The 288,358-nt window shown below is 47.9% G+C and overlaps 1 protein-coding gene across 2 annotated transcripts; it reads left to right on the forward strand.

The window, feature by feature from the left end:
• The first annotated feature begins 4,282 nt into the window (after positions 1–4,282).
• ESRRB (estrogen related receptor beta) lies at positions 4,283–193,559 on the forward strand. 2 transcript variants are annotated; one of them, XM_010382693.2, is made up of 7 exons: positions 4,283–4,460; positions 133,743–134,152; positions 157,715–157,831; positions 176,379–176,489; positions 176,954–177,115; positions 185,931–186,200; positions 193,158–193,559. In XM_010382693.2, coding segments are annotated over exons 1-7 (1,317 nt in total). In that variant the 5' UTR covers positions 4,283–4,458; the 3' UTR covers positions 193,403–193,559. The 2 variants fall into 2 exon arrangements, with proteins under 2 accessions (XP_010380995.1, XP_030785586.1); XM_030929726.1 differs by lacking the exon at positions 4,283–4,460 and adding an exon at positions 83,825–83,886 and having other exon boundaries at positions 193,158–193,455.
• Positions 193,560–288,358: the final 94,799 nt, after the last annotated feature.

The following is a 288,358-nucleotide window of genomic DNA, read 5'->3' on the forward strand; positions in this document are numbered from 1 at the left end:
AAAGCAGATATGTGGTTGCTGGAAGCTAGGGTCCCCCAAAATGCATATGTTAAAGAGAAATAAATGCCTTTTGTTTAAGCCACCAAGTCTCAGGTCTTTTGCTATGGCAGCCCTAGCCGACTAATGGGGGAATGGAAGGTGCCTGCTTAATGTGTACGAGGATCTCTTTGGGAGTGATGAAATGTTCTGGAACTAAACAGTGGTGATAGTTTGCACAGTGTGCAGCATTGTGAGTGTGCTTAACGTCACTCAACTGCATACTTTAAAATGGTGAATTTGCTCATATGCAGAATCTGAAAAAGTTGACCTCTTAGAAGTAGAGAGTAAAATAGTGGTTACCAGAGGCTGGGGAAGGGAGTGAGAAGGGTGGATGGGGAGAGACTGGTTAGTGCTACAGTGTCTCAGTTAAATAAGAGAAATAAGTTCTGGTGTGCTATTGCACAGAAAGATGGTTAGAGCTAACAATATTGGATGGTATATTTCAAAAGAGCTAGAAGAAAGGATCTTGAATGTTCTCACCACAAAGAAACAATGAATGCTTGAGATGATAGAAATGCTTAATACTCTGATTTGATTATTACACGTTGTATGTATGTACAGTTATTATGTGTCAATTAATTTTTTTTCCAGTGGACTTTAGTATATTTACTATGTTACACAAGCATTCTGGCTATCTAATTCCATAACATTTCCAGAACAATTCAAAGTCTTTCTATCAGTGCAATAAAAAAATTAATGGTGAATTTTATGCCATATGAATTTACAGTATTAAGAAAAAGACAGCTGGCGTGGTGGCATGTGCCTGTAGTCCCAGCTATTTGGGAGGCTGAGGCAGGAAGATCGCTGGAGCCCAGGAGCTTGAGACTAGCCTGGGCAACATACTGAAATCCCATCTCTAAAAGAAAAAAAAGAAAAAGTATATATTGTACACTAAAAAAAAATTGAAAAGGAGGGATTAGGAGGGAAAACTCAAGAAATTCTAGAAGAGTTGGAATCACCTTTGAAGGAGGAGGCAGAGCTCATAATCTCATGGAATAATTGGGGTTGCTGGGATATTTGGATTTTTTTCAAAAATGTCATGTTCTGGTCAACTTCTGAGTGGTAGCCTCAAGGTGGAACATGTAACTGTTCTGGGACACCAGAATACTCCAGGGGGGCAGAGCATCTCTGGAATAATCGAGGTTGCAGTGATATTTGGATCATTTTTTAAAGTGCCATGTTCTGGCCAACCTGCTGCGTGGTGGCCTCAAGGTGGAGTACTCAACTGTGCCGGGACACCAGGGAATCTCTGGGGGAAAGGAATGGAGCAGTGTAGGGAGGAGTGAGTGTATTATGAACCTGGCTCTGTGTGATAGGTGCGGAAACCGGGACAGATTTGGAATCCTCCGGGTCTCCCTGTTCTTCTCTATACCTGCTTTTGGGTGTAAAACTCCAAAACACACTAAAACACACTCATAAAACACATTGAAACTCCAAAAGTCCCCACGCAGTCTTCTCTTCCTGACCTCTGACTTCTGGCCAGGCTCTGCAGCCAGAGCACGTCTTGCCATCAGGTACTTGCCCTGCCAGTGCCACTTGCCATTTTTAGGGAAGAACCAAAGCAAGATCGAGTGATATGGCTCAGGTGGGCAGGGGCCACCTCCAGAATGAGCATGGGACACATGTGGGGGCTGATATAACTGGAGCATATATAGAGGACACTGGATGGGCCAGGCATTGTTCTAAGCATCCTTTTGTGTTGAGTCATTTTGTCCTCATGACAATCCTAGGAGACAGACACTTAGAATTCTCACGTTGCAGATGAGGAAACCGAAGCACAAAAAAGCGAAGGGATTTTTCTAGAGTTTCCCAATAATAAGTGGAAGAGGCACGATTCCAACCCAGGGAGTTCCGGTCCAGAGTCTGTACTTAACAGCCCAGTCTCAGAGGTGTGTGTCGGGATGTGCATCTGCTCCCAGTAGACTAGGGGCCTGGCCCTTGAAGCTGGAGAGGTTTCATGATGAGAAAGTGAGGCCATGATGAACCTCCTGCATGCAAAAGCCTGGGATCTCCTAAGATGATGATGACCTGCCCTTCAAGAGAGCCTCTGTGAGCAGAGAGAAATGCCACTGGTTATCAGCTGGTCCCAGCAGACCCCTGCTGCCCCCAGGCCAGCTTCAAGGGGGCAGACACCAAGGCTCGGTTCAGTTGGCAGAGTTGAGAATCAGACTGTGAGATGATTCAGAGGTCGACCTAGAGATCAAAAGCCAAAACAAAGGTGCCACAGGGGCTTCCTAAGGAGAGGGGTGGCTGGGTTCAACCCAAACACAGCCCTTCCTACAGACAGGGTGCTGTGCTAGGGGGCTGTGGAAGCCCTAGGAGGGGCTGCAGGATGTCTGCCAGAGATCAGCAAGGGCTTGATGAGAGTTGGAGGAGAAAGCAAATCATGGAGGGAAGTCCTCAGTTTGCATCAGAAGAGAAAGTGTTTTCCCTGGGAAGGAACCTGGTGGTGAATGTGTGTCTAAGTGGCTATAGCCCCAGTCATCAGAATAGGAGCCTCTCTAGAGCCCTGTCTCTGCAGGGTTATCTGCTTTTCCAGCAACTAAACTTGCAGAGAACCCTGTGTGTGGCCAGGCCTGATTAGAGAGGAGTGCTTGGTGGCTGACCACTGGCATCACTGGCCTGGTACTCAGAAGGGCAGTGGTTCTCAGATAAAACTGCGAGTGAAAATACAGCAGTTTGACTATTTCTCCCTGAAGTCTCACTCCCAGTTCTGGGCCTTCCTAAGGACACTCTTATGATACAGACATTTCTAGACAGTATCTTATTTAGTCCCAAGGAGTGGCTCAAATGATAGTATCTTAAGTATCACTCATTCATTCAATTAGTCAGTCAATCAATCCATACTCAGTAGAGTCTTACTATGGATCAGGTATCATGGGGATGTGATGATGAATGAGACAAACACATAATCTTTACCTTCTTGGAGCTCATATTCCAGTGGCAGGCTACTGGGGGAAAGATTGGAGGCTCTACACATTAAATAGGTTTTTGACTTCAACAGCTTAGATACCACCCCATCCTCGTAGTTTCTGATAACCTGGAGAGTAAAGGATTAGATCTAACATGAAGAAGAGGTTCAACTTCATTTCTTTTAAAAATTGGGGATCAGGAAGTTTTAGGGATTATGAAGTACCTGTCCCTTATCCACACCAGCAAGGGGCTCGTCCTATGACCCCTCTTGAAGGGGAAACTCACCTGAAATTCTACCTCATTTAGCATGCACAAGAAATCCAGAAAATCAAGACAGATGACCCTGCGTAGTCAAAGCAAATGGGTCTCCAGTTGGCAGATGGGAAGCCCCCTGGGGTAATGCATGCTCACCTGGTTAATTGTTGAACAGCCCATACTTGTGCCATTTCACCAAGATTCTTCTGTCTTCCAGAAACAGCCTCTTGGCTCAGCTTTCAGAGCTGGACTGGCCTATCCCAGAGAGGCTGCCCCAACTTTGTAGAAACTGGGACAGGCAGTACTTCTTAGAGACCATCCAGTACCCCAAAGAGCGAGGCTTGTTCTCCAAAAAGGAAACCTTTTCAGACGACTTGATGTCCTAAGAAATCTTTCTGGAAAAAGCAGAGACACTAACACCCCCAAGGCCTTTCAACTTCAGGCCGTTCTTCTGTTGGAAACACCATCTCTTGGCCTCTTCAAAGACCTGGCCTCACCAGGCACCTGCACTTTCTCTCTCACCCTCCAGGAGCCTTCTGCATGGCCCCCAAGAAGCCTGCCTGGCCCCTGAGCTGGGAAAACTGAGTTCCCTCCCTGCCTCCTAATTTGGCAGGAGGAATGGAAACTTTCGTGGAAAGCACTTGAGCTGACGAATGCTCCCAAGTCAGGACTTTGACTCGGGCCCTGACAGGGCCACGGGCTCAGGATCCCGAGAGGGGGTGGCTCTCCTTCTCCAGGTCAGGACCTCCTGTCCTGGCTCCTCCCCTTGCTTTCTGCCGACCATCAGTCACCAGCTCTCCTGTGACCCCAAGTGACTGCCACACACCACTAGAGAAGTCATTGTCTTCCACATCCCCCCTTTTCCCTTGCCCTCCCCCAGTTCCTCCTCCCCTTCATAGTATATTTTTCTTCCACACTTTCCTGCATCCACCAGTGGCTGTGGAGTCTGCGTGGGGCTCGGTGGAGTTGAAAGTCTAAAGCCTTTTGCTGTTTTGTTTAAGACCTGGTTATGGTTGTGAGATTTTTTTTTTTTTTTTTTTTTTTTTTTTTTTGTCAGCTGCCTGTTATATCAATCACGGAGTCGGGATCTATTTATAGGTTGGGAGTACTGTGTCCTTAGTCACAAAGAGACACAGACAGGGGACTGTCAGCTGGTACCGGAGGAGCGGAGCAACGAGTTATCAGCAACCAAAAGCACCTGAGGGGGTCGCACATTCCACCCCAGCCCCGTCCTCCACGCCAGCCCCAAGCATGTGAGTAAGCCAACTTCTCCCTTTCTCCTCCCCAGACTCTGCGGGTCCTTTTCTGTCCCCTTTCTCTCTCTCTCTCTCTCTCTCTCTCTCTCTCTCTCTCTCTCTCTCTCACTGGATAAAAATATCTCCCCATGCCTGTTCTTTCATCCTGGTTTTCCGCACTCTAAAGCATCCCTGTGTGGCCGAGAGGAAAACGTTGCCTTTCTTAGACTGTCACGGGAAGGTCAGAGGGTCTCCGAATGGCTAGGTGGGACGGTGACACAAACTCATTTGGAAGCAGTGACTTCCCTTTGATTTTTGTTTGCTTTCACTGAGAAAAAAAAGTAAGTAAATCAGAAGGGCAAGGGAAGTTTACATGCGGCTCAGCAGGGTAGAGATGTCGCCCAGCGTGAAAACTTTTATTTGCTGGCAGCTCCGGTGTAGGGCAAGTTGGGGAAGGTTACCCAGGAAGACCCAGTGCCCACAGGACAGGTAATGATGGGGGCTCCTGGAAGATTTGGTTTCAATGTGGGAACTTGCAGGTTCGGGGAGAGCCCCCACAGTCCCAATGACCAGTTTTCTATAGGACCTTAAAGAAAATGACATTCGCCCTCCCCTCTGTGGAGCAAGTTTGCTTTGAGAAGTTAAGATGGGAGCTGAGGGTTTGTCCTGCCTTACCGGCTGTCATTGGCTCCCTCATTTGGTATATTTTCTTAATCTTGAAAGGGAACTTTGCTGGGGGCTGGGAGAAAGAGTCCCAGGCCAAAGCCAGGTGTGGAAGGAGGGCTGCTGACTGCTTTGCTCTGCATCCTTCGCAAAGGAAGAAACTTAATATCGCGAGGCTTGTCAAAGCTGTGCTTGTTTCAGACAATTCGAATAGTGTGCAGGCTCTGAGTGCACCTCGGGCGGCTCTAGATGGGGCCTCCCCAGCCATAGTCCGGTGTCCACAGGGTTTACCTGCCACGAGCTTCCCGTGCAATGTTTGGGACTTTAGTTTCTGAATATTGAATAGTATTCACCCGAAATCCTGTACTTGGGAAGATTTGCTTTATAGAATTTACAAAGGAAAAGTAGCCCTACATTTTGGAAAAACAAAAAAAGTAATGATGTCTAATGTATGCTTAAGTACAACTTTTTAAATGTACCTCTTTTTTTTACCATGCGTTTCTATTTATACGATGGATACCGTATGCTATATGGCTGAGGTCTCCTTGATTTCTTTGGGAGAACAATATCCGACAAAGAAACAATCTTTCCAACAATTTAAACGCATTAAACAAAGCAGATATGCCTGTATTGTTTTTGATTGATTACAAACAAAATAGTGTTACCAGCAAATCTAACTCGATGAAAGTTAAATAAATGTGGATGTACACACATATGTTTAGAGAAGCAATTTGATATCATTTTGATTGTGACTTTTCTGAAACCTTAACTTTCCTTTTTCTGGTTCCATGTTTTCAGCTGCATTTTGTTTAGGGTTATTAATATCTTTAATCCGTTCATCCATTATTTTGGATGGGAGAGTGGATCAGGAAGCAATGAGAAATTAGAAGGTAAACGTCCCATGTTCAGCCAGTAAGACCGCATTCAGTAGTGGAGAAAGTCAGAACAAGGAGTTTGGTGTACAAGGGGGTAAATGTCACTGTTTAAGACCTAGTATAGACGGTGAAGTCTAAGAACTCCAGAGGGTGACAAACACCAACTAGGTGTTAAAGTGTATTATACACATAGCATTATTATTCTTCCTGTTACAAGGGCCTCTATTTTGGTAAATATATCCTGCTAAGGTTTTTTCACCATAATGCTTAAGTGGGATTTGGTGGGTTATTGTTAATTAAAGCTCAAGTGAATGAAGTGATTGAGACATTGCATTCAGATCAGAGACGTTTGCTGTTGGCAAAGCCACACTTCTAGGACTTTCAGATCTCGATGGCTTTTGAGAGAAAGTGTGGCTTTTACAAAAGCCTTTTAGTACAAGAGCAAATTCTCCCTCCCCTCCCCAACCTGCACACTGGAGCCTGCCTGGCCCACTGTGCAGGCCCAGTGTGTCAGGATTAAATGCAGTGGGAGAGAGTCCCGCATTCCTGAACAAGTTCTGTGTTCTCAGAGCCTTAATGGTCAGAGAGAAGAATATTTTGTTGAGACATTTAGCTAAAAACTGCCTCTTTCCTGGCCTACATGTAGATCCTTTCAGGTGAGACAGGGGTTTGCCTGACAGTGTGATAGAGGGCCTGGCTTTCATCCTCAAGTCAGGATGTGATTTGGCCCATTGGGCTTAGTTACAGTGATGCGGTTCACGGAAACTTCAGTGTATTTGCATGAGACAGCTTCTGATTATTTAGTTTCTGCTTCAATAACGATTAATTGTATGTGGTTTGAGCTCCCATCAAACTCATTTTTTTTCAAACTGATTTCTTAAACGCAGTTGGTCAAGGAGCTGTCTGTGACTTCATGTCTGCAAAATCTAACCCATTCCATCCTTGTCATTGTTTATTTCTCTGAATGTAAACAAGCAGTTTCCTGTGTGCATGTACCATTGTTTTATGGGTCTCCCCCACCGCCCTTGAACACATAGGAATCCAGTCCTGACCTCCTCCCAAATTGGGGACAGTGGGGGCAATGAGCAGGTGCTTTGGAATGCAGCAGGCTCAGGTGCAGGAAGAGGGAATCGCGAATACCTGGAAAGTGCTCCCCTAATTCAAACGATTTTACATAGTTGAGGCCTCTCCAAATACCCCATCAATTAAAATGGCAGCTGGCAGGATTTTAAAACCAAAGACCTATCACTTCACTTCTACAGTATATCTGTCCATCTTTTTCTTATCTCTATTTTTACATTTCATTATCCTCCCGCTCTTTCTCTCCCTCCTGCTTTCCCTCCCCCTTTTCGCCTTTCTTGAAAACACATTTCTATCTGGCACAGAAAATAAACTCAGATTGTGGGTAGTTATGTTAATCTAATTCAATCCTCAGCGGGTTAAGAGTGAAATTCTAATAGTGGAGCTGTGGAGGGCTTTTTTGTTAATGGCTTGGGGATTACATTGAGTTAAAGGCTCATTTCCTAATCAAACAGAGAGGGAGAGAGTGACTCCGAATATTTATGAGTCTCCCAGTGAGGGTTTAAACATTCAACTCCAAAAGCAGGGTTTCTGCAGGAGGAAAGAGTTAAAACCCCTCAGGGCTGCTGGGAAAAAAAAAAAAAATTAAACCAGTTAAGCCATCAGCATTTTTAGGCTTCTGTACAACTTGTGTGCTTGCAAAGTGGAAGGCACTGTGGAGCTGGAGAGAGGGGAATCATTTCACAAAGCGAAAATGGCAACTGTGGTGCAAGCTCTGAAGCTGGAGTCAGCTGATGTGCTCAGAAAAGTGTCCCCTCCAAGCCCCTACAGCTGATGCGCCCCTCAGTTCACTAAGGGCCTGGAGGGGCTGTGTGCCTTCAACTCCCCAAATCACTTCTTCTGCTCCAGTTCGGAGGTGAGAACGTAGAGACAGGAGTATGGCTTAATTTGCCAGCAGCTAGAGAGTTCCTGTGCCGTCTGGTGGGGCCAGAGAAATGGATTCTCTCCCACTTTGGTCATGCCACTGGAGGGCTCAGTCTTCCCCTTTAGCCAGTCAATTAGCATCTCCACAGGACCCTTCTCCCACTTTGATCTGTTTTGGTCTGGATGCCTTGGTTCTCCTGCTGGCTTTCTTCAAGGAGGACCTCAAAGTCTGCCTGACTTACTGTTCCCAGGTAAAGGCAGGTGAAGAACTCTCTGGTCTCCAGCCAGAGAAGCAACTTGGCCAAGGTCGAGCAATGTCAAGGCCAAGCTGAGGTCGGAAGTCTAAGTTCAGGCAAACATTCTGGCCTCTCTCTCTCCTCCAAGGAAAGTCAGAGCCAGATGGCTGCTGAAACAGGCCCTGGCTCCCCTGGAGAGAGATTTCCTTCTTCAGCTTGGAAAGGGAGGGCAGGAATCCCTGATACAGGGGGATTGTGCATGCTCTGTGAACACGCATCCTTTTTTCTGCCACCAACCAAGTGAGCAGTTTCTATTTCTTTCACTTGGGCCTTTTTTCCCTGCTTCTTGAGGTCAGCAGAGGCACCAGGATGCCGACTTTCTTTCTATAGCATCCCTTGGCTTTTTATTTCACCTGTTCCTGGGCACTGTTCTTTCTTTAGTGCTTCAAGCTCGGTGCCCTGTGAGTCTTGCATTTCTCCTTTCAAGTCAAGGTGGCATCTATAACACGTCTACCTCGCCTCTTCTCGGACACCTTCTCCCTTTTCCTGGGGCTTTCAAGGTCCCCGCCTGGTCTCACTCCGTGACTGCATTCACCCACTGTGCTGTGGTTGCTAGTTTCTCTGTCTCCTTCATTAGGCCAGGAGCTCCACAGAGCAGAGTCTACGCTTCATTTCTCTTTGTTAGCCCACCTCATCGTTGATAATTCCTGCCCTCTTGCCCTAACCCCTGCTCTATGGACAGTAGAGAGCTGTAGTTAAGTGTGTGCCTTCCAAGCCAGACAGCCAGAGTTCAAATCCTGGCACTCCCCTTTCTCAGCTGTGAGACTTGAGCTACCAAACCCCGCAGAGTCTCACTTTTCCCATCTACAAAATGGGGATAACAATAGAACCAACCTCATAGGGTTGTTGGGAAGATGAAATGCACGTGAAGTGCTTAGCCCCGGGCCCAATAGGTGTTGACACTTTTATTTTTTCAGCACAGAGCACTCGCTTCTGCGCACGTTATGTCACACTATTAAAGACAGGCTCCCATGCCTTCCACTAAGGGGATATTTTTCTTGAATGTTGGCCATACAGAGCTCTGTGTCAGCAAGACATGCAGCTTCATCCTCCAATGGGCTCTTCCATAGGAAGCCCTCTAACCTGAGAAGAATCCAGGACCGTAAAGCACTGTTTAAACCACTACGGGACAGCAGAGGATGTGACCTGGGTTTGGGGCAGCACTCCTCAGTCAGAGGAAGCTATGACTCTTTTCCCTCTGTAGAAAGAGAATTTTCTCAAATTTCTTGGCCCTGGCTCACATTCCAGTGAGCACTTTTGTTCTCGGGTCTCTGAGTCACTCTTGCACCCCCTCCACCCCACATTCTCAGAGGGCAGTTTAGGCTCTGCCTACAGAGCAGGCCAGACCAGTCCTGGCAGTGAAGCCAACAGGGCTGCTTTTATAGGGCAGCTAGTGACTACTGTGGCCTCCTCCCTCTTGACACAACCACTTGACAAATGAATCCAAACTCCATCACTGGAGTTCCTGCAAGAGGTGTCCTCTCGTGGGATGTCCACAGTCCTGAGACCCTCAACACTCCTTGTCCCTATGCAGGGACTCACGACGCTGCCAGGCAATGCTCTCTCTTGCTTTTCTTTGCCCACTGTTAAGCCATTGTTTCCTGATTGAAGCAGGGGACTGGAATATGAATCCCAGCACCATCCAGACTTACAAAGTGTCCCATATCCTCACTCTCTCCTCTTTGCTCCCTCTCCTAGCAGTTGGTAGGAGTAGTAGTAGTACAATTAGTAGTAGTCACTATCTCCCTTTTTGCCTCCTTACTATTCACCTTTGAAATTCCCCAGTGCCTAGTGCAGTGCCTGGCACATAGTATGTGTTCAGTAAACACATGCAGAGTGAATTGCAGAAGCTCTTTCCTCATGGGGCCACTTCTAGTCCCTTCATCACAGGAGGAGTGATTTGATGCTATGAATGTCCACCTGCTTTCACTACTAGGTCAGCTCGTGACCCGTTGATCACGGTCCTTGCCCCTGTCTTTCTCTCCTCTCTGTCCTTCTCTCCTGCTTTCATGTTCCTCTGTCCAGGAAAAAAAAAAAAAAATGAGATGAGTCTTTTATTCATATGCGTACAAATCTTCCCAGGAATTTTATTCTGTTCAGTGAAGAAGCTTTGTCTAAGTCGATGTCAAATTTAATTGCTAAACTGGTGTCTCTCTTGTGAATATTTCCCTCATTTGTCATGCTCTCTCCTCTCCCCTTTCTGAACCATACCTACTTCCTCTGGCTGTTCAAACTCTGTAGGGCCGCCTGTGCTCCTCCTCTTGCTTTAACCACTCTGGTCCCGGGTGGTACACATGAGAGGAAGACCTTCCTTCTGAAGTTTTCCAAAGTGTCTGCTTCCATTAGCACAGACAAGGCTTTTGAAAGGTGTCAAGTTATGTACATCATTTTAGATACTGGATTCTTCCCAGAACAGTTTTTCTGCCCTCGTTTGGAAGACAGGGGATAAAAACTCAGGCTGCTGAGGGTTAAATGACAGCAATGAAAAGTCTAGGCATCTCTTGGGGACAAGTGGCTGGCTGAGACAATTGATTAACTTGGCTTAGTGATCTTTCTAGCAATATTCAGGAGTGAAATTTTGCTGATTAGGCTACATGTGTGTGTGTGTGTGTGTGTGTGTGTGTGTGGTGTGTGTTTTAGGGTTTATGGCAATCGGGGTAGGATAAGATATGGGAAAGAAATAGATGGTTTGCTCCTAAGTTGGTCTCAGGAAGGAACCTGTCATCACATGTGCACCTGGGATTATATTAAAATTGTGGACTTTGCATGCTCACAGGTCAGCTGGGGAAGGCACAATGAAGGGTGCCTAGGGCCTCCTCATAGATTTTCTTTGCCAATCCGTGTGAATCTGTAATTATTTTGAAACAAAAAGTTAAAAAATAAAGTCAACTGGAAAGAGGCCCAATGTGGGAGACTGCTTCCACCTGCAGGCTCTGGTGGTCGGAGGGATGGCCCGGTGTGCTGTGGAAGGAGGCGGGTACCAGGTGGTCCAGCCCAGTTCCAACCCCAGGATTGCTGATAATTCCGGCTTTCAGGACCACAGTTTCCTTGATTATAAAATGAGCCATTGGGAGAGATCTCTTAGGCTCTCCAGCTCTGAAAGTTTACGTTTTTAGATGATGAACCCAGGACATTGTTCTCCTAATATCAGCAATAAGATAGATTAGCCAGCCTGTGTTCCTCTCCTCCAAGGCCTTGGACTCAGATGTGGCTTTTCTTGTGCTTTGTGGCTTTATCATCATTTTCTTTGGTTTGTTTTCTGTCCTCACCTTCCCCTGTCTATAAGCACCTCTGGGGGTTAGTGGAAAACTGGTCAGGGTTCCTTGTTCAAAAACAAGTTTCCAAATTCTGCATTTTAAATTTTGACTTTAATTTGTAGAGACCCTAGTTTAGTATCTCTGTGGTCTTAATACTCCTCCTTCCCCAGTCCTCCACCCCAGCAGTCGCCCCTAGGCTTGTAAGTGTCTGGAGAGGCCCAGCACCTGGGCTACAGGTTTGCTGAAAGTCCTGTAGCAGAGTTGGAAGTGAGGAGCATGGCTGAGGTTTGGGAGGGGAGTTGCCAAACGAGGTGACCTCTGCAAGTTCTTAGTTTCACTGTAGCTTAATTTCTTCACCTGCCAAGTGGGGCTGACACCTCCTCTGAGTGTCTCCCAGCACTGGTGTGAAGCAAAATAAAAATCAGAAGATACACTTGCCTTTAAAACTGGAAATGCTTACCAGTTTTAGACTAAATTATTCCCCCTAATGGTGACCTCCATGAAACAGTTTTGGTGAAAAGCAGGCTTCAGCAGCCAAGCTACTGGGGCCTTATCCACATTGTAATAGCTGTGACCTTGGGCAACTGTCCCAGCCTCTCCACTTCACACTCAGTTTCCTCATCTGTAAAATATGGGTTGTAAGAACACTTCCTTCATCGAGTTGTTGTGAGAATTAAAGGAGGCTTGTGTAAGTCCCTTGAATAGTACCTGCTGGATAATAAACCCTCAAAGCCACTGCTGTGGGTGAGGATGATGACATTTTGTCTGTAATCATTATTTTGCAGGGCCTGGTGCCAGAAAGGCCAAGAAAGAGGAAACTTTCAAAGTTCCGACATTCCTCCCAAAGTCCCCCGGACAGCTTGCCAGTATAGCAGAAGGTGCTATATTGAGTCACGGATCACTGATCATAATTCCCCTAATGTACACATGTTTGCACAAACATCTACAGGTGTTTTAAAACACGCCCTCATCCTTTACAGTTCCCTGCTGAGGGGGCTCCACTCCCACATCCAATGACCAAGTGAGCATCCTCTCATGGCCTGTCTGGGGTTTGGGATGGCCTGGCCAAGCCTTTGTCCTCTCATGGAAATCTGCTCTCCATAGCCTAACACATTCATGGACTGCTGCAGTCCAGATGTGATGGTGGGATGCCATTTAACATGGCTTGTCTTGGGTGTCCTAAGCATTCAGAACCACTGGAGTGTTGTTTCTGCATAGGGCCAATTCCTCTTCCCTGTGTAGCATGGCTAAAGTGGGGTTGCTTGTTTGCCACATATTTGATGGTGCATCTTTGGGGAGTACTTTGCAAGGAAAGAAGAATAGGAATAAGCACGGGCAATTTCTCATGCCCCTAAGGGATGCCATTTGTATATTTCAAGGGACTTGGGGAACTAACATCACGTTCTTGGGGAAAATTCCAAATCCAGACTTGTGACTAGCCTGGGTGTTTGTGCACACGTGTGCACATTAGGAGTATTGTGGTCAGTCATCCATGACTCTTCTTTCTCCATCTCGGGCTGAGAGGAATCTTGAAGGAACATGTAATTACTATTTACTGTAGGGCACTCAATTGAGAACACCTTTATGTAATGAGTCTTGAATTAAATCTGCCTTTAGAATCCCATATGCTGTTGCTCCTTTGGAAACCAGTGGGGATCAAGCACCACTTTTAGCCCAGGGGAAAAGACCACAAGATGGATATGAGTCCCTGCAAGTTCAGGCTTTACTCTTGAGTAGTAGAAACATGGTTGTTGGTGGTGTCTTTCTTGGGCAGAATCTTCACTCAGATCTCTGCCCTTTATGATGGAAGCTTCAAAACAGAGCCAGTGTTAACCTAATGTATAGCCTTGGTGGACCAGGGCAGTCAGCAGCATGGCTAAAGGAAGGGAGTTAAGAAAATTCCTAGAGACAGGATGACACCATTTATATAAGATTTTTAAACATGCAAAATTATGCCATATATAGCCTAGGGGTCAGTCATAAGACATGCATGGGAATGAAACACCAACTTCAGGAGAAGAGGGATATATGCTCATTGGGGTGTTATCTGTACTCATCTGCCAAGCATGCTTTGGCTTCCTTGGTTTCCCCACTTATTTTTGGGATGATTTGCCTAATCATTTAAGATGGGTAATGAGGCCAGAGAGAGGGCAAGTGGATGCATTGTTATTAAACTTGTGGAATCTATTTGCTAAAATATCAGAAATATTACCTTGAAATATGACACTCGATGAATGCCGTGGGACACTGTCTCAGAGGCTACCAAACTGCTTACAGAAATAAAACTGATTTTGTAGTAGCATATTGAGCAAGCATTTATAATAGCTTCCATAAGCCACTGCCTGATGGCTTTCTAGGTGCCACTTCGTCTCTCTCTGCCTCTGTTTCTTCTTCTGTAAAAGAAGTGGGTGGACTAGATGATGTCCAAGGACTGTTCTGTTCAGTCTTGACCTTCTCCTGTGCCCCCCGCCCCCGCACCCCCAGCAGTGATCATGTTGTATGACAGCTGTTTGCCTGTCTGTTTCCCCTCCAGAATTAAGGACTCTGTAGGCAGGGCGTGGTGGGCCTGTCTCCCAGCACTGTGCCTGGACATGACAGGCACTTGACACGCTTTGGATGTACTAATGAGAGAAATGATACAAAAGTAGATGCCAACCCCCGCAGCCCAGTATCGACTTGGCTGTTTCCAGAAATGCCACAGGCCTGGCTGATTGTGCTTAGCAGCTTTGGTTTCCTCCCTTGAGGCTCTCCCTTATGGGTCAGGGATGGTGGTTGGTGCCTTCGTGGCAGTGAACTGAGAATATGTTAGTAATAATACGTAAACTGAGCTGTCCCAAACAAACCCCCTGAAAACACCTTGGAGGAATGACATTGTTTCCTGAATGCCATGCTTACTTCTCTCCACGCCCATTCTACTGCCTGTTTCTGGTTTTTTCCCCTCTCTCTATCATACTCTATTAATTTAAAAATATTACATTTGGAGACTTGCTAAATAAAGAGACCTCAGAGTACAAAATATCCCTTATTCATTTTCTGGGTCCCTATGTGCTTCCTTATAAAGATTTTTTCTTATTTTTTACTAAATGGCCTTGATTTTATCATTAATTGCTGTGCGACAATTCTTTTTACTGTGTCTAACTTATTTCTTAAATATTCTCCCATAAGTCCTTAACTCTATTGGTCTCTGTGCCCCTTTCCATTCCTGTCTTTGCCATTTTGTAAAATTTATGAAGCGATTCCTTTATATATTGAACCCTTGATCTCAGGCCTTCCCTATAGTCTTCCACCCAAATTTCCCAGAAGAATGGTTCTTACAATTGGACTTTCACAGTCCAGGTAATCTTGGGTCTTTGTCATTTCCATACTGAGCCTGGGGACATGCTTTGTTCTCTATCCCCTAAAATCTCGTATTTTCTTTAACCAGCAGTTTTCACATTGGGGTTGAACCATATTATGACTTTAAAGCTTCAAGAATTCTTCAGTATCTCTTTTTTGCTCTATATTGTAAAAGAGTCTATGTTTTCACCCAGACAATAATCTCTCCTCGTGTTAACTGTACCATTACCCAATACCTAGTCATGACATTTCCCTAAGACATTTCTCTATTGTTTCCTTACCTTGTTGTCTAGTGCTTGCCTGGTTTTTGACTTTTTCAAGCATGCCTCCTCTGTATTACTCTTCTGAGTGTGGGAGAAGGAAAGACGCATTTTTTGAGAGCCTGTTCTGTGCTGGGAACTTTCTGTAGTTTATCTCACTTATCCTTGGAATGACTGCAAGGTGGTGTTAGGATTCTTCCCATTATACAGAAGAGGAAACTGAGGCTCTGAGGTTAAGGATCTTGCTTAAGGCCACCCAGGTAGCACATAGTACCATCGAATGTCACCTTCCGCAACAGGCAACGGGGCTGAGTGCAAACAGGCAACCACGTGAATACCCTTTTCTATCATTTACATGTACATTGAACTCGGTTCAACATTTTCAAAGTTTTCGTCTTTTTACGTCTTTTCTTTAAAAAGGGTTGAGTGTCCCCCTTCACAGACCCATGTGAAAGAGAGGTCCTGATACTCTAGCTTTGATTCCCCAAGTCCCTGCGTCCTTGTAAAGATGACAACACAGACGCCTCTGCCAGGTCAGCCCTCTGTTAATCAGCCTTCGCTTTCCTTTGGAACTGCTAACAGCCTTGCTTTTCCATAAGTCAGTTTCTAAAAATCTCTGCTGAGGAGCCAGGAACCGTGTTGGAGAATGCAGACCTAATCTGCAGGTTTAGACTTTCAAAGTGCCTGTGTCGTCGGGAGCTCTTTCCGAAAGCACGTGCTCATTCTCCCTTAGCATGTCCACACCTTTCTGGCCCCATCTCCTGCCCTACTCCTGACCTTCTAGCCTCCCTTCACCATCCCATAGACAATGCTTTCATTCCATTGTGTTTCACATCTTGTGTTTTTCCCACCATACTCCTTCCACAGGTCATCTTTCTTGAGACCTGAAACTGGTAGTCCATCGCCTCTCCCACCACCAATAATATCATCTTAACCCCTTGGGGGACATGAACATGTTCATCCCTCCATGTGGGCTGTCCCAAGCTTACTCCACTGCCAGGCTTTCTCACTGAGGGAGTGAGGCATGGGCAGTGGGGTCTCCTGCCGATGCTGATGCCACTGCCTTGGGCAGCTGGCCTCCTCACCCACTCTCCTGTGACCTTTATCTCCGCGCGATCCACCCACCTTGGCTCTTGGGATGCTAATCACATTGCTGAGGAGAGTTATAACATCTCCCCACCTTGGATGGAGTCCAGCATGCGCTCACCGTTTGGGACAAAGTGTTTATCCTCTCTCTGCCCATGACCTTCCATGGACACAGGTTCATCAGGTTTCTGCCTTTCCACTGGCTTCACTTTCTCTCCAGGGGCTCCCACAGCCTGCAATCTTCCTCCTGAATGCAGTGGGTGGGGGGCGTCTGGGGGATGCTAGCGGATGTTTAAAAGTCCCTGATGTGATTTCCAATGTTCAACATTTCCTCCTTTTTGCTACGCCAGTGTCACATTGAAAACCTCAGATCACTGAAGTTAGATGATCCAACAAGGAGATTTTTCGTCTCTAGAGCATTCGCATTCCTTGGGGACATTTTTTTTTTTTTTTTTCCATCTTGTCTGGCATTCTTAGAGTCTCCAGTTTTTGGTCTCTCTCTCTTTCTCTCTCTCTTTTTTTTTTTTTTTTTTTTTGTTTCTTTTGAGAGAGGGTCTCACTGTGTTGCCCAGGCTGGAGTGGAGTGGTATGAACACAGCTCACTGCAGCATTGACCTCCTGGGCTAAGCAGTTCTCCTGCTTTGACCTCTTGAGTAGTGGGGACTACAGGCATATACCACTATGCCTGGCTAATTTTTTGAATTTTTGGGAGATAGATAGGTTATCACTTTGTTGCCAGGTTTGTCTTCAACTCCTGGGCTCAAGCAATTCTCCCACCTCAGCCTCCCAAAGTGTTCAGATTACAGGCATGAGCCACTGCATCCGATCTGGTCTCTCTTTTCATAAGGAGCCCACTCAAGTTCTCGTGTTGGGGAGTGGAGGTATGTTACATGTGACTGTAGTTGCTCCTGATAGAGGCTCCTCCTGGGTTCTCAGCTATAGGATGACAGCATATTAGGGTGAATTGCGTGGGATCTGTTGACTTCCCAAGTGGTGGCCTTGACCAAGGCTCTGGTTCTCCACATGGGAGTGACCCAGAGGAGGCCAATGCTGTTCTCTCTGGTTTCTGGGGCCATTGCACGTTCAGGGGCTGGAATTTCCCCCAGAGTGGGCGAGTCTGCTGCATAACTGGTGCTTCTTCATCTGAAGGAGGCATGTAAGTATCTGCCAGATGGCGTCTGGCCTTCCCTTGTTCTTGGGTTCCATTGTCACCCTGGCTGTTTGGAGAAAACTTCTGAGAGGTAGGGGAGGAGACTAACTTAGGTCAGAGTCTCCAGGGGCAGAGCCTGAAATGGACATTCTGGGCAAGAGCTGTGTTGAGGGAGTGCTGTCTGGGGAATCCTGTAAGGGACTGAAGAAGGAAAAATAGGGCGGCAGGAAGCTAAGCAAAGATGTGGACTCAGCCGAAATCTAGCCTCAGCCTATCCAGGAGCATAAATGATGCTGCAGAGTTGTCCAACCTTGAGGCACAGAGACTGGTCAGTTCTAACCCCAAGTCAATCAGTCATTGGCTGAGAGCTGCCCCGGCGGGTAGGGATTAGCCTCCTAGGCCCTTCTGGACCCCATGAGGGCTCCTGTGGGTCATGGGCAATTCGCAGACCCTTTGTTAGCAGCTGTTAGCAGCTGGGGATAGGAGCATCACTGGCCAGAGGGATCTGAGCAGAGCACCAACAGCATCTAGGACAGAGAGACGATGGGAACTGGTGCCCTAGCGTGGTCCTCATCCCCTCTCTCTCTGTGGGGGTCCCTCTAGAATGTGACCGTGAGCTTCCATCTCTTTCCAGGTTGAGCCCAGGGTAGAATCCATCAAAGAGAACCAGGACCCTGGGTGTCGAAGCTTCCAGGCTACAAAAAGAGGGATTCCGAAGACCATCAGTGTCTGGAGCTTGGGTTACATCTCTCTTTCTCTCTGCTAGTTTGGGCTCAGCAAAGGCAGAGGAAGGGGAATCACTCACTGCCACCTATGTGCTGTTGGTGGAGGGCTGGAAACAAAGTAAGAAATTGCGTCTTTCTCTTCTAAGGAGGACCACTTCCCTCCAGGTCCTTTTGATGGAATTAGGAGTTCCCTACAATGGCCTTCCTACAGGGAAGTCTTTTGACCTTTGATTTCCCTTCAGCAAAAGGCCAGGATAGGGAATGCTGGCGTCGCCTGTTACAAAGCGGCACTTTCTTTCTTTTCTTTTCTTTTTTTGTTTGAGAAGAGTCTTGTTCTGTCACCTAGCCTGGAGTGCAGTGGCTCAATCTCCGCCTCCCAAGTTCCAGGGATTCTCCTGCCTCAGCCTCCTGAGTAGCTGGGATTACAGGCGTGCGCCACCACACCCAGCTAATTTTTGTATTTTTAGTAGGAACGGGGTTTACCATGTTGGCCAGGCTGGTCTGGAACTCCTGACCTCAGGTGATCTGCCCACCTTGGCCTCCCAAAGTGCTGGGATTACAGGCCTAAGCCACTGCGCCCGGCCCCAAGCAACACTTTTTATAAATGTCCATGTGCCTGGCTCTGCATGGGAAAAATACAGGAAGATAAATTCTTATTCTTTTGGTGTTTGAAATATCAAATTAGTTAGGGCAGGAGTGGGGAGAGAAAGGGAGGGGTTGTCTGCTGGATTTAATTGGTTGTCGTCTGTCTGACTGCCTCAAGGGAAAGGAGACGGGGTGTGTAAGGAAGGCAAGCACATGGAGAAGGGAAACTTGTATTGCCAAAGGACCACGTTTAGAGTCCTGGGCCAAGTTCTTTTTGTATTAATGCATCTGATCTCCACGGCAAGCCTTTGAAGTAGGTGGTATCTCCAGTTCGTAGCTCAGGGAACAGAAGCTCCCAGCTCAGCCTACCTGAGGAGGCTGCAGATCTAGGCAATGGCAAAGACAAGTTTCAAACTCAAGCCTGGTTGCCTCTTATAGCTCATGTTATCTTGCCGCTAAACCAATAGGGCTTGGATATCTAATTCTGGGAGCACTGGGGTGTCTGAAGGGGGAGGTCAGGGCCATGAGGGTGTGGTGGCCCACAGTAACTCTGGACAGCCCAGCTTATCCCAGGCCCCAAGGGCTTGAGTGTCTCCCTGAGTGAACTCCTCTACTGCACTCAGGCTCCTCTTCTCATTACCCGCCTGTGGTACATACCCGCAGACTGGAGTCCCCCAGCCCAATGCCACGTCACATCTTCTCTATGTTTATTTTGAGACACCTCCTCCCTGAAGCCTCCCTAGTGATATAAAGGCCAAGAGTAAAGCACCCCATTCCACATGCCTGGCATCCACCACTGACTGCAATCACATCTGTGCTCAGGGACCCATGCGTTCACTCTGTGCCAGCCTGAGTGTCTGTGCCTGCCCAGTGGTTTCTTGTACACCCACTCAGAATGCCACGCCCAAGTGTGTTTTTAACACCTGCTCTGTGCTGGGCACTGCTGAAACTAAAAAAAAAGAAAAGAAAGAAACAAGATGCAATGATGTCACGGTGCTGAAGTGAAGGAACCTACACGTGGACAGCTAATGGCCCGAGGACAGCATAGGGGATGGTAAAAGTCCAAACTTTGGACTTGGGCAAATCTGGGTTCATATTCTGGCTCTGCTGTTTCTTAGCTTTGGGATCCCTGGTAAGTTAATCCACCTCTTTGCATTTCCGTTTTCTTGTCTGTGCAAAGGGAATAATAAAATCTAATCTCGTGGGGTTACTGTAAGGTCTAAAGGAGATGAGGCATGGGGAAGCACCAACTCCTCTTGTAGCTAAAGTTTACGGACAGTGAGTGTTCCCGAGCGTTTGTGGACACAAAAGCATTGAGTGAGAGGAGTGTTGCTGGTAACAAGGTCAGTCTAATCTAGAACTTTGCTGACTCAAGAGTTTGGCTGCAGAAGTGGGTAGAGGGTAGAAATGGGGTTTGCTTTGGAAGACATTTGGGCTGTGTGATTTCCTCCTCCTCTTCCAATTTTAGGACCCAATTCCACCTTTGAAGGCCCCTTGACTTTCTTCTCTGGCTGTGCCCTGCACAGAGCGGGGAAAAAAGCACCCTTCTTGCCAGCTGCTTTTTCCAGACTTGACATGTTTACGTCCCTGGGCATAGGGAGGGCTCCAGGGTGCACAGGCCACCATCTGCTAGAGCCGCCACGCATGGGCCCAGCACCAGCCCAGTCTTGGGACCCCATGCCCAGTTTTTGGCAGCTTCCTGGGCTGGGAGAACCCAGGCCTGAGCCGGGTGACCTCGCAGCTGTGCCTTCCACCCCTTAGGGGCTTGTGTTTGTGTCTCTTTTGGGGGCCTTCCTGGCTGCTGGGCAAATGGCCCACTGTCCTTCACTACCAGCAGCTCATATTGCCCAGCCTGTGCCAGTGGTTGGCAAGGGGTTCTCAACCAAGAGGCCTGGTGTCCTAGTGTCTCTTGCATGTGCAGTTGCCTGCGTGCCACCCAGGGCCGGGGACCCACGTGGGTGTGGGCTAAGCCACTGGTCTCCACCTCCTGGGACTTGGCCAGCTTCCCCATTTCTCTCTGACAGGTCTGGAAACTCCTTGAAAGGTATCGATGCTCATGTGAGTCCAAGGGGGAAACTGGACAAGTGTCTCAGAAAATAGAGATGCTTGTTAAATTCTACCGAAAGGATATTTGACATTATGGGAGGTGGCAGGTTTTCTAGCCTGACTTCCTGGAAAAGTACTCAGCTTGTGATGATGATGATGATGATGGTGATGATCATGATGAGCCAGGCACTGCGCTCTCTCCTGTCATCCTTTCTCAGGCTCAGCAACCCAAGGAAGTGCATACTGTAATCCCCCCCTAGGAGAAAAACAGGCCCTGGGGAGTTAAATGACTATCCTATGGCCTACGACTGTTGAATGGTGGCACTGGAAGTTGAACCAGATCTTACTCTAATGCCTGTACTTTTTTCTTTTTTTTCTTTTTTTTTTTTTTTGAGACAGAGTCTCACTCTGTAGCCCAGGCTGGAGTAGTGCAGTGGCACGATCTCAGCTCACTGCAACCTCCGTCTCCCAGGTTCAAGCAATTCTCCTGCCTCAGCCTCCTGAGTAGCTGGGATTATAGGCATGCACCACCACACCCGGCTAATTTTTGTAATTTTTTTTTTAAGTAGAAACGAGGTTTCACCATGTTGTACAGACTGGTCTCAAACTCCTGACCCCAGGTGATTCACCCACCTCGGCCTCCCTAAGTGCTAGGATTACAGTCATGAGCCACCGTGCCTGGCCATGCCTGTGCTTTTGACCTTATACCACACTTCAGCCCCACACAATGCTTTGTGGAACTCTGGGATCATTTATATCGGAGCTACAGAGGAGACCTCAAACAAGTAAGGAGTACTTCTCTATTTTATAGGATGAAAAACTGAGGCTGGTAGTCAGAGCACCCTCAGTGCAGTGCTCATGCCAATATAGGACCTCAGCAAGGGTCCTAACCTCCTGGGGTGAGCTGCAGAGTTGCTGAGACACTGTGTGCATTTTAGCAAAAGCTCTACTGTGTGTTTTAGAAACTTCAAATGTAGGAAGATACAGGAAAGAGAGGAATTAGCTCGAGTTGGTCTAGGAATGAGATGTACTGGCTGGGAGGCCCCTTAATCCCCCTCAGTCAGGGACCAGGACCATCATCTTCTGGGGGGACTCCTATCGATGCCCCCACTCCACACAAGTGCTGCAGGCAGCCTTTAAAAATGTACATGTGCGGCCGGGCGCGGTGGCTCAAGCCTGTAATCCCAGCACTTTGGGAGGCCGAGACGGGTGGATCACGAGGTCAGGAGATCGAGACCATCCTGGTCTACACGGTGAAACCCCGTCTCTACTAAAAAATACAAAAAACTAGCCGGGCGAGATGGCGGGCGCCTGTAGTCCCAGCTACTCGGGAGGCTGAGGCAGGAGAATGGCGTAAACCCGGGAGGCGGAGCTTGCAGTGAGGCGAGATCGCGCCACTGCACTCCAGCCTGGGCAACAGAGCGAGACTCCGTCTCAAAAAAAAAAAAAAAAATGTACATGTGCGCCCGCATATAGGTGCCACCGTTCGTTTAAGGCCAGGACCCTTCTTGCCCCACCACCCCCCACACACCTCCCAGGGCTCACACCCACCTCCACTGCCCTCTTGCCCTTCCATTGCACTTGAGTCCTATGCACCAGCTATGCAGCAACACCCTGTTTTCCTGAACAAGGGCCAGGCTGGGCTGCATCCCTGTGTCCTGGCTCACACAGACTCTTCATGACTCTGCTAGATTCTCCCCTTCTCAGAGAAGCCTCCTCATGCCTCCTCTTGCAGACATCATCTCCCCTGCTCTCGTCCACACATGGACTCTGTGCCCAGTCTGCAGCAGCCCCTGAGTCCCAGTTATGTGCCGCTGTGTCTGTCTTCCCTCCAGGACTGACTGAGATCTCTTGAGGCAGGAACTATGTTGCAAATATTCAAAAGAATGCCCCAAAGAGCTGTGTGTGTATGATCCCTGGTGCACAGAGTAGTTGCTCAATACATTTTTGTGGAGTCCAGTTCAAAAGGGAGCAGGGGCTGAAAAGTCAGGTTGTGAAGGGAGCTGAGTGTCAGCATGGTTATGGGGGTGGGAGAGTAAGAGGAGGGAAGGGGCTTGGCAGCCAGTATTTTATGGTATTTAGGAAAAAGCAATCAGGTACCTATTTGGCCACCACACCCCACTAACTCCAGTGTCAAATTGGATCACATTCTGGGAAAGGGGTCACTTGAGAACTTGTCTTCCCAGGGCCCAGGAGAGAACAAGGAGAAGTGGGAGGTTCCCAGCCCTAGAATAAATAATCGAGTCAATCTCAGGTTTAACTCCCTTTGACCTTATGTCCCTGACACTGCTACCAGGAGGTCCCGGGGCCAGCAGGTTCTCTCTGTGTGCCAGTTCCCCATCCCCATCCCTCTGCAGGGAGCTGGGAGGCTCCGTGCATCCCAATGCCGGCTGGCCCAGCTGGAAACAGCTGTGCACAGCACAAACATGCACAGCACACGCCAGGCACTGACCTATGCAAACACAAGTAGAATTATAGCCGCCCATAAACAAATTAGCATCCTTTAAAAGGTGAAAAGCTCCATAAAATGTCTGGGTTTTGTTTACGGCTCCAAGGTGGGGTGGCAGGGAGCTGGATTAAATCACCGAGGTGCCCGTGTAGCGCGGGCTCTCTTTTCTCCTCTCACCTCCCCCCACCACCCTTGTGGGCACACACAGACCCGGGCGCACACTCACATGCACACGCCTCCCTGCCTGCAATGGCCGCTCAGTCCGTCCTGCCGTTGTTCCTGCCAGCCCGGGTCCCAGCAGGTGTTCCCTAATTAGCAATCTCTTCATTTCCAATCAAAGCACAAAGCGGCCCCAAAAGCCCGTCTTTATGAGGGAGCTGAGCAGCGGCTAGGGATGTGCGGGGGGGATAATTGTCTTCGCCAGTGGCGGCAGTAAGCGGGCTGGCTAATTCATTATTGTAATAACTTTGCTTGTCCTTGGGGAGGTGTGGGTTGGGGAGGGAGGGAGGGGAAGGGGGAAGGGACTGAGTGTGGCTGAGGGTGGGGTGGGTGAGGGTCTGGGGCGAAGGGATGGGAGGCAGAAGAGGGAATGACGGACACACCTGTTCGCGGCCCTCCTTGCAGGGAGCCCTCCCTCTCATTGTGTACCCATTCCCCACAGCAGGCCAGGATGGGTCCTGGTTCTGAGGGAGGCTCTGGGATCTAGGAAGCAGGGCAGCGTTTACCCTCTGGGGCCCAAGGGGCTGGCACCCGAAGAAATCTTAGGGTCAGTGCTGTGGGGTGGGGTCCTGGGAGCCAGGCTGCTGTCTTCCCAGGACCAAATCCCACGAATTCCTGGCCCTATGTTTTCATCCTGCCTGACACAGTGGCAGAGGGGCTCCAGTTAGAGTGTCCAAGGAGCATCCCTACACTGTTGTTGGCAGAGCCATATAGGTGACAACTCAAAGACCCCCCAACCCAAAGCAGGAACTAACCACGAAGGTGCCTATGAGTACCCCTAAAAAGAGGCCATCATAGCCGCTGGCCCAGGTTGCCCCCACACTCTGTCCTGGTGTACTTGCCCTGACCATTTCCTGGAGTAAGAGGTGGGGGACTGCTCCCTGGCAGCTGGCGTGCAAGTAGACTAAGAATCGAGGAAGGGAGGATTGCGGTGGCTGGGTCGACGGGGGCTTTGGGAAGCTTTAGGACTCCAGCTGAGCCCCCATCAGAAACAAAACACAGGTATGGAGGAAGCAAGGACAGTGTCCCTGGTGGAGGAAACTGTGTGAGCAAAGGCTCAGGGTGAATCCTGAACCTGAGGGCAAAGGGAGGCAGGTGTGGGGGATGGAGGCAGGGGTATGCCGGGGAGTCCTGGGAGAATCTGGGAACACAGGGTGGGTGGGGCTGGCCACGGAAGAGCTGAGTGGCAGACTGGAGACTCGGTCGTCATCTCTTGTACCCCCAAATCAATAGCAGTAGCAGCCCCAGCTAGAGAGCCTGTGGATGGCCTTGCCCTGCCCTGGAGAGACGGGGTTAGTTAGGTAAGCCCTCAGTTTCTGGGGGCAGCCTGTCCTAGGTCACACTGGAACTTGGAGGAGATGGTCAAGATAGGAAACTACCAGATGGCTAAAGAGGAAGGGATCATCTCCCCATACTCCTCCCTCTCCCCTGAGGCTGCCATCCCAAATCCTGGCCATGTGACACTTGTTAAGGATGTTAGAAACGACTTCGGACCAGCCTTGGCGTGACTCCTGGCAGCTTTTCTCTGAGTTCTGGGCATTTCCCCAGCCTGAGTGCCTGGTGGTGATTGGCCAGTGGTAGTGGTTGTGGCTCCAGGATCAGAAGACCTAGAGTCAAATCCTGGCCCCATCTGTGAATGCACCTTTGTGTCTCAGTTTCCTCATCTGTAAAATGGGGATGATAAGAGTAGCTGCCTCACATGAACTAACACGGGTGACGTGCACAGCACAGCGCCGGCTCATGTAGTGAGGGTTCCTAATGTGTTCTCTGTTGCTCTTAAAAGATATGAGAAGGAGGAGGTGGGTGTGTGTGGGTGGGGAGGGGCTATCAGAGCTTCACTTCCTTCCTTTACCCATTTTTCCCCCACCTGGGAAGTGGAATGGAGAAGGCTGAATATGGATGCTCTAAGGTTCTCTGGTTGAAGGACAACAGAGAGCTGGGGATATGCAGCTGCCTGTCCTCTTGTCCAGGGGCTAGCTAATTTGGAGATCTCGACATCACCCTGGCAGCAGCAACCAGGAGGCCAAGGCCCAGCCCTGTTCTAGCTCAGCCCCTCCTCTTTCTGCTTGGTTTGGGCCAGGAGGCCCTGTGGCAGCATTCTGGTCCTTTCTCCTGCGCCAGGAGGGCAGCCACATCCCTGGCTTTGCTCACCAGGAGTCCCCCACCCCCAATCTTGGTCTGGCCCACAAAACTGAGTTTAGAAGTCCAGGTGCCCAGCGCCCAGTCATCTCAATGCTCATTTCCTGAGAACTTTGTGGCTTTGGTGTCTAGCTCTCATCCTAGCTTAAGAAAACCTAGGTGCCAGCTTTCTGTCCCCTCCCCAATCCCAATTTACAGATCATTTTACAATAGCCTTTCAACAATTATTTATGAAGCATCTATTATGTGCTTGGTGGGAGAATCTGATGCTACACCAATAAAGGAGAGGATGATTGGAGTAGCCTCTCTCTTGGGATGGAGAAGGCCTCTCTGCAGAGGTGACATGTAAGCCTCCATCCACCCAAGGAACCTGGAGGGAACCAAGTTAGAATCTGCGTGGGCCGGAGCAGTTCTGTCCAGTGGCAATGCAATGCAAGCCACATGTGTAATTTTAAATTTTCTAGTAGTCACACTTCTAAAATTTTTGAGACAGGGTCTCAAAAAGGCTGGAGTGCAGTGGCACAATCACAGCTCACTGCAGCCTCTATCTCCTGGGCTCAAAGCATCCCTCTGCCTCTGCCTCCTGAGTAGCTGGGCCTACAGGGTGCACCACTATATATATATATATATATATATATATATATATATATATATTTTTTTTTTTTTTTTTTTTTTTTTAGTGGAGACAAGGTTTTGGTGTGCTGCCCAGGCTGGTCTGAAACTCCTGAGTTCAAGCAATCCTCCTGCCTTTGCCTCCCAAAGTGTTGGGATTACAGTCATGAGCCACTGCACCAGGCTACATTTTTTTTTAAGTCAAAAGAAACAGTTGAAATCAGTTTTAATAATATATTTTATTTAACCCAATATATCAAAATATTATCATGTCAACATGTAGGTAATATTTAAAAAAATTATTACTGAGATATTTTACCTTCTTTTTCTTGTGCTAAGTGTTTGAAGTCTGGTATTTATCTTACACTTCCAGTACTTCCCAATTTAGACTGGCTGCATTTCACACGCTCAGTGTCTCACACGCTCAGTGTCACCTGTGGCTCTCGGCTACCACATTTGACTGGGCAAGTCTAGAGATTAGGAGCACAAACTCTGCAGCCACTTGCTAGCTGTGTGACCTTGGACAAGCTGCTGAACTGCTCTGTGCCTTAGTTTCTCTCTCTGTAAAATGGAGCAGGAATAGAAGCCCTACCTTGGAGTTGTTAGGAGAACTATAGAAGCTCCTAAACGTATAGGGCTGAAATAGTGCCTGGCAGGTAGAAAGTGCTAGCTAAATGTTAGCTATTAATAAGAATTAGTAAAATAAGAATAATAAATCTCTGAAGGACGAACAGTCCAGGCAGAAACCAGCAGAATGAAGAGCAGGAAGCCAAAGGGACCTGGGTGGGCGGCGAGAGGGACAGAGGAGGCCAGTGGGATACAAGATCATCGTGTCCAGCCTCCAAGGTCTCGGTTTCCTTTTCAGTTCCATGCACAGAGCTCAAGAACATACTGTGGAGAGAGAACTCTAAGGGCCAAGACTTTGATACCTGTTCCCAGGTGAAGGGATGGGGTGCAAGTCCTGGGTGGAGGGCCCGGTGTACCCCTCCGTCTTCCTCATCTTGCTCTGACTCCAAAACTGTTGCATGCCTCGCACTCACAGCCGCCTGGGAAACGCAGGGCATCAGCTGGAGGGGGAATATTAATGATTCAATTTTCAACTGGGTTCCACTCCAGGGCCTCGCCTGCGACATGCATTTTTAATCATAACAAAACAGAATGACAAAGGGAGTCATTTGCAGCAAGGCAGCACCTGCTGGCTGGCCCCCCTGAAGGGTCTGAGGTGGGGAGGGGTGGCTGGCCCTGAAGACATTAAAGATGTCTCCCCAACTTCAGAGAGTTTGTAGCTGCGGTCCAGCCTCTGGCCCTGCTGTGCTGTACAAGCCATTTTCTTTGGGCCGTCTCCTTTCCCAAAGTGGGGCTGCTGGGTTAGGGGAACCAGAAACACTTGGGTGCCATTAGCTAGGGCTGGTCGAAGCTGGGGGCAGCAGAGATTTGACCATCTCCTTAGGGTTTCAGCTGGTCTGTGGCAGGGATAGGGAGCCACGTGGTGATGGGGGCCCTGTGGGTATGGAGGTGACTCTGAGGCCCGAGGTGACTCTTCATTCTCTGAGACTCTGTGAGGCATGGGGGTGTATTCCTGAACCGGCCTTCTGGGCTGGCCTTGCCTTGGTAGTACCTGATGATTGGCGGCGCCCCGCTTCTTCGGTTCCCACCTCCTCCCCGTTCACCGCCGGTGGGGCTCCCCCCTCCGGGCTGGGACGGTGTCCGGGAAGCCTGGGTTGGGAACCCGAGGAGGCGGAGCGCGCCGAGCGGGGTCCGCGGCCCGCCGGCCCCAGTCCCAGGGGTGGCCGTGCGGGCCCGGGGGCGGCCACCCGCGTATCCGGCCCCCGCGCGCGAGGGGCACCGTAGTTCCCTATTGGTTCCCCTTAGTTCACCCACCACTGGGTCTTGGCCCATCCTGTTTGGCAACTCGCTTTGCACTGAGTCCATTTGGAATGCTCTTCTTCACTGATCTCCTTGAATCTCCATTAGCCAATCTCCCAGGCTCTTTTCTGCCAGCATTACTCACTGTCTGCACCACTGCCTTGACACCTCTGCTGCCCTCTGACCAACGCTCTGTTCATTCACCCAATCTCTGAGCCAGTATATACTCAGTATATACCAGGCACTGTGCCTGGCTGGCTCAGTCTGGTGGTGAAGGCAAACTGGAAGCTGCTGTATGGACAGTGGTGTAGCAGGGTCACAGAAGAAGCTGTAGGGACCAGTACAATTTAACGTACACATGTTATTTATTTAACCAAGATTTATAAAGGACCTACTATGTGCCAGGCACTGAATGCTGTGATTGCAGTGGCAGACAAGGCAGACATGGTCCCTACTTTCACAGAGTGTACAGTTAGGTGAAGAGGAAACAAACCAGCAGGTGTTCCATGCTTCTTTTTAGATCCTCCCTTGTGTCTTGTACCCAGTGGGTGCTCAATAAATGATTGCTGGTTGGTGGGTTCTAAGTTGGCAAATTCTCCAACTATGCCATTCGCTTCTCCCCACCAAGGCTTTGTGTTTTTGAAGTTGGTTCCTAAGTTGGACTTTTACCTTTTGGGCCTGTCCCCTGTCCTGATTCTGCAAGCTCTGGTTTCAGGTGTCATAAGTTAATCACACCAACCAGCATTCACTGAATGCTCATGATGCACCCGGTGCTTAGCACTTTGTGGGTATAGTTAATATCATCTTATGTAATTGTCAAAACAACCCCAGAATAGCTTCTACTATTCAACCTGTTTTACCAAAGGGGAATATGAGGCACAGAGATGTGAACTCACTTATTCAAGATTGCACAGCAATTAATGGGCAGAGCTGGGATATAAACCCAAGCACTCTGGCCCCAGAGTCTGTGCTGTAAACATGCCATGTCATCCTGCGGCTTCCTCTTACCAAGTGGAAAACAGGTCAGAAAGACCCCTTTTCACCCAATCTTCAGAATCTTGCTGCCTTTTAGTTGACGGAGAGCCATTATCAGGTAGGTCCAGGCTGTCCACATCTTTCAGGAATCATGGAATGTCAGTGCTGAGGGTCCTTAGAAGTCCTCTCCTGCACTCCTCTCATGTTTCAGCCAAAGGAACCAAGGCTCAGTGATGGAAAAAGACTGGCCCAAGGGCTCAAGACCAAGTCTTGGCTGAGAGGCCCCATGTGTCCACAGCCCCAGGATGACTTCCTGAGCATGGTTTTACATGGTTTACTAGAGAGCAGGCAGCAGATGGCTGGTCTTGGATGGAGAAGCAGAAAGGCCCACGACCTTGCCTCTGCACCTGCCCCTCTGCAGTCTTTGAAACTAACCAGACCCTGATTCCTGGGCTTTCAGGCCCCCTGGTCTCTGACACCCTCTTCATAGCTGGGACCTCCCGCTCCCTTCCTTCCATTGTCTTTCCTGCTGGGGTGACAGAAACCAGCAGCCTGCACTTCTCCCCAGGATCCCCAGGGCAAGAGCAGGAGTGAGAAGAAGCCACTGACAGCTCAACTGCAGGAGCTGCAGTTCCCTGGGGCATCTGCCTGGGGGCGCTACCCACTCTTCACTGACTCTCACTTACTCATGCATTCTAGCAAATGTGCTAGCGTGTGTTAGGTGTGGGATACAGTAGTGAACAAGACAGACGAAAGTCCCTGTTTCTGTGTATCTTACATTTATGGGAGTGGGGGATGGAGGAGACAGACAAAATAGCCAAGATGGCGAACACATTTAGTGTATTAAACAGGTAAGTGCCATAGAGAACCAGTAAAGGAAGGAAGCTAGGGCGACCCCCACTGCCCTTCCCTATCCCTGCGGGAGGTGAGGGAGAGAGCCCTGCACAATTCCAGAGAAGAGATTCAAGCAGAGGGTACATGTAGGAAGTGCAAAGGCCCTGAGGTAGGAATGGACCAGGGGTGTTCAAGGCACAGCCAGGCCATTCGCCAGCTTGGTGTGGACTAGGAGAAGCATAGAAGGAGATGCAGAGAGATTGAATCTAGGCATGGACACCTTGGGATGCCACTGACTAAAGGTGCCAGTGAGAGACAGAAGTCACTTGCAGTGGCCGAGACTCTGCTGGGGCTGAGGTATCCTGTCCCATGATGTGGGAGGGCAGATCTGGCATCTAACTTGGCAGAGGTAGAGGACTTTCCCCACGGAGCTGGCCTCCCTAGGCTGCCCTGGATGGCACAGGATGCGATGTGACAGAGGTGTTAGGTAGGAAGGTAGGAAGCGTTCGTGGTGGTAGGTGCTCCTGTTTGTTCAACTCCTGCCTCCAGATCAAGGGAGTTTCAGAAAAAGATGGGTCCACTCACACCTTGTGACTTCCTCTTACCTTGTATGATGCTGTAGGTGGAATCCATAGAACCTTCTAGAAAATGAGCAATGGGTCGGTGTGTGTGTGTGTGGGTGGGGAGTGGATGGGGAAGGGCGGGTGCTTGACTGTTCACCCGAAGCTTCGTTAGCAAGCTTTCACCTTGGAAGTAATCTTTCTCTTTGCTCCAGCAAAGGGCTTCTCAAAACTGTGGCTCCCACAGCTGTCCTAGGAAGGAGGCCTTGGTGGATCACCAACTTTTCTAGGAACTCTGAGATTCTGGTCCTTGTTCTGAGGGGGACTGTGCTGAGAGCACACCCTCCATGAACACTGCTTCCTTTGCCCAATCCTACTCCTACTGCCACAGCCTCGGGTAGGAGTCCCTGACGCAGTGTAGGGTTTTGTGTGGACACAAGCCCCGGGGCCTTGGCCATCTTGCCCGATGGGTCCTGAAGCTTCTGCTTTCCATGCGAGCTTACATCGCCTCCTCCTTCCTTCCTGCAGCCGCCTCTCTCTGATTTAAGGGCAGGTTTTATTCCCGAGCTGCCTCGGGGCCCCTCTTTCTGATTGCATTAAAGTCTCTGCAATTCTCCCCTCATTAATGATTGGCATATTTTTACCTCTCACTAAAGGAGCTTCAAGGCGACTCCCAGGGGGCCCTACTCTCCGAATGAAACAATTTCATCCTGCTCCAGAAACGCATTAAAAAGGGTTTGTCAGGATCTTATCACCAGTTAGAGAAAGCTAATCAAATTACTTCTATTTATTAGCTGGTACAGCAGTGTGTCATTCCATCAAGCCCTGGCCCTGGCTCCAGCCCGGGTGGGCATGGAGCAAGCACCCAGGCACCCTGGCTGCTGGAGGAGAGAGTGCCTGACAGGAGCCCGCTGCCCAGCCTCTCTGCCCCGGCTAGCACCTTTATGCCAGCCCTGCCAGCCAGGAGAGCCGGGTGAACTACTGGGGCACCAAAACCATGGACATCTGTTATTCATCAAAGATGGTTCCTCACGGCTGCCTGTGTCTTCTTCTTAGCCAGACGGCACATCTCAACTCCAGGCTGCCTGTCCTTGGCAAAGCTGGGTGTGAAATTGCAGCGTATTTATAGGACACATATTCTCCCCTCCTTTCGAAGAGAGGGGGTATAGCTTATTTTGTGTTCCTTTAGGAAATACGTTTTCTTTTTTTAAAGAATAGAAAACAGCAGGCCAGGTGTGGTGGCTCGTGCCTGTAATCCCAGCACTTTGGGAGGCCAAGCTGGGCGGATCACTTGAGGTCAGGAGTTTGAGAGCAGCCTGGCCAACATGGTGAAATGCCGTCTCTACTAAAAACACAAAAAATTAGCTGGGTGTGATGGCCTGTAATCCCAGTTACTCAGGAGATGAGGCAGGAGAATCTCCTGAACCGGGGAGGTGGAGGCTGCAGTGAGCCAAGATTGTGCCATTGCACTCTAGCCTGGGCAACAAAGGGAGATTCCTGTCCCACTAACCCCCCAAAAAAGAAAAATAGCATGCACCCCAAATGGACCATGGATCATGTTGTTACCAGTGTCTCATGTTTTGACAACAAAATGAACATTTGATTCTTTTGTGCTCCATCTTCCAGTTGCCTTATTTTTCCTCTTTCCCAGTGATGAGTATCATGAATTTATTATGTATCTTTCTAGGACCCTAAATAATGTGTATATCATATCCAAAAATGGCACATCCTAGTGGGTGCAGCTGCTCTGAGCCTCCACTGTGTGGCATCATGGAAATCAGCATGGACTCCACGCTTACGGTTCTGTGACCTAACCTCCCCATGCCTCAGTTTCTCCATCTCCACTACCATCACTTACTTTGTAGGACTTGTGGTGAGGATGAGATGAGATAATGAATGCACTTAATGAAGGACTGGGCACATGGTCAGTGCCCATGAACAGTAGCCATTGTCATTACTGTTGTCTCTACCCCTTCCACCTGCACCTCTTGGGGCCCCATGAGCTTCCGGGCTCCACCTCAGATGTGTGTATTCGTACCCACCCAGCTTTTGGCTGCTTATGGACATGTACTATACAGTGTCCAGACAGGCCCCTGTAGAGCTGTGTGGACATGTGTGTGCTCTGCAAGGAGCCCCAGAATCCCACAATTCACTGGACAGAGAAAGCAGGCTGGGTGAAAGAATCGGCCAGACTCTCGCCTTGGCCCAGCCTCCCGTAGCAGACCCAGGCTAGGGTAGAAGAGCAGCCCCCCACACCCACCAGCCGGGGGCAAGGGGCTCTCCCAGCTGCCTGGCTGCCTCTATGGCCCTAGGAATGGTTCAAAAGGCTATGCCGCATGCCCCGTCACATCGCACAAAAGGACATATTGATTGGTTTGTAGAAGCATTTCCTGGGGTGCTTTATATCTCCCTCCCTCGTCGCCCATAATGAAGGGGCTGAGTGCACAGAGGAGGGAGAGGCCGGGACACATCCATCCGGGTGGGATTTCTTCATCTTATCAATCAGGACTTTAATTAGACACGTCCGAGAGGGCAGTTCCATCTCGGGGCAGGCGGCAATCTTTATCAAGCATGCCACATCTCTAATTACTGTGTACTGACAGATAACAATTGGGGGGCAGGGTAGGGAGCCCAGGAGGCCAGGAAAGGACAGCAGGGCCCAGAGAGTGGCCATTCACCCAAGCAGAGTGTCCTTCCGAGACAACCTGGAGGGAATCGCTCTAACTCTATACCCAGGAACTGGGGATATGGCCTCAGATAACACCCCTCTGAGTGATGGCTGGGATGAGGCACAGAGAGTGGCCAGGTCAGGAGATAGACAGATGTGAGCACCCCTGTACCCCTGGCCCATGCTTCTGACATGCATTTCTTTCTTTTCTTCACATCTGAGTTTCCTTGTTGCTCAGTGTTTTTAATGGCATTGTTGAAGGAGCCAGGAAGACCTAGACTTGAATCCTATGGTTTGATCCCTTGGCTTCATGTCAGCCAGCTTATGTGACCTTAGACAAGTGACTTAACCTCTCTGGGCTCAGTTGACTTCACTGCCACATGGAGATGGTCCTACCTCCTGGTAGGATTGCTGTCGCCGGGAACTGAAATCAGCTATGTGCAGGAACCTGTGTTCTCTACCTTTCTCCCTTCCTTGTCCATCAGGTGAACGGCTTTCTTGAGGGAGTGAGGAGCAGTTCAGGTCATCAAAGGCTAAATACAAAGTCTGTTCCTTTCCAGAGTGAATTTCCTGTTTAGCTGCGTTGACAAACCATGAGGGAGGACAAATCTGGACTTTGTAGACAAGGCACCATGCAGCAGGTTGGCAAACTCTGTCATGGGTGAGGGCCCTGGCTGGGAGGTGATGGAAGAGGAATACGCTTCTGCAGTGGAGCTGAACTGCAAGTCTGCTCTCTCCGTTATGAACTGAGGGAGCTCAATCACTGATTCTCCCTGAGCCTCAGTTTCCTCATGAGCAGAAGAGATGAATCATCCCTCCTCCCAGGGTTGGAGAAGGGGCATGTGAAGTACTGAGACCCAGACCACCCCTGCACCCAAGTAGCTGCCCAGAAGGTGGGTCAAGACAGGGTTGCTCTAAGCCCCCTCTATTCTGCGCTGCTCCAGCCTCCTGCAAATGGGGTTTTCTCTTGCTCCTTCCTCTCTTCAGGGACTGAGTCTCCTACCTCTGGGCTCCCTTCTCCCCTCTCCTGGGTCCTGGTGTTCCTCAGAAGAGAAGCCTGCACAGTCTTTGCTGAGTGCCCACCACGTTATCTAGACAGCTCCCAGCTCTCCCTCAGCTGGTTCTCAGCCTGGGGGCCTTGTGTCCTGCTGTCTTCATCCCCTCTCCAGCCACCACATTGTACTACTTTCAGAGATACCTTAACATTCACATCTCATTGGTGGAGGCTTCAGCAAACAGTTCCTGTGCTCCACTCCCTGTGGCCTCCTGGAAGCCTGCAGGTTTCACCCAGACCTCCTGCCTCCCTCAGAGCTCTTGTCTCCAGTCTTTGCAGGCTGACATTTTTCTTGAGACTTGGCCTGAAAGCCTTTAATGCTCCTGGCCTCCAGGGTCTCAGGTTAAGTTCCCCAGGGAAGATGGGCCATGAGGTCCCCAGGGAATAGAGGGAGGAAACAAACCACATGCTGGTTCTTTATGATCATTGAATTGATCAAGGCAGTCTTGCTAGTTGGATAGCTCAATCCCTGCTCAGAGAGGTTAGTAAATTAATAAACCCTCCCACTGTCTCTGGTGTCCAGTTGGTATTGTTTACCCAAAGGAAGTGAGTAAGACTGGGCACTACAGGTATGGGAATACCTGAGGATGTCTCTGGATAAGAATTCTCACATAAAGCTTTGGCAAACTCATACTTGTCCTTCTCCAGGCTGGCAGCATAAAACCTGTTGGAGAATGGTGAGGAGTTGGAGGTGGTACTCTTGCAAGAGTCCGAGTGTCCCCGAGATTGCCCAATGAGGCCGTGGCCTGGACGTGGGCTGATGGGGACCCAGGGAGGAATTTCAGAATGCTAGGTGGGTTGGGACATGGGAGGGCAGGTGGTGGTGGCGGTGATGTGGGTATACAGAGAAGGATAAGGAGAAGCCTCACCTTAAAGACATCAGAGTGTATTTGGGACAATGTGGCTAACACACAGGCCCCTTTAGAGAATAACAAAGGGCCCTGCTGGGTGGCGTCAGGAGAGTTCCCAGGAAGGAGTCAGCACGATGGGCCTGAGTGGCAAGAGGCCTTCCCAGGGGTGAACAGCCTTCTCCCTCCAGCTCTCGAAATCAGACACACCTTTCAGAAGAGGTGGCATTCCAGCAGGGGAGAAGGAACAGAATGGGCAAAAGTGAGGCGCAACAGGGAACTTGGTGACAGCCCTAAGCAAGCCTGTAGGAAAAGCCCACTGAGCCCCCAGGCCACTCCAAGACCAGGGAAATACTGCTGATTACAGTAAGGGCATTCTCTCACCTGACACCTGTCATGATGCTGATGCTCCCACTTACAGGTGCCATGGTCACCTCCATTCATCCAGGTGAGGAGCCTGAAGCTCAGACAGGCGAAGAGAGCAGCAGGCGTGGCTGTCTGCTTAAGGTTATAGGCTATGGAGCCAAAGACCTCTGGTTTGAATTTCGTCCACATGAGCTTTGATTTCCCCATCTGTAAAGTGGGAATAGTAAGGTCCATGCCACAGTGTTGTTGGAGGTCATGTCAACCACTTAGCATATCTCCTGGCCTGATTCCTAACAGGAACTTGACAAATAATAACTGTCTTTTTTGTTTCTTTAGAAAATTCTTGTTGAGCATCTACTCCATGCCAGGCATTGTGATAGGCTCTGGGATCACAGCAGTGAACATGACAGTCACATTCCTGCTTTCAAGGCCTTTATGTTCCAGTAGAAAGATAGACAGGGATCAAGTAAGCAAAGAATGAGATCATTACAAATTAGACTAAACTGCATTGAAGGAAATGAACAAGGTGATGGAGTGGATAGGAGAGATGAAGGGATCCAGAAGATCCCCTAGACAGGGCATTCAGGGAAGGCCTCTCAGAAAGGACTGAGGAGCGAGGAAGATTCAGCCATGCCAAGAGCAGCCCAGGCAGAAGGAACAGTGAATACGAAACTCTGGGTCTTCAAAATGTTAGAGGAACAGAGATGAGTTGAGCCAAGTGAGAGGGAGGGTGGTCCAAGAAGATGTTGGAGAGACAGATTAAGCAGAGCCTTGTACATCCTGGCAAGGAGTTTGTAGTTTATTCTAGGTATGGCAGAAAGTCATGGGATCGTTTTAAGTAGGGGAGTGATGGCATGATGCCATCAGTGATTGAGAATATGGACTCTGAAGTCAGACTGTTTGGATTCGAATACAACAAGTGTAACCAACTCCCTTAAACTTAGTGTCTTAAAATAACAACAATCCTTGCTTTTGCTAACAAATCTGAAACATGGGCAGGGCTTGGGGAGAGTGACTTGTCACCACACCTTGCAGTATGAAGCTGGGGTGGCTCAGCTGGAGCTGGAGGTGATGCCCACTTACATGTGTAGCAGGTGGTGCTGGCTGTTGACTGGGAACTCAGTCGAGGGGACTGTCAGCCAGTGGCCTCTGTTCCTCTCCACATGGGCCCCTCCACGGGGCTGCTTGGGCTTCCTCATAGCATGGTGATTAGGTTCCAAGAGCAAATGTTCCAAGCTGCATGGCTTCTTCTGACCTAGCCTTAGAAATCATGCATCATCATTTCCACTTCATTCTGTTGATTAAGCTAGTCACTAGGGCCAGCCCAAATTCAAGGGGACAGAAATAAAATCATTAATTTGTAGGAGGAGTAGTAAAGAATTTTCAGCCATGAACTACAGAAATTTGGAGAGGTAGATTAGATCAGAGACAGATCAGGCAAACCTTTAGGTAATGGTAAGACATTTTAATTTAAGTGTAATGTGAAGTCACTGGATGATTTTAGGGAGGGAGTGATGTCAAATGAAGTGGGAGATAGACTGAATTTGAGGATTAGACTGCCAGGGTTTGAATGGTGCCTGCAGCAATAATTATTAGCTTCAGAAAAGTTTCATTACTTCTCTGGGCTCAGTTTTCTCATCTGTAAAATGAGATCAGTAACAGTACTAACCTCAGAGGGTGCTTGTGAGGATGAAATAAATTTAATTCTTGTAAAAGACTTAGAATAATGCCTGGCACGTGTTATGTGCTCAAAATATTCACTATTGTTATTAGCTTTGTGCTTTTATTTATTTATTTTTAAATATTTTTTCCATAAGTTATTGGGGTACAGGTGGTATTTGGTTATATGAGTAAAATCTTTAGTGGTGATTTGTGAGATCCTGTTGCACCCATCACCCGAGCAGTATACACTGCACCATATTTGTTGTCTTTTGCCCCTTGTCCCCTCCCACTCTTCCCCACAAGTCCCCAAAGTCCATTGTATCATTCTTATGCCTTTGAATCCTTATAGCTTAGATCCCACATATCAGTGAGAACATATGATGTTTGATTTTCCATTCCTGAGTTACTTCACTTAGAATAATAGCCTCCAGGCTGGGCATGGTGGTTCATGTCTGTAATCCCAGCACTCTGGGAGGCTGAGACGGGTGGATCACCTGAGGTCAGGAGTTCAAGACTAGCATGGCCAACATGGCAAAACCCCATCTCTACTAAAAATACAAAAAATTAACCAGACATAGTGGCAGGCACCTGTAGTCCCAGCTACTGGATCACCTCAGGTGATCCACCCGTCTCAGCCTTCCAGAATGCTGGGATTACAGGCATGAGCCACCATGCCCAGCCTGGAGACTATTATTCTAAGTAAAGTAACTCAGCTACTTGGGAGGCTGAGGCAGGAGAATGGTGTGAATCCAGGAGGCGGAAGTTGCAGTGAGCCAAGATGGCACCACTGCACTCCAGCCTGGGCAACAGAGCGAGACTCCATCTCAAAAAAAAAGAAAAAAAAAAAGAATAATAGTGTCCAATCTCATCCAGGTCATTGCAAATGCTGTTAATTCATTCTTTTTTATGGCTGAGTAGTATTCCATCATATATATATACCACAGTTTCTTTATCTACTCGTTAATTGATGGGCATTTGGGTTGGTTCCACAATTTTGCTATTGTGCTGCTATAAACATGTGCAAGTATCTTTTTCAAATAATGACTTCTAAGACTTGAAACTATAGAAATTCTAGAAGATAACATTGGAAAAACCCTTCTAGACATTGGTTTAGGCAAGGATTTCATGACCAAAACCCCAAAAGCAAATGCAATAGAAACAAAGATAAATAGCTGGGACCTAACTAACTAAACTAAAGAGCTTTTTTCACAGCAAAGGAACAGTCAGCAGAGTAAACAGACAACCCACAGAGTGGGAGAAAATCTTCCCAATCTATTCATCTGACAAAAGACTAATATCCAGAATCTACAATGAACTCAAACAAATCAGTAAGAAAAAAACCAAACAATCCCATCAAAAAGTGGGCTAAGGACATGAATAGACAATTCTCAAAAGAAGATACACAAATGGCCAAGAAACATGAAAACATGCTCAACAGCACTAAAGATAAAGGAAATGCAAATCAAAACCACAATGCGATACCACCTACTCCTGCAAGAATGGCCATGATCAAAAAATCAAAAAACAGTAGATGCTGGCGTGGATGCTGTGATCAGGGAACACGTTTACACTGCTGGTGGGAATGTAAACTAGTACAGCCACTATGGAAAACAGTGTGGAGGTTCCTGAAAGAGCTAAAAGTAGAACTACCACTTGATCCAGCAGTCCCACTACTGGGTATCTACCCAGAGGAAAAGTGTTGTCCTTTTAAACACTTGCTCTGGCTGCTCTGTAGAGGAGGAATTGCAAAGTAGCTTGAATAAGATCAGAGAGACCCAATTAATAAAGCCAAGACTTGAATTCAGACCTTCCAGGCGCTCTGCTCACATTTGTTTTTTAGGTAGGTACTGTGTGCCAGGCTGTGTGTCTTGCTTTCCCAGGGCTGCTGTCCTAAATTACCACACACCAGGTAGCTTCAAACAACAGAAATGGATTCTCTCGTAGTTCTGGAGGCCAAAAGTCCAAAAGCAAGGTGCTGGCAGGGCCATTTAAGGAAGGATCTGTCTATGCCTCTCTCCTGGTATCTGGTGGTTGCCGGAAATGCTTGGTGTTTCTTGGCCTGCAGACACATCATTAGGGCCCACTTAAATCTCGCATGATCTCATCTTGATTACATAGGCAAAGATCCTATTTCTAAATAAGCCTGCATTCACAGGGTGGATATGGATTTTGAGGATATACTATTCAACCCAGTATATGGTCAGGGCTAAAAAGATGGAATCCATGTAGATCCTGCCCTTAAGGTGAAGGAAAGCTGCTCCTCCAACTTCTGTAATACTTGGTGGGGAACCGCTGTGTGTCCTAAGTGGGAATGTTAACCCCTCTGATCAGCCAAGATGCCTAGAACCCAGCCTTCTCTAAATCCCCAAATGCCAGACCCTGAAATGACTTCCACCCGGGGTGCCCATCCTTGGCTCACCCAGGGCAACACCCTTAGTGTCCTGCGTTTGAAAGCAGGAGGCAGAGAGAGTGGGGGTCTGCAGGTTGCTTTTGTTTGCTGGAGGGACTCCCCTGGGGCTAGGCCTCAAGTTGCCATGGGGGCTTGGTGCTGGGTGAACTGACCTGAGCCTGGATTTCTGGCTGGGAGTGCCAGCCTCCATGCCCCTCCTTCCCATCTCCCAGGCAGCCCATCTCTGCCCAGGCACCTCAACTGGGAGCTGCTTCTGGGGGCTGTTCCCCACATGCCCAGACCATGGGAGCATCTGCCCCAGCTGCTCCAGACAGGCTACTCCCAGCCAAGTCAAGCTAGAGCCCTGCAAGGTCTGAGAGGTGTGCCCAGGATCCACCAGGATTCCGTAATTGGACTGTTGTTCTTTCATTTTGCCACGCTGTAGCGTGTGGATTATAGACACCACATGCTATAGATTTCCTGTCAGAGCTCATGAATCAAGCCCCACTGTCTTATTTACTGTCGGCCAGCGGCTGTGAATAACATTGCCCCCAACACACATGCTCACAGGCACGTGCTTGTGCAAACACTGCCCACAGAGCCAGGCTGAGGCTGGGTCCCAGACGCCACTTTGGGGGCTGTAGCCGGAAGTGAGGCTTCTCCGACACCTTTGTCCCCTACCCTGGCCTCTTGGAAACAAGCAGTCTCCCTACCTCACCCTGTAGGAAGACTGATGCCTTCAGATGTCATCTTTCCTCATCCAACTTAGGGTTGCTCTCTGTGGGCAGAAGGAGGAGTCCAGACCCTAGACTAGGCTGTGAGCTATCAGCCTATGCCTATGCATGTGGGTAGTGGGAAAAGATTACTATTGTGCATGGGCTCTGGAGGCAGAGAGATGTGGTTCAAATCCCAGCCAGGCCTCTTAGTACCTATGCAATCCTGGGCTGGTTACATGTTCCCTGAGTCTTGGTTTCTGCACCAATAAAATGGGGACAGTATTTACTCATGAAGTGTGTGTGTGTATCACACACAGACAGAAAAAGAAAATTAAATGAGAATTAAATGGGTAACACAGAGAGAGAAAATTAAATGAGAATTAAGTGGGTAACACTGAGCACAGAATGGGGGCCCTGATAGTCTAAGCTACTATTATGGACGCTGAAGCCAGTGCCTGCAGCAGTGCACGTGATAGACACTGAAATAGCTCCCTTAATCTGCCCTACAACTCTTCCAGGTAGGCATCACTTCATTTTGCATATAAAGAGCCCAAAGCTCAGAGGGGTTAAGTAATTTGTCCAAAGTTGTACAGCTAGTAAGTGATGGAGCCTGGACTCCAATCCGGTTCTGTCTGACCCCAAGGTCCGGAGCATCTCTGTTACACTCACCTTGAGGTCAAGGACTCTGAGCAAACAGTTCAGAAGGAGACTCCTCACCCCACTGAGCCACCAACCAGTCAGATCACCAGTGGGCAGCAGCCACTTCCTTCCTCCCACCTGAGAGCGCAGATTATGTGTGTCTAAGTGGCTGTTCTTTCTATATGTGACAAATGGTCAGGAAGTATTTGGATGTATAGGTAGATGCTGGATGGATGGCTGTGCCCCTACAGCTGTTATAAGAATGACATCTGAGTATGTTTTAAACTAAATACCTACCACACTTCCCAATGAATTTCTTTTGTTCGGTATCCTTCATTAAGTTGGTGCAAAAGTAGTTGTGGGTTTTGCCATTACTGTCAATGACAAAAACTGCAATAACTTTTGCACCAACCTAATAATTATTAGCCACTTCAAGGTGGCACAAACCTGGTAAAATCATCATGAAAATGCAAATTCCTTCACTTCAATTTAAAGAGAGATGTTAGATGTCCACAAAGGAAACACTGATAACCTTTCCCCAGGCTCAGCGCCAGCCCCAGCCCCATGGTGGGTGTCTGGGACTTGAGACAGTTAGTTTCCATAGACTCGCAAGAGGCTGTACTTAGAGGACAACAGGAGGTTTTCCAACATGAATATTGTTCCCGTCATACCCACACAGGCGGGTTTCTTACTTTTCTTTCCTTGTGTCTTTAAAATGTAAGTCAGCAAAGAGGACCAGACTTCAATTTTTCTGGACTGTCCTCCTCCTCACCTGTACAAGACCTCAGAATCATCCTTAACCAACTGAATTCTTAAAGTCAGTGCGGTTCCTGAGAAAGCAGGTCACTCAGTCTTCCCAAGCCTCAATTTCCTAGTCCGTAAAATGGGACTGAGAATACCTGTCTCACAGGGATGCTATAGAGCTTAGAGCCTTCGATTCTTCTCAAATCTAGGCTGAGGGATCATATTTTATTGATTTCCTTTGTGCCTTGACAAGTGCATAGACTGTGTTAAATAAATATGGGTGATTGCGGGGTTTTGGGGTGCCACCCGGGTCTCTGGGGACACTGCGCATAGTTACTGATATACCCCGTATTGATGCATGTGTTAAGTCCCCTTTTGCCTAAGAAGGTGGATGCATTTTCTTTCTCCCCCCAAGAACAGAAACTTCCACAGAGTAATAAGGCCTGTAGGGCATATAGCATTTGAATGAGACGCACCTGCCCTGTGGGATGCCACTAACCTCAAGGCCTGCTCGTGAGTCATCTCCAAGCAGGCCCCCCTTCCCACTCCCCCAGAAAAGCTTTCACTAGCTTGTTCTGTGCCCAGAGGAAATGCTTCATCCTCAAATGTAATTGTGTCTGAGGAGGTGTCCTCTGTGACCAGGCGGGTCACAGAGCCAATGAGTGAGTCAGCGCATCCGGGCAGAGTTAATTAAAGCAGTGAGGGCTGGCGGGGCAGCTGGAGTCCGGGGTGGCTGAGTTGCTATGGCGGGAGACAACTCCCATCAGAAATGGGGCCCAGTGCATGCTAGGGCTCCCTCTGTGGTCTCCTGGGCTCCAAAGGGTGCAAAATGGGGGTCACGAAAGGAGGCGACAAAGGGAAAAGGCAAGATCTCAGTGGCTCACGCCTAACTCAATCTGCATTCTGTACACAATATCTACAAATAATCAAGAGTTTCCTGTGACATCTCTGTGTCCAGAGGGATGGACTGGTCTGGGAAGGGAGGGGCAATTCTTTTAGATTGTCCTTAACCCAAGAAGGTGTGGCCTCCTGAGAGATGCTCAAGATCTCCAGAGTCTAGAATGGTGCCTGGCACATCCTAGGCACTTAATGGACAGCTCTAGAATGAATGAATGAGATTTGGACTCTCCAGTCGGGGTTTATCTGAACTACCAATAGCCTAGTGGGTGGTAAGCGAAGGATGATAAAAAGGAAAGCAGAGAGCACCCTTGTCCACTAGAATGTAAATTCCGTAGAGGCAGGTCATTTTGTCTGTTTTTTTCCCTGCTGGGTCCCCAGCACCTGGAACAATGTCTGGCTCTGAGTACATGCTCATCAAAGATTTGTTTAGTGATGAATGAACAGAGAAGGGAAAAAGGGAAGGAAAGACTCAGGAAAAGGAAAGAGCCTTTGCAGTTAGGAAAATACTGCTGCACTACTGGGGAAGTAGGGTCCATGTGCCTGGGGTGGATCTAATGAAAACCAGGCTTACATTCAGTTAGCATCATCAGGCTTACTATTCTCTCTGCCACCTCGCACTCCTTTTCTTGGGTACCTGTTCCTGTGGGAGACAAGTATTCTCTTAGTGAGTGATACTGGAGCATTCTTTTCTTCCTCTACTCTCTTGCTGCCACCCACCAACCTGCCCCAACTTCTGAAATTCCCATCCCAGGGGAAGTTTCCATGAAGAGCTCCTCTACACCTACATGGAGCATCTGCCCTGAATTTCTGCTCCTCTCCCTCCCACGTAAGCTGGGCTGGACACTCCAGAAGGAACCTCTACTTCTCCCTAAAGCATGTCCTCCCTCAAGCTAGTCGGGGATGTGGGTAGGGCTGATCACGTGCCCAGCTTCCTTTGATCGTAGAAGACACTGTGCTGGACACAGAGCAATTCAAAACAGCCCTTGCCCTCGCGAAGTTTGCTGCCTTCCTAGAGAGACGAGACATATACCTGCGAATGTCTGTACATCCAGAAAAATGTCAATAAGCTAAAGGGGTTTGAGAAACACTTGCATGGCTGCCCAGGAGACTCAAAGTGACTGTTGCCAGGGCCCCAGCCTACCAGGATGGCAGAAGTCACTAGTGTCTGCAACTTCACAATGAGGGGCTGAGTCACTCCCCAGTTTTCAGATTTGGCACTTTGTATATTTTCAAACCAGAATATCCTAAGCCAAGCAAATCAATATTCTGTCTCCCAGAGCCTGAAGCCCTACAATGAACCAGGTACGATGACAGCTGTATCGAGGCACTTGAGGGGGTGATTGTTGAGGGAGAGAGACCGGGTCAGGCACGACTCCCCACAAGGCTAATGGCCTCTGCCTGCTGCCGCCATGGACCACCTGGACACAGCTTGATGGACTAGCAGGACGCAGCTTCTCCCTCTGTCCTGTCCCTTGGCAGGAATCAACAGGCAGTACATCAGTGACATGAGGCTTTGGCAGCCCTGAGTGAGGCTGGCAGGTGAGGTGCGGGGGCCCTGGGTACACCTGCCTGCTGTCTGCCTTGCCTCTGCCAGCTGAATATACCTTTGTCATCTTGACTGGTAACCATGGGTCTGTTCAGTCAGGTAGAGGACGGTGATGCTGAGACCACAGGTTGGGGGTAGATGTCATTGCGGCCGGTGAGCTTTGCACCTGTGCATGACCTCAGTATTCCCCCAACCCTGGCCACTGTGGGGCTGGAGTGAGAAAGAACCCTGGATGAAGGAGCACATCATCCCCATGAATGGAAAAGAATTAAAGTTAATATCATTAGAGTGGTTTCCTAGGGCAGCTATACCAAAGTACCACTCACTGAGTGGCTTAAAAATAAACAAATGTATTGTCTCACTGTTCTGAAGGTTAGAAGTCCCAGATCAAGGTATGGGCAGGGCCATGCCCCCTATAAAACCCTGGGGAGGATTCTTCCTCCTTCTTCCTCACTTCTGGGGGTTGTTGGCAGTCACTGGTGTTGCTGGCTTGGAGCTGCAGCACTTTAGTCTCCTCCGTTGTAACATGTCTGTGTCATCCCTGTGTCTCCTCCTCTTCTGATAGGGCCACTGGTTGTATTGGGTTAGGGCTTGCCCTGCTCCAGTGTGGCCTCATCTTAACTTGATGACATCTGCAATGACCCTATTTCTAAATAAGGTCGCATTCTCAAGGTCCTGGGGGTGAGGACTTCAGCATATCTTTTTGAGGGACACAATTCAACCCACAGCAGCCATCAGTATCCCACCTTCTGGGTGAAGGTCAGGAATATTATCTCATGTATGCACCATATGCAAAATGCTTGTTTTCCTTTCTGTTCACAGCATACGACCTCTTCGCACCTCTTCTCATAAACCAACAAGAAACAAGGACTGGGTGAATGCCAGTGGGGGGCTCTCTATAGCTGATGAAGAGTATAAACTTCACTGGGTGCAGTGGTTCACGCCTGTAGTCACAGCTACTTGGGTGGCTGAGGCTGGAGAATCACTGGAGCCCAGGACTTCAAGGCTGCAGGGAACTATGATGGCAGTACTGCACTCCAGCCTGGGGGACAGAGCGAGACCCCATCTCTTTAAAAAAAAAAAAAAAAAAAAAAGCGGCCGGGCGCGGTGGCTCAAGCCTGTAATCCCAGCACTTTGGGAGGCCGAGACGGGCGGATCACGAGGTCCGGAGATCGAGACCATCCTGGCTAATACGGTGAAACCCCGTCTCTACTAAAAAATACAAAAAACTAGCCGGGCGAGGTGGCGGGCGCCTGTAGTCCCAGCTACTTGGGAGGCTGAGGCAGGAGAATGGCGTAAACCCGGGGGGCGGAGCTTGCAGTGAGCTGAGATCCGGCCACTGCACTCCAGCCTGGGCGACACAGCCAGACTCCGTCTCAAAAAAAAAAAAAAAAAAAAAAAAAAAAGCAAACTCCGAGAAAGCAAGTGAACAGGTTTTTAAGTGTCTTGTTCACTGTTGAGTCAGTGCCTGGCACAGAGTAGATTTGTTGAACGAATGGATAAGTGAATACGATGTTTGGAGCTCCACAGTCTGGAATGAGCTGTGTGACTCAGGAAAACCACTTACCCTCCTGACTTTTTTTCCCTGGTGTGTAAAATGAGAATCAGAACAAGTACACGTAATTTACACATCATTGGGAGTATTGCATATGAACCTATGTAAATGCCTTAACTCAGTTCCCGGCATGCAGGCAGTGTTCAGTATATGTTAATTAAATCACAACCTGTTGGCGGCCACTGAGCAATCTTTGAGGCTTGGGGCAGCTGCAGTAGTGATGCCAGTCCTAGCTAGTGGGAGCGTAACTACTCGACTTTTCTGCAGGGAGGGGTTGAGCTGCCTTAACCAGAGAGCTGCTAGTGAGAAAGTGATCAAGCCTCAAGTGGACCTGGGAGAATAGATTACTAGAGGGGTATTATTACAGGGCACCAGTTGAGGGCACAAGCCCTGGAATCAGACCCGGGGCCTTCAAATCCCAGGTTTGGCCCCAGCCAGATGTGGGACCTCTGGGGCAGGCAAGCTCAAATTTCTCCGACTATAAAGTGGAGACAATAATAATATCTGGCTTTCTGGTGGTAGTGAGGATTGGATAACAGTGCCTGGCACATGGTGAGTATTGTGTAAGTTTGGTATTACTGGTGTCACTTTTCTATGTCCTCGGCCCCGATTGCTCGGCGCTAGCTGATTGGAAACCCTCGAACTCCTGGTTTTCTGGGAACGGGGGCTCTCGCCCCTCTTTCCCTTCGCCTCCGCGCACACAGGCAAGCACTGGTCGCCCTCCCTAGTGCCCACCGCGCGCCCCTCGCGGAGCGCTCTGCACACTCTGAGATCCAGCGCGCCCTCTGGTGGCGCACGGCCCCGAATCGCTGCGCTCCTGCGGGTCGCGCTCAGGATCGCCCGGTAGGCACAGGCACATCCCGTGGCCCCGGACCATCGCGCTCCGAGGCACCCTAGACCTTGGCTTTCTCTCTCTCCCTTGCTCCTGTGAGAAAAGCTGCCTCGCTCTGCGGCCTCTCTCACGAGCGTGCCATTGTCCCGGAGAGCCCGGGAGTTGAACCGGGCCCTGGACAGAGCTGGGGAGAGGGCAGCACCCCCTTATCTTGGTGAGGTTTCAGGGCTTGCCCTCCTGGTTCTAGCATCAAAGGAGGGAGTTTAACTAGGGGACAGCTCTTTTTACAGTCCCCAGCCCCACCACTTTTTTTCCCTGATGTGAAGTTGAAACCGATGGGCAGCTGAAAGGCCCTCATCTCTGCAAATGCGCCTGACTTAAGGTTCACCTTGTATGTCTTGGGTTCACCAGTCCCTAAGACTCGGGGATTACAGTTCCTGCCTTGCCTGCCTCTGTGTGGGTTTATTTAGGCCTTCCAGCCCCGTCACTTCATCGTCATCACCTCTAACATTTACCAACCGCTAAGCATGTGCCAGGCACTGTTCTAAGCACTTCGTGCATATAACTCATTTTATCTGGACAAGAGAAGAACCTGTACGTACAGTAGAGCCTATGAGGAAACTGAGGCACAGAGCGATTAGTGACTTGTCCAAGATCACAGATTGTAAGGGCTGGGTGTGGTGGCTCATGCCTGTAATCCCAGCACTTTGGGAGGCCAAGGCAGGAGGATTGCTTGAGCCCAGGGGTTTGAGACCAGCCTGGGCAACATAGTGAGACACTGTATCTCACTATGTTAGTTACAAAAAATGAAAAATTGGCCAGATGTGGTGGTGTGTTCCTGTGGTCCAGCTACTCAGGAGGCTGAACCCAGAGGATCACTTGAGCCCAGGAGGTTGAGGCTGCAGTCAGCTATGGTAGAGCCACGGAACTCCAGCCTGGGCAACAGAGCGAGACCCTGTCTCAAAATAAAAATAAATAAAGGAAAAGAAAACTAAATGGTCACACATTGCAGGGGTTTGAACCCTAGCAGCCTGGCTCCAAGCCGATGTCAGCCCTGCTGGGTCCTGCTGCCTCCCTGCTGAACTTGATGTGGCTGGTCCTGCTCCCTTGCTTTGCATCCACATACCCTGACCTCTCCATCTGGAATGCCCTTCCTCACCCCTGGGACATCTGCTTGGCCAACTCCTCTGTGAGCTCTTCCTTGGCCCCCAGGGTCCTCTACCCATGCCCGCCCCCCCCCCCCCACCCCGCCACTTCCACCCTCACCTCTCCATGTGCCTGTCATCACTGTTACTTGTTTGCACCTACCACTAGGCTGTGGGGCTGCTGGCAGCAGAGGCTGTTTTCTGTTCGTATTTGCTCTCTCCACTGCCTAGTAGGATGCCAGGCACATGGCAAGTGCTCATGCGATGAAACCAGGCTCACATAGCAGCAGCCTTTTTCCAGGGACATATCTTACTATTGCACTCCGAAGGGGGAGGACAAGTGCATTAGTCCCATTTTACAGATGTAAAGACTGAGGTCCCAGGGGTGAGGGATTCATCCAACATTTTGACCCAAATGGGGGACATTCTTACCACAGTCCCTTGTTCTGTGCTCAGTGTCTTAGGCCAAAGGCTTCTGAGGGACCAGGATAAGGTGAGGGGCTAACCCACAAGAACCCATGGGGTCTCCGGGGTGGAAGAGTATGCCTCATTTGTGTAGGTAGGTCCTGGGCTTTTGTTTGCTTGTTTTTGAGATGAGTTTTGCTCTTGTTGCCCAGGCTGGAGTGCAATGGCGCGATCTCAGCTCACTGCAACCTCTGCCACCTGGGTTCAAGAGATTCTCCTGCCTCAGCCTCCTGAGTAGCTGGAATTACAGGCATCCACCCTCACGCCCGGCTAATTTTTTGTATTTTTAGTAGAGATGAACTTTCACTATGTTGGCCAGGCTAGTCTGGAACTCCTGACCTCAGGTGATCCACCCACCTCAGACTCTCAGATTGCTGGGATTACAGGCGTAAGCCACCATGCCCGGCCGGTCCTGGGCTTTATCTGCTTGGGCCAAGGAGGAGAGAATTTAAAATCCATGTTTGTTTTATTCTCTAGGGTCTCCCCTGGAAAGATCTCACCCTTTGGGTACACCTTCCTCCTTGGAGGGGTCTTTTCCAGGCAGCCTTCTTTGCAGTCTGAAGCCGGGGCCAGGTGGTCAGAGGTGGTAGAGACCCAAGTAGGGCTCAGAGAAGTTAAGGGCAAAGATAGGGACAGCTACCAGGGCTGGGGATGCTGCTCTATAGGGCAGCTGGGGACCTGAAATACGGAGTTTGCTTGTGTTAAGGACCCTGGCGAACTTTTACCACGCCCTTCTCCCTTTCACCACTCGTGTTTCCTCACTCCCCACTGCCCATCCACGTGGTTCCCAACTTTCAAGACTCAGCCCAAGCCTCACCACTCCCTCTTGGGCCCAAGTCACTTGTTTCCTCTGCCACGTCCCCACAGTACTCCATCCAAGCCACGTCACTGAGCACTCTAGCTGTATCAATGTGGATCATTTGCAAGACTTTACCAGGCCAGTCATTTCTCCTGCTCTAATGGACACCACTTAAAAAGAAAAATCAGGTATTCTGTCCTGTCTGTGTCCTCCTCAGTGGCCAGTACAATGTTGGGCAGTAATAAATGCCCAAGGGTGGGCAAGTTGCCTAACTTCTCTGAGCCTCAGTTTTCTTCTCTGTAAAGTGGGGATAATATATCTATATGTGAGACTGTATACATCAGAGCACCCAGCACAGGGCCCAACGCATAGGAGGGAATTGTTTGATGTTAGTTCCCTGTCTTCCCCATCAACACTTTCCTGCTGTGCCCCCAGCTTCCTGCTCCAATCAGAAAATGACGCATGGTGAATAGTATTCTCTCTCACCCCACCCTGGGCCCAGGTGTCTGGTGTGCAGAGATTCTGATGACCCTCTTCTGCAGTCTCTGCCCCCAATCTTGAGGGGCTGCGGGGGACTCTCTGGGCTCCAGCCAAGTGGAAGTTGGGTCTTGCTTGTTCTCCCTGCAATGCCCAGAGGGAGCCGTGGGGAGCTTGAGGTAGAAGTTGAAGGAGTGGCTGTCATTGACATGACCTGCTCCACAGCCCTTTCCCACCCTCACCACAAATGGATCGGTGAATGAATGGGTGGAAGAGTCAGAGAAGGGGCTAGGGCTTCTCCCTGGGCATTTTCTGGGTTCATGAGTGATGGTGCAGAGGGCACAGGCTGACCCTTCTTACCCTTTCTCTGCCTGGCTGTGTCTAAAGCAAAGCATTGACTCCTACATTGTGGTGCAGGGAAGAGCAGGTTCATGGGATGTGCTTGTCTAATGTTTTCTCCTATGAAGCCATTTAATCTCACAATGACTCTAGGAGGCTGGTACTATCTCTTTCCCATTTTACACACAAGGAGACTGCGACAGAGACTTGCTCAGATTATACGACCACCCCAGAGACTCTAGCCCTAAAGCCTGTGCTCTATGTTATACTGACTCTAGGAAGACAGAACGAACATTGTCACTGAAACCCACAGCCTGATTTCTTCTAGCCCCAGCCTGCCCTTCTGGTTCATGGCCATGTGGTCCCACTGGCCTCATGTGACCCCACTGACCTCATGTGGCCCCATGTGAGCGCCCTCTTTTTAGACCTCCCGCTCTGTGCTCACTCCAGACTCATCCTATCCTCTTGGTGCTGCCTGCCTTTCAAGGGGAGGGGGCACGTCCCCTAGGAAATGGAGAACAAGCAGTGCATGAATAAATAATCACTCCTGTCCAGCCCCATCAGCGCATGGTCCTGCAATTGCTCTGGGAGGCTAGATTCTCCTGTAGGTTTTAACTCACTCTTATTCTCTTGTCCAACTTTATGCTCCCTCACTGCCTGTCCCCCATGATTTCCATCTCTCCTTAGGAGGGAAAGGGCCTTGTTGGGCCTTTGATGGCCACTAGGAGCTCCTCTGAGGATCCTCAGGAAAGGTTGACTCTCTCCACGAACCTCCTCTCCTCCACATGCACCCCCTGGGGGAGGGTGTGGGCTCTTGCCGGTGCCCCTGCCAAGCTACAGCCCAGCTAATGGAGGATAATCTACTAGTACCCTGCCACTCGTACCCAATGGGGGATAATCCACTAGCATCCACCACTCCTGCCCAGTGCTGCCAGAAGTATTTTTCTGGGTTCACAGGGGCATGAGAGAGAAGAATCTATATTCAGAAATTTTAAGATGCAGGGAGGAGCTCAGAAATGCACAGAAGTATTACCCAAGATGGGATTCACATTTTTTACAAACAGTGCAAATAATAAATAGCCCTAATGAAACGTTCAGAGCCTTTCACTTAGTCATTTCTCCTCTGACAGCTGATTCTAAGGAAATAACTCCAGAGAAGAAAAAGGATGCATGAGACATGAGGAGGTTCATTGCAGAATAGAAACAGCCTACAAAAGGGGGAATGATGGTTAATTGACACTTTCATATGATGGTACAATGTAGAGTCATTTGCTTTCTTTTATGTATGTATATAAGTGTTTATTTATTTATAGAGATGGGGGTCTCACTCCCTGCCTAGGCTGGAGAGCAGAGGCATGATGATACCTCACTGTAGCCTTGATCTCCTGGACTCAAATGATTCTTCTGCCTCGGTCTTCCAAGTAGCTAGTACTACGGCATGCACCACCATGCTTGGCTAAATTTTGCAAACATTTTTTAGAGCTGGGGATCTTGCTACATTGCCTACGTTGGTCTCAAATGCCTGGTCTCAGGTGATCCTCTCGCCTTGGCCTCCTGAGTAGCTGGGATTACAGGTATGAGCCACATATTAAACTGGGATTGTTTTAAATAGTGTTTATGAAAACTATGTAACAACATGGAACAGGGACATTATAACAGGATAAAATACAAAACTATGTAAAATGTGCAGAAGGGAATGAGCAACACTGAAATAATTTTGGTGTAAGTGAGGTGACTAGGATAGTAACTTTATTTAAAATAAATTGCTTGTTTGAAATATTCCTGCAATTAAAAAGAATTGCAGGCTGGGCACAGTGGTTCATGCCTGTAATCCCAGCACTTTGGGAGGCTTAGGTGGGCAGATCACATGAGGTCAGGAGTTTCAGACTAGCCTAGCCAACATGGCGAAACCCCGTCTCTACTAAAAATGCAAAAATTAGCTGGGCATGGTGGCAGGCTGAGGCAGGAGAATCGCTTGAACCTGGGAGGTGGAGGTTGCAGTGAGCCAGGATTGCACCACTGTACTCCAGCCTGGGATGCAGAGCAAGACTCTGTCTCAAAAAACAAACAAACAAACAAACAAAAACAAGAAAGAAAGAAAGAAAGAAAGAAAGAAAGAAAGAAAGAAAGAAAGAAAGAAAGAAAGAAAGAAAGAAAGAAAGAAAGAAAGAGAAAAAAGAAAAAGAAAACATTGCAATGGATGGGGCAGGGGTGGGATTAGAGGGAAGCATGAGCTGGGGTGCTGCAGGGTTTGATTTTCTCATCTGCGTGCTGGGTACATAGATGCGTTCATTTAATGAAAATTCGGTTAACTGTACACTTAGGATATGCGAACACTTCTGTATGTATATTGTACTTCAATAAAAAGTTGACAAATAAAAGAAAAAATAAGAAAAAAGTAAGACATGGTGACCACCTTGTGTTCACTAAGACACGCTGTGAACTGCAGTCTGCACCATCTATGGCTTTTCCCTTCTAAAAAGGTTTGTTATTAAAAATTAGTAATGACTATTTTTGAAAGCCCTGTTTTCTGAGATTGTTTGAAGCTGAAGACGTGGATAGTAAGAAGACAGACTTAAGAGCTTAAAATATGTAGAATTTGCAAAACTTCTAAATTAATGGCTCCCATGCTTGAGAATCTTCTGGATGACTTGAGTGCTTGTGAACACATAGATTGCTGGTCCCCACCCAGCAAGTCTGTGGTGGGACCCGAGAATATGCATTTTTAATGCGTTCCCAGGTGATACTGGCACTGCTGGCTTTGTGGAACCCACATTGAGAACCATTGCCCTGAAATAACCCTCTAGGATACCAAGTATAGTGGTAGGGGAAGACCATTGCTGAGAAACATCGCTGCATGTTCTTCCTTCTGCAAAACCGAAGCTGGTGTTAAGTTTTGATAATAATAATTCCATCATCCAGAGGATGTCGGTTCCCATGATCATCTGGCACTATGATCTGTGCAGAATGAATTGATTTTAACTGACCCTAGTGATGCCTTCCAAAAACTCTAGCTGAAGCTGGTATTGCCGTTGTCAGGTATGAAAGGAACATAGAGGGAAACCCATTCAAGGGTGAGGAAATGCACAAATTAGAACTATTGGCATTATATCTTTAAACACAAGTGAGTGCCTTTTATAAGGGTGAAAAAACAATAAATAACATTTATTGAGCAATTACTCTATGCCAGGCACTATGCTGAGAGCTTTTATCTGCCTTGTCTCATTTTATTCTCAGAAGTACCCTATGAGGTCAGTCCTATCAGTATCCCCATTGCCCAGAGAGTTGAGTAGAGTAGCTCCCCGAGAAGCCCACAGCCTATACATGCGGGAGTCAGGGTTGAAGCCCAGGTCCAGAGCCAGTGCTTTTGCCCAGACAAACCCCGATGGGTTCACAGTAACCTCCTCTTGGAACGACCTGAGGAAGTGGCCCGCAGGGAGGAGGCAGAATCCCAGGGCTGTTGGAATGGGCAGGCCAGGGAAAGCACAGGGCTTGTGGGAAGGGTTGGTGCAGCAGGCAGGCTTCCGAGAAGGTAGGCACGAAAAGGGAGGAAGAGGAAACCAAGTGAAGGAAAACACCCAGGAGGCAAGGCGATGTGACTCGTATTTGCTGGGACTCTTGGGAGTGAAAGAAAAGCAACTCACACAGCAGAAGCCCCGAAGGCTCACATATCTGTTATGTCTGGGCAGATCCTGTCTTCAGGTATGGCTGGATCCAGAACCATCAGGACTCCACTTCTCCTTATTTTCTGACTTCTCTAAAGGGGCATAATAGGAAAAAGAAAAGAAATCAGGCTAATGTCAGGTTGCCAGGGTCTAGTTTTCAATAGTCCAAGTGCTCTGATGCCTCTCAATGGGATGCCTGTGCCAGGGACTTCTCTTCCTCCCTCTCTGAGTGAGCATGGCAGGTGGAGAGTGCCCTGCTGGCTGCCTGTGTCCCTAGTGCACTGTCACGTTGCTCTGCTCTGAGTCCAGCCTGGTGTATGGAGGCTGACAATCCCATCCTGTGCAGGCACATCCTGGTACAGCACCTTTCTAGGGTTCCTAGTGGCACCACTGGATTTCCTCCCTCTCCATGAACTCCAAGATGCTTGGGTCTCCCAGAGCAGACCAGAGATCTGGTTAGTTGTAGACAGGTGAACTGGGAGGAGAGGGAGAGAGAGAGAGAGAGAGCATATGAAGAGGCCAACTTAGCTGTAGCAGGCTAGAAGCCGTGAAATCAAGTGGGCAAGAGAGAGCACTGGGCAAGTATGCAAACCTTTAACACCTAGTGGCCCTACTGCCAGTAGAACATAACCCTGAGAATACCCTGGACACTGACCAATCAGACTCCTCCTTCCTTTCCCCTGAGCAGAGATGGCAATGTAGGAGAGAGGCTCCTTCTCTCTTTAAGCATGTGTTGTTATATTTGTTGGGACAGATATAACCCCAAGTCCATTGCCTTGCAGACTGCTTTATCACAGGGCTCCCTCCATTAGCTAGCATTGAATGTAACAAGACTTAACAGATGATAGAAAAAGAGGCCTGTTGCTCTGCCCTACTGCTCCAAGTCTGCACACACCTGTCTACCTTTCTGGGTTGTTCTATCCTTAGCTTCAATGACATAGATTGACCTTATTCATTTCCCCCCTCACCAGATAGAGAGGAGGGATTATTCTGCCCCTGACTGTGAGCTAACAAGATCCATGAGACAATATTCAGGCAAGGCTTTGAAATGGCAAGACATGTGATACACATGCACCTTACACATGGCTTCCACCCTGGTTGGAGGTACTTCTACCTGGTGCCTCCTGCAGGTGTTGGGCAGGGAGCTTTCTCACGTTACTGGTGGTAGAATCATGAAAGAATACATTTGAGAAGCTGCCCCTGTGTTCATTATATTGAGACCATTCTACATTGGAGATGATCGCAGTACATCCAGATGACTTGGCTGCCCAGTGGCCTAGCAGATGGGGTCTATGACTCATGTGCTTATCCACCTGGATTGTTGATGCCATTCAAGGTGGCTGCCTTGAGACGCCCCTTGCGATGGGAGGCTGGGGTGTGAGGGAGACCCCAAGGTAGTCAGCTCCCCTTCTGCCACAGCAGTGAGGTGAAGTGAGCTCAGTTATGAGAGATTAAATAGCCATTGTCTCTCAATTACCTCCAAAGTTTCCTTTGGAGCAGAAAAAGCTAGTGTTTGGATTGTTACATATTGATGACTCTTCCTCCAAGATTAAGAAATTGAAGTAGTATACATACTTCTGAGAGTTATCTGGGCAACACCTGGTGTTACTGAAAAATGTGTAGGAGAAGGGAAAATTTCCAAGGTTGGAGTAAGTCTCAGAGGCTGGAGGAATGGCTTGATCTTTTTACACCTGTTGAAGGACTCAAGTAACAGCGGGGTGTTCTTTTGGACTGTGAAACTCCATGTCTGCATCACAGTGAAGACTCACAACCGACCCACAGGCATCCCTCCTGGATGGTCCTAACGATGTGGCCTTAGCGCTGACGTTGTCGGGGACGCTATGGCCCGCCACGATGGACCAGGCATTGGGTTGTGTGGTTGGGGAACAAGGGAAGGTGGGCAGAGCGTGACTGGGCTCTCAGGTGCCGTGACGCAGTCACATCTGGGAAGATACGTTTGGTCCTCCAGGCTCTGGAGATGAAATGGGGCAGAGAGGGCAGCTTGGGAATAGGAGCTGTATGAACTGTCACAGTTACAAGGTCAGTCACAGGTTAATGCCTCCATTGTGTTCTGCCCTGAGGGGCTGAGCCTTACCAAATCTGAGCACAGTGTGGGTGCTGGACATGTTACAGGGAAGAAGACGACTGTGAGAGACAGGCTCCCCTTCTCCAGAGTTAAGGTCAGGACTTCCACTTGGGAAAGGGTGGGCGTAACCAGTGTCTGTGGAATGTCTGCTATGTGCTAGGCACTGTGTAAAGTGCTTTCTTTACACACACTACCCTGCGGCAAGCCATTTTAGAGACTGTGGAAACATGGACAGCGAGGTCACAAATTGTCCCAGGGTCATATTGCTAATGAAGGGCACAGCAAGGAGTCGAGCTTGGGTCTGCCATGCTCCAAAGCCAGAGATCTTCTTTACCAACATCAACATCCCTAGCAACATCCCTAGCAACCGGCTTCATACCTGATTTGAAATCCACCAGTGTATCATGATGCTGTTTGAGTTCCACTAAGCCACCCTATTCATGAGGATGAGTTTGGTCCTGGCTTGCAAAGTTGGTGCAAGACCCACCAGCCTCATCCTGGTAGCAAAGGACACTGAACAGGAAGCAAGAGTGTTTGGGCAGTTGCTAACTATTAACTATGGCCTCCTTTGACACAGCACTGGAACCTCCAGAGGGGATGTTATTCTAGGCATGGGTCTAATTTGTGGTCATGACACTTCTTTATTTATTTGATTCCTTTAGAGAACAACTGATTTTAGAGATACTGTTTTGATTTCCAACACATGCTCCAGGGAGACCTGGGGTGCCATAAAGATGTTTCCTGGGCTTCCTGGGGGGTGAGGGTGAAGGACTGAGTGGGAATGGGGTGATCCCTTCTTCCTGCTTGCCTACCCTAGAGCAGCTTAGCTTTTTGCTGCTTTCTATAGCAGGTTTCCATGTACAGTTTCAACTGAAGAATGACTACTCGGGGCTCTTTTTTTAACGTTTGAAAGCTCTTTTTTTAATGTTTAAGATGATGCTTTTGAGACCCGTTAGGCAAGAACATTTCTGTTTGTGGGTGAGTCACTCTCCCACGGCAGCCAAGTGGCTGGTCATTTGCGGAGTTGTTGAGGAACTAAGTCTGCATAAAGACCCATCCTCTACCCTATCCTTTGATGGTGGGAGCAAGAAGTGTATCTCCTTGGTTGAATGGCTGGGTTAAGAATCCAAGGAATGAGAGGAAATGTGCATTGGTTGATGTTGGAAGAAACAGGAAAATAAAACCACCTATTTGGTCTCATTATGGCCTTTCAAACTGGAAGGGGAAGGAATATGTTGTAACAAGCCCTCTTTATTTTACTAAGGAATTTATTTTACCTCCAAAGGGGACCTCCTAATTTCTTGGGTGTGTTTGCAGAAATCCTTCAAGTGCACCTAGCCAGCTTCAGAACTGCTGCCCATTTGGACTTGCTCCAACCAAGCAAATTGGCCCTCGTGGGGAAATTTTGCTTGGCAGCGGACAGTCTTCCTTTTCGTCACCTCTTCCTTCTTCTTCCGGCTGCCCTTCACTTTCTCCAAGTCATAGAAAGTTAAAATGGACCCTTTGGCATCATTCCATAAAATCATTTGGTTTCTGCCCCAATGTTATATTCCTTTTCTCATTTTCTCCATCCAGCGCTGAGAGCACACCTCATTCCAATTGGAAAGAACTTTTCTATTAGGAATAGACACGTCTTGCTAAATACATGGACAGTGGGGAGAGGGCTGGCCCACACTGGCCTCCCAAAAGGCACTGTTCCTAAAGTCCATCAGTTGGTTGGACCTATGCACATATTTCTCCAGTTATCTACTGTGCTTAGGTTTCCAGGCCTGCTCACAAATGCCCTTTCCTTAGTGACAGCATGCTGCACTGGGATGGACTCTGTTGAAGTGACGTAGTAGAACGGACAGAGAGTACAGGTTTGGGGTGAGCTAGACTTGGGTTCTAATCCCAGACCATTTTCTGGCCTTGAGCATCTTACCTCCAGAGCTTCAGTTTTCTCCTCAGTAAACAAAAGGAGAGTGATGACGCCCAGCTCAGGTGAGAGGTGCGCTTGACTTCCCTGCAATGAAACCAAGTGGCAGAACACAGCCAGGTGCCCAGCACAGAGTAGGTGTGCAGCAACTGCCAGCTTCCTCTCTGCTTTCTGCTGCCCCTGGTCATTGAGTCTGAGATTGATGCTCTAGTTGGCTTACTCCACAGGTACAGTGAAGAAGGGGCCGAAAGTGAAAATGCTATGGTTTTTACAGTGATTGGCTAAAAGAGAGGAAACAACCACATGATTGAATAAGAAATATAGTTTCTGTCTTTATTGCTGGTATTTGATAAAAGGCAAAATGATTCGATTAGAGAAAGGTAGAGTAGACGGGCAAACGATGAGGATGCTGAGGGGTTTCTGGACCCTTTCAGGGGTTTGGTGATGGTTATTACTGATCTGTTTGGGGATGTATTCTCTTAAAAATGTCTTAAGGGGCCAGGCGCGGTGGCTCACGCCTGTAATCCCAGCACTTTGGGAGGCCGAGACGGGTGGATCACCTGAAATCAGGAGTTCAAGACCAGCCTGGCCAACATGGTGAAACTCCATCTCTACTAAAAAAAAAATGCAAAACTTAGGGAGGTGTGGTGGTGTATGCCTGTAATCCCAGCTACTTGGGAGGCTGAGGTGGGAAAATTGCTTGACCCTGGGAGGCAGAGCTTGCAGTGAGGTGAGATTACACCACTGCACTCCAGCCTGGGCAATAGAGCGAGATCCTGTATCAAAAAAAAAAAAAAAAGCCCTAAGGACATGTGGACAGTTGCCTTTTTCTGTTTCTCAGAATCACCAACCCAACTAGGGGGCAGGAAGAGACAAAGAATAACTGGAGAAAAGGAAGAGTAGCAGGGCGTGGCTGGGAGGGACTTCAAGCATGTGACATCAAGATTGGATCATTTTGAGCAACTGCCCCTTCTCTGTACAACAAAATTATTCTTGGTAACAATCATGTAGTAATAATAATCGTTAACTTTTCTGATCTGTCCATTAATTTAAAAACAAACCATAAGCTGTTCAAAATGAAGAATACATTTCTATTTTAAAGGTATTATTTAAATTCATTGAAATTTGTCATGTATGAACTAATATCTGATCCTACCAAGAATTACATCTCATAGTTCAGGCTTTGTTCCATTATTCTCAATTTTAAATGCAAACAAAAATTCCAAGTGGTCACAGAATAACTAGAGTGAAGTAACTTGAGATCTTTGTTTTTAGAATCACTGTGCTAAGGCTGGCATGGTGGCTCACACCTGTCATCCCAGCACTGTGGGAGGCCTAAGTGGGTGGATAACTTGAGTCCAGGAGTTCAAGGCCAGCCTTGGCAACAAAGTGAGACCCCTGTCTCTACAAAAAATAAAAATATTAATTGGATGTGGTGGCACATACCTGTGGTCCCAGCTACATGGGAGGCTGAGGTGGGAAGATCACTTGAGCCCAAGAGGTTGAGGCTCCAGTGAGATGTGTTCATACCACTACACAACAGTCTGGGTGACAGAGCAAGACCCTGTCTCCAAAACAAACAAATAAACAACCAAAGAAGCCCCCCAAAATGAATCACTGCTTATTCTGAATCTATTGTTTGAATACAGGGGTATGTAGTACTTCAGGGGCTGAGACACAAAGTGTGCTTAAGCGAGTTTGAACCATTCTGAACCATTAGGAATTTGCTCTGGAAACATTTGTGTAGTGTGTGTGTGTCTGAACTTTATAACTTCCAGGTGGAATGCAATTTCTATTAAATAATAGGCAACAAAAACTTGCTAATTTGAAGCTTACATGTATTATTAAAACTCAACAGCAACTGCAAAAATTGTTCAGAACTTAGACCAACGAAAGATTTTCTTGGGGAGGAGTATTTTATCATTGACATCGTTTTGACTAGCTGGAGCAAGATGATAATTAAAAACATTCTGACTTTTAGTTTAAGTATTGCTTTTCCATTCTGTACAGAAAATTTCTCTCTTATTGCTCGCTGACGTGGTGGTCTCCTTCCACCACCCTGCACATGGTACACCTCAAGGAGTAGCAGACTATCAGTTGCCAATTCAAGAGCCATTCCTGCTTCCGCTTACAACAGAAGTGGATTTGCTTGTTATTTAATGCCAGTGTTCTCAGGAAAGGCAACCCTCTCCCCTACCTTCAGGACGTGATCCTATTTTAAACCAGTCATGGCGGGCCATTTCTCCTTTGATACAGTGACTGGTTTGGGGTGAACACGTGACTGGATTCTGGCCAATAGAAAGTTAAGATAAGTTGCTGGGGTGGGGAAGAGAAGCTCCTGTAAAAGATTTTCCTTCAGATTAAATTCAAATCAAAACACAGAAATAAACAAAAAAGAAACTAGAGAAATAAGGAGTGACATTTCCCTCAACATGAACACACAAATACGTTCACCTCTTTCCTGGGTTTGGATACAGCTGGGTGAGGAAGTAGGATGCTCAGGCCCACAAAAACTCCTTCAACAATGGGAGAATAAGTTGAAGGTGAAAACCAGTATGTTAAGGACACAGAAGAAAAAAAATGAAATTACCTGCCTCTGGAAAATTTGCTGTGTGATGTAATAGACTCTTACCCTTTAAGCTACTGTGACTTGACTCTCCCGTTGCTTGAAGACAAAAGCAACTTAGAGCTATTGTTGGATGTGTGTGCACATGGAGGAGAGATGGTCGCCCAAGGAAGTAGCAGACTCCGTGTGGGGAAAACCAGGGCAAAGAAAGAGTACAATATGTACTTGGCCTCCCACACGTGGTGGGAGGAGAGCAAGCCAGTGGAGAACGGATACTGGGCCAGATGGTTCTACTGCTTGGCTTTAGTTGACACCATTGACCTGAACATCCTGGCAGCTGAACCAGAACTAGAGTGTTGAAGTAAGCGGGTGGGTGGATGGTGCAGGGCAAGGCCTGTGTAGGCCTCTGCAAAACAGTGAGTCTGAAACTGGGTGCTGACTACGGATAGTCATCCATCAATCACTGTACTCACTGCGCGCCCCCTCCCTAACCAAGGAGGCGGGTAGTAAATAATACAATAATTAAATGGAAAGAAAGTCAGTGGCCCTAAGCGATTTGCTGACTGGCTGTTTAACTTAGCCCTTGTTGTCTAGAAAACAGAGCCCTGGGGCAAGAATTAAGTTACTGGTATTTCATTTGGGAGATGCAAGCCCAGGGAATGGAGGTGGTGGCAGAAGGGAAGTAAGGCGAGGAGAGATGCCAGGCAGTGAGACATGATGATGTGTGCTGTGCTGGCCACCACTGTATTCAGCCTCAGAAACTTAGCAGGTTGCATGCCTTTTCTGGAAGGCTTATTAAGAAAAAAAAAAAAAAATGGCTGGGCACAGTAGAGGCTCATGCCTGTAATCCCAGTGCTTTGGGGAGGCCAAGGTGGTAGGATCACTTGAGCACAGGAGTTCAAGACTACCCTGGGCAACATAATGAGACCCCGTCTCCACAAAAAATTTAAAAAAAATTAGCTGGGTGTGGTGGCACACACCTGTAGTCCCAGCTCTCCAGGAGGCTGAGGCAGGAGGATCCCTTGAGCCTGGGAAGTCAAGGTTGCAGTGAGCCGTGATCATGCTACTGCACTCCAGCCTGGGCAACAGGGGGCGATCCTGTCTTGAAAAAAAAAAAAAAATTCACCCCACGAAGCAGTGCACAGAGAAGGAGAAAGAGGGAGAAATTTGGGGAGCTGCCCTCCTGAACTTCTGGGTGCCATCATGTGGCTTCTCAGCAAGCCAGATCTTAGGCACTGGGAGTGGAGGTGAGATTTCACCCCGAGAGGGAAGCTGACTAAGAGAGACAAAAAAAGAAGGCAGTCCAGGGAAACCGAGCCAACAGTTTGTGTGTGGTACAGGGTCGACACCTAAGTATTTGCTCTTCCATGGGCAGGGACAACCCATCTCTCCTTGTCCCATGTTTCTCCCCTTCTTTGTGGGCTCAGACACCCTGCAGAAGGCCTTTGACCCCCTCCACATTTAAGTCCTTTCACCCTTCCAGTTTCCTTTTTTTTTTTTTTTTTTTTTTGAGACGGAGTCTCGCTCTGTCACCCAGGCCTGAGTGCAGTGGTGCGATCTCAGCTCACTGAAGCCCCTGCCTCCTAGGTTCAAGTGATTCTCCTGCCTCAGCCTCCTGAGTAGCTGGGACTACAGGTGTGTGCCACCATGCCTGGCTAATTTTTTTTTTTTTTTTTTTTTTGTATTTTTAGTAGAGACGGGGTTTCACCATGTTAACCAGGATGGTCTCAATCTCAATCTCAAGAAAGACCTTGTGATCTGCCCGCCTCGGCCTCCCAAAGTGCTGGGATTACAGGCATGAGCCACCGAGCCCGGCCCCAGTATGCTTTCAAAGCAAGTGCCTCAGAGCTGAGTGTAAAACTCCCTCTGTGTCTTCAGGAAGGGAGAGTAAAGAGGAATTATTGCTGCTCCCTGCTCTGCTGGGCTTGGTAGAATTACCCCAAAGCAGTGTTTATCATGCCATGAAGCTGGATGCCCATGTTTAATGTGCTATCTGTTCTGACCCCAGGTGTCTCTCTGCATCACTGCTCTCCAACCAGCGATCCTACAGTCTGTGGCTCAGCTGAGGGGCATTGCTGACAAGTGTATTACTGGTGTTTATCCGTATTAAATCTTGTAGCGGTGACTGCCTTTTACCTATTTTTCTAAACTCTCTGATTCCTCTGTAGTTTCCCTTGCTGCTTAGTCTTGTCCTTCTTGGAAAGGCAAACCCTCCTAAGTCAGGAATTCTGTTGAAGCTTGGTGTTCCCAATTGTTTATGAAGAATAAAGATGTTATGGATGGCCGTGCTATGAAGCTCGAGCCTTCATGAAGAATTGTACTGTCCCATTCATAATTACATCATTCAGAGAGGCGGGGAGCTCACCAATGGGACTGCTTTAATTACAGTATACATCTGTGAAGGTAATGGTCAGCCAGCACTTTTCTCATGTAAAAACACAGTTAAAAGCTGTCATCTTGGCTGGGCGCCGTGGCTTACGCCTGTAATCCCAGCACTCTGGGAGGCTGAGGTGGGCAGATCACCTGAAGTCAGGAGTTTGAGACCAGCCTGGCCAACATGGTGAAGTCCTGTCTCTACCTAAAATACAAAAACTAGCTGGGCACAGTGGTGGGTGCCTGTAATCCCAGCTACTTGGGAGGCTGAGGCAGGAGAATCGCTTGAACCAGGGAGTTGGAGGCTGCAGTGCGCCAAGATGGCACCACTGTACTCCGGCCTGGCAACATCTCAAAAAAAAAAAAAAAAAAAAAAAGCTGCCATCTTAACCATGTTTTATATAGGTCTACACTTTAGAAAACACTGATCTTTGATTTTTCTTTTTTTTGAGTTTGTTTGTTTGTTTGTTTGAGACAAAATCTAGCTCTGTTGTCCAGGCTGGAAGGCAGTGGCATGATCTTGGCTCACTGCAACCTTTGCCTCCCAGGCTTAAGCAATTCTCCTGCCTCAGCCTCCCTAGTAGCTGGGACTACAGGCGCATACCATGGCGTGTGGCCAATTTTTGTATTTTCTGTAAAGATGGGGTCTTGCCATGTTGCCCAGGCTGGTCTCAAACTCCTGAGCTCAGGTGATCCACCTGTTTCGGCCTCCCAAAATGCTGGGATTACAGGCATGAGCCACCATGCCTGGCCTTGATGTTTGATTTTTCCTAAAACCTGGAAGCATTTGCTGGTTTTTTTTTTCTCTCCACAAAACATTTTACTAGAGCAAAAATAAAATGCATTTTATTCCAAAAAATAATTGGGTACAATGAAGTTCTACCTTAATTGAGCCATTAGGAAATAAAAACACCTTTGAAAGTCCCCAGTGCTTAATTTTCTGTCATTCATACTAGGGAGACAGGCTCTGTCAACATGTTTCTTTGTTTGCACTTAACAACAATACAAGTGTGTGTGCTGATTTAGAATTAATTTTCCAAAAGTTTCCCATATTTTATGGTTTCTCTAAAATAGTTATCTTTTAGAATAGACACGCAAATGGAGGCATAATCTGTGAGTCTGCAATGAAATTATTTATTCTTTCTATGGCCGTTGCTGACCATGGGATTTCTGCAGTTAAAACTATCATCAGCCAAAGAGAACTTTTTCTTCTACCAGTGATGAGAGCCTAGAAACAAATTGCTTGCATTACTGTTTGTAATCAACTAAGTATTCTCAAATTATGCTCAAATTGTTGCCAAAACTGGGCGTGGTGGGTCACGCCTGTAATCCCAGCACTTTGGGAGGCTGAGAAGGATGGATTACCTGAGGTCAGGAGTTCGAGACCAGCCTGGGCAACATGGCAAAACCCCATCCCTGCTAAGAAAAAACACAACAATTAGCTGGGTATGGGGGTGGGCGCCTATAATCCCAGATACTTAGGTGGCTGAGGCAGGAGAAGTACTTGAACTCGGGAGATGGAGGTTGCAGTGAACTGAGATCGTGCCACTGTACTCCAGTCTGGGCAACAAGAGTAAAACTCTGTCTCAAAAAAAAAAAAAAAATTGTTGCCAAAGTCACAAGAAACTAGATGATAACATAATATGTGATGCGAACAAAAATAAGGTCAAGTTTCTTTGTTATAAGAAAAAACTCCACAATCCACTGTAATGGAAAATATTTAATGAGACAGATCATTCATTCAGTCAATAGCTAGTCGTTCAATGCCTCTTCGCTACCAGGTACTATCGAGGTATGGTATTCTTTCTCTCCCTCTGGTCTCCCTTCTCCTCCTCCTTCATTTTCTCTTTGTGCTTCTCCTACTCCTCTTTTTCTCCCTTAGAAATCTGGCAGGGGATAAAGCTATTACAGTCATAATGTGCTCCTATTCTCCTGGTAGTTGGGAGGAAAAGAAGATTTTTGTTTCTATTGAGAGACAAATCTCACTTTCCTCATCCTCCAACCTGCCTGCTCATTGCAGCTGCCATCTTACATAGGGCGTATGGGAAGAAGGAATCTATGGTAAAGAGAGAACTTTAATATATTAGTCAGCTGTGTTGGTGAGAATGGATCTTGAGGCTCAGAAAAAAGAAAAACTAATGGAGCTTTGAAATATCTGGAAGTTATTCCAAGACCCCTGGTAGGGATTTCAGATAACGAAATGGATGACGCTGGTGGTGGGAGGGCACCCAAGCGTTTATCCACTCAAGATGCCCCCTTCATATTTTATCCTTGGTGTCATGGCAGCAGTGCTAATAGGACATGAGCCTTCTTGCCCCAATAATGGCCCATTACGGCTTTAGGAAAAGCCATCATGTTTCCGCAGCATTTATCTGTCAGCAGGAGACTATTATGAGAGCACAAACTCACATTGTATTAGCGTTATCAGTTAATTATGATCCTTGGGACCAGTGCCAGCCAATGGGCTAGCAGTCTGCTGACCATCACTCAGGGATATAACTCCACACCCCCAAATTCAAGCATGTGAGAAGACAGCAGGTCCGCAGAGACGTGTGGTCAGGGGCATTTCCCCGTCCGGGAGCCCACGGGCACTATCCTCAGAGATGCGCAGGTTAGGCTCGCCATCTAGGCCAGGCCCACCTTAGTCATTGTGGACTGGCAACGGAAGCTCTACCTGGACACACCTGCCCCAGCCCTCACCCTGGGGTGGAACAGAAATGAGCTTGGCTTGCAACTCAGACCATTCCACGGAGGCATCCTCCCCTTCCTGGGCTGGTGGTAAGAAGTGGCTACACACTGTGGGTGTTTCTGAAGGCATCATTCCCACCTGGAAACTTGGTTTCAGGAAAACGGGGATGGGTGAGGGATGGGGATGGCATAAACATGCAGTTAGCATTCCCACACTCACTGGATTTAGAGAGCATGTGGCAAATGATCCAAAAATGCCTGTTGGGTCTTGTCTTTTAGTGAGGAAGCCATCAAGCCCTCTGCTCTCCTGGAGACCAAGCTGGCTCCACCAGATTCTGCTAAGTTGCCTGGCTTGAAAGGTGGAAGAAGTATCCTCCTGTTGTTGGTCTTAGGGGAGCATAGGGCAGGGAGGGGATTTGAGGACCTGAGAGACACTGCTTGCTGCTGCCTCATTTGTGCAAAAATGGCTGGGGTCCAGGGAGACTGTCTCTAGAGAGGGAAGACACTACCAAGACTGGGTTTTGTTAAGAATGGAGATTTTCTCCCGACCTCTGGCAAGAGTTGCTATGCTGGGTTAGCCTGCATATATCATGATGAGACTGCTCTAGTGACACCCTGAGATCTAGTCCCTGGAGTAGGATGGCGTACCCTGAGGACTTAGGCATGCTGGGGTGGGAAAGGGTAGGTGGTTAGTGGCGATCTGTGTTTGTCTAGATCTCTGACATACTCAGTGCTTTTTGTACCCAGGGAAATAGAGGCATGGGGGACAGAGTGGGCTAGGCTGTGTGTGAATATTTTTCCTAATTATCTGCCACCTGGAGCACTGCTCACTATAGGACAGCAGCCTATGACATCAGCATCCACCAACCAGTGCTTCCTTTTTACCTCCCAGGAAACCACTGGGGGAAGGGTGAGGACACAGAAGCCTGGGTTCCCTCTGTCCACCAGGCGAAGAGTGTGTGGAGTGTGTTGTATTGGACAGTTCTCGTTTGTCTTCATATTTCTTAGGAAAGAGCTCAAACTCAGGGAAGGAGGGAGTAGGAAAGGCAGAGTGGCAGGGCATGGTGGCTCATGCCTCTAATTCCAGCACTTTGGGAGGCTGATGCAGGCAGATCACAAGAGGCCAGGAGTTCTAGACCAGCCTGGGCAACGTGGTGAAACTCTGTCTCTACTAAAAAATGCAAAAACTAGCCAGGCGTGCTGGTAGGTGCCTGTAGTCCCACCTACTTGAGAGGCTGAGGTGAGAGGATGGCTTGAGCCCAGGAAGCAGAGGTTGCAATGTGCTGAGATCATGCCACTGCACTCTAGCCTGGGCGACAGAGCTGGACCTTGTCTCAAAAAGAAAGAAAGAAAGGAAAGCAAAGGGACTTGTCTTTTAAGATTTAGATTTAGGAATTGAATAAGTAGAAACTCAGTGACCACAGATGGCATGCTTTGCCAGATATTCTCTGTGTGACCTTGGGCAGGTCACTTCACCACAGAGGGAAATTTACAAATTTCCTTTGTCAAATCTGATGATGGTTCTAAATGGTTTTCTGAGTCCCTCCTAGCTGTAAGGTGCTATGAATGTAACGAGTATCAATTTAAAGGCATTTGTCACAAAAACAACATGAGCTGCTGTCATCTTACATCCCCCACACTTACTGCATCTAATAGCTTTTGTCCACTTTCCTTTTGGCTGACTTGCCCACCTGGGGGTGTAAGTACTGGGGTGGAAGGTAGTGAAGGGATGGCTTAGAGCTCTTTATGGGTGTGGATCACAAACAGCCCCTGCTCCAGGTGAGCAGTAAACTAAATCATGATTGGTTGACTGCATTTTAGGCTTGAAGAAAGCCAAGAACGCTGCCCACCCCACTCCTCCCCTGCACAGCCTGTTTTCTGCAGAATAGATGACTTTGGCAAGGTCACATGGAGGAGTCAGGACCGGATCCCAGAATTCTGTACTGTCCCACACTGCTGCCTCTCCAGTCAGAGGCAGGGAGCCTGACCCTGGCTTTGGGAAGGAATCCATCCTCTGTGAGTGGGCTGAGGGCAGAGTGGGGAAAATGTGGGCCCCATGCGCAGTGTGGGACCCAGGTAGGTTTGTCTGGAGAATCACAGGAGGATCCTGGGCCTGCCGAGTTGGATCATGCCACTGGGGTGTCCCGGCAGCTGACCCTCATCTCTCCTCTTGCAGAGTCAGGAAATAAATGAGAAAGAACTTGGCCCCAGGGCTCTGTGAGAGAAGGCTCAGGCAGAGGAAGGCTGAGAAGGCCTAGGTCTCCAGGAGCTTACTTCCGCCTGGAGGACAACCAGCTAGTGCCCAGAGATGAGGCACGGGTCACCTTCATGCCTGGACCTTAGAGGCAGAGATACTGTATGCAAGCATTAGCCTAGTGTTTTAACCAATGTAGACCCCAGTTTCTCCTCATTTGCTCCCAGCGGCTTTGAATCCATTGCTTTGGGCTGTGACGTGGTCTTTCCTTTCAGGCTGTGGAGAGGACTTTATTTTTACCAAGTGTGTTTTGTTTCCGGTTAAAAACGGTGCACCCACACATAGTAAGGAGCCAAGGGGCCCCCAAACCTATCAGTGCCTTCTTCCTGAGCAGTGGCCTGTCACTCAGTAGGCTGTGGCACCCCACTCCAAACTCCTACAGGTTAGCCATTCATTCAGCAAAATCTTCGTCAAGCAACTGTGATGTACCAGGCATCTTTAGATTCTGGGGATTCTCTGGTGAACAAAAAGAGACATGGTCCCTACTCCCATGGAGCTTACAGTCTAGTGAGGGAAGGGTGGAGGAGGGAAGGGCCACTCATGCCAGTACACAGACAATTGTAAACTGTGATGAACTACCCAAAGCAAAGTGAACCACAGAAGGTTCTAGCACGATATGGAAGGTGGGGCCTTCTCAGTGGCAGGTGTAAAGACTGGGGCCCAGAGGGAGAGCAGCAGGGACTGTGGAGAGGAACACAGGGACCTGCAGGAACCTGTCATAGGATGCCTTCCCTGGAGGTCAAGGACTGGGGCCTGTTTCCTAATTGCAGCAACAGGACATTGAATGTGCATTTTACAAAGCGCTCCCTGGTTGCTGTGTGCCTGGAGAATGGATTTCAGCGGGGCAGAAAGGTTGCAGAGAAACTAGCCGCTGAGGACTTGGTGAGAGATGATGGTCATGTAGAAGCCAGGCTCAGCCAGGGAAGCTTCTCTGCACCCCTCTTTCTGTCTCTGATGAAGTACCTATGTGATTTTTAAAAATCGGAGGCTGCTGAGGGGCTACTGACAAAGGAGACATCTTCATCCATCTCTCTGTGAGATGCCTTCCTGAGCCTTGTGCCCAGAGAATCCCACTCATCCCTCCACTTCAGCACTTATGAAAAATCTCAGCTCTGTTTCCCAACCTGCACAAGCACATTTATCCAAGTCAAAAATTATCTGCAATCCTTCTGCCCACTCTCCCAGCCCCGGCCCAGGCGGCTGGCCCCTCCTGGGGTTTCTCACAACCCTCCCTGCTTTTATTCCTGAAGTGCTTGAACATTGCCTGCAGTTACACTCCATTTAGACATTATTTTGATGATAAAATTATGTCTCCCCCCTACTGCTCATTGTCTTCTGCAGAATATAGGAGAATAAGGTGACAGTCTCTCCTAAGGGCTTTTCCCCCCTTTTAAATAATTCTATACCTACTCCTCTCCCCACACTCATTTGAATCATCAAATTGATTATTATCCCTGTGGCTGGTGCATCTCAAAAGATGAAAAACCCCAGAAGCAGGGCTGGGGCATAACTTACAGCTCATTTTGGTACAGTGGCATCCCATAATATTCGGGTTCACTGAGGGAGCAGCTGACGGGGATACAGGTGCATTTGTAGCTGGGGATTCAGGTGTGTATTTCAAAGTGTGTACTTGTGCCTTGGAGTGGATGTGGCGGGTAAGTTGATCATTTTCACCACGATTGTATCTTCCTAAGCAGACAGGAATTTATTTGCTCATGTCTGTGTCCTGGGTACATTTCAGAGAGCTGCCAATGACTACAGCATCACTTCATACATCGAGAGAACGTTTTATAGATGCGCACCCTGCATCTAGCCGTATGAGAGTGGTGCAGAACTGACTGGCCCAGGTGATAAGAACTGGGAAGGGAATCTGTTTCTCTCCTGCTTTCTTGCTGTGCCTCACCTGCTGGCCTGACCCTTTGCACTTTTGCGCACACAGCCCAGGGTTTGAGGCTGCCTCTTCTCTTTGGTGCGTGGGTGGAGAAATGTGACTCATTTTTAATTTGGAAAACAAATCCATTCCAGAAAGGCTGAGAGATGAGTTTGCTAAGACCTGCCAGTTAAAAGATGGGATGGGGTGGCTGGGGGGTATGTAAGCAGCAAATCTCTCCTCACCCTGAGACCCACCTGGCAGTTGGACATTCCCCCCCACCCCAACCCCCCCCCCCACCCCCGCCTTTAACTGCGAGAAGGCAGACCTTAGGGCTCTAACACCCACTACTCCTATTGCTCAGGAGGTGGGGACCTTGCGCGCTGAGCGTCTTATTCCATTGAAGTCTCTCTGGCTCACTCCCCTCCCCCCACCCCAGCTTGATTCTGTCACTTTAAGTCCAGCCCCTGAGAGATAGCCAATAGGAGCCAAATCATACATCAGTCTCCCAGCCTTAAAGCTACAGTAGGGTTAGTGGGCTCCAAGTCTCTGGTGCCCCAGCCTCCTCCACGGCTTCTCATCCCCTCTGCCCGCTTGCTCCGGAGCGTGCGGATGAGTGGGAGCGCCCGGCTGTGCACGCACAGATCTCTGCCTCCCTCTCCCCGGCCGGGGCCGCGTCCTCCCACTCTGCGTTCTCGCGCTCACTGTGCCCTGCCCGGGCTCGCACCTTGCCCGTGCCCTTCACTCGCTCTTCCGCGTGATTTCCCCGCCGCCTTTCTCTACCAACTGGGAATGCTAAAACGGGACTGATGGACGTGTCCGAACTCTGCATCCCGGAACCCCTCGGCTACCACAACCAGTAGGTGCCCTGCTTCTCGGTCTGTCTGTCCTTCTGCCCGTCCGGCAGTCTCTGTCCTGGGGATGGCCGTTCCTTTTCTGAACATCCTTGTGTAAAAGTGGAAGGGACTTCGGGGGGCACTTGGGGGACGAAGGAGGGGAAAAGCCGCACACTTCTGGGTTTCTTTCTAGGGCATAAACCTGCCTCTAACTTTTTCCCGCACCCCCTTTTACAAATCCACTTTCGGGCAAGAGTGGCGCTTTCTCATGCACTTTCTCCCTTTCTCCCTCCTCTCTGATCTTGCTCCGGGGTGAGAAAATATTTGAGTTTTTGTGGAATGGAGCAAAAAGGGAAGAAGAAGCCCAGAACAGGTGCAGGGATGTGGTTGCAAGGATGTCCTGTCCCGTCGGGGAAAGCGTTCCCGCGGGCGCTTTGTTTTATTATTTCCATCCTGGGGACCAAAAATGATCCTGGCAAGAGAGAGAAAATCGAACGTGCCGTGGCGGTTTGGAAACTGCAGGCGGCCAGTGCCGCTCTCGTCTCGCGGTCCCCGTGGGGCGCCCGGAGGGTGCGCACGTGGCGCGGCGTATCCAGGGCGCCCGGGGGATGCGGACCCAACGCTGCGTCGTAGGCAAAGTTCGCTCCCGGCTTTGGGGGAGGCTGCGCCCAGCGGAACAGAAGGGCACTATTTCCCTGCTCCGAGGCGGGTTTGCGCTCGCGGTGCCAGAACTTGGGGTTATCCGAACGGCGTGCGTGCGGACGGCAGCCGGGGCTGCGAGAAGCGACTCTCAGAAACCGCGGGTCCCCAACCCCGGGGCAGCGCGCCAAGAGCGCAGAGTAGGAAAGTGAACTGATTGCCCAAGCAGCGGGTGGTCAACCCGCGTGTCCTGTCCGGGCTCTCGGGGGTCCCACTCTGTCCACCTACGGTTTCCCTCCCGGCACCGTCCACCGTCGCCGCCTCACCTGTTCGGGTACCTGCCCGGGTCTCCTCTTGGGCGCTGCGCACCCCACGGCGCCCCCGGCGGGTGTCCCGGAGGCAGGGTGTGTGCAGTGTGCAAAGTGGTCCCTCGGAAGGCTTAATAATAATAATAATTAATAAAACTCTAGGTTCTCACGGACAGCTTTCCTGCTTAACTTTGTGCTCGTCTTCTTTTTTTTTCTGAGGCAAACTAAACTCTCAAAGTCAGCGTTTCTCCAGTTCCACCGTGCTTTCATGTGTGTACCACTCGCTCTCCCCTTCCCCCAAAGAACCACGACTACATCTCTAAAATATATACTCTGGATAATGTGGGGTCCCAGGAAGTACCTAACCCCTCTCCTGGCTGCACGGACCACCTCCACCACGGTGCACCCCGCTTGGGAGAGAGGGCAGCTGTCCACAGCAGGGCTTGTGTTGTTGACCAGACTGTTCCTGCTTCTAATCTGGGGATTTTCCCCACTCCACCCTCGGGCAGAGGGCCCTTTAGATGCCCCCAGAATGTCGGCAGAAGGCGCTGGTCTGGGAGAGGAATCCTTAATAATAATGGATTCCGATTTCCATCAGCTTGAAAAGTGGCTTTCATTCCTTTTAAAGGTTAGATTCCAGCTGGGGTGGGGATGGGGTGGGAGAACCTGAGGTTAGTGAGGTTGTGGACAGTTTTGGTGCTTTGGAGCATTTCCTTACATAAAATGATCAAGTATGACAAATATTGGATATTTAAATTATTAAGGCTCCCTGTCTCCAGAGGTGACTTCTTTAGTTGAGCACAAAATACTTGTGTGTTTGTCCCTGGCTCAAGTCATAGTCAATAAATATGAAAATTCCTATGAAGGAAGTCCATTCTTTGATTATGCTTACCAGGAAAGCAAGGAGTGAGACGGAGGCTTTAACAGCTGGGTAATTCATCGAGTTGACGGCAGCCCTGACTGGAGTTTGAGGAGAAATATGGGCAAAAAGGCAATGTAAGGGAAGCAGCAGAAGGAAGTGAGGGAGCTGAGGTCCTGGGGGTCTGGGAAAGGTTTGAGATGGAAATCATTTATAAACTAAGCTTGACAGGGGTTTAGATCCCCAGCCTTTCCCGGTTTCTTCGCAAAGAATTACCTTCTCACTCCATGGGGCGCAGGAAAAGCCAAAAATATACCTGCCGTCTCCACCCAGGAACTGAGCACCCCTGTGAGATGTCATTTCTCAAAGCCCAGGACCCACTGGGCGGCAGCCCAGGCATTGGTGAACTGGCCTCTTACACATATATGTGCAGCCTGGGGAGGGTCCGCATGTGCTGTGGCGCAGAGGGGCATCATTTCAAGGACGAGCTTGTGGAGGTCTGGGGCTGGTGTCTGGGGAGACATCTTTCTGACCTCTACCCCACGGCTTTGTGACATAGCTTTAGAGCCATAAGTAGCTAAGTAACAGAGTGGGGGACTGGATTCTTTGGTTTGGTAGAAGGATAGTAGGACAAAGCGATTCATTACAGTGCTGGCGTTTCTAAGGGAACATACAGTGAGTGGGTTCGGGTACGCTCTGCTCACAATTTTGATCCCTGTGGATTGGTTGACATTCCCGGACTTGAGAAAACCCAAGGGCACAGGGACTAGAGTTGAGGGAGGAGGAACTCTCTGGTCCTCCCTTTGCTTCTAACACACAGAGAGCATTTGTTAATGTTGTAGTGTCATTCTCACTTTCCCAGGTGAGAAATGAACACACACAGACAGAAACATACATACCTTCCTACCTTGCTCTCCTTCATTTTCATTTTCCTGTAGCTAATCCTGTAGGTGACTCCATTACCCTTTCTAATCAATATTTTATGTACATATATAATCACCCAGAGTGGGAGGCAGCGTGCTCGCCTGTGTGTGCCTGTGTACAAATGGGTCCATGACTGGACCCACTGGAGACCCACCGCACACAGCCCAGAGAGCAAGGGGGCTGTCTTCCCCACCATCTGATGACCACTTTGCTGTTGTTAAAGAAACAAAGAACAAATTGTCCTGAAGGTAAAATATGTGAGTTCACACGTAGAAAAAATGCCACATGGTAATTCAGAGTCAGTGACCCAGAGAAAAACAAAGGGGGAAATTAATTTTTAATGGTACATTTAAAAATAAATCAGAGTGAGGACATTAGTCTCAGTTTTCCAAGGGAGGGGCTCTAGGAAATAAACCTTTATGTGCCTGTCACCCTTCTGGAGGTGTGCGCTGCCATGGAAGACGATGGGTGATAGGAGGTGGGAGGTGTTCAGGCCTGAAGGCGATAAACTGGGAGGAGACATTAGGTCAATGTTGGAGGGCCCCGGTCCCAGGTAAGGCCCTTTCCAGCTCAGTGAGATCCTGACATCACTGGAAATTTCCTCTTGGAGTTTGTTACTTCCCCCAACCCTTTTCATTTTAGAAACAATCCTTTATTTTGCTGATAACGAGGATATATGAAAAAGATCTGTTTCTTAAAACAAACAAAACAAAACAAAAAAAAAAAAACCACAAAGAAATAACCTGGCCACCAAACAGGAACCTTTTTATTCTATTGATTTGGAGTAATCAATAAATATTCCATTTAGTCTGGGAGAGGAGGGGCAGAGGGGACTTTCGGGGAAAGCACTTCGAAGGAGGTGGCGGTGACAGAGATTTCATGTCACACTCTGCCTTCTCAGAGCACCCCTGGCCCTAGCTCAGGGGCCCTTATAACTTTGTCCTGCATGCGCTCCATTAATATTCCTGATAATTGGACATCTTGCCAAGTGGTTTTTAAAGATAATCTAAACTCATTGAGAAAGTTTATCCCCTTCCTCGGCCCTCTGCTGAATGCCCTTTTTCTTTTGAGCAAAGATCTGCCTACCTCTGATGGGCCAGAGGAAGGATGCATGTGACAGGGAGACATTGAGGGAGCGTGTGCATTGGTGGTGGGTGGTGGAGTTGACCGTGAATGAGTAGGATTCAGAAGGAGACAGCATTCGAAGACGGTAGACAAGCAAGGAACAGGATGCTTTTGGCCTGGCTCTGCAGCGCCCTTCTCTAGAACTTGTCTTCCCAGGTCCTTTAAGTGACTTCTTCAAAATGATTAAAATTCTTTTTGGTTCCAAATTTAAGGGAAGAGATGGCAGATATTTAGACCATAATGTCCTCCTTCAAAGTAAAGCCCACAGCACATCTTGATTGCCTCCATTCTGGCGTCCCCCAACACCTACAGGCCATCATTGGGTCTCTGTCCATTTCTCTCTTAAGTGAGAACCTCGAAATGCTCTTCCTACTGAGCAGGAGCTCTGCCCAGAATTAGTGAGGACGCCGCACAGCTCCCCTGGGAGCTTCTGTCAGAGTCTGGTGGCTCTTGACTGAATGTTGCTGGGGTGGGGAGCCCCAGCTTGACTCGAATGCTCAACTTCTGGGGTCCTCCAGTGACACTACAGCCCCGAGAGGTGCTGTCAGTGTAGCATCTAAGGAGGGACCCCAGGAAGCCAGGAGGGTACAAGCTGAGAATGGGCTGTAACTAGCCAAATCTGGTCCAGAATCTTCCTGAACATCCTGCCTGTTTGCCCTTGAAGCCTTCGTTGATTTCTAGAGATAAATCAAAGACCTTTTTAGCATGTATGCACTGGTGACCCCTGATTGGGCTCTGTCTCTGGTGAGTTTGCCCTTCCTCAGCCCCAGCAGCCTTAGACCTCTGGGGATGGTCACAGACATGGTCTTCCCTCGGAGGAGGGGCCCATAGGCTTTGGGTTGCCCTGGTGTCTCCTGGTATGGGTGGAGTGGGATTATATCCTGGTAGCCCTGTTGACTGGTGTGGCTTCGTCCCTGTACGGGGAGGTTGTGGTGTTTATAATTGCAAATGTAATTAGCAGACCAGCTCTGGGGGACTGGGAGGCTCAACTTCTCTGCACATCACGGTGACCCCTGTAATGGCTGGCCCGGCAGATTAACCCTCACCGGGCCAGCCTGCTTCCTGCCACTGATGAGGCTGCTGACCTTCTCTGATAATGGCAGGGCTGTCCTGGGACCAAACACCTTCCTCAGGAGGGGTTGTCAGGGCAATGACTGGGAGAGATCCGTAGTTGGGAGGTGTTTTTCTTCCCTAGGGCACTGGGCTGGTGACCCTCGCCTCTTGAGACACTGTTACCCTGGGCAGCAGGCTGTGCTGGGCCATTTCTTCCCTCGTGTTCCTGGCCACACTGGAAGGATGTGATGGAAGGACTTTGAGTGCATGCTGGTCATTTCTGTGGCTCTAAAGGGACTCATTGTGACTTCCCTCTGGTGCTTCTGGGCTCAGCGTGCAGTAGCTTGTATTCACCCACCTCATCAGCTTCTTCTCAGAGCCAGCTTTGGGGAGGTGACTGTTCGCAGGGCTCCTGGACTCTGAGCAGGTGTTCCACAGAGCTGGACTGCTTTGGGTGGTCCCACTCAGAGTCGTGAGGGAAGCTGATCATAGGACAGCACAGGCTCAATTTGTTTCTAGGAACAGAGACCTCCCCAGTTAACCATCTAACAAAAAGACACCAAAACACCAGACAAGTGGGGAACATGGAGCTGCATGGTCTGTTCCCTCCCTGCTATGAGTGTGCTTGTATTTGCCTCTCTAGGGTGCCCTTCTGTACTGATCAGGATTAAAATCATCAAGGGTCCTAAGAGGACCTTTCTTTATAAGTCATTGCTTAACAGAGTGTCAAGTCCTTCTGTGCTGCCAATGAAGCCCCTGTTGTAGAGGGTGTTTCTGAACCTCGAAACATCAAAAGCCATGTCCACGCCTAAGAGACTTTCCACCATGGGAAACCTGTGTGTGCACATGTGTGAGTGTGTTCCGGTGGGTAGTCCCCTTTTAGATGGGGTGACAGTGGACAGGGGCTCTGCTATTTAAACATGTTCCTGCTGCCTGCTATACCCCTTGCCTGGGCTGAGGTCTGGCTGTGACCACATTCCAGCAGGGGCTGCCGTGCCTTGGGATTGGTTCATCCATGGTGCAAAGGGGACTACAGGGGCACCTGCTAGGTGGCTGTCCCTCTGGTTTGCCCAGAGGATTTCAGTCTTAAGAGCCTCTCTGCAATTTTCTGGCCTGGGTAGGGCTGGGGCAGACCCCAGAGAGGGAGGGAAGGGAGTCCTGCCCTTCTCCAGGATAGCAGATGGCCACACTCAAAGGAGCATTTGAGCCATTCTGTTCCAGGTTCCCGACTTCCCCTTTTCTCCCTGGAAATAGCCATTGACAGGCTGTAGCTTAAAGAGTCAACTGTTTTCTTAAATCAAGGAAAATCATACTGGTTAATTAGCCCATGGGATGTTCACTATGGAGTCGGACTATGTGGAAATAAATTATTGGCTAAATGTTTTAAATTCAGAATTGTCTGAGTTTGAGTTAAAATTGTATAAATCTAAAACAAAAGTTTTCCTGGGACTTAGAGATAGAATTTTTTCAGTCTTCATTTTACTGTGCTTTTAAACCTATACACATTTTGGTCTAAAAGTTTCTTTTTTTAAAAAAAGTCTTTCTTTTGTTCCTTAGGACTTTAAAATATTCTATTCAATATTGTCATTCAGAGTCCCCAGGACTGAACCTTTTCAGGGAATGGTTTTCTGGAAAATGTTATTTTATTTCTCAAAGTCATTTCATTCAGAGGTCAAAAGGCAGTTAAACAAACTCCAACAAGCCTTTGTTTGTATCTTCTGATTTCAAATGTGATCAATTTTTATTGAAAATCATATCAGAGACCATAGGTGTTTACTAACTTCCTGCATTTAAACTGTCCGAACGTGAAGTGGCCAACTGAATTCAATCTTTTCTATCAAGGAAACGATGAGTTTAAAAACCCCAAATACTGAATGTGTCTTTAATTTGGCTCGTTTATTTTTAATGGCTTGAATTGACTTGAGTTCATAAATTAGTTTTTTTTTGTTTTATTCTTTTTGTTTATTCATTTTGAAATTTTTATTGTATTTATGTTTTTGGCATTTTCGTCTGGCTTATGCTTTAAAAATGACGCCTGATAAAGGGTTTTTGAGCATCACTGGCCTTTTCATGTGTTCTTGGTTTCTGAAGGGCAAAGAACAAGGAAATACACGTGTAAGGAAATGCTATAGGAGAGGATGGAAGGGGTGAAGGAGGGTGTTCTTTCAGATGAGATTTCTCTCATGTTTTACAATTTAACATTTTCCTTTGTCTTCATTTTTTCCCCTCTATTTTTATTCCAACTTGCTGTAGTTTGCCCTTGTCCTTTTATCCCTCCTCGACTGTTTTGGAGGAAGGAGTATAGGTGTGTGGTCTGCCTGAGTGTGAGTGTGTGTGTGTATGTGTATGTGTATGTGTGGCTGGTTGAGCTTTTCAGAGGTGCGGAGCATGATTAGTTGGGTAAAGTCCCAAAGCAGAATGCCTATAATTGGCCCCTCTATTCTGATTCTGCCATCAATACTTTTATCCATGGTCACTGGCTGGCTCACGTTTTGGTGGAAAAAACAAGAAGGGTATAGACCTGCTGTTTAAAAGCAAATTTCAGGTGGTCTGTTTGTTACCTGAGGAGCGTGGTGATAGGGGCTGCACGTATGGGTGAGGATATGAAGAAGCACTAAATATTATTCAAAATCGACTTTTAAATCCCTCCCCTCATGTCACCGCCTACGCTTGGAACCCGAGTTTGGGATCTTGGTGATGCACAGTAAATGAGCTGTTGTATGCTTTTGTTTTTGTCTTCCTAATCGATCAGCAAAACACATTTCCTTTTGATGGTGAAACAGGAGTTCAGCATGCAGAGTGCAGTATTTATCCTCTTCCTTTTAGCTTCACTCTTTGTCATTTGTCTCTTGGGTGTGTTGACATTGTCTACCTAAGCAGTCAAGCTAACAAGCTTTGGCAGAAAGAACGCTGCTTTTACAGAAATAGTAGCAATTTTAATGTGATGGTTATAATAATTATGATTACAGTAATCACAGCTTGTACCTTTTTCTTCCCAAAAATCGCAAAGCAATTCTCATAACCATTTTTCTCATAGTAGCTGGATGAGGGTGGCCGTTTCTTGCTCCCAAACATAAATATCTTCGTGCAAACATAAGCATGCAAAGGCTGCAGGTTTGCATGTCTGAATTCACCCATGAGCAAAAACTCTCTGGTCTCTGAATATGAACAGGCAGGTAGAGGAGAATACAGTGTTAACCCCCCGCCCCCCTGAGAAATGCTGGGTACTTTGCCTTTGAATGAAGACGGGAGAAATGTTTCTTGTTAGTGATGCATGTACCAAGTTTGACCCCACTACCGCCAGCTTCTGTGCCCCCTGCCATGCTCTGCCTCCCAGTTTCCCCTTGCTTCTTGGTTCCTCTGGCTGCGTTCTCATGAGAGGTTTGCAGACCAAAGGCACAGAGCAGACGAGGGGGGTTATGACTTGGCGCATATGAGTATCTGGGAGAAGAACTGCGTGAAGAGAGAGGACAAAGTCACCTCTCCACCCTTGATCGCCTTCTTGGCTATTTGGCTTCTATGAGGCCGTTGTCCCTGCTCCTGGGTACCTCAACCTGCACTCTGGAGGTGATTAGAGGGAGGTCATCAGGGAACTGACCTCTCTGAATTTCCGTGACCCTTCTTGTGATGCTTCATGGCGACTCCCAGACCTGAAGCCTGCTCACCTACAGACCATGCTTATCTGTGCATTACTTTCGAATCTGACAATGCTTTTATTTCCTCTCTCATTTCCTTTTTTGTATATGTATCGTGGAACGAGGAAGCAGCTCTGCTTCACCTAATATTCCAGGGTCCCCTAGCTCTCTGTGTTTTTTTTCCATCTTAGTATTCTTACTCATGTTCTTACTCAATTCTTTTCCTCAGGAAAAAAAAAACCAACCAAACCCCAAAGCTTTGGATTATTAATTGATTATTAACTGATTTAACAAACAAAACATTCCACCCCCAAGGAATGCAAGCAAGACTCTGGCTGTGCTGCTCAGGTGGAGATCTGCTTTCCCCCTCAATGGGTAAGAAATTTTATAGCTTCAATTCCCTTGTTGGACCCTGAGTAAAAAATTAATTCATGAATAATAAAAACCAATCAGTCTTGTTGAGTTTAAGAAGGATTAGGAGAAAGGGTGTTTTTTCTTACAGAGAACATTTGGAATCTGTGTGTCACTGTCACCGAGAGTTTGGGGGTGGCTTGAGGGGTGCCTTTATACACGGCAAATGAGCTATTGATTATCCCGAGTATAACGCATCTTCCTCAGTTGTAAGGCCAACTGACTGCTGACTGTTACGGGGTTCCCACTCACTGCTCTCCCTACCATCCCGTACTCCAAGCCAGTGATATTTCACTGAAATTAAGACAGTTTCCTGTGTAAGTGGCATATAACCAAATAGCAACCAACCTAGCTTTGCATTACGAATAAGCCCATTTGTTGATGGGATAGAGTCCTTCTTGGTTTCCCTCCCCTTTCTTTCTCAGGAAGCAGTTGGCCAGAAATTTACATGCTTTTCCCAGAACTACAGAAATTAGATGTGTAGATTCTCTTTTCAGTTTCCACTAATAGTATCTACTTCCCAGGGTTGTTTTGAAGATTTAGTCAGAGGACAAGCACCAGGCACATAGTAGGTGTGCATGAAATGTCCAGTGTTACTAATTTTTTGATGTTATCTTAGGGGTGTTACTTTTCATTCATTTGACATAATCTCACAATTATAGTCTTCCCTAGCAGTGAGACTGGGTGCTTGAACTGACTACTTTGTTTAATGTGATCAATATGACTTGCGTGTCAACATATAACACAAGGGGATTAAAGAAGGAATTACAATTTGGGGTGGAGAGGATGAATAGGAAATTTTCCTCTGAATGAATCCCTGTATTTTCAGTAGGGCTGTCCATTAAAATACAAGATACCCAGTTAAATATGAATTTTAGATAAACACTGGTATCTTTTTTCGTATAAGTAAATCCCATGCAATACTTTTTAAATCTGGCAATGCTACCTACCCATGACTGTTTTTCTTAAATTAGTCTGATAAGAAACACATTGCTCTTATTTTTTTTTTCTGCTTTTGACCAAGCCCCAAAGATTGATTCTATGTTCAGTTTTTTATTTTTTATTTTTATTTATTTATTGTATTTATTTATTTATTTATTTTGAGACAGAGTCTCACTCTGTCGCCCAGGCTGGAGTGCAGTGACATGATCTCGGCTCACTGCAACCTCTGCCTCCCGGGTTCAAGCGATTCTTCTGCCTCAGCCTCCTGAGTAGCTGGGACTACAGGTGCCCGCCACCACACTTGGCTAATTTTTTTGTATTTTTGGTACAGACGGGGTTTCACCATGTTGTCCAGGCTGGTCTCTAACTCCTGACTTCAGGTGATCTGCCTGTCTCTGCCTCCAAATGACCATCTTTAACATGTTACCAATATGAACGTGTTAGGCTGGCCATGCCCTTAGATAAGGCAGTGGGTAAGTTCCGTCATCCAGATATATTGATAGAGTTACAATTAAGTAAATAAATCTGCTGAATGAGGTCTCCTAACAGCACCCAGGGCTATTGAATTTTGCTTTAGGGAGGAACAGGGTAAGTCAAGTCTTTTTGGGAACCTGTCTATGCCTGATTGTTTCCCTGACAAACTGGTTGGTGTGCTGGACTGCCAGAACCCGAGACCCCAGAAACCGGAAGTTACCCTTACCTCACCTTGGAGGCCAAAGCAGCAGCTCTCCCTACCTCCCCACACAAGGACCAGAGGCTGACCCTTGGGAGGGTCTCCCAGGAGGCTGAGGGGAAGCAGCCCAAGTCAGTGTTAGGTGGTGGAGCAGGGAGGATTAGGACTCCAAACCTGAAGCAGAGCTAGTTGAGAGCATGGATGAACCGGGGCTCGCCAACAGGGTACCAGCGGACCCCAGCTTCCCCTCATTCACCTCTCGGAACAGCACAGTCGCACAGCCCTGGTAAACATAACCATTGTTTTAAGCCTGGTGCCCTCACAGCCCAGGGTACGGGGAATGGAAGAGCTCTAGAGCCCCCTACAGGCACTGACTGGCACTGCACCCCATGGGTGACAGTTCTGTAACAGAGCCCTCCCTTGGTGGGAAGGTGCAGGGAGAATCCCAGGGGGTGAGCCTTCAGAAGCTCAGGAGTGAGCTCAGGACCCTGGCTTTAGAAAGCAGCTGTGGTTCTCATCTTTCCGAGCCCTGCTCCATGCAATTTAGCACTGCAGCTGCCTTGTAGTGTGGTATTCCTCCCAAGCCCCGGCATGCACACATGCACACCTACGCACAACACACTCACTGCCTCCGTGGCTTGCCTGACCTCCAGATGGCACTGGAAAGTGCTCAGGTCTCATTCGGTCTGAAGAATGCCCTCCAAGCTGCTGCATATGCAGAAGCCGTGCAGCCAGCATGATTTTCAGAGCCAGATACTGGTGTTCAGACGCTCTTCTCCAAGCCACCTAATTCTCTGGGGGATCATTTCAGGATCTGATGTAAGAAAAGTGTCTGCGGGTGGATAGGAGAGCTAACTACAAAGTGTAAGGCCAGAGATGGGCGACTGTAATAGCAATAGTAATCGTTGTAGTAATTGACATGTATTGAGTATTTACTCTGTGTCAGGCTTTGCCTTAGAATATTTCATGTATGAAATCATCACTTCCTCACAACAATCCTAGGCAGTAGGTATTATTACCATCCCCCATTTCACAGGTAAAGAAACTGGGGTGCAGAGACATTAAGTCATTTGCCCAAGGTCACACAACTGACAAAGCTGGGATTTGCACAGAGGCAGTCTGGCTGTGTGCCTGCACTCCTCACCCCCATATTATGTGTCGCTCATTGCATCTAGAATTTCAGCTTCCTAATTCCTGCCTTCAGAATGCCCCATCTAACACTGTGTGGATCTAACACTTGGGCAAAGTTTGAGGTGGGGGTGGAGGGGGAAAAGACCAAGACCCATGTCTTGGTTCTAAAAAAATTAAGGTGGAAGAATCGCTGCACAGAGTCGGACCCCTCATCCCCCAGCTCAGCTTCCATCCTTGTCCTAGGCACAGGAGAAAGCTGTAGAAAGGAACTTTTGGTCTTACTGATATCATCCTCCAAGGGCCCATGCCCAGCCTCTGGAGGCCACCCAGTGATCTGATCCCGTCCATGCCTCTCCTGGAGTCTATCATAAACATATTTTGAAGCCGACTTCCCTCTTCTCAGCTTGCATTTTCTCCTGTTCCATGCCTTCCCACCATTCTCTTATTGCCCATTCTCCAATGGCTCCCAAGTCTGAGTCTCAGTGCCCTACCTTGGTGCCTGTCTTGGATTCCTGCAGTCACCACACAGCAGCACATGCAAAATCCCGCAGGCTCCACAGAGCAGCACGTGCACAACATCACACTCCAAACCTGCTTCTCCTCATGTCTCTTTAGGCAGGGACCCACCCAAGCCAAGATATGGAGCATATCTTCAGTTCTTCCCTTCCACTCTTCATTGTTGAGTCCCCTCCTACGTCTGGAAAACTTTTACCTATGTATACACCTCAGATCTGGTCCTTCTTATATTGCTTCCCCCCACCCTGATCTGCTTAGCAAACTTCTATTTATCCTTTAAAACCCTGCTTAGGTATCTCCCTCTGTGTGAAGCCATCCCTGACTTCTCCCTGGGGGAATTAGTCTCTCTCCTTGCAGCTGTTCTCTGTCTCATGCCCCTGACTGGGTTACAATCTGTTGGATTTGAATATTTGTTTATTTTTTCTCCTGGATCATGAGGTCCTAGAGTCCAAGCTTATCTCTGTGTCCCTAGTGACACAGAGTAGGTGTTTAATAAATGTTGGTCGAGCTAACGTGAGGGGATTGGAAGTAGTTAAAGGGGAGGCCCTTGGGGGAAAAAAGGGAGAAAAAAGGGCCTGGGAAGAGGTAACCAGGAGAGCACTGGTTCTGCTACATCTTTTGCCCTGGTTGAGCCATGGAGGCAGCTCTGGCTAGGGAAGCATTATATCCTTCTGGGAGGCAGTCTAGTGTCGTGGTTAGGAGGAAAAACCCTAGCTCCAGACTGAGTTGAAATCCTGGTCCCAGTGGTATGCTGGAACCAGCTCAAACCAGCTCAGGAGAGCTCATTGTTAAATGTTCAGCAGTTCTGTGGGCTGATGGTCAAACACAATTGTTATTAAAAATTAAATGGTATAAACTTATAGTTAAATACATTGTATTAAAAACAAAGGTGATAAATACCACTCCTCACTTCCTCATATCTTAGTACATTTCACTTTACGTTCTTGCAGTCAATTTACACCTAACGTACGGTGGAAAAACCATGCAATGCCGAGCTGATGCCTGTCTCTTCCCAAGCCTGCGTTCTCTTATGACACACTGGTAGTTTGAGAATGGCCATGATGGGAGTATTTACACCACAGAAATTGGCAAATGCTACAGATCTGCCTTCCCCCAGCTAGTTGTTGAACATTTATTACCACACCACTGCATTGGCTCCGTCACAACCCAGCTCTGTGACCCCAGAAAAATGACTCAATCTCCCTGTGTTTCAGATTCCTCTTCTGCTGTGATCTTCCACGTTGGATTGCTGTAAATATTAAAAGTTGATAAACATGGCTGGGTGTGGTGGCTCACACCTGTAATCTCAGCACTTTGGGAGGACAGAGATGGGTGGATCATCTGAGGTCAGGAGTTCGAGACCAGCCTGGCCAACATGGTGAAACCCCGTCTCCACTAAAAATACAAAAATTAGCCAGATGTGGTGGTGGGTGCCTGTAATCCCACCTTCTTGGGAGGCTGAGGCAGAAGGATTACTTGAACCCAGGAGGTGGAGATTGCAGTGAGTCGAGATTGCACCATTGCACTCCAGCCTGGGCAATAGAGTGAGGCTCAGTGTCAAAAAAAAAAAAAAAATTGATAAACATAAGCTACTTATAGCAGAAATTGGTACACAGTAGGTGCTCAATAAGTATTAGCTCTTTTTAGTATTTCTTCTCATTGCTCCCTATCCAAATTCTATGGAAACAGATGGAGGAATGGAAGTTTTATTTCTAGAACGTAAGGTTCATGTCTTTTCCTTTTATTTCTAGAGCGTAAGGTTCATGTCTTTTCCTTACAGGACCCCTGTGTGTGGGATTTAACTTGAGGAGCTAAGTGCAGGAAGTGAAAACCATGAATTTTCCAAGGGGAAAGACCCTGATGGAGAGATATGCTTAAGCCTCCAGGCGTGAGAGGATTGTGCCCCAGGCCCTGTGAGGAAATGAGGCCACAGCAGCACAACATGGTTGAACAGGTGAGGCAGGCACAGGTGAGGTCAGGAGAGGAATGGAGCAGATGCCAAGAACAGCCAAGCTGCAGCACGAAGGGAGCCTCTGTGTGTGGCTGCAGCGGGGTCCCAGGACCCTGCAAGGAGGCAGCTGCCCTCTCTGGAAATGCTGGGCTGTGTGGTCATGCCCATGAAGGCAAGGGCTCCTCTGGCTTTGCGAGTGGAGAAAATATTCCTGGCCGGCCGGGCGCGGTGGCTCAAGCCTGTAATCCCAGCACTTTGGGAGGCCGAGACGGGCGGATCACGAGGTCAGGAGATCAAGACCACCCTGGCTAACACGGTGAAACCCCATCTCTACTAAAAATACAAAGACTAGCCGGGCGAGGTGGCGGGCGCCTGTAGTCCCAGCTACTCGGGAGGCTGAAGCAGGAGAATGGCGTGAACCCGGGAGGTGGAGCTTGCAGTGAGCTGAGATCCGGCCACTGCACTCCAGCCTGGGCGACAGAGCGAGACTCCGCCTCAAAAAAAAAAAAAAAAGAAAAGAAAATATTCCTGGCCAATCCCGAGTTGGAGCACACACTTGAGGTTACATTGGCCTCATTGTGGTTTCTTGGGATGCTACAGCAAAGTGGGAAGGTGAGAAGATTTGGTCTGCAGCCTCCAGGACAGCAGAGGCCAGGAAAGAGCCAGAGGGGGTTTGGGCTTTTCTAGACTCCTCCGTGGAGGTTCCCTGGGTCCCAGCCAACACAGGCCCCTGGAGTGAGGATTTGCTTAATCTCTCTGTTACCTGGAAATTGCTTCAGGTTCAGACCTTTGCCATCAGAAGGGGCAGCTCAGTGACTCAGATATACACAGTTCCCAGCCCAACCCTTTTTCCAATGGTAAGTGCACTACAAGCCCACAGACCCCTGGCAATGCATCCATCTGCATGCTGGACAGGCCAGAAGCTGCAGCTGATTGCTGGGGTCTCCTGTTCTTTGCATCCCTGGTCTGTAGACAAATGCCCTTCGGAGTGGCCTTCCCAAGGAGAAAGCAGCCTTGAGAGTTGAAGCCCTTCCTTCCCACCTCACTATGGGAGTCTTTCACTTTACCCTGAGCTCCTCAAGGGCCCATTTGGTTCTGATTCGTCGGCAGCACAGGGTCAGTCATGGAGGAGCCTTCAGTAAACACGAGGCAGAGGTTTAGACACATTTTGAGAAAATCTGTGCTTTGGGGAGAACCACTGGTGGGTTACCTGTTCAGTTGTACAGGTTGTTCACTGTCCAAGAGTGCCTGGTTGAGGAGGTGGGTGGGCTCTGAACCTAGTTATTCTAATTCACAACAAGGCACACATGACTGAGGCATGGGGGTGAGTATCCAAGGGGTTGAGGGCCTAGAGGGGGCTGAGGAACCACCTCGCCAGGCTCCAACTCATTAATTGGGAGCAACTTCCTATCTAACCTGTGTCTGGACTCTCTGAAGAACTCTGTTTCTTTCTGCCGGCACTGTCCCTGCAGCCTTCATTTAGAGCCTGATAGCTCTTAGAAGGCTTTCTGTTCTGAGTAACTGCAGTACTTAGCGGGTCCCCGTGGCTCTCAGCAGGCCCCAGGGCAGGGAGGGACCTCCAGGCCCTGCTCTGGCTGCTGGTATTTCGGGATGTCCGTAGAAGCAGAGACACTGGGACACTGTGTTCCCTGAGTCAGAGTGCAGAGTGGTGTGTGGGGGAGTAAGCCAGCGGCCCTGGCAGGCAGGGGCATATCCGAGAAACAGCGCCACAGGGTCCCTGGGCTCTAAGAGCTTCTGTGAGTAGATTTTGGGGAGTGCTAGAATTTATCAACTTAGAGGGGAAGGAAGCTACTGTTTTAGCATTTGATGTCTTTGATCTTTACAGTAATACCTAAGTAGGGAGTCCTGTTCCCGCTTTACAGAGGTCTAGAGGAGTTGAGTGACTGCCCAAGGTGGCGCAGTGGGTCCACTTCAAGAGCCAGTGATGCACATCCAAGTCTGTCTGCCTGAAATAGCTCAGAATTCCAGGGGCCCAGAAAACCCACTGTTTCTATCGCAGATCTCTGTCTTTCCAGGCCAACCTTCCTGGTGCTTTTCCCAACACATTAACGTGGTCTCAGGCTGAACTGTTCAGTTGACCCTGGGCTCAGGAAAGGGGAGCGCAGGCCCTGAGACAGGCATGTGGCTCGGAGGGTGCCACCAAAGCCTCATCCCAGTACGGCTGTGGAGAGGGTCAGGACACCTGAAAGAGCCAGTGTTGGGATCTGTTCATGCCGTGCCGAGAGAAGTGCTTCCATTTGCCAAGAAAGAATGAGGAAGAGGGAAGGGCAGGCCCACCTCCTTGCTGCTCCCTGGGTCAGTAGCCCTGCATGGCCACTGGCCTTCACAGAGAAGAGCCACTTGGGGGTGGTCCATATGTGTGAACTGGAACCCAGGGCCTGTGGACAGCCCTGGGAAGGCCTCTGTGTGGGCATGTGGGGCAGGGAGGCACCGGAGACCAATTTCCTGTGCAAAGCCTTTGGGGCATAGCAGAGAGGGAGGCCTGCTTTGGTCTGTAAGGTGCTGTAGCCAGGATGTAACACACATGGGCTTGGGTTTGTGGATTTATCTCCCTTGTGTATTCTTTGACCACCCAGCTCCATGCCTGGCTGGCAGAGTGTTCGCAGGACACCCCGTAGGCTTGACGTGAGGCCACAGTCAGAAACCTGATGGGCCTTCCCCTAGAGACCTACTTGCCTGGGGAAGTGCCCCCACCGTAGCTCCAGTAGACGCCCCTACGTGCAGTCTTGGCCACCACCTTGCTAACAACACTCGTCTCCATGCCCTGCAGCCTCCTAAGTCTTTCCTCTGTGCCAGCTACTTTTGCATGGCAACGATAGTAATAAAAATAGTCACATATGGTCTGGCAATGGATCTCTTTTTTTGGTCTATAAGTGTATTTTATGTTAAAAATTTTACATTTTATGACATCAAGACTTTGCATGAAATACATTTACTGCAAAGAAAAAACATTACCTGGGATCAGAGCAGGAGAGAGGTCCCCTGGTCCGTGCCCAGGTAAAGAGTGTGGCCAGGTGCTGGCAACTGCAAGCGTTTCCAAGCAGTTGCCCATGTCCAGCAGATGCCTGCCAGACTTGAATCAGAGGATTTTTATGAGGGCGAGAGGACCTGGAGTCCCCAGGATGGCTGAGGCAAGGGACTCCACGGCTGCAGTCTTCTCAGTAAGAACACCTTGGATTCTTTTTTTTTTTTTTTTTTTTTTTTTGAGACAGAGTCTCGTTCTGTCACCCAGGCTGGAGTGCAGTGGCACGATCTCAGCTCACTGCAACCTCCGCCTCCCAGGTTCAAGCGATTCTCCCACCTCAGCCTCCCAAGTAGTTGGGATTACAGGCATGCACCAACACGTCTGGTTAATTTTTTATTTATTTATTTTTATTTTTAGTAGAGTTTCACCATACTGGCCAGGCTGGTCTGACCTTAGGTGATATGCCCTCCTCAGCCTCCCAAAGTGCTGGTGTTACAGGCATGAGCCACCGTGCCCAGCCTAGAACACTTCGGATTCTAGTTTTAGTACTTCCAGTTCCTGGTCACATGGATGAGATCAGAGATTGTGCCTGTAACAGGTAGACTTGGCCACTCCAGGCAAAACCAGCTTCTCTTTGATGCTGGGCTCTTTTCTTTTTCCCCATCCTTCTTTCTTTCTAGACCTGTATCCCTGCCTCTGTCGTCCTAGGCCAGTTTCCCTATATTTTTCTCCTTGCTGATGCTCAAGATGATAGTAATATTTGCTAACATCTTCTGACTGCCCACTATGAGCCAGGTGCTGTGCAAAGTGCATCTTGTGGCTACTCATGTTTTGCCTCCTTCTCTCTTTCTGGGCCTTTTATACTGAAGGGTATCCCTGGTATCCCTTGAGCACCTCATGTGGCTAGTACTCTCCTCCCCAAAGAGGATGCAGCCTATGGGGGCTGGGAGGGAGGCTCCTTGGCTTCAGCGCCCTCATTTTACAGATGAAAAAACTGAGAGCTTGAGCTGATGAGGGCCTTGGGTGCAGTTCTGCAGCTTAGGTGCAGAAGGAAACCCAGGGCTTGGCCTCTTTACCTTTACCCAGAGCTGTCTTGCATCTTGTGGATGCAAATCATTTGCTGTCAGCTGCATTAAGGGCCTCTTTGACCTTGGGGCTCTGAGTACCTAAATGGTGAGCCTCCGGCCAGGCAGTGCAGATCACTGATGTGACTGTGCCAGTGTCACTGCATACCCACCTCAGGCCGGGCAGGGTGAGGAAACTGCAGGAGCCACGCAGAGCCAGAGGAGGGCTGGACAGACTGACACGAACCTTCCCATGTAAGAAAATTAAAAGATAAAAAGAATTTTGATAGAGGGAAACTGGTAGGAGGGAAGATGAGCTGGCCGTCTGGGCAAGGTGGCCTCCTTCGCAGGTTTTGCTGCCGTCATCTCCTGATGTGGGCCCGTGGGCCCCTCACTTCTCTCCCTGGGCCATCCGTTTAGGCTGTTCTCTGCCCTCGGTGACCTCAGTAGGAGCTCTCCATTTCAGACAGTCAGCCCCTTGCTCCGTGGGAGGAGGAGATGGAGAGGTAAGAGCTACATGAGAATTAAGCCGTGTGCACTGTCTGGCTCATGCTGGCCTTCCCGGGGCCTCATTCCATGGTCAGTACAGAAATAGGAATGTATTGCCCTGCTGCCAGGCAGCATCCCAGCTACTCCAGCCTGTGTCCTAGGTCAGTACCTAACTGGCTATCCCAGCTCCGAGGTCACTTGAGGGTCTGGCAATATTACCATGGATCTGAACACCGCTGGCTCCCTGGGGACTGCAGCAGGGCGTGTGAAGGAAGGAGTCCCTTCTGACTCACGGCCCACACTAGAAGAACGTGAAGGAGTAGACAGCCCCTGTGTTGTGCGGCAGAGCAAGCAGGACCTTTGATGTCAGACAGGTGTGAATTCAGCTGACAACTCTCCCTTGCTGTGTACCCTGGGGCAAGTCACCTAACCTCCCTGTGCAGGCTGGCCTTATCTGAAAAGCGGGAGTAAGAATCCTTCTCTTACAGGGTTGCAGAAGGATTTAATAAAATAATGCTTACAAAATGCTTTTATGCAGGGTACTGTCAGCCTCACAAAGCCAGAGATACCCCAAGCATTCTCTGTAAATATGGCTATGGTCATTCAAAAGAAAAGTATAAATTCATTTTAAAGTATTGCTGAATTAGGAGTTATGATGTATTTTTCCACCTAATGAAGACTGAAAGTCCAAGATTATGATACTTGGTACTTGGGGTGGGGGGGCGTGATTGAGAAATGCTTTGGCATTAAAAAGAGGCCTTCAACCAGGCATAGTGGCTGACACATGTAATCTCAGCACTTTGGGAGGCTGAGGCAAGTGGACCACGAGGTCAAGAGTTTGAGACCATCCTGGCCAACATGGTGAAACTCCATCTCTATTAAAAATACAAAAATTAGCTGGGCGTGATGGTGCGTGCCTGTAGTCCCAGCTACTTAGGAGGCTGAGGCAGGAGAATCCCTTGAACCTGGGAGGTAGAGGTTGCAGTGAGCCAAGATCACGCCACAGCATTCCAGCCTGGTGACAAAGCGAGACTCCGTATCAAAAAAAAGCCTTCATAGGTTCATGTGGACTGAGATGAAAATACAGGCAACATAGAGTTGAGTAAAAATAAAAAACAAGTAGCTGGACAGTAGATAGAGTAAAATCACATGCATGGCTTTTTAAGCTCCAAATGCTGGGTATATGCTTTTGAAACTTGTGGAAAGAGATATAAAAAAACTGTTCTTTGAATCAGCTGTAGGGAATGGGCTTAAGAATCCTGGTATTGGGAGAGATTTTTGCTTTTAACTTTGATTCTTTTGATTGTATGTACGTATTCTATAATGAAAACAATTTTAATGTGTAAGTTAAGGGAACCAAGTGTGAGTAAACAAGCCAGCAACTAATAAACCTTCCTAAGAAAAATATTGAAATACAAGGGGTCCTTAGGAAAACTTGGAAGTCGGCTCTCTGCACAGACAGCCCTCTAGAAACTGGGTTCTGTCCCTGCTTCAGCTGCCTGCCCACCAATTCCCCTGGTCCCCTGCAGTGCACGTCCTACCAAGCCAGTGCCTCTGCCTGCAGCAGGACAAACCCAGACAGAGGCTTAGCCCGGAGGCTCGACTCCCGGAGCCAGCGCTGGCGGCAGATGCAGCAGCTGGGCTCGGCCTGCATTGGCAAGGGTTGGCCTCACCACCAGATTCTCTCTCCACTTCACGCCTTATGGAGCCAGGCTGAGGGAGTCGCTGGAGGATCGTGACTGCCCAAGTGGGTGGCTGCTCACCTGCCCAGGAAGCCATTAATCTTGTGTCTCTGCGGTCTCTCCTCCCACCCCAGTCGCCCGGGCACGGACTGACTTGGGAAAGGACATGAAAGGGGCCCTGGGCTTCACTCCATGGTGGACCATGACCCTGGAAAATACCATCTGGCTTTCTGTGTGTCTTCTGACACCAATTCCCCGGGTTGGGACACATCAAAGAGGGTGTATCTGGTGATATTTCTAATTGTTATTCCTTTGGCTGGGCCTTTGGATTCAGGTCACAGATAGGACTTGTACCTCCAGAGGCTGCCTGTGGGGCCTGAGCCCCCATCTTACAGATGCCTCAGGAGGGGGCGTGTAGAGGTGACCCAGGACCCCCTAGCGGCCAAGACCCCAGTCAACGGCACCCAGCAGGCCAGTCCCCCAGGGCCAGTCTGGGCAGCAGAACCTCCCGGCGTGACCAGCTGTGACTTTCCTTCTCTCCCCTCTGATGCTGCCCATGCAAAACAGCCAAAGTGCCAGGTACCCCATCCAGGGTGTCAGTAATGTGTGGAGTTTGACCTTACCCCGGGAATCTCAGCTTCAGTCACAGATTCATATTTTCTTTACGAAGGCTGGGCTTGCTGGCTTTAGAGTAATTCCAAAATAGATTTATTGGACAAAATTTGGGCAAAAATTGGGACAAAATAATTTGGGGCAGGCCAGGCATGGTGGCTCATGCTTCTAATTCCAGCACTTTGGGAGGCCAAGGCAGGAGGATTGCTTGAGACCAGGAGTTCGAGACCAGCCTGGGCAACGTAGCGAGACCTTGTCTCTATTTTTCAAAAATAATAAAACATTTAAAAGAATAATAGTTTGGGGCAAAAAGGGGGACTTCTGATTAACCTGGAGGTTTGGTACTCAGAAATGCACTACCTCCTGAGCAGAAAGTCGCCTGTGGCAGGAGGTATGTGCATGCAAAGCTGACCTGTTTGGAAGGTTATAGAAGATGTAACAGCAGCCAGGGGCTTGCAGTCTCTGTTGCACACTTTCCCCTTTTGAATAAACCCCTTTGTTTCATATCAATGGGGAACAGACAATGGGCACATGCAGGGCCTCGTTGGGTATCCTCTGACTTTTTTATGTCTAGCCTTTTAAACATGGGGCAGTGCCTCCCACATCAGCTTGTGCTTTGTTGGAAAATTCGTTCCATAGCCCTGCTAACTGGCACACATCGAACTGTTTCCTATATGCCAGGCACAGTGTGTCGTGTGTTACCCAGTTAGTACTTTTGAATCTCACAACTGTCTTGCAAAGTAGGCACGTGCATTTTCCTCGTATTCCAGATGAGAAAATGGGAGCTCAGAGAGGTTGAGGAGCACCCCCAAAGTCACAGATCCAACACAAGGCAAAGCTCGCATTTAAACCTAGACCCACCTCCAGAGTCCACTGTGCTGGACACATCTGTGGAAGACAAATAGTTCCCCCATATTTCAATCTCTCTCTCTGTTGGAAACTGAGTCTGCTTTTTGTTATTGCTTCCCCCATTAGAGTTCACAGGCAGCCCGGAAATGGGGTGGTCTCTGCTTTGCTGCTTACCACCTTGTCACCTTTCATTTGTATTTCCCTAGAGTAGGGAGACAGTGGGAGACAGTGCCCTTTCTTGGCAGGGTGCGGTGGGTGGGAGGAGGGTAAGGCTGTGGGGGAAGGGGTCAGAGGAGAGGATTGCCTCTCTAGGCAGTCAAGGGATCATACACGTGGGGTAAGAGGCTGACTGGCATTGGGCATTGCATTCAGGGTCAACCATTCCAGGTCCCAGATACACATGCTGATTGAGTACTTGTGACAGCCCTGTGAGGTAGAAGCTCTTCTGCTCCTCCTTTTACAGGTGTTGAAACTGAGGCTGTGTGCCTTGCCCAGGTTGCTGAGCTAGTACATGGTGGAGTCTGACTCCAGCCTAGGTCTGCCTGCCTCCTAAATTCCAACTCACCACCACCATCCTGCATTTGATTCGGTTCAGTCTCTCTGTCTGTTGAGGGGACTGTAGGAGGTGACAGAAAGGATGCAGTTGCATAGGTGGTTTAGGGATTTTTTAAATCCTCATTTTCCTAATGGAGACCCTGAGACCCAAGTGTCTTGCTGGACTCAGTAAGTTGGGGACTGAAGCTACCACTTGTCCCCTGGCTGCAGCCTGCCTCTTTTGCAGATGGGTCCAAACAGCAGATCTGGATGGTCTGGGAGGGAAGGTCCCTGTGGCTGTGTGAAGGGGAGACTGGGATGGCTTGCTGGTGAGCTGTGTGTTTTAACCAGTGCATACATATCTCTATTTAAAGAAGTCCTATGCTTTTGACAATCCATCAGGAAGCTCCCTGTGACAGAGTCCAAAGGGTTCCTTGGTATTGCTCTGTGATCTTTAGACAAGCCCCTTAGCCTCTGAGCCTCTGTGTTCTCATCTGCCTAATGAGGATAAGAGAACCCCAACTCCCTGGGTCAGTGCTAGGCTAGGTGAAATCAAGCAGCCAACACAGGTTGGATGTGCACCCTGGGAGGCTTCCTAGCAATGTCCCTACCACTCATTCCTCCTCATTATGCCCTCAGAGCCCACATCATCCCCTTTGAATATGCTCGCTGATGGCAAGTCTTCTTCCATTGGGGGTGGATTTAATGTTTAATGCAGCCGAGGTCATTTGGAGGCAAGACTAGGGAATTAGCTCGGTGACAGAGCTGAGCCAAGCGATTTTTGATTACAAAGAAAGTGAGGATGTGACTCTATTTCTCAGATAATCTGGCCTGAAAGGCAGCTCCCAGAGGAGCTCCAAAAATGCTTTGATCAAAGCCAGCATATTGGGAACTGGGAAGAGATGCCCAAGGTGACCATGTGGAAGGGGACAGTGCTCACCGGGGTGTATAAATATCGGTTGGTCACAATTGGTCTCCTGACTTCGCAGTCACACCCTGCTGCTCCTGACCAGCTGCTGCCGTTTTGAGGAGCAAACTCCGTGGGAGGTCACATAGGTGTCCAGCGGAACTGGGGTAATTGTGGCCGTCTCAGGTCAGGCTCAGTCCCTGATCCAGGCAGAATAAATAATGGCCCAGCAAGATGCCTATACCTTTCTCATCTTACCAGCCAAACCTGCAAATTACCCAACAGAACCCACGCTGCTTTGGCTGGGAGGGCCGAATGAGCCAGAGCTTTCAAGAGTCTAGCTGGGGGCAGAAAGGAGGAAAGGCACGCACCCCACTCCTGCTCCTGGTACCTCATCTGCTCTTGAGAATTAGCCTGGCAGTGGGAGCCCTTCAACTGGGTACTTCGTGTACTGCTGTCCCTTGACATTTTCCTTCTGGGAAAACTTCTAGAGAAGCCATTCTGGGAAAGGTAGTGATTAAAAGTTTTGAATAAGAAAATAGCTAGCTGAGAACATAATTTGGGGAGAAAGAGCACAGGCCAGAGAACTCTTAATAGTGGCAGATGGACTTCAATCTGAAGACTGTTGCAGATTTGAACAAAATGAGGGAAATAACAACAGTCGGGAGCCTTCCAAAAGGAACCGCTTCCATTGAAGTCTGTTCCTGATTCTCAGGTTAGGGTCTTCCTCATTAGGGATGTGAAAATGGTTTTTCTTTTACAATGTGATCATTGTCCTAGGTTGCCTTTTCCCATGTTTTATGTTCTCACTTGACATATAGAGTCAACCTTGTATTGGTCCCAGTTTGGGTGGTAGTGAACAGGAGTGGGCATTATCTCGTGTGGTTGGAAGATGGGAACCACTGGCCTAGAACCCAGAAACTGGAAACTAGGTGTTCTCAAGCTGGGCCTTAAGTCACTGTAGGGAACCTGGGGACAGAAAGTGAAGACACGGGAACAACTGTTTCTATCCGCCATCCTCCAACAGGCAGGCTCCTATGGGTGAGGCTCCATTCAGTCCAGGAATTCTCCTCTTCCCCGTGGTGCTCTGCTCTTCTGCACTGTGCAAAGGGCAGCTGGTTCTGAGGTCCAGAGATACAAGATTTCTTCCCTGGTTTGAGCAACACTGAGAGCACGGTCCTCTCACTCTCCCTGATTGTGCTCTTAGCTCTGGCCTCTTGCAGGGAGTTGCCAGACACATATGTGAGAAGAAGGGCTCCTTTTACCCTTTTGCCCTGGGTGTGATCACAGCTCAGGCCCAGGCCACTACTGAGCCCTACACTGTCCAATATTCACATGGGAGGGTTGAGAGGAGAAAAGGCATTAAACATCCTGTGTCATAGGAAAACGGAACAAAAGAGGAAGCCTCGAAAGAGACTGGGAGTTGTCATTCATGAAAGAGTGAGCCTTCCGAGTCCCCCTTGCTGGCTGGTCTTTACAGCCTGGAAGACTTCAGATTAAAGAGACCGTGATGAATGGGGACCGTGAGGATACATTACTTCAGGGAGCACCCCAGTGTCAGCCAGCTGGTGGTGGCCCCAACTTCTGGGCAGTGGGTGGGGCATGGAGGTCTCCAGCCTTCTTAGATTCTGACCTTCAGCTACAGCATTCCTAGAGCATTCGTGGAACTTTAGTACTGCAAGATGCTCTCAGGGGAAACAGCTTCCTGGGGAGTTCGCCAAAGAAACAGAACCAATACGATATGTAGTCATGTGCCACATAATGACATTTTGGTTAATGATGGGCTGCATGTATGATGGGGTCTCATAAGACTATAACACTGCATTTTTTTTTTTTTTTTTTTTTTTTGAGACGAAGTCTCGCTCTGTCGCCCAGGCTGGAGTGCAGTGGCCGGATCTCAGCTCACTGCAAGCTCCGCCTCCCGGGTTCCCGCCATTCTCCTGCCTCAGCCTCCCGAGTAGCTGGGACTACAGGCGCCCGCCACCTCGCCCGGCTAGTTTTTTGTATTTTTTAGTAGAGACGGGGTTTCACCATGTTAGCCAGGATGGTCTCGATCTCCTGACCTCGTGATCCGCCCGTCTCGGCCTCCCAAAGTGCTGGGATTACAGGCTTAAGCCACCGCACCCGGCCCTAACACTGCATTTTTTACTGTACCTTTTCTTTGTGTAGATAATACACATACCATTGTGTTACAAATACCTACAGTATTTAGTACAGTAACATGCTGTACAGCTTTGTAACCTAGGAGCAATAGGCTTTACCATACAGTCTAGGGGTGTAGTAGGCTATGCCATCTAGGCTTGTGTAAGTACACTCTGTGATGTTCACACAATGATGAAATATCCTAACAATTTATTTCATTATTAAGCAATGGATGACTGTGTGTGTGTGTATCCTTTATTTATGTATATAAAGAGATTTATTATAAGGAATTAGCTGACATGATTATGGAAGCTGACAAATCCCAAAATCTGCAGGGTAAGTCAGCAAGCTGGAGATCCAGGAGAGCTGACAGTGTAATTCTAGTCCAATAGTAGGCAGGCTTGAGACCCAGGAAGAGCCAATATTTCAGTTGGAGTCCAAAGGCAGGTGGACTCCAGAAGGCTGATGTCCCAGTTTGAAGGCCATTGGGCAAGAAGGATTTTCTTTCTCTTGGGAGAGGGTCAGCTTTTTGATTTTATTCAGGCCTTTAGCTGATTGGATGATTGCATAGGGCAACCTGCTTTACTTAATTTGCTGATTTCAATGCTAATCTCATCCAAAAACACCCTCATGGAAATACCTAGAATAATGTTTGGCCAAATATCTGGAGACTCCACGGCCCAGTCAAGTTGACACTCAGAATTAACCATCATAGCAGTCACATGAGTTTGGGAGACTCTTGTATACCATGGCCCTGTCTTCAGCCTTCCAGGGCATTTTAGTGTATTAAACATTCTGAGAATGCAGTCAAGAAACCTATTTGACTTGTTCACCCAAGTGTTTTCCTTATTTATTTGGCCATGGTCTTTTGTGGGGCTGGGGAGGAGGGAAGGAGGGAAGGGCCATGATACCTGTTGAATCCCATGACTCTGGGGACTATCCATTGGGAAACACTGCCCTGGAGATGTAACATTAGTAAGACACTACTGTGCCAGCTGCAAGAAGGCGGCCTGTCCATGACTGGGGCTGTGGTGCATTTTGAGGCTTCCAGGCACTGTCTTGGTCAAGCTGCATTCCAAAGTGAAAGGACTCAAGAGAGAACTTTCTGGGAATTCTTTATTTCTTTTCTTTTCTTTTTTTGAAATGGGGGTCTAGAATCTATGTTGCCCAGGCTGGCCTCAAATTCCTGGCCTCAAGCTATCCTCCTGCTTCAGCCTCCTAAGTAGCTGGGACTACAGGCATGATATTCCATCCAGCTCTGGGAATTCTTTTTTTCTTTGTTCTTTTTTCTTGAGACAGGGTCTTGCTCTGTCACCTAGGCTGGAGGGCTAGAGTCCAGTGATGTGACCACAGGCTTACAACACCACATCTGGCTAATTTTTGTGTTTTTTGTAGAGACAGGGTCTCCCCATGTTGGCCAGGCAGCTCTCAAACTCCTGGGCTCAAGCAATCTTTTTACCTTGGCCTCCCAAAGTGCTGGAATTACAGGTGTGAGCCACCATACTCAGCCAGAATTCGTGATTCAACTGTACTTAGAGGGTGTTTACTCAGTACTGGCTGAGTGCTAAGCGCTCTGGGTGCATGATCTCATTTAATCTTTTCAACCATTTTTTGCATTAGGAACTAGTGTCTCATTTTACAGATAAAGAAATATGCACAGAGTTGTGTGACTTTCTCGCAAGTGGGAAATCAGGCTTTGAACCTAGTCCTTTCTGACTCTAGAACAATGCCCTTAACCGCTCTACCAGCCTGATTCCTACTGTGTGGCTGGGAAACCTTTAGTAGCAAACAAAACAGAGGCATTACCAGGCATGTGGTTTGAAATCGAACAGTTTATCTGAAAGCCCTTAACTGACAGGATGCCTTTTGATGGCAAAAGGGAAAATGAAGAGATGAGGGAATGGGAGGAAGTGTAATACTATTAGGGAACACAGACTTTGTGTGATGGTAAGATGTGGTCACGTCGTAGAGAGAAAGGCAGAGCATAGCTCAAGGTGTTCTGAGCCATCATCTCCCTTGCTGGTGACAGACAGACCCTACTCAGTTCCACATTTCCTTGCTGTAGGAGGCCCCGGTGCCCTAGAGGTGGTCCCTGAGAATGTCAGAGAAGTGGAGGTGGTGACAGGTGGTAAGACCCTGCTGATTGGGAGCAGGACCATCTTTTTTTTTTTTTAGACAGAGTTTTGATCTTGTCGCCCATGCTGGAGTGCAATGGCACTATCTCGGCTCACTGCAACCTCCGCCTCCCGGGTTCAAACCATTCTGCTGCCTCAGCCTCCTCAGTAGCTGGGATTACAGGCACCAGCCACCACGCCCGGCTAATTTTTGTAGTTTTAGTAGAGATGGGGTTTCACCACATTGGCCAAGCTGGTCCCGAACTCCTGACCTCAAGTGATCCACCCACCTTGGCCTCCCAAAGTGCTGGGATTACAGGTGTAAGCCACCATGCCCGGCCGGGAGCAGGACTTTCTTGTGCTCCAATCATTGGTGTGACTTGGACAAGTCTATGTGCTCTCAAATAGCTGGCGTGCTTTCTGTCTATCTGCTGCATGAACAAGGTTGCTGCATCCTATTTTGCATGAGGGTGTTTCAGAAAGGAAGAGTCTTGTGTGTGTGTGTGTGTGTATGCGCATGTGTCTTTAGCAACCAGTACTCACCAGGGACCTGGCCACAGAAGTGCCCATGAGCAGTGTGTCTGCATATGTGTGTGTGTAGATACATACCACACATAAATGTATTCCTGTATCTCAAAATACTTTTAAATTATTTGTATAATATAGTATAATTAATTATCTGTCTCTCCCACCAGAATAAAAGTTTCCTGAGGTCAGGGACTTCCTTTTCCCTGCCAAAACGGTGTCCAGAACTTTGAGGTATCTAATAAATATTGTGAGTGAATGAATGGCCAGACCATGGGCTGTGATCTCTTAGTTAATGTCCTAGAATTTACACCTTCCGCAGAGCCCCTCGAGAAATGGCCGTCAGTGTTGCAACCGCCTTCACCTCTTGCTCCACCTTCTTCTCTTCCTTTATTGTTTCTGCCTCCTTTTCTCCCTCCCCTTCCCAGTGCTTAGAATCATCTCTGGCAACAGTTCCAGCCCAGCTTTTTGAGAATACACTTAATGATGGTTTTGACTTTTTTTCTAAAAGCAACAAAATCATTTGGAACCAAGGATATTAGCTATTTTTTTGGCCACTGAGGTCCCTAACTCAGAGACGATAAATAGGGCACGGTAATCAGATGAGTATTTTGCTGTGGGCAGTAAACTATCTCTAATGGTCATTCTTCATATAGAGGAGGGCTCCGTATGAAGGGACAGGGACAGAGGGACCCAGGAAGCCCCTCAGAAGGGGACAGACGCAGCTGGGTGTTGACATTCTGTTTGCTTGTTTTCTAAAGCAATTTCCTGAGTTTTTGCCCTTTTGTGTGTATTCACATAGACATGAACTTTAAGCCTGAGACCTCAGAAGCTGTTTGGCAGTGAGAAGGATGGGCTCGCAGATTTTGTTTCTGGGTTTGTTTGTTTGTTTGTTTTTGAGATAGGGCCTCTCTCTGTCACTGAGGCTGGAGTGCAGTGGTGTGATCATAGCTCACTGCAACCTTGAAACTCCTCGGCTGAGGCAATCATCCCACCTCAGCCTCCCAGGTAGCTGGGACTATAGGCACGCACCACTGCACCACTACACCGGCGATTTTTTTTTTTTTTTTTTTTTTTTGTAGAGACAGGTTCTTGCTGTTGTGGCCAGGCTGGTCTCAAACTCCTGCCCTCTAGCGATCCTCCTGCTTCAGCCTCCCAAGCTGCTGGGGTACAGGTGTGAGTCACTGCACCCAGCTGGTTCCCAGAACTGAAGAAGGCCGGGAACCTAGAGGGTGGATGAACTGATAATGGGAGTGTTTCCTTATAAGTTACCTTGGGAAGTAGTGTGGGAGGTTTGTCTTGGGCATTTAAGTCCATAAGCATGATCAGAAGAGGGAGAATGCTTCCAGGGGGCTTTCTGGTGAACCCAGGGTGAGGCATTAGGAAAATAGACAAAGGAAAAGACAAAGGGAAAATGGACAAAGTTCGGGATTTGCACGTGGTCTGTGTAGCCAAGCTACCCTTAGGATTTAGTCCTTCTCCCTGCCGAGCCTCCTTGAGTTTGCGCCACTGCACTCCAGCCTGGCAACAGAGTGAGACTCTGTCAAAAAAAAAAAAAAAAAAAAAAAAAGATGCGGTGGCATGCATCTGTAGTCTTAGCTACTAGGGAGGCTGAGGAAAGAGTCACTTGAGCCAAGGAGTTTGAGACCCAGGAGTTTCAGGTTACAGTGAGCTATGATTGTGCCACTTCACTCTAGCCTGGGTGACAGAGTGAGACCCTGTCTCAAAGAAAAGGAAAGAAAATATAACCTACAAATTATCTTCCAACATAATGAAATGTTTACGAATATACCATTAATGAAGCCAGTTGACATTAGGTTGTGCTTTGTGGACATTTAATTACACATTTAAACATTTTGATCTTGCATTTTTCCTTTTTATATTTGGGGATTAAAAACGTATTTGCATATTTCAAGCATGTTGAAGGTCTTTGGAAAAACTCAAAGGCCAGAGGCTCTGTGCCTAAAGGGCTAAGTGGACAAATCGCCCCTGCTCCAGCCCTGAGAAATTACAGAGTAAGGAAGGGGCAGGGGAGGAAGCTGGAGAAAAATGAAGCATTGACTGGAGATGTCTCCGAGGGTCTCTTGAGGGTGGTAGGTGGGGTTGGGGCTGGCAGTTAGGGCTTGGTTCCCAATGGTTTTCTGATATTTAGTTCATTTAATTCCCATTGCCTGGGGATCTCTTCCCCCAACTCTCCAGATACCTATTAGCTCCCTTCCTCTCTCCATTAAAGATTCTACTCAAATGTCACATTGGTTAAAACAGTGTCCCGGCCGGGCGCGGTGGCTCACACCTGTAATCCCAGCACTTTGGGAGACTGAGGCAGGTGGATCACAAGATCAGGAGTTAGAGACCAGCCTGGCCAACATAGTGAAACCCCGCCTCTACCAAAAATACAAAAAACTAGCCAGGCATGATGGCAGGTGCCTGTAATCCCAACTACTTGGGAGGCTGAAGAAGGAGAATCACTTGAACCCAGAGGCAGAGGTTGCAGTGAGCCAAGATCAAGCCATTGCACTCTAGCCTGAGCAACAAGAGCAAGACTTCATCTCAAAAAAATAAAATAAAATAAAAAATAAACAAACGAAAAAGACAGTGCCCCATCTTTGTCTAATACAAGATGTAGTGCTAAGAAGTCATTAATGCCATGTAGACAAATGAACAGACTAATTGGGTAGGGAGAGTACTCTGTTATTGATTAGTTTGTTTACTTGTGCGTGCTCTGTCTTGATCCGCTTCCTGAGGGCAGGGAATGTGTTTTGTTCCCCAGTGTCTGGCACCTAAAGACTCCACAATAAATGCGTGGTTGTTGGCACAGCAAATGAATAAATGAATCTTGGCCCTCCCTGCTTCCAGTGGCTGTCGGGAGAATCAGGTGAGAGAAAATGCACTCTTCAAAGGATAAGCCGATGTGCCATTGGCCCCAGGAATCACAGCACATTTTCTCTTTCTAGGAGTCCTTAAAATGCAAGCGGAAGCTCATCCTCAGAGATTCTGAGTCCGTCAGTTGGGGGCAGAGACCAGGGATCTGAATTTAACAAACTCTGGGTGATACCGATGCTGCTGGTCATTAGCCTGTGCTGGGAGGAGCCTTTGCTGACAACTAGTTGTCACTTTTTAGTCATTTTTGCTGAGCAGGACACAAATGTACAGCCACAATGCAATGTGACCCTGGAGTCTGTGGTTCCAGAGTCGGGGGTTGCCCCTGTCTGTGTCTGAGGGCCGAAGAGCCTACATCGAGCAGAGCTGCCAGGCTAAATCCTCTGACCTTGACTCTGGTTTAGGGACTAGAGTCTGGTATCTAAGTGTGATCTTACTCTAGCTTTCCCATTTGTTCTGTTTAGGCCAGAGGTGATCCAGTGATTTGGGAGCTGCAGGTCACACAGGCTGCTCAGAGAGTAAGTTGGGTCCAGTCGAGCCAGCAGGGCCGAATGACCGATTCACATTCTGTCCAAAACCCTCGTGGCTGAGCCCTGATGCAGACCATGCTGTCTTGTAGGAGTGGTCTGGGTGCTTCTAGGAGGGCAGAAAGACTACATTACTGCCTGGTGACCTTGGAAAGGGGCACAGAGGTGCTGGCACTGGCAGGTTGAGCAGCCGAAGCCAGTGAGACCCACCTGGAGAGAGGCAGCTAGCTTGCTTGCTTCCTGAAAGCTGGACAGAGCCTCTCAGCCTAATTTGCTTGTGCCAGGCAGCCTGTGAATTCTTACAACCAAACCACCTGGTGGGTGACTGTTGACACAGGACTGCAGGGTCCCAGGAGCCCAGCCCTTGCACAGACAACAGGCAGCACACAGACCTCAGGTCACATATGCACTAGCCAGTCTTCGAGGACACAGTGTCCGGCTGCAGTTATTTCTATCTGCAGTACAGTCTCGGGCCCCTGAGTCAACAGGCAGGTTTGAGAGGACTTCAGGTCTTGGCCCCAAAAAAGTGCACACAACCAGGTTCACGGTCACCTCAGGCTATCTGGCCCCACTCACTGATTCATGCTTATGTTCATTCTACAGAAATTATTCAGCACCTTCTATGAAGACACAAAGAAGGAAAAGAGTTCCCATCTGTCCTTAAAGAAGTTAACTGTTAAATGATGCCCCAGGCCGGGCTCAGTGGCTCACACCTGTAATCCCAACATCTTAGAAGGCCGAGGCAAAAGGGTCACTTGAGCCCAGGAGTTCAAGACCAGCCTAAGCCACATGGCAAGACCCTGTCTCTGCAACAAATTTTTAAAAATTAGCCAGGTGTAGGTGCATGGGGCTGCATGCCTCTGGTCCCAGCTCCTCCGGAGGCTAAGGTGGTGGGGCGATTGCTTGAGCCTGGGAGGTCAAGGCTGCAGTGAACCAAGATTGCACCACTGCACTCCAGCCTGGGTGACAGAGTGAGACCCTGTCTCAAAAAAAAAGAGATGGCAGCCCCAAATGCACAGAGCTGGCATGCAGCAGGCACTCGGTAAATCTTGGTTGAACGAGCAAGGTGCTGGAAGAGCTAGGAGGAGGGAGTGAGAAACTGGCCGGGGAAAGCTCCTGTATGAAGGGAAAGGAAAAGGACATTCTACGTGAAAGGTGTGAATGTTATAAAATATGTGAGGAGTAACGTGGCAGTGTAGAGAAGTAAGAGCTCACTTCCATTGAGCGCTTCATTTCAACCAGGCATTGTTCTGAATGTATTACAGATATCATCTCTTTAACCTTTGAGATAAGGGCCTATTGCTGTCACCCCCATTTTACAGTTGCACAGCCTGAGGCTCAAAGAGTCTGAGCTGAAGGCCATGCAGGTAGTGAGTGGCAGAGTCAGGTGTTAATCCACTCACCAATGGGCACTTAACCCAACCTGAGCCTCCACTTCTCCATCTGTAAAATGGGAACACCTGGGCTTCCCCTGAAAGTTTCTTGGAGAGATTAAGAAAGCTGTGCATGAGTGCACATGAAATGTCTGCGAAAAGGTTACAAGATTCACAGAAAACTTAGAAACAATAGTTACCTTTGGGGAGGCTGCCTAGAGGACCTAGGATGAGAGAAAGGATATACCAGTTACTGGATCTCATTTTGGGCCTCTAGTGGGTGAAAGTTAAAATAACAAGCAACCTAAATGGGAAGGAGTTGGAGGGTGGGTTAAGCTTGAAAGGAGAAAGAGCAGTCGAGGCTGGAGAAAGGATGTTATTTGACTGTAGTGAACACTCTGCCTGCACCCCCAGTCCCTCTCTGTTTGAGGAGAAGGATGCCGTGGCGACCGGCTTCCTCCTTAATATAGTATGTACATTTTATCTCTGCAGACTTCTTGCAGACTTGGTTTAAAGATCTCAGCTCAATACCATTAGTGTATATCTGCAGAGGGCCCTTTGTAAAATTGATTAGAAAGTAGGCTTTTGCATGTGGGGTGGGAGCGGGGGTGGGACCTAATCGGATTTGAGTATGAGATGGTATCTAATTCCCTGCATCTAGCAACTGGCTTGGGGACCTCCCTGGGAGCCAGGGCCCCCCTAATTTGGTTTTCGAATACATTAGCCAAACAAGCTGAGGGGGCTCCTTTGGGGAGAAGGTTTTTGGGGGATGGGGATGGGAGATGGTGGGAAGACTGAGGAAATGAAGAAGGGAAGGGTTTTCTGTGCAGGTCCTGGAGTATAAACTGTATATGCGATTGCAAGGGTGTGGATGTCTCATGGTTTTACGCCATCCAGGAGAATGAAGTAAACTTTTAAGAGGACCAGGGTGGGCCTGGTGGCTCAGTCCTGTAATGCCAGCACTTTGAGAGGCTGAGGTGGGTGGATCACCTGAGGTCAGCAGTTTGAGACCACCCTGGCCAATGTAGTGAAACTCCATCTCTATTAAAAATACAAAAATGAGCCGGGCATGGTGGCACATGCCTGTAATCCCAGCTACTCAGGAGGCTGAGGCAGGAGAATCACTTGAACCAAAGAGGTGGAGGTTGCAGTGGGCCGAGTTCATGCCACCGCACTCCAGCCTGGGCGACAGAGCAAGACAGGTCTCAAAAAAAAAAAAGACTTGGTGTATTGCTTACCATTTATTGAGCCATTATATGTACATTTTGTTTCATTTTTTCAGTCTTTTAAAAAAAAGTAATACATTCACACATGTAACAAAAAAAGTCAAACACTATGAGAGTGCAGGCAGTGACTGGTGGGGTATTTTTCCTCCCGTAATCCTTAGTCTCCTAGACAGAATCCCTAAAAGTAGCCACAGTTACCAAGTTTTCTGTGGACCTTACAATATTTTCAAAAATTGCCCATGTGCACTCATACACAGCTTTCTTAATCTCTCCAAGAAACCTGCAGAGGAAACCTGGTGTTCCCATTTTACAGATGGAGAATGGAGGCACAGGTTGGTGAAGTGCCCACTGGTGAGTGGCAGGGCCAGGAATCAAATTGTGAATGATCTGGAGGTCCGGCTTTATATCCTGGGGTCTTTCTGTGAAATCATATGCTCTCCTATGTGCCTTTCCCAGAAAGAGAGAGGGCTGTTCAGAACTAAACATAGCAAATATCTGAGTTTTCACTTCTCCAACTCTTTCCTCCCTCCCCTCCCCTCCCCTCCCCTCCCCTTCCTTTTTTTTGAGACGGAGTCTCACTCTGTCACCCAGGCTAGAGGGCAGTGGCCTAATCTTGGCTCACTGCAACCTCCCCCTCCTGGGTTCAAGTGATTCTTGTGCCTCAGCCTCCCGAGTAGCTGGGATTACAGACACGTGCCACCAAGCCCGGCTAATTTTTGTACTTTTAGTAGAGATGGGGTTTTGCCATGTTGACCAGGCTGGTCTCAAACTCCTGATCTCAAGTGATCTGCCTGCCTCGGCTTCCCAAAGTGCTGGGATTATAGGCGTGAGCCACGGCGCCTGGCCCACTCTTTTCTTCTTGGGTCCATCCATATGCATCGTTTTGTCCACTTATAGCCAAGCATCCTAAAAACAGGATGCAAGGCTGGGCACGGTGGCTCACGCCTGTAGTTCCAGCACTTTGGGGGCCGAGGTGGGCAGATCACCTGAGGTCGGGAGTTCAAGACCAGCCTGACCAACGTGGTGAAACCCTGTCTCCACTAAAAATACAAAAATTAGCCAGGTGTGGTGGCGGGCACCTGTAATCCCAGCTACTTGGGAGGCTGAGGCAGGAGAATCACTTGAACCTGGGAGGCGGAGGATGCAGTAAGCTGACATTGCACCACTGAACTCCAACCTGGGCAACAAAGCAAGACTCCATCTCCAAAACAAAACAAAACAAAACAAAACAAAACAAAAAACCAGGAGGCAAACTTAAAAGGACATCTTTACTAGGGTCTCCTTCAACTCAGTACCCCTTTGTGAGAGTGAGGGGTGGAATGTGTTGAGTGAAGCCTTGCCTGCTTTATCTGGATCTTGAGTTCTGCCCACTTCCTACTAGGCACTGTGTGTGTTACAGGGAGGAGCATGCTGGTGGCAGCACGTGCTACAAATTGTGTGGCATTATAACCTAGAGTCAGCACCCAGTTTCCTAACAGATAATCACAGTATCAACTCTGGAGGGTTCTTTGGAGGGTGGAATGATACCATGGCAGGGTACCTGGTACTTAGTAATCTCTCAATAAATATTAGCGATTATTAGTGTCACTAGCTACAGAAGCTTTCATACCTTGCTCATCTGCTCTGTGCAGTTTGCCTCAACTATAAGAATTGTATTGTTCTGTTATCATCACACTATTATTTAATATTTAATATTTTTAAACATAATCTATGTAATAAGCTAGTATCGTTTTAAATACAATTAGCATGGTGTCAGGTATACAAGAGATGCTCAATAAATACGATTTCCCATTTTATTCCCGTCTCTTTACCAGTTTTAAATCGAGATATTGATTCTTCTTTATCCTTGTTGTGAATCTAATTTCTGTAAAGTGAGCCAGTTTGGATTCCCACTCACATTTATTGAGAACCTGCTGTTTACTTGGCATTCTGCTATGTGCTGTCACAAAGAACAGACCTCGGACTCTGCCCTCAGGGGACGAACAATCAAATCAGGAAGACTGACTGAGAACAGAGGCATCAGTTGCAGCCCAAGCTGTTCGCAGGGTTTGGGGCATGCTCCTGGGATACAGGAGTAGATGGAGTGGCTTCCTGTTCTTCAGTACCTCAGTTTTCCCTTCTGAGGAGTGGAGGTAGTTCCCTTTCTTGTTTCTTGGTATTTGGAAGATGTGGAACAACCTGGCTGACGTGGTTTCAGTCTTGTGGGGACCAGTGGGCTGAGCCCCTTTCTTTACCCCTCTACCTCTCCCTCACCGCCTAGTACCCTATACTCCCTCCCACCCAACCCTGGCTGGAAGCTGCGAGGTCTTGGCTCCTCCACCAGGCTGTTGACCTGGGAGCCTCCATCCTCCTCCTTGCAAGCCACACCTTTTCACCAGATCTTTATGCCAACCCCATCCCCCGCCCGACAAAGGTTTTGTAGGGACCAGAATACCTCAGCTTTGGATGCTGTACTATAAAATCCAGAATTATATAACTGCTGGATTATGGAGTGATTATTAGCTTTGCTGAAAGATTTTCCGTTTACATAAGGATTAGCTCCGGGGTTCCTTTAAATAGCTAGCTTTGCTAATGCATTTGTATTGCAAAGAAAGGTGGGTGGGGGAAATAAGGACAGGACTATGAAGCAGAAGGCCCGAGTTGTAGTGGCTCAGGCCTGTAATCCAAATGACTCAGGAGGCCAGGGCAGGAGGATCGCTTGAGCCCAGGAGTTCAACACCAGTTTGGGCAACATAGGGAGAGCCTATCTCTACAAAAAATTAAATTACGTTACATTAACTAGGCATGGTGGCTCGTGCCTTTAGAAAAATAAAAAAAGAAGGCTCGAGTTCTAAGCCAGCTGAATGACTGGTCATTTTACCTTTTGGAGCCTTGGGTTTCCTTGATGTGGAAAGTGAATGGTGACCACCCCACTCAGACCCAGCATTGCAGGGGAGGACTGTGCAGGCAGTTTGCAAAGAGCTGGGTGTGGGCGGTCAGGTGAGGCAAAGCTGCATGCACCACAGTGCTGTTGGTGTGATGAGCCTGCCCCTCAAAGGGTGATGTTGAAACCCCTGGTGTTGAATCTCCTAGCTGGCCCCTGCCCACATGCCCATCCTGGTCTCCTGACAGACCTACCTTCTTCCTGCGCCCCTCCCCTGGCCACACACCTGTGTCCCGGACTCCCCACACCAACTCCAGTTCCTTGGTTGTATGCTGCTGTTCTGTCTCTGTGATTTGCACACACTGGTCCCAGTGCCCAGAATGCCATTTCCCACCCTCTCCCCTTCTTGGCCTGGCGCACACCTACTTGTCCTTCAAGACATAGCCTAGACTCCTCCTCCAGGAAGCCTTCCCTGACTCCCTTCCCCTAAGGAGGGTTAGACACTCCTTCTCGGCACTCGCAGGGTCCCATGAATATGTGTGTGTGACCCTATCGTGTTGCTTTGGGACCCTTCCTTGTCCAGTGACTTTATGGTCATTGATCACTTATTTGGATCTCCACGAGCTACTGAGCTTAGGGGCAGGATCCCTGTTGTGTTTGACTCAGTAGATGTGTAGTAAATGAAATAAGTAAGTGAATAGTAACAATTTTTCATGTGCAGCAAGTGTTCCATCCCCAGACACATGCAACAGAGGCGGCGCCTGCACCGTCTCCGCCCCTGCACCGTCCCCGCCCCTGCACCATCCCCCGCCCCTGCACCGTCCCTCACTCCTGCACTGTCCCCCGTCCCTGCACCTTCCCCAGCCCCTGCATACTGCATGCCCTGAAGCACAAAAACCCACAGGGGTTCAAATAAATCCTGGCTCCACCCCAGCTATGACCTTAACCAAATTACTTTGCTCCCTAGTTTTTTCATCTATAAAACAAGATCATAATAGTTCTGACCCCTTAGGGTTGCTGTGAACAGGAGGTGAGTTAATCTGTGTTCTGCACTTAGAGCGGTGCCTGGGTGCAGTACCTTCTGCGTCTGGTGACAGTTGTCATGGTTTTCATTTCGAAGGCCCTGAGTTCTGCCCCTGCGGTTCCTCCCCAGCTCAGTCCCTTGCATTGCTGAGCTTGCAGTCTCTTCCTCTTTACTTTCTTCGCTTGCTCCAGTGACCTGTCTCAGATTCCCACTCCCCCAACCAGTCAACACAGAAATAATCAAATTCTACTTGATTATTAGTCATTGCTTTCTGCTGCTGTTTTTGTTTGTTCCTTAAAAAAAAAACTCTAGATTTAATTGAGTTGATTGAGTTGATTGATTAGCACAATCGCTGATTGGAAGGAGATACTCTGTAACCCTCTCCTCCTCAGGCGCCTTTTCCCAGAGAGGCACCAGGAGGACTGCCCATGGCCTGGAGGTGCAGTGGCCTGTGGTGGCTCTGTGGGCTGGGAGCCTGGCCCTCCCAGGCCTAGTGATCTGAGGCAAGTCCCTGGCCCTCTCAGGGCCTCATCTGTAAAAAGGTTGTTGAAGTAAATGAGCCTCTGAATCCCCCCACCTTTAAATTCTATGAAAACTCTACCTCTGAGTGCCCCAGGGTTGGTTTGTGAGTTGCCCATCCATTCAGTATCACAGCTACCTCTGGGCCAGCACTTGTCAGGGTGCTGTGGGGACCCAGATGTGAGCAAGTCAAGAGCCCTGCCTTCTAGGAGCTAGTGGGATGGAGTTGGGGACTGGCAAGATGCTAACTCTAGCATCTTTAACTTAGTGTGTTCCAAGCTCAGTGGAGTTTCAGAGGGGAGTGCCTAACTCAGAACAGTTGTAGAGGGGTGACATTTGGATTCAGTCTAAAACAAAATACCCTGTACAAACTTTAGGGGTGCGGAGAGTGAACTTTGTAGAAGCCACCTCTATGTGCTGAGTACAGTGGTAAGCACTTAAATTGTTTTAAAACTTTTTATATTAAATAGAGATAGGATGGCCAGGCACAGTGGCTCATTCATCTAATCCTATCACTTTGGGAGGCCGAGACAGGCAGATCACGAGGTTAGGAGTTTGAGACCAGCCTGGGCAACATGGTAAAACCCCGTCTCTACTAAAAATACAAACATTAGCCGGGTGTGGTGGTTTGCACCTGTAATCCCAGCTACTCAGGAGGCTGAGACAGAAGAATCGCTTGAACCCGGAAGGCGGAAGTTTCAGTGAGCTGAGATAGTGCTACTGCACTCCGGACTGGGCAGAAGAGTGAGACTCCGTCTCAAAAATAAATAAAAAATTAGTAAATAAATAGAGATGGGGGTCTCACTGTGTTGCCCAGGCTGGTCTCAAACTCTTGGGCTCAAATGATGCTCCCGTTTTTGGCCTCCCAAAGTGCCGGGATTACAAGCATGAGCCACGGCACCTGACAAGCACTTTCTTTTCGTTGTCTTTTGAATCCTCACAGCAACCCTCTAAGTAAAGGGATATGATATCATTTTTGTAGACAAAACACCCAAAGCTCAGAGGGGCTAAGTGGCTTGCCTACGGTCGCACGGCAAGCGAGGGAGAAGTAGACTTTGAACGATGTCAAAACCTATCCTCTTTACACAGTTTCTCACCATATTACAGTATTAAATAATTTGTGGAAGGTAAAATAATCAGCTGATTTCCCGAATGTCACTTCTATTTCCATTTTGGAACATGATCTTCCATACATACCCTTTTTACATTACATAATTAGAGCAATGTACCATTCCCCCCACCCCCAACTTTTTTTTTTTTTTTGAGAGTCTTGGCTCTGTCACACATGCTGGAGTGCAGTGGTGTGATCACAGCTCACTACAACCTCCTGGCTGCTGGGATCAAGGGATCCTCCTGCCTCAGCCCTTGGAGTAGCTGGGCTATAGGCGCCCACCACTACACCCAGCTAATTTTGCATTTTTGTAGAGATGGGTTTTCGCCATGTTGGCCAGGCCGGTCTCAAACTCCAGTTCAGACTGCCTTTGCCTCCCAAAGTGCTGGGATTACAGGTGAACCACTGCACCCTGCCTCTATTTTTTTTACTTATAGCATTCTTTCCCCCCATCTCTGTTTTTGTTTGTTTGTTTGTTTGTTTTCTCTTTTTTTGAAACGGAGTTTCACTCTTGTCACCCAGAATGGAGTGCAGTGGCGTGATCGCGGCTCACTGCAGCCTCCACCTCCCAGGTTCAAGCAATTCTCCTGCCCCAGCCTCCTGAGTAGCTAGGATTACAGATGCCCACCACCATGCCCGGCTAATTTTATATTTTTAGTAGAGACAGGGTTTCACCATGTTGGCCAGTCTGGTCTCAAACTCCTGACCTCAGGTGATCCACCTACTTCAGCCTCCCAAAGTGCTGGGATTTCAGGTGTGATCCACCTTTCCCGGCCCATCTCTGGGTTTTGTTCATTGACTCATATATTTACCAAGCACCTACGATGTGTCTTGGTTCTGAGATAAAACAATTAGTCCAAGACCCAGCTTTCAGGGAGCTTACCTTAGGCGGACAGACGACAAACAGAGAAGCAATAAAACAGATAATAGGATGTCAGATATTAAGAATGGCTGTGAAGAAAGCAGGATAAGATGTAGAGTATATGAAATTAGCCGGGCATGGTTGTGGGCACCTGTAATCCCAGCTACTCAGGAGGCTGAGGCAGGAGAATAGCTTGAACCCAGGAGGTGGAGGTTACAGTGAACCAAGATCATGCCACAACAATCCAAGCTGGCCAATAGAGTGAGACTCCATCTCAAAAAAAAAAAGAAGAAGAAGAAGAAAAAATATGTAGAGTACCCGATGGGGGTCAGGTGTCTTCCCTGAAAACGTGACATCTCAGCAGAGACCTGACAAATGATGGGGTGAGCTATGTGGGTATCTGGGTACTCCAGGTAGGGGGAGCAGTCAGTGTAAAGGCCCTGGGATGGTGATGCCCTTGGCACACTTGGGGAAGAGTAGGAGACCAGTGTGGGTGGAATGTGGGAAGGTGGGACGTGAAGTTGGAAAGGTGGCTGGGGTCAGGTCACAGGCTTTGCAGGCCGTGGAAGAGACTGGCTTTTGTTCCTAGTGTGTTTCTCTGGTGTCTTCTAGTTCCCATTATTCTACAGTTCAACCCAGTGGATGTGGTGTTATTAATCAACATCGACGTTGTTTCCTGCAGCGTCTGTGTGTGCCTGTGTGTGCGCATATGTGTGTGTGTGTGTGCAGCGAACACGCATTTCAAGCATATTTCGAGCATGTTACTTTTGACTATGTTGGGATAATTCTGTAGCAGTGAGATAACTGGTTGGAAGTGTTTGCTCATCCTTTTGGCTCTTGACAGGTAAAACTATAGTGTGACTTCTAGTGACAAGAGCTGAAGGCATGGCAGGCAGTGGATCTATGGTGCGAAGGTGCAGAGGCAGAAAGAACAAGCCTTCCCAGAGGCCCGAGGCATCACACAGGTAGTCCCTGGCCATGAGGGAGGAGCCACTGGAGAAGCAGGTGCCTTGTGAGAACAGGTGGGCGGTGGGCCAAGTGAGTGCCTCCCCTCTCCTCCAAGAGGCAGAGCCAGGTAGGGCTTTTACACATTTTTCTACTTTTTATTTTTTTGAGATGGAGTCTGGCTCTGTCACCCAGGCTGGAGTGCAGAGGCACGATCTCGGCTCACTGCAACCTCCGCCTCCCAGGTTCAAGTGATTCTCCTGCTTCAGCCTCCTGAGTAGCTGGGATTACAGACGCCCACCAACAAGCCTGGCTAATTTTGTATTTTTAGTAAAGATGGAGTTTCACCATGTTGGTCAGGCTGGTCTTGAACCAGTGACCTCAGGTGATCCACCTGCCTCAGCCTCCCAAAATGCTGAGATTACAGGTGTGAGCCACTGTGCCTGTCCTTTTTTCCACTTTTAAAGAAACTTTTTACTGTAGTCCCAGCTACTTGGGAGGCTGAGGCAGAATGGTGTGAACCCAGGAGGCGGAGCCTGCAGTGAGCCGAGATCGCACCACTGCACTCCAGCCTGGGCGACAAAGCGAAACTCCGTCTCAAAAGTAAAATAAACAAACAAACAAACAAATTTTTAAATGAAATCGTTCTTTGGCTTTACAGAAAAATTGCCAAGATACTGCAGAGGGCTCCTGTATGTCCCTTGTCTGGTTTTCCCTTTTGTTAGCTTCATATATTACCACCATAGAATTGTCACTACTAAGAAACCGACCTTGGTACATTACTATGAACTAACTTCCATACTTTATTCAGATTTCATTTGTTTTTCCACTGATATCCTTTTTCTCTTCCAGGATCCCATGCAGAATCCCACACTGCATTTAATTGTCATGTCTGCGTAGTCTCCCCTCATCTGTGATAGTTTCTCAGACTTTCCATGATTTTCATAAACCTTCACAGTTTTGGTTTGGTTGTTTGTTTGTTTTGAGACGGAGTGTTGCTCTGTCGCCCAAGCTGGAGTGCAGTGGAGAGATCTCAGCTCACTGCAACCTCCTGCTTCCCAGGTTCAGGCGATTCTTGTGCCTCAGCCTCCCTAGTAGCTGGGATTACAGGTGCCTGCCACCACACCTAGCTAATTTTTTATTTTTTAGTAGAGACAGGGTTTCACCATGTTGGCCAGGCTGGTCTCAAACTCCTGGCCTCAAGTGATCTGCCTGCCTTGGCCTCCAAACTGCTGGGATTACAGGCGTGAGCCACCGTGCTCAGCCTAACCTTGAGAGTTTTTTTTTTTTTTTTTTTTTTTTTTGAGACGGAGTCTCGCTCTGTTGCCCAGGCTGGAGTTCAGTGGCCGGATCTCAGCTCACTGCAAGCTCCGCTTCCCGGCTTTATGCCATTCTCCTGCCTCAGCCTCCCGAGTAGCTGGGACTACAGGCACCCGCCACCTCGCCCGGCTAGTTTTTTGTATTTTTTAGTAGAGACGGGGTTTCACTGGGTTAGCCAGGATGGTCTCGATCTCCTGACCTCGTGATCCGCCCATCTCGGCCTCCCAAAGTGCTGGGATTACAGGCTTGAGCCACCGTGCCCGGCCACCTTGAGAGTTTTTAGAAGTGCTGGCCAGGTATTTTGCTTTTCCATTTTTCAACTATCTATTTTTATTTGGAATCGTGATGCTAAGAGTCTACAAAAAAAATTATTATTATTTTTTTTTGAGACGAGGTTTCGCTCTGTCACCTGCCTGGAGTGCAGTGGAGTGATCTCGGCTCACCACAACCTTCGTCTCTCAGGCTCAAACGATTCTCCTGTGTCAGCCTCCCGAGTACCTGGGACTACCGGCATGTGCCACTGCGCCTAGCTAATTTTTACATTTTTAGTAGAGATGGGGTTTCACCGTGTTGGCCAGGCTGATCTCGAACTCCTGACCTCAGGTGATCTTTCTGCCTCGGTCTCCCAAACTGCTGGGATTACAGGAGTGAGCCACCGCACCTGACTGAGTCTGCAAAACGTTGAGGTCGAGCTTAGAACTCAGGAATCAAGGGTGGGGGACACGGTGCTGGGTTCAGTCCTGGCTTTGCTCCCTACCCACTAAGTGACATTGAACAAGGAAATCTTCCATGCTTTATTCTTATCCTGGGGGTGAGAATATTCACCCCCGAGCCTGATGAGGATTAACTGGGGTGAGACATGGAAGTGCTCATGAACTTGGGGTTTCTTTTCGGTTTCATTGCTGGTTGAGCGCCTGGTGAGACTGATTACCTTGAAGACATTCACTTCCTCTTGCAGGAGTTGGGGCTGTGAAATGCCAGAGTGAGGATAGCGGGGAGGTTGTGACAACTTTGCAGGAAGCACTTTGCAAAGCCTTTGAAGATCATATTCTATATTGATCCTCACAATAACTCCATGAGTTATGGTAGTAAAATGGGTTACTGGAGGCTCATAGAAGGTCAAGAACCTGCTGAAGGGCGTGGAGGAAGGAAGGGCAAAGTCAAGACTTGCACAGGGGCCGAGAGACCCTGCGCTCTTTCCAGTTTAGGCTGGCCTGAGTTGCCTGGCAGAGGGGGCAGGCAGCTCTGGGGTGGATGTGGGCAGGAAAGCCCAGAGCCCTGGATCCTGGGAAGGAGAGGGTCTGTCTCATGGGGCAGGAGGACTGGGGTTTGGCTAGGGATCTGACTCATGGGGCAAGAGGCTAGAGAGTTATGGATTCTCAGTCTTTACACACCATATTGGTCTCAGGCCATTGTATTACAGCGAGTGTTTAATTTTGTAACGTAGTTTTTTTTTCTCTAGGTAATTTCATTTTTAACCCTTGAGTTACCTATGAAACCAGCATGAGCAAATGAGCAAAAGGTCATGACTAGCAGGCAGCTTCCCAGGTAAATCTCAGGACCAGTGGTCCAGCTTCCTGCCAGAGAGCCAACTGTCTTACCTCCTGTTTCATGCATCTTCAGGCCCCTCCAGTACATGGTGAGGGTTCTCTGTTTTCTAGAAAGGGACATAGAATGACTGAAGCCAGACAGGGCAAGTGGCTGTCTCTAGGACACACAGCCTCAGAGCAGACACCACATCAGTTAGTCACTGGGCTCTTTCTACCAAACATAATAGGAACTCAGAAGGCATTTGTGCTATTTATTATATTTTAAAACTTGAAAAGTAAACTACAAAGTTGCAGTTCCGACATTAATGGGAGAGTTGGGAGGCCACAGTTCTAAGTGCATGAGCTAATAGGTCTTCTCCTAGAGGGTGTGAGTGTGTGTATGTGTGTGTGTGTATGAGAGAGAGACAGAGAGAGAGAGAGAGAGAGACAGAGAGACAGAGAGAGAGAGAGAGAGAGAGAGAGAGAGAGAAGGCAGTACATTTAGGTCAGTGCGCTGTGAGGACAAAAGACAAAGCAATTTTGGCACTTGGGCCAAATGGCCAAAAATTACCTTCAATTCGACCAAAGCACACAGAGGTTGGAGGGATGGACTGTCCTTTTCAAAAAGGGGTCCCCTGAAACTGGTGGCCACCATGTCCTTTATATCAGGGGTTCCCATTTCATCCACATCGAAGTTTCCAAATTCAGAGCTTGCAGACCACCCACACACACCCCACCTGTGCACATGGATGACATGGCCCTGCTGATTCCTCTGGCTCTAAATGATATCTCTTCTGCCTGTCCCATGCAGTGAGGTGTGCCCAGGTATTCAGACCCTTGCAGTGTCTCACTGAGCACCCAAAGCACTCACCCATCACCCTCTGGTTCCTTGGGGCCCGATGCTGGCCTTGGAACACTGGTCCCAGTACTCAAGCAGTCTAGGAAAGAGTCTGCTTGGCCAGCCAGCTGTCAGCAGCCTTGCCCCTCCTCCCAGCCTGGATCCAGCCAGAGGAGGACAGAGCCCATCTCTCTTCTGCCCACCTTTAAAGGCTAGGTTGGCCAGGATAGGGAAGAAGGAAGCCTGTCTGGAGTCACCTCTCCAGAGATGGGTAACCCCAGAGTGATTAAAATCCCATACATTGGCATCAGGATGGCTAAGAGGGCAAATATTTGACTTTCCACGTGCCATGGAAGGTGTGGGGCCCACCTGACAATGTCTGGTGCCTCTATTGATTTTCCCATGTATAAATTAGGATGAAAAATCCAGAGTTATTTTGAGGAGTAAATAAGCGTATGTGTGTAAAGCACTTTGCACATAGCAAGTGCTTAAAAAGAAAGGAAATGTAGTATTATTTTCGGTTATATAATATAGCAGCATTCGTGTCTCTCTTTTTCTTCCAAAGAGCTCGCACATCTGTTTACTCCATGTGTCCTTACAACAACCCAGTGGAATAGGAGAGTTTTTCTTGCATCCAGTTTACTGATGCAGCAGCTAAGATGCAGTGAAGTGTAATGACATGCCCAAGGCCACTCCACAAAGCAGCAGGGGCACTGAGGTCCCTGGAGGGCACAGGCTAGGTTAGGTGTGTCCCAGTCTGGCTACCTGCAGTCTTCCTGCCTGCCACAGCTGCCCCTCCAGTCCCCCTGTCACTCTCCTCTCTCCCCTCCCTGAGAGCTGCTGTCTTCCCCAAGGACCCCTCACTTCCCAGGGAGGGAAGGTGTGGTTGGGCACTGGTAGGGGGTGGCTCTACCTCTCCAGCCAGTGGCAGGGCTCTGCCATTGCCAACAGCATCTTGCAGGATGAAGGTTGCATCAGTGAGCAGTAATTGAAATGCAAAACAACATTTTGATCAAGCCAGCAGGCTGTTTATTTATCAGATCAATAGTCAAAATGCCCTGTCTGGAGAAGCTAGTGTGATAAGTGACAGTCTTGCCAAGGGCAGTCCTGGTGGCTACAGTCCCCTCCCGCAAATGCCTGGATTAGAAGGCCAAGGAGCCTGGGAGTGACCCCTACCTCTGCTTCTCCTTTCCGAGTGTGAGCACACACAGCCCTTGCCACATTTCTTCTTTTTTTTTTTTTCTTTTTTGTTTTGAGATGGAGTCTCACTCTGTTGCCAGGCTGGAGTGCAGTGGTGCAATGTCGGCTCATTGCAACCTCCGCCTCCCAGGTTCAAACAATTATCCTGCCTCAGCCTCCCGAGTAGCTGGGACTACAGGTGCTTGCTACCACACCCAGCTAATTTTTTTTTTTTTTTGCATTTTAGTAGAGACAGGGTTCCACCATGTTGGCCAGGATGGTCTCAATCTCCTGACCTCATGATCTGCCTGCCTCGGCCTCCCAAAGTGCTGGGATAACAGGCATGAGTCACCGCGCCTGGCCACCATTTCCTTCTTATACTCAGTTTACAGAGGACACGACTGAGAACCATGTGGGCAGGGACCACCCTTGCTGTGGCTGCCAGGACCTGTACCCAAGAGAGCTGAAATAATAGCACATATTTTCGAGCACTTACAATGTACAGGAGCCGTCAATGCTTCACATCATTGGGTCATTTACTCCTCAAAATAATTCTATGAGGTAGATATGTCTATCTTACCCATTTTGCAGATGAGGAAACCAAGTCCTAGAGAGGTCAGGCAATGGTTGCACAGCGAGTCAGTGACAGGCCAGGATTCTGATCCAGGTGAGCTGGGCCCAGAGCCCTCATGCCCAGGCCCTGTCAGTTCCCTCTCTCAAGGGCAGGGGGCGGTGAAACATTTTTCTTTACACAGTGGGGTTCTGGCTCTGAAGTCAAGCAACCCCTTTCCAGCCCCGCTTCCCACAGTTTCTTTACAAATTACATTGATTTTGTGTTAACATATAGTTTTTAGCATTTTGAAAGCAGATGTCTCAATGACTGGCTCTCAGACTCTAGCCTCTCTAAGTTGCCGGCCAACACATGAAGTGGCTTGGGGTACTTACAAAAAAGCAACCAAAACCAGAAAGTAAGAAAAATGCATACATCTTTCATAAACTTGTTTTGTTTTGTTTTTTTGAGACAGAGTCTCTCTCTGTCACCCAGGCTGGAGTGCGGTGGCACAGTCTCGGCTCACTGCATCTTCCGCCTCCCACGCTCAAGCGATTCTCATGCATTAGCCTCCTGAGTAGCTGGGATTACAGGTGGATGCCACCACACCTGGCTAGTTTTTGTATTTTTAGTAGAGACGGGGTTTCCCCATGTTGGCCAGGCTGGTCTTGAACTCCTTAGGGTCTTTGCTCCCTTGGTGATCTGCTCGCCTTGGCTTCCCAAATTGCTGAGATTACAGACATGAGCCACCGCACCATCCTTTCATAAACTCTTTAAACCAGGATGATCAGAATTCGATCAAAACTGATGGCAAGGTGGATCATTTAGGAACCTTCGTGGGCTTCACTGGGCCCCAGGGGCTCTGTGGGTTCTGCTCCTGGGGCACTGGCGGACTCCCTTTCTCAGACCTTGATCCTGTCCTGTGCCTCAGGCCTGTGACTGTCAAATCCTGAGGGAGTGCAGGCCTTTGGAAACTGTAATGGTTGTTTGACTGGGGTCCTTAGATCCCACCTAACCCTCCTTACTCATTCAACAAATATTTATTCTGCACCTTCTGTGTGTCTACTACTATTCTAGACACTGGAGTAGGGCAGGAAAGAAAACAGACAGCCTCTGCCATCATATACGGGGAGCAAAGACCCTGAGGAGGGAAAGTGATTGGTGTCGTCAAGAACCAGCCAGGAGGCCAGTATGGCTGGGATGGAGTGACCTCAGGGGAGAGCGGGCAGGAGATAGCATGACAGAGGTTGGGGGGCAGACCCGGAGGCCTTCTGAGCTGTGGCAAGGACTCCTGCTTCACCAGAGCCCCTGGCTGTCTTGAGCAGAGGAGTGTTGTGACTTACTCCCCTTCATGATGTAACTCACAACAGCACTTTCTGGCTGCGTGGTCCCTGCCAAGATATTTAACCCCTCTGGGCCTCAGTTTGCTCATCTGCAAAATGGGGGAAATGATAGTACCTCAACTAGTTGTTGCAAGAAATCAATGATTTAATAACCATTGTCCTGAGCATAGAGAGCAAGCCCTGTTGTCGTTACAGAGATCAGAACAGGGATCCCAGTTGGCTGCAGTAGCCAGTCCCTATCTGTCCAGAGTTAAGACGCCTCTTTGTCATCTGCCCAGGCTGCCCATTTGCACAAAGGCTGAAAAATTGAGTCAGGATGAAGAATGACTGCTGGGAGCCCTAAGCTTCCTATGTGGGTTCTGCTCGTGGGGCGCCGGCTGACCTCCTTTCTCAGACCCTGATCCTGTCCTGGTGTGCACACGGCCATGTAGAAAGGGCCATGGCCATGACCAGGGAGTGGATAGAAGTTTTGTCCCCTTCGTTGTATGGGTCTGCACACTGTCCTTTGGGAATGCACAGGGGGCAGCAGTGAGGCCCAGTTACAACCCACACAAAAGAGACTCAGATGTGTGATCAGAGTGGAGGTCAGCAACGTGAGCCAAGCACCGATTGCATCCTGGGTTGTATATGCAGAAGTATAGTGTCCAGGATGAGGGAGGTGTCAGTAATGCTCTGCTCTGCACTGGGCAGAATTCACCTGGAGAGCTGTGCTCAGTTCTAACACTCTTTTTTGTTTGTTTGTTTGTTTGTTTGAGACGGAGTGTCACTCTGTTGCCCAGACTGGAGTGCAGTAGTGCAATCTCGGCTTACTGCAACTTCCACCTCCCAGGTTCAAGTGATTCTCCTGCCTCTGCCTCTGAAGTAGCTGGGATTTCAGGCGTGTACCACCATGCTTGGCTAGTTTTTATATTTTTAGTAGAGATGGGGTTTCACCATGTTGGTGGTGCTGGTCTCAAACTCCTGACCTCAAGTGATCTGCCCACCTCAGCCTCCCTGAGGCTCACACCTGTAAATCCCATTACAGGTGTGAGCCACTGCTCCTGGCCTGCTGCTGTTCTTTAAGAAGAGAAGACAGAGCAGACGGGTTATTCTTAGAAGTGCAGGGGATGTTGACCCTGGTGAGGAGAGAGGAGGATCCACAGGGAGCAGGAGCTGCCTTCCACAGTCTGGAGGGCTATCTCATGGAAGGGCTTAGACTTGTTCTGTAAGTCCTGAGGGGTGGGGTTGTATAAACTGCAACTGGAAACTCAGAGGGAAGAAACACTTTTACTTTTCACAAAAAAAAAAAACCTTTTATTTTTATTTTTTTTTTAGCATTCTGAGCAAGACGTAAATATTTGCCTCCTGAACTAGTGACCTCTCTATCATTAGGGTCTTTACAAGGCAGGTGGTCACATGTCTGGGATTCAGGGACAGGGACTCAAACATTGGATACGGGTGGGCTGGATGCCCTTCTGTCCTGGCCTGCCTGAGTGCCCCTGGCTGTGTGGGGGTTCTGCCTGCCCCTCCCTCCTCCCCGCCTTCCGCCCCCTCCTCCTCCCTTCCAACAACGGATTTCCCTGCTGTCCCTCCAACATAGAGCTTTCCCTGTGTGGCCCCTCCCTCTCTTCTTCAGGCCCCCGCTTAAATGTCACTTCCTCAGAGAAGCCCTCTCTGGCAGCTCTATCTGGATACTCCCCCGACCCACTATGCTGTGTCCTCCCTGCTGGTTTTTTGTTTGTTTGTTTTTTGAGGCAGAGTCTCACTCTGTCGGCCGGGCTGGAGTACAGTGGTGTGATCTCTGCAACCTCTGCCTCAGCTCACTGCAACCTCCACCACCTGGGTTCGAGTGATTCTCCTGCCTCAGCCTCCCGAGTAGCTGGGATTACACGTGCCCACCACCACGCCCAGCTAATTTTGGGAGCCTCAGCCTCCCAAAGTGCTGGGATTACACGTGTGAGCCACCACACCCAGCCCTCCCTGCTGTTTCTCATAGCACTCAGCACTAACGGCATTGATACCATTTGGCTGTTTACTTATCACGTTAGGGGGGATGACACTTGGCATTGTTTCACATAAGCCCAGTGTTTCAGTTGCTTAACACAGCAGAAGTTGGTATTGCCCACAGGTGAGGGTGTTTGGCAGGTGACCTTTCACAAGGTGTTCAGGGACCCAGGCTCCTGCTAATTTGTGGCTCTGCTATCCCCCAGGGTCTTGGAACCCCCTGGCCTGAAGATGGGGGAAGAGAGAGGAATTGGAGAGAGGAGGGGAGGGAGTGGAGTGGGGGAGGAGGGCAAGAGTCTATGGGAGATTTTTATGGGCCAGAAAAGGGAGTGGCTTATATCACTTTGCCCACATCCCATTGGCCAAGACCCAGTCACATGGCCATAGCCAACGGCCAGGGTGACACTAGAAATGTAGTCCTCCTGGTGTCTAGCAAGAAAATGAATTAACTTTTGTTGAACTCATGGCAGTCTCAGCTACACTGTTTATCGTATGTCATTGAATTTATGACATCGTCTATTGCAAGGGACACCATGATTTCTGGAACCACTAATTCAATTAAACTAAGACATGCCATTGATTTCAGGTGAATTCTGATTGCCAAGATGGTAAAATGTGAAAAAATGGTACAGCTCCGAGTCAATGAACTATGGTATTGTCTCTCCTTGAGGGCAGGGACCCAATCACCTTGCTCACCAGTGTATCCCCAGGGCTGCAAAAGTGTCAAGCATGCAGTAGATATTCAAAGAACAATAGTTGAGGCCAGGCATGCTGGCTCACACCTGTAATCCCAGCAATTTGGGAGGCTGAGGTGGGAGGATTTCCTAAGCCCAGGAGTTCAAGACCAGTCTGGGCAACATGGGGAGACTCTGTCTCTACAAAAAAAAAAAAAAAAAAAAAAATTTAAGACAATAGTAGTTGAATGAGTGAATGAATGAAAGAGACAATGTGTGAGCTACTGTCTTGGTTAAATGCGAGAAGCCCCCTTGAGTGGACTATAGCATCAGGGAATCAGGCCATGCTCGTTCACCTGAGCAGAGATGCTGCGGGGGCATAGGAGCAATTGCCAACAGCAACTGGGGCTCCCAGGACTCTCTGCCTCAACCGTTGCTTCTCTCTGCTGCCAGCTTCGATATTCTTCTCTCTCACTGCACATGGGAGGGAAGGATGACCTTGCTCAGCTCTTGAGCTGTCCATCTTACTGCCTCTGTCCCTGGAGAGGCAGCCCTGACACCAAAAATCTAATGGCAGAGACTCACTGGCCCAGCTTGGATCAGGAGCCCACCCTGGGTCAATAAGCTGAGCCAGGAAGGTAGATATAGGATGTCTCTAAGAATATGGCAATTCCTGCAGGAGCTGTGTGTGTGTGTGTGTGTGTGTGTGTGTGTGTGTGTGTGTACGTGCGTGTGCACAGACAGAAAGACAGGCAATGTATGTTGGGGGTCAGATGGAGTTCCCAGGGGGCAGGCTAGTGCTGGGTAGTCAGTTCTAGCAGTGCCTGAATGTGGGCCCCTTTGCCTGAAATGGGACTGTGTCAGTGGAAGTAACAGGCATGCAAATACACAATGAAATGGGTGGGTGGGAAGATGCATGGATGGATGAACGATAGAAGGCGAGAGGGAGTAAGACGGTCTTACCTGATTTAGGATTGAACTTTTTAAAGAATCTAAATGGAAGCTGTCTCCTCATTACCAAACAGGGATGCTAGAAACAACTCTTAATATTTATTAAGTACTTCCTGTATGCCAGGCATTGTTCTAAGCTCTTTTCTGCATTAACTCACTAATTCTCAAGACCACCCGGTGAGATGAATATTATAATTCACATCCCTATTTTACAGATGAGAAAACTGAGGCATCTAAAGGTTAAATAACCCCATTCATAAGGGGCAGAGCTAGGATTCAAACCCAAGCAGTCCAGCTCTAACCACAAAGCTCTCTGGCCCAGCGCCATGGCTATTGTGAGGACTAAAGCCATCTGGAGGCTACTGAGTGTGTTCAATGACAGTAGGTGGGACATATATATGTTTTGTTTTTGTTTTTGTTTTTTAGACAGAATTTTGCTCTTGTTGCCCGGGCTGGAGCGCAATGGCGCAATCTTGGCTCACACAACCTCCGCCTCCCAGGTTCAAGTGGTTCCCCTGCCTCAGTCTCTCGAGTAGCCAGGATTACAAGCATGTGCCACCACGCCTGTACTTTTGTGTTTTTCATAGAGACGGGGTTTTTCCATGTTGGTCAGGCTGGTCTCGAACTCCTGACCTCAGATGATGTGCCCACCTTGGCCTCCCAAAGCGATGGGATTACAGGCGTGAGCACCGCACCTGGCCATTAGGTAGGATATTTATGCCACATCACTGTTTTGATATAGAGTGAAAATAAAAACAGATTTGAGAAAAGTTAAGCTGAATTCACAGATGTCAGAGCTCCAATCGCTACAGAGAAGAAGGATACTAGAGGTGTATTTGGGGGCATATTCTGAATTTTTGATGTTACCCTTCCCTCAAACACACCCCTTTGTGGTGGTCAGAGCCCAGAGCTGGCCAAGGCTAGGTGGACTAAAGTGAGAGCTACCAGGTACCACTGGGCCCTGCATAAGGACACTTGACTGAGAGGACCCAAGTGAGGGCTGAAGTTTCAAAAAGCCAGCAGCGGCCACTCTCTGTGAGCCTGAGCTCACGTGTGCCGGGTTTGGCCAGTGAACTGGGACTCCCAGCTGTCCCAGGGCAGCCACTCTGCCTCCAGTTGTCTCTGCCTTGGTAGAGCCTCTCTCTTCTCATTGTGATGCCTGCAGCCTGGAAAATCATGGATAAAAAGCCCTGATTGAAAGGCACTAATTACCCATCATTATTTTCCATGCCGTAATTTGTGCGGAATGAGATTTCAATCAGTTGTCGGGGATCAGCCTGGTTTTGACTAATCTTTCTAACGACAAGATGCTTAATTACAGATTTTTTGCCTGGGCTCCAGAGCGTGCAGAGGGAGGCAAGCTCTCACTGAAGCCACCACCATGCTCCTGGGTCATTCTGCAGCCCTGGGTCCCACAGGGCCCCCAAGGGGAGAAAGAGAAAGAAAGCATTAGGAAAACATTCCCGAGGAGGCCAAATACAGTGGAACCGTCACAAAGAAGGGGCCATGTTAACAACGTGGACACAGAGGGTATCGGAGGGCTGCTTTCTAAGTTAGCTCATCTCCAGGACAGGTCACCACTCGCTGTGTCTCTAATGCCCCATCAGCCCCAGCCTCCCCTGCAGCAGCCTGGCATTCTAGTTAATAAGTTTGAGCAAGTCATTGGTTTCTTAGGACTGTTCTATTATCTGAAAGTCACCAGGGTAGTCAGAAAAATCTCTGAGAACTTAGGATTCAGTGACTCCAGCTGTGCTGAAGTGTGTGACCAGAAAAATGTTACCTATTGTTGAAAGTTGAAAGATACACATACCCAAGGTTCAATCACACGGGAGCAATTACAAAATCACCAACTATGAATAAAATAGGCGGTTCAGGCTGGGTGTGGCGGCTCATGCCTGTAATCCCAGCAATTTGGGAGGCTGAGACGGGTGGATCACCGGAGGTCAGGTGTTCCAGACCAGCCTGATCAACATGGAGAAACTGCGTCTAAAAACACAAAATTATCCAGGCGTGGTGGCGCATGCCTGTAATCCCAGCTACTCAGGAGGCTGAGACAGGAGAATCGCTTGAACCCGGGAGACAGAGGTTGTGGTGAGCCGAGATCACGTGCGAAACTCTGTCTCAAAAAAATAATAAAAATAAAAATAAAAATAAAAATAAAACAAAACAGGCAGTTCAGACTACTCAGAGGGAAGGTCAATTTGATGAAAAATCTGAGTTTAAGTTTTATGTGTATGTGTGTGTGTGTGTAATTAATGGATCTCAGTGCACAGAACTGGACTCATCATTATCATTGGTTAGTAACACTTAGCCATTGGCCTACTTGCCCCTTCCTTCCTTCCTTCCTTCCTTCCTTCCTTCCTTCCTTCCTTCCTTCCTTCCTTTCCTTCCTTCCTTCCTTCCTTCCTTCCTTCCTTCCTTCCTTCCTTCCTTCCTTCCTTCCTTCCTTCCTTCCTTCCATCCTTCCCTACCCTCCCTCCCACGTAATAAGTGCCCATGAATCCATGTTCAACAGGAAAACTGGAACCTTGACAGTAATTTGCTTCTAGCCACACGGTCCTCCCCATCCTACCCTCCTGTTAGAGGCATTCTGCATTCTTTAATACTACTTTAAAGGAAATTTAGTTATATTAGTTCCAGGTGCCTGAGGGGCTGATTGGTGACACAAAGCCTTGCTGGAGGGTCCGAGGATCTGCTTTAATGGATAGCTTTTGACAGCTCCTGGTTAGCAAATTAATTATTGAAATGTACACAAGAATCTCTCAAGTGTTCAGAAACCATTTTTCTTCTATGGAGTGGATTCCCGTGTCAGGCTTGTTTATCTTCTTAATTTGCCCAGCCAGCCCCTTTCCCTCCTGGTCTATGGCAAGTTCCTTGTAGAATCATCCTCAATTCTAGGTCTGGGGAGCTTGGATGAGGGAAGGGGTTTGCTGGGCTTAACCACAGGCCTGCCCACTGGACTTTCTGAGAAGAATCACGGCCTCAGGCAACATCCACCGAGTGCTGGCTCCTCACCTGCGCTGTTCGAAGCATTTCGCCTTCATTGCCTCTTGCTCAACTCTATGAAGGACAGGCTGTGATTGAGCCCATTTTACAGATGAGGACCCTGAGGTCCAGAGAGGATGACCTGGTTACTCAAAGTCAACAGCAATCAGGGATAGAACTGACACATCTGCTACCAGCATTCAGGCTTGTAGCCATTAAGTGGCCCAGCTGCTTGTTCCAGCTCTTAAATGCATGGCCCCAGGAGGGAAGAGGCTCTGGGGGCCGTCCTTCAGCCTGACCCAGATTCTTGGGTGTGGTGGGTAGACTCTACCCCACAGAGGAAAGCAGGCTAGATGCTTATCAGGCCAGTCCATTCCTCTGTCTGCTGCCCTCTGACCAGCAGCAGGCCACCTAGTGTGGGATAGATTCTTGAGATTCCAGCTTAAAAAACCATGAGAGGCCGGGCATGATGGCTCATGCCTGTAATCCCAGCACTTTGGGAGGCCGAGGTGGGCAGAATACCTGAGGTCAGGAGTTCAAGACCAGGCTGGCCAACATGGTGAAACCCGTCTTTACTAAAAATACAAAAATTAGCCTGGCGTGGGAGCACACACCTGTAGTTCCAGCTACTGAGGAGGCCGAGGCAGGAGAATCACTTAAAGCTGAGAGGTGGAGGTTGCAGTGAGCCGAGATCGAGCTACTGCATTTCAGCCTAGATGACAGAGCAAGACTCCATCTCAAACAAAACAAAACAAAACAAAACACCGATGATGATCTCTTGTTGATACCCTGAAATCTGTCTTCCTCTAGATGTTAAGGGAAAATAGTTCTGCAATTTGAGTTTCATTCAGAACTTTTGAGCTTCCCCTGATCTCTGCATTAGGAAAATCTTCAACCTGCTTTGTGGTCCAGCAGAGCAATGTCCAGCCGAGGCAGGAAGAGCCCCCCAGCAAGCTCGGCATCCCCGGGGATCAGGCTGTGCAGGGAACAGGGTCCCACGCTGGCTACTGAGAAGGCCCAGGGCAGAGCTGGGTTGGAGCACGAGGGAGGCCGCGTTTAATCAGATGGGGGTGAAATTGAGGCCAGGACAGCGCTTGCTAAGCTCCAGTTAGGAGATGAATCAAAGGGAAAATGATGCCCCGAGGGGCTTCGACCACTGACTACTGCCCTTTCAAAGGCTGCTTAGATGGGCGTCTCTTCCCTCCCCACCAAGAGTCAATAGTCATCGATCCAGTGGGGAGCTGGGTCCCAGCCAGCCACAGATGATGGACTTGACACTCCCTGCTCCTCCCCAGAACACAAGGGTCAGCTGCCTCCCGCCTCATCCTGCAGCGACTCCTCCTGGACACCGGCTCAGCCACCACCCCATGGCCACCTCTAAAATCTGAAGTGTTAGTCTCAGGCCTAGACTCTGTCTCCCAACCTTCCAGCTTTCTTGCTACTTCCTCCTGCTGGACCTCAGCCTCAGCCTCCTGGAGACCACCGCCACCGCCTCTCCATTTTCTCCCAATCCCGCCCTTTCTGACATCCCGCTCTTGTCCACCCTCTTCCCTCATACTTCTAAGTCAGTGGTTCTCAGCAGTTTTGCTCCCAGGGAGACATTTGGCAATGTCTGTAGGTTTTGGCTCACGTATTTGGGGGCAGGGTGCTATGGGCATTGAGTGGGTAGAGGGCGGGGGTGCTCCTGAGCATCCAGCAGTGCCAGGACAGCCCCACAACATGGAATCACTCAGCCTCAGATGTCAGTAGTGCCGAGGATGGAAGCCCAGGTCTCAGCTGCTGGAGATGGGGCCCCCTTGCATCATCGCACCTGCATCAAGAGTTAAGGGGCCTGGAGGACCTTTGTGTCCCAGATTTCTGCTCCCTCCTTGTCCCACAGTTGCTATTGCAAACTTTCCTCCTTCTCCTAGTCCTCCTGCCCTCCGGTCCTCGCCTTCACTCCCTGTCCCTCCTACTTCACAGAGTCACTAGAGGCTGAGTGGAGGTGGTGTGGGTGGGTTTGGGGGGTAAAGAGGGCCTCACTCAGTGCCCCCTTCTGCCACCTACAAACTTCCCATCTGTACAGCCAACCTTCCCTCTCACTCTTACTGAATAAACTATTTCTCTTTTTTTTTTTTTTTTTGAGACCAGGTCTCACCCTGTCACCCAGGCTGGAGTGCAGTGGCACAATCTCAGCTCACTGCAACCTCCGCCTCCCAGGTTCAAGTGATTCTCCTGCCTCAGCCTCCCGAGTAGTGGGATTACAGGTGCACACCACCACACCCAGCTAATTTGTATTTTAGGAGAGACGGGGTATCAACATATTGGCCAGGCTGGTCTCAAACTCCTGACCTCAAGTGATCTGCCTGCCTTAGCCTCCCAAGGTACTGGGATTACAAGTGTGAACCACCACAACTGGCCTGCATAAGCTGTTTCTCTAACTGCACTCCAAATTCCTTGAAAACTTTTTTTTTAATTTAGTTTTTGGAGACGGAGTCTTACTCTGTCTCCCAGGCTGGAGTGCAGTGGTGTGATCTCGGCTCACTGCAACCTCTGACTTCTAAGTTCAAGCAATTCTCCCACCTCAGCCTCTTGGTAGCTAGGACTACAAGTGTGTGCCACCACACCCAGCTAATTTTTGTATTTGTAGTAGAGATGGGGTTTTGCCATGTTGGCCAGGCTGGTCTTTAACTCCTGGCCTCAAGTGATCTGCCCACCTTGGCCTCCCAAAGTGCTGGGATTACAGGCATGAGCCACCACACTCAGCCAGATTCCTTGCAAATTCTTACAAGATCCTCTCACGATGGCATCCCTTCTTCCAGTGGTACCCCACCCTTAAGAATCACACCCTGAAAAATCAACACCCTTAAGAATCACAGCTGCACCACCAAAACCAAACCAAACCTCCCTGCAGATTTCTTGGGCCCTGCCTGCAAAGATGCTTCTTCAAAACATGACGTCAGTGGGATCAGGTCTAGGAAGCCACCTGTTCACCAAGCCCTTCAGCTGCCTCTGGTGAAGACTGAAGTACAGTTTGAGAAAAGCTGACATGGATTTTGTGTCTTCAGCCATTAAGTGTTGATTTAGCTCTTTACTGCTAATATTTAATATAGGGTAGCCATGTGATTCGTGATCTACTTCAGGGAGAGAAGGGGGGACGGTGATGGTAATGACACTGGGCCCGCAGTAGGAGCAAGATTGCTCAGGGCCAACTGGGAGGTATGGATACCTAATTTTTAAATACCTTGAATTCCTTACATTCTCAACACACCTCCTTCTCATCAAATAAGCTGACAACTAATACCGACAATAATAAGAAAACATTCCTTCTCCACGCCACAGCCCCCAAGTCCAGGAGGGCATGCTTTATTTACAAGGTAGCTGGTGCTGCCTGAAGGTATTCATGAAGGCACCCCTGTTCCGCCCAGTCCTCTACCCTTCACGGCCAATTTTCCTGAAAGAATTATCTGCATTCACTACTTCCAGCCATTGCAAAATGGCTTCTGTCCCCACCGTGCAGTAACCCTGCTCTGGTGAATGTCCTCAGCCACTTCCTGACTGCTAAGTGTGGGGATAGTTGCCCCTTCTCACTTCACCTGACCGTATAGGATGGAATCTGTTGCCCATTGCCCTTCTAGGTGGCTCTGCTCGTCCCATTTCCATGACGTGTTCTGCCTTTCCCTTTTCCCACACCTCTGGTTCCATCTTCTCTGCCTTCTTCTTGGACTTCTTTCCCTCTGTCCTGCCTTTACATTTTTAATTTCAATTTTTATTTTTTTGAGACGGGGTCTCTCTCTGTCACCCAGGCTGGAGTGCAGTGGCACAATCTTGGCTCACTGCAGCCTCTGCTTCCTGTGTTCAAGGAATTTGCCCACCTCAGCCTCCCCAGTGGCTGGGATTACATGCATGTGCCACCACGCCTGGCGGGAGCCACTGCACCTGGCCTGCCTTTACATTTTTCATTTGAATGAATGAACACATGAGGTCCTGGGGGCTAAGGACAGATGGAGGGAGTGGGCAGGTCTCCCAGAGGGTCTAGCCTCTCCAGCAACTTTCTTTCCCCTGCCTGGTACCTCAGGAACCAGGCAGCTCAGAGAGCACTGTGCCTCTCTCCCGCTCTGCTTCCAGAGAGTTCTCTATTCTGACACTTTATAGGTTAAGAAATAACAGCGAGGCTAAGGGTGGTGGCCCATCCTGTAATCCCAGCACTTTGGGAGGTAAAGGCAGGGGATCACTTGAGGTCAGGAATTCAAAACCAGTCTGGCTAGCATGGTGAACCCCTGTCTCTACTAAAAAAAAACAGAATACAAAAATTAGCCAGGCGTGGAGGCACGCGCCTGTAATCCCAGCCTCTCGGGAGGTTGAGGCAAGAAAATTGTTTCAACCCAGGAGGCAGAAGTTGTAGTGAGCTGAGATCGCACCCCTGCACTCCAGCCTGGGCGACAGAGCCAGACGCCGTCTCAAAGAAAATAAAAGAAAGAAAAAGAAAAACAAAAAGAAAGAGCAGTGACAGGATTCTAGGGTTTGGAACTCTGGGTGGCAGTCAGACATTGTCTGCATTTTGGGGGGTTGGAAAGCTGAGGTCCTTGCCTGGAGTGGCTCTTGCCCAGGCCTGGTAGCAGAGAGGCAGAGTGTCATGAAGCAAGGAACATGGACCTGCAGTCAAGTTCGGACCACAGCTTCTCCCAGGACTCGAGCGAATGGGACAGGCTCTGAGCTCCAGCCTTTTCCTTCTGTAAGGTGGGGATAGGAGGGCAGAGCGGACAGGCTGTAAGGATTAAATAAGATGGCACGGAAGAAGGTGTCTCGCGTGCAGCTGGGGCATGATGGGCAGCCGCTAGTATCGCCCAGCCTCTCAGAGGGGCAGCCGGGTGGCTCCTGAGAGTGAAGAAAACAGGCAGAAGAAAGCCTGGAAGAATTTCAACCCAGAAAAGAAGCTGTGGCCTTCTGGGGGTCTTCATATAGTCTGAAAATATGAAAAATGAGCGAGTGAATGAAGCAAGACCAGAGGCATCACAGCAGTGCCCCCATCAGCATGGCACCCGCATGGCCCTTTCTGGCGCTCTGTGCACTTATGTTGGTTTAGTGTCTGTTGTTCCTACGGAAGTATGAGCGTCTTGAGATCGTGAGCTGTTCCTGTCTTGTTCCCATTATCTGGCTAGCACTTGGCACATAGTAGGTGCACATTGACAGTTCCTGGAAAAGGCGTGCTGAGGAGGCCAAAATAATAGTTACAGAAATGAGGTGGGGCGCGGTGGCTCACGCCTGTAATCGCAGCACTTTGGGAGGCTGAGGCAGGCGGATCACCTAAAGTCAGGAGTTCGAGACCAGCCTGGCCAACATGGTGAAATCCCGTCTCTACTAAAAATACAAAAATTAGCTGGTTGTGGTGGCGGGCACCTGTAATCCCAGCTTCTCAGGAGGCTGAGGCAGGAGAATTGCTTGAACCCAGGAAGGCTGCAGTGAGCCAAGAACGCGCCATTGCACTCTAGGCTGGGTGACACAGTGAGACTCCATATCAAAAAAAAAAAAAAAAAAAAAAAAGTCATGGAAATGAGAAAGCTGGAGGACTGAAATTACTAGACCCCCGCACCCCTGAGTTGGGATTCAGGCTCTAAATTAATAGCGGGTTTCCCGCACCAACCCTGAAAGAGTTAATAGCAGGCTTTCTGCACCAACCCTGATAGAGGCCAGCATCTGCTTTACTTCTCTCTCAGCCCTGGGGGTCTCCGTCCAGGGCCTGGAGGTGGGGCCCCAACACTGCAGGATGCTTTGCACCCTTCTGGATCAAGGAGGGGAGCAGAAGAGGAAACCAAGGCTTGGGGAGCAGACCGCTGCCTGCTCTGGTGTCCTTCAGGGTTGTCCAGCCATGAGACGGTGCGGGGAGGCAGCTGGGAAAACGTGGGCTGCCCTCTCCTGGGAGGGGCTGGGAGCTTTCCATTTACTTTCCTTGGGGCAAATGCCTCTTATCCATCAAGGCACAGATCTGAAGCAGGGGACATAGAGCACTTGCTCACTACATCACCACTGCTGTAATTACTGTTTATGTCATGTGTATCTCCTGAGATCTCTGGAGCCCTCTGCAGCCTGGGGAAGGTTTGGGCTGAAGGTCCCTGGGGTCTGGGAGGTGTCTTGCTCAGCAGGGTTTTCACAGTGCCCTAGGGTCTTCCTGTGAAAAGCAAAACCTAAAGCGGTCATCAGGAGAGCAGGAGGGGACTAAAAGTTAGGGCGTGGTCAGTTCTATTCTGCCTGCCTCCTGGAAGGGTGCCCGAGGAGCAAGGTGCACCCCTGCCTGCCCATCAGACGCTCAGGCAAATGATGGCCTTGCCAGGCTGACGGTCTTTCCTGGGGACTCCGCTGATGGTTGGGAAGAAGTTGTGTGGCAGTGCCCAGGGAGATGATCACTGAGATGTAGAAGGACTTGGAGGAGATTATCAACCAGGGGACTGGGGCTTATAGGAGGGTGTCTCCGAGGACTCAGGGCCATTCCATGGGGAGCAGAAGAGACCCAGAAGTCTCCGTCTTCACACACTACGTTTTGGGAGTTCTGAAATTCTGGAGAGTAGGAGCCTCAAGTTATCTTTTATCTTTGCATCTATAGCCCCCAGCTTCTGGTCTGTGGGAAAGTAAGTTCCTTGACTTCGGCCATAGTCAAGGGCAGCCCCTCAGGAGGGGTTAATTAATTAATTAATTAATTTTTGAGACAGAGTCTTGCTCTGTTGCCCAGACTGGAGTGCAGTGGCCCGATCTCGGCTCACTGCAACCTCCACCTCTTGGGTTCAAGTGATTCTCGTGCTTCAGCCTCCCGAGTAGCTGAAACTACAGGCCGGTGCCACCATGCCTGGATAATTTTTTTTTTTTTTTTTTGAGATGGAGTCTTGCTCTGTTGCCCAGGCTGGAGTGCAGTGGTACGATTTCGGCTCACTGCAAGCTCTACCTCCTGGGTTCACGCCATTCTCCTGCCTTAACCTCCCAAGTAGTTGGGACTACAGGCGCCTGCCACCACACCCAGCTAATTTTTTGTATTTTTAGTAGAGACCAAGTTTCACCGTGTTAGCCAAGATAGTCTCGATCTCCTGACCTCATGATCTGCCTGCCTCGGCCTCCCAAAGTGCTGGGATTACAGGCATGAGCCACCGCGCCCAGCCCATGCTGGATAATTTTTATATTTTTTCTAGAGGCAGGCTTTCACCATGTGGACCAGGCTGGTCTCAAACTCCTGACCTCAAGTGATCCACCCACGTCGGCCTCCCAAAGTGCTGGGATGACAGGCATGAGCCACCGCACCCAGCCAGGAGGGGTTAATTTGTATTAACCATTAATGAGACCAGGGACAGTGGAGGCCTCTCCCCATCATAAGGTTGCACAGACACATTTTGTGGCATTGCTGTTTGGCCATGAGTTGCAAGATGCGAGTGCGCTCTGTGGGTGTGATAAGAGGGAGAGATCCTCCCTGGCACCCATGAGTTGTCTTTCCATTGGCGGACTGTCCTATGATCTCCCCATCCTTTGCTCCTCTCCAAGATCTTTCCCTCTTTCCTTTCACCTGCTCCAGGCATAAGCATGAGCCTCCTCTCTACCTCCATAGAGGAGGCTCAGGGAGTGAGGCAGCCTGTCGAGGACAGGGACAGATCACCACCATCCAGGCCGCCCTCAGACTCAATCCTGGCTGGAATGTGACCCACAGCTGGGTTTCCCTGAACACACACCTTAATCTCTCAGGTGTGAGCTCAGCTGCCTTTCTTGTCCATGTTGAGAGAGGAACAGGTCCCCTCCCTTCATCCTGGGAGTTGGTCTGTGGGAGGGGCACACCCTTGCCCACCTTCTCCTCCACCAGCACGGCCAGGGCAGAGGGGCTTGGTTTACAGGAAACATTCTGTTACCCCACACAGTGATCTTGCCATACAGGTAATTCACCTGGACTCTGTGGGTGGGCGGGGAGGCTTCGTGGGTAGAAATAGTTGGCGGATGCTCAGAGTTGGGGTTAGAATGCTCCCTCAAGCATTCCAATGGAGACGTGTCTCTTGGGGGACAGGTAGGCTGGGAAGAAGCTGGTCTGCTCGGGGTCTAGGAAGGGAAATGAGAGAGGGATTTTGGAAGCCACCTTCCAGACATGACTTCTTGTACCAAGCCTGGACCAGCTGTAAAACCCAGAGGGCAGCCAATCTGGCTGGTACCTTTGCCACAAGATTCCTTCTTGAATTGGCCATATGACCTGTTGCCTCTGGTTCTGATCTTAGTGAAGATAGGGGTCCCAGGGAAGCTCCAAGCCACTGTACTTAGAGTCTCTGGGCCAAAGCTGGACTGCCAGGACTGCTAAATTGTAGCCATTGGCTGGGTGCGGTGGCTCATACCTGTAATCCCAGCACTTTGGGAGGCCAAGGTGGGTAGATCACCTGAAGTCAGGAGTTCGAGACCAGCCTGGTCAACATGGTGAAACTCTGTCTCTACTAAAAATACAAAAATTAGCTGAGCATGATGGCGGGTGCCTGTAATCCAGCTACTTGGGAGGCTGAGGCGGGACAATCGCTTGAACCCAGGAGGCGGAGCTTGCAGTGAGCCGAGATTGGGCCATTGCACTCCAGCCTGGGCAACAGAGAGAGACTCCATCTCAATAAATAAATAAATAAATAAATAAAACTGTAGTCATTGTGTATTATTGTTATGCAGGAAGGTTGGCCAAACATTTTGGGTGAATAGTTTCCATCGTGTGTCACCCTCAAATCAGAACTTTGCAAAGAACTAGGGTGCCTAATCTGAAGGTTTTTTTTTTTTTTTGGAGATAGGGTCTTACTCTACCACCCATGCTGGAATGTAGGGGTGCAATCAGAGCTCACTGCAGCCTCAAACTCCTGGGCAATCCTCCCTCCTCAGCTCCTGAGTAGCTGGGACTACAAGCATACATCATCATGCCAGGCTAATTTTTTTTTTTTTACCAGATGGGGTCTCCCTATGTTGCCCAGGCTGGTTTCAAACTCCTGGCTTCAAGCAATGATCCTCCCCTCTCAGCCTCCCAAAGTGCTGGGATTTACAGGTGTGAGCCACCACACCTGGTTCGCTGAAGTTTATTGATCAAAATAAAGTTTCTTTGAGGCCTCAGAAGGTTCTGGAGGTAATGTCTGAAACTTGCTCCCGGCTGTGCCGAGTGGAGACCAGTTTACCTTCTTCACCATTGTTTTATCTCACCAAAGCCTTAGCATAGAGCCCTTCCCAGCCACCCTACCTGCGGGGCTGGACCCGCCCGCCACACCCACCCCATCTTGCTGGGGCTGACTTCCCGATTTGTGTCCACAGGCTGCTGAATAGGATGTCCTCAGACGACAGGCACCTGGGCTCCAGCTGCGGCTCCTTCATCAAGACTGAGCCGTCCAGCCCATCCTCGGGCATCGATGCCCTCAGCCACCACAGCCCCAGTGGCTCGTCCGACGCCAGCGGTGGCTTTGGCCTGGCCCTGGGCACCCACGCCAACGGTCTGGACTCGCCACCCATGTTTGCAGGCGCCGGGCTGGGAGGCACCCCGTGCCGCAAGAGCTACGAGGACTGTGCCAGCGGCATCATGGAGGACTCGGCCATCAAGTGCGAGTACATGCTCAACGCCATCCCCAAGCGCCTGTGCCTCGTGTGCGGGGATATTGCCTCTGGCTACCACTACGGCGTGGCCTCCTGTGAGGCTTGCAAGGCCTTCTTCAAGAGGACCATCCAAGGTGCGTGGTGGGCCTCGCGGAGCCTGGGTGCGGGGTGGGGGGTGGCAGCCCTGCCTGCGGGTTCGGCAGAAGCCCTAGGAATTCCAAGAGACTGCCAATTCTGGGCGCTGTTGGAGCAGTACTTCTGTGGGGCGCCTTTTTCCTTGCTCAGGGCTTCTCGTTCTGGGACTGGACAGCTGCAAGACTGTTGTTGAGTGACATGCGTTCCCCACCCCCTCAGTTCCCCCATGCAGAGCCCCCAGAAAACCAAAAGAAAATCCACAGGAATGCCAAACCCTGGGTGCTTCTCACTGGTATGGGGTACACTGTCAAATGTGTGTCCCTCAAAAAGTTTATTTTGTGCGGGGGGAAAAACATAACATAATTTGCCCTGCAATTCCAGACTTATGGGACATATGAAGAGTCCCTCACCTTGTTTTTGTCTTTCTTACTTATACAAGTAAAACGCCAGACGTGACTCATGCCTGTAATCCCAGCATTTTGGGAGGCCAAGGCCAGAGGATAGCTCGAGGCCAGGAGTTGAGACCAGCCTGGGCAAGACAGTAAGACCCCAACACTAATTTTTTTTTTTTTTAATTAATGCGTGGTGGCACACACCTCTAGTCCTCGCTACTTGGGAGGCTGAGGAGGGAGGATCATTTGAACCCAAGAGTCTGAGGCTGCAGTGACCTGTGATGGCACCACTGCCCTCCAGCCTGGAAGACAGAGCAAGACCCTGTGTGAGAAACAAACAAAAAAACAAATAATATGTGAGTATTTTCTCATTGTAGAAGACTCAGGCCTGTTGGAATTAGGACAGGAACTCATCATGTCTGGATCCCAGTTTGACCTATCTTTTAAGATCTTTTTTCTTTTCTTTTCTTTTCTTTTCTTTTCTTTTTCTCTTCTCTCTTCTCTTCTCTTCTCTTTTGATGAGAGTCTTGGGCCAGACACACTGGCTCACGTCTGTAATCCCAGCACTTGGGAGACCAAGGTGGGCCTTGAGGTCAGGAGTTCAAGATCAGCTTGGCCAACATGGTGAAACTCTATCTCTACTAAAGATACAAAAAAAAAAAAAAAAAAAATCATCTGGGTGTGGTGGCAAGTGCCTGTAATCTCAGCTACCAGGAAGGCTGAGACAAGAGAATCACTTGAACCCGGGAGGCAGAGGTTGCAGTGAGCCAAGATTGGGCCACTGCACTCCGGCCTGGGCAACAGAGTAGACTCCATCTCAAAAAGAGAGAGAGATGAGGGTCTTGCTATATTGCCCAGGCTGGAGTGCAGTGGCTATTCACAGGCACGATTATTGCACACTGCAGCCTTGAAGTCCTGGACTCAAGCCATCCTACCACCTCAACTTCTCAAGTAGCTAGAACTACAGTGGCTGCCACCACACCCATAAGCTTTTTTTCAATACATTTACATATCAGCTGAGTCACATTCCAATGGCCATGGGGGTGGCAGCTTCTTTCTGTGGGTACTAGAGTGAATCAGTGTAACAAAGGAGTGTAAGAACCCTGGTCGGTTGCTCTGTAAAGTCACCACGAGGTGAATTGGGGGGAATGGTGGGCCTGCCCCAACAAGGCTGTTATCAAATTCATGGCAGAGAGAGACTGCTGGGACCACTGGTGCACACCACCACACCCAGTTCATTTTATTTTTAGTAGAGATGGTGTCTCGCCATGTTGGCAAGGCTGGTCTCAAACACCTGGACTCAAGTGATCCACTTGGGCCCACTTTGGCCTCCAAAAGTGCTGGGATTACAGGCCTGAGCCACCATGCCTTGCCGATAGCTGTGATTCTTAATTGCATCAGGCCCTGGATACAGTGCTTTCATTCAGTTAGTCAAGTATCTGTTGAGCACCTACTAAGCACCAGGCCAGGGTATAGGTGCTAGTGGTAGGATAGACAAAATCCCTACTCATGCAGGTCATTGCGATGAGCTGGTGCCATCCAACTGGCACAGAAACTGCAGACCAAACTGGAGAACACCCAGGAACCATCCATCCTGCCCCTGCATCAGATCTCTTTTCAGGGCCCTGCCTGGCTGTCCCCAGAATGTACCCACCCCATTCATTTCTCCTTTAGAAGAGGCAGGCTGAGCTTCCCCGGGATGATTCTGTTTATTCAACAAATATATATGTGTTTAAGTTTCTTCAGATGGCAATCTATTTATGAAACCAATTGAGGACATTAGGATTGGATATGTTTCCAGTTCCACATATGAGTTGAGATGGCGTGGTGCATTGGCTAACCACCACGGCTCCTGGTCAGAGAGTTCCATCTTCCCCTTATAGCTGCACCTTGGTCATGCTGCCTGTTTCTCTCTGTGCTTCAGTTACTTCATCTAAAAAGTGAGATATCAGCTGGGCGTGGTGGCTCACGCCTGTAATCCCAGCATTTTGGGAAGCTGAGGAGGGTGGATCACTTGAGGCCAGGAGTTCCAGACTAGCCTGGCCAACATGGTGAAATCCTGTCTCTACTGAAAATGCAAGAATTAGCCAGGCATGGTGGCAGGTGCCTGTAATCCTAGCTGCTTGGGAGGCTGAGGCAGGAGAATCGCTTAAATCCAGGTGGCAGAGGGTGCAGTGAACCGATATGGTACAACTGCACTCCAGCCTGGGCAACAGAGCAAGATTCCGTCTCAAAAATAAATAAATAAAAATTTAAAAAATAAAAATAAAAAGTGAGATATTGTTCCTACCTTATAGCTATTAAGAAGCTTACGTGAGTTAATACATATAAAGCACTTAGAATATTGCCTAGCACCTAGTAAGTGCCAAACAAACGTTTGTGATTATTATTTTCACTTTAACAATATAACTTAAGACATATTATTATGAAAACAACAGACACATTTATCTTATAGAATAAACTTTTGTAATCTACATATATTTAAATAAAACAATAATTGTTTTGCTCTAACAGTACTCAGATTATTTTAGCTATTTTAGTTACAAATCTCTTTTTAATTTTTTTGGTTTTTTTTGAGATGGGGTCTCACTCTGTCACCTGGGCTGGAGTGCAGTGGCATGATCTCGGCTCACTGCAACCTCTGCCTGCTGGGTTCAAGTGATTCTCATGCCTCAGCCTCCCAAGTAGCTGGGATTGCAGGTGCCGGCCACAACACCCGGCTAATTTTTTGTGTTTTTAGTAGAGATGTGGTTTCACAATGTTGGCTAGGCTGGTCTCAAACTCCTGACCTCAAGTGATCCACCCACCTCAGCCTCCCGAAGTGCTGGGATTACAGGCATGAGCCACCGCGCCCGATCATAAATTGATTTATTTCTTAAATGAGCCCTTTTAAAAAAATAAACATGATAAAAATTCTAGCAATGCAGAAGAGTAGAGCAAGTTTTCATGAAACCCCAGACCTCAGTTTTCTTAACTATCCCAGAAGGACCCCTTTACCATCTTTGTCATGCAAATATTTATTGAGCATCATCTGTATCAGGCACTGTGCTGGCCTCCAGGACATAAAAATGAATGCACCCTGATCTCTGCCCGCTTTATACACCCTGAGTCTGAGTCTGGGGGAAGGCCCTGGGATCTCTGTATTTGAAAAACACTGTATGGTGAACCTGTCTCTTGCCTCAGCCAAGAATGAGAATCTCCAGTCTGATGGTTTTTACACAAATCATTAGATATTTGAGGAACATAAAATGTTTAAGTCAATGAAGTTACCGAGATAACAACATTTTTCTTTCTAAATTGGAAGGTGGTCTTGGAGAGGTTGCCATTATTTTAGACTCTTTGAGGTCAGTTTTTGAAGAATTGCTTGTTAGAAGACAGTCACATTTTCTTCTCACCATGTTGTTCTTAGATGAGCTGGAGAGTTTTGAATCACATTTTTTGAAAGCAGAGGAGAATGTGTGTAAACTCAGAAATCCTATTGCGTGCTTGACAGAGGCCCAGGTGTCTGCGAATGTTCTCAGCAAGTCAGGAGTCCAAATGAAAGATTTGTAAATAGTCTTAATTATTTGCTACCGTGAATAGGATAATGATCTCTTCGTAGAAGTCAAAAGACAAACAGCAGCATTTGTGCAGTTGGAACTGAACTGCTGCAGCCTGTTCTCTTTCCACAAGGCGAGTTACAAGTTTGTAACCAGAAAGAGGTTTATATTCAGGACAGGGAAAAGTAAACTCAAGGCTGACAGATTGCTCTGGTTATTTTATTCACTCTTTGGTTTTGTTCTAACAAAGATTTAGATTTTGTTCTTGTTTTTTTTGAGACAGAGTCTCGCTCTGTTGCCCAGGCTGGAGTGCAGTGATCTTGGCTCACTGCAACCTCCACCTCCCAGCTGAACTTCCCAAGAAGCTGGGATTACAGGTGTGCACCACCACGCCCAACTAATTTTTGTATTTTTAGTAGAGACGGAGTTTCGTCATGTTGGCCAGGCTGGTCTCGAACTCCTGACCTCAAGTGATTCTCCCGCCTCAGCCTCCCGAAGTGCTGGGATTATAGGCGTGAGCCACCATGCCCACTCAGATTTTGTTGTTTCTAAATGTAGCAACTGTAGAAAATCTGGAAAAATAGGAAAAGTACAGAGAGGAGAAAAATGACCTAGAATTGGACAACCACAGAAACAAACTCAGAACTCAGTGAGCGTTCTTTGAGTCCCTCTCTGAGTAAGGTGCAGAGGGGGAACAGGAGAGAAAGGCATGTGGTTCTGCCCCTAAGAAGCTGGAATCTGTTGTGTTTTTTGTTTTGTTTTGTTTTGGTAGAGATGAGGCCTTGCTATGTTGCCCAGGCTGGTCTCAAACTCCTGGCCTCAAGCCATTCTCCTGCCCCAGTTCTCAGAGTGCTTAGGATTAGAGGGAGGAGCCGCTGCGCCTGGCCCTAGTAGCTGGAATCTACTGCTTAGTGCCCATGAGTCTACAGGTGTAGCACTGTTCTCCAAACCAGGACATAGTCTCCTAAGCACCTAATATTCAGGCCAATTTTTTTTTTTGAGTCCTATTATGTGGACAGAGGGCTTAAGTCATGGAATGATCCATTCACGAGTGCCTGTAAATTCTTGGAAAGCTCTAAAAATTGGGCCAGATGTGGTGGCTCCTGCCTGTAATGGCAGCACTTTGGGAGCTGAGGCAGGAGGATCCCTTGAAGCCAGGAGTTCCAGCCCAGCCCAGCCTGTGACCCCATCTCTACAATAAATTTTTTAAAACTTAGCTGGGTATGGTGGCTCATGCCTGTAATCCCAGCTTCTTGGGAGATTGAAGTGGGAGGATTGCTTGAGTCCAGGAATTTGGAGGCTGCAATGAGCTATGATCCTGCTACTAAACTCCAGCCTGAGCAACAGAGCTGGAGTTTCTTTCAAAAAAAAAAAAAAAAAAAAAAAGCGGCCTGGCACTGTGGCTCACACCTGTACTCCCAGCACTTTGGGAGGCCAAGGCAGGTGGATTACCTAAGGTCAGGCGTTCAGGACCAGCATGGCCAACATGATGAAACCCCGTCTCTAGCTGGGCATGGTGGTGCATGCCTGTAATCCCAGCTACTGGAGAGGCTGAGACAGAATTGCTTGAACCAGGGAGATGGAGGTTGCAGTAAGATCTTGCCATTGCACTCCAGCCTAGGCAACAAGAGCAAAACTCCGTCTCAAAAAAAAAAGAAAAAGAAAAAGAAAGAAAGAAAAGTTCTGAAAATCATGTTAGTCATGTTACCTCATACCTTACCTCTTGTTTAGATCACTTCCTTCTGCTCAATCCAATGGTTGTACTAATATGGGGGGATATTTTGCAGAAACAAGGATGTCATGATAGATTTAGGGAAAAAGACTAAGACAGAGTCATTCCTTCTCCACCAATCTTTTTTTTTTGGACAGAGTCTTACTCTGTTGCTCAGCCTGGAGTTCAGTGGAGCAATCCTGGCTCACTGCAACCTCCGCCTCCCAGGCTCAAGCAATTCTCCTGCTGCAGCCTCCCAAGGTAGCTGGGATTACAGGCGTGCACCACCACACCTGGCTAATTTTTGTATTTTCAGTAGAGACGGGGTTTCGCCATGTTGGCCAGGCTGGTCTCCAACTCTTGATCTCAAGTGATCCACCCACCTCAGCCTCCCAAAGTGTTGGGATTACATGCATGGGGCACTGCGCCCAGCCCACCAATCTTTATTAAGCCCTTACCGTGGTTTTGGCTGGTAGTACAATGGGGGTGGGAGGGAAGAGGGAGAAGATGGGCAAACTACAGCCTGCAAGCCGGCCACCCTTGGTTGTATAAATCAAGTTTTGTTGGAACACAGCCACACCTATTTGTTTGCATATTGTCTGTGGCTGCTTGAGCGTTAAAACAGCAGAGCATTTGCAATAGAGATGGCCTGATCCACAAAACCTGAAACACTCCTCTGCACTGCATTGAACTAGGCAGATTCAGTCCCCTGGCTCTCAGAGACCTATGATCAACTCCCAGTAGTGCATGTTAGTGTTTATTCCAACCCTGCCCAATTCTATGCTATGAAAGGGAGGGTTTTTTTTTTGTCACTGGGGGCTATGACGACACTCACTGAGAATAGATGAGCTGATAGACAGATGCAGGCACCTTCCTGAAGGAACAGAATGGCTCCAAGTCAGATGAGATAGAACTCAACCTGATTGCATTTACTAGCATATCTAAAGAAAAAAAAAGTGCCAATTAACAAGGATTGGCCAGCCCTGGAGGCATAGAAAAAAACAGACATACTTAGGCAAAGCCACCACTCCTGGGAAAGAGGAGTCTTAGCCTAGGGACAGCCTGATGTGATTAAACATTCCGTTTATCTGATTAATATCTTTCTGGTTAGGATCTAGTTCCCCTGCAGGTCTTCCGCAAGGAGTGAATTTGCAGGTCAGGCAGACAGATCAATTTCTCCTTGTATGTGTGCTCTCTTTGGACCGCATCCCTGAGTTTATACATCAGGTTCCTGAATTTAGGCAATAGGAGTGCCTCTGAGAGATGCAGCCACTTTCTGTGGCTGGCAAAGTCAGCTGCTTCTGGGACTTAGGGCTGAGTGACACTGACTCCACCGTAATGAAAACCTTTGTAATAACCTTGACCCTGTCACCCGGTGTCTGTCTCAGCAATGACTCTGCCTTCTGTTTTATTGAGAAACTAGAACTCCCTCAGCTTCCTGCCGCCAAACCGATGCACTCTATTCCCTGTCCGCAGCTGCTTCCGTTCACTGATTCCGCAGCTATTTCTTGCAACTCACTCACTGCTGGAAGAAATGTCTCCTACCCCAGGCTCAGCTCTTCTCTGGCTTTGAATCCTACCTCCTTCCCTCCTCCTGAGACCCTCTCGCCTATTACCTCCTCTCCTTTGTCTTCCCCTGCTCATTTTCTAAAGTCTCCTTCCTTCCTTCCTTCCTTCCTTCCTTCCTTCCTTCCTTCCTTCCCTCCATCAGCATTGAACTATCTCTAGTATCTCCAATCTTGTCAAATATATATCCCCTCTACCTTCAACTTCCTGGTTCTTCCTCTCTTCCTCCTCTCAGTTCTTGACCCAGCTTCTGTGCCCAGCATCTTCCTTCTCATATCCATGGCTTCTGTTGTCTCTGAAATCAGGACGAATGCTAATTCCATAGGTCTTGCTGTCATCCTCTTCCCCAAGCTCCATTTCTTTCACACCTAATGAACATTTCCACTTGGATGTCCCAGAAGCACCCCAGTTGCCCGAAGTTTTAAACAGAAGTGGTTTTCTTTCCATCACCATTTCTCCTTGTGTTCCCAATACAGTGCCTGCATCAGCCCTCCATGTTCAAGCCAGACACCTGGGTCTTACCTTTAACTCAGCTTCCTGTCCCAGCACCCACCAACTCCCACCCCAAACTAACATCCCAGTGGCCAAGTCCTGTTCATTCTCCCTCCTTCAGATCACTTGACCCAGCAGCTTGTCTTCCTTCTCCTGCTTCAGCGCAGGCCACTACTGACTCCCACTGCTTCCTACCTGTTCTCCCTGCTGCGAGGCTCGGCCTTTCCCAGCCTGGACACACATGTGACCATGTCTCCCTTCTTTCTTGTGGGGAGAATCGAAGCTCCAGAACATGGCTGAGGAAGCCCTCTGGAATTGCCCCACGTCTCATGACACTCTCTTTTGCACGCTGTGGTCACCCTGATTGCTCTGTTTTCTAGTTCTCAGATTTTATTCCATGCTTTCAATTTCTAGACTTTGCATACACTCTTCTCTCTGTTGCACCTACTCCCAACCTCTACTCCCAGCTTGTGTCCCTTAGGTCTCCAGTTAGTGGGCATTTCCTCCAGGAAGCCTTCTCTGATTCTCTCCTCTCATTCCTCCTGGATGCCCTTAAAAGGTTTGCCCATCACGCCACCCTTATCCCACTGTATGGTTATTGCCTTTTTTTGTCTGATACCCCAAGAAGATTGTTAGCTCCTAAGGCACTGGGTTACATTTACTTACTTTTTCTTTTCTTTTCTCTTTTTCTTTTTAAGACTGAGTATCCCTCTTTTTGCCCAGGCTGGAGTGCAATGATGCAATCTCGGCTCACTGCAACCTCCGCCTCCCAGGTCCAAGTGATTCTCCTGCCTCAACCTTCCAAGTAGCTGGGATTACAGGTGCATACCACCACGCCTGGCTAATTGTGTGTGTGTGTGTGTTTTTAAGTAGAGACGAGGTTTTACCATGTTGGCCAGGCTGGTCTCAAGTGATCTGCCAGCCTCGTCCTCCAAGTGCTGGGATTACAGATGTGAGCCACTGTGCCCAGCCCATATTTACTTTGATTTTCACTTAACCCCATGTCCTCTCACAGTACCTGGCATGTAGGAGGTTCTCAGTGTGTCCGAATACAATGCAATCCCCAAACAAAGTGACCTCCCATTTCCCAGGGAGGACAAACTGAAGAAGTTGGGCCAGTTTGCATATATGTAAACTTTAAGGGATCTAGGTAAAATAGTCAAATGTCTGCTTATAATAATATATTACTTAGTTACGCTTGTATATTTTAAATTACCTTATGGAAAACAACATGTTATTTTTGAAAAGTTGTTTTTCTACACATATTTTTTGAAGGAAGGCTTATCAAATGAATCTTTGATACAAATGTCTTTGTTTTCCTTCTCTAGAGTTTTTTGAGTCATTTAACACGGTGTTTCAGTGTGCTGCCTTCATTTCCATCAGTTAATTGAAATTTTATGAGAATGTATGTGCTGCTATCCCTAAAATTTTTTTTTTATTTTAAGCCATAAGTATACGTCCTACACCATTAGGGGAGTTCTTTTTTTATTTGTGTTGACTTATGATCAGGATATCCACAATGTATCAGGTACATACTGCTTTTGATACTCAACACTTGTAAGATTATTTTCCTGGGAATAACTAAATTTGTGTTAAATTTCTTTACTCCCAGGCCAGGCATGGTGGCTCATACCTGTAATCCCAGCACTTTGGGAGGCTGCGGCAGGTGAATCACTTGAGGCCAGGAGTTGGAGACCAGCTGGCCAACATGGCAAAACCCCATCTCTACTAAAAATATAAAACTTAGCTTGGTATGGTGGCACATGCCTGTAATCCCAGCTACCTGGGAGGATGAGGTACAAGAATTGTTTGAACCCGGGAGTCAGAAGTTGCAGTGAGCCAAGATCACACACTGCACTCCAGCCTGGGTGACAGAGAAAGACTCGGTCGCAAAAAAAAAAAAAAAAAGAAAAAAGAAAAGAAAGTGTATTTTTATTTACTCCCTTTGTTAGTGATTCACTCAGGCAAGTAGCATTGATTGAGGTCTTCTTAGGACCATGTGTCTTCCCAAATTGTAGATTGTTGTTCAGTACAAAGTGATTGACTTAATAGCACCTCTGATGTGAGACCTTGTAAAGACTCAAATCATAAGCAATTTTCTCTCCTTTTTTTTTCTTTTTTTCGTTCTTGGGACAGGGTTTTGCTCTGTTGCCCAGGCTCAGCACAGAGACATGATCATGGCTTACTGTAGCCTCATACTCCTGGGCTCCTGCCTCAGCCTTCTGAGGAGCTGGGATTACAGGCATGCACCACCATGCCCGGCTAATTTTTTTTTTTTTTTTTAATTGTAGAGATAGAGTCTCTTTATGTTGCCTACACTGATCTCGAACTCCTGGGCTCAAGCAGTCCTATGGCCCCCACCCTAGTGGGCTTGCATTGTAGGGGGGAAAGTTGACAATAAATACGATAAATAATGAATCATGGTGTCAGACTGAGACAGGTGTTATGAAGGAGATAAAACAATGATGAGACCAGGGAGTGACTGAGAAAGGGGGTCTCATTTTGAAAGAGGATTAGGGAAGGCTGTGCTAATAAGGCAACTTTTAAAGTAAGCCGAAGCTCATCAAGGAATCCTGGGACCAGCGTTTCAGGCAGAGGAAAAAGCCAGTGTGTTTCAGGACAGCAGAAAGACCAACATGACTAGTGTCAGTGAGCAAAGGCAAAGTGGAAGGGGCTGGAGAGGATGGGCAAAGTCCGGGGGCCATGGTGAGTGGTGCACTTGGATTTTTTTCTAGGTAGAGTAGCAGCCATTGACTAACATATGATACATGGCCATGAGGGGCTGTGCGGTTAGGTAAAGCCAGTCTGCACTTCTTGAGTTCCCGGGGTAGATGGCCAACTTTGCACAGGCCACTGGGAGTCCTTTGAGCAACTCCTGGGTCTCTAACTTAAAACAAGAAGGAACAAGAAAGAAAGAGGCCTGGCACAGTGCTTCCTCCATTCACCTGGGGCCCAGATGCAGGCTTGGAAGAAAACTCCCCTAGGAGAGGGAAAGGGGGATGATTGATGGGTTATTCCACCTTGGGTCACCTCCAGGTCTTTTGTCCTGGAGAATGCAGCTGGCGGATCCCGATCCCGGATCTCGGGAGACACAAGACGGGTGTAGAGACAAGGGCAGGAGTCGGCAGGAGTCAGGAGCTAGGTGCTGGTCCTAGCCCAGTCACTAGCCAACTGGCTGACATTGGGCAAGCAAGGACTGAGTTCCTCTGGCCTCAGTTTCCTCATCTATACAAGAAGAGTCCATTAAACCCACAGAATGTTAGCTATCTGCAGGGTACTGGCAAATGACAGAACAAATCACAATTCCTCTTTTTGTTTTTTTGTTTGTTTGTTTGTTTGTTTTTGAGACGGAGTCTCGCTCTGTCGCCCAGACTGGAGTGCAGTGGCCGGATCTCAGCTCACTGCAAGCTCCGCCTCCCGGGTTTTACGCCATTCTCCTGCCTCAGCCTCCCGAGTAGCTGGGACTACAGGCGCCCGCCACCTCGCCCGGCTAGTTTTTTGTGTTTTTTTAGTAGAGACGGGGTTTCACCGTGTTGGTCAGGATGGTCTTGATCTCCTGACCTCATGATCCACCCGTCTCGGCCTCCCAAAGTGCTGGGATCACAGGCTTGAGCCACCGCACCTGGCCACAATTCCTCTTTTTGGAGACACAACCAGGGTGCAAGTCAGAATGTGGTCAGCCTGTGACTTAGGTGACACATAGAGTTCAGAGAAGGTTCATACCTTCTGGAGGGTAGGGAGGGCTTCCTGGAAGAAGGGACACTTTCTCAGGAGTGGAAGGTAAACATGCTTGGCAGCAAGAGAGGAGGGGGCTCAGTGGTGGATGATGGGCTGGAAAAACAGCATGGGACTGGACTACACCGGGCTTCACAGGTCATGGTAAGGAACACTAAGTAAGGAGTCATATTTAAGATTTGAGGGCTATTTAACCAGGCTTAGGATCTCAGCTTAACAATTTCTTCGTTGTATCACCTTGGGCAAGTGACTTAGCTTTTCTGAGTCTTAATGTCCATATCAGTAAAATGTGGCTAATAAATAGTTCCTGCCCCTACAGTGTTGTTGCAAAAATGAAATGAGACATGCATGTGAGGGTGTAACTGAGTGCCTGGCACATGAAATAAGTAGTGTTTGTTTTGTTAGTTATGCTTGGCATTGGGAAGTCATTGAAGGCTTCTGAGCAAGGAATTAATCAGATCTCCTTTCAGCAAGATAATTCAGGCAACAATAGGAATGATGATGCGGAAGCAGGAGAGGCTAGGGGCTGGGAGCCCAGTGAGGAAGCAATTTTATTTTATTTATTTATTTTTGAGACAGAGTCTTGCTATGTTGCCCAGGCTGGAATGCAGTGGTGCAATCTCAGTTCACTGCAACCTCTGCCTCCTGGGTTCAAGCGATTCTCCTGCCTTAGCCTCCCCAGCAGCTGGGATTACAGGTGTGCACCACCATGCCCAGCTAATATTTGTTTATTTGTTTTTTGGGGTTTTTTTTTTTGTATTTTTAGTAGAGACAGGGTTTCACTGTGTTGGCCAGGCTGGTCTTGAACTCCTGACCTCATGACCCTCCCGCCTTGGCCTCCCAAAGTGCTGGGATTACAGGTGTGAGCCACTGTGCCCAGCAGGAAGCAATTTTTTTTTTTCTTTGAGATGGAGTCTCACTCTGTCACCCAAGCTGGAGTGCAATGTCATGGTCTTGGGTCACCGCAACCTCTGCCTCCCGGGTTCAAGTGATTCTCCTGCCTCAGCCTCCCGAGTAGCTGGGACTACAGGTGCATGCCACCACACCTGGCTAATTTTTGTATTTTAAGTAGGAAGGGGGTTTCACTCTGTTGGCCAGGCTGATCTTAAACTCCTGACCTCATGATTTGCCTGGCTTGGCCTCCCAAAGTGCTGGGATTACAGGTGTGAGCCACCGTATCAGCCACAGGAAGCAATTTTAACAGTACAGTTAGGGCTGTCCAAACCAAGATCAGGGCAAAAGGCCTAGAAGGAGAAGTCAGGCTTGAGGTACTTTCCAAAGTGGATTCAGGCCGGGCACGGTGGCTCACGCCTGTAATCCCAGCACTTTGAGAGGCTGAGGCGGCAGATCACTTGAGGTCAGGAGTTTGAGACCAGTCTGACCAACATGGTGAAACCCTGTGTATACTAAAAATACAAAAATTAGTCAGGCATGGTGGCGCACACCTATAATCACAGCTACTTGGGAGGCTGAGGCTGGAGAATCACTGGAACCTGGGAGGCAGAGGTTGTAGTGAGCTGAGATCGGGCCATTGCACTCCAGCCTGGGCAACAGAGTGAGACTCTATCTCTAAAAAAAAAAAAAAAAAAAAGGTGGATTCAGTATTAAAAGGATAGTGACTGGATTGTGGACGCTGAGGGAAGGGGGACTCTTAGATTTCTAATTTAGGCTACTAGGGAGATGGCAAGGCCATTAGGGGAAAACATACATACCCAGAAGGAACAATTTCTTTTTTTTTTTTTTTTTTTTTTGAGACGGAGTCTCGCTCTGTCGCCCAGACTGGAGTGCAGTGGCCGGATCTCAGCTCACTGCAATCTCCGCCTCCCGGGTTTACGCCATTCTCCTGCCTCAGCCTCCAGAGCAGCTGGGACTACAGGTGCCCGCCACCTCGCCCGGCTAGTTTTTTTGTATTTTTTTTTTTTTTAAGTAGAGACGGGGTTTCACAGTGTTAGCCAGGATGGTCTCGATCTCCTGACCTCGTGATCCGCCCGTCTCAGCCTCCCAAAGTGCTGGGATTACAGGCTTGAGCCACCGCACCCGGCCTCAGAAGGAACAATTTCATCAGCTGGGGGAGTCAGGGTGGGAAGGAGCATGAGATAATGGATAAAGTTTTGGACATACTGAGTTTGATAAGTTCACGGAGACCCTGGAGAGTTTAGAATTACAGCCCAGAAGCAAAATCTTGACTGGGGTTTTAAGTCTAAGGAGATCCTCTAGGCTGTGGTTCTCAAAGTGTGGCCCTCAGGCCAGCAGCAAAGGCTACACCTGGGAGCTTCTTAGAAATGCAAATTTTGGGCCCCACCCCAGATGTACTGAATCTGAGACTGGGGGGCAAGGCCCAGCAATCTGATTTAACCAGCCCTTCAAGTGAGCTTTATGCAAGCTCAAATTTGAGAACTGCTGTTCTAGTGAAAGCTCTTTAGAAGGAGAAGGGTTGAGGGACCTTGTTGAACAGAAAGAGCATAGGAGGGGCCCTGAAAGGAGATTGAGGACTGCCATATTTCATCAGTTCTAAGATGCACATTTTCTCCAAGTTACATCTCTGAATTGGGCTGCCTGTCACAGTTACCATTGACCAGGTGACAGCCATTTCCTGGTTGTCACTGCTCTCAAATGCACCTCAAAAGTTGCAGAGTAGGGGCCAGTGGCCTGAGACAACAGTGAACATTTTCTTAACAAAGCCCTTGATAGTAGAGAGGATGAGTCTGTGAAAAAAACCTGAAAACAATGACTGATCAAAAATGAATCAGGAGAGTTAGACTCTGTGATATTTTAACAATATTTTAACCAATCTGTTTTTCTTGTGTTTTCTCTTATGTATGTGTAAGAAGGCGATGGGATCAAATAAAATCTGGAAAAAAGCTCTTTTTTTTTTTTTTTTTTTTTTGAGACTGGGTCTCGCTCTGTCCCCCGGGCTGAAGTGCAGTGGCACAATCTTGGCTCTCTGCCGCCTCAACCTCCCTGGGCTCAAGTGATCCTCCCACCTCAGCCTCCAAAGTAGCTGGTACCACAGGGGCACGCCACCAGGCTCGGCTAATTTTTTGTATTTTTGGTAGAGATGGGATTTCATCATGTTGTCCTGGCTGGTCTTGAACACCTGGGCTCAAGTGATCTGCCGGCCGTGGCCTCCCAAAGTGCTGGAATTACAGGCATGAGCCTAATCGGTGGATTCTTTTTTCTTTCTTGACTGATGCACCTTACCGTTGAAAGCATCTTAGTTCATTACAAACCAGGCGACTAAAAAACTAAAGAAAGCAAGCACTCCAGAGTTGATGAAATACATACAGAAGTGGTCAGAGATGCTGCAAGAGTCCCTGCAGAGAGAAGGGAGATGAAATCTAACAAAGTAGTCTGTTTTAAGAGGGTGGCAATGGGTGTCTGCTGCTTCAGGAAGGACCAGGAGGAGAAAGACCAAGAGGAGACAATTGCATTTGGTAGCTGAAAGGTCACTGTTGTGGAATTCTAGGATTCTCTGGGTGGGGGCTCTTGCTTTTGATTCATCTGCATTCATTATCTATTCAACAGATATTAATCAGGTACCAGGATTGAGATACTGTACTTGAGATACAGAAATGAAAAACATAATAATCTCCATTCCCAAAAAGTACGCAGTTCAGAAGGGAGGCCCACAGGTACCAATGTGATTAGGAAACGCTAAGGTAGCTGCTTTCCGTGTGGGGATGGGGTGGTGGGGAGAAACATGTGAGCCTGTCTGGGGCAGAAGGGAAGAAAGTGTCACCAACGAGGCCATGTGAGAGCTGTGGCTCCATCGAGGAGCTGGCCAGGAGGACCACATGAGGAGTGTCAGGTAGAGGGAGGCATGGGAGGGCTGGGGGCTCCATGAGATCCATGAACTATTATACTTACTGATAGTTCAGGTCTGCTGGAGCCTACGAACTGGAGGCCTCAGTGAGAAGGGATTAGGATGGACAAGTTGGAAATGGTCAGATCATAAAAGGCCAGGTAGGCTTTGCCCTGGAGTTTAGATTTTGTTCTCTGCTCTAGGGGACAGCAGGTGGAGAATTTCTTAAATTTATACTTTAAATTTATTTCTAATTCTTTTCAAAATAAGGTATGCAAATAGTTTAAAGAGTATAAAAGAAACATAACTTTTAGGCCAGGCACAGTGGCTCACACCTGTAATGCCAGCAATTTGGGAAGCTGAGGCAGGCGGATCACCAGGAGTTTGAGACCAGCCTGGCCAACATGGTAAAACCCCGTCACTTCTAAAAATACAAAAATTAGCCGGGTGTGGTGGTGGGTGCCTGTGATCCCAGCTACTTGGGAGGCTGAGGCAGGAGAATTGCTTGAACCTGGGAGGCAGAGGCTGCAGTGAGCCAAGACTGTGCCACTGCACTCCAGCCTGGGTGACAGAACGAGACTCTGTCTCAAAAAGACAAAAAACAAAAAATAAAAAACCATAAAACATACATATATGTTTATATAAATATATGTTTTTATATATATGTATGTTGTATAATGAAAGAGCGCAATCACTGGCGCTACCCAGTCTCCTCCCACTCCAATCCAGAGTTAACCATTTAAAAAAAATCTCCTCTTCTATCATTTAGTAATATTGTGATTTTATAGCTATATTTGCTGACAGCAACTTTTACCTTCTTTCTTGACTTTCTGTTATGGAAGATGAGTTAGCTCCAGTTACACAACCCATCCCAACACACACACACACACACATGATCATCCCACTGTCCCAATATGGTTATATTCACAAAATAATCTATTTTGCCATTTCCTTCTTGACATGTCCTTGACTTTTCTCGTGGGTTGTATTCCCTGTTTTCTGGATCCTACCTTTTCCTTTTTTTTGGTTCACTCCTTCTCTGGGGAAAGCACGTAGTTCATGGGTGCCCTCAAAAGGTACAGGAGAGGTAAAATTGGCAATACCTTGTATATGTGGAAATGCCTCTATTCCATCCTCCAACCTTCACATTAGATTCATATCTTGGTTTGGTACAGAATTCTAGTTGAAAATAATTGTCCTTGGACAGGCGCAGTGGCTCACGCCTGTAATCCCAGTACTTTGGGAGGCTGAGGCGGGCGAATCACCTGAAGTCAGGAGTTCGAGACCAGCCTGACCAACCTGGAGAAACCCTGTCCCTACTAAAAATACAAAATTAGCTGGACTTGGTGGTGCACGCCGGTAGTCCCAGCTATTTGGAAGGCTGAGGCAGGATAATCGCTTGAATCTGGGAGGCCAAGGTTGCAGTGAGCCAAGATTACACCACTGCACTCCAGCCTGGGTAACAAGAGCGAAACTCGATCTCACAAAAAAAAAAAAAAAAAGAAAGAAAGAAAAGAAGGAAAAGAAAATAATTGTCCCTCAGAATTTGGACACCATTGCTGCTTTGTCTTCTAGCTCCTGATGCTACTGTATATTGAGTCTTCAATGCCTGACACTTTCTGAGGTTCTGCAGTGTGGCTAGCTTATTTCTTATCTGGATCCCTTGCTTTAGCTACCTAGGTTTCTACTTTCCTCATTCTCTGAGACAGTTCCCACTCCTGTCCTGCCAGTTACTGGACTTTTGGGATGACATGTAGACAGGTGTGCTCCATGTACCGCGATGAGCCAGAGAACCGATAAACTTGTCTGGGAAAGTTATTAACCGACCTCCAGGAGGCAGTGTGGAGGACAGATTGGAAAGGGAAATGGAGACAGGCTAGTGCATGATAGTAGTCAAAAGGGGTGATGAGTGTGAAACTAGGACTGTTGCAGAAGGGAGGGAGGGAGGAGGTATCAGGAAGTAGGATGAAAAGAATCTTAGGGGTAGGTATGGAAAAATCCAGGAGGCCCCTTCATTTCTGACAGGTTGCAGGTGGCTAGTCGTCCCCTTGTGTGAGACAAGGGATACAGTAAAAGGAACAGGTTGGATGAGGATGGGTTCAGTTTGAGAAAAGGGAGGGCCCAGGGGACCTCCAGGTAGACACATGAGCAGGCAGATGGCTATAAGGGCATGGGCACTGGCTGCAGATCATTGCCAATTAAGTGAGAGTGGAAGCCAGTGGCATGAATGAGATCATCCAGCTCATGGTGAGGGGAGCATCGGGAGGGCAGAGGACCCTGGGCAACACAGAGATGAAAGGGATGGTCCCTGTCTCCAGGGGTAAGTAAATAAGGGAGTGGAACTGAGTGACCATCACCCCAGCCCTTTCACAGGAGATGCACAGAGTGGTACCACTTGAGCTCTGTTATTAGCCAGCAGCCTCTGAGCCCACAGCTCCCTGAGAGCTATTTGTCTGAGCTTAGCAACCCCCTCCCTGAGCCTGTGGCAGGGCTTCCCTACTCCCTGCAGCCGTTGGTGAACAGCTGAGGGGGATCCCCTGGGATTTCCTTCTCCCAGGGAAGCACAGGATCAAAGAGAGCTGATGGTGGTTGTTACCCCTCTGCCTTAAGGTCATAGAGAAGTCTAGGTCAGGTTCTACCAGTACCTGCCTCCCTCCCACAGGCACCGGCAGCATCCACTCTGAGGTCTAGGGATGGGAAGCAGACCTTAATGTTCTCAAATATCAGAGTTGGTGGCTAACCTCGGATCTGACACCTAGAAAAGGCTTACCCTGGAATCCTTTGGTTGTGTCTACGCTGTAAGACAATCTTGTCCAACCCGTGGCCCAGGATGGCTTTGAATGCGGCCCAACACAAATTCATAAACTTTCTTGTAATAGGATGAGTGTTTCTGTTTTGTTTTGTTTTTTTTAGCTCATCAGTTATCATTAGTATATTTTATGCATGGCCCTAGGCAATTCTTCTTCGATGCTGCCCAGGGAAGCCAAAAGATTGGACACTCCTGCTGTTTAAGATCTGCCTGAATGTAAAAATAAGCAGAGCAGCCATGGTGGCCTGCTTGCCAGTGCCTGCACTTCACTAAGACCTTCGTATGCTTTCTGTCACTGAATCTGGGGAACTTTTATTTTTTATGTGTTTATTTTTGAGATGGAATCTCACTCTGTCGCCCAGGCTGGAGTGCAATGGCATGATCTCTGCAACCTCTGCCTCCTGGGTTTAAGCAATTCTCCTGCCTCAGTCTCCCAAGAAGCTGGGATTACAGATGCCCACCACCACGCCTGGCTAATTTTTTGTATTTTTGGTAGAGATGGGGTTTCACCATGTTTGGCCAGGCTGATCTCAAACTCCTGACCTCAAGTGATCCTCCTGCCTTGGTTCCCCAAAGTGATGGGATTACAAGCATGAGCCGCTGTGCCTGACCTGAATCTGGGGAACTTTTTACATAAGAACTTTATGAGTTGGGAACTGTATCCATTTTACAGATGAGGAAACTGAGGCTCCGAGAAGTTAGGTGATGTGCCCAAAGTGGAGTCTGCACCTGTCTATACTGAATACACTCCCAGGTTAGAACCTGGAATTTTTGCTAACCATTGGCTGTGTCCCTGTCCTGAGAGAACTCATCCCCAAAACTTCCACACCTCAGCTGCATGTGTGTGTGCCGCCAATGTCCTGTCCCTGTTCCTGCACGCTCCTAGGCCCGCCTCAAGAGACCACAGGAATTCTGATGGATTAATCTCATCACTTTATCAAGGAGGCACTTAAAAAAATTACAAAGCAAGGCCGCCAGCCTGGCTTTGCTGGCAGCCAGCCGCTGGGGCCATAAAACAAATTGAAAGGAACCAAAATAAATAAATAATTTATTTATTTTGACACACACTGACACGTACACACACGTGCATGCAGGCCGGCCCCCAAAGGGTGAAGAGCCTGGCTGGGGACTTGCTGTTAGCACTTGGTCCTCTTGTCCTGGGAAAGCACCAGTACCAGCTCCACACACACACTTCCTGACACCCCTGCTCTGAGCAGCAGCTTGTGGCCTATCCTTCCTCAAAAGGTGACAGATTGGCTGAGCAGCTGAGAGCAAAGCATGGGAAAAGTGAAGAACATGCAAAGGGTGTAGGGGTCCCAGGCAGCTGGAGCTGTGAAGCCCAGGGCAGGCCCTGTGAGCTCTTTGCACAGTGGCTCAGAGCAGGCTGGACCTGACAGGCTGGGTCCCAGTCCTTGCTGTCCCATGCCCTGGATTCTGTTCACTTTCTTTTCTTTTTTTTTTTTTGAGAGTCTCGCTCTGTCGCCCAGGCTGGAGTGCAGTGGCGCAATCTTGACTCACTGCAATCTCGGGTTCCTGGGTTCAAGAAATCCTTCTTCCTCAGCCTCCCAAGTAGCTGGGACTACGGGTGTGCACCACCACACCTGGCTAAGTTTTGTATTTTTAGTAGAGACGGGGTTTCACCAGGTTGGCCAGGCTAGTCTCGACCTCCTGACCTCAGATGATCTGACTGCCTGGGCCTCCCAAAGTGCTGGGATTACAGGTGTGAGCCACCGCGCCTGGCCCCTCTACTCACCTTCCTATCTGTAAGATAGAGAAAAATCTATTTACCTCCAGGGTTGCTGGGAACATGAAAGCCTCAGGATCTGTCAAGCAGAGCTGTGGCTACTCCCTAACAAGCACTGGCCAGTGTGAGCTCCCCGTGTGTGCGCAGTGAGTGGCTTGGTGTCCCAGGCAGTGGGACTAGAGAGGAGCTGGAGTACATGGAGGAGGGAGACAGATACAACACAGGGGACATTAATGGGTTATCAGCACGGAGAAGGAGCGCCTCCCCATGTGGGACCTGGAGGAACAGAGGGTGGAGGGAGCATAGAGAGTCTGTTCTAAGCTGCAAAGCAAAGGCCTGGCAGCCTAGGAGACCATGGAGTTCCAGGAAGTGATAGTTAATGCAGAGCTAGTGGAGGAAATCAGCATGTTGAGGCTGCAGAGAGAGGGTGGACCTGGGTGGGGACGGGCCAAATCTTCCAGTGCCTTCTAAGCCAAGATAAAGGCTTGGCTGAATTAGCTTTTATATGTGTTTCCCTCCTTTCTGTTTGTCTTTCGAATTTTACTGGGCTTATATGAATATTGAAATTATTCCCCAAGAAGCCACCCAAGCCAGAACGCTTTAAGAAATAGTTACGGCTAGATAAAAGCGAAGAGGGGTACAGAGAATCTTCATCCCTTCCCCTTCCCATCACCTTCCATCCTCCAGCACAGAGCATGACCTCCAGCTCCCTCCCTGCAAGAAATGGGATGGAGAAAAAGGTGATGCCTGCTGGACTTGAGAGAGGGAGAGAGAGGGAGAGAGGGAGAGAGATGGAGAGAGGGAGAAAGTGAGGGAGAGAGAGGGAGAGAGAGGGAGAGAGGGAGAAAGGGAGGGAGAGAGAGGGACAGAGAGGGAGAGAGGGAGAAAGGGAGGGAGAGAGAGGGACAGAGAGGGAGAGAGGGAGAAAGGGAGGGAGAGAGAGGGACAGAGAGGGAGAGAGGGAGAAAGGGAGGGAGAAAGAGGGACAGAGAGGGAGAGAGGGAGGGAGAGAGAGGGACAGAGAGGGAGAGAGACAGAGAGAGGGACAGAGGGGGGAGAGGGGGAGACAGGGAGAGAGAGAGAGACTGAGGGAGAGAGGCAGAGAGAGGGAGAGGGAGAGAGAGGGAGCGAGGGAGAGAGGGACGGAGGATCACTAGCCTTCACCTGTAGATCTCCAAGGTGCTCCAGAAATAGTTTTCCTCACCAGTAAGAAAGGATGAGAATACTCACTGAGCCATCATGAGTACTCAATACAGTTAGGCACATTGAGTAATTTTGCTACCTCAAAGCACTTTTTAATGGTAGAACATGGTTCATGCTTGTTCCCAGAAAATCCAATAGAAAAGGTTTCCATCCATATCCCATGTGGGGAGGTAGTGACACAGGGAAGCCCAAGGCCACCCTTCTCCCCTGCTGCCCACCAGGCGACCTCAGCTGCTGCGTCAGCACCAGGGGCCTGTCCTTAGGGGGCAGCACTTCCAATTTCCCCATCTTCCTTGTGAGATGCAGGGTGGGACAGGAGCTCTGTGTGGCCTTGCGTAACCCGCTTCAGCTCCCAGAGCCTCAGTTTCTTGGTCTGTGAAATCAGACACTGATGTACCTTCAGAGGCTGTTGTGAGGACTGAGGGAGCTGGTGCAAATTGTGTACACAGTAGGTGCACAGTAAATTTTAGCTGCTATTCTTCTGAAGTGGGTAGGGTTTAGTGTGGAGGATTCAGAGAGGCAAGCCTCCAGCTCCTCCCTGCTCCCTCAGGAAGTGGGTGTCTGGGTGGGGCTGGAAAGACAGATGTGTTCCAGTTGAGAGATTCTGTTCTGGAAAACCCTGGCTCAGGCTGACCTCAGTGACTTTGGGACTTTGGGAGCCAAAGAGACACCATAACAAAACAGCACTGTGATGTGCTGTTTTTCATTTGTACCTTCCGGTTGCATTTTTTTTTTTTTTTTTTTTTTTTTTTTTTTTTGAGACGGAGTTTTGCTCTTGTCACCCAGGCTGGAGTGCAATGGCACGATCTTGGCTCACTGCAACCTCCGCCTCCTGGGTTCAAGTGATTCTCCTGCCTCAGCCTCCCGAGTAGCTGGGATTACAGGTGCCCACCCCTACGCCCAGCTACTTGTTTTTTTTGTGTTTTTAGTAGAGACAGGGTTTCACCATGTTGGCCAGGCTGGTCTCGAACTCCGGGCCTCAGGTGATCCACCTGCCTCAGCCTCCCAAAGTGCTGGATTATAGGCAGGAGCCACTGCGCCCGGCCACTCCAGTTACATTTCTTTACGCTCCCCACGCCCCCGCACCCCGCTCTCCACCCATTGCCTTTCCTTCCATTACCAGGCACACTGTAGGTGCTCAATGCATATTCGTTAATAAGAGTCAGCAGGTCAGCGTGCCCAGGGCAGATGCCTGTATTAGAAAGGCAGCCGCAGCCTCTCCTGACTGGACTGTCAGCCCTCCCAGGAAGAGCACTGGAAGGTCAGTTCAACCTAAAGAAGACCTCTGTGTTCACACGGCATAGAAACACTTGGAAAACTCACCTGTCAAATGGGAATAGTGTTAGTACTTACTTTCTCTTTCATGGAATTGCTATTGGGAAGGACTCTGTAGTTCCTTCATTCGCTGCATTCTACCTGCCCGTCTCTATATGGCGGGGGCTGTGCTCAGTGCTGCTGGACACTGGGGAGCAGCCCAAGGTCTTGGCTTCGTGGGGCCTACAGCTTAAAGGAGCATGGGTTGGGTTTATGGTAGCCATTCTTTGTTTTGTTTTGTTTTGTTTGAGACAGAGTCTTGGTCTGTCGCCCAGGTTGGAGTGCAGTGGCGTGATCTCAGCTCACCGCAACCTCTGCCTCCCGGGTTCAAGCAATTCTCTTGTCTCAGCCTCCCGAGTAGCTGGGATTACAGGTACACACCACCACACCTGGCTAAATTTTTTGTATTTTTAGTAGAGACAGCATTTCGCCATATTGGTCAGGCTGGTCTCAAACTCTCACCTCAGGTGATCCACCCACCTTAGCTTCTGAAAGTGCTGGGATTACAGGCATGAGCCACTGTGCCCAGCCTGGTAGCTGTTCTTATAACCCATGAAAGGAGTGGCCTGAAAAATTTATCACAGATTCCCTCTGCTGAACGAACTGTGCTTATAAAATGACCCCCTTGAATTGGATAGTGTTTAAAGCAGTTGTCCGTATGCAGTCTTTAGTAGATTATCTCACTGTTTTGAAGACGAGGAAATTTCAACTTGGTGAGAGGAAGCATATCCTCAAGGTCAGCAAAGCCGGGTGGCCTGGGCCCCTCCAGTGCGATGCAGAACCCAGGCCTTGATCCTGGTGGACACAGAGTTTCCAAGAGGCTCTTCCCGCACATCAGGGTCCCAGACTGGAGGCTGGAGGAGCCGGTGGTGGTGGTGGTGGTCTGTGCTGATGTTCTGGTCAGCACAGGGGGTGTTCTCCTCCCGGAGTAAAAGGCTAGCTCAGTGAGTTTCGATGTCCCTGCCCACAGGTGGCTTCAACACTGTGGGTGGCCATCCTCTGGAGGGTGTTTCCCCAAGTGGCTGCCTGGTCCACCCACACCTGCTACCTGGAGTCTCCATATGGAAGAGAGTTTGAAACGTTCTGACAAGCACCTCAAAGCACCTGCTTTGAGAACGCTGCTCTGTGGGAGCCTCGGGGTGGCGGGGAGTGGCAGCTCTGGCGAATTAAAATCCCCCTCCATCCAGCCCTGCACTGGCAGGTGGGGACCCTGGGCGGCCAGCACCTGGCAACCCTCTCTGTGTCTGATTGCAGGGAACATCGAGTACAGTTGCCCGGCCACCAATGAGTGTGAGATCACCAAACGGAGGCGCAAGTCCTGCCAGGCCTGCCGCTTCATGAAATGCCTCAAAGTGGGGATGCTGAAGGAAGGTAAGAGGCCCCAGCGAGTCGGGGTTTGCCTTGAGGCTCTGCTTGCTGGGGAGTTTTCATCCCCGTGAGACACCCACAAGCCGCAGACCTGTGTCCCAGGGTGAGAACCAGTCTGGGCGCCCATCTCCTCCCACACCCTGCCAGCCCGCCACAGCTCCCGCATGGCTCTCCTCCTTTAGGGAAGTGGGAATTGGAATTTCTCCATTAAGGATCCTTCAGAACCCCTGACCCCACTTGGGCCCCAGACAGCTGGCCTGGCACTCTGGGAAGGCCCTCCTTTAGGGGCAAACCCCACCTCCACCCTAGGAGGGGTAGGCTTAAGAAGCTGTTATATCCCCCAGCACCCTCGAGGGCTCGGGGTTGGAAAGGACAGACACATTAAGGCCAGGAATGATAAATAATGCTCCTTTCAGCTGTGAAGAATGGCATTTGTTTTCTGGTGGGTGGATAGGACATGGCTCTTGCCTTGGAAATGCTGGTCCCTTCCTTGTCCCTCTCTTCCCATCCTCTCCCTTCCCTCTCCTTTCTCTCCCTGTGTCCTCTGTCTCTAGAGCTGTGCTGTCTAATATGGCAACCATAAGCCACACGTGGCTCCCGAGCGCTGGTCCAAACAGAGGTGTGCTCAGTGTACAACACATACCCTCTTTAGAAGACTTAATAGGACCATAAAAAGCAGTGTAAAGTCTGGTGGTAATAATTTTAAAAACATGATTGCATGCAGAAAGGCTAATCTTCTGAACATGTTAAATAAAACATTGTGAAATTAGCATCACATGCCTCTTGTTATCTATTCTTTAATGTGGCTACTAGAAAATTTGAAATGACACGTAGCTGTCATTGGGACAACTGCTCCAGATCTCCTCTTCCTCACTTTCTCTATTGATTTGCTCCTTTTCTTATATTAAAATATTATCAGTAGAGGCAAGGTCTTGTCATGTTGCTCAGGTTGGTCTCGAACTCCTGGGCTCAGGCTGTCCTCCCATCTCAGCCTCCTAAAGTGCTGGGATTACAGGCATGAACCACCATGCCCCGACAATGTTTTTAGTTTGAGTAACCTCGTTCAGTACCATTTTGGGGATGGGTCGTGAGTGTATGTGGTTTCCCTGCTTCTCCAGCTTCCAAGGGGAGCCAGTGACAGCTCTTAGAGATCAACTTTTAAGCTCTGGGCCTGGAATCCTTCTAGAAGTGGGAGGAAACAGGAAAAGAGGTGTGTGGGGGTGATCAGAAGGGGCTACAGAAAGAACCAAGGGACAAGTCTGGAATGCAGACCCTTCCTGGAGGGGGAAGGCTAGGAGTGGGCATCTGGAAGCCCAGCCCAGCCTTGGGAGCCCCAGTCTATCCCCTCTCCCAGGGCCCTCCGAAGATGAGGGCCCAGACCTAAGATGCTTTGTCAGAACAACTTGGACCATCATGTGCTATAGAAATTGGACCTTCCACTTCCGTTTACCATTTCCAGGTCCCCCACTTCACCTCAGCTCAGCCCAGCACCTATATCCATTAAACAGAAGCTCTTGAGGCAGACCCTCGGTGGCCTTTGTGTCGACATGGCACACTGGCTTTTAAAATGCTCCTCATTCAGGGCTTCATTTAACCCCTTTGTGATGGAGCGGACCACTCAGCTCTTAGACAGGCCAGCTGCTTCGTTAGGGGCTCAACCGAAAAAACGATCTCCTTTCCAGATTAAAAATGGGCCACATCGAGCCTGCAGATGTTAGTTCATTTTTGACTCTATATAATTTTGGTCTTGCTCCTGGATAGGATGACCCAAACTAGTGGCTGAACTGGGTCCCCTGACTCCTATGCCAGGCTCTTTCTGCTCCTTCAGAGCCTCCTGGTGTTCACAGATGGGAAAATCGAGGCGCAAAGGCCCCTAGAAGCATGCCTGAGTGCTGGTCTCTCAACTTTCCTCTCCATGTGGTGCTGGGAATCTGAGGGTTTCTAAGCTTTGGAGACTCATTTATTCCTCTTAAGCCCTAGAGATGGAGCTGCTTGACCTGTTGTTCTTACATCCAGAGACGAAGTTGGATGTGAAAACAGCAGGTCAAGCAGAGGGCCAGGGGCCACTTGGTTGCAGCATGCAGCCTCCCTTCCTACCTGACAGCATCCCAGGTACGTAAAGCAGCCAGAAGCCTCATTGTTTTCAATATAGCCCTGAATTTTACAGGTGACAAAATGGAGCCCTGCAGGAGCTGGAGTGAGATGACTCCCACCCTCAGTCACACATTCATTTGAGGGGAGCTGGGCCCAGAGGCTGGAACTTTCCTTGCCCTGTTCAGTGTCTGCTCCCCATGGCACAGGGCAGGGATGGGGGAGGGCCAGAGAGGACCCCCACTCAATTCCTGGACGTCTCGTAACACTGAGCAGAGTCTCTTTAGGGGCTATGCAGTGCTGGGAAGAGAGAAGGGCACTTTCTAGTGGCTTCCCAGAAAGCAGGAGATGGTGAGGGGTGCACTGATGGCAGGAAGGGAGGTGGTGAGGCCCACAATTGACCGGCGGCCGCTCAGACATCCACACTAGCACTTGTCAGAGAAATGAGGTGGACACTATGTGTCCCAGGATGATGGTATTGGGGGAGCTGGGAGGACAGAGGCATGAGACCCCTGCTGCCTCAAGTGGGCAGGACGTGCAGGGGAAGCCTCAGTGTTGACACCCCTGCCCCGCTGCAAATATAGCCCTTTGGTTGATGTCCTTTACCCAGGGTGGCAGCTGGGGCCTCCCAGGCAGACACGCTGAGCCCGAAAAGGCCCTTTAAGGAGCTCTGCCTGAAGAAGGAAGGGACAGCCACTGGAACGCTCCCTCCCCCACTCCCCACCAGTGCTGGCAGGTCCAGATCCAAGAGCGGGGAGATGACACAAAAGCTCCCAAGTGTGGACAAAGCAGAGAGCCGAGTTTAGTTTCTGTCCCCTGCAGGGCCTTGGAGAGATCCTGGGATCTGAAGCTCCGTGGGGACCGACCCCCTTAGGAGGAGCATACCTCCTTCAACAGCCTGGGCCCCTGCCAGGTGGGGGCTCTTGGCAGCTGCCTGGCTTAGCTTTTGTTTGGGGGTCCCTCCTGGCTCTGCAGGCAAGGCCCAGGGCCCCTGAGACCAGCGTGGGCTCATCGCCCATCTCAGACTCTGACGGGACTCTGAAAGGCAAACTTCACCTTCCCCAGGACTGCTCCTCCGCATTAGGGTCCCACAGTGGGCCTCTGTTGCTGGGGGAGTTTGGGGGGCCAGGCGCTTGAGGAGGGCTGCAGAGGGAGAGATGTGGGTGCCTCCGCCCTCTCTGCTCCCCTCGCCTGCACGTCTGAACACCACCCTCCCCCGCATCCAGCCACACTCTCCTTGTGTTTTATGATTTTTCCTTTCTTAGGTAAAATAATCAGAGATCGTTTCCCAATTTGGGGGCCCAGCAACAGCCACAGAAGAGATCAGACTTGGGCTTTCTCTGGCTCTCCCTCTCTCTTAAGACTGAGCTCAGCTCAGGGATCCAAGCTTTTCAGATTCCTCACATGGTTGGGACAGATCCTATGGCCACCTCCCTGTGACTTTCTCCCAGGAACATCCAGAGCAGACCCTGGAAAGCAGGAGATGTCCAAAGGCCTATCTTGCTTTAAGCAAATCTAGTACATAAAAATCTGTATTTTCAGAGAAAAAGTAATTTTTCTCTTTTAAAAATTGAATACAAAATCTGGGTTAGGAGTTGGTGGCCTGTGTTCTGCCCCTGGTTATTAGGTATTTTTGCCCATGTAATTTTTTTTTTTTCTTTTGAGATGGAGTCTCCCTCTGTCGCCAGGCTGGAGTTGCAGTGGCGCCATCTAGGCTCACCACACCCTCCACCTCCTGGGTTCAAGCAATTCTCCTGCCTCAGTCTCCTGAGTAGCTGGGACTACAAGCGCGCACTGCCATGCCCAGCTAATTTTTGTATTTTTAGTAGAGATGGGATTTCATCATGTTGGCCAGGACGGTCTTGGTCTCTGGACCTCATGATCTGCCCGCCTCAGCCTCCCAAAGTGCTGGGATTACAAGCGTGAGCCACCACCCTCGGCTGCCATTTAATATTATTACTCACACCCACATGCTTCCATTTCTTCACTGTAAAACAGGCATCTTCATACCTGCTCTCCGGCACTGGTCAAAGTGGGGACCTGGGACAGATGGGACAGCTCCTCTTGGCAGAATCCACTATGGGATTGCTTTGCAATGTCAGCTCCCTTGATGTGTTAAAATACTCCAGTGTTTGATTCAGGCTGGGCACAGTGGCTCACAGCACTTGGGGAGGCCAAGGTGGGCAGATCACCTGAGGTCAGGGGTTCAAGACCAGCCTGGCCAACATGGTGAAATGCCCTCTCTACTAAAAATACAAAAATTAGCTGGGCGTGGTGGCGCATGCATGTAATCCCAGCTACTCTGGAAACTGAGGCAGGAGCATTGCTTGAACCCAGGAGGCAGAGGTTGCAGTGAGCTGAGACTGCATCACTACACTCCAGACTGGGTGACAGTGCAAGACTCTGTCTCAAAAAAAAATTCTAGTGTTCGATTCAAAGACACTGTCATTTACAGTCAGCTTTTCATCAGTCTGCCCCTTGTGTCGGGGGAGGCAGACTGGTGTCTGGCCGCCCTGATTTGCTTCCTGGATTTGTTGGTGGGAATCTTAAAAGGTGGCCTTGTGTTGGGCTGGTCCCCACTGTGGGTTCTAGAATCAGGATGGGCAGCTCCCCCGGTAGTCAGCCTTTGCAGCCTGGCTAGGGCGTGGACTGACTCAGCCCCTAATCCGGAAAAGCCCTGGAAAACCACTAACTGCATTTCCTAGGGGGCTCCCCAAGTCCTCAGTGCAACTGTGGGATTTCAGCAATTCTCTCTAGACAGCCTGTCCCTGCCAGCTTCACCTCCTCCTCACCTCACGTCCCTCATGTGACCAGCCTCCCAAGCCCGCTCCACTTCTCCCCCACTCAGCCCCTGCCTGCCTTTCCCCAAGTGTTTTCTAAAAGATATTTGATTTCAGTGAAAGCTGGGCCGACATCCATGCAATGTGCTCTCACTCGCTTTGTGCTTGCTGGGAAGGTGGAGGGCTCCTCCGGGGATTCTGGGTAATTGCGTTAGTGGCCAGCTCATGTCAGGAAATTAAAAGGAGGCCCTGATCAGGTTCCCACTGCATGGGATTTAATGGCCTTGTATTTATAGAGTATTCTGCCTCTAGCCCATGCCAGAAATATCGCCTTTTTTCTGGCCCTGTGAATGAAGAAAGAGCATGAGAGATGACTTGCCTTTAAACATTCTTTTTCTTTTCCAAAATATATTAGTGTTTTGAAACAAACCAACTCTTTACCACTTTAGAGAATGGTATTGAGCTACAGCCTGAGAATGTTGATGTGTGTTTGCATCCCTTTCGAGCCACTTTACATTCTACACACACTGCCACCCCCAACCACACACACACAAACACACACACACACATACACACACACACACGTACCTGACAGCTCACAGGATCTTCCCAGGCACCCTGAAGTCTTTGGCCCACTCAGCCACAATGACCTCTGGTTGGAGACGTGTTGATTGAATGAAGACTCAGGAGATGATCTTGTCTGTGCTGAATTATTGTTACTGTTCACTGCAGGCTTTTGGATAACGGGTTCCGTGATCACGTAGGCCTGGTTAAACCTTAGCTTCACCACTTATCGGCTCCTTGGGCCGGTTACTCAAACCCCTGTAAGCCTCCCTTTCCTCCTCCATAAAATGGGAATCATAATAGTGCTTATCTTCATCTTGCTCCCAATCTTCAGGGAAAACCCCTGGAGTTATACCGTTAAGTCTGATTGTTGATTAGAGATAGATATTCTTCATGTTACAAAATGGATTTTCTTCCGTGATCCAGAGGCAATTTTGAATCTCCTGTAACCTCACTCCCTACTCTGACTGGTAATCTTGCTTCACATGTTCGTGAAAAGATAGAAAGTCACGTGTGAAATTTCTTACCCTCCTACCGTTGAATCCACAAACTTACCAGTTTGTGCACCTGTTTTCTGCATTCCTTTTGGTAGAAGAGAAGTATTTCCAATCCTGACAAAAGGTGGTCCCCCTCCTGCCCTCCTGTGCTCTGAATCACTCTCTTCTTTACCAAGGACTTCATTCCTTTTTTTTTTTTTTTTTTTTTTTTTTTGAGATGGAATCTCACTCTGTTGCCCAGGCTGGAGTGCAGTGATGCAATCTTGGCTCACTGCAACCTCTGCCTCCTGGGTTCAAGCGATTCTCCTGCCTCAACCTTCCAAATAGCTGAGATTACAGGCATGCACCACCACGCCCAGCTAAGTTTTTGTATTTTTAGTAGAGACGGGGTTTCAGCGTGTTGGTCAGGCTGTTCGCAAACTCCTGACCTCAAATGATCTGCCCGCCTCAGCCTTCCCAAGTGCTGGGATCACAGGAGTGAGCCTACCATGCCCAACCTTTTACCAAGGACTTCACTCCTATAGTATCTTCTCTGCTTCTAGGACCATCGAATTCTCCCTCACTACTGGGTCATTTTAATTAGCAAACAAGCATACTTCTGTTCTCCCATTATGAAGACAAAATTAAATTTATTTTTTAACTTTTAAAAAATATTTAAACATTTTTTTCACATTAAAAAAAAGAGACAGGGTCTCGCCCAGGTTGTTCTCAAACTCCTGGGCTCAAGCAATCCACCCACCTCAGCCTCTCAAAATGCTGGGATTACAGGCGTGAGTCACCATGCCCAGCCAAAAACGAAATTAAATTTAAAAAATCCACAACTGTGTTTTATCCCTTTATCTCAATCCAGTTATTGCTACCTGATCCCACTCTCTCAACAAAGCCTCCAAAAGGAATTGACAGCACTTGCTATATTCATTTTCTTATCCCATTCACTCCTTTCTTTAAAAAAAAAAAAGTTAACATTGAAAAGATCCAGAAATACACTTATAGTATATCACATTAGGTAGTGTAAGGTAGGCTTTTTTTTTTTTTTTTTTTTTTTTTTTTTTTTTGAGACAAAGTCTTGCTCTGTCACCCAGACTGGAGTGCAATGGCACAATCTCAGCTCCCTGTAACCTCCGCCTCCCGGGTTCAAGTGATTCTCATGCTTCAGCCTCCTGAGCAGCTGGGACTACAGGCATGTGCCACCACACCTGGCTAATTTTTTTTATGGGATTTCACCATGTTGGCCTGGCTAGTCTCGAACTCCTGACCTCAGGTGATCCACCCGCCTCGGCCTCCCAAAGTGTTGGGATTACAGGTGTGAGCCACCACTCCAGGCCAGGCTAGGCTTCTAAAAGAAAGAGACTCCCTTTCCCCCTCCACAAAACAAACCAAACTCCAAAACCACCCAGAAGGCTAAGCAGGATAGCAGTTTCATTCCTGCTCATTTCTCACGTAACAGTCCGTAGGTCACAGGCAATCCAGGACCAGCTGGCAGCTCTGCCAAGCTTAGCATGTGGCTCGCCCTTGCGGACCCCAGTTCTTCCCCATCTCACAGACATCTAGAAGGAGGAAAAGCCCATGTGAAGGGCAGGACCACAAGTAGCACACATCTGTTCTTCCTACTCACAGCCCATTGCTGGAACTGAGTCACAGGGCCACGCTTCTCTGCCAGGGAGTCTTGGAATTGTAGCCATTATCTGGGACGTCATGTACACAGCTAAAACGTTGTTGGTGTGGGAAAAGAGAATGATGAGAATGACATATTTTCAAGGACAAGTATTGTTTTTTTGTGGGGATTTTGTTGTTGTTTTTGTTAAAGAGACAAGGTCTTGCTCTGTGGCCCAGGCTGGAGTACAGTGATGTGATCATAGCTCACTGTAACCTCTAACTCCTGGGCTCAAGAGATCCTCTCACCTCAGCCTCCCAAGTAGCTGGTCTGCAGGCATGTGCCACCATGTGGGGCTAATTTTTAAATTTTTTTTTTGTAGAGACAAGATCTTGCTATGTTGCTCAGGCTGGTCTCGAACCCCTGGCATCAAGTAACCCTCCTGCTTCAGCCTCCCAAAGTCTTCCCTAGATATTTTAGACCTCCATGTCTAACTGCCCTATTGGCATTTCCACTTGGGTCCCTTATGAGACATCACAGATTAAACATGTCTAGGAATTAACTCTAGATTTGAACCATTCCTCCTTCTATCCCGTCCAGTCTTTCCCATCTCAGGAATCGTGATGCTAGTCACCTATTGCTCAAGAGAAACCTGGAGGTCATCCTTGACTCCTCCCAGATCAATGTCCAAAATGTATTTCAGATTCTCCTACTTTTCTTCATCTCCATGGTCATGACGCTGGTCCAAAGAAGCATTGTTTTTTTCCTGGACCATTGCAAGTTTCCTAACTGGACTTCTGATTCCACTCTTGGTATTGTTTAATCCCCCTAGCAGTGATCTTGTTAAAGCACTGGTAAGATTCTGTCCTTTTGCTTTACATCACTCAGTGACTCTCCATTGCACTTAAAATACAATCCAAATACTTTGCTTTGGTCTTCAAGACCTTGCATGGTCTATCCACTCCCTGCCTCTTCAGTATCATCTCATACCATGCCTTTCCTGTCTGCTCACTCCTACCCACTCTGCTCCAGCCTCCCTGGCTATTTTTGACCCTCAAGCATGACAAACGGTTTCCCATCTTAGGACTTTCAGGGCCTTCCCTCTGCCTGGAATGTTCTCCCCAAGGCTGGCTCCTTCTTATCCTTCCGACCTCAAGTTAAATGTTATCTTCTCAGAAAGGCCTCCCTGTCCACTCTATTACATGCTATCATATCCCCTTCTATGCTTCTTCATTGAACTTCTTTCAGTCTGACATTATCTTATTTATTTGTTTGTTTATTTGCATACTTGTTTGCGCTGGCTACCTCTAACACAATTGTTCTTAATTCAGGCTCCAGGATGGCAAATTGCCTTTAGTTGGACTCAGCTGGAATGCATGATTTAAAGGCTTCTTAGGCAGTGTCTGGGATTAGCAGGCAAGAGTGCCATGATTGATTAGCAATGTCTGCCACAGACTAAGAAATGGAAGGCAGGTGATAAGTCTTTGCCATGCCTGATCTGGTCAACTGAGTTTCAGTGATTTGACCAAGGCCACACAGCTCGTAAATGACAGAGCTGGGTGGAATCTAGTCTCCTTGGCTATGTGGAATTCCTTCTGAGAAGCCTATTCCAACCTCACCGTTGATGCCTTGGCCAGTAGTGAAGCCTGCAGCCCTTTCTCAAAGGGGAAAAAAGAAGAAGGGAAAGGAAAGGGAAGCTGGGCTGAAATAACTTCTCTGTGTCAGGTGTACAGTTTTGGAGACTTCTTGGCAGTTGGGAATGCAGGCGTAACACAGTTTTGTCAAAATGCCCTTGGGGACATGGTGGCATGATAAGAAGTGTCTGGAGGAGCCCAGCATGATAGCAGACACTCCTTTAATAGGCAGAATTCTGGGAGCTCATCACTCACTACCACTTACCCACCACAGGGCCCAGAGTCCACAGAGTAGCTGGCAAAGGCCCCGGAATATTAGGTGTCATCTGTATCTGTTTAGCTACAAGACTCTCTCTGTTAGCTTTTAGGAAGTCAGGTGTGAGGCGCTCTGCCTTTATGGTATCTCATCGGGGTAAGAGGCAGCCCAAAAGAGCCATAGTGTCTGAGGCAGCAAGGCAAGCTTGCCTGTCACCCAGAAACCCGCACAAAGCAGGTGGCTGAAGGAAGCCCAGTGTATACAGGGGTTGTGGCTGAGAGTTCAGGGCATCGCACTGGGCTGGAGTGCCCATGAGCATGCCCACACAACTTCCAGAACCTCAGGGGCTCATGATATCCACATCACCTTCTGGGTGGTTTTCTCCTCCTCCTGGAGGTGGGTCAGCTATAGTTTGGTAGAACCTACAGGCAGGGAGTTCACCCCAAGTTTCCTGGGAAGAATACCGGTCACATAAAAGTATTGAATAAAATAGGTTTAGCACAGTGCTCCCCAGACTGGGCACATAATTAGAATTAGTAGAGGAGCTTTGGAAAAACACTCATTCCTCGATGTCTCCCTAGACCTACCGACTTGGAGCCTCTAAATGGGTAAGTCCTCAAAGTCTGTGCTGTTCAAAGGCTTCCCAAGGCATTCTGAAATTATATGGGACTGGTGTCACAAGTTTAGGGCAAAGAAGATAGGACTTGGAGATCTGAAAATCAAGGTTCAAAACTTCCTTGTGACGTTTCTTGGCTGTGTGATTCTGAGTGAGTCGCCTGACCTTTCTGAGCCTCAGATCTTACATGGGACTAATCATAATTGTGTATATTCTTCCTCCTCAACATTGTTTGGCAGCTCAAATGAGATACGGGTATGAAATAGATTTGTAAACCTTGAAGCTGCTTATTTCGTTAATAAACCAGGGATGTTGAATTTGGCGATGGTGATGGGGGAAGGTTCTGGATAAGGGGAAGAGAAGGGTGTTGGTCGTGAAAACCTTGCAATGCCAGTGGGGATCTTGACCTCAGACCTGGACAGTAGCTCATGGGAGGACACTGGCTCAGAGACGTTTCCCCCGCCTGCCCTGTCTGAACCTTTCCTGTTGGAAGAGAAATATGATGGGGAAGCTCATGGGACAGGCTTAGGGCCAGGTGCAGGGCCACGCTTTGCAGAGCTTTAGCCTGCTATTTTTAGTGCCTGGGTATAAAGGAAAGAAGCTTAAAGTGGCTCCACTGTGGCTGACCCTGCACACTCGGCTATTTTTACTTCTGAAAGACTGGGATCTTGTCCAGCTTAGGGAGGGAAGATGAGAAGAAAGGAGGGAGATGGAGGGAAGAAGGAATTATTTTACTTCCATTAAGAAAAATGTCAGAAGCCTGATCTTATCAAGCCAGCTCGTGGATATCCGATCCCAGATGTGTAAGCTGCCCGCTGTGTACGCCATGACGTGCCTGCAGTGGATAGGAGGGGCCAGCAGGTGGGGAGCTCTGCTTCCCTCCTCTCAAGGAGTTTCTGTCCCAGAATGGCCCCGAAGCTTCTTTGCTATTTTTTGTACCCTGAGCTGGGAAGTGGGCTTGGCCACCACAGGCACGAGGGGCACCAGCCTGGTGATGAGGCTGGTGGAGGTGGGAGCAGTTATGACTGCAGCCAAGGGTGGGACCTCTGTTCTCAAGTTGGACAAAGGCGGCCATCAGACCCGCTGGCATGTTCCAGAGAGTCCCGGTGTTCAGGCTGTGTGCCCTGGGTACAATATTTAACCTCTCTGAACTTTAATTTCTTCATTTAATACATCTGACTCACGGTAGTTACAGCTGTGGGGATGATTCTCTCTTCCATGAGGAAGGCAGTTCAAGCCAGACTCCATGACCTTCACTAGGCAGATGAAAGGCAAGAAGTTACTACTGAGTGCCTACTGTGTACCAAGCACTCTGTCACATGTTTCAACATTTTACGTTGTTTAATTCCACTAACTTGAGAAAGGATACATATTTTTTTAAATTTTTAACAGCTTTATTGAAATATAGTTCACCCATTTAAAGTATACAGTTTGATAGCATTTTGTATTCCTATATTTGTAAATTGTGGCAAAATATATATCACATACAACTTGGCATTTTAGAAATTAAGTGTACAATTCAGTGACATCAAACACATTCACAATAGTATGCAATCACCGGCCAGTTACCGTGGCTCATCCCTGTAATCCCAGTACTTCAGGAGGCTGAGGAGGGCGGATTGCTTGAGCTCAGGAGTTTGAGACTAGCCTAGCCAACATGGTGAAACCCTACACCTACAAAATATACAAAAATTAGTCAGGTGTGGTGGCATGTACCTGTAATCCCAGCTACTCAGGAGGCTGAGGCAGGAGGATCACTTGAGTCCAGGATCATGCCACTGCACTCCAGCCTGGGTGACAAACTGCAACCCTGTCTCAAACTAAGCAAAACGAAACAAACTATTATGTAATCACCATCAGACCAGGAGTTCAAGTCCAGCCTGGGCAACATAGTGAGATCCCCCATCTACCAAAAAAGAAAAAAAAAAAAGGAGGGGGCCAGGCACACTGTTTCATACCTGTAATTTCAGCACTTTGGGAGGCTGAGGCAGAAGGATCACTTGAGGTCAGGAGTTTGAGACCAGCCTGGGCAACATAGTGAGACCCCCATCTCTACAAAAAAAATGTTTCTAAAAAATTATCTAGGTGTAGTGGCGTGTGCCTATGGTCCTAGCTATGTGGGAGCTGAGGTGAGAAGATCTCTTGAGGCTGGGAGATCAAGGCTGTAGCGAGCCAACCTGGCCTATAGAGTGAGACCCTGTCTCTTAAAAAAAATGGGGTGTGGTGGTGTGCACTTGCAGTCCCAGCTACTGGGGAGGCTGAGGCAGGAGGATCACTTGAGCCTAGTAGTTTGAGGTTGCAGTGAGCTGTGATGGACTCACTGCACTGCAGCCTGGTCAACAGAGCAAGACCTTGTCTCAAAAAAAAGAAAGATTAAGTGGAATCACATAATATCTGTCCTTTGGTGTCTGCTTTATTTTCCTTAGCATAGTGTTTTTAAAGTGCATTCATGTTATAGCATATATCAGAACTTTATTCCTTTCTGTGACTAAGGAACATTTCACATATATACCACGTTTGCTTCTCCACTCATCTATCCACAGACACTTCGACTGTTTCCACCTTTTGGCTATTGTGAATTATGCTGCAGTGAACATTGTCCTACAGGTGTCTGTTCAAATTCCTTCTTTTTATTTTTGGAAAATTTGCTTCTTTTCCCCACACTACACAGATGTATGTTCAGATTCCTCTTTTCAGTTTTTTGGGGGTGTATACCTAAGAGTGGGATTGCTGGATCATATGGTAATTCTGTTTAGCTTTTTGAGGAACCATCAAACTATGTTCCACATGGTTACACCGTTTGACTTTTCCAGCAGTATCTTTTTTAAGTTTTTAATTAAACTTCTTATTTTGAGATAATTGCAGCTTCACAAGCAGTTGTAAGAAATAATAGAGAGAGATGCCATGCATCACTTACCAGTTTCCCCTAATGGTAACATCTTTAAAAACTACAGTACAATATCACAACCAGGATATTGATACAGTCAATTGACATTGATATGGCCAAGATGCAGAAAATCTTTAAGGGTGAAGTGGGTTTTTTTTATTATTAATTTTTTTTCTTTTTAGATGGAGTCTCACTCTGTTGCCCAGGCTGGAGTGCAATGGCGTGATCTCAACTCAAGATCTCCATCTGCACAGGGTCATGTATTCCAGGGATTATCAATTTTTTTCTATTCATGGAGCACTCAGAAATATTAAGATTTTGACCTGTACACATTAAGGGATTAAACGGTGTTAACGGTGGTTAAAACAGAAGAGCTGTATTTATTACAGTATTTGGAAATATGTGACACTTTACATTTGAGCATTATTAATGCTTTTCTGCATTCAGAAAAGTGTCAATAAGATGATAAAATCTAATAATCCTAGACAGTAATTGTAAGTTAATTAGTATTTTAATGTGTTTCCTGAGTCTACTTTTAGATATTTTATTAATCTAAGGACACAAACAATAAGGCAACTCTCATTTCAAGTTCAAGTCTTGTTTTTTTTCCAGTTAGTGTTTATAAGGCTTAAGCATCCTAATTTTAAAAGTAATTGCCCATTGTATCAGTCAGCGAAAATTGCTTTCTGTCGCAAGTTATAGAGAACCTGATAACTAGCAGCGTAAGCATGGATAAATGAAGTTGGTTTTTCCACCTTACAAGAAGCCTGGAGATGAGCAGCTGCTGTATTGCACAGAGCTCTCAGCCATGGCGGCAGGGGCTCCAGCTCTTTCTTTCTTCTCTGGTGTTCTTTGGTGTCCTCAGACAGCCATGTCATGACTGCAAGGTGGTTGCCACAGCTGTAGGCTTTACCTTCCAGGTTGGGGCAAGAGAAAGGCAAAAAGAGCCGCCCTGAACAAGTCTGTCCCTTTTCTCAGAAAAGCAAAACCATTCCAGAAGTCCCGCCATGGACTTACCCTGACATCCCATTGGCATGGTGGCACACACCTATGGTCCCAGCTACTCGGGAGGCTGAGGCATGAGAATGGCTTGAACCTGGGAGGCAGAGGTTGCAGTGAGCCGAGATCGCACCACTGCATTCCAGCCGGGGCCACACAGTGAGAGTCTGTCTCAAAAACAGTAAAAAAAGGAGAAGGCCACTTCACTTAGGTGGGGGTCCATCTTCCCCGACCCCAGGCAAGGGGTGCAGAGGTTGCAGTGAGCCGAGATCGCACCACTGCATTCCAGCCTGGGCCACTTTTTTTTTTTTTAACAGCATAACCTGATAATTGATACACATATTGATTGGAGCCATTGACCACTATGCTGTAAAGATCTGGAGGAGAAAATTTAGAGGAGAACTTACGTTTGCTGTACCCTGGGAGGTCATACTATGGAATGGCAAAGAGCTTGGGTCTTTTATTGGGCAAATTACTGAATCTCTCTGAGCCTCAGTTTTTCTTATTTGGAAAATGAGGATAATAGCACCTGCTGTATATTTTTGTGCATTCAGTAGGGTAATACATACAGAGAGTCCTTTACAAATTATGCTGTTATCATTATCATTATTAATGTGATTTAGCAAAAACTTGGGTGCAATGCTGGGGAACAGTAATAATAAGGATGATGATGATAATAATAATACTCCCATTTTCTAAGCACGTGCTGTGTCTTGGGTACCTTGACAGACGTTGGGGCAGGACTGTGAGCCGCCCCTGGCCTTAATGGGTGCCTAGTCAGTAGGGGAAGCCCGGTGTGCTCTGGGAGCCCATGAAGAAACCCGGCATGGGGATGAGGAGGAAAGAGGTACATCTACCCCTGTATTCAATATCAAGTCTTTCCTGAACATCCATGAAAGGTCAGGCCCTATATCAGGACACAGAACACCCCAGATGGAGCCATCAGCAGAGGTGGCGGCTGCCCGTGTCCTTGCCTTGCTGAAGGACGGACACCTCTTTTTATTTTGTGTTGAGCATGTCTCACTGTGATTGACAGCTGCTTGCCAGGAAGCAGGCTGGATGGGAAGTGAGAGTTCATTCCAGTGGCATCTAGGAGAGAAGGTCAGTAAAGTGGGGATGGGGCTTGTCCTGGACTCAAGGAGAGTATATGTTTAAGATCCTGGCATACAGTAGAGTGCTCAGTAAGTGAGGGCCCTTACTGTCTCTTATGGATGAGGTGGACCATTTTCACTCTTGGTCCCGTCACCATTCCAAGGGGAAGCAGAGCTTGGTGGAGGGTTTGGTTTGACCTGGGTGTAGTGAACAGAGGAGGCTTCTATGTAGACATGTCACAGGATAGAGTCAGAAAGCTTTTCTAGACAGGGAACTTTTCCCAAAAAACTTTCACAGGAAGAATCATCCTTCCTGTGTTTGTGTCTGCTCCTTCTGCCCTCCCTGAAGGGACTTGGAGGGGTGAGGGAACAAATGTGAACCAAAGTGCTGGCAGCACATAGGTTCAGGTCTGGAGCTGGATAGCATCTAGCTGTCCCTTTAGGGTCCAAGGTACGGGTACAAGTTGATGGTACAGCTGTATTTGCTAGGATGCCTTAGTGCAGCGCTCCTCAAACTCTGTTGTCCATGCAAATCACCTTGTCTGATTCCTCTGTGGCCAGGCCTGAGATCTCGAGGCTTCTACCAAGCCTCAAATGATGGCGATGATGCTGGCCTGCAGACCACACTTGAGGAGGAAGGCAGCAGAGACAGCTCCTGCCCACACCTACTCAGCACTCTCTATTTGTGTGTGTGTGCGTATGTGTGCGTGCGTGCGTGCGTGTGTGTGAGTGTGTGTGTGCTGATCTGACGCCTGGGCTTTCTTTGGCCACCAGAGTCTGCTCAGCCTGGACCTGGGAGGCAGGCAAGAAGCGCCAAAGCAGCCTGTAGCTGGGAGCCTCAGTTGCCCACAGCAGTACTGTCCTCAGGAACACATTTGTTACTGGCTTTCTTCCCTCCTTGGAAACTGTCCGCATGCGCAGCCTTGTCGCAGATTCTGCTCCTGGAGAAGTCAACAACAGATGTTGTCAGTTACAAAACCTGACCTTCTAGGCAGAAGGGGAGTTTATTGGAAGCCTATCAGGAGGCTCAAAGAGTACATTGAGAAACCAGACAAGAACCACGAGAATCCCTGGAGAGCCCAAGAGCAGGACACCCAGTAGCCAGGACACACTGGCCAGGGGCTGCCTACACTCCGCTGTGGAGGCGCTGCTGGTCTGATCAGTCCTCACCTTCACTCTGCCCTTGTGCCTCCATTTGACAGTGCACTTGACTGAGCCTGTGTCATGGGTTCATGCCTTGACCTCCAGAGGGCAGAGAGAAGAACGTGTACTACTCAGATATCCATTGAGGGGTGAGGTGCAGGCTTCCAATAATTCCCCTATTCCCAAGAGGGGAATTACCTTTTTAAGTTTTTTTTAAAATTTTCCTTTGAGATGGAGTCTCACTCTGTCACTCAGGCCGGAGTGCAGTGGTGCGATCTCGACTCACTGCAACCTCCACCTCCCGAGTTCAAGTGATTCTTGTGCCTCAGTCACCCGAGTAGCTGGAATTACAGGCATGTGCCACCATACCTAGCTAATTTTTGTATTTTTAGTAGAGATGGGCTTTCGCCATGGTGGCCAGGCTGATCTCAAACTCCTGACTTCAAGGCATCCATCTGCCATGGCCTCCCAAAGTGCTGGGATTACAGGCGTGAGCCCCAGCGCCTGACCAGGGGAATTTCCTTTAAACAGGAAGCCCGGGTGGGCTGCTGAATAGACTCCCCCTCTCCTCGACTAAAAAACGTTCACTGCAACCATGTAGCACCAGGTACAAATGCACCAGGTTGTGGGGTTGAAAAAGACATTGCTGACAAAAATGTGGAGTTATAGGCTCACTCGGTGAGCTCACAGCATTCTTACCCTCCAGCGGGGGATGTGGCCTGGAGTCCTGAACTGAAAACACCTGGGACAGCGGAGGGGTGGGGGGTAGTGTCCTCAGCACCCCGAAGGTCCTTTAGGGCAATGTGCGCTTAAAGGAATTTTCTCCACTCATTCAGTAAACAAAGTAATTTTGCTTTCAGTTGCTCTAGGAAACTTCCTCCTTCCTAGGGACTTAAATTTAGTAGCTGTACATCCTAATAAAGAAACAGCCAGAAAATAGCCCCAGGTATGAATGGGCTCTAAATCATCATTCCAGTAAGTAACCATTGTTCAGGCTTCCCCTTGCCTCTTCTGGAGAAAGGCCTGAATCCAGGGACTGGCGGCCAACCCTCTGGGGCTGAAGGATGGACAAGGCTGGGACAGGGATGAAGATTCTGTTTCTTCTGCTCCCGATCTAGGAAGCACCAGAGTTTATTAGAAAAGGGAAAGACAGGGCCCTAAAGGTCAACTGACGGGCTCTGTGAGGGTGATACTCACTGCCTTTGGGGAAAAGAACAGAAGTTGAACCTGGCCTGTCACAGCAGAGGCTGAGGTGGCAACCCAGCTTTCTTCTCTGAGGATTCTGGTCTCCATGTCTGACTCCTTATGTGTTTCAGTTAAGGCCCATTTCACGGTCAGGAAAAGGGAGCTGTTCAGTAAGCTCAAGGCAGGGACTCCAAGAAGGGACATTGTCTGAGGCTGGCCTGGAAGAGCCACAGCAAGAAGGCAGAAGTGGCTTCCAGGTTCCACAGGGCCCCAGCACCATGCTTGGGGCACCTGCTCTCTGGTGCTTTTGTGCTGGTTCATACTTTGTAATCAATTTGTTGGAATTCATCCTTGCAGGCCAGGCCACATCAGTGGGTAGCCAGTCTGAGCTGTGTGCCCACCTGAGACTCTGTGCCTTTGATCTGCTGGTAGGGGGCATGAAATGGTACCAACGTGTCTGTCCAGGCAGCAGGAGCTGTGGGTGAGGCAGACTTCTGGAAGGCAAGTTGGATACAGTGACAATGACAGTTCTCTCCAGGGTAAACTCTCACTCCTGGAAGCGGGTGTCAACGTGGAGTAGCCTCGGCTGCTTTTGAACCTACTTTCAAGATATTTCCAGGCACGGATTTTCCAGTCCAGAGGTGGCCAGTCCAACTGTTGCATTCCCAGCCCCTGGGGACTTGTGTAAAGATGGACTCTAGAGCTTCATGCTAGAACCTCAGAGAGTGGGGTCTAGAAATTGACTTTGGTAATGAGTGCCTCCTCAGATGCTTCTTATGTGAAAAATGTGAAAACCCCTGAAGTGCCTGTGAATGACTGGGATTCTTTTCTTTTGTTGGCAAGTTAACTTAACCCTCCCTGGATTCAAAGCAGATCTAACATAATATGACTTTTTCCGCCAACACTTGGCAGAGTGTCTTTGTTGAGATAAGGAGAACCAAGGGCTGAGGGTTGCTTGAGATGGATTTCAGAAGAATGCTGAATCCAGAGAGACAGGACCAGGCCTGGGGCAACTGGGATGCACCATTACTGTTAGACAATTATTTTAGGATTGTCCAGCCACCTGACCTGAGGCTGGCCATGGGGCAGCTGTCAAAGGTCATCTGAGCATGGCCCTGAAGGACCCAGCCAGTGCTGAAATTCCAAAGTCAGTGCTTCTACCTCTGGTGATGTTGAACAACTCCTGAGATCTTTTCCCTTTCCTCCCCAATAGGTGTGCGCCTGGATCGAGTGCGTGGAGGCCGTCAAAAATACAAGCGACGGCTGGACTCAGAGAGCAGCCCGTACCTGAGCTTACAAATTTCTCCACCTGCTAAAAAGCCATGTGAGTGTCAGTCCCTGCCCTTTTTGCCAGATCATCTCTGTACCTGGAACAGAGTACAGAGGAAACGTCATCTTCCTACCACTGGGTCATGAGAAAATATGGATCTTAGGGAGGTGACATCAGTGCCTGGCACATTAAGAATGTGCCTCCAATTGAAGCATGGTCCTGACAAGCCACAGGCCCCAATGTCCAGAACATGCTCCCCTTGCCACCCACCCAAAGTTACTCTGCAGCTTCCTCCTGGAGAATTCATCAGGCAACTTCCCTTGGAGGGATATTTCTCAACATCCCAGATCACTGCTATCAGCAACTTCATGGAGCCAGAACAGGAGGGGAGATTACAGCCACTTTGACCTTCCTGGGGCTCTTAGGAACCTGACTTTGCTTCCTGAGCCACCTGAGCCTCCATCCCGGCCCCTTTCCTCTTTTCCCAGCGTTTACCTTTCCCTCTTTGGTTGTTGCAGTGACCAAGATTGTCTCATACCTACTGGTGGCCGAGCCGGACAAGCTCTACGCCATGCCTCCCCCCGGTATGCCTGAGGGGGACATCAAGGCCCTGACCACTCTCTGTGACCTGGCAGACCGAGAGCTTGTGGTCATCATTGGCTGGGCCAAGCACATCCCAGGTGAGCATGTGGGACCAGGAAGAGTGTGGCCAGGGACACTCAGCTAGCATCCCTGCAGCCTACCCAATGGCTATGCTTCTGATGCCCAGATCCTGGACCCCAGAAGGCCTGTGAAATCCTGGCAGGCCTGTTTCTCTGAGCTCCTCTTCTCTCCTTGTAGCATTGGAGAGGAACAGGTAGTTAGAAGGCCCAGTGAGGCTTATACACTGCTGCAGGCTCGTCAGAATTAGTTATCATTCAAGGTGGGGTCATGTTTGAATCTACAATTAGTGTAACATTCAAAGAACAAGTTCCTTGAGCCCTTAAAGGGCAAACAGTAGGGTTTTCTTGTAGACCTTATTGGAACAAGGCCGGAAAACAACAGAAGAAAGACTGACTCTCTCTTCCTATTGGAGGCAGCAGAATGGAGCAGTGAACAGCATGGGCTTGGCAATCAGATTGGGATTCTGATTCTGGGCCTCCTGCTTACTAGCTGAGTAACCCTAGGTAGGCCACCTGACCTGTCTGTCAAATGGGAATACAAGAGTCCCCCACTTTGTGAGCTTTGATGTGAGCATGAAATGAGATTCTGTGTTTCGTGGAGCGTTTGGCACAGTGTCTGGCATGTGCTGGCGTCGGTTGCATGCCCACTATTGCCATCCTTCTGTTCTCTAAGGGAGGCCTGTCTCTGGGTTGGCTTCTGAGATTTTAAGGGCCTTTCTGGTGTGGAAAGTGTGTGTTACATGTTTCAGGCTGTGTGGACTTCTCTTTGCTGTGTGTGGACCCAAACCCTGCATTTAGCCTCTCTAGGTCTAGGCAGATGGCAGGAGCTTTTTTATTTTTGTAGACACAACACCCACGTATTCTACATTACATACATATTGGGGGCTTTTCTCTGTGCAGTTTATTCCTCAACTCCTTTAAGACTCTAAAAGGTTGACTCAGAGTGTGGTAGAAACTCCTTTTATCTTTCTGGTAATGCCTCACCGTGAACATGGGACAAGTCAGCTTCCTGTCTGTAGATGTGTGTTTGATTTGTTGTGGCTCTGAAAGGTGAGTACAGCATGCAGATGATACAGCAAAGGTGTCCTAGACTTTGGATACCAAGGCCCACAGTTTTTTTTGTTTGTGTTTTGAGAGAGTCTTGCCCTGTTGCCCAGGCTGGAGTGTAATGGCGCGATCTCGGCTCACTGCAACCTTCGCCTCCCAGGTTCAAGCGATTCTCGGGCCTCAGCCTCCGGAGTAGCTGGGATTACAGGCACCCGCCACCATGCCCAGCTAATTTTTTGGTATTTTTAGTAGAGACAGGGTTTTGCCATGTTGGCCAAGCTGGTCTCGAACTCCTAACCTCAAGTGATCTGCCCACCTCCTTCTCCCAAAGTGCTGGGATTATAGGCGTGAGCCACCATGCCTGGCCCAAGGCTCACAGTTGATTGAGGGAAAAAGTCCTTCCGTGTGAGACCTTGCACGCCCAGGTTACAGGAAGGAGCCTTCCTGTGGACAGGGACGCACAGAGATATCAGATGGCCCAGAGACTCTGCTGGCAGGGACTACCCTGGCCCCTGGGCATTCTGACCAGGGATCTGGGCTGGTACGCCCTTACTAAGGAGCTCAACTTCTCGGGGATTATACACTCAGTAGTTTTTGAATCTGCCCAGTGCTGGTTCAGCACAGATGTGGGGTCAGGCCACTGCTTAAGACACTTCAGCCTGGATTGCTCCACTAACCCAGGGCCAAATTGGGTACAGGTACCCCTGCCCCCACCCCCACACTCCTGTTCTAGGTTGAACAGATCCTGCATCCTAGCAATGGCTCATGAGTGGCGCCTGGCGGTCCCCTGGGTCAATGCTTCGTTCTTCCAGAACGCTACCCCTGCAACACCACGGAGGAAGTAGATAGGACAAGGAGACCATGTCTCCCCTGCACTCATTTTTCCCTGTGCCTTTCCACCTCCCAGCTCCATCTCCCATCTGTGCCCAACCAAGACAGCAGGGCTAGAGCAGAGTGGGTGCTAAAGGTATAGACTTTTGAATCAGGCAGCCTGGGCTTTCATCTCAGCTCTGTCCTTACTGGCCTTGTGCAAGATACTGAATTTTTCAGAGCTTCAGTGTCCTTGTCTGTAAAATGGGAATCACGATAGAGCCCCTCACGGGATTGCCGTGAGGATGTAGCATACTTAGTGTGCACACGGGGTGAATGGCAGAGATGCTTACCAGGGCTGTTGTAGTTGCTAATAGTAATAAAAGCCTCCTTTCATGGCTTCATTTATCCTTGTCCAAAGCTGAATTCTTTTTGGTAAAAAAAATAAAATAAAATAAAAACAGGGGCTCAGTTGTCTATCTTAAATGCTAATTTGCCTATTTTGCATAAATCTGCATGCTGAATTCTTTGCCTCCTGACCTTCCAGTGTTTAAGGTAAAATTAATTAGTGAAGTCTCCTGCCACTGCATGAAAACCTCATACTGGCCAGGCACGATGGCTCATGCCTGCAATCCCAGCATTTTGGGAGGCCGAGGCGGACAGATCACAAGGTCAGGAGATCGAGACCATCCTGACTAACACAGGTGAAACCCCATCTCTACTAAAAATAGAAAAATTAGCCAGGCATGGTGGTGGGCACCTGTAGTCCCAGCTACTCAGGAGGCTGAGGCAGGAGAATGGCGTGAACCCAGGAGGCGGAGCTTGCAGTGAGACGAGATCACGCCACTGCACTCCAGCCTCAGGGACAGAGCGAGACTCCATCTCAAAAAAAGAAAAAAAGAAAGAAAAGAAAACCTCCTACTAAGGGCAATGACACAATCAAGTTCCTGATTTTTTTTTTTTTTTTTTTTTGAAATGGAGTCTGCGCTTTCTTGCCCAGGCTGGAGTGCAGTGGTACGTTCTCAGCTCACTGCAATCTCCACCTCCTAGGTTCTGCCTCAGCCTCCCAAAGTGCTGGGATTATAGGCGTGAGCCACTGTACCTGGTCAGGTGCCTGATATTTTTAAACTAATCAACTTTATCCCATCTCAGATTAGATGGAAAATGCATCTGACAGTCTCCCTAGCCCTGAGAGAGAGAGAGAGAGAGAGAGAGAGAGAGAGAGAGAGAGGGAGAGAGCTGGTTGAGTAGGGAGGATACAAGCTGGAGCCCACCCTTGGGCCTGTGTTGGCTTCTGTCCATTCTGGTTCCTGCACAGACAGAAAGAGGGGGACTGGCCACTCCAGGCTGCTCAGGAGTAAAGCTCTGAAGAATTTAGGCCACTGTCCTTAAACACAAGGTACCACATCTCATGCTTCAGTGTCTTCTAGCCTGGCACACAGAGGGCATTGCACACTTAGCTTTGCATGCACATATTGAGAAGTCACTATACATGAGGTCCCCTGATAGAAATTGTGGCTGAGACAAGGAATTAATTTTGCCCCAAGGATCCCATTTGGAACAAGGCTGACTTCCAAGGGGAACTTGGTTCACTCAGAATCCCAGCCATTGTTCAAGTCAGTCTGACATTGTCCTACCCCAAATGCAGGTTTTTTACCTTGAGTTGAATGTTCCAAGTATTGGGTTCCCCATAGGGCAAGCCCAAGTCTTTAGAGCGTCCACCTCTTATTCCATGAGATCAAGAGCTAGCAGCCTTTAATAGGCAGTGGGGAATCACTTGATGAATTGCAGCCTCCTCCAAATGACCCGAGCCTGCCATCCTGCCTCCCTGGGCAGCCTCATGCCTGTGCCGGCCAGGAGAGCCTGCCCAGGGAGTCTCCACCACCTCTTCCCTGCCCACGTTCCCACGTGCAGGGCATCCCCAGAGGCCTCCTCACAAAAGTCTCTCAGCGGCGCTGCTCCCAGGTAGCCCCCGTCCGGCTTAATGAAATATGAGCTGCCGAGTGACAGCAGCTGTGTCTGAAGTGGCCCCAGATCCTATAATTACATCTCCCTTTATTACCTCTGCTAATGGCCCTCCAGGTCGACAGAAACGATCATAAATTAACAGATTATGAACTCCACTTGCCACAAATTATGTGCTTTTTTTCTTCTTCTTCTTCTTCTTCTTCAATTCTAGGAGCTTTTGATGCCAAATCACAGGGAGGGGGATGGGAAGCTTGGGGAGAGCCTGAATGTTATTAGATGAGTTGGTGCAGATAAAACAATTTTCCTGGGGCAGCGGAGCTCCAAGTGGGAGCCCAGGGAGCCAGGAGCTCTGGGCAGGCCCGAGAGCCTCAAGGGGGCAGTGCCGCCTGCAGTGAGCCCAGCACAGGGACACCCCTGCACTCCTCGGGGCACAGGCTACCCCCAGACTGTCCTGGTAGCCTCTTCAGGGGCCTCTTGGTCCCATAACTTGAGCATGAGACCCAGCCCAGCTGAGAGAGGCAGGGGTGGAAGGTGCTTTACTGAAGGGCAGGGAGGAGTGCCTGGGCTCCTTCTGATTTTAAATAAAAGAATTTGTGGTTCTAGTAAAGATGTCAGATGGGACAGATGGGTCGAAATTAAGAGTTCCATATTCCCCATCCTATGCTTCCTCCTGGGAATTTCCTGGCAGATACAACCACTGTGTGGGGGGGGGTGTGGGGGCGGGGCGTGTGTATGTCCCTCAGTCCGTGGGCTTATACCCTAACACTGCTTTACACCTGCTTTTTCCATTTAATTATACAAAATAATAGCACTTACCTGCGCTAAGCAGGGTTCTAAGTGTTCCACATGTCAGCTCATTTAATCTGAACAACCCCATGAGGTGAGTGCTGTTATTATTCCCATTTTACAGAAGAGGAAACTGAGGCACTGAGAGGCAGCGTGAGCAGCAGAGTTAGGAATCTGATCTCTGTGCTCATATGATTATACCCTTTTTGCCCCCTTGGGTATCTTTCCACGTCCACACAGAGTTCTACCTTATTTGGCACATTCGTTTAACTAAAAATTACATTTATATAATAATCACATGTATTACGTTAGTTACCTTTTTTTTCTATTTTGAATAATTTCAAGCAGTGATCTAATACCCTTTTACATTTATCTTTATGTCTTTATTCATATTTTTCTTTCTAGGAGAAATTTCTTTTTTTTTTTTTTCTTTTTGAGCTAGGATCTTGCTTTGTCATCCAGGCTGGAATGCAGTGGCGTGATCTTGGCTTACTGGAGCTTTGACCACCTGGGTTCAAGCAATCCTCCCGCCATAGCCTCCCGAGTAGCTGAGATCACAGGCATGCACCACCATGTCCAGCTAATTGTTAAATTATTTGTAGAGATGGGGTTTCGCCATGTTGCCCAGGCTGGTCTTACACTCCTGGGCTCACGTGATTCTCCCACCTTGGCCCCCAAAGTTTGGGATTACAGGCATAAGCCACCGTGCCTGGCCACTAGGAGAAATTTCTAGCAGTAGAATTGCTAGGTTGAAGGGAGCATGCCTTTTATTTTATTTTTAATTTAATTATATGTATGACTTTTATTTTTAAGCATCTTAGTCACTGACAGGGTTCAGAAGCCAAATGTAGACACAAATGTATATAACAGAAGTCTCACCTCTGTCTCTGTCCCCTCCCACTCCAACCTCCTGGAAGTCACCATTTTTTCTTTCTCAATTTTCCTTCTGGTGTTTCTTTTTGCAAATATTAGAAAATATTTGAACTATTTCAGATGTTAAAAGATATCAAATATCTCCCCCTCCCTTCCTTGCACAAAATGAGGAAGGCTATATTACCACCATTCAGCACTTTGGAGTATACATTTAGATGATCAAAGCTATTTTCAGGGCTTTTTGAAAATGTTCAGGGAGGAAGAGAGCGATCAGGGACTGAGTCCAGAACTCAAAGCAGCCTAGCAGAGGTTTGGGAACAGGCCTCCCGGGTACATCCTCCCATGGCGGCACAAAACTTTCCAAGTCCGGTCTCCCTCCCACCACCGAAGGGCAGAGCCTGACTCCTACAAGATAGGCAAAGGCAGCTAGCCCTGAATCTGGGTCCAAAGATCTCAGAGTGTCTAACCAAGTACCGTGGACACATTTTTTTGTCTCCTGGGAGTCAAAGCCCATGGCATTTGCCCATTCTCTCTGTCCTTTTAGCTGCAAAGGTTTGTCAGGCAGCTTCTTTGCTGTGCTTAGCCGTGGGGGTAGGGGAAGGAAGAGCTCAGTGTCTGTGCATCCTGGGAACTCAGAGCTGGGATGGGCCAACCAGGGGCATCTGGGCATGTGCCTCATCAAAGGTGCCCTCGCCACCCCACTGGAGAGCTCAGCCCTCAAGGCTCCCCTTCCACAAAGCCTTCCCTAGACTCTTGTTTGGACCACCTTCCCCAGTTACACTGCTCTCAGAGCCCTGCATTTGCTGTAGCTCTTCTCATATTCTAACTCTGTGCTGATTTGTACCCCTTGGTGTGTGTCTTCCCCTTCACTGTAAGCCCTTGAAGGCAGGGAGCAGTTCTGGACTGAGCATACCATTCTGTCCCCGGTGCCTAGCACAGGCCTGGCACTTAGTAGGTGCTCAGTAAGTTTTTGCTGAATGTCTCAAAGGGCAGGAAAGCATTCTAGTAACATCCTAATGATTGTACGTGCATGATTCACTGCACAGGGGACTTTTCCCCTGCGTTTCCAGAAGCCTAGTCCTTACCTCATCCTCTCTCTCTGCCACCTTCCAATTCAGCTGTCTGCTAATTTTGCTCCTGCCCTCCTCCTCCATCTCCCTTCCAGTCTGTCTGCTTTTAGACCCCCTCCCCAGAGCTGTCCAACACTCCCCCCACACACTCTCCCGTGCTGGCTGATTGGTATCTGTTAATTAATGTTGCCCAAGGCCTCTCTCCTACTCAGAGACCTGATAAGGGAAATTGGATGTCCATTTCTATCTATCTTTTATTACCTCCCAGCTCCCCCGGCCACCACAGGCAGCCACACACCCTCTCCCATGCAGGGAATCTGGACAACCACACAAACACACACACACACACACACACACCCTGACCCCCTGTCACAGCCTCTCCCCTGAGAAGGTGCATCAATCAAAGCTTGCCCGTGTCGGTCGGTGTAATCACTCCTGCTATTTGGTTGATCACCCACGGATTCTGTTAGCCAGTGGTGATCTGAGCCGTCGGTCTTGAGCACTGTGACAATTCACTTGGAGAATGCTCACAGGGTAAGGGTGGCCTGCCAAGTTGGGGGCCTTCAGCTCCAGGAGTGCCCACTAAGGTTCAACTGCCATGCCCTGTGTGGAAGCCAGGGAAGAAGTGGCATTTGAAGACAGAGGACAGCAGATGGATAGGGTAGACCACACAAGCCAAAGAGCTGGGTGATCCAGAAGCTCAGGACCACCCAGACCTCCAGACAAGTCTAGAGAGGAGAAGTGAGTGATGCCAATGGTGTCCAACAACAACAATAATATTAATAGTAACAACAGCCACAGCCATTACCAGCACCCTAGCATGTTGAGTGCTGATGGCGCCGGGAGAGGTGCCCAGCACTTTACATGCATCTTCTCTTTTCACCCCCACAGCACCCCACATCAGAAAGGGGCTTCCAGTCAGGGATGGGGTCTAAGTCAGCAAATGAAGTAGAAAGTCCTTCCTAGGCAAAACTAACCCTGAAAAAAATCCCTTCATGTCTGTTACCCATAGTGCATGGTGCAACAATCCTTTGAATAAATCCAGCATGTCCATGTTAGAACCAATCACTGAGTTTCTGTTTGAATCTCCAGTGAAGTTACTGCCTTGTGTTTGGTGGTTAAGATGTTTGAAAATCAGCCGACTTATTTACTTACTCTCTCTTACTCTCCTATAAACCAAGATGTTAATTGACTTTGCCTAATTTAAGTGCGTATATAATGCAATTCCAGTATATTATCATTGTTTTGCAGATGAGGACTCTCATCTCATCATTAGTAATAATAGCTCGGTAAACACTTAGTTTGTTCTGGAATCATCGTCTCAATTAGACCTCACAGCAACTCTCTGAAGTCGACCTTACTATAAAACCATTTCCTAAATGAGGAAACTAAGGTTTGGAGAAGTTGCATGGTTTTCACAAGGTCAGCCTACAGCTAGTAAATGGGAGTCAGCGTTCAACCCAGGCAATACCCACAGCTCACTGGACAAGACAGTGTGGCAATTCTGGAGCCTTCTCCATGCCCAACTTCATTTTCACTGTGGAATCAGCCTCCTCAATAGCAGGGAGCAGGGAACTCCCTTGATTCCAAGCTCCCAGAACAGGACTGCTGGGTCATCGTGAAGCAGAGAATGATGGCCCGGGAAGGGGCGCTCTGACCCTGGGAGGACAGGCTGTCCTGTGAGAAAGTGCCCCTGACCCTGGGGACTCTTGATCTCTTAGCAGCCCCAGGCTGTGGTCACTGGGGCCTTCCCCTGTGGCTTTGAACAGCTGTGTCCTCATTCTTGGTAAGGCCTGTGGGTCTCTGCACAGCTGAGGCTGCATCAAGGATCAGGTGTCATTTTCAAACACGAAAGCCTCCCCTGGTTTGAGCAGAGAGTGGGCCCTGGAAACTCCCCAGAGTGGCCGAGAGCACGTAATGCTGCTTCCTGGTTCCAGTATGTACTCAGTCACTCCTTTAACTACAAATGCATTGAATTAATCAAAAAGCCTCTACAGACGTTTGGAAAATACCATAGAACTAACAATAATAATGGTAACAACTGTCAACATTGACTGAGTTCTTCTTATTTCAGTCTTTTCCGTGAATTCCAAGTCTGACACATTCCCCAAGGGGAGGACAGTGAGTCTTACACCACACAAGGAAGGCCCGGGGACAGGATCCAGGGGTGCCAGGGACACAGCCACACCCTGCAACCTCTGCCCCCTAGCGAGCCCCAGGGAGGCCCCTGGTCCACCCTTCTGACCTGCCACTGCCCTCTGTGTCCCCTCTTCCCTCAGGCTTCTCGAACCTCTCCCTGGGGGACCAGATGAGCCTGCTGCAGAGTGCCTGGATGGAGATCCTCATCCTGGGCATCGTGTACCGCTCGCTGCCCTATGACGACAAGCTGGTGTACGCTGAGGACTACATCATGGATGAGGAGCACTCCCGCCTCGCGGGGCTGCTGGAGCTCTACCGGGCCATCCTGCAGCTGGTGCGCAGGTACAAGAAGCTCAAGGTGGAAAAGGAGGAGTTTGTGACGCTCAAGGCCCTGGCCCTCGCCAACTCCGGTAAGGGCGGCAGCGGGGCCTGGAGGGGGAGATTTTAGGGGTCTGCATGGGCCTAGTGAGCCCATCTCTGGGGCCTGTGGGCAGGACTGACTGCCTCGGATAGAGATGAAAAGAAAACACTGAAACTTTTTATCACCGAAGATTGTCCGAGGGGTGGCCTGCAGATAAAAAGCTGGTGATGAAGGCTGGCACTGGCTGAGCATTTCCTAAGCCTCAGACATCCAGACTGGCACACTGACTAAGGACATGGGTTCTGAGGCCACATTGCTAAGGAGCAAATCCCGTGTCTACCAATTGGGCAAGTTGCTTCACTCTGTGCCTCAGTTTCTTCATCAGTAGAAGGAGGGCAGCAAACAGTCCCTACTCTACATGGCTATTGACAGGATTTCTTTATACATAATTATATTGCTTGCAACATGCTTGGCACATACAAAGCACTCAATTATTTATTTATTTGTTTATTATAGATGAGGTCTTGTTCTGTCGCCCAGGTAGGAGTGCTGTGGCTTGATCCTAGCTCACTGCAGTCTCAAACTTTGGGCTCAAGCCATCCTCCCACCTCAGCCTCCTGAGTAGCTGGGACTACAGGCATGTGCCATTACTCCAGCTAATTCTTATTTCTATTTTTTATTGAGATGGGGTCTCACTATGTTGCCCAGGCTGGTCCCAAACTCCTGGACTCAAGCAATCCTCTCACCTCAGCCTCCCAAAGTGTTGGCATTACAGGTGGTGAGCCACCACACTCAGTGTCAACTTATTAAATTCGCTAGGAGTTTATTGAATTCTTACAAACAATCTGAGAGTAAAATTCTTATTGTTGCAACCCCATTTTACAGATGTGGAAACCGAGACCTGGAAAAGTAAAGAAAATTACCCAGGGTCACACAGTTAAAAAGTGTCAGAGTTAAGAGTCAAACTAAGGTCCTCTGATTCCAAAATCAACCTGAACCTATACCCACTCCTTGAATCTTTCAGTCAAATTGCTTGAACACAGGATAAAACCTTCCCAACTGAGTGGTTTAAGCTGGAGTTACAGAGGAGGACTCACTCCATTTCATTAGCATCCACCAGCTTCTGGCTAGATTATCTGAAGAGAAAGGCAGACACTGGGGAATTCCAGTAAGTGAACTTGAATGGAACCATTATGCGCACTGGGAGAGCTGCCACACTATTCAGGGAATGGTGCTGGGTGCCAGGGGGCTGCAGGAGAAGGATAAATACAGGGTACCCTCCCTAAAGAGAGCACCTGTCAGGAATCACACACATAATTCTGCTGCAGAGCAGTGTGTGGCTGAGTTAACCACCCCGGTCTGGGTCAGATAGACCCAAGTTCAAATTCTATCTCTGATATTTCCTAGCAGTATGACCTTGGGCAACTCAGTGTCCTTGTGTGTTCGATGAGGATATTCTGAGCACCTCTTCCAAGCACTTTTTTTTTTTTTTTTTTTTTTTTTTTTTTTTTTTTTTTGAGACAGAGTCTCGCTCTGTCACCCAGGCTGGAGTGCAGTGATGCAATCTCGGCTCACTGCAACCTCTGCCTCCCGGGTTCAAGCGATTCTTGTGCCTCAGCCTTCTGAGTAGCTGGGACTACATGCAGGCACCACCACACCCAGCTCATTTTTGTATTTTTAGTAGAGACAGGGTTTCACTATATTGCCCTGGTGGTCTCAAACTCCTGGCCTCAAATGATCCACCCGCCTTGGCAGATGTGAGCCACCACGTCTGTCCCCTAGTGCTTTTGTGAGTATTTAAGATCGACTGACAATAAAGCACTCAGCCCGGTGCCTGGCCCAGAGGAAATGTTCAATAAATATTAATTATTATCATTATTATTAATGACAGAGGACCCAAAGTGTTATTAGCATATGGAAGAGGGAGAACTGGCTCCCAGATGTAGACAGTACACACAGGGTAACCAACTGGTTTGCTCAATACTGTCCTGCTTTAACTGAAAGTCCCATATCCCAGGAATCTCGTCAGTCCCTGGCAAACTGGGACAGTTGGTTGCCCTGGCACATGGCTTCATGGCGCATGCAGGGGGTGCTGTTGACGACCCACTTGGATCCCTTTTACTGGGTTAGTGGATCCATCCCCCAGCTGCTAACAGCTCACAGGTACCCCTTTGCAGGGCCTGCCCTCCTCTGCCTTGCCCAGAGGGTTATGTGGCCCTTTCCTTGGCACCACCAGGCAATGGTGGACCCACATGGGAACAAAAGTCCAGATCAGAGCCCTGCATGGGATCAGGCTAAGCCAAGGTCCCATCTTTGCCTTGCTTTCCTCTTTTCTGTGCTTCCTGCCTCTCCACTTCCTTTCTCCTGAACACATGCCCTCCAAAATGTCTGTACCTAAACCCCTGCCTCAGGCTCTGCTCCCAGGGAACCTGATCTAATACAGAAAAAGATGTCACTTTTTTAGTTCAAATCTTTTATTAATAATAAATGAATGCAAACTAATAATAAAAATTTTACATACGTCCACAGAGAATATTTACACATTGAATTACAAAATTGTAGTGTATTCTTTGTTAGAGAATCCTAATGCTGTTTTCTTAAAGTATAGTGTTAGATTTACAGAATAACTTTTTTTTTTTTTTTTTTTTTTTTTGGAGACAGTTTTGCTCTTGTTGCCCAGGTTGGAGTGCAGTGGTACAATCTCCGCCCACTGCAACTTCTGCCTCCTGGGTTCAAGCGATTCTCCTGCCTCAGCCTCCTGAGTAGCTGGGATTACGGGAACCTGCCACCATGCCTAGCTAATTTTTGTAATTTTAAGAGAGAGACAGTTTCACCATGTTGGCCAGATTTGTCTCAAACTCCTAACCTTAGGTGATCCACCTGCCTTGGCCTCCCAAAGTGCTGGGACTACAGATGTTAGCCACCACACCCGGCCAGTTTGCAGAATAATTGAGCAGATAGTACGTAAAGTTCCAGACACCCACCTCATCCAAGTCCTCCTTCCCCAATAGTTTCCTCAATTATTAATATCTTGCATTAATGCAGTAATGTGTTACAAATAGTGACCCAATATTGACATATTATTAAGTAAAGCCCATAATTTCCATCAGGGTTCACTCTTTGTGTTGTATTGTTCTTTTTTTTTTTTTCTTTAAGACGGAGTTTCGCTTTTGTTGCCCTGGCTGGAGTGCAATGGTGTGTTCTCGGCTCACTGCAACCTCTGTCTCCTGGGTTCAAATCATTCTCCTGCCTCAGCCTCCCGAGTAGCACGTGCCACCATGCCTGGCTAATTTTTATATTTTTAGTAGAGACGGGGTTTCTCCATGTTGGTCAGGCTGGTCTCAAACTCCCGACCTCAGGTGATCCACCTGCCTCAGCCTCCCAAAGTGCTGAGATTACAGGCATGAGTCATTGCACCCAGTCGACTGTGTTGTATTGTTCTATAGGTTTTGACAAATGCATAATAACATGTTTCTACAATGACGTATCATACAGAATAGCATCACAGTCCTGTGCTTCACCTACACAGAGGGGAGCATTTGAACCAGGCATTGCTGAGGGCTTGGGGGTTCCAACGGGTGGAGGAGGAGCAAAAGCAGTTAAAGCAGAGGAAGCAAGGTGCACAAAGCCAGGTACAGGAAGGCTGCCCAGGCCTTAGAGCTCAAGTCCTCTATTCTGGGCTCTCCTTACTTATATCAGACACAGAGCTCAATCTTGGCTGTGTTGGGAGAGGCAAATAAAGAGGTGGTGTCTCCTCCACTCTTACTTGGTCCTCAGTACTGGACCACACCACACCAGCTTTCAGCTGCTCTTCCCTTGATCTCACATGGACCTGCACACATACACACATGCACATGTATACATACAAACACATGCACATGCCTAGACACCCACACGTACACACACATGTGAACACACATAATGTGCATGCACGTACCCACATATGCACCCACATACATGTGTATACACACACACACACACACCCCCACCTGAGGACCCGTGGTGGTTTGTCAATATGAGTCTATCAGGAGCTTCTGTTGGCATCAGACTTTGCCTGAGTGCACTTTGTCACATGGTATGAGGTTTCAGGTCTCCGGACTTCTTGCCCCAGTGACACGTAGAGAGCCATCCTGCAGCTGGCGCACAGGATGAGAAGCTGGAGGTGGAGGAGGAGTCTGTGATGTTCAGGGCCTCGGCTGACCCCCAAGAGGGGGCAGACATTGCTTATTCCAGAGAGCCGCAGGCCTTGATGAGGGGAATGCTTCCTTCCCAGCACGGAGGGATTGAGCATGAGGCCCTGTGGCTACCAAGTAGATATTCAGAAAGGCTGGCTAGTGTTTTTTTTTTTTTAAGTAATGGTTTTCCCACCTAGGCAACAGAGTGAGACCCTTTCTCAGAAATAAATAAATAAATAAAATAAAGTAATGATTTAAAGGAGCGCTTGCCAAAGTACCTGTGATGAAGGACCCATTTTTAGACGTTTCAAAATGTTCAATCCATTATGGATAGATCACTTTGTAAAATACAACAGAAATAAATTATTAGAAAAATGAAATTAAAAACCAGATGTACAAAACATGAGCCAAATGTTTACATTTTTACATATAACAGACATAAATATAAATTATCCTTGCAAAGTGCTGTAAAGTTTCTAAATGCTTACTCTCAGTTTCTTATCACAGACCAGTAACATCCAGAGGGCAGGCAGGAGCCAGTCTGTGTACCACACTTTGAGCAGGCTGGGTTTAAAACGTGTCCTTCAGGGTCAGTGAGACCTGGGTTCCTGCCTCTGCCACCTGCTGGCTGAGTGTCTGGCAACCTGACCTTTGAAAGCCTCAGTTTCCTCATCCGTGAAATGGGGAGAACAGCAGCTCATTGTGAAGAATATGCAGTGACGCACATAAGGCCGTGGCCACCGTGCTTGGCACAGATCCCTCCTAGCTCACTGTGTTTCTGTTGGGCTCTGCGGGGCATAGTGAGTGGCCTGGGGAAGAGGAGCCAGTTGGAGGTAGCCCCTGCTTCCAAGGGAGATAAGACATGAACTCAGATGTGGCAGAAAGAGCCAGTGATTCCTGGCATAAGAGAGGATCATGAAAAGGGATCAAGGAGGAAAGAGTAAATTGTTTTCAGCTGGGGAGGCAGAAGCTGAGTGGGGTCTTAAAGCAAGAGATGATTCGGTAGGATGGGAAGAGGGAGGGTAAACTTCTGTAGTGGGGCCATTAGCTCCAGGCGGGAAATGGGGAAAGAACAGGCCAGTTTGGGGGAGAGGCTAGAAAAGCAGGCTGGGGTCAGACCAGAAGCTCAAGGGCTGTGGAGAGATTGGATTGTGATGGGGTCAGTACAGGGAGACAGGAAGCGTTGTGCAGGAGTGACCCTCCCCAGCCTTGAGGGAGAAAGATCACCCAGGCATGAGAGAGAAAATGTGTTGGCTGGAGGAGGGATGGGTGCCAGGAGACAATTGAGGTGTCCTAGCCGCAGTCCCCAGGGCCACCATGGCTGCCACTGCTGAGGCTGAGTGCACGGGATGATTCAGGTGTGGGTCCAGTAGCTCAGGGGGCTGACGCTGGGCAGAAGTGCCCAAGCACATCAGAGGCAGACTGTGACCCCACACCACGGCCCCCTTGGAGCCTGCTGGCTGCCGTTTACCCCACATCCCAGCCATCCCCAAAGCTCCCTGACAGCAGGAAAAATTCATAGCCATTGATTTTGTAATTAACAGTTTATCAATGCCATCAATACAGACCTGCTGATGGATTGCAAAGAAATTAATCTTGCAATGTTATTTTATTTCATTTTTGGTCGAAGGCAGCTGCCAATTTTGGCCTCCTTGGGGAGAGTGGGGGGTGGATGGAGAGGGCGGGAGAGGGAGCTGGCAGGAGACAGGAGCCCAGATGGCAGGGCGCAGCCATGTTAGGTACACACTCTGTAAGTGGCCGAGAGTGTAGGAATGGAGCCTTGCTTCATCTCCCACCTGATGAGGAAGGAGTGCTCACTGCCTTGGTAGCAGGGAGCAGAAAAACGTGGAGGAGGCTTGGATGTGGGGCCAGTGAAGACCCAGCCCTGCAAGGACACTCACCCCAGCCTGAGTCCCCACAGGAATAACACTACCTGACACTGATTAGGTGCTGACCAAGCTCTGGGCAATGTGCTGCTTCAGTCACCCTCACCACAACCCTGTGAGTCCTCACTCCCGTGTTTTTTAGCCGGCTCAGACCCAGCTGTCACGCGACCATCAGCAGGTGCCTCCCTGCTGTGCTGGGATATAGGTAAATTTTGTTTGAACCCCTAGGTCATGGCCTAAGTTCAAAACCTTTCCCAAGATTTTAGAGAACTCCCAACAGCTCCCTCCATCACTGTGCCCTATGCTGCCACCACGGGGCACCCTGACATGGAGCTCGGCCCCTATTATCTGTGTCTGTATTCTGTGTCCTATAAACAGAATTTTGTCAGGTTAGCGATTGCACTGAAGACTTGGGGAGCTGGTGGCAGCGGCAGCTGCAGTGGTTGTCACGGTGTTAGCAGTGATGGGGCTAGGGGCGGTGGTAAGGGTGATACTGCTACCAGGGTACTGACTTGTGAACCCGTGACCTGTTTAACTCCTTTAAGCCCTTGAGGTAGGCATGGCTATTATCCCATTTTACAAGTGAGGAAAATGAGGCACAGAGAAGTTAATAACTTGCCTAAAGTCACACAGCCTTCCAGTAAGGTACACAGGATTTCAACAGTCTGGCTCCAGTGTCTCTGCTGCCACCCCCTGGTGACCTCTTGAGAAATGTCCTCTGTAGATGCCAATCTCTCCCTGGGTTTGAGCCCCAGCTCTGTCATTAGCTTCTGTGACCTCCGACTGGCACTTAACCTCTCTGAGCCTCAGATTGGCTCTCTGTGAAGCGAGGGTTCTGAAGATACCCCTGCCTGCCTCCATGCTGCCTCCTGGACCCCAAGATGGCACCCACGCCAGGCAGCACTCCCCAGCCAAGCCTGCTAATGCTCGTCCTTGTGCCTGCAGATTCCATGTACATCGAGGATCTGGAGGCCGTCCAGAAGCTGCAGGACCTACTGCACGAGGCGCTGCAGGACTACGAGCTGAGCCAGCGCCACGAGGAGCCCCGGAGGACGGGCAAGCTGCTGCTGACGCTGCCCCTGCTGCGGCAGACGGCTGCCAAGGCCGTGCAGCACTTCTATAGCGTCAAACTGCAGGGCAAAGTGCCCATGCACAAACTGTTCCTGGAGATGCTGGAGGCCAAGGTCTGATGGCCCTGCACACGGACCAATACCCACCTACAGAAGGACAAATGGACAGACCGAGGTGGAGACCTCCACAGCCACCAGCCTCCACCTTCAACTCCTGTATCATGGCTCTGAGCTGTCCCAGAGGCAGGGGTTTCTCACCTCCTGGCTGTGTGCAGACTCTCGGGTGCAGTGGGGCGGGGGACGGGGATGGGGGGGCAGGGGTGCGGGGCTCATCTGTAACTGGCTTTTTCTTTGGTATGTCTTTCCTTCTCCATGGGCGGTGCGGAGGCCTGGGCCAGGGCTGACTCCCTTCAGGAGTGGAGACCACTGGAGCAAGTGCCCCCTCCCCTCCACTGAGCCACCAAGAGGCAGCGTGTGCGTTTCCTAACTCCCTTGCCTCCTCCCCGCTCCGCGGCCTGGGTGGGCAGTGCTCAGGCTGGGTACCACCCGGAGGTTTTCCTTCTGCAGAGGGCAGGTATGCAAGGGAAAGCAGCATCTTTCTTCCAGAGGCCCTGCCTGCTCTGAGATTCTCTGGGGCCCCTCAAGAGGCCCCATACCTGCCACAGTTCCCACTCAGCTTTCAGCCAGGGCGGACCCACAGGAGAGCAGCGGCTAGAGCTCACATGCTTCCTGGGCACCCCACCCCTTGGGGCCTAGCCCCCTGCCTGTCACCCACTGTGCCAGTGTCCACCTGTCCTCCTCCTCTTCTCCTCCCCTGGGAGTCCCATGCTACTTCCTGACCCTACCTCAGAGCTCACTCACCCAGTGGGTTCAGCCAGCCATGGTGACTCCAGGGCCTGTAGACAGGAACGCGCTGGCACAGAGAAAAGCGGGGACCATATCATCCTCCCCAGAACCCTCTCCTGCCTCCTGCCTTCCCCCTCTCCCTGAAGGGCAGGTCCAGGCCAGGTGAGCCTGTGAGGAGCTCAGGAGCCTGGCTCCATCTGAGAGCACTCCAGAGGGGGAGGATCAGGGCAGGATGGGCAGAGGCCCAGACCCATCTTTGCCAAGCACAGAAAGGCCCAGCAGCTGAGTAAGTAGGCAGGGGAGCCCCAAAGAGAGGAAGCTCAGCGGGGTGGCCCGCCTCATCCTTCCTGGCTTCCTTTCCCTGCACTCAGCATCATACTGCAGGGCTGGTGTGCCAGTGCCACAGGAGGGGTGCCCTCACACCACCCTTGCACCACCAGAGGTTTGGTGTAGCTCCCCTGGGCACTGTGAGCATGCCAGCTCTCTGGCAGGACGCCTGCAGTCCCCCTGGCTGTGCCGGGTGACCAACCATCCTGGGATGTTTCTTTGTCCCAGGAAACTCCTCCACTCCAGGCACATTGGGACAGTGGGTCACCCTATTTCTGTGGCCCCTATTTCAGGGGCCAAGGTGGCACTCTGCTCTGTCACTTCCTGCTCAAGCTGGAGGACCCAGGCAGCAGGGCATCATGCCCAGCTGGCATCTGCTATCCATCTTTTCTAGGGAAAGCATTTCTGGTCACCCTATTTCTACTTCAAAGTTTTCACTCATTCCAGGGGCAGCCCTGAACACCCATTTGTGCTCACATGTTGGCTAAGGGCAGCTTAGAGGGTCTCCCAAGGACGAAAGAGTATCAAGCCATGAAGGAAAATCCGGATCAGCTGCCTTCGCAAGCAGGACTCAGAGCAACTCCCCGGGGGTCCCCAATCAATGCCCCTCTAGTCCAACCCCCTCACCGAGAGAGGCAGGCAGATCTCACCTGGCACTAGGACACCAGGAGGCCAGATGCCTTTCTGCAGCTTTTCCATGGAAGCTCTGGTACTGCCTCCCTGGTTCTACCCCAGGAACCTCCCAAGCCTGGGCTTCCGGGCTTGGACGTGCTGAGGTCATCCCAGACAAGAGGGCTGGCTGAAATCCACAAACCAGCAGAGCAGCTCTCTGATGGTGTCCCACACAGAAAATGTTAAGGATTCCAAGAGTCCTCCCAGACCAGTGGTGTGTCCCCCCCCCCAGCTCTGCTTGCCTTTGGGGAATCAGGTCTGAGTCACTTGATGAGTAGGTACTGGAGCCATTACCCAGGATGCTGCATCCCTAGACCTCCATGCAGCCCATCTTTCCTCATTTGGGTGGAGGCACACATTCGGGGCAAAGGCCCCTTCCCGGCATCAAGGAACACCAGCTACAAACCAAGTCTAGCACAGTGTTTAGAGGCTCTGCCTTGAGGTTCTGCTCCGGGGAAGCCTTCACAGTAGAGACCTTGGGGTGTGCGCTTTGGGGCTCCCTCAGTCTCTCACTGTGCTGTGTCCTTGCAGCGGGGCCAAGGTGGCACCCTGCTCTGTCACTTCCTGCTCAAGCTGGAGGACCCAGGCAGCAGGGCATCATGCACAGCTGGCATCTGCTATCCATCTTTTCTAGGGAAAGCATTTCTGGCTCACCATGTAAAATCTGGCTTGGAGCGAGCTGGTGTTCTGCACACTGCCTCACTGGACCTTGTGTTGCTGCGAGCGCCCTCACTTCAGAGCTCCTCTAGCAGAGTGGGGCAGAAGTCCTGTTGGTTGGTGTCCATGAGGTGGAAGCTGCTTTTATACTTAAACCTCAGATCACAACAGGAAATGTGTCAGTAACAATGGAACTCCATCCAATGGGAAAGTTCTTGGTACTGAAAGCGTCCATTGGCCACTCAGAAAAGAAGTTTAGGGGCCAACTTCTTACCTGGAAGTCTGGCTAGATGAGGACCCTCTCCGGGGGACAGGACTTACTTAGTGGAAGGTGGTGAAGTGAGGAGAGTTTAGGGGACCCTTCCCCCAATGGAACAGATCTCAAGTTTACCCCAAACCTGCCATTTCTGGAAAATCTGTAAAGAGGAAACAGCCCGTCTCAGTTGTACTCTCATGATACAGGTCATTTGAAATGAACCAAGAAATAAAACATAAAAATCCAACCATGGAGAAGGTGGTATGGCTGGGTTTTGTTTGGTCCCCTTGTCCTCATACATTCTAAAGTTTCCAGACTGGCTTTGTCACTTTGTGAACTTGTCACGTGTGAAACCCAATCTTTGCATATAGGGAGCTTCCTTGGGCCACACTTTAAGAACCAAGTAAGAGACTCTCAAGACTCCAGGAGAGTCAGGAGGCCATGGCAGAGCCTTAGAGGAGCTGGAACCAGCACCCACCCGTGTTGGGGGCCCCCTTTCCCCATAGACTCCGCCCTCCCTCTGTGCAGATGGAAGTGGCAGGGGAGGGTGACCAGCTTGTGACAAGAAGACCTAAGGGTCCAGAGTCCATGCTCACGGAACAGCACCAAAGAAAAGCACTATGTGGAAAGATTGTTTTATTTTCTAATAATGATAATATGGCTGGAATGGCTTCTTAAGATGTATATATTTTTTAAAATGGCAGTTCCGCATTGCAGCATCACCTACTTGTACGTCTTTCTGCCTCTGTATACGTTCTCCCAGAAATCCCATGTAAGTCAAATGCCCTAGGATTCTTCCATTCTGGTCCCATGTATCTGGAATCTAATAAATAAGGAAAGGAACTATTGAGTTTCTTCACACATTGTCTTTCTGGGCTGACTGTCCCCTGGACAGCATTGCCCTCGGGTCTCAGGCTGAGGCTAGGAGAGGCCATTGGAAGAGGCAACCCAGCCACAGTGTTCCCTGGAGAGTCCCATGGTGTCATTTTAAAAGCATGTTCATCAGCAAAGCTCAGGAGTGCAACTGGAGAAGTATGCTGCAGGTCTGAGAAGTTCCCTGTTGCTTTTATGCTTTTAATATCAACGGCAAGGCAATCATTAATGCCAGAGAAATGAGATATCAGATATATGTAAATGAAAACCAATTCATTGCCTTAAGATTTCGAATTGCATCTGTGACACACACAACACTGATAGCACAGCCCACGTGTTATTCCAGGACACACACAGGACCAGTGAGAAGCAGAGGGGAGGGCCTGAAAGAGATCAAAGAAGACATTTCAAGATGTCTTTTGTTGCAAGTAAAAGACACCCTAGCTTATACCAGCTTACTGGATTTATATGTGAGTCCAGAAGTGGGGTAGGCATCAGGCAGGGTTTGATCCAGAGGTTCACAAAGTAAATAAGAGTTGTGGTTCAACTTTTCTGATTCCCCCTGTTCTTCTGTGTGTTTGTTTCATCCTTATGCTGGCCTCTTTCCTGGTAGCAAGAAGGCTTTCAGTTTTTTGTTTCACACCCTGGGGAAGAGAGAAAATCTCTTTCTGCAAAAATGGAAAATGTCTGAACTTCTTTCTGAACTCCATTTTGTGTCTATCCCTAAATGAATCCCTGTGACCAGCTTGGGGTAGAATTAGTTCCACTCAATGGCCTAGCTGCCACACTGTGGGAAAGGGGTGGGTTGGAAGTCTAGAAGTCTAGAAGACAGCCAACCATAATGCCCACAGAACCCACATACATGGACAGCTCAGGGTCTGGTCAACTTTCAGTGAGAGGTTTGTGAGTCTCCTGAAGCTCTTGAAAGATACGAACCACATGGTTATCTTTGCATTCAACACCTTCATGCATGGTATGCATTATGTACTTGTGGGAATGAAAGTACTCAATTTGTAGATTCTTTTTAGGTAATTCACCTTAAAAGAATGCACACATGGCTGGTATTTATGCTGCTTTCTTAAGAAAAAAGTAACTAGGAAAAAAAGTCAACCATAATATCATGTAATGCAGTCAAAATGAAAATCTTTATTTGTTTATCTGTATATTAGGATGTTCTGTGCTACTTTTTCCATTTATACATGTAATTGTGATCAGACCAACTAATAGCTCATATTTTCAAAGACTTAACCCTCATCCGTATCTCCATCTCCATTCATTCTCTAGTCTCTCTTTTTTGTTGTTGTTGTTGTTTTTGTTTTGTTAGCAAAAAAGTGAAGCTTCAAAGAAAGGGGAAAAACTCAACTAATAGTCATTCATTCATTCTTTCATTCATTCAACAAATATTTACTGAGGATCTACCCTGTTCCAGACACTATTCTGGGCACTGGAGACTATCTCCATAAAGAGAACAAACAAGGACGAGCACGGTGGCTCACACCCGTAATCCCAGCACTTTAGGAGGCCTAGGCGGGTGGATCATGAGGTCAAGAGTTTAAGACCAATCCTGGCCAATATGGTGAAAACCCATCTCTACTAAAAATACAAAAATTAGCTGGGCATGGTGGCACACACCTGTAGTTACAGCTACTCGGGAGGCTGAGGCAGGAGAATGACATGAACCTGGGAGGTGGAGGTTGCAGTGAGCCAAGATCGAACCACTGCACTCCAGCCTGGGTGACAGAGCGAGACTCCGCCTCAAAAAAAAAAAAAAAAAAAAAAAAAAAAAAAAAAAAAAGAGAGAGAGAGAGAAACAAGAACAAACTAAATCCATCTTCATTTTTCATGGAGCAGACAGTCTGTTGGGAGGAAGACAGAGAAAATAAGCACAGCAAATAACCAAATTATATAGTTTGTTAGAATGTATATAGTGTAAGTGAGTTGGGGGAAGCAAGGTATAGGTGAGCAGAAATGGCGTGGAGGCTACAATTTTTTTTTTTTTTTTTTTTAAGACAGAGTCTGGCTCTGTCTCCCAGGCTGGAGTGCAGTGGCGCAATCTCGGCTCACTGCAAGCTCCGCCTCCCAGGTTCACGCCATTCTCCTGCCTCAGCCTCCTGAGTAGCTGGGACTACAGGTGCCTGCCACCACGCCCAGCTAATTTTTTGTATTTTTAGTAGAGATGAGGTTTCACCACGTTAGCCAGGATGGTCTCGATCTCCTGGCCTCGTGATCCGCCCTCCTCGGCCTCCCAAAGCGCTGGGATTACAGGCATGAGCCACAGTGCCCGGCCTACAGTTTTTAAAGGAGTGATCAGAGCAGTCTCAATGAGGATGTTACACTCAACAACAAAAGTTAAAGAAAGTGAGGATTATGTGGGTGTATGGAGGGAGAGGTCTTCACGCAGAGAGAGCAGCCAGGGCAAAGGCCCTGGGGTAAGACTATGCTTGGTGTATTCAGTAAGCATCAAGGAAAGGAGTGTGGGTGAAATGGAATGGGTGAGGCCTTGGGAAACAAGGGACACAAGGTGATAGTAAGTGTGGCTCTCACGCTAAGAGATTACAGGAGGAACCAGTGGAAGCGTTTGAATACAGGGGTGATGCAATCACACATTTTAATAGGACCACTTTCAGTTGTTTTGTGGTTTGCTGGGCTGTTGTTTCTTTGAAAGTGTCTGACTGGACATTGAACATGGTGTTGGGGTTTTATCTGGGTCAGCTGTGGTCCTTCCCAGCTAATAATTCCTTCTCACACCCAGCCAGCCCCTCCACTGTTCTCTACCTGTCCTCATAGGCAAGAAAGTAAATTAAACTGGTGAACATAGGTTTGTGGAGTAGAAGGAGCTTAGCGATCACCTTTTATGTCATTATTTGTCAGGTGAGCGAAATAACCCAAAAGTGAGCTTCTGGGGAAAAGACCCTCACTAGAAGAATCAGAACTTAACCTCACCCTTGATTTTTCAAAAACAGTGTGGGGTGCTGGCAAGTACACAACTGCGTGACTAGATTTAGACCAGGAGTTCACAAATGGGGGCAATTTCCCACCCAGGGGACACTTGGCAATGTCTGGAGACTTCTTTTGTTGTCACACTGAGCGTAGCTACAGGGGTGGAGGCCAGGGATGCTGCCAGACATCCTACAGGGCATGGGATAATCCTCCACTGAAAGAATTATCTTACCGCAGATGTCAGTGGTGCTGAAGTTGAGAACCCCTGTTTAGATGTACTCTGGGCATTATTAAGGAAGAACTGGAAGCCACTCTTCTAGAAGGGCCCCTGTGTTCCACCCAGAGTTCCAGGAAACACAGTGTGGGGGCGTCAACTCCTGTTACCAAGCTCTTCCCCCAAGTGCCATCTGCACCCCACCTGGTCTCACTCTACCCTGACACTTCTATGCTCTGATCTTCTATCAGGGGCAAACATCCTATGCTCTGCATGAGCAGTTTCTGTTCAGACTCAGCCTTCAGGTCCAACCAAGTTCTTCCCCCCAATGCTATCTCCACCCTACCTGGCCTCACTCTACCCTGACACTTCTATCATGGGCAAACATCCCATGCTCTGCATGGACAGTTTCTGTTCAGACTCAGCCTTCAGATCCAAGGAGAGACCGCTCTGGTTCTGCAGTCTGCCCCAGCCTGGTTCCTTTCTATGTCAACTTTTGGTTTTGTGAAGCCAGGCAGCACCTGTGGCTTCAGGTCTCAAAGAAGTGGAGACCCTTCTTGGCAGACCTAAGAGGCCCCCGTTGAAGTGTGCTAAGAACAAAGGTGACTCTACATCCTCATCTTCCTCACCCCAAGTGGCCCCAGTCCCTGGCTGCCTGTCCCTACACTTGTGGTCTACCTCTGGGTTTTCTCTCTTTACTTCCTCCCCTTGCCTGGGATGGGCAGGGGCTCCTGGGGTTGGCCATTCGAAGTCCAGCATCTGATGGTCAGAAGTGAAGCCTTCTCTGCAGAATGGTGGGGAAGGAGAGCTAAGAGACTTTTGAGACCTTTTCTCCTACCTACTTTTTCAAGGCAATTGATCTCACTTCTACAGACATCTCTCCCTTATCAGCCCAAAATTCCCACCCACCTATGCAAAGATCCCATTGTCAGCTGTCACAAACCAGGACCAAGCCACAAGGCACAAGGGCTTTCACTTGAGTACTGAAGAGTCTCTTCCACTTCCCTTGTGGAGGAGAAGGACAGGCAGAGCTTTCCATCCCCTCCTCCCAGAGGCACACAGGACAAGCTTGGAGCAAGACTAATACAGGGATGGGCAAAAAGGAGGGGGCCAACTAGGTGCCTGGGCTGGCCCAACAACCCACCTGTCATGTAGTCTGTACTTCCACCCCACTCCCCCCTCCTTTTTTTTTTTTTTTTTTGTTGAGACAGTCTTTCTTTGTTGTCCAGGCTGAAATGCAGTGGCACGATCTTGGCTCCCTGCAACCCCTGCTTCCTAGGTTCAAGCAATTCTCCTGCCTTAGCCTCCCAAGTAGCTGGGATTACAGGTACCCACCACCATGTCCAGTTAATTTTTATATTTTTAGTAGAGATAGGGTTTCACCACGTTGGCCAGGCTGGTCTCAAACTCCTGAGCTCAAGCAGTCCACCCGCCTCAGCCTCCCAAAGTGTTGGGATTACAGGTGTGAGTCCAGCTATCAACCCCATTCTTCAGATTACGACATGGATGCACTGCCCACTGCACCAAGAGGGCAACCTATCAACCTCATTCTTAAGATCCCTATTTAATACATGTCCCAGGTAAAACCCCGATGCCATGTTTAATGCCCAGTCAGTCACTTGCAAGGAAACAACAACCCAGCAAACCCCAAAACAACTGAAAGTGCCACAAGTCTTCACTCCCCTTCTTCTCATCCCTCCCCTCACTGATCCATCCCTGATCCAGATCTGTGTAGCCCCTTAAACATTTTCCCATTTTCCTGCGCAGGTTAAAGGGCTAGAGGCTGATCCAGTGAGCAAAATTTCTTCTTCAGCAGAGGATATGGGGCAGGGGTGGTGAAGGAAGACTGGAAACCTCACCACCTATGTCTTTTATCTTGCCTCAGTTGCAAATTCACTTCACACTCCAAGAATAGAAACTGTGAACCTGAGAGAGCTGTCCTTTGCCTGCCCTGAGACTTTGCTGTGTGCGTTGTCCTTCTACAGAACCAGGATGTGCCCCTCTGGGACCCACCTCCAGGCCCAAAGGCTGTAGCAGTTGTTTTAAGTCTTGTTTCAGCAAGCACCCAGCAAGGCTGGGCCTTTCCAACCTAAGGCATGCCCTCTCCCCTCCAATGCGCCTGAATTTTCCCAGTTAATTCTACCAGAGCAGTCTCTCCTTGGACCTGAAGGCTGAGACTGAACAGAAACTGCCCATGCAGAGCATGGGATGTTTGCCCCTGCTAGAGGTGTCAGGGTAGAGTGAGACCAGGTGGGGTGTAGATGGCATCGGGGGGGAAGGGCTTGGTAACAGGAATTGACGTCCCCACACTGTGTTTCCTGGAACTCTGGGTGGAACACAGGGGCCCTTCTAGAACAATGGCTTCCAGTTTTTCCTTGACATTTGACTCATTATCTATTTCTCATTCATTCATCATCTGGCACAGGGCTGGATTTGCGGGGTATGGTGGGAGCTCAGAGTTTATCTGGGAAAGTAAACATTGAACTAGTGGTTTACAAGTGTATTTTATTACAGGAGACTTTTAGCAATATAAGAGAGACTTTAATGGAGGCAGGCACCAAGCTGGCCACTAAAGGTAGGGATGGTGAAGAACAGTTACCCAAGGACATCAGCCCTGGGGCAGCAGGTTGCGGCCAAGTCCTGAAGGAGTGGAGTTAAACAGGTGAGGGAGGAAACAGTGTTTCCGGAAGAAAGAAGAGAAATGCTGTTCAGGGAAGAAAGAGAGAGAGAGAGGCTGCTCTGCTCCATGCCTGCCCAATAAACTGGAAGAAGACCACCTGATTGGTTGAGTGGGGCCAGAGATGAGGAAGAAAAGAGAAGGCTGGAAACTGCCAGGGCCAGATTGTTGAGGACACTGCTCAACATGGCAAGAGCAATGGGAAATCCTGCAGAGTTTCAAGCAGGGGAGTGACAGGGTCAGATCTATCTCTCCTACCTGAAGACAGTGGGTCAAGCATTTTGTTGTCCATGGACTGGCTATGGGATGAAGCATGGGCTTCAGATTCAGACGGGCTGAAGCCCAGAAGTCTGCCCTGCCACTCACTGGCTGCATGGCCATGGGCCAGACACCTCCGCTTTCAATCTATGCAGTGCAGCTGATCACACCGAGTGAGGATGCTAATGGGCAGCATTAGTGGATGCTTCCATATCCCAGACACTTCACACATATTAGGCCCTTCATTCCTCACAATGAGTGTCCGATGTAAATGCCACTGCCTTCATTCTATGGGAGACTAAAACTCAGAAAGGTTATTCTACTTGCTTGAGGTTACAGAGGTCAGATTTGAATCCAGGTCTGTATGAGTTCAATTAATGTCTCTTCTCCTAACCACCATGTCATATTTTAGACTATGAAGTTGTTGTCTAAAAGACTGGGTGCATAGTAGGCACTCAACAAGTGTTTGCTCCCCCCAACCCTCCTTCTACTGTAAGACACCCATGGCCTCACAGGAGCCTCCCCCAGCTACAGATGTCTGCCCCTCACCCCTGCCAGGCACGGCTTGTCCCCAACCTGGGTCAGCTTACTAACATCTCCATCAGGGCAGGAAGGGAGAGAGCAGACACAAGCGTGCATTTGGAGACTTCTGTGCCGAGCAGCTCCTGTGCTCTATGACAGTGGGGCCACCAGAGGAGGCACTGCTGTGCCAGTTTGCTGGTTAAGTGACTTTACCCAAAGACGCACCCTGCAGAAGTAACTGAGCTAAGATGCTGCTGCTGGCCTTCAGACTACATTAAAGGGAAAAATCCTCCTACCTTATTCCTTTCTGCGTGACTTTGGAGAAAAAAAAAAATCCAGCCAAACCTTATGAGCTTATATTATGCTGACATTTTTATCATTATCCTAGAGGTCCCTGGGGTGAAGGCTCAGGTTTACTAAGAAGAAAAAGTCTTAACTGTATGGTATGAGAAGTCAGACCTTAGGCAGAAGGAATCCCATATTCCCGGACAGAACACAGAAGGATCTTAGGAGGCAACGCCTGGCTTGCACCGTGGGACATGGAGATGTTTGCAGGGCAGGGATGTTTGGAGCAGATGTTCTGTGTCCCATAAACCATGCATTATAGGGGGCTTGTCCTAGCTGAGATTGCTCTCCTATCCTAGTCACAGGCGTCCTGCAGGACGGGGAATGGGAAGGAGACACCAGTGTCAGGTACAGAGGAAAGCCTGGGTGGTCCTTGCCTGGTCTTGGCCAGGGACCTGTGTCTTTCTTTATTCTATGTCCCAGGCTACCCTCTGCTTCACATTGAGGTCACTAGGTTGGGGGAAGCAGGGACAGAAGGCCAACAGAGGGGAGGGCCCCAGGGCAGATGTGGAAACTACTGGCCAAAAGGAAAGATAATTTGACTCAGAGGAAGGACGAAGCTCCCCCAGCTTCCTCTGGAAATTGCTTTGTTTAAAATGCAAAGTGCGGATGTGTTTAGATGACATCTCATCATCCATCACCCTATGCAAATGCTGACCCTGGGGGAGAGGAGCCCCTGTAAGTCACTCCAATCCCCTAATTGAGTGTGTATGGGTGATGACATGCCAAGAGAGTGGCCTAGGGGCAGGTGACAGCTCACCACCCAAGAGAGGCTTGATAAGGACTGAAATGGGAGGGAGTCCAGCCCTGGGGGGGTCCACACCTGCATCATCCACAGGCTAGCTGCTCTTGGATGCAGGATGCCAGCTGCTGCTGTAGGTAACTGAGGACAGAGCTCTAAACAAGTTGCTGCTGGACCTAGTTGCCTCAGTTGCAAATTCACTTCACACTCACACGGACAGTGAATTAATAGCCCTTTCCCTGAGCAGGAGGATGCCCCTTACCTGAACACTCTGAAACTGGCAAAAGGGTGAAATTGATTACCTGATGGGGAGTGGGGCTCTTCAGCCCAAGCTGCCATTTGAGATCTCAGCCCATCCCCATGAGACAGCCTTCCACCTGTGTCCCAGACTCGGCTTGGACACCTTCGGTGATAAAAACTCATTGTCCTGGGAGGGTGTCCAGATAAAATACAAGATGCCCAGTTAAATTTGTATTTCAGATAAATAATAATGTTTTAGTATAAATACATCCCAACTATTGTATGGGATGATTTATTGTTTATCTGAAATTCAAATTTAACTGGGTGTCCTGTTTTTTTGTTTTGTTTTGTTTTTTGCTAAATCTGGCCAACTATACACCCAGATCAATCCATTCCCACTTTTTTGTATATGTTTAATCATCAAATAATGGATTGGGTCCACTTCTCTGCCTTTCATATCTTCCCATCTTCTCCATCCTCCATCCTGGTCCTGCTTTCTGGGCCATATGAGGCAAGCTGTACCCTTCTTCTACCCACAACCCTTCGGGAACGGAAACAGACTCTCAGGTACTCACAGGTTCCCTGATTCTGAGCTCTCAAACTGTCCTCTGCTTGCTTCCTGTGTATCAACTTTAGGTTGGATTCAGGAGCCTGAGACAGAACTGAATAACTTGGCAAGTCAGGTAGTAATCTCTTCCAGAGGCTACATCTTTGGTGGTGCGGGGGGCTTAGGGTGCGCCAATATAATAAAACATGCTTACAACCACCCCACCCACACTCACCCACCCCTGCCAAACACTTGGCGGACTTGATTGGAAAATGCCATGAAGGACTAGAAGCTGATCCTGTACGTAAAATTTCCTCTTTAGCAGAGAATGTGGGTTGGAGGGAGTAGAAGAAGATTGAAAACCTTACCACCTATATATTTTATTTTGCTTCAGTTGCAAATTCACTTCACACTCAAAGAACAGAAATCACTCAGACTTCAAGAGAGCTGTCATTCTACAGAACCAGGACATGCCAGAAAGGGCCATGAATGATACAAAACATCAATGCAGAGGAATTAATAAGGCAGAACAGTGTGTTTTGCACATGAGTACCAATTCACAACTAGGTCTTCTGCCAACCCAGAGTACAGGTGAGTGCAGTCCTAATTTTCAGGTAGCCAGCAGAACTTTCTCCTAAGCTCTGTACAGCCATCTCCACAGAAGTAGCTGTGGGGACATCTTCAATGTGCTAAGCAACGATATGGAGCTGCTGCCTTCAAAGGCACAGCTGCAGGCGAAGGTACAACTCTGAAGACCATATTAAGCCACCAGTCGCAACTTACATGGAAATTGCTACCTTTCCCGGGTAATGAATTAACAACCCAACCAATAGGAAGAAGATAATTTTCAAAGCAATTCTTAGTTGCAGACACAAATTTTAGGGGTTCAATCCATTTACAATATGGATAACTTCATGCGTCAAAATATGTAAGCAGCCAAATGCCAGTGGGGTAAGGAAGGGTTTTCTCATCAGCATTCTCTTGTGTTTCAGGTGTAGGTCTTACCTTTTCAGGGATAGTGGCCACATAGTTCGCCTTGTTCCCAGCAGTTATTCCAGTACACGGTAGGTTCCCAATTTCCTGAGGACATACAAAGATGAGACTTTGTTTACCAGTTTCCTTTATTATGATCCGTAATCCCATCTTTCCAAGTTTTATACTTTTGGTATGTTTGTTGATCATGGTTATGGTGATTTCTCTCAACACAATGTCTACTTCTCCTTGAAGGTCAAGCAGGGAAATAGACAGAGCCCAGAGGTGGCCAGTCATGGTTCCTCAAGACCTGCAAAGAAGAGTGCAGGCCACCAGGTAAGTCCCAAGTGTCCTCTGGAGGGGTCCATGCTGCTGACCCACCTCAGCCCTTCTTCTGCTCCCCCAGCCCTCACTGGCCCACTTGAGTTTATTGCATCAGGCCCCACACCCTCAGTGCCACCTAAGACCTTACCACCAAGAACACAACTCTGGAATCTTCCATAGGCAATAAATACATGCTGATCAAATGAATAGATCAGTAAACCTCTTGTCTCTTTCCATTTCTTGGCCATACCAGCAACAGAAGAACCTGCTTTTATTCCTACAGTTCTCAGTCTGCCAGGGGGTCAGTTTGGGCCCTCCGGTAGGCAGATGCTGAGATGGAGTTAGGAAGACATTTATTGGGGGAGGGTGTAGTGTGTTGAATAATCTCCTCCAAAATTCACAATCATCCAGAATTTCTAATTATTTGGAAATAGAGTCTTTGCAGGTATAATTGATTAAAGATCTCAAGATGAAATCATCCTAGATTTAAATCATCCACATGGAGCTGCCTTCAAAGGCACAGCTGCAGGCGCGAGTACATTTCTAAATCCCAAGATAGTGTCCTTGTAAGAAGAGAAGACACAGAGAGACACACAGAGAAGGGGATGTGAAGATGGAGGCAGAGACTGGAGTGATACAGCTCCAAGCCAAGGATCACTAGCCATTTCGAGAAGCTAGGCAAGAAGCATGGCATCAATTCTGCTTCTGAACCTCCAGAAGGAACCAACCTTGTCAACATTTTGACTTTGAACTTCTGGCCTCCTGAACTGTGAGAGAATAGGTTTCTATTCTATGGTTCGAAACCACTCCAGGTGTGGTAATTTGTTACAAAGCCGTGGGAAGCGAACACAGGAAGTAACGCCTACAAAAGCAGATTGGACAGGGAGAGTGTCAGGCTATGGCCCAGTCTTTCCCAGGTCAATTCTTCTTCTTCCCCTTTATCATTCACAGGTTAACCCTTTACCCCCGACTCCCAACTCCAATAAAATTCTTGCTCTCCCAACTCCATCTCAGCCTATGATTGCCATGAAACCTCTATGGACACAGTCTTGGCTGCCTCAGTAGGGCGCTCTGGGCAAACACTGTCCATCGGGGCAGCCCTCCCTCTGTCTTGACCCTGCCTCACCCATCCCAGCCTGGGCGTTGCTCCATCGTGACTTCCTCTCTCTTGTACCTCCAGCCTTGCCATTCCACTGGCTCCTCCCCTCTCACCACCAAACCAACTCAAATACAGTAGCTCCTCTTCCAGCTGTGACGTCTTCTCTTTCTGTCGTTAGCCATGTTTTTTTCCCAAGATATTTGTTGTGTCTGTTGTCTTTTCCCCACTCACTCCTCATCCAGGCCTCTGTCTTCCTCCATCCTCCACCCAGCTGCCCTGCTCTTTCAAAGGTCCTCCACGCTCCCTTCCCCAGCCTTTCTGACGTGTGGTTCTCTCTGGGCATGACTGTGTTTTGTGTTTTATACCCTCTGCCTAGGACACTACAGTTGTTTCTTTGCTGGAAGACAAGTTCCTTGAAGGGAAGAACTTGTCTTATTTATGTTTTTGTTTTGTTTTGTTTTACCACCCAAAGCCTCAAGCACAGTACTTTGCCCAGATGAACTGCTCAGCAAATGTTTAAGAGTTGAGTTCAACAGGGATATCCCTTGGGCTTCTAGGAACCAATAGGGGAGAGTTTCCTCTGGGGTACATACAAGAAGGCTCCTCTCAGTGGCAGGGGGATCAGGCAAATAGGGAGGATGGATTGAATGTGGGGGCTGGGAGAGAGTGAGAAGGAAGAGGGAACAGGCGGAGGGTGCCAGCTCTTATAAGAGGAAGATAAATGATAACAGCACTGGGAACAAAACCAAACATCCTTCATGTTGTCAGAGCAATGAAGCCAGCACATTGCAAGTCATGGGCCCCAGACAGTGCCTTGCTTTTGGAAAAGGCTTGGGTTCTTAGTCCCCTTCTGCTCTCAGTGAACAGCACAATTCATCTTCCTTGGGGTGTCTCCTGAAACTGTGGGTAGATGGTACCCTGGGGTTGGCTAGAGGGAGGGGAGTCAACTTGAGCCAGCTGTCCTTCTCAGCTTCCCCTCTCTGGGTCAACAGTGGTCTTATGCGATTCCCTGAGTCCCTTCTGTGTCCCGGGTCAAGCAGACAGGTCTGGCTTCCATGTGCATTTAGCGGGTTTTGTCCCATCCTCTTTCATAGAGCACTAAAATAATGATGCTCTAAGAGGAAGCAAACTGAAACACACCAGCAGGGGATGCTGAGAAAATCCCAGAGACTTAGCTGTTGCATAATTTCTTGCTTTGAATGCAGATAGAGCATGAAGAAGAAGCCCTGCTCTGAGAGTCAGAGAACCTGCCTGAATTTGGGGCTCAGCTTTGCTACTGAAGAGCTAAGGAGCCAAGTCAGTCACTTAACCTCTCTGGGTCCTAATCCCTAACTTAATGGGTTGACCAAATGGACTTCAAGTTACCTTCTAATTTTTTCACTCTGTTATTTCTTTTTTTTTTTTTTTTTTTTTTTTTTTTGAGAGTGAGTCTCACTCTGTCGTCTCACTGCAACCTCCACCTCCCAGGTTCAAGCGATCTTCCTGCCTCAGCCTCCTGAATAGCTGAGCTTACAGGCACGAGCCACCAGGCTCGGCTAATTTTTGTATTTTTAGTAGAGACGGGGTTTCACCATGTTGGCCAGGCGGGTCTCGAATCCATGACCTCAAGTGATCCGCCTGCCTCAGCCTCCCAAAGTGCTGGGATTACAGGCCTGAGCCACGGTGTTCGGCCCACTCTTACTCTTTATGCAACTCAGTAGAGGACATCTGTGGTTTTCCTGAGGGCAGCATCCCTTTCCCTCCTTATGAGGAGGGAAGCCCTCGCACTCACTTCTCTCTTCCCTTTCCACTGGGTGGCAAAGAGGCTGCCAATCATGCTGCTCCCCACCCACATGGTTGGGGCTAGGATGCAAACTCTGCCAATCCGACTCAGGGACAGGGTCACATGATGGCAACCCCTTAAAGGACCTGCTGTGGTTCTGGCTACCTAGCTGCCCAGGTTCCTGCACTTCCTAAGGTCAGATTGTTCATCTCTCTAATAAAATGCCATTTCCTCTAGCATTAATGTCTGGTGCTTGCCATCAATGACCTTGATAGCTTTCTGTTAGCATCGTGAATCCAGAAAGTGTCTCTAGAAAAAGCGAGAGGCTTGTCAGCCAAACTACCACCCAGCTGGGAGGCTTTCAGTAGAAAAACAGGGACCTGTATTATGGAGCCTCACTGCCTGTTTTCTGTGAGAAAAAGGCACGTGTCCAGAGAGTGGGGATCCCTTGGAGAATTCTGAGAGAATCCTGAGGTCCCCTGAGAACATGCCATGCACGTCAGCAATTCCTAGCATTTCACACCAAGTGAATTCCTCCGTGCCCACGCCCAGACATGTGAGGCACCTGTAACCTGAATGATGCTCCCCATCCCAGCATGGGGAGCGGGAGGCAGATAAGTCAGCAGTTCACATAACCTCAGTAACTGCCCATGATCCAACACTGTTTGTCCAACAGCAATTAACACGTCAGTAAGGACATAGCCATTGGGTGCCCTCCACGGGCTTATATAGCAGCCCTTGTACACAAGGAACCCTTAACGAGTGTGTTATTGAATATCTGTGCCCTTGGGAAGCTGGAAATAAAAGAATTTGAACAAAACAGGAGGTCAGGGCTTTACCTGGAAAGGATTTGGGTATAAAAATGATGAAGGCAGGGGCTGGGCACAGTGGCTCATGCCTGTAATCCCAGCACTTTGGGAGGCCGAGGCAGGTGGATCACGAGGTCAGGAGACCAACCTGGCCAATATGGTGAAACCCCATCTCTACTAAAAATACAAAAATTAACTGGGTGTGGTGGTGCACGCCTGTAGTCTGAGCTACTTGGGAGGCTGAGGCAGAAGAATTGCTTGAACTCAGGAGGCAGAGGTTGCAGTGATCGTGCCACTGAACTCCAGCCTGGGTGACAGAGAGAGACTCCGTCTCAAAAAAAAACAAAACAAAACAAAACAAAAAAACCCTAATGTATTCAAAATGTATGATATCACAGTTACTTTGCTTAGGAAGAGATTAAAGTAGGCACATAAGGTTAAAAAGTGAGTTTGTTTAAATAAAGATATTACATAAATAACAATACAGATAGGAGGTGGAATTGGTGAAATTCATGACTATGGAGCTGGAATAAGTAAAGTTGGGTAGCACTTGTGTAAGAGAAGCCTGGAGGTCCACCCCACCCTCCCCCCAGCCACCCTGTCTTTCTTCAGCATACTTGGGTGAGGAACCTGTCTTGAGACTGTGAGCTCCTCCAGGCACGGCCTGGGTTTTATTCATGTTGAATCCTCTGTGTCTAATGCAGAGCCAGCAAATAGGAAGTATTGACAGCTTGAATGATAGCTTTATGCCCTGCCTTGTTCTAGAAAATAATTAAAGCAGTCAACATGGAGCTGACTTGCACAGAAACAAAGCATGACACAAGTTCAGGCCTGTCTTTCACAACATGCTCATCCTGTCCAACGGATCAATCTGTCTACTTGATAGGTAGCTTAATACCACCCCCACTGTCTACTGGCATTCCTCCCCATTGCCCTGCCTGGGTCAGACCACAGATACCTCTCACCTGAATTACTGTCTGCCACAATCTACTAACTGTTCTCCCCATCTCCAGTCTTTCCCCATCCAAGTGATTTTTTTTTTCATGCAACAGCCAATGGGTGGCTTTCAAAATGTGGCTCAAGCCCCTGATGGCTTCCCACTGCAAACACAGTCTTTAGAATGACAGGCAAGGCCTTTTGTGACCTGGCCTCTTCCTACCTCTCCAGCATCCTCTCTTAGTAATTGCATTTCCCATCCTGCATGCCAGTCATGTTTTATTCTTTTCTGAAAGCATCTTGCCTCCATGCCTTTGCACATGTCATTCTCTCTGCTTGGAATGCCCATCGCTTTCTTCTTCTGCCTCACTCCTCCTCAATCCCCAGGATCCATTCAAGCATCACTGCCTCCAAGAAGCTGGACCAAACTTCTCAGATGGGATCTCATGTTCCCATGGCACCTGCTTTTTCTTAGTCATGGCACTTACAATGATGGATCCCAATTGTTTGTTTACTCATCTACCTGCTACATGAATCCTTAAGCTCTTTAGGACCAGGGGCTATAGCTTGTTGATCTTTGTTCTCCAGTACCCATCCCGGTGACAAACTAACTATAGGCCCCCAGCAAGTGTTTGACAATTGAGTATCCGATGGCTACAGGCTTGGGAAAGCCCATGACAAATGGGCTTGGGGGCCTCCCATGGAAACTCTTAACCTCATTAATGTTCAAAATACTTCTAATTTCTCACCTGCTAGGCATATGGTAGGACTGCATGCCCTGGACACCTTGTGGTTGGGTGGGACCATGAGGTTATCCTGGTCACTGAGTTATGAGTAGATGTAGCAAGTGTCACTTTGAGGCTGAAGCATTTAATTACCAAAGCTCTCTGTCCCTCTGCTTTCACAATGCGCAAGAATGCAGATGGTGAAAGCTCAGTCAACTGGGGTCTTGGAGTGAAAACCACACTTAGTAGAGCCTCCAGCTTGCCAGTGAATAACGTTCAGGATAAATGAGAAATAAACCCTGTTATAATAAGCCTCTGATTCTTAACTAGTACAGCCTAGGCTGTCTCAACTGACACACCCACCCAGTCCGTAAGGTTCCAAGTGCTTAATCTAAATTATATTCTATTTCTCTTCCCTCATTCTGGTTCAGTTTACTGCCCATGCTGACCCCAACCTGACAAGTTCTCCTCCCACCCAGAAGAAATAAGGCAGGGAGGGAGGGAGTGAGGGAGGAAAGAAGGGAGGAAGGGAGGAAGGGTAAGCGGGAGGAAGGGAGGGAGGGAGAGTGGGAGAGAGGAAGGGAGGGACGAAGGGAGGAAGGGAGGAAGGGAGGAAGGAAGGAAGGAAAGAAGGAAGGAAGGAAGGAAGGAAGGAAGGAAGGAAGGAAGGAAGGAAGGAAGGAAGGAAGGAGGAAGGGAGGGATTAAGGGAGGAAGGAAGGAAGGAAGGAAGGAAGAGGAAGGAAGGAAGGAAGGAAGGAAGGACAGAAAGAAGGAAGGAAGGAAGGCGGGCAGGAGGGAGGGAGGGAGGGAGGGAGACCATCGCACCAGTAACCAGGAACACTGTCCAGTCAATAGTCACTAGGGAGAGATGTTTTCAAGAACTACGAAGTTCATAGTAAGTTCACCACCACGAAGGCAAACCAGCCCTCCCTCAGACAGCAAAGTGTGGCGGGAGCCAGTGGGAGAGTGGGGGACTAGGTACTTTTTCCTCTGTCTTCTACAGAACCAGTTATTTGGGACTTCTAAAACTTACAAGGCCTTTACCCACTAAATCTGACCCCTCTTACCCCTTGCCCTATTCCTAATTTGTGTGTTCGAAGATACCTTATATAGGTAGGTAGGTATATTTACCCCACGTGGGGAGGGGGTCACACCTCACACAATGCCACACCTGGGCCACCTGCCAGCCTCCCTTCCACAGCAAGGGTCCATCCCACTCACAGTTCACAAAATGTACTCTCTGCTCATCCCCACCATAACCTTGCCAAGGGGTGTCTGCATGGTTTCCTAGATAACCAATCCCATCAAACACACGCCAGGAGTCACAGGTGGATGCCAGAAGTTACGGGTGAATGCCAGCCAGCCAAGGGTGCGTCTTGTTCCAGTCTCTGAGCCCCGGGGTCCTTGTGTTTCTCTGCCTGCTGGGGGATGCATACCACATAAAACTATATGTTCCAGGTCTTTTCTCACTCCCATTACTCTTCATTAAGCCTAATTGGAATGCCACTGAATCATCATATTATTCTAATGCTCCATGTAATGATTAAGAATAATGGGGATTTCCATTTCTCTTTTCCTCTTCTTGTATTTTTTCTTCCTCCCACAGTAAAGGTACGTTTGCTTCTTCAAGGTGTTGTGCTTGACTTTATTCCTTTCCCTGGGGCTGGGAAGACATTGGCTGGGTGATGACCATGACGGCCACACCACTCTGGCTTTTTCGTCACTGGATTCTCTGTGCCAGTTCCAGAACATTGCATCAAATGTTGCCAGTGGGGATGGGGAAAGATCAGAGAGGAGGAGAGTAATTTTTATGTGCTGCACACATTGTGATCTCCCGGACATTTGCTCATTTAATCTTAGGAGCAACCCTGCAGGGTAAATGATATTATAACTATCATTCCTATTTTACAGATGAGGAAATTAAGGTTCTATTTCCTGGTTGCAAGAGATTTCTATTTCAAGAGTTTTTACATTGTAAATTCAATTTCCTGAAATGTTATAGGGCTATTCATATTATTTTATATTGGGTTAATTTTGATAGCTGGTGTTTTTTGAGGAATGGGTTCATTTCATCTAAGGTGTCAAATTTATGTATGTAGAGTTGTACATAATATTCTCATTCTCTTGAGGTCTGCAGCATTTGTTATGGTATCGTACCATGTTTCACTCCTGATATTGGTAAGTTGTATTTTTTTTTTCTGATTATTTTCTCTGTCAGTCTTGGTATAAAAATTTTTTATTGTCAGTTGTTTTCTTTTTTCTTTCTTATTTTTGTTTTCTTGTTCCTTCTTTTGAGGCAAAAGAGGCTTTTTTTTTTTTTTAAATAGAGACAGGGTCTCGTTACGCTGCCCAGGTTGATCTCGAACTCCCGGCCTCAAGGGATCCTCCTGCCTCTACCTCCTAAAGTGCTGGGGGGATTACAGCCATGAGCCACCATGCCCACCCAGTTTGTTGATATTATTCATAATTTTCAAAGAAGCAGCTCCTTTTTTCACTGATTTAAATTTTTTTTTCTGTTTTTAATTTCACTGATTTCTGTTCTTATCTGTATTATTTCCTTCTTTCTGCTTGCTTTGGGTTTATTTTTATCTTATTTTTCTAGGATCTTGAGGTGGGAACTTAGATTATTATTGAAAACTTTTCCTCTTTTCTAATCTAAGCATTTAACGTTCTGTTTCCTTCTCAGCATGACTTTAGCTACATACCACAAAATTTAATATGCTGTAATTTCACTTTCATTCAGATCAATTTTTTGCCTGGAGTCTTTCCTCTTTGATCCATGGATTATTTAGAATTATATTTCTTTGTTACCAAGTAGTTGGAGATTGTCCCATTATCTTTCTATTATTGATTTCCGGTTTGATTACATTTTAGTCAGATAACATACTCTGAAACTCTTTTAAATTTGTTGAGATTTAATTTGTGTCTCAGGATATGATCTATCTTGACATATGTTCATTAAAGTTTTTAACTATAATTATGAATTTCCCTATTTCTCTTTTCAGTTTTATCAGCTTTTGCTTTACGTAGTTTGCAACTCTGTTATTTGATGCATACACTTTTAGAATTTCCGTATCTTCTTGGAGGATTGACTCTTTAATCATTATGTAATATACCTCTCTGTCTCTGGTAATTTTCCTTGCTCTGAAATCTACTTTATCTGATATTGATATCGATACACTTCTGCTTTCTTCAGATTAGTATTTGTAAGGCATATCTTTTTCATCCTTTTACTTTCAACCTATTTATATCACTATATTTAAGGTGAGTTTCTTGTAACTAGCATATAGTTGGGTCATGTTTTCTTATCCATTTATCTAATTTCTGTCTTTTAAGTGGTGCTGTAGGCCACTGACATTTAATGTAATTATTAATATGAGAGGGGTTCAGTTTTTGTTTTCTGTTTGTTCTCTCTGTGCTTTGTTTCTCTGATTTCTCTCTCCTGGCTTTGTCTGAGTTACTTGAACACTTTTTAGAATTTTTTTTTTTTTTTTTTTTTGAGATGGAGTTTTGCTCTTGTTGCCCAGGCTGGAGTGCAATGGCACGATCTCAGCTCACTGTGACCTCTGCCACCTGGGTTCAAGTGATTCTGCCACCTCAGCCTCCTGAGTAGCTGGGATTAAAGGCATGCGCCACCAAGCCCAGCTAATTTTGTATTTTCAGTAGAGACAGGGTTTCACTAGGTTGGTCAGGCTGGTCTCTAAGTCCTGACTTCAGGTGGTCCGCCCGCCTCAGCCTCCCAGAATGTGGGGATTATAGGTATGAGCCACCACGCCTAGCTAGAAATTTTTATTTATCTTTTTTTTAGTGTATTACTTTGTATAGTTTTTTTAGTGGTTGCTGTAGGCATTATATTACATATGCATAACCTATCACAGTCTTCTGCTGTCATGATTTTCTCTGTTCAAATGAAGAGTAGAAACCTTACCTCCCTTTATGTTCCTTTACCCTCCTTTGTTTATTATGTAATAGTCTTCAATATTTCCTTTTTTAATTGTTAGAGACAAGGTCTCGCTGTGCTGCCCAGGCTGGTCTTGAAGTTCTGGGCTCAAGTGATCTTCCCGCCTCAGCCTCCCAAAGTGAGGAGATTACAAACATGAGCCATTGCACCCAACAAGCCTTAAATATTTCTCCTGCACACATCTAGACCTCCATTTAGACAGGGTTGTAATTTTTGCTTCATAATTTAGAAAAATCCAAGAGGAGAAGGAACGTCTATTGTATTTACTCATAATTTTGCTTACTGTGTTCTTTCTTCCTGATGTTTAAGAGTTCTTGCTTTTATTGTCTTCTTTCTGTTCACAGAGTTTCCTTTAGCCATTCTTTTAGGATAGGTCTGATGGCAACAAATTATCTTAGTTTCCTTCCATCTTAGAATGTCTTGATTTCATTTCCCCCCCTTCATTCCTGAAAGGGTTTTGGTTGTTCTTGTTGTTGTGGGGTATCGGATTCTTGACTGATGGTTCTTTTCTCTGAGCACTTTAAAACTGTTGTGCCACTGGTTTCTGATGAGAAATCTGCTGTGATGCAAATTGTTTTTTCCTATAGATATTGTGTCATTTATCTCTTGTTGTTGTCCAGAATTTTTTATCTAGCTTTAGTTGTCAGAAGTTTGACTATGTTGTATATTGATATAGATTTCTTTAGGTTCATTCTGTTTAAGGTTTGCTCAACTTTTTGAATTGGCAAGTTTATGACTTTTGCCAAATTTGTGAAATTTCCAGCCATGATTTTTTCAAGTACTTTTTCAGTCTTGCTGTCCTTCTTTTCTCCTTCTAGAATTCTCATGATACAAATATTAGCTCTTTTGTTATAGACCCAAGGTCCCTGAGACTCTTTATCTTTCTGAAGTTTTTTTATTCTCTGTTGTTCAAATTGGGTGATGATTGGGTTATTTCTATTGCTCTATTTTCAAATTTACTGATTCTTTCCTCTGGCCTCTGTATTTTGCTATTGAGCCCATTCATTGTGGGTTTTGTTGTTGTCGTTATTGTTGTTATTGTACTTTTCAGTTCTAACATTTCACTTTATTCTTCTTTATATCTTCTATTACTTCACTGATATTTTCTATTTCTTAGCTGTTGCTTCCTAATTTTTTTATTTGTTTCAAGTGTGTCTATTGCTTGTTGAAGCATTTTTATGATGGTTTCTTTAAAGTCTTTGTCAGCTAGTCCTAACATCTGTCATCTTGGTATTGGCAACTATTGATTGTCTTTTTCTATTCAGTTTTAAAACTTCTTGGATCTTGATATAACTTTTTATTAAAATCTGGATATTGTGGGCATCATATTAGGAGACTTTGGCTCTCATTTAAATCTTTTCTACTTTTTTCTGACACCCCTCTGGCAGGGGAAGAGGGAGTACTCTGTTGTTACTGCCAGGTGAGGGTGCAAGACAGTACTCCTCATTACTTCTGAGTGGGGGTGCAAATTCTGGCTCCCACTGGGCCTCCCCAATACCTCTCTGGATAGTATCAGTTATCCCTGGCTGGAAGAGTAGGAGTGCCTCCTTACTACTCCCTATGTGGCCTCCAGTGACACCATAGAGTGAGGGGCCTCATTGCCAACTCATTACCAACTGATGAGGATGAAAGTCCTGGCACTCTACATGATCTTCTCGGATACCACCCTGGTGGTGGGGTTAGGATGCCTCCTTATAACCCAGCAAAGATGGAAGTCTAGGCTCTCCACTTGCCCTTTGATGGTGGTGATGGGGATATAAACTCAGATTTTTTTTCATGTGGTATTTGGCTGGAGTAGAGCAGTTATAATCTAAAAGTTTTCTGTCTTGCTAGGTTCACCCTTTCCCAATCCTTTGGCTAGACACAGCAGGCTTTTGTTTGGGGTTTATAAAATCTTCACTCAATAATATTTCTAGGTTGCTGCCTTCTCAAGCTTCAGGTTTAGGGTACATGAGGCAAAATGAGAACCCAGAAAACTCACCACCATGTTGTTCCTTGGGACCTGACATCCCTAGCCCATCTGCCTTCTTTCCACCTCTTCTTATGATTGTTTTCCAGACCTTCTAGTTATATTTACTGGCAGTAATGAAAAAAGTATGTCTATTCCATCCTCCCAGAAGCAGAAGTCCTACTGCATGACTTTTATAATTAGAAAAAAAGTGTGAGTGTACATGGGTGTGTGTGTGTGTGTGTGTGTACTTTTAGGAGCATTAACATACAGGAACATAAAGGCTCACTGCCAGCCTTTTGGTTAGGTGCCAGGCACTGTCCTGGCACTGCAGAGACAGAACAAAATAAGGCACATCTCAGGGTTCAAGGAGCTCAGCATGGAGAGATGAAGCAAGCATGTAGGTAAATAAGTGTAATATCTTTACACTTGCCATGATGGAAATAGGCGCAGGTGAAAAGGCCTGGTCAAGTCTCTTTGGGACCTAGCTTCATGGAGGAGGAGATGCTTGAGCTGAGCCCACTGTAGCTTCTGATGCATCCTCAGAAAATAACTTTTCTGGCCTATAAAGATGGAGACATCAGGGCAGTGGGAATGGGGAACAGATCTTAAACTTGAATGTATACATGTACACAAGAATCACCTGGATATTTTGTTAAAATGCAGATTCTGATTCAGTAGGTCTGATGCTATGTCCATGTAACCACACTCTAAGTAGCAAAAGTAGGGTATGGATTTTGGAGTCAGTGTGCAAATCGACTAACTGGGTAAGTCACTAAACCACCAGCAGTTTCTGCATTTAAAAAATGAAGATAATAATAGTCCCTGTCCCATAGGGTTGCAGTGAGGACTAAAGAGGCAATGGGTGAATAGTGCCAGGCCCATGATAAGCATGCAATAAAGTATAGGGAATTTATTCCCTAGATGCATTTCTCTGCCATTCTCCAGCTGCCCCCTAGCCCTGATCACTGGCTCCGTGTGGCTGCAGGGAAGATATGGGCCTGGCAATGGCACACACAGGGTTAATTAATGCTCCTGCTTTTGCCCAGAGACAAATGTTTTGTGTTGAGGAGTTGCTGCTGGGAAGGAAAAGGAGGGGGGAAAGAAAGCCCCTTTTTTATTATTCTGAGGTGCATTTTAATTTGCAACAAGCAACGTTGTGTCTGTGATGGATGACACAGAGGGAAAAATTACAGCCCAGGAAGCCCAGCAAAGAAGAAAAAAAATAAAAGAGATCTAGCAAGGATTAAAAACAGCCCCTTGTGATGCTGCATTCTGATCAGGAGCTGGGAAAGCTGGGGAGGGGTGTCTGAGTAGGACGGGGAGCAGAGGACTGGCCTGGAGAGATAGAGCAGCGGCAGGAGTTGACTGATAGGAGACCAGCCTGGACCACATGGATCCTGGGGCCCAGGGACGTTTTCTCTATGAAACCTGGCAAGGCTGAGCCTGGGCACCTGAGAAGGAAGCTGCCAGGCAGAGCCAGGCCTTGGCAAATTGTAATGCATGGGAACTTCGCTTTTCTTGCCTCTGGCTTCTTTCTCCACTTGGTTCTCCTCTCCATGGCATCACCACCATCTCTGGATCATCTGACTGCAAACTTTTGAGGGAACCTCTTTGATCTCTTCTCCCATTAACAAAACTCAGGAACCTGGGGCTCTTTCTTTACTGGGGACATTGAACATCACAGCAACCCACCCAAGGGCAGAATCAGAGCAGCCAGGAGTGAGAGATCTAACTTACGCAGCTGATTGATTTCCTGACCGCTCATGAGCAGTCACTGAAGGCTGGCCACCATCCTGGGCAACATAGCGAGACCTTGTCTCTACAAAAAAAAAAAAAAAAAGAAAAAAATTAACTGGGCCTGGTAGTGCATGCCTGTAATCCCGCTACTCAGGAGGCTGAAGTGGGAAGATGGTTTGAGCCCTGGAGATCAAGGCTGCAGTGAGCTGTGATTGTGCCACTGCACTCCAGCTCCAGCCTGGGTGACAGTGAGACCCTGTCTCAAAAAACAAAAACACCACACACACACACACACACACACACACACACACACACACACACCTCTGTGAGACATTGTTCTGCCTTCCTAGTGCCTGGGTTGTCATCGTTACTATTTAGTGCTCTTTTGGGTCTTTTCTGTGCTTCCCGGAAGCCCTGTGTTCTCCTCCCATTTCCCCTTACCACTTGCCCTTATCATTCTGACAGCAGCCCAGGTGTGGGGTCTGGACTTGGGGGAAGGTTTAGGACCATAGGGAAAGTATTAAAGGAATGAGTTGGGCCAGGTGCAGTGGCTCATGCCTGTAATCCCAACACTGTGGAAGGCTGGGGGGTGGCGGGGGGGGGGGGGGGCGTGGATCACTTGAGGCCAGGAGTTCGAGACCAACCTGGCCAACATGGTGAAACCTCATCTCTACTAAAAATACAAAAATTAGCCAGGCATGGTGGCACACACCTATAGTCCCAGCTACTTGGGAGGCTGAGGCAGGAGAATCACTTGAACCCAGGAAGTGGAGATTGCAGTGAGCCCAGATTGTACCACTGCACTCCAGCCTGGGTGACAGAGAGAGACTCTGTCTCAAAACAAACAAACAAACGAACAAAAAACTGAAAGCCAAAATAAAGGAATGAGTTGGAGGGATAAAGTTCTACAAGCCAGGACTTACTTTCCTTCCAGTGCCTTTGATGACACTGAGACAGCAACAGGGAATCTGATTGGAGTTAGATAAGGCAGGTTAGCCTTGCTCTGTCGTGCAGCCTCTTTGACCCTCTGTTTTCTCTTCTCTGAAGTGGGAATAATACTTATTCTTCCTGCCTCACAGATTATTACAAGGCCCAGGTGAGATCAGTAATCATTATCATTAGCAGCGGACCTTCATTTGACATCTAATTGGTCTTAGAGGATGACTCCCTGTGTGGTATCAGTGCTAGATGGGGCTCTTGTTCCCAAAAATCTCTCCTCAGTGAACAACTCTTGTGGAGCCTGCAATTCTACCATTAGTGATGTACTTGTTGGGATCTATCATCATCCTTCATTAGTATTAATCCTTTGGGATGGTGATATCTTCAGTCTTATCAAGTTATTCCTTAAATAAATGGCTCCTAATATTTCTGAAATCAGACCAGACCTTGTTGGAAAGCTGTTGCAATTTATGGCTGTTTGGTCCAGAAACATGAACCAATTGGGGAGTGAGGTTCAGAGCTCAGCTTCCCCATCCTGCATGCTGTCAGGAGCGTGGCTTAAGTGGATGTCTGCTCTTTGTGCCTGCCTTACGGTCCTGTCCCATTCTTTTGACAACAGCCTCCTATTTTCCCTTGGGGACCACCGTGGCCTGCCCATTTTCCTCCAGCACTTGGTTTCCACACACATTGATGACCTCTTACTGCAAGGTCCTGCCTGAAGGCTCTCTCTGGCCAGGGAAGCATGCTCAGCCCACAGGTGTGGGGCAGGTGAGAAGCCGGGAAAGCCAATGCCTGTGGGAGGAGCTTTCAACCAAAGGGAAATTGGACTGTTGGTGAATGAATGCTCCACGGCTGCTTCTTCAAAGTCCTGGGGCCTTGGGGCCTCGGTGGAGTTGAGTGGCAGTTGCCCAAATTATAACCTGTTCATGAATTCACTCTGTTGTTCCCCTCCCTTCCCCATCTCACTTCCTCACTTCTACGGATGCTTTCTGGCATCATCTCCCAAGGAAACTGCTTGCCCTTAAGCCCTGTCTCAGTGTCTGTCTTTGTGTAGTACCCAAAATATACCACTTTTTCACCAGGCCCTTTGGTGAGGCTGATCCTACCCCCGGTCCTGAGATGGACACTGACCCAACCTGTGCCAATGAGGGTCATCACTGGGACTTTTGCTGAAACCACTGGGAAAGTGGCACAGTCTTTTTCACTGGGATCACTGGCTGCAAAATCCACGAAGGCCTGGAGTTACCAAGGTCAGCCTTGCCACCAAACAGGGCAAGACCAAAGCCAGGAAGGGCTGAGAGAGTGTGGGAGGAATGGATTTCCGACATCAGAATCTTAGCTCAGTCTGAAGCCATACCTGCCCCGGACCTCCCAGTGACAGGAGCCAGTAAAGCCCCTTTTTGCTCACAGTCGTGCCTCTCACTGGAACCATATATTCCCGTCTCCATGAAATAATTTTTTTTTTTAACAGAGTCTTGCTCTGTCACCCAGGCTGGAGTGCAGTGGCATGATCATAGCTCACTGCAGCCTTGATCTCCTGGGTTCGAGCAATCCTCCTGCCTCAGCCTCCTGAGTAGCTGGCATTATGGGCATGTGCCACCATGCCTGGCTTTTTTTTTTTTTTCAATTTTTAGTAAAAACAGGATTTGTTGTTGTTGTTATTTTTTGTTTGTTTTTGTTTTTTGTTTGTTTTTATTTTTGTTTTGAGAAGGAGTCTTGCTCTGTCTCCCAGGCTGTAATGCAGTGGTGCAATCTCGGCTCACTGTAACCTCTGCCTCCCAAGTTCAAGCAATTCTTCTGCCTCAGTAGCCTCTCAAGTAGCTGGGATTACAGGCATGTGCCACCACGCCCAGCTAATTTTTGTATTTTTAGTAGAGACGGGGTTTCGCCATATTGGCCAGGCTGGTCTCAGACTCCTGACCTCAGGTGATCCGTCTGCCTTGGTCTCCCAAAGTGCTGGGATTACAGGTGTGAGCCACTGCGCCTGGCTGAAACAGGGTCTTGTTATGTTTCCCAGGCTGGTCTTGAACTCTTGAGCTCGAGTGATCCTCCTGCCTCTGCCTTCCAAAGTACTGGGATTACAGAGGTGAGCCACCATGCCCAGCTGGAATAATGTTCTTTGAAGGATGACCAGGGAGTTTTTGTGCCTCCTCCCTGGGTCTAGAGCTTCCAAGGAGGGTTAGTATAACAGAGCCACAACCAGATCGCCAGATCCTGTGGGTCTGGGCCTGCTCCACACTGAACCCATCTCCTCGCCAGTGGGTCACCAGCCTAGTGAGCACTAGATCTGCCCTAAATCACTAGAGTTTAGGGCAGCTCTCCTCCTCTGCAGGCCAGGGCGTGCAGTGGGAAACCTACCAAGGCAAAGTAGACGTGCTCCAGCTGAGCCCTGGGCCTTGGTGTTTGGTGCTCACCTATGTTGTGCCTTTGTTGGTTCACTGTGCCTTAGCCCTAATCTCTCCTTTCTATGAGGATATGAAGATAAAGCAGTCAGCACAGTCCTTGGAACATAATGAGGCTTTAATCAATGTTACCTATTGCTATATTACTACGCTCACTACCACCCATATCATTCTTTTCACTGCCCCTCTTTGGGGTCAGGTCCTCGTCATACTTGCTTGTTTTTGTTTTGTTGTTGTTGTTGTTGTTGTTGTTTTAGCAGAGTCTCCCTCTATTGCCCAGGCTGGAGAGCAATGGCACAATCTCAGCTCATTGCAACCTCCACCTCCCAGGTTTAAGCGATTCTCCTGCCTCAGACTCCAGAGTACCTGGGATTACAGACACGTGCCACCACACCTAACAAATTTTTGTATTTTTAGTAGAGACGGGGTTTCACTATGTTGGCCAGGCTGGTCTTGAACTCCTGACCTCAAGTGATCCACCCGCCTCGGCCTCCCAGAGTGCTGGGATTACAGGCTTGAGCCACCAGACACACTGCCCTTGTTTGGATTTTGACAAATTTCTAATTTTCTAAATTTCTCTTCTCCTGTCTTTCCTCCTCTTCACATCCAGATTCTGTCCTGGGGCGCTTTGGCTCCTCCTTTGCCGGCAGAGCACTTCCTTTCTGACACTTGTTTCTGCAGGGGCGGCCACCGCCTTTCCCTGAACATCCTATCCCCTTCCTGCTCCTACAGTTCTGCCCACCTGGAATATCTCGCATATCTTCCTGTCAAATTCTGCCAGTCCCTCCAGATAGCTCCAATGATCTTCCCCTCGCGTTAGTTATGTAGACTGGAGTCACAACCCCCAAATGGCAGTGGCTTAAACAGGAAGGTTCATTTCTCCCTTACAGTACCTGTGCATCATGTATGGTGGCACAGGTCGGGTGGGTCTCTGCTCCAGCTCATCCTCACAGAAGACACAGGAAGATAGGAGGCTCCCTATCTAGAGGGTAGCCAGTGAGCACCGCCCATTCCACCGGAGAGAGGAGTGGAAGCCACGTATTATGGTCTGAACCCCTTATCCATGACTGGTTAAGGGACAAGGCTGCACCCATGTTAGCCAGAGAGCTGTGAGAGTGGTTTGCTTGGGGCTTATGGAAAAGTGACTTCTTCACTCTTGTTTTTTTCTTTTTTTTTTTTTTTTTTTTTTTGTTCTTTTTTTTTTTTTTTGAGATGGGGTTTCGCTCTTGTTGCCTAGGCTGGAGTGCAATGTCATGATCTCAGCTCACCACAACCTCCACCTCCCAGGTTCAAGCAATTCTCCTGTCTCAGCCTCCCGAGGAGCTGGGGTTACAGGCACGTGCCACCATGCCTGGCTAATTTTGTATTTTTAGTAAAGACGGGGTTTCTCCATGTTGGTCAGCCTGGTCTCGAACTCCTGACCTCAGGTGATCTGCCTGCCTCGGCCTCCCAAAGTGCTGGGATTACAGGTGTGAGTCACCGCGCCCAGCCTGACCTCTTCACTCTTAGCCGGAGAGCCACATGAAGCCAGCCTGCTCACCCACAGGAAGCACACTAGCAGGCAAGTATTTGTTTCCTGAGACTTCTGTAACAAATTGCCACAAACTGGGTGGCTTAAAATAACAGAAATGTATTCTCTTACAGTCCTGGAGACCAGAAGTCCAAAATCAAAGTCCTGGCAGGGCTGTGCTCCCTCGGAAGGCTCAAGAGGCAACTCCTTCCTTACCTTCCACCTTCTGCTGGCTCCAGGTAATCCTCGGTTGTGGAGGCATCACTCCCTCCTCTGCCTCTGTCTTCCTGCAGCCTTCTCCTCTGTGCCTGTGTGTCCCGTCTGTTACAGGGACACTTGCCATTGGATGTAGGGCCCACCCAGCCAATCTAGAATGATCTCATCTCAAAATCCTTAATAGAGCTGCAAAGACACTTTTTTTCAAACAAGATCAAGTTCACAGGTTCCAGGGCATGGGCCTATCTTTTGGAGGCCACCATTCAACTCACTATAAGGTGGCAATCTTGAGGAAAGCCAACCTTGGGATGGTACTAATGTGATGGAGAGGACAGGGTCAAAAACATGGCAAAGAGATTAAGCCAGGGCCTTGATCATTCTGTGCCTGAAGCTAACCCCACCTGTCTAATTCCTACATGTGAGATAACTTGTTCAAGGCAGGTTTTCTGTTACTTACACCTGCTTCCGGCTTTGGCCACCTGCGTATCTCCCATCTCGTCAGTATTTTTCTGTACACTAACCCGGACTCAGCTTTCTTGTCTGGTAGACTGGTTCTTCGGGTCACAGGCATCTGCCATACAACACACACTAATTTCTGGCGGTAATTCTGTCCTTTCTATATCTCTTGGGTTTCCCACCCTCTCCTCCTTGTGTCACCCTGGCCAAATTACACATGCAGATTTCACTGACCAGCCATGAACCTCACCTTCATGGAGACTGATGATGTGATCAGGTTTCTGCTTCTGCTGATATCACCTCACCCAGCAGCGGGCCCGGGCCTGCCCCCTTGCCTCTCTGGTCTGCAGTCTCCCATTCATCACGCCTGTGTTTATAGCCTTTCAGCCAAGCCCCATCCCTGAGACAGTCCCTGTCGGTGCCAATTTAAATTAATTTTGCCAGTCAGATTTCATGAGACACTGAATCAAAGGCTTATCTAAAATCAAAAAGTACTAAATCTTCAGTGGACCCTCTTCCCACTAATACTACAAATTAGTTAGAATAAAAAAGCATTATGGTTTCCCGGCATGACTTCTGCGTAAACCTGCCAGTTCCGTTTATGGCTTAGGTCTCTGTTGCCCTCCAGCTGCTTACTGGATTTTCTACTCATAAAATCTATCATAAATTTTTAATCATAAAATTTGTTCTATGGCTTGCCTACAAACGGAACTTATGGCTTCCCTGGAGGGAAATTGCTGGAATCAGTTTTCTTCTTGTTTTTTGAGTCCCACGTTTTTTCCTCTCTAGCCGTCTCCCTGTTCACCATCGCTTTTTGAAAGTAGGTGTCAAGAGTTTCTTAAGTTCATTAGCTAATTCTGCCAAGACCTTTCGGTTTGCATGCCATAGGGCCCCTTGATTTATGTATCTCTCTAGCATTTAATTTTTCTAAGTGACCCTTTACCTGTTTTTTATTATGACTTACTAATTGCACCCATTTCCTAACTTTATTTTTCTTATTAAAGACAGGTTTTAATAGGTAGTTCATTTCTCAGCCACTTAAAGACCCTGATTAATTTTACTAGCCTCCTAGTCACTCAGGAATAGATCACCTTTCTTGCTAATATTTCTTTGTCCCTGACCTGACAGGTCTGGATTTTGTACTTGAGGGGCAGGCTGATGCATGGCTAAATACATGGGCTCCAGTTCAAATCCTGCCTTTACCACTTTTTTTTTTTTTTTTAACCCGTGACGGAGTCTTACTTTGTTGCCCAGGCTGGAGTGCAGTAGCGTGATCTCGGCTCCGCCTCCCGGGTTCAAGCGATTCTTTTGCCTCAGCCTCCAGAGTAGCTGGAATTACAGGCATGCACCACCATGCCTGGCTAATTTTTGTATTTTTAGTAGAGACAGGGTTTCACCATGTTGGCCAGGCTGGTCGCGAACTCCTGACCTCGTGATCCGCCCACCTTGGCCTCCCAAAGTGCTGGGATTACAGGCATGAGCCACCACACTCTGCAACCTTCACCACTTCTTAGATGTATGATGTTACTTAAACTCCCTGTGCTTTAGTTTCCTCATCTATCGGAGGATAATAGAACTCCCTTTAAAACTTCATGGCAGTGAGATACAACATATAGACTAGGTTCTGGCACACAAGAAGTGCTTAGTAAATGTTAACTATGCTTATTTTGGGGAGAAGCTCTTTTCTATCTAAATGTTCTCGTGCAATTCATTAATTTATGAGCAACTTGTATGTTTATAGCATTGGGCCAGTTTGAAGAGGCGATGATTACAGAGCTGAATAGTATTACCTGGTCTCTGCCCACATGGAGCTCTCATCCTGGTGAGAGACAGCCAAGTAAACAACTGTCTATAATTCCAAGCAGAATGAAAGAAATGCTAGAACAGGGCCGGACGCGGTGGCTCAAGCCTGTAATCCCATCACTTTGGGAGGCCGAGACGGGCAGATCATGAGGTCAGGAGATCGAGACCATCCTGGCTAACACAGTGAAACCCCGTCTCTACTAAAAAATACAAAAAAAAAAAAAAAAAAAACTAGCCGGGTGAGGTGGTGGGCACCTGTAGTCCCAGCTACTCGGGAGGCTGAGGCAGGAGAATGGCCTAAACCCGGGAGGCGGAGCTTGCAGTGAGCTGAGATCCGGCCACGGCACTCCAACCTGGGCAACAGAGCGAGACTCTGTCTCAAAAAAAAAAAGAAAGAAAGAAAGAAAGAAATGCTAGAACAGATAAAAAGCAAAGCTCAGGGAGACTCAGCAGGAAGAGAGTTTCATTCTCCAGAGGCACTGGAGAAAGTATCATCAAAAAACAAAGGGGCTGAATTTTAAAGGACAGATGGGGTTTGGGTTGCAGAAAAACAGGAAGAATGAGCATTGCAAGGTGAGGGACTGATCTGGGCAAAGGCTTGGAGGTGTGAGCATGTGTTGGATATTTGGGGGTTCTCCAGCCTGGTGTGGCTGGAGAATAGTGTCTTGGGGAAATGAGTCGGGGGAGTCAGGGAAAGGGCTGAAAAATGCACTTTGGGTCAGATTGTCAAGGGCCCTACAGTAGTTGTTTGAGCCCTATGCTGCAGGCAGAGTGTTTCTCAAAGTGTGGTCCCTGCACCAGCTGCACCAGCATCCCCTGGGAGCTTGTTAGAGTATGAATGCGAATTCCTAGGTCCTGCTCCAGTCCTACTGAATCAAAAGCTCTGAAGGTGGGTCCTAGTCCCTGTGTACAGGGCCCCCAAGCCCTGCCTGTGATTCCCATTTATACCCAAGTTTAAGGACACTGCTGTTGCTAGTGGTGGACCATAAGACTGACCATTAACGCAAACTTTGAAGAATGCATGATCCCCTGTGTTTATTAGGTATGACATTTGGCTGCATTTAACAGAAATCCAAATGCAGTCACTGAACCAATTATAGGCTTAGTTTCCTTTTGTACCAAGAGTCCTGAAGACAGTCATCCAGGGCTGGTGCAACAACTCGAGGAAGTCATCGAAACCTGGGCTCTGTCTAACTCTCTCAGCAGGCGACCGTCTTTCTCATGTCTATACGATGGCTGCTGCACCTCCAGGTTTTGCTACCATGCTACAGGCAGAAAAAATGAGGGAACAGCGAAGAGAGAATAGCTCATGCTAGCGGACTCTGTCCCCATTTATACTTACTGGAAATCCTCCTGGATAGAAGTAGTCTCCCTGGGCCAGGCACGGTGCTCATTCCTGTAATCCCAGCACTTTAGGGAGCCAAGGCAGGAGGATAACTTGAGGTCAGGAGTTCAAGACCTGCCTTGCCAATATGGTGAAACCCCGTCTCTACTGAAAATACAAAAATTAGCTGGGGATGGTGGTGTGTGCCTGTAGTCCCAGCTACTCAAAAGACTGAAGCACAAGAATCGCCTTAACCAGGGAGGCAGAGATTGCAGTGAGCTGAGATTGCACCACAGCACTCCAGCCTGGGTGACAGAGTGATACTCTGCTAAAAAAAAAAAAAAAAAAAAAAAAAAAAAAAAAAAAAAAAATCTCCCTGGAAGTCCCATCCTGTAGCTTATTTCTCCTTACTTAAAACTAGTTCACAGCCGGGCACATGTAATCCCAGCGCTTTGGGAGGCTGAGGTGGGTAGATTGCCTGACGTCAGGAGTTCAAGACCAACCTGGTCAACATGGTGAAACCCCGTCCCTACTAAAAATACAAAAAATTAGCCAGGCTTGGTGGCACGTGCCTGTAATCCCAGCTACTCAGGAGGCTGAGGCAGGAGAATCGCTTGAACCCAGGAGGCGGAGGTTGCAATGAGCCAAGATCTCGCCATTACACTCCAACTTGGGCAACAAGAGCAAAACTCAAAAACTAGTTCACATGGTCACTCTAGGTACAGAGAGGTATGAAGGTTTTTTTAACGGGATAAATTGGAGTCCTAAATAAAATCAGGGTTCTGTTAGCTGGGAAGAAATGGAGAATAGACACCAGGTAAACAACAATCGCTGTCTGCCGAACCCCATTCCAAGGGTGCTGCAGGAAGGTGCCTCTGGTGGATGTGAACACTGATTGGAGGAGGTTTGTAGAGTGGTTAAAAATTAAGCTCCAAAGCCAGATAGCCTGAATTTGAATCTGCTGCAACCAGCTATGAAATCCTGAGCAAATAATTTACTCTCTCTGGGCCTCAGTTCCCTCATCTGTAAAATGCAAATGCCTCATAAGGATTTTGTAAGTATTAAACTAGTAGATACATATAAAGTTCACCAAACAGAGTCAGGTGTGTGAGCACTCAGTAAATATATAGCAGTGAGGTGATACTATGGGAGGCTGTTGAATAAATCATTCAAGAAATGATGAGAGCCAGCCGGGCTCATACCTGTAATCTCAGCACTTTGGGAAGCTGAGGTGGGTGGATCACTTGAGGTTAGGAGTTCAAGACCAGCCTGGCCAACAAGGTGAAACCCAGTCTCTACTAGAAATACAAAATTTAGCTGGTCATGGTGGCATGCACCTGTAATCCCAGCTACTCAGGAAGCTGAAGCAGAAGAATCACTTGAACCCGGGAGGTAGAGGTTGCAATGAACCAAGATTGTGCCACTGCACTCCAGCCTGGGTGACAGAGAGAGTCCATCTCAAAAATGAAAGAAAGGAAGAAAGAAGGAAAGGAAAGAAAGAAAGAAAGAAAGAAAGAAAGAAAGAAAGAAAGAAAGAAAGAAAGAAAGAAAGAAAGAAAGAAAGAAAGAAAGAAAGAAAGAAAGAAAGAAAGAAAGAAAGAGGGAGGGAGGGAGGGAGGGAGGGAGGGAGGGAGGGAAGGAGGGAAGGAGGGAAGGAGGGAAGGAAGGAAGGAAGGAAGGAAGGAAGGAAGGAAGGAAGGAAGGAAGGAAGGGAAGAAGGAAGGAAGGAAGAAAGGAAGGAAAGAAAGAGAAAAGAAATGAGAGCCTGAACTTGCGCATCAGGAGTGGGAAAGGGAACTGGCAGGACCCCTGGGGTTTTCCTGCTCGTTGTGGTTTGGTTCGCCATCTCCGGGAAAGAATAACTGCTCTCCAAAGTCACCAGACACCTGGCACCTGGCACTTCCTTCCTTTCCCAGCCACTATTTACATCTGGCAGTTTCAGAATAATTTTCACCAACTCCAGTAAATTGTAACAACTCACTTGGCAATTGGTCTCCACATACTATGATCCAGTTAGGTAAGGGTTTGGAGGAATCACCAAGGACCTAGCTTAATATGGAGGAGTCATGAAAACTTCCTGGTGGAGGTGATGTTTGAAGAGAATCTTAAAAATGGGCAGGAATGGGTTGAAAGAAGGGAAAAGGAGCAATAGATAGTGGGGAAGGCATGTCGTCCTGAACAAAGCCATAGAGATGTGAAAGAGCACGGGACAGACTGAGAACCCCAAGACACTGAGGGCTGGGCTGTGATTTCTGAGGCTGATGCTGGAACATGGGCTGGAGGGGTGGGCCTTGTGAGCCATGGAACAGAGCTGGAGTCACATAGCCACTGGGCATTTGGATCAGCCAGGCTGTAGCAACCTGGAAGGAGGGCTTTGAGTGGAGCTGGGGCCTTGGTCAGGGAGCTAGGGCACCAGGAAAGGTCAGGTGGGTGGCAAGACTGTCTGCTGTACAGTGGCTGAGCTCCGACAATCTGAGCTCCTGACATAGGTACTGCCCAACACACAGCAGAGCGGCCCCACCCATGATGGGGGCAGCCAGAGATACCGCTGGGTGTGGAGTGCTTTCAGCATGGGAGGCTGAATGCTCTCATGAAAGCATCAGTTGTGTTAAAGAAGAGGGAAAGGTTTGACCCTCAACTTTATACCAGTTTGGAGACTAAGCTTTGGGCTCCTGGGGAAGGAGACAAAGGACAGGGGGAAGAGGGGACAAAGCAGGCCTAAGGTAAGCCTCGTCACCCCGAAACTAATCTAACAAGCCTGGTGGGCAAACAGAACTAAGAATACAGAATTGCACTCCAGTTCTGTGAATGCTTAGGAGGCCATGAGTTCTTAGCTTGGCTCCCAACTCCACTGGAGTAGAGTCTTGTCTTGCCTTCATTGTTAGACTGGAGCTAGACTGGAGTTTGGTTGAGAGCCCTAGTTTGGCAGTTAAAGGGGTCTCATTCCTGGCCACTGTGTCTTCCTGGTGCTGACTACCCTCTTCCTGCATCCTCAGGGTGTGGGCAGACCAGCCCCCCTCCCACTGGGATATTTATCCTCAGCAGGGATATCCCAGTGGTCCCTCTGCTAGATCTTCCTCTTCCTCCCAGACTGCACGTTTTCTTTTCTTTTTTTTTTTTTTAATTTTTATTTTTCTGCCTTTCTGAGACAGGGTTTTGCTCTGTTGCCCAGGCTGGAGTGCAGTGGCACAATCTCAGTGGCTCATTGCAACCTCCGCTTCTCAGGTTCAAATGATCCTCCCACCTCAGGCTCCTGAGTTGCTGGGATTACAGGTGTATGCCACTACACTCAGCTAATTTTGTGTTTTGGGTAGAGACAGAATTTTGCCCTGTTGGCTAGGCTGGTCTCGAATGCCTGGGCTCTAGTGATCCTCCCACCTTGGCCTCCCAAAGTGCTGGGATTACAGACGTGAGCCAGCACTCCTAGCTACACGTTTTCTTGCACTGCTTGTTTCTTGGTTTTGTCCCAGTCCCTGACCACACAAGTGAAGGTGTCTAGTTTCTATGGGATCCCTTCTCATCTAAACTCTTTTGCTATCACAGAACAGGAGCACGGCTGCCTTCCCCACATCCTTTTTGCGAATAACCTTGTTCCTACTCGTGCACATTAGCCCTCCAGTTGAACAGTTTTACCCATTTCCCTGACCTTATAAGTCAGAGCGAAGCCCCCCACATTCATGATTCCCTTTGGCCAGTTTTCATTTTGACAAACATGTGTTCTGTCTGACAAGTTACTGCCAAGTGTCAGTCACTGTTCTTGGTGCTTTATCAACAGCAGTGGAAGCAGATGCTTAATCTCACTATTTTATAGGTGAGACTCCGAGGTTGGGAGAAGTCACATAGCTACTCAGTGGTAGATGCAGGGTTTGAACTAGGCTTAAAAGTCTTTCCAGGCCAGGTGCAGTGGCTCACGCCTGTAATCCCAGCACTTTGGGGAGGTCAAGGCAGGTGGATCACCAATCAGGAGTTCAAAACCAGCCTGGCCAACATGGTGAAACCCCCATCTCTACTAAAAATACAAAAATTAGCTGGGTGTGGTGGCGGACACCTGTAATCCCAGCTACACAGGAGGCTGAGGCAGGAGAATTGCTTGAAACCGGAAGGCAGAGGTTGCAGTGAGCCGAGATCGTGCCATTGCACTCTAGCCTGGGTGAAAGAGTGAAACTCCATCTCAAAAAAAAAAAAAAAAAAGTCTTTCCAATTCCATCTTTCTTCCTTGGTTGCACAGTACTTCCCAATGACCAGTGCCTTAGTTCTAAGCCTTCAAAGTGAGAATTTCAGGGGCAAAGTGACAACTTTGAACTCTTGAGCCCATGAGAGGCCATTCTGGGGCACCTATCAATCAGGAGCACTGAGCTTGGGTAAGGTCTAGAGTTCTCTGAGCTTCTAAACCAGGGCTTCTCAACCTTGGCTGCAGTCTAGAATCATCCAAGGAATTTAAAAAGACATCCCAATGCCTGAGTCATATCCCAAACCCATTAATGTAGATTCTTCCAGCCTGGGCAACATAGGGAGACTGCATCTCTACAGATAATTTTTTTTTAAATTAGCCAGAAGTGATGGCACATGCCTGTGGTTCCAGCTATTTAGGAGGCTAAGGAGGGAGGATCTACAGAACAGGAGCCTGGGAGGTCGAGGCTACAATGAGACGTGATCCTACCGCTGCACTCCAGCCGGGGCAACAGAGCGAGACCCTGTCTAAATAATAATAACAATAATAATGTCGATTTTGGGGGGTAAGACCTGCGCATTTGTAGTTCTTAAAGCTTCCCAGGTGATGCCAATGTGCAGCCTCAGTTGAAAACTACTAACTTAAACCAACGGTAATCCAGCTTTGGCATGTATCAGAGTCACTTGGAGGGCTGGTTAAACCTGAAATTGCTGGCCTACTCCAGTTTCTAATTCAGTAGGTCTGGGATAGTTTTATCCACTTCTACAGGGTCAGAGGATTGCATATCTAATGAGGTACCAGGTGCTGCTGCCGCTGTGGGACCACACTTTGAGAACCTCTGCTCCCGACAGTTTCACCCAGGTCTCACTCAATCTGGGTGCTCGTGGTACCCAGATATGATGTTGCTTTCTACGCCATATCCCCTCCCTTCTATAGAGATTCTGTAGATACAGGAAGCAAGGACTTTAATAAAATAGGAGACACTAGGAAACTTGGCCCCAGATAACAGGGTTGATTATGAAATGAAAGGGCAGGGGGCAACACAGTTAATTAACTGGAATGTCTGTGTCACTTATTTAATATATCCTGTCAGTAGTAAGAGGTGATTTTCATCCTGTGACCGGCGGCATTGGTCTTGTAAATGGAGCAGCCAAGGGATACTGGCCACTTTGGAAAAGTCTTTCAATCAGACCGGGCATTTAATGACTGGGATTGTGGCCAAGTTGCTTGCGGTCTCTGAGTCTCAGTTTCCCACTCTGAAAAAAATGAAGGTTAGAATAAGGCTTGCTTTGTGGTATACTTGAGAGCGTTACATTAGCATTTGAAAGTGCCTACGCAATAAACGGCAGCTATTCTCGTTACTATGTTATTCTCCTTGGCACTGCTGCTGTCGGTGCCCCTTATGTAAAGCTTCTCAGCACCAAAGTGTGCTTTCAGTTTAGTGCTAGGGAGATCGTCTCTCATCTGACAGGTCACAGGCGGGGATGCTTTTTATTGGTTGATGGCCGCTGCTGTATTTACCAGGGAAGCTCGGGGCTAAATCCTGTGAAGTTTTGACAATCACCTTCAGCTTAAGCTTTCTGGCATAATTCCCGCTCCCCTTGATCATGCAGCAGACGCTCCTTTCTTTACTTACTCCATCTCATTCGTGCCACCAGCTAATCTTGTCTCCCACTGGCTTCTATGATTCCAAAAAGGAATCTGATTCTTTGCAGTGCCTGACTGGATGCCTACTCAGTCATGTTTGCAGGATGGATGTAGACATCTAAGTGAATAAGTGATCTAAAGTATTTTTTTTTTTGTCAATGAGTGATTTTAAAATAATAAATTCTCAAATATATAGGAAACATATGAAGGCTGTGGGTTCCACTGACCTCATTCATGAAGTGAAATCAATGCTAACACTTGGTGGAAAAAAAGAACCTCCCTTCCCGTCCCTTCCCTTCCTTCCCTTCCCTTCCTGTCCCTCCCCTTGCCTCCCCTCCACTCCTCTCCCGTCCCCTCCTCTCCCCTCCACTCCCCTTCCTTCCCCTTCCCTTCTCTTCCCTTTCCTTCCCTTTCCTTTCTTTTTTCCTTTCCTTTCTTTATTTTTTTCATTTCCTCTTCTTTCCTAACCTCTATAAGCCTGGATGTCCTCAGATATAAACTAAAATTGATGCTGCTTCCATTGCAGGTGCTTGTGAGACTGCCAGATGTGGCATGTGTGTGCCCCACAGGGCGCAGTGCCATTCCTTTTGGATGTTCAGTTGACTCTTAGTTCTTTCTCTTGCCTTCACTCTGCCCTATGAGGATTTAGATCCAACAACACGATGGCTTCTGCAGACCCAGGACTGAGAGGCTCAAGACATCCTATCCATGACATTTAAGGAGGTCCTCAGTCTCAGGATTGTGCAAGTACATGGCCAGCCTCTGAGAGTAAGTGCCTCCTTAAGTTTTGCACCCTAAATATTTTGCTTGCAGTGCCCTAGTTCCCACCCTGGGCTTCTGGGTGACTTTTTATGTATCTATACCCCTCACACTAATTAAATGGTGTCTCAGTCTGTTTGTGCTGCCATAACAAAGTACCCAACACTGGGTAATTTATAAAGAACAGAAATTTATTTCTCACAGTTCTGGAGAATGGGAAGTCCAAGATCATGGCACCAGCAGGTAGTCTAGTGAGAGTCTGTTCTCTGCTTCTAAGACGGTGCCTTGAATGCTGCATCTTCCAGAGGGGAGGAAGACTGTCCTCACACAGTGAAAGATGGAAGGGCAAGAAGAGGCTAACTCCCCTTGTCAAGCCCTTTTATAAGGTCACCCAATCTCATCCGTGAGGGCAGAGCCTTCATGACCCAATCACTTCCCAAAGGCCACACTTTCCAATACAGTTGCACTGGGGATCAAGTTTCAACATGAATTTTAGAGAGGGCAAAAACACTCAAACCATAGCAAATGGCAATCATTAAATTGGCTTAGAATCCACTTTGGGGTTCTCAAACCTGCAGGAATCTAGTTTTCAAATCCAATCAAAACAGGGGGCTGGGCTGGGCATGATGGCTCATACCTATAATCCCAGTACTTTGGGAGGCCGAGGCGGGTGGATCACCTGAAGTCGGGAGTTCAAGACCAGCCTGGACAACATGGTGCAACCCCATCTCTACTAAAAATACAAAAAAATTAGCCAGGTGTGGTGGCGCACACCTGTAGTCCCAGCTATTCGGGAGGCTAAGGCATGAGAATTGCTTGAACCCAGGAGGCAAAGGCTGCAGTGAGCTGAGATCGTGCCACTGCATTCCAGCCTGGGCAACAGAGCAAGACTCTATCTAAAACAAACAAACAAAAAAAAAAAAAATGGGCTGTGCCGATGCAAGGCTAGTATGCAAATACCCATGGGCAGGGCTGGATCTCTGTCCCACACATGCTGAAGGAAACAAGCCACACCTCTGCCTCCCATCTCAACAGAACCGGGCACCTGTCAAAATCCATCCCCTACTTATCTTGTCAAGTTTTGACCTTCTCTGACCTCCATGAGGTAGGAAGAACAGTTAAGGTTCTCCCAGTTTAAGCAATTACAAAATGGAAAAATAAGTGATTTTCCGAAGGTCACAAAGTAAATTAGGTTTGAAGCCCAGGCTAGACCAGTATTTCTCAAAGCATAGTCAGAGACACCGTGGGGGTATGTGTCCAACTCCAGGTTTCCGGGCTTGGGCCATATTCTAGAACTCCCAAATCGGAGTTTCTGACGGTAGGGTTGGAATTGGCATCTTACCAGGCTCACGGGACTTCCACGGTAGAGTGAAGTCTGCAGAAGTCTGAGCTGCTGACACTTTCTGAATCTTGGTCCCATGTTCCCATCATGCCACATCTCTGAGTGTGCAGGAGGGAGTGATGCTTTAGCTAAAGCATGATACACGTGGGATAGAAGATCTCAAGACAATTTCAGTTGGTATAAAGTTCAGTTCACTGGTATAATAACTCAGAATTTATTTCTATAGGTTTGGGGGAAAATGTAACTATCTGTTTAAATACATGAGTTCATGAGTTTTGGCATAGAACAAAGTTAAGTTTTTGAGAGCTGAACCAATTTGCATAGAACAAAGTTAAGTCTCTGAGAGCTGAACCAATTTAAAGTTGGTTTTAAGAAAATATGATACCAAAATGTGGCAACAATTGTGTAAGTGATACAATAATGACTAAAGTTTGAGTGATTCTATGCCAGCAGCAGAAGCTGGGCTGGAAGGCAGGGCATCTTCTAAAGGAGTTGTTAGAGCCCTGCAGAGACTGTCTACCTGTGTCCTTCAAACATTGTCAGCAGCCAATACGTATCATGATAAGTATTTATTATGACCATTGTTGTCATGCCAGGAGCCAGGGGGAGTGGAAATCTTTCTTCTGGGGAGAATGGGATGCCCTTTTGAACAGCTTAGGAGAACCCCAGACTCAAACTGTGTCCAAGCCTACAGACCAAGAAGCAGGCCGGGGACAAATGTCTTCAGGGCCAATTGGAGAGGGGAGAGCTGTACACCCTTCTCACATCTTTCCCACGTGCTCCAGGTACCACCACTGCCCAAGGCGGTTCCTCACTCGTTTTCCCAAAGCACCACTGCGAATGGCCGGGTTGGCCAGGGGCTAAAGCAAAGCGGGGAGGGGCATGGTGCAAACGAGAGATGACAAAGACAGAAAAGAGAAGATAGCCAGAGAATGGAAGGCTGGGGGAGGGGAGATACTGAAGGAGAAAGAAGAAAGTACAGTGGGGGAAAAAAGCATTTGTAAAATTAAAAGGCAAGGCCCCATCAGATGGGGTTGGGCAAGGAATGCGTGTTACAGGCAGGAGTAATTGGTAATCGGAGCTGATGTGAAGAAGGGATGATTTATGGGAGCCTGCAGACAAGGGTGGAATAATTTTTGGAGCAGAACGGGGAACTTACTGAACGCCTGAAACTCAGCTACTTATCCACTCGTTCTTGTGATGAATTAGCTCTTGTTTAAAGTAACCGCGGCTCCATTTTTCATTCTGATTACTACACTTGATATCTTTCTCTCCCTCTGTTTCCCTCTGACCACTGCCCCCTTACCAGGTTCTGGGTGCAGAGCACTGGGTTTGTAGAAATTCGTCACTCCTCCTCCTTACTTCCCCCTCTCCCCCACCCCGCCCCACCCCCGTAGCAACATTAACTCTAAATAGCCAAGTCTAAAACCCAGCCACTTGAAATATTGCACAGATTAGGAATGTGCAGAATTATTGAAGACTTTAGATGCAACGCTGGCCTGCTTATGCATCCCAAATGATTACCATTCCTTTGCTGATCTGATGTGGGAAGTCTCTTTCCAGGGCTGTCTACCACTGTGAAGCAGAGAACACACACCCCTTCCTAGCTGGGTGCAGCATTCCTTCCAAAGGTGGAAAGAACTTTGAGGATGCTGGCGAGCCCCGATGGGAGGGAAATTCAAGGTAAACAGTGTTCTTTATGTAGTGCTCCTTACCAACATTTTTTAAATATTAGTTTTACATTTACAATATAAATGGCCAGGCATGATGGCTCACACCTGTAATCCTAGCACTTTGAAAGGCCAAGGCAGGAAGATCTCATGAAGCCAGGAGTTCAAGACCAGCCTGGGCAACATAGAGAAACCCCATATGTAGAGAACCCATCTCTACAAAAAATAAAAATAAATAAATAAATTTATAATGTGCAGAAAGGGAGCAATACTAAGCATAGGTGTAGGCATACAAATATTACATCCTTTTATTCTTTTTATCTCTTATTATGTATTTTTGTTATTTTATTACTTATATTTTTGTTATTGTTATTTTGTTATTATATATTTTATTAAAAATACAACCTCATACATTCCAGCTCCCACTCGGGTCTCGACACAAATTTCCGTTAAGAAAAAGGCTGATGAAAAAGTGATTAAAACAGGCCAGGCACGGTGTTTTATGCCTGTAACTTTGGAAGGCCGAGGCAAGTGGGTCACCTGAGGTCAGGAGTTCAAGACCAGCCTGGTCAACATGACGAAATCCTGTCTCTACCAAAAATTAGGCAGGCGTGGTGGCCCATGCCTGTAATCCCAGCTACTCGGAGGCTGAGACATGAAAATCACGTGAACCTGGGAGGCGGAGCTTGCAGTGAGCCGAGATTATGCCACTGCACTCCAACCTGGGCGACAGAGTGAGACTTCGTCTCAAAAAAACAAAAAACAAGTGATTAAAAGAATTTAAATATTCACAGCAGTTACTTGTGACTATCACAAAGGAAAAATATTTATTAAATGCTTAGAAAAAACTTCTAAGATACTCTTGACCTCTGTTTCCTTCCCCAGCCATCAACTCTGAACCAAGAAACCGCCCCAGGCCGGGCCGCTGGCTCTCTGTCAGGTTGCTGCAGACACCTGGGCAGGTTGTGCAAGGCAGTGGCCCCAGGTCCTCACGTCTTGTTAGTGCGCCCATCCCTCCAGCTTGGCCGCCTCTATTTTCTTCTGCTGTCGGTAATAAGGACACTCATATTCTCAGCCATGGGCCTCACCATGCCCCTTCCATTTCTGTTTGCTTGCTGCTGGCACCTGCCTGGGTCTCTTGCATCCCTTGTGTGGCTCTGTCTCAGGGCCTGGGGTCTTTCCTGCCTCAGCAGATGCCTGGTTCTTCCAGCTTCTTTTCAAAGTTTTCTAAACACCGAGGACCCCTAGTTGCTGTCTTCATTGCTTTCCTGGATCCTGACCACGGTGACCCTCAGGAACCTGCATGTGCCCCACCTCCAGCTGCTCTGTTGGCTCCTGACCCCGCTCCCATCTTTAAAAGCAGCCCCGCTGAGCTCCCTGGGGCTCAAGCCTATGCCTATGTGTTCGGCATGTTTTCGCTCACATCCAGATCCCGGCTCTCCTGGCCCTGGGTTCCCTTTCTCCCTGACTTTATGATCTCCCTCAGTCTTGGAGGGACAGGAGAGAGGGAAGGAGAGTTGTGTTTCTGGTTCACAGAGAAAAGCTTTAGATTTGGAATTAGGACACTTAGAACCCAGCTGCAGCCTTGCCACCGATTCTAGGTGACAAGTTTTCCTCTTTGGACTTCAGTTTCCTCCCACAGAAAATGAAGAGATGGAGTGGCTGGTCACTAAGATCCTTTCTAGTGACCAGGTGTGGTGGCTCATGCCTGTAGTCCTAGCACTTTGGGAGGCGGAGGCAGGCGGATCACTTGAGGTTAGGATCTCAAGGTCAGCCTGGCCAACATGGTGAAACCCCGTCTCTACTAAAACCTTAAAAATTAGCCGGGTGTGGTGGCAGGAGCCTGTAATCCCAGCTACTCGGGAGGCTGAGGCACGAGAATATCTTGAGCCTGGGAGGCGGAGTGGTGCCCAGAGATGGCACCACTACAGTCCAGTCTGGGCAACAGAGCGAGACTCCGTCTCAAAAACAACAACAACAACAGGCCAGGCGTGGTTGCTCACCCCTGTAATCCTAGCACTTTGGGAGGCTGAGGTGGGTGGATTGCCTGAGCTCAGGAATTCAAGACCAGCCTGGGCAACATGGTGAAACCCCATCTCTACTAAAATACAAAAAACTAGCCAGGCATGGTGGCGTGTGCCTGTAGCCCCAGCTACTGGGGAGGTTGAGATAGGAGAATCTCTTGAACCGGAGAGGCAGAGGTTGCAGTGAGCCGAGATCGCACCATTGCACTCCAGCCTGGGCAACATCTCAAAAACAGCAACAACAACGACAACACATATCCTTTCCAGTGAATGGTTAAGAGCATTTGGTGTAGTTAGACCCAGGGTCAAATCCCTTCTGTACCCTCACTGTGGATCTCTCTGAGCCTCTATAACACCAACTTCCTGGGTTTTTATGAGGATGAAATGCAAGACTGAATACAAACTGCTTATTACCATACCCAGCACATGGTGAACACTCAGTAAGTGTTAGCTGCTATCATCGTCATCATCGTTGTCATCATTATTTTGTACCACTCTGTCATTGAGCTAATCCTAGAAGGTCTTTCCAGGTTGCCCTTTCATTTTGTTTTATATATTAAACTTTTTTTTAAAAGGTATGTACATATGTATGTATGTATTGAGATGGAGTCTCGCTCTGTCGCCCAGGCTGGGATGCAATGGTGCGATCTCAGCTCACTGCAACTTCTGCCTCCCGGGTATATACCGAACTTTTTAAAGTAGGGTCTCAGTCTTTATTCTGCCTCATCGCACTTGCTGAATAAGACCCACTCTCAGCAGTGGCCAGCGATGGCTGGAGAAGGGAACAGCCCACACAGAGTCTGGGAATTACTGTTTTAGACTCATGCTTCTTTTAACAAGAAAACACTCCATCAAGAAGGAGCTGAGTCAGCCTGACAGCTGAATCCACAACATAACCAATCAGGGGCTGGCACTCTCAGAGATGCCCAAGTCCGTCCATCATCAGTGTCCAGGCATCCTTGCTGGGCATTGGGAAGCAGGGTTGGGTGCAGGGTGGGGCAGGGCTGTTCCTGGTTGGCAGAGATGCAGTCGGGAGACTAGAAAGACAGCAGCCAAGGCTGAACCAACACTGAGAGGCGGTAGGCCCCATCCAAGTTCCCGAGGGCCCCTAGAGGGGTGCAGACTAGAGACATGGCCAGCCAGATTTATGTAGCATGACTGCATGACACCTGAGCCCAACCCTTCCCAAGCTTCCTCCACCACCCGCCTGCCCTCCACTCTGGGCCACCTCCCAGACAGAGTAGGAAGCCCGGTCCAGGGTTGGGGTATGCCCTGGGGATGACCTTCCCCTCCACCTCCTGCTGGTTGGCAGGTTCTGCAGATGTCTGGTCATTAAGCAAAAATGCCAGAAAAGAGAAGAGTCGCTCTGGCTCTGCCAGCAACAATGGGGGACTTCATTGCCTAGCTTACATCCAGTGACAATGGACACTTCTTTCCTTTTTGCTGGGCTGTGTCTTTACCTGGCTGGGGCTTGGAGATGAACAGTTCCCCCAAGCTAAGCTGGCAGCCTTTCTTTCCTAGAAAGCAGGCCCTAATCAGACCTCCGGCCTCCGTGAGGATCAGTAAGCATACACCTGTCCACTTGGGGCTCAACGCTGCCTAATTCCAGCATCCAGCCATTCATTCCAAAAATATTAGTTGGCGCCCACTATGTGCCAAGTACTCCATAGGAGTTGGAGATGACTCAGATCCAGGGCTGGACCTATCACGAGTTAACCTACCCCCGAGGACAAAAATCATGCAGAGCACTTGATTCTCTTTTGGGGACAGGAGGCCCATTCCACTAGACTGTGCCCAGGTAGGAAGCAGGAACCAGATCTGTTACGTTCATTATTCTCTACTCAGCCCTTAGCACCATGCCTAGAAGACAGAAGGTAGTCTGCAATATTTCTAGAAGCAATACTTCTTCCAAAAAGGATTGTAGATGGATGACCCCCTGAGTAGCCCATGCCAAGCAGCCAATCCTGACAGTGGCTACTACTCCATGGCATTCCATCCGTGCACACGTGTCAATCCACCGTCTACCATTCCACCCAGGAGGCTCCATAGGGATGCCCAGCCAATCCTGAATAAACACTTTATAACAGCGACCCCTAGAGGCTGGCATTATCATCACACCCCGTCACAGGAGAGGAAATGGAAGACAGTTTCAGGGACTAGCTAATGAGCACACCCGGGTTCCAAAGGCTGCCTCTTTTCCTTACACCATCAGTACACAGGACACTGTCACAGAGTTTGGGGTGATGGTGTGCAGGCTGGAGAAGGAAAAGGAAGGGCAGGAGGAGCAGACATTACCAGTGTTGGGCTCTGCAGCAGGAGGCCGTGTTTCTAGTGCAGACTAAGGATCCAGATGCACCTTTGCTGGGTGTGTTGCTGGAAGGGGATGCGTGGTAAAGCCCTCCAAGCCCCCAACCCCTACCTTTTTACGGAACAAATATTCAGCAATTCTTTTTTACCAACTCGAATGACATTTTTTATAAATACTTTTTTTTTTTTTTTTAAGAGATGGAGTCTCACTATGTTGCCCAAACTGGTCTCAAACTCCCGGGTTCAAGCGACCCTCTCACCTCAGCCTCATGAGTACCTGGGATTACAGAATTACAGGCACACACCACGGTGGGGGGGGGGGGGGGGGCTGGCTTTCAGCAATTCTGATTGGCTGGACTCAGGGTTACCAGGTGGGACCAGGCCCAGGCCTGGAACCAAGGTTTCTGCACAACAGGCCTGTAAGGGATCTGACTGTTCAATAACGGAACTTCCCTCTTCCCCAGGTGCCCGCCCCTTTTACGGTGATCTGCATATCTTTAGCTAATAATTAACTTGTCACAAACCCCATCAATACCCCATGAAGGGAGTGATAGAGGGAGAGGGAGGGAATAGGGGAAAGGGTCCCAGCCCCGGCCAGCACCCCAGCCGGCCACAGCCCCACACTCATCTAGCCCATAATAAATACGATGAAAGGCACTCCTGATAAATGCCCGTGTCAGGGAGAGATTTTACCTTCACTCAGAAACAATGTAATATCTCGGCTATTACCCAAAATAATTTATCAATGTGTAATAGCTTTGTGCAGGCCTCAGATAGGAGGGGAGCTGCGCTATCAGAGATGGATGTAGCCTACCTTCGGCTTTTAATTTTTAATGTTCACAGCCAGCTTTGCATTAAAGGCCAGGTGTCATATAAAGACTTAATGTAAGAGGGGAGTTCATGAATTCTAATCAAGGGAGGAGTGCTCCCTGGCTGGCTGCTGTCACCTCCCGGCTGCTCTTATTGATCTTTTGTTTTCTCCCCTCCTGGTTCTTCTTGCTCTTCCTTCTTCTTTCTACCTCCTCCACCTCACCCCTCCCCTCCCTGCCCAGGCCTTCCTGCCCCATCCCACCCTGGGTTTTCCTCTTCCCAAGATGCATTTGTTTTTTCCCACTGTAAGAGGGAGGGTCTCTGGCTGGGCAAGGGCAGCGAATGCAAAGATTCCAGAACAGCTGGACGAGACACCCAATTTCAAGATGGCAAGACTTTTTTTTCTTCATTCATTCCATTTTTATTTATTCATTCATTCTTTTTTCATTCATTCATCCAGAAAAGATTTTTGAACATTCATGAGGAGCCCAACTCTGTGCTAGACAATGGAAGAGGCAGGCAAGATGGTTTCTGCCTCTAGAGGAGTTTCTAATCTTGCTGAGAAAATACTCATTCAGGCCGGGCGTGGTGGCTCATGCCTGTAATCCCAGCACTTTGGGAGGCCGAGGCAGCTGGATCACCTGAGGTCAGGAGTTTGAAACCAGCCTGCTCAACATGGTGAAACCCCATCTCTACTAAAAATACAAACATTAGCCGGGCGTGGTGGCTCATGTCTGTAGTGCCAGCTGCTTGGGAGGCTTCGGCAGGAGAGTCACTTGAACCCAGGAGGTAGAGGTTGTAGTAAGCTGAGATCGTGCCACTGCACTCCAGCTGGGGTGACAAAGTGAGACTCTGTCTCAAAAACAAAAACAAAAAAACTCTTCCTGCAAGCACACACATGTAAATATGACTGGAGACAGTTGCATGAGATTTAAAAGAAACCCTCAAATGTCATATTCTGAGTGAGGCTTTCCCTAATTTGTGTAGCTAAGTATACACACACACACACACACACACACACCCCTAGCCAGCATCCCCTGTCCCACCTGGGCTTTCTTTGGCTCCAGTGTCCTTACCACCTTCTACTACACTGTAGAAACTGCCTGTACTAAAAGACAAACAGGCACATTACAATTTTAAAGAGTTTATTGGAGCAAACAGTGATTCATGAGTCGGGCTGTGTTAGACCCCAAGTGGTTCAGGCCTCCACTGAGGGCGTGCAAGGTGAAAACTTTTTTTTTTTTTTTTTTTGAGATGAAGTCTCATTCTGTCACCCAGGCTGGAGTGCGGTGACACAATCTCGGCTCACTGCAACCTCCGCCTCCCAGGTTCAAGCAATTCTCCTGCCTCAGCCTCCTGAGTACCTGGGATTACAGGCGTGCGCCACCATGCCCAGCTAATTTTTGCATTTTTAGTAGAGATGGGGTTTCACCATGTTGGTCAGGTTGCTCTCGGACTCCTGACCTCGTAATCCACCTGCTTCGGCCTCCCAAAGTGCTGGGATTACAGGAGTGAGCCATCGCGCCCAGCCAGGTGAAAACTTTTATAAGGTATTTGCAGAAGCCAGACAGAAAAGATTTGATTAACTAAAGTGGAAAATCTCAGAGATTAGTTAGTTTTGGATTGGTAAAGTCTCTAGTTAGAGGTTTGTTGGCAGTTTCTGACTGGTTAAGCTTAAGCTGTGTTTTCTTTTTATTAATGTTTAAATTTTTTTTTTTTTTTTATTTTTTGTAGAGACTGGGTCTCACTGTGTTGTCCAGGATGGACCTGAGCTGGCCTCATAAGATCCTCCTGCCTCAGCCTCCCAAAGTGCTGGGATTATTGGCATGAGCCACTATACCTAGTCTATTCACTTGTGTTTTCTTGGGCTATGGCCCTTTACTTTGAGTTGGGTTTCAGTTGCTTACTTAGGAACCCAAGGCACTTTGGAGCTATCTCAGCCTAATGGTCTCCCAATTAATTCTTTTTTTTTTTTTTTTTTTTTTTTTTTTTTTTTTTTTTTTTTTGAGACGGAGTCTTGCTCTGTCACCCAGGTTGGAGTGCAGTGGCATGATCTCAGTTCACTGCAACCTCTGTCTCCTGGGTTCAAGCAATTCTCCTGCCTAAGCCTCCCAAGTAGCTGGGATTACAGGTGCCCACCACCACACATGGCTAATTTTTGTATTTTTAGTAGAGATGGGGTTTTACCATGTTGACTAGGCTGGTCTCGAACTCCTGACCTCAGGTGATCCACCCACCTCAGCCTCCCAAAGTGCTGGGATTACAAGCATGAGTTACCACACCTGTCCCAATTAATTATTTTATACCTATTTATTTTGTTTATGGTCTAACTCCTCCTACACAAATATAAGTTCCTGAGGGCAGAGATTTGGATCTCTTTTGTTCACTGATATGGTCCTTGTGCATAGAACAGTGCTCTATGTAGTAGCTACTCAATAAGTTATCTATTGACTGAATTAAGCAACAAAAAGGTGGTGCTCAGAGGACAAGAGCAATGGTATTGCTGAGCATGGGATAGGAAATGAACAACTGTGCCTTCCAGCAGCAGGCTACTGTAGCTCCTCTGCCCATTGTCTGTTCCCTGCCCTAGGGAGCCCCACCCCTCTTTCAGATGCTACTTAAGTCCCTGGGTAAACCATACTCTCTATCTAGCCCTAGTCCAGCCCACCCTATTCCTGCCTCTCTTTGGTAGATTCCTGGTGGCTTCCTCTTCCTGCCCCTCTGCCAGCATGACTCAGATCAGAGGCAGGAGTGGGGAGGGAGGACAGGGGAGGTATGTCCACCTGGCTGTGAGCTCACCAGGGTGGGGCTGAGCCTTATGCCTCCTGGGATCCCAGAGCACAGGTCCTGACATGCAGTAGGTGCTCAGTTCTGGGTGGGCCAGTTTTTCTGTGAGTGCTGCATTCCTGCAAACCGCTTCTAATTTCAAGCTCACAGAATTCAAGACAAGCTTTCCCGGAGGAATAGATATAAAGTAAGATCTGCCTCCTTTCAAAAATTTTGCACAAGTGAGACTTCATACCATTTGCATTGACCAGTTTCAGATTAGTTTGAAAATGCCAACTGTGTGAGAGGGGCCAAGTTCTCTCCCCTGCTTTTGTGGCCCTGCACCCTCTTTCCACTGTTTCTGCCCTCAAGAATACAGGATTCCTCTCCAAAGCTCCCTTTTGTTCCTTTAAGACCCATGGCAAAGGTCAGCCTCCTCCTTGAAGCCCTCAGAAACAGGGGGCCCCTCCCTTCGCTGTGCTCTCAAACAATTTTGTTCCTGCCTTTGTCACAGGCAGTTGAATTGTAAACGAGCTGCTAATGGGTCCATGTCTCCATTAGATCTTGAGTCCTTGACAGCAGACACTATGTCTAAGTCATCTCTTTAATCCTATCATCTTATATATAAATGAAGGAATGAATGAGTGAATGGGGTGCCCAGGTAACTCCCACAGATCTCCTCCAAAGCTAGTGTAAGCTTCTAAGCTGGATTCATCAGAATCACCTTTGGTGCTTAAAACAAACCAACAAATCAAAATAAAACAATGCAGATTCTTTTACGTCACTCCAAACCTTGCTTAGAAATATCCCTGCCCATAAGAGATTTTGAAGATCAGGCAAGTGAGAACTATAGCTCTAACCAGGGTCTGCCTTAGATTCACCTGGGGAACTTGGTAAAGGCACAGAATCCTGGGATACCATCCTGAATTTTTTTTTTTTCATTTTGTATATTTATTTATTTATTTGAGACAGAGTCTTGCTCTGTTGCCCAGGCTGGAGTGCGGTGGCTTGATCTTGGTTCACCACAACCTCTACCTCCCAGGTTTAAGCGATTCTCATGCCTCAGTCTCCGCCCGGTAGCTGGAATTACAGGCGCGCCACCACCCTTCGCTAATTTTTGTATTTTTAATAGAGACAGGGTTTCATCATGTTGCCCAGGCTGGTCTCGAACTCCCAAGTTCAGGCAATCCACCCTCCTGGGCCTCCCAAAGTGCTAGGATTTCAGGCAGCCTCCCAAAGGACTAGGATTATAGGCATGAGCCACCATGACTGGCCTCCATCCGGAATTTTTAGAACCAGATGCTCCAGGGAGTTTTTGTTTAACAAAGGCCGAGGTGACTGCAGGAGTCAGAGCGGTTTGGGAAATGCCCCAGTCCCATGCACCTCAAGAGCTCCCAATCCTTGGTGAGGACACATCCGCCATCTCCTTTCAGACAATGAGTACTTCCAGAAGTCCCCAGTAATTTCCAGAGCAGGAAGGAACTTTAGTGATGATTCTATTGCAGTTTGTCAACCTCAGTATTGTTGCCATTCTGGGTCAGATAATTATTTGTTCTGGGACGTCCTGTGATTCGTAGGATGTTTAGCAGCATCCCTGGCCTCCATCCACTGCATGCCAGTAGTAACACCTGCCCCTCCATCCTCCAGTGTGACAACCCAAAATGTCTCCAGACATTGCCAAGTGTCCTGGGGGAATATATATCGTCCCTCACTAAGAAATATTTTGGTCCTGCCTGGGGTTCAGGAAGGCTGAATTCTTTGCCCAAGGGAAGTAACAGTAAGATTTCAGGAAATAGTAAAAACTGAAGATGAAGATGATGTACAAAGATGTTCATCACAATCTTGTTTATAACAACCAAACTAGAAGCAGCCAAGTGACTAAAAATAAAAGAAAGATGTGTTAGCGCTTATGGCACCTTGTGAAATGGGATTTAGGCAGTCATGAAAATAGCAATATCAAAGATTAACTAATGACACCGAAAAATCAAAAAAGGTTATATGAAAAAAACAGCTTACATGATGGAATGAAGAGCGTGGTCCCAACATTATTTAAATGTGAAAGCAAAAGAACATAACTTTTTGCTATTTTCACAATGGACACTTAGTTAATTTTTTTTTTCCTGATAAAACTTATTGTGCTAAAAAAACGAAAACAATACAGAGAAAGTGAAATTCTTCCTCCACATTCTACTTCCTAATCACAAGGCCAGAGGAAAATGTTGGGACTCCCCAGGCAGAGTAAGAATTAACAGGTTACACTGGTATTCTTCAAGCACACATTCAATATTTCTTTATTGGGAGTAGGGAGAAACTGAAACTTACTGAACAAAACCAAAAGCATTATATCCTCTGCTTCAAAATAAGCAATTTATAACCAAGCACTGAAGACTTTTTTGTTTTCAATTACAAAATATTTGAAATATATGGACGTTTATAGAAAACAATATAAACAAATTCCTATGTAACTATGTTAACTTACTGTAGGTGTTTAGTTTTTAGAAATGGTACATGCCTGTAATTCCAGCACTTTGGGAGGCTGAGACAGGAGGATTGCTTGAGCGCAGAAGTTTGAGACCAGCCTGGGCAACATGGTGAAACCTGGTCTCTACAAAAAAATTAAAAATTAGCTGGGCATGATGCCACGTGCCTGTAGTCCCAGGTACTCAGAGCCTGAGCTGGGAGGATGGCTAGATTCTACTGCAGGGAGCCATGATGGCACCACTGCACTCCAGCCTGGGCAACAGAGCTAGACCCTGTCTCAAAAAAAAATGAAAAGAAATGTTGTAACTCTACTTGTATAGTCTAAGCCATATTCTCTTACATTTTTCTTGCCTACTTGCCCTGAAAGAAATCACTGCCAGGCACGGTGGCTCACACCTATAATCCCAGCAATTTGGGAGGCCGAGGTGGGCAGATCACTCGAGGTCAGGAGTTCGTGACCAGCCTGGCCAACATGGTGAAACCCGTGTCCACTAAAAATACAAAAATTAGCCAGGTGTGGTGGTGGGTGCCTGTAATCTCAGCTACTCGGGAGACTGAGGCAGGAGAACCACTTGAACCCAGGAGGTGGAGGTTGCAGTGAGCTGAGATCGCGCCACTGCACTCCAGCCTGCGTGACAGAGTGAGACTCTGTCTCAAAAAATAAATAAGTAAATAAATAAATAAACCACTATCTTGAAGGTGTTATCAATCATTTCCAGGCATGTTTTAATACATTTATTATATGTACATACATCCATAAATAATTTTAGTCATGCAATTAAATCACATTTATTAATTAATATTAATATAAATAGCATCAAATTATACAGTCTCTTGCAATTTACTTCTTAAATCTTGTGATTGTAAAAAATTTGTTTATGTTTTTGCATATAGATTTGATTTATTTATTTCAGTTGTGAATTAGGACATTATATGACTAAATTACAGCTTATTGATCCTTTCTCCTGCTGCAGGACAGTTCTACTCTATCTCATTTTTCCACTATTTCAAACAATGCCCTGGTGAGTTTCCTGCAGATCTCTCTATGAGTTTGCGGGAGAGTTTGATTTCTGTGGCAGCACTCCTCAAACCTTTTGATGTCAGGATTCCTTTACATTCTTTTTTTTTTTTTTTTTTTTTTTTTTTGAGACCGAGTTTCACTCTTGTTGCCCAGGCTGGAATACAATCTCAGCTAACTGCAGCCTCTGCCTCCTGGGTTCAAGCTATTCTCCTGCCTCAGCCTCTGGAGTAGCTGGGATTACAAGTGCCCTCCACCACATCTGGTTAATGTTTTGTATTTTTAGTAGAGATGGGGTTTCACCATGTTGCCCAGATTGGTCTTGAACTCCTGACTTCAGGTGATCCGCCTGCCTTGGGCTCCCAAAGTGCTGAGATTATAGGTGTGAGCCACCATGCCCGGCCTTCCTTTACATTCTTAACAATTCTTGAAGGCCACAAAGAACTTTCGTTGAAGGGAGTTATATCTATCAACAAATACCATAGTTAACGGTTTAGAAATTACAACTGAGAATTTTTAAAATATTTATTTATTTATTTGAAAGAATAACACATCTATTTCATGTCAATATAAATAACATATTGTTATGAAAAGTAACTTCTTTAAAATAAAAATTGAGTAAGATAAGTGGTAGCAGTGTTGTTCTTCATTTTCACAAAGCTCTCTGTTTACTGTGCTATGTTGTTTTGGTTGAAGTCTATGAAGAAAATTTGGCCTCACAAAGCTACGTAGTTGGAAAGGGGAGAAACAACTTAAGAGTCTTTTCAGATCATTGTGGATATTCTTTGCTAATACTCACTTGACAAGTGATAGTTTCTTAAAATTGGTTGCAGTGTAACATATGAAACCGTATTAGTCTCGTTTTGTGCTCTATTACATTAAAAGGCATTGATCTATCTTGTACTTTGAAAGGATCTTTTACTGGTGATTTTTGTAACATCATCCTACATTGATCATTTGGAAAATATTAGTTCAGCCAGTCCTGCAAATCTGTCAGATGCTGGCACACTTTATTACACAATATCACAAAAAATACATTCACTAACATCACCTTTTTTAAAAAAATTAATTTTTTTTAAGACAGGGTTTCACTCTGTCACCCAGACTGGAGTTCAGTGGCAGAATCTCAGCTCACTGCAACCTCCACCTCCTGGCTCAAGCGATTCTCCTGCCTCAGCCTCCCAAGTAGCTGGGACCACAGGTATGCACCACCACATCCAGCTAATTTTTTGTATTTTTAGTAGAGATGAGTTTCACCATTTTGCCCAGGCTGGTGTTGAACTCCTGAGCTCAAGTGATCCATCTGCCTTGGCTTCCCAAACTGCTGCGATTTCAGGCATGAGCCACCATGCTGGCCTTACCTGATAGCACCTTTGATTTTGGCAGGATCCTTTAGCTATTGAGAAGCTGTCAAGCTCACAGGGCAGCAGGTCCAAGTTTCCCACAATTTGAAAGCTCAAATTTTGTCATCGAATTGACAAGCTCTCTTCCTTTTTCAGAAAATATCTCCCAAATACCCCAATTTGAATAACCATGGTATGTCCGTTCTTTCAAGAGAAAATAACATTCTATGAAAAAAGTGGCTAATTCAGCTGTCTTTCTTTCTTTCTTTCTTTCTTTCTTTCTTTCTTTCTTTCTTTCTTTCTTTCTTTCTTTCTTTCTTTCTTTCTTTCTTTCTTTCTTTCTTTCTTTCTTTCTTTCTTTCTTTCTTTCTTTCTTTCTTTCTTTCTTTCTTTCTTTCTTTCTTTCTTTCTTTCTTTCTTTCTTTCTTTTTTTTATTTTTTGAAACAGAGTCTCGTTCTGTCGCCAGACTGGAGTGCAGTGCCATGATCTTGGCTCACTGCAACCTCCATCTCCCAGGTTCAAGCGATTTCTCCTGCCTCAGCCTCCTGAGTAGCTAGGGCTACAAGTAAGCACCACCATGCCCAGCTAATTTTTGTATTTCTAGTAGAGACCAGGTTTCACCATGTGGCCAGACTGGTCTCGAACTTTTGACCTCGTGATTCATCTGCTTCAGCCTCCCAAATTGCTGGGATTACAGGTATGAGCCAGCGCACAGGGCTATTTCATCTTTCAACACACACAGTCCCCTGTGTGCTTTCCTCTTGAGTATTCAGCAGAAGGGGTTTACGTGCAGTTCCCATGTCGTCATGCAGAACATTCAAAATAGGTACCCAGGGTCGAGATTTTTACATTTAAAAAATTCTACTACTCCATCAAGAATATCCTTCAGTAAAACTGTTTTTGTCTTTGTTTATTTGTTTACTGAAAAGGGCATGACAGTGACAATTGGTGCAGGTTAAGGCCACTGCCTTGTTTCATGCTGAGGCACTATCACTTGAACGTCATCAGTGCAAATGTTGTCACTGCAGAAAAGACAAATAACATCTTAGTGTTTGTTTGTTTGTTTGTTTACTTATTTATTTATATGAAGAGAGACAGGGGGTCTCACTATGTTGGCTAGGCTGGTCTTGAACTCCTGACCTCAAGCAATCCTCTTCCTGCCACAGCTTCCCAAAGTGCTGGGATTACAGGTGTGAGCCAGCAAGCTTGGTTTCCTAGTTTTGTTCTGAAAACAGTTTTGACCTGGGAGGTCTGTCTCCTTGGAAGCATCTCAGAAATCCTCCTGGCGTTGGGGGCCACTTGTTCAGAATTGCTGTTCTAGGTTAGCTAAAGAGAAGCTAAATTACTGGGTGGTGGGGTGGACGCATTTTACCTTTACTAGTACCTCTCAAATTGCTCTTCAAAGTAGTTTTATCAACTTCCCTCCCACCAGCAATGTGTAAGCATTCTCAAGTCTCCATATCCTGATCATCACTGGGTGTTGTCTAACTTATATTTTGCCAATCTAGTGGGTATGAAATGGTGTCGCATCACTGTATTCATTAAAGGAGAGCATGTCAAGCACATTGGGAGCAGTATTCCCAATCGGTTCTTTAACCACTCATAGTTGGATGGTGCTTATGGCACTCACTAATAATTGAGGTAGTTCCCAAGAATATAGACATAAAATATAAAATCTCTTTCAACAGAGGTTTAAAAGTTGGGTGTCTTTTTTTCCCCTAGCTTTCATGTTGGCAAAACATTTCCCACTTCAATTTTCTTCTGCAATTTTCCAAATGAGAGAGCTTCTGGAAAATGCTATTCTAGGGTGTTTAATAATTTATTCCCTATAAACATTGCTAGCCCATATGTGATTTGGTTTCAAAATTGCAGTTGATTACACAGCAGATTAGAGCCTGCCGTTTTTAGGAGTGGTGATGCTGCCTATAGTAGCATGTGTATGTTGTTGAAACCCTCAACACAGATTTGTAGATGCTGCTAAAACTGACTGTGCAGGAATCTCGGTGAGAAATGGTATATCAGTCCCTAACATGCTAACTTTTCAGGAGACTTTCTGGAATGTGTGTGTGTGTGTGTGTGTGTGTGTGTGTGTGTGTGTGATTTTTGCTTTACCTGTTGACTCTATAAACTCACCCTCATGTGAGGAGCAAGGCTATTCTAAATAGCATGTGGAGCCGGAATTAGCAGGCACCGGGTTTCTCATTTCTCATTTATTTCAGTAATGTTTAGCTCCCCCTATAAATCTGTGTTCTCAGCATCTGTTCATCTAAACCAGAAATTGGCAAACTTCTACCGTATAACTCCAGATAGTAAATATTTTAGGTTTTGTGGGCCACATGGTCTCTGTTACAACTACTCACCTCTGCTTTTGCAGGGTGAAAGCAACCAGCTACAATAGGTAAACCAAAGGTGTGGTTGTATTTAAAGAAAGTTTTATTTGCAAAAACAAGAGAGGGGTAGGCTGGGCATGGTAGCTCATGCCTATAATCCCAGCACTTTGGAAGGTGGAGGTGGGAGGATAGCTTGAGACCAGGAGTTCAAGACTACCCTGGTCAACATAGAAAGACCCCATATCTACCAGAAAAATAAAAATAAAAAAAGGCCAGGTGTGGCAGTGCATGCTTGTAGTCCCAGCTACTCAGGAGGCCGAGGCTGGAGGATTGCTTGAGCATACGAGTTGGAGGTTGCAGCAAGACACTGACCCCTGATCTGGACTGCTTCTTCATCTGGCTCTCTGGTGAAAGCCTTGGCTAAGCCTGCAGTGTCCATTCTTCCAGTAGTATGGTCTGTAGTTTTTACTTTCTATAATTGTGGCTGGGTGTCGTGGCTCACGTCTGTAATCCCAGCACTTTGGGAGGCTAAGGCAGGCAGATCACCTGAGGTCAGGAGTTCAAGACCAACCTGGCCAACATGGTGAAATCCTGTCTCTACCCAAAATACAAAAGCTAGCCTGGCGTGGTGACCCATACCTGCAATCCCAGCTACTCGGGAGGCTGAGGCAGGAGAATCGCTTGAACCCGGAGGAAGGAGGCTGCTGTGAGCTGAGATCATGCCACTGCATTCCGGCCTGCTGGGTAACAGAGCGAGACTCTGTCTCAAAAAAAAATTTTTTTAAATATATATACATACACACACACACACACACACACACACATATATATATATATAACTGTACATGTGCCTATGTTTTGTTGAATTTTTAATGAAAAAGAAGTAAATACAAGAAGTTGAACATGAAGATGATGTAGATAACAAGATTATTATTACTGTAAATTATAAAACTATTTAGGCCCTCAGAGAACTTGAAATGCACGCCAACTAGGTCACATGATGAGGAGGATAGACAAGGCAGCTGTCCTTTTGGGGCCCTCCACTGCTCCCTAGAAAATGGAAATCAAATAAGCTCCAGGAGAAAAAGCTGATTCCAGGTCTGGGAAAAGGAAAGTCAAAGAGGAAGCCAAAACCGCTGGTTGTGCCAGACGGGAAGTTGTGCTCAAAGCATGAGGGGACACAGGGATCCACTAGGAGTTCCTTTGGCCAAATCTGGAGAATTTGAGCATCAAAATGAGTAATAATAGTAATGAATTATAACTCACTGAATAAAATAATAATCCCCAAATCCATACTGATAAAAATAAGTAAATAAGTAGACAGGGGAACAGGGATAGTTCTTCCTTACAGTTGAATGCCAAGTAGTATAGATAGATGGAATGATGGAGTTTGAAAATCATCAATGGATGCTAAAACTGCTGGGTTAAAGTTTGATGAGGAACAGGCTATTTCAGTTTTAGAATACCTTAACACAAATTATGTATTCCTCACAGAGGGAAGCATAGTAACTTTACAATGCAGAAATCTGGCAGATATTACTTTCACCAAATGATTAAGGTTAATATCACCAATATTGGGTCAAACTGGCATCATGTGCCTCCTGACATGAGGCACTGAGAAGAACAGTGCCAAATGCACAACCTGAATCTCATCATGGAAAAACATCAGACAAGCCCAAATTGAGGGATGTTCTACAAAATAACTGGTCTGCTCTCTTAAACAATAATGTGAAGGTCAAGAAATGCAAGGGAAAGCTGGAGAGTTGTCCCAGATCAAAGAAGACGAAAAGAAGCATGACAGCTGAATGCCCCAGGTTATCCTGGATTGGACCCTGGACTGAAGAGGAAAACTAGCTATAAAGGACACTTGCTTGAGGGGCCATTGATGAAATCTGAATATAGACTGCAGATTAAATATGTGTTTGCTTTTGTTTTTGTTTTGAGACAGAGTCTTGCTCTGTCACCCAAGCTGGAGTGCAATGGCATGATCTTGGCTCACTGCAACTTCCGCCTCCTGGGTTCAAGCAATTCACTTGCCTCAGGTTCCCAAGTAGCTGGGCTTACAGGCGACCACCACTGTGCCTGGCTAAGTTTTGTATTTTTAGTAGAGACAGGGTTTCACCATGTTGTCCAGGCTGGTCTCAAACTCCTGACCTCAAGTGATCCACCTATCTTGGCCTCCCAAAGTGCTGATTATAGGCAGGAGCCATGGCATCCAGCCAATAGTTAATTTTAAATGTTCTGATTTTGATAACTATACTAAGGTTATATAAGAGAATGTCCTTGTCTTGGAAAAACAGTGAAGTATTTGGGGTTAAAAGAAAGTTGGTTCTGGTAACATGAAGAAACACCTTATAAGCCAAAGTTGGGCTTCCCCGTATGTACGAATTCTAACACAAAGTTATCTGCGAATGTGGGGCATCTTCTGGCTAATAGCCTGCCCTGAATTAGTAGGCCCACAGATTTTCTCATCTATTTATTTTCTTCCCCTGGCCCCTGATACCTCTGCTACGTCTATTTTTTTCCTTTCAATATATTGTATAATCATAAAAAAATGTTACTTTTTTGGCTGGGCACGGTAACTCACACCTGTAATCCCAGCACTTTGGGAGGCCACGGATCACTTGAGGACAGGAGTGAGACCAGCCTGGACAACATGGCAAAATCCCGCCTCTACTGAAAACACAAAAATTAGCCGAGTGTGATGGCACACCCCTGTAATCCCAGCTACTGGGGTGAGGCACTAGCATCACTTGAATCCAGAGGCGGAGGAGGTTTCAGTGAGATCGTGCCACGGCACTCCAGCCTTGGCGATAGAGCAAGACAGAGTCTCCTTCTGTCTCCAAGGCTGAAGTGCAAAGGCACGATCTTGGCTCACTGCAACCTCCCCCTCCCGGGTTCAAGCGATTCTCCTGCCTCAGCCTCCCGCCACCACACCCAGCTAATTTTTGTATTTTTAGTAGAGATGGGGTTTCACTATGTTGGCCCGGATGGACTCGATCTCTTGACCCTGTGATCCGCCCACCTCAGCCTCCCAAAGTGCTGGGATTATAGGCCTGAGCCACAGTGCCCAGCCACAAAAAAAAAAAAAAAAAAAAAAAAAAAACTGTTGTTTTTTTTTTTTTAAGTTTAGGAGAAGTGCATTTCAGGTGGAATGAACAAAATTATAAAGGTGGGATATACGAGTAGTGGTTTGGGGGTTTAAAATATATCCAAGTTGTTGCAAATGAGTAGTGGAAAAATAAGACTGAAAAGGTAGTTATGTTCAGATTACCAAGGACACTAAATATCATGGTAAAGTGTGTTAATTTTGCTCATGGGGCAAAGTGCAACTATTCACTGAGAGCTGTTGAGTAAGAAAGCGGCGTAGAGCTGAACACAGGGAGGAGGATGCCGGTTGTACGTTTAGGTTGCAAAAGCAAGAGCAATACCTGGAATTGGAGGGGTTTTTGCAAAAGTAGGGAAGGAGGCTGTGATGGTTAATAATAGAGTGTCAACTGGATTGGGTTGAAGGATGCTAAGTATTGTTCCTGGGTGTGTCTGTGAGGGTGTTGCCAAAGGAGATTAACGTTTGAGGCAGTGGACTGGGAGAGGCGGACCCACCCTCAGTCTGGGTGGGCACCATCTAATCAGCTGCCAGTGTGGCTAGAATAAAGCAGCAGAAGAAGTTGGAAAGAGCAGACCTGTTACTGAAGAAGGGTGTCCAGCTTCTTGGCTTCTTGAACAAAGAATCAGACAAAACGCACAAACAAAGCAAGGAAAGAGTGAAGCAACAAAAGCAGAGATTTATCGAAAATGAAAGTACACTCCACAGGGTGGGAGTGGGCCGAGCAGCGGCTCCAGAGACCTGAGACAGAATCTTCTGGGGTCCAAACACCCCCTAGAGGTTTCCCATTGGCCACTTGGTGTACACCCCATGCAAATGAAGTAGTGACCTGTAATCAGTCTGATTGGTTGCAGAAAGTGAAAGCTTCTGGTCCTTTTGTTACTTAGGTTTGGAAAGTTGGTTTTTTACCTTTGATTTAGTTCTGGGAAGTCAGTGTGAGTCAGCCGCAGGTTCCCTGCCTCCAGACCCTATTCTCCTGTCTCAGACCCGCTGAGTCTTCCAGCCCTTATCTTTCTGCGATGTTACGTGTCCTGACCTCGAACATCAGACTCCAAGTTCTTCTACATTTGGACTCTTGGACTTACAGCAGTGATTTGCCAAGGACTCTCGGGCCTTCGGCCACAGACTGAAGGCTGCACTGTTGGCTTCCCTACTTTTGAGGTTTTGGGACTCGGAATGGCTTCCTTGCTCCTCAGCTTGCCTGCTGTGGGACTTCACCTTGTGATCGTGTGAGTCAATACTCCTAATAAACTCCCCTTCATATAGACATCTATCCTATTAGTTCTGTCCCTCTAGAGAACCCTGACCAATACAGGGGCAATGAGTGTCCCATTCACCGTTCAAGACACATTTTTGCATAGCTGGAATTGGGGAAATAGAGATGGATACAGGCAGATTCATCTGCCTCGAGGAACTCTGAGGCTATGGGAGCAAGTGGACTTGTCAAAAGGAGACAGTAGAAGGGGATGGAAACAAACAAAGAAGGAACTTGGGGAAGTGCCTGCACTGGGGCACAGGAGCAGAAAGAGGAGCCAGTGAAGGGCAAGTGATCAGGAAAGAAGGAGAGCCAGGAGGGCGCAGTGCCATGGAGGCCCCAGGAGAGATGTATCACCAAGCAGGAGCCAGGCATGGCCGAGAGGTCCAAAGGCTGCTGACAAACTGCGTGCAGCCCTTGGATATGGCTGTTGGGTCCTAGCTAATGTCTTAGAATTTGACTGAGTAGAGCAGGAGAAGGGAAGGCAGATTGGAAGGAGGAAATGGAGGTACCAGGTAAATGCTGCCCTTTGGAGAAGCTAGATGGTATTGCAAAGGAGGAAGGTGAGAAAGCAAAACCTGAAGAAAATGGGATCGAGGGATGCTTTCATTCTCTTTTGGTGCCACAGCAGATCCCCTCCTTGCTCCTCTGAGTCTGCCTGAGGACAGACACACCTTCACCCAGGGCAGCAAAGCAGAGCTGCCCATGCTGCCTGTACCTACACAGCTGTCATCTGCCCATGGGCATGAGAATGGGGTCTGTGTGGCCAGTGTCTCCTCATATTTTATTACTTACATGCAATACTTAATTACCAACCTTCTGGATTCTGGACAAAGAAGTGATGTTTCTGTTGCCTAGAGAAGAAAACAATGCTATCATTTCCACTGAAAGCAGAAGAACAGGGGCAAACTCCTATCAGGCAGTGGCAAGAAACAATTCAGTCTTCTCCCCTCCCACCCAGGACTCTATTGGTCAAGCATAAGTCTTTTGATTAGTATGGAATTCTGTGTTCCTTTAAAATTTTCACTCTGTAATGGTAATAGCAGTGATGACAATGATAGCTAAACATTTACTGGGCTATGTGCCTGGATGGTATTTTTTTTCTTTTTTTGAGATGGAGTCTCACCGTCGCCCAGGCTGGAGTGCAGTGGCGCGATCTTGGGCCACTCAACCTCTGCCTCCCGGGCTCAACTGATTCTCGAGCCTCAGCCTCCCAAGTAGCTGGGACTACAGGCACCTGCCACTACACCCAGTTAATTTTTGAATTTTTGGTAGAGACGGGGTTTCAACATGTTGACCAGGCTGGTCTCGAACTCTGGCCTCAAGTAATCCACCCTACTCGACCTCCCAAAGTGCTGGGATTACGGGCATGAGCCACCATGCCCAGCTGCCTGGATGGTATTATTGCAAGGAAGGAAACAAACAAAGGAAGGACTTTGGGAAGTACTTGCATTTGGCAGAAAGAGCAGAAAGAGGAGCCAGTTAGTTTGTAGAGCTCCAAGCAAGATAGGGGATGATATCTCCATCTCCTCTCTCTCTCTAGATAGATAAGTAGTTAGACAGAGAATAGGTGGGCAGATAGCTAGATATGATAAATAGATAGATTGAAGGGCTTGGGGTATGTGACTGTGGGGCTGGCAGGGCAAATTCGAATCCACAGAGCAGGCATTAGGAAGGGTAGGCTGGAACTCTCAGGCGTGAGCTGACGCTGCTGTCCACAGGCAGAAATCTCTTCTTTAGGGAGCTTTGGCTCTGCTTTTAAGACCTTTCAACCGATTGAATCAGGCGCACCCAGATTTTCAATAATTATCTCCCCTAAAGTCAATGGATTGTGGGCTTTAATCATGTTTACAAAACACCTTCATCGTAAAGCTAAGCGTGTGCACATGTGCACACAAATGCTCAGGTGCACACACACACTCAAGCTGATTTGCCCAAGTTTGTCTGCGTAGAGACAACTGGGGGATTTGCTGCCAGGACCACCACATTTCCAGTTAGTGTTTGACTGAATAACTGGGGACTGAAGCCTAGCCACACTGACACACCAACTTCAGAACAGACAAATCCATAGAGTCAGAAAGTAGATGAGTGGTTGTGTCAGAGGGGCTGGGGGAGGAGGAATGGAGAATGATCACTCAAAGGATAAAGCGTGTTCTTCGGGGGTGAGAGAAAAGTTTTGAAACTAGAGAGAGGTGGTGGTTGCCCACATTGTGAACGCATCAAATGTCACTGAATAGTTCACGGAATGGTTAGTTGTATGTTATGTGAATTGCAGTTCAATTCAAAATAAAGAAAGAATCCTAACAAATACATGGAGAAATGGTTGACTTCTGTCTTTCCCTGGTGCCCTAGGGCTCCTCCTAGCTGACCCCTGAAGACTCCATTCTTGAAGAGATCTGGCCCCACTCCGGACAAAATGAACCAACCAAAGGTTCTGTTTGAAGACAGAGAGAGAGAGAGATTGAGAGAGAGAGAACAAGGCCTCACCACCCTTCCCAGCTCCTGGCACCCTGGGCCTTTGGCCTGGCCAAGTGCCAGCCAGAGCCCTCCAGCTGGAGTGGTTGATGGTTGCATGGTCCTGAGCTCAGCTAAGTTTCTTGATATTCCTCTCATCCCCTTCCTAGGTCGGGAACTCAGAGGAGAGGCCTCCCAGGTACCTGCTGGTGCCAAATGGTCCGAGCCCCTCCAATCAGGGTCTCCGGCTGTCGAGTCCCTGTTGCTAACGCGGTGACTTTAACTGCCATGTACTACAAATTAATTCATTCCGTTAGGCCTTGCTGTTCGGTAACTGGCTGTCACAGAGATCGCCCCAGGAGCTAATTGAGAGTTGCGATCCGTGGCCATATTTCCATTAGCGGCATAATGACAGGCAGCCACTGTACACACACAAATACACACTGAAGCACAAAACGTGGGTACACATATACACACCAGACACTAAGTGCAAGATGCGAGCACACAAATGCTTAGGGACACACATACACACATACACACACACACACACACACACACACACATACTCAAGCTGATTTGCCCAAAGTTTATTAGCACAGAGACAACTTGGGGATTGTGTACCAGGGCCACCTCATTTTCAGATCCCCGGGACGAGGATGAAGCCCCTGTGAACACAGACACTGGGAGTGACCCACTGGCCACTGCCAAGAACTCAAAGCCCTGCCCCCACATGCTGAGGCACCTGGGTCCATAGGTGCTCCTGTGGGCCGTGGGACCTGGGTGTCCTCACTTGGCTTCCTTGGACCAAGGGGAGAGATGCGCTGATGACCACGGCAGAGACTCTGTGTGGACGTGTGCACAGCAGTTGGTGTGAATAAATGGTCAACGGTTATCATTTCAACCAAAGTTCACTAACCTCCCGCTCTGTGCCAGGGAGTGGAGATGAATAATTATACAAGAAGTCCTTATTGGCTGGGCACAGTGGCTCATGCCTGTAATCCCAGCACTTTTGGAGGCCAAGGTGGGAGGATCACTTGAGCTCAGGAGTTCAAGATCAGCCTGCGCAACATAGGGAGACCCTGTCTCTACAAAAAATACACCAATTAGCCAGGCGTGGTGGTCGCACCTGTAGTCCTAGCTGCTTGGGAGGCTGAAGCAGGAGGATCCCTTGAGTCCAGGAGTTCAAGGCTACAGTGAGCTGTGATGGCGACACTACACTCCAGCCTGGTCAGCAGAGCAAGATCCTATCTCCAAAAATAAATAAATGAATTTAAAAAAATATTTAAAAAGAAATCCTCATTTGGCACCTTTCTCCCCACTCAGTGATTGTCTTCAGCTGGGTTCCCCAGAAGCAAAGCCTGAGTGAGGATGTGAATGAGGTGGTTTCTGGGACAGGAAGCTCCTGGAGGGACATGGGACAGTGAGACAGGGAAGGGAAGGAAGGCGACACAGGGAATATCAGGGAGCAACTCACCCTGTGGGCAACTGGGGCGCAGTCATGCTGGGACCCTGAGAGAGTGTGGAGAACAAGTTCCAGCATTGTCTTACTCCTGCCTGAGGACAGAGGCGCTGATGCATTATCTTAAGTTCCCGTTGGACATTAGTTGAGGGTTGCTCCCAGGTGCATGAGCTCCCTGGCACTTCTAGCCTAACCATTGTGCAGACCAAACCTGCTTCCCAGCCAGCAGCCCTCCATCAGAGTCAGGGCTTCTTCAGTAAGTACCTAAAGAGTGAATGCAGGGAAAGTGAGTGCAGGGGAGCTGAGTGCTGGGGAGGTGCGTGGAGGTGGTAAGTACAGGGAGCAGTATGTTCAGAGGAAGTGAGCACGGGGAGGTACTCACAGAGGGCGTGCAGTGCAGGGGGAGCGAGTGCAGAGATGTGGGCCACACCCGAAGCATCTTCCTCAGCGGTGTACAAGACTGATGCAGTTTCGGCCGGACACGGTGGCTCACAGCTGTAATCCCAGCACTTTGAGAGGCCGAGGTGACCTGAGGTCAGGAGTTCGAGACCAGCCTGACCAACATGGAGAAACCCCGTCTCTACTAAATATACAAAATTAGCCAAGCGTGGTGGTACATGCCTGTAATCCCAGCTACTGGGGAGGCTGAGACAGGAGAATCACTTGAACCTGAGAGGAGGAGGTTGTAGTGAACCATGACCACCCCATTGCACTCCAGCCTGGGCAACAAGAGCAAAACTCCATCTCAAAAAAAAAAAAAAAAAAAAAAGACAGATGCAGCTTCTTTCCCTGAAAATCCTATTGGATGTGTACAAGACAAACTCCTGCCCTCAGGGAGCTGAAGTTCAAGAGGCAGGACAGTGGATGGCTCAGGGCCAGGCTCTGGCATCCACTGAGCAGGGCTAGGGATCGCTCAGCTTGGAGTCCTCCTCCTGCTGTGCTCATGGAAAGTGCTGCTTTTAGGCTGCCTCCAGGGCCCTCTATTTCTCACCCCATACAGTCTCCTTCAGCCTCTCCTGCCTCCACCACTTCAGCCACCGCTCACAGGCAGGTGACTCCCAACTTCGATAACTCTCACCTGGCCTCTCCTCAAGCCCCAGGGCTGGATGTCCAGTTGCTGACCTGCATTCCCATGTGGACACTGTGAAGGGACATGACACTAAACATGGTCCAAACCAAACTCACTATCTCCCCTCCGCCCCGTGAACAAACCTGGTCATGGTCACCCTTATTATTTTTTATTTTTCATTTTTTCTTTTTAGCTACCCTTATCCCAGCACCAAAAACAAACCTGGTCATTCTTAGTGTTCCTCAGCTCAGAACATGACAGACACTCCATTTCTCAAACTAGAAGCCTAGGATTCTGGGATTCAGTCTGGACACCTCCTTTCCACATCACTGACAACCAATTAATACCAAATTCTGTTAGTGCCATTGGTTCTATCTCCACTGCCACCATACTAACCTAAGCTACTCCTCAGGCACACACACACGATGGACACTCAAAAAATATCTGCTGGATAAAGGCATGGTCAGATGTACCAGCACTTCTGTGAAGGCTCTGGAGACCGCTTCCTCCAGCAGGGTGTTGCGCTGACACTAGGGGGCATGCCATCTACTTCATAATTGTTTCAAAGATTGATGAAAAGAAACATACTTCAAGTAGATAAACTATAAAACCCAGACAATGAGTCTGAGTGAACTGCAATTAATACCCTTTCTTTACTTTTGATAGAAAATGTGACTTAAATCAGCTCAAGCAAAGTAAGGGAGAGGTGGATTTAATGGTTCCAATAGCTAAAAAGACCAGTGGTAAAGTTTCAGGTACAGCTTGATTTAGGTGCTATTGATACCATCAGGACCCCCATTTCACTCTATTTAACTCTTGATTCCACTTTTTTCTACATTAGTTCCATTCTCAGAGAAGTTCTGACCTCACATGGGCAAAATGGTTGCCAGAGATCCAGTCCATAGCCTTGCAGGTTCAAGACCAGTGGGGGAAAAAAAGAATTTGCTCTCCCTTGGACTTGTGCCCACCCTTAACCAATCTTTGGGACCAGGGAGATGGAATGTGCTGATTGACAAGGTCCTGAAGTCTTGGATAGGGCCCTACCTAGCCTGAGAGTGAGGGAAGTGGGGTCTCCAAGAGGGAGCCTGAGTGTGATTTACTCAAAGAAGAGGAGATGGAAGCCAAAGGCAGAGGCCACAGACAATAACTTTCCTCAATTAAGACTTATCTGAAACAGGAGGATGTTATGCCCAGGGCTGGCAGGACCATTGGATGGAAGGTCATGAAGGTCAGTTACTACGAGCCACTAACCGTGATCAGCAGCCAGCTGAACAGAGCTCTGGATCTGACCTGCTTATTCCAGCACACACTGCACAGGTGCAAGGCCATACCCTGCATATGTGTGGTACAGGTCATGGATAGGAAGAGAGAGCTTTGGGTCCTTCTGCTTTCCCCAGGATTCTGGTTATGGATGACAGTGCCTCTCACTTCGTGTCCTGAGCTGAATAGTGTCTTCCAAAAATGCATGTCCACTTGGAATCTCAGAATGTGACCTTATTTGGAAATAAGGTATTTCCAGGTGTAATTAGTTAAGATGAGGTCATATTAGACTAGATCCAATATGATTAGTGTCATTTAAGAGGTGGAAAGAGGCCAGGCAGGGTGGGTCATGCTTGTAATCCCAGAGCTTTGGGAAACCCAGGCACGAGGATAGCTTGAGGCCAGGAGTTGGAGACTAGCTTGGGTAACATAGGAAGACCTTGTCTCTAAAAAACTTTAAAAATTAGCTGGGCATGGTGGTGTGCACCTGTAGTCCTAGCTACTTAGGAGGTGGAGGTGGGAGGATCACTAAAACCCAGGAATTTGAAGCTGTAGTGAACTCCAGCCTGGGTGAGAGTAAGACCCTGTCTCTTTTTTCTTTCTTTCTTCTTCTTCTTTTTTTTTTTTTTTGAGATGGAATTTCACTCTTATTGCTCAGGCTGGAGTGCAATGGCATGATCTCGGCTCACTGCAACCTCTGCCTCCCTGGTTCAAGCGATTCTCCTGCCTCAGTCTCCTGAGTAGCTCGGATTACAGTCATGCACCACCATATCCAGCTTATTTTGTATTTTCAGTACAGACAGGGTTTCTCCATGTTGGTCAGGCTGGTCTTGAACTCCTGGCCTCAGATGATCCACTCACCTTGGCCTCCCAAGTGCTGGGATTACAGGTGTGAGCCACCGTGCCCACCCAGACCCTGTCTCTTAAAAAATAAAGTAAAATAAAAATAAGTTTGAAAAAAAGCAGAAGAAAGGACAGAGACACTGACTTGCAGGGAAGAATGCCACGTGACCAGAGATGCGAGAGTGGGGCCCAAAGAGGAAAGGCCACCTGGGGCCACCCAAAGAGGAGAGGCCACTTGCTTAGTGGTGATGCTGGGACCAGAATCTGAGTGTCTGGTCTCTTCCAGCCCTGCCTGCGGAAGTTGGACCTGTAAGGAGTCAAGGCAGGCACCGGCTTGCAGAACATGAAGTGGGGTCCAGCTATTCCAAAGCATTTTCCTTATCTATTTGCTAAGTATTCCTCCTGTTATTTAACCCTGAGCTCAGACTGTCTTTATAGGGTTCTGGTTAAAATGGACACAGCAGGCCGGGCGCGGTGGCTCAAGCCTGTAATCCGAGCACTTTGGGAGGCCGAGACGGACGGATCACAAGGTCAGGAGATCGAGACCATCCTGGCTAACACGGTGAAATCCCCGTCTCTACTAAAAAAAAAATACAAAAAACTAACCAGGCGAGGTGGCGGGCGCCTGTAGTCCCAGCTACTCAGGAGGCTGAGGCAGGAGAATGGCATGAACCCGGGAGGTGGAGCTTGCAGTGAGCTGAGATCCGGCCACTGCACTCCAGCCCGGGCGACAGAGCGAGACTCCTTCTCAAAAAAAAAAAAAAAAAAAAAAAAAAAATTGGACACAGCAATATGCTCAAACATAACTTCTTTTCAGCACTTGGCAATATAATGACAACAATAATTCATTGCAAGAATTATATCTGCCAGGCACAGTGGTTCTCGCCTGTAATCCCAGTACTTTGGAGGTTGAAGTAGGATGATTGCTTGAGCTCAGGAGTTTGAAACCAGCCTGGGAAACACAGCAAAACCCTGTCTCTACCCCCCAAAATACAAATATTGGCCAGGTGTGGTGGTCCACACCTGTAATCCCAGCTACTCTGGAGGCTGAGGTAAGTGGATCGCTTGAGCCTGGGAGTCGGAGGTTGCAGTGAGCTGAGATCACACCACTGCACTCCATCCTGGGCAACAAAGGGACACCCTGTCTCAAATAAATAAATGAATTAAATAAACGTAAAAATCAAAAAGTTGTATCTTAAATATTTAGGCTTACAGAATGCTTTCCCGTAGGTCTCCACTAGGGGCAATCTTGTCCCTAGGGGACATTTGGCAATGCGTGGAAGCATTTTTGGTTGTCACAAGGAGGGATTGCTACTGGTGCCTAGTGGGTAGAAGCCAGAGATGCTGCTAAACATGCTATGAAGTGCAGGACAAGACCCATAATAATTATCTAGCTTCAACTGTCAATAGTGCCACGGTTGAGAAATACGGTCATAGATCACGCCATTTAATCCTCCTAACAGCCTTCAAAGGTAGAATTTTTCAACTCAGGTGCCAGGGGTACACATGGGTTACACACAATGGCTCCTCCTCTCCACCCTGGAGGCCGCCAGATAGGGTCTGGAGAGCCCAGGGCTCAGTTGCCTCTGGTTGCTTGCAGTCTCCTCCTGGGCTCTTGCAAAAATGGCCAGAGCTGAGCATAAAAGTACCTGGCAAGCATTCTTTTGAAGTCTCCAAACCAGGCAATATTATGTCTATTACAAAGGTAAGTAAATTGAGACTCAGGAAGCTTGTCAGTTTCAGAGTCACACAATTCTGTCTTGGTTCCCAAACTAGGAAACATTAAAGCAGATTTTTAAATGTTCACTGTGTAAAGAATTGATAGCTATTTCTATTTTATGAATGAAGAAACTATCAAAGAGATTAATTTTCCTGGGTCACTCCGTAAGTAGAAGAACTGGGTTCAAACTCAGACTTGTCCTATTCCAAATCTGTGCTTCTTTTCCATCACATAAAATGCCCCTTCCACAAGTCTCTTCTCCACATGGGTGGCGGGTCTTATTCCTCTGGCACAACCCTGGTTCACAGCGGGCACACAATAAATGCTTATACATTGAACAGAGCCGGCGCTCCTTCCTTCCTTGGCTTAGGTAAATTCCTGATTGAATTGACATTTGATAGAACCCTGTCTCCATCAAGCCTTGCCCTTCCTCTCCTACCAGGCCCCACTCACATCCCACCTCTTTCAGGACAGCTCCTTGAGTGGACTCAAGTTACTTATTTCCTTGAGCACTTAAGCAAGTCAGGGTAGCAGGTAAGATGGAAGAAGCAAGAGTTCACATGCCAGGAGACCTCTTTGGACCTGTTTCTTTTTCTATAATGTTAAAAAAGTTGAAAATATTTCAGATGGACCCCAATTTATGATGGCTCGACTTGCAGTGGTGCCAGAGTGATATGCATTCAGTAGAAACTGTACTTCAGCAGTACCCATACAACCATTCTGTTTTTCACTTTCAATATTCAATAAATTACATGAAATATTCAACACTATTATAAAATGGGATTTGTGTTTGATTATTTTGCCCAGCACATCCGTAGGCTAATATAAATGTTCTGAGCACGTTTAAGGCAGGCTAGGCTAGGCTATGATGTTTGGTAAGTTAGGTGTATTAAATGCATTTTCAACTTACAATATTTTCAATTTCTTTTTCATTTCTTTTCTTTTTTTTTTTTTTTTTGTTTGAGATGGAGTCTCACTCTGTTGCCCAGGCTGCAGTGTGGTGGAGCCATCTCTACTCACTGCAACCTCTGCCTCCCAGCCTCAAGCAATTCTCCTGCCTCAACCTCCAGAGTAGCTGGAATTACACGTGTGTGCCACCACACCCAGCTAATTTTTGTATTTTTAGTAGAAACAGGGTTTCACCATTTTGGCCAGGCTGGTCTCAAACTCCTGACCTTGTGATCCCCCATCCTCGGCCTCCCAAAGTGCTGGGATTACAGGCGTGAGCCACCGCGCCTGGTCAATATTTTCAATTTCTGATGTCACATTGTAAGTTGAAGAACATACGTATTTGTTAGATCTTTTCTGTGATAGGCTGAATGATGCCCCCCTAAAAATGTTCATGTCTTAATCCCCAGAAGCTGTAAATATCTCACTCTACATTGCGGAGGGGATTTCAGAGATGTGATTAAATCAAGGGTCTTTAGATGGAGAAATTATCCTGGATTATCTGAGTGGATTCAGCATGATCACAAGGATCCTTATAAGAGGGAGGCAGGAGGGTCAGAGTTGGAGAAGAAGATAGAATAACAGAAGCAGCAGAAGTTGAAGCGAGGAAGGGACCATGGAACCATGATGCAGGCAGCCACTGGAAGCTGAAAAAGGCAAGACAGTGGGCTCTCCCTTAGAGCCTTCAGAAGGAATGCTGCCCTGCCAACCCCTTGTAGACTTCTTAAGCCACTGCATTCTTGGTAATTTGTTAGAGCAGTAATAGGATGTGCCTTCCGATTCCCAAATCACTGGATTCTACACAGCTCTTAACTTTTAAACCAAACAGACCTAGGTTCAAATCCCAGCTTTACCACCTATCATCTGTGTGGTCTTTGAATCACTCAACCTCTTTTGGTCTTAGTTTCTTCATGTCTGTATGGCGATAATGATATCTACCTAGGGATCCACAATTCTGGCAATATTAGACTTGATGACCTAAAATTCATCTTGTTACAAAATACCCAGAAATGTTTAATGTAAGCTGGCAGTCTTCCAAATGTATAAACTGACAGGCGCAATGGCTCATGCCTGTACTTCCAGCACTTTGGAAGGCCTAGGTGGGAGGAGTGCTTGAGGCCAGGAGTTCAAGACCAGCCTGGGCAACATGACAGGATTCTATATGTACAAAAAATAAAAATAAAATATTAGCCGGGTGTGGTGGCTTATACCTATAGTCCCAGACACTCAGATGGCTGAGACAGGAGGATCACTTGAGGCCAGGAGTTCAAGGCTGCAGTGAGCTACAGGCATTCCACTGCATTCCAGCTTGGGTGACAGAGTGAGACCCTATCTCAACAACAACAAAAATGCATTAACAAATTTCCAAGAAAGTGAGAGAAACCCATAGGAGCTAAAAATAAAAAAGGAAAACCAGAAACAGTACCACAAAGCACAAGAGCTGTCCCTGTGTTCCCTATCCTACCCCAGCCCCTGCCTAAGGACCCTGGCCCCAGGTGAGGGGAGGGCACTTGAAACTGAGACCCCATAAATCCATAACCCACAAAAGGCTACAACCTTAACAAAACTGGGAAAATAAGGAAAACGTCCTCTGGCTGGCACAGTTTGATGGCATGGAAACTTGCTGAGGTCTGTCTTTTTCCATAATGTTGAGGAAGCTTGTTTGTCTAGACCAGAGGTTCTCAACCAGGGTCAATTTTGCCCCGCAGGGACATTTGGCAATGTCCCTTAGGGGGCCTAGAGACACTTGATTGTCACAACTTGGGGGAAGGGTACTGCTGGCATCTAGTGGGTAGAGGCCAAGAATGCTGCTAAACATCCTGCCATGTAGGGGGCAGCTCCTCACAACAAAGAGGTACCCAGCCCAGGATGTCCGTAATGCCATGAAATGCTATTGAGAAATCCTGATCCAGACCTGGGCTCTGTGCAGGAAAATGTCTTTGGGAATTCATAACCATGATCCCTGTCTCCCTCCCATAGGTTTGGAATTCAAATTTATTCTACTTCCATGGTTTTGGAGCTCTAATCCAATCAACTAACAATGACAACAGCAAAAGGAAGTTGGGCGAGTTATACCTAAGGGCAAATACAATACTCCCTCTAGAGGAACACATTTTCTATCCAATTGATGTAGGATTTCCACATGCAAAGCCTTACCAAAGATGAACTCACAACCTAAAATTACAAAACCCACAAGGAAATAATTCACCATGAGTGAAAGTTGACAGATATAAGCAGCAGTAAGATCAGATCCACAAGAAATTCAGATTTAAAAAGGCTAAGGGTACAACTGTGAATAAACTAAAACCCACTAAATTGTACTCTTTAAAAGAATGAATTTTAGGCATAGGAATTATATCTCAATAAAGCATTTACTAAATAAAAAGGCCATAGGATGAAGACCATAGTACACAAATGTTTAAAATTATTAAAGTCAATTATCTTTTTTTTTTTCTTTGAGACAGAGTCTCGCTCTGTCCTCTGTTGCCCATGCTGGAGTTCAGCAACGCGATCTCGGCTCACTGCAATCTCTACCTCCTGGGTTCAAGTGATTCTCCTGCCTCAGCCTCCTGAGTAGCTTGGATTACAGGCATGCACCACCGCGCCCAGCTAATTTTTGTATTTTTAGTAGAGACAGGGTCTTGCCATGTTGGCCAGGATGTTCTCGATCTCCTGACCTCATGATCCCCCAGCCTCAGCCTCCCAAGGTGCTGGGATTACAGGCGTGAGCCACCACACCCGGCCTAAAGCCATGTTATCTTCCTTGTGAGCTTATTCAAGAATTAGAGAAAACTTATAACTGACATAAAATAAGCACTCAATAAGTAGTATTTATTATTATCCCAGTGATTATTAATTTATCCTCATTTCCACTTTTCCTAAGCCTCCTATCATCTATCAAAATGTACCTGTGGGCCAGGTGCAGTGGCTCACGCCTGTAATCCCAGCGCTTTGGGAGGCCAAGGTGGGTGGATCACTTGAGGTTAGGAGTTCAAGACCAGCCTGACCAACATGGCGAAACCCCCCTCTCCACTAAAAATAAAAAAATTAGCTGGGCATGGTGGTGGGCACTTATAATCCCAGCTACTAGGGAGGCTGAGACACGAGAATTCCATGAACCCAGGAGGTGGAGGTTGCAATGAGTCGAGATCACACCACTGCACTCCACCCTAGGCAACAGAGCAGACTCAGTCTCCAAAAAACAAACAAACAAGCAAAAATGTACTTGTGCTGTGTCCCATTGTGTTAGAGCCTTAATGTCATATTCCCTCAATTCTAAGAGGCCATAAATTGTAACACATACCATCAATCTAATGAAAGTTTAAAAAAATAAATGGGCTGGGCATGGTGGCTCATGCCTATAATCCCAGCACTTTGGGAGGCCAAGGCCAGTGTATCACCTGTGGTCAGGAGTTCGAGACCTGTCTGGCCAATATGGTGAAACCCCATCTCTATTAAAAATACAAAAATTAGCCAGGCATGGTGGCGGGCATCTATAATCCCAGCTCCATGGGAGGCTGAGGCAGGAGAATCACTTGAACCCAGGAGGTGGAGGTTGCAGTGAGCCGAGTTCACACCATCACACTCCAGCCTGGTGACAGAGTGAGACTTCGTCTCCAAAAAACAACAAAAAACAATTAATGCAATTTATCAAATGTGTTTATTGCATTGTAAGTTGCACTCTGAATTTGCAAATATTAAAATAAGAAAAACACACAAATTTATAGTTCATGATAAAATAATTGCAGTAATGTAATAATGAATGCTACTAAGTAGCTGACTGAATGCTTTATGACTCAATCAAGCTTGTCCAATCTGTGGCCTGTGGGCTGCATGTGACCCAGCATGGCTTTGAATGCAGCCCAACACAAATTTAAACTTTCTTAAACCATTATGAGATTTTTTGTGTGTGTGATTTTTTCTTTTTTTCTTTTTCTTTCTTTTTTTTTTTTTTTTTTTAGCTCAGCTATCCTTAGTGTTAGTGTATTTTATATGTGGCCCAAGACAATTCTTTTTCCAGTGTGGCCTAGGAAGGCCAAAAGATTGGACCCACCTGCTCTAATTCCTGGATCATGCAACTTTGGAACCTCTGTCAGAGAGAGACTGGCAATGTTACAGGCTAGAGAATGAGATTAGCATCACAGCCAAGACTGTTTGTCCCCAAGGCAGTGGGGCTCCACAAATCTGGAGTGGGAAGGAAAGAACAACATGCAGGCTCAACATGGGGGAACTGTTCTCTTAGCATGTAAGCTTGTAAGCATTATCTGGCCCAGTGGTTGTATTTTGTTTTTTTGTTTTGTTTTGTTTTGTTTTGTTTTGTTTTGTTTTTTTGAGACAGATGACATTCTTGCTCTGTCACCCAAGCTGGAATGCAATGGCACAATCATGGTTCACTGCAGCCTTGACCTCCCAGACTCAGGCAATTCTCCCACCTCAGTAAGTAGCTATAGGAGTGCGCCACCACACCTGGCTAATTTTTTTATTTTTGTAGAAATGGGGTCTCACTATGTTACCCAGGCTGGTCACAAATTCCTGGCCTCAAGTGATTCTCCCACCTCAGCTTCCCAAAGTGCTGGGATTACAGACGTGAGCCACCATTCCCAGTCTACATCTTACTAAGGACCAAATATTAGTGTTTGGTGTCATCAGCCTATGTGGGGATTCTTCTCCTTCCTGGGCCTCAATTTCCCTAGCTAGACAATGGAAGTTAAAATAAAACATAAGTCTGTTTTTCTATGGGACACAGAAGTAAGGGCTTATTTGGCTGAATGTTTGGGAAAATGAAGTTTTCTTTCTTTTTCACCCCCTTGGTCCCTGCCCATGAGTGTGAAGCAGACTCATTAATAACCAGTCCCAAGCGAGGCCTCCCCCTGTGTGGGGCATAGCCAAGATCCTCATTATGCCAACTACCGGGAGTAGGAGTCAAACACTTCTGCCCACTGCATCCTGGGCTGCAGAGTTTCAATGCCTGAGTCCAGTGACAAAGAGCACACTCACAGGCAACAGGTTCTGTGAAGCGGGTTTATTGCCTACAGATAGGCAGCAGAAGACAGAAGAAGCCTAGCATCCATTGTGAGCCAGTTCCCCAAGGCTCAAGAGAGCTGGCTGGGGTGGATGGAGCTTTTTTTTTTTCCATTTAGAGACTGGCTCTCGTTTTGTTGCCCAGGCTGGAGTGCAGTGGCACTATCATAGCTCACTGTAGCCTTGAACTCCTGGGCTCAGGCAATCCTCCCACCTCAGCCTTCCTGTCCCCATCTCTTCCAGTAGTTGGGACTGCAGGCATGCATCACTACACAAGGCTTGCAGGAGATGGAGTCTTTACTTCCTGGGTTATACACCTTGCGGTCATGTGACCCACTGGACTAAAGCATTGAGAACATCCTGCTTCCACAGGAGAGAGAGGTTCGAAGCCTGTAGGGGGCAGTCCCTCTCTGTCTCAGGATGCTGCATTCCCAACACATTGTAGTTTTTTTTTTTTTTTTTTTTTTTTTGAGACAGTCTTACTCTGTCACCCAGGCTGGAGTGCAGTGGCATGATTTTGGCTCACTGCAACCTCCGCCTCCTGGGTTCAAGCAGTTCTCCTGCCTCAGCCTCCTGAGTAGCTGGGATTACAGGAGCTCACCACTAGGCCCAGCTAATTTTTTGCATTTTTAGTAGAGATGGGGTTTCACCACGTTGGCCAAGCTGGTCTCAAACTCCTGACCTCATGATTCACCTGCCTTGGCCTCCCAAAGCGCTGGGATTACAGGTGTGAGCCACTGTGCCCGGCCAGAGCTATTCTTGAGAACTACAAGCAAGAAAGTGTGGGGGATGGGAGGAGAACTGGGTCAGTCCAAGGCCACCTGGAGAATGGTCCTGCAACGAGAAGAGATCAAAGTCTTCAAGAGAGAACACAGTAGCTAAGGACACAGCCCCATCTGAAGAATTCAAAGATCTGCTATCAGCCAGGACCACAGACCCAGACCTACAGGGAGGGCAGAGGGAGAAAAACGAAAGGGGAAGGGAGACAAAAGGAGAAGGATTTGCAAGGGCCCACCCATGGCTGATTCAGTCTACACTGAAAAACCATCTAACAGTGGTATTTTAGCAACAGGATTTAATGATGTGTGGCATAAGGCACAATCTCAGAGGTAAGTGAAATTCAATCTCCTTCACCTGTGAAGCAGGAAAGCTTGGGCCGTCAGGACAAGGGGTCTTATATACGTGCCAGTGTTTCTCAAACTTCAGCATCACATGAATCACCTGGGAATCTGATTCAGCAGATCCAGGGTGGCCCCTGAGATCCTTCATTTCTAACAAGCTCTCAAGGGATGTCAGTACTGCTGGTCTAGGGACCACACTTGAGTAGCAATGACATAGGAGGTCCAGACTCATATTTATTTATTCAACAAATCAGCCATTCAACAAATATTTATTGAGCACTTACTATGTACTAGACAATGCTCTGGGTGCTAGAGATACTGAATAGAAAAAACAAGCAGAACATAAACCATGTATGCCAAATGAATGAATATGAGATGGAATTAATTCTTTAGTGGAGAATGCTTGTCATTTAGTATGACATAGCAATGAAAATGCAACAAAACACAATTTCTCCTGTGGCAATTTATCTTGCAAACCCAAACCCCAGTATCTGTTCAGTGAAGAAGAGAGCAGAAAGGAGAAGGAGAGAGGGCTTCCTGGGCAGTTCATCAGCTGTGTGACCTTGGACATGTTCCTTAACCTCTCTGGCCTTCAGGTTCTTCATCTATTAAAGGAGGGGGCTATTCCAACTGTAAGTTATCATCCTGAGGATTACATTAGGAAATGTTCAAAAACCACCCGGTCCAAATGCCTGGCACATAGTAGGCATTTGATATACGGCAGCTGCCATCATTTTATTATTACTTACCAAAAAGTGAAAGCACAGCGGCTTAGGCCTGTGTCTCCCTGCGCTCACCCCGACCTGGAGTTCTCCATTTCCCCATCTCCCCATCCCCCTCGCCTCACAGAGCCACAAGGCTACCCTGATGAGCTGTGCAGCTTACTGTGAAATGCGCTGCATTTTCTCCCCAGCTGCCTCCTGATTGCAGTATTTACCTTTAATCTCCTGTGCCTCAATGCCCGATAAAAACTTTGTCACATTAGATGGTGACAGATGGGGGAGAGAAGGGGGCCAGCCCTGCAAGGGAGCGTCTGGACCGCTCAACAATCCTTCACCACCCCAATTACGTCCTTCAGTGCTCCCCGGCGTGGGCACCCATGTCAGCGCAGAGGGAAATGGAAAAGCATAAATAAAGACAAAACCAGACTCAGCGAGGCTTTAATCTGCAGAATAACGTTTCTCATTTGTGTGAAATATCACTGGATTCTCTCCCTATGCTCTGGGGGCACACATGAGCGCACACGCATGCCCGGGAGGGAGACTGGGGTTCCCGGCCCCGGCGGGGGAAGTTAACTGTGTGCAGCTTACCTCGGAGCTGGGCTAACCCATCCCTTGTCCCTAACTGGGCTGTCAGGGACGGTTTCTTCTTCGTGTTTGCAAGGTATTAAAGGGGAAGCAGGAGAAGGGAACTGACAAAAGGAGGAATGCAAATGGTTAAGAAATTATCAGGTGCACACAAGGCAGAGGGGAGGTGGGATGCTCAGAAATTGGTTCTGTTTTCTCAATATTAGAATAATGATTTCATAATAATGTGTGATCGGTGCTTAACACTTCAAATCTTTTTCTTTCACAGGGTTTACCTTCCTGATCCTCAACAACTCTACCCTCACATGTGTGCAGGGATTTTCCGTGTTCAAAACATGTCTTACTGCTCTCTCTTTATGCAGGTGGAGTATGTTAGTTTCCTAGGGCTGTCATTACGAAATGTCACTTACAACAACAGAAATCTATTCTCTCATAGTCTGGAGGCCAAAAGTCTGAATCAAGGTGATGGCAGGGCCGTACACCCTCTGGAAACTCCAGTGCAGCATCCTTTTTTGCCTCTTCCAGCTTCCGGCAGCCCCAGGAAGATCTGGGTTTGTGGCAGCCTAACTCCAATTTCTGCTTCTCTCTTTGCATCTGTACCCAAATTTTCTTCTTCTAAGGACAAGGGTCAGATTGGCTTTAGGGCCCACCCCAATGACCCCCCCCCCCTTTTTTTTGAGATGGAGTCTCGCTCTGTCACCCAGGCTGAAGTGCAGTGGCTCATGGCTCACTGCAACCTCCGCCTCCCGAGTTCAAGTGATTCTCCTGCCTCAGCCTCCCGAGTAGCTGGGAGTACAGGTGCCCAACTAATTTTTGTATTTTTAGTAGAGACGGGATTTTGCAATGTTGGCCAGGCTGGTCTCGAACTCCTGACTTCGAGTGATCTGCCTGCTTAGGCCTTCCAAAGTGCTAGGATTACAGGTGTGAGCCACCACCCCTGGCCCTAATGACCTCATCTTAACTTGATTACATCTGAAAAGTCCCTAATTTTCAAATCAGTTCTCATTCACAGGGGCCAGAAATTGAGACTTAAACATACCTTTTTAGGGTATGCAACTCAACCCATAACGTAGAGGCACAGTGATTTAAAGTGATTTGAAAAAAGACAAGCTTGTGTTTGAGCCCCAGCTCTAGGGACAGCTGCTTCATCTTCTGGAGTCGAGGGGGAGAGTCTTCCAGACCACACTCAATGCCCCCTGACACCGTGGAGGTGTAGCTGCAGTCGGGAGGCTTTGCAGAGGAGCTTGTGTGCATGCGCAGGAGCCCACGCCAGCCTGCCCATCTCTGCATACATCTGTGTGATATCAGAGAGAAGAGGAGAGGAGAGGAGCTTGGGAAAAGGAGTTCACAAAGTCCAATGGCAGAGGCTTGTAACCTGAGAGACCCAGTGATGGGAGCAGCAGAGGCAGGAGCTGAGATCTCTTCTGGAAGAGTTGTGAGTCCTCTGAATGGGAAATGACCCACCCTACTTGCACTGGGTAAATTGTAGTAGCTGTGGCTGACACTTGATATGGAATTGAATAATGGAAAGCCAGAAGAGAAAATCAAAAACAAATAAAATTCTAGCTATTCCTGGCTACAGACATCACCAAAACCCTAGCAGAATGGAATTGGCAGTTAGCCCCTGACCCTCCTGGGTTCATAGGAAACCGTGCTGGATGGAGACTGGCTCAGGGAAAAGGACAGGGGACCACTGAATCTTGGCCACTGAAAGGAGCAGGGAACAGGGAAGCAGAGATAGTGATAGCCTGGTGGAGGAAGCCCAAATGAGAAACCAACAAGAAGTGAAACTCTAGCAATGCCTTAGCCCAGGGAAGAAGTGGAGGGGAAGGTCATGGGAGGGTGCAGTGCTAGAATGACCCCCAAACTGCAAAATGAGTCCTTGAGAATGAAATAGCCCTCACAGCTGGAGGATGGGATGCCAAATAGCATTAAGGCTGCCAGATAGCACTGTGACAAGATTAATATATCATGCAATATAAAAAAAAAAAAAAACTGAAGTGAAATTCACGTATCATAAAACTAACCATTTGAAAGTGTACAAAACTCAATGGCACTTAGTATATTCACGATGTTGTGCCACCATCATCTCTATCTAGTTACAAGTATTTTTATCACCTTCAAGGGACACCCTGTGATCATTAAGCATTCACTGTCATTACTCCCTCCCCACCTTCCCCTGGCAACTACTAATCTGCTGTGTCTATGGATTTACCTATTCTAGATATTTCATCTAAATGGAATCATGCAACAGGTGACCTTTTGTGTCTGGCTTCTGCCACCCAGCATTTTGAGGTTCATCCACACTGTAGCTTGTATCAGAACTTCATTCCTTTTTATGGCTGCATAATATTCCATTGTGTGGATATACCACATTTTGTTCATCCATTTATCCATGGGAATTTCAAGGGCATTTGGGTTGTTTCTGCTTTCTTGGTTATTATGCAAGCAATGTCATTTTGATGGGAAGTTTGTTAAAGAAGCTCCCTATTCTAGCCAAGTGGGAGTTGAAAGAACTGTTCTCTTCCCATTTTCCCTCTCCCTCTCCCTCTCCCTCTCTATCTGCTCTCATTCAGTCGTACATCTAACACATATTTCTGAGAGCTGATTGTGTGCCAAGCCCTGGTTATGTGAGACAGGTGACTGCAGGGGCCTGGGCAGCATTGCTAACTCCAGCTACATGTCTCAGGAGATTACAGGGCAGTCCCAAACTATAGACACTGCTCAAGCCTCTGGAGGCAGCTCCCCATTTGTCCTTCAGAGCAGAAGAGAGAATGGCTGGCATCTGGATTGGGCCCCTCTCTGAGGGCACAGAACTCTGGGGAACTTCCAAAGGCCTGATTGCTAACACTCAGGCCTCTCCAGTGAGGATAGAGCGCCTGTGCCCCAAGGGTCTCCCCAAATCCCCTTGGCCCTGATCATTCATGGGAAGAAGGCTTTCACTTGTTCTGGGTCTGGAGCGGGTGGGGCAATGGAGGGAACCTCAGATTAGGCTTCTCTTTTGTTCTCCATAATCTGGGTGTCCACATGGGCTAAGAGAGAGAGAGAAAGAGAGAATGAGAGAGAGAGAGAGGGAGAGCACATGAGTGGGCCTGTTTAGCAGGTTCACCAGACCCCAAGTGAAAGGGTGAACTGAAAAAAGCTGAGGTGACTCCACCTCAACTTTTTGTTTTAACTCGCTATATTTTTATGTTTAAAACAAACCTATCCATGGTTTATTCTCATATTGGCTTAGGTCTTCTCCAATAATCCTTTTCTTGCCCTGATTAAGTACTGAGTTAAAATCCACCTTCAGGGTTGGTATTTGAGTCTACATTTGTGGCGTTCAGATTAAGATTCTAGATAAACAAAATCCATGCAATGTTTCTCAAAATGCGACCCGCAGGACATGCAGAACAAGAAACTGGGGTACCTGTACCTATTAAAAGTCAGATTCCTGGGCCTCCTGTTAGAAGAGGGCTCCTTTCTCAATGGTCCTCTCCCCACCAAAGTCCAAGAACTGAGTCTCATCGGTTCCGGTTTCCAGGCTTGAGTCATGTGCCACCCCTGAATCCATCACTGTGGCCAGAGGCGTAACAGGGGTGCAATGCTCTGTCAGCCAAGCCAAATGAAGAGCTAAGGAGGGCATTTCCCAAGGAGAATCTGGGTGTTGCTAGTGGAGAAAGGAGAGAGTAGATGCTACAGCTGGGGACAAAAATAACAAATTCGGCTCCAGTTCATGACACAGTCACGGGGAGCTGCAGGAATTACATTTTTTCATTTGTCCGTCAGCAAATGTTTATGTGCTTCCTTCATGCCAGGCTTTGGGGAGCTCTTCATATACGTGAAGAGCCATCATGGAAAACTTCAATGCACATGTATGTGTGTGTGAGTAGGTAAGTCTGTGTGTCCCCAAGGAAGAACTAGAACAAATGATTGAAAGTTGTGGGAGATGAATTTTGAACCCACAAGGGGAGTCTTTTCCAACAATGATAGCCGACCAATATTGGACAGGCTGTGTCCTGAGGAGTGAGCTCCTCATACCAGAAGTCCTCAAGCAGAGGCTGGAAAATGGCCATAAATCAGTTTTACTGCAGAGGGGTTCCTGTACAAGCTAAAAGGGGTTGGAAGAGACCAGGGGCCGACAATCGTAATCAATGACTGCTGTAACAAATGATCATGAACTTAGTGGCGTCCAAGGACACAGATTACTACCTTACAGTTCTGTAAATTAGAAATGCATCATCGGACTGGGCGTGGTGGCTCACGCCTATAATCCCAGCACTTTGGGAGGCTGAGGCGGGTGGATCACTTGAGGCTAGAAGTTTGAGACCAGCCTGGTCAACATAGTAAACCCCATCTCTACTGAAAATACAAAAATTAGCCGGACCAGGTGGCGCATGCCTGTAATCTCAGCTACTCAGAAGGCTGAGACACGAGAATCGCTTGAACCCAGGAGGCAGAGGTTGCAGTGAACCAAGATCATGTCACTGCACTCCAGCTTGGGCAACAGAGCAAGACTCCATCTCAAAAAAAAAAAAAAAGGAAAAAGAAATGCAACATCAGGTTCACAGGACTAAAATTAAGGTGTGGCAGGACTGTGGTCCTTTGTGGAAGCTCGCAGGGAGAATCCATTTTCTTTCCTTTTCTTGCTTATAGGAGCCACCCCGTTTTGTGGTGTGTGGACCTTTTTCTCCACCTTCAAAGCCAGCAATGGTGGGTCTAGTTCTTCTCACATCATATCATTCTGACCTCCTCTTCTGCCTCCCTCTTCCGCATTCATGATTTTATTGGGCCACCCAGATAATCCAAGACAATCTTCCTATTTGAAGGTCGGCTGATTGATATTCTTAATTCCATCTGCAACCTTAATTCCCTTTTGTCATATAACATAACATATTCCCAGGTTCAGGGGATTAGGACGTGAATGTCTTCGGGCACCCTTAGCCTGCCTACCACAGGACTTCAATATCCCTTGCCAGCCAGAGATTCAGTGGTCCTATGATTGATTGGATCATTGGGTCTTTTCAAGCAGGGCAGAGACTCAGTCGGGCACAATTGGGCACACAGTAACACTTGTCAGATGCCCTCAACAGCACAACATGTGTGACTGTTTGCTTCCAAACCAGAAGGCAGGTCACACGGTAATTACCTCTTTGTCTATTAGCAGCAATTACACTCAAGTCAATAGGAGGTCTAGAATTACTGTGGACTCAACCTCTATCTCAGGAAATTCTATTAAGTGTCTGTGTAACTAAGAAGTCATTACAGAGCACTTGAAATTATAGTGTCACCTGCCTTAGAAAAATCCCTGCCTCTCCCAGAGAGGAGAGAATGGGTTGGAGCAGCAGGTAGATGGTGGGGAAGGGGGAGTCTTCCTCTCCTTAAATTCTCACAGCAGGTCGAGGGCCCATGAAAGTTGGAGCACTATGAAACTTGGCAAGACCAAAAAGTGGGTGCTAAGTGATAATAATGCTATTTGTTGCTGCTTCCTGGGTGACACACATGGAACTGGGACTTTACACACTCCAGAGCCAAGTTCCTGAGTGATGCTCACTCCTTCAGGCCTTCCCAGGCTAAAAGGAGGCAGTGGACCCTCGTGCTGTATTCTTGTTTCAAGGACAGAGGGGCTGAAGGCTCCTGGGATGGGGCTAAGAGATCCAAGCAGAGGCTAGAAAAGGAGCTTAGGCCTCAACCTACCAGAACCATCCCAAGCTAGCCTCATGTCCTTGGCAAAGGTATGGGGTGAGAAACAACACTGAGCAAGGAAACTGCAAGAAAGAAGCTTGGTTTTCTAAAGCATGAAGTCTGTAACAGGAAGGTGAGCCTGGCTGGGTGGGCTGAAGCCAGGCCTGTGTTCCTTGTTGAACAGGGTACTGTTGAAGAGCTGGATTGTAACATGGTTGGACCTTTTAGACAGATTATTCTGTTGACTGGGCAGACCAGGGGTCCCCAAACTTTTTCTGTGAAGAGCTAGGTAACACACATTTTAGGCTTTGCCTGCCATATGCTCTCTGTTACACTACTGAACTCTGCTGTTGCAGCAGCCCTAGGCAATATTAACCAAACGAGCATGGCTCTGTTCCAGTAAAACTTTATTTACAAAAACAGATTGTGGGCCAGATTTTCCCACAGAATGTAGTTTGCCAACTAGTTTGCCCTGATCTAGATGATGGTTTTGAAGAGTGCATGCATTCTATGTTCCTATAACTTGGGGTTCTCGCCCACTGTTCTTTTATCCATTGGCATATTTAAATTAATCATTGAACTGGCCCACATAATAATAACAGTGATAGCAATTAATCATATTAATATATTAATGTCATCTTTACATTTTACACAGCTCTTTCACATAAACTATTCTACATGACCCTCATACAGTTTGAGGACATTAAGGCTCAGAGAGATTATGTGATTTGTTCAAGTTCACACAGCTACTAGGCATTTTTGGTTGTGTTTGATATCAGTTTGCCAAGGGTCACATTTTTTAGCTCCATGTTTTCCTTTTATTAGTAAGAAGATGTGAAGGCTGATCAGGCCGTTTATTCTTTGAGGATGTACTGGTCGGGGGTAGGATGGTGGGAACTCCTACCCAGGTTTCAGATTCTAGAGAGCTGGCTGGAGAGCAGCAGTGTGGTGCAGGTGCAGAGCTGGGCTTCACAGGGAAGGCCCTTGGGACTGTGGATAGGCCTCGTCTCTCTCTTGGCACCTGGCAGAAAGAATGAGTCAGTCTTCTCTCAGGAAGATGGTGGCTGCCTCCAGGAGTTCAGCTACAGGCACCTGGCTTCAAAAGGTTCCTTTATAAGGGTAAAGCTGACATGGTCGAGGCTAAAGGAATACAGAGTTGAGGAAGGCTCTGCAGAAAGAAGGGATGAGAGGTATTTCCTGGAGGGGTAGGACAAGGGAAGTCTGCCGCTACGGGCCCAGATTCAAGGCAGTGAGTGTTAAATGTGCCCACCATGTTAGGAATAAGAAGGATGACTAGAACCCTCTATATATTAATGACTCTCAGTGGAAGTTTCTTCCCTCTGAGAAGGGGGACAGGGAGGTTGGTAATTTCAGTGATTGTGCTTCCCCACCAGCATTTAGTGGGTGTGTTCAGGGAGGATGGCAAACACACAGGATAATCCTACATATGACAAAGGTTGTTTCGTGTCTCATGTGGATTTTGGAAGGCAGCTATGCTCACCGCTATACCACCAATGCTCATGTGAATTTTCAATGTCCACTGGACATTGATATATATGAAAAACTTGACCTGAGGGGTCTGAGTCTGGCTTAACACTTTTTTTTACATATAAATACAAAGCAATTTTTTGTAGAGTTTTAATATCACCAAATTTTCCACCAATTCAACTCTTATAAATCAAGGTAAAACTAAACTTTGTTTTGTTCATGACCTTGCCGAGAATTGTTCACTATTTCAGAAAATGAAATCACAATGGCAACACTATTCATAGTATTTGGTTCATTTGGCAGTATACATTAGTCTGCATTTGTAGCTATGAAATCCACTTACAAATTTTGAAATAATTATACACTCACAAGAAGCTGCAAAAGTAGTACAGGGAGGTACCATGTACTCATAACCCAGCTTCCCCCAGTGGGAGCATCTTATATAGCTGTAACTCATTATCAAAATCAGGAAATTGATTGGTGCAGTGCAATTAACTAGACTATAGACCTCACTCAGATTTCACCAACAGACTCCTCCTTTATGTCTTCTAGTGCCATCATACCTGATCATTCATGGATTAAAATACAAATTGTTTTGTTAGAAATTACTTTTTTAGTATTATACTTAAAGTCATATTGTTTTTTAAGTAAATTACCCTTATTTTATTTTTCTTCATATTGTACTTAGAATCTGTAGTATTATTTTTAAAGTCTGTATTTACTCAGGTTATATTATTATGGATTTTATTTTAGAGTAGAAAGGAAGCACTAAAATATCTGTTTGGAGGGTGATAATCATGATGAATCCCACATATTTAGAGGGGGTAATAGCTGTTAATAGATAATAATAACTGACTTGGTCTAAGGACTTACCGTGTGCTAGACCCTTAGCATGCACTATTCCACTCGATTTGCATAACATCCTCTGAGGTGTTTATAATAACCTCTATTTTGCAGTTGAGGAAATTGAGGCTCAGGCAGGTTATGTGCTTTGTCCAAGATCCCACAGCAAGCAAAGGGTAGAGCCAAGTGCTCCGAGTCTGTAATGTCAATCACGAGGCCGGATGTTTGCAAAGCACTGTCATTACGTCACTAATAATACTGCCATTAATACAGTAGTAATCACTTACACTAATTTAATTCCTACTCTATGTCAGAGGGCTCTGTGCACTACATATTTAACTTCTCAATAGTTCTATGAAGAATCAATTTTTTTTATCCCCCTCCTAAAATCAAGACCCTGCGAATAGAGAGGGTAGGTAATTTGCCCCAAGTTGCACAGCAAGAACATGACAGAGTTAGGACTCCAACCAGGTGGTCCTGCTCCAAAGCCCAGGTACTCCACCCACACGACATGCTGCCCCATTGGCTTTGAGCTGTTTCAAATTGTTTCCACTATAATCTCATAAGGTCTGCCCTTAACCCAGGCAAGGGAGCCTCTGCCCTGGATCTCCACTGTCCCTCTTCTATAGCAGAGCTCCTCCCTGTGGGACAAGGATTCCTGGAACCAAGCCTGTGTTCTTTGGCAGACCCTATTCCACATCCTCAGAGTTCCCTGTACACTTGGCCCTAAGTGCCTTCCAGGATCTATGTGGGCCTTCTTCCTGGCCCTTCCCTTGGGAGGTGGGTCAAGCTCATCCTAGGCCTGATGGGTGGCCCAGAGGCAGCTGTTTGGGAGAGGGAGCCAAAGTGTAGAGTGAGATCTGGGTGTCCTGTTGGGAGGGATGTGGGAGAGCTGCAGGTTGAGGGCCCCTGGACACTCTTGTTCTGGGCCACACATAAAGGCAGGACCTAGGCCTTGTCCTCCAGTTGTGTCCTGATTATCGGTCCTGTCTCCATTCTTGGATCTTACGTCTCCGGCTGATGAGCGCTTTGACTTAAACTCCTCCTGGCTGCTTGTCACCCAGGCCTAGCAAAGTGCCATACCCTCTGTAAGTGCATCCAGCCAACATCGAGCCTCGGGCTCCTGTTGATTTAGCTTTGAGCTTCAATCCCAGGTATTAACAGGGTGGAAGGGAAGGGGATCCCTGATTGGCCAAAGGCCCCAGTCCCAGCGGTTGGGCCACCAGGCAGACACCCACTGAGGTCAGCCCCTCATCCCTCCCCGGGGCCCTGGCCACTGGTCCAGCAGGCAGGATGGGAGGCCAGGGAGCAGCTTGTCAGGATGTATGAACAATGCCGGGTGACACCGGAGGGGCCCTCAGAAAGATGATCTCACAGTTCGAACTCGTTAATGAAAGAAATAAATTAAGCAAGCTCATTTTTCAGGGAATTCTTGTGTAAACTGGAAATTTTCCAGTTCGTGAGCCCTGTGCCAGGCCCTCCCATAAATCACAGCAAGTAGGCTGTCGGCTCAGCAGAGGGCGAAGAGATGGAGAGGAGATCGGCAAAACAGAGGGGAAGCCAGTGGCTGGCCAGGGTGGCGGGCGGGAAGCACCCATGTTCTTCTGGTGCATTCTCTTTCCAGGTATTGCTGGGAAGAGGAAAGGGAGATGAAAGCGCGGCAGCACCAGAGGGCTTTTGCCTACAAACAGGGCCCTGCACGCCTGCAAACACCCCAGCCCCCATGCTCCCAACCTGAGAGAAGCCCCCGAAACAGGTCATTTTTTAATTGAATACAATATTAATTACCGCGTGCACCATTAACGGTTTGTGGGATTTGACTAATTAATGTAATAGTTTTTGAGTCACGCTCATTAAATATGAAAATTACGCTGGTAAAAGGTATTGGTTTCATTATCAATCTTGTATGGACAGGATGGGGGTAGGGAATAGAGGAGGGACAGAGCCCTGCCTGTCTCTTCGGGGCTGTAAACAGCTGTATTGGGGTTTCACTCTTAAGGGGAGCCCACGAAGGGGCTGGGAGAAGGGAAAGAAGGAGGGCTGGAGGGAGATTTGGGAGAAACCCTGTGCAGGCCAGACCCAGTGGCCACATAGACCTCTGAAGACCATATCCCTGGGTTCCTTCCTACCCTAGACTTATCCAAGTGGAACCCTCTTTTAAGCTGATTGATGGACTCATTCACTGATTCATTCATTGGTTGCCTCATTCATTCATTCATTCATTCATTCATTCATTCACTCAGGTGTGGTGTGGCAGACCCTGCTGGCTGGTCACCTGACATAATGCCCATTCCCAGCCCCTAATTCCTAGCCTGCCTCCACCTCTGAGACTGGAAAAGGGAAGCACTTCTCTTTCCAACTTTGTTTTGTTCAGGCTGCTAGAACAAGTGCTATAGACTGGTTGGCTCATAAAAAACAGGAATTTATTTCTCACAGTTCGGAGGCTGGAAGTCCAAGATCAAGGCACCAGCGGATTCAGTGTCTGGTGAGAGTCCGCTAACTAGATGGCCACGGCATCCTCACATGGTGGAAGGGAAGAGGGATCTCTCCAGGGTCTCTTACAAAAGCACTAATCCCATTCATGAAGGCTCCTCCCCCATGACCCAGTCACCTCCAAAAGGCCCCACCTCCTAATGCCATCACTTTGGGGGTGAAAATTTCAACACGTGAGTTTGGAGGGGACATAAACATTTGTTCCATTACACCAACCTCCCTGGAGGCTGGGCTGGTCCTGTGACGCTGAAGCAGGCAATACGATAAGAGGGAAGCCAAATTAAAGGGAAAGACACTGTAGGTGACGTGGTTTCTTTCCTTCTATTTGGAGTTTTGGCAGCTGTTTTTGAACATGAGGGAAAGGCCAAGAGACACACAAAAATGGTGGTCCTGATGCCACTGGGCCACAGAACCATCCCTAGAAGTCATTTACTCCCAGCATTCTTGTTTCGGGGAAAAACAGCGTTCTATTTGTCTATTCCATTGATAATTTTTCTGTTATTTGCATCTACAAGTATTCCTAACAGATACATATGATAAAGGCGGATGCTGTGAGGAACTGAAAGAAGCTTACAATCTAGTTATAAAGAACAAAAAGATGAAAAAATTTAAAAATGCCTATCGTTCAAGGTCACAAACATCTAGTGTCAGCTGAGTGGCCTCAAAGGGTGGCCATGCAGCTGGTCAGCCTGGTAGAGCCTTATGGGTCTTTGCAGCTGGGCTCATTCTGACCAGCCAGTGCCCATGACAGCTGGTTATCAGATACTTAGATGATCACCCTGGATAGTGCACCCTGAGTTGTTCAAAGGAAGATTGGGTAGGGTCATTCAGGAAGCTGCTGTGGTTGGGCAGGGATTCAAGTTGGGCTTTGAATGGTGGATGGAATTTCCAAAGCAGAAATGGACAAGAGGAGAAGGAGTGGGTGCCTTCCTAGGGTCAGTGAGGAAGAAGTAGAAGTGAGCAAGGCCTGGAGATGGGAAAGGAAAAATCCATTGCAAGGAATGAAAAGTAGCCCTGATGGATAACGAGAGGGAAGAGAGTATGGGATCCCCGCTGTCCCCATTCTTGTCCCTGTGGGTGTTCTGCACTCTTGCCAGTAATTTGTAGGAATATCAAGCTCAGTAGTTACAGCCTTGAGCGCAGGGTCTCTGTCTTTTATCTTTGTAGTCTTCCTGCTTAGTTCAGGATTTGACACATATGTAATTGACATGCAATAAGTGTTGACTGAATAAATAGAAATAAATTAGGGGAGTAGAAATAACAACAACAGTTATCATTACTGAGAGCCTGGTATGCGCCAGGCACTGTTCTGGGCACTTTACATGTGTTATTACATTTAATTTTACCAGGTAGATCTAGGTTCCAAGTCTAACTACGCCCTCTTGAGCTCCATAATCTCATGCAAATTAACTGACCTCTTTGAATATGTTTTCTTAATAGTAAAATGGCGAGAATGTACGCCTTTTCAATATATTTATTGTGGTGATGAATACAACCATTAAAACTAATATTTATTTAGTGTGTGTTGTCAGGTATCGTGCTAAATGTTTCACATTCATTATCTCAATTATTCCTTATATACTAAGCCTATGAGGCAAGTACTTCTATTATCTGCTTATTAGAGACAAATAGCCTGCAGCCCAGAGAGGTTAGGTAATGTGTCCCAGGCCACACAGCTAGTGATAGGAGAATGCTAGAAAAGTTGATTCATGCAGTGGGTGCTGTGAGAAGATATAAAGAGAAGATATGGCCCCTTTCCTTAAAGTGCTTAGCATGTGTCTGGGGAGCCTCAAAGGCCATGGCTAGCAAACACAGCTAACACCCTAGAGTGCCATTTATACACTTCTGCAAAGGAGGACCTTGGTAAGAGAGTAATAGATCACCCTTGAGTCAGGTAGATTTAGATCCAATATGGGCAGGGTAGAAACAGGCCTAGAGCACTTCAGTCTCTCCCCTCACCCCCTACCATTTATCAGAGATGAACTGAAAGTCCAGAGAGATAAAGTGTCATTGCCAAGTGAATGTTAGCTGTGCTTTTGGCTGTAAGTACATGAAAAAAATCTGAACAAACAGTGGCTGTATTCATTTCCTTGTGCCACTATAATGAAGTTTAGAGGCTTAAAACAACACATATTTATCAACTTACTGTTCTGGAGGTCAGAAGTCCAAATAGGTTTTACAAGGCTAAAATCAAGGTGTCAGCAGGGTTGTGCTGCTTTCTAAAAGCTCTAAGGGAAAACCATTTTCTTTCCTTTTCTGGCTGCTAGTGGTGTCCTGCATTCCTTGGCTCATGGCCCCATTCCATCTTCAAAGCCTCCAATGCTGGTCGAGTCTTTGCCACATAGAATCACTGTGACACTGACTCTTCTGCCTCCCTCTTGTACATTTAGGGACCGTTGTGATGGTTGCTTTTTATGTCAACGTGGCAAGACTATGGTGCCCAGTTGTTTGGTCAAACACTAGTCTAGCTACTGCTGTAAAGTAACTTTTAAAATTTTTATTTATTTATTTATTCTTGAGACAGAGTCTCGCTCTGTAGCCCAGGCTGGAATGCAATGGTGTGATCACAGCTTACTGTAGCCTTGGCCACCCGGGCTCAGGTGATCCTCCTGTCTCAGCCTCCCAAGTAGCTAGAACCACAAGGACAGGCCACCATGCCCGGTTAATTTTTTAATCTTTTATAGAGAGGGGGGTTTCATCATGTTGGCCAGGCTGGTCTCAAACTCCTGGGGTCAAATGATTCACCTCCCTCAGCCTTCCAAAGTGCTGGATTACAGGCATGAGCCACCTCACCTGGCCCGTTGTTGTAAAATAGTTTTTAGATGTGATTAACACTTAAATTAGTAAACTTTTCTTTTTCTTTTTTTAAGAGTCAGAGTCTTGCTCTGTTGCCCCAGCTGAAGTGTAGTGGTACGATCATGGCACGCTGCAGCCTCAAACTCCTGGCCTCAAGCAACCATCCTGCCTCAGCCTCCCGAGTAGCTTCTATTACAGGCATGTGCCACTGCACTCTCCTCTAATCAGTAGACTTTAAGTAAAGCAGATGACCCCCTATTACTTAAGAGTCTTGATCTAGTCAATTGAAGGCTGAGAAAAGACAGGTTTCCTGAAGTAGGAGCAGTTCTGCCTCAAGACTGCAATATAGAATTTCTGCCTGAATTTTCAGTCTGCAGACTTTGCGCTCAAGACTTCAACATTGACTCTTCCCTGAATTTCCAGCCTGCCAGACTGCTCTACAAATTTCAGGCTCATGAGCCAATTCCTTAAAATAAATTTTTCTCGGCAGGGTGCAGTGGCTCACGCCTGTA

Source organism: Rhinopithecus roxellana, chromosome 5, assembly GCF_007565055.1.
Source record: "Rhinopithecus roxellana isolate Shanxi Qingling chromosome 5, ASM756505v1, whole genome shotgun sequence".
In the NCBI taxonomy this organism is placed as follows: domain Eukaryota; kingdom Metazoa; phylum Chordata; class Mammalia; order Primates; family Cercopithecidae; genus Rhinopithecus; species Rhinopithecus roxellana.

Excerpts from the sequence above, each read along its gene's own strand:
- ESRRB (XM_010382693.2), top strand. Across the intron at positions 176,490-176,953 it reads TCCACCTGCTAAAAAGCCAT|TGACCAAGATTGTCTCATAC; the intron begins GTGAGTGTCAGT and ends TGGTTGTTGCAG. Across the intron at positions 177,116-185,930 it reads CTGGGCCAAGCACATCCCAG|GCTTCTCGAACCTCTCCCTG; the intron begins GTGAGCATGTGG and ends CTCTTCCCTCAG.